The sequence below is a fragment of the Microtus oregoni genome, unplaced genomic scaffold (genome assembly GCF_018167655.1).
Source record: "Microtus oregoni isolate MIOR12 unplaced genomic scaffold, Mior012 000002F_ref0000024, whole genome shotgun sequence".
NCBI lineage: Eukaryota > Metazoa > Chordata > Mammalia > Rodentia > Cricetidae > Microtus > Microtus oregoni.
In genome coordinates, this window is record NW_024543061.1 from 56,800,157 (window position 1) to 57,043,840 (window position 243,684).

Below are 243,684 nucleotides of genomic sequence, written 5' to 3' on the forward strand. Positions count from 1 at the left end.
AGGGGGTTGCTTTTTTGAGCACACAGATCTGGGAATCCCAGGTGTGAAGAGACTGAACAAGAGAGAGAGCTGAAGGGCCCTGAGGCTCAGAGGTGAACACTTCCCTGGCCAGCCTCCTCTCCAAGCTCCACGGTCTGGATACCTGTGTGGCAAGTGGCATGGCGTTTTCTCCCATCATTGGCTCCTAACTCAACCCCCACCGTCTCAGAGAGGTCTTCATACACTGTAGGGTGTAGCTTTTGCATAGTGGGAGCTCCCCTTCTGTTCCTTGTCTACCCCTTGTGACTGCTACTCACCACCATCTCCCTCATGGGGTGCTGGCTTCTTGTCTCCTGTGGGCCCCACAATCGAAGCAAATCCCTTGCCTGGGGCTCAGTGGGTGCTCCAGGTCCATGCCAGCTGGACAGTGCTCCTAGAGCAACCTACAACGGGGGCCTCCGGGCACCTCAGCTACATGGCAGAGATGCTGGCCTCACATCCTCAGACCCCAGGCTAGTCCAAGAGCAACCCGCCCCTCAGATTGGCATCCTCAGCAGGCCAGCATCTTTCAGCCTACACAGGGTTCTGAAGCCCCGAAGCCACAGGTCTCTGGCCATCCTCTCTGCCCTTGAGATTCACCGAGCTGTACGTCCATTACCTTCTAGATAAGGCAAAACTTCTCAGGCCCTCACCATGGCCTCCAGGCCGCACACACTCACCTGAATACCCTGGCAGCCTGCTTCTTCATGCGGGGCCTCTGTCCTGCCCCACCTGAGCAGGTCATCCCCTTCTCCATAGCCCACAGTCATCCCTCCCTGGACTGGAAAGTGTTTCTTCCTCTGACTGAGTCTTGCTCAGGCCAGAAGCACTTTTAGCAGGGCCATGGCCTCCGTCTCTGTGTCCCAGGTGGCTGGCTCATAAATGCTTAATGAACAAGTGAGTGAGCAAATTCCAATTGAATGCAACAAATAGTTATCGAGCTGCTGGGCCTGGCGGGGTGGGGCAGGGCGGGTGGTAATGGATTGAGCTGACTGTGCTCAGGTCTGTCCAAGTGAGCTCCTGTCAGGGCCAGGGGACTGGGAAGGGATGGGGTAGGATGCTCAGATATGTCCAGATGAGCTCGTATCAGGGCCAGGGGACTGGGAAGGGATGGGGTAGGAGAGCTCATGGAGAGGCGTTGTCAGTTGGAGCAATATGGAGGAACAAACTTAGGGTCCTGAGACCCCAGTCACAACCTGAGGCCACCAGACTGACAGGGGTTGAAAATTCCGGGGGGGACTCTGGGGAGGACAAGACGAGACACCCTTCCTTTATTCCAGGGCCTCCACCCGGTGTCACCTTGGCCCCTCTGCAAGCCAATTAGGCCCCAGTGGCAGCAGTGAGATTAGTATTCTTAGTATGATATCTCCCGGATGCTGAATCAGCCCAGGCTTAGGGAGAGAAGGTCACTTTATAAGGGTCCTTGGGGGGGTTGATGCCTGGAGTTGCACTGTGGGAGCTGTAGGTGGCTGAGCTAGGCAGGCAGCCTCAGTTTCTGTTGACGAGCAGCCTGTGGGGCAGCTTCAAGGGCCGCAACCATGAACGGCACGGAGGGCCCCAATTTCTATGTGCCCTTCTCGAACGCCACAGGAGTGGTGCGCAGCCCCTTTGAGTACCCACAGTACTACCTGGCGGAACCCTGGCAGTTCTCCGTGCTGGCAGCGTACATGTTCCTGCTCATCGTGCTGGGTTTCCCCATCAACTTCCTCACGCTCTATGTCACCGTACAGCACAAGAAGCTGCGTACACCGCTCAACTACATCCTGCTCAACTTGGCTGTGGCTGACCTCTTCATGGTCTTGGGAGGATTCACCACCACGCTCTACACCTCACTGCATGGCTACTTCATCTTTGGGCCCACAGGATGTAACATCGAGGGCTTCTTCGCCACACTGGGCGGTATGAGCAGAGGGATTGGGGTGTAGTGTGGGGGCCAAGGGGGCATGAAAGGGCCTGGGGAGGGTCTGCAGCTTGGGAGCAGCAGCTTAACGGGTCTCTCCACTCCTCTTCAATTGGTCTCATCCGAAGCCCTTACGACAACACCGTGATGCTGAGCTAGGCTGTTTATTTAGAGCAAGCATTGAAGGCTCATCTATCTCATGAGTAATGCAAGAAACATGGATTCAGAGAGGTCAAGGGCTCACTGGGGAGCTATGGTGTGTGAGGGTATTTTCTGAGGCAGCTGAGCTGGGCCAGACTCAGACTGAGGACCAGGATGAGTAAGAAAAGGCACATAGGTTCTGGTCCAGGTGACAACTGGGTCGGTGTACTGGGTGTCTGTCTGACTGCCTTCTCAGTCCTGCTGGTCTCCATCATGAGTGCATGCTCCATACACTGGGAATCTCAGAGGATTCATTTCTTTCTTTTCTTTTTGCCGCTTACTTTATTTTTTATTGATTTTTATTGAGCTCTATATTTTTCTCTGCTCCCTTCCCTGCCTCTCCCCTCCCCTCTCCCAAGGTCCCCATGCTCCTAATTTACTCAGGAGATCTTGTCTTTTTCTACTTCCCTCGTTTGTTTATTTTCTTTTTCTTTCTATATTTGGGGGAGGGGCACAGTCTCACATAGTCTATCCTGGCCTTAAACTGTGTAGCTGAGGACAGCTACACAGCTTCTCAAGTGCTGAGATCACAGGCATGGACCGCCTTGCCACACCGGGTGTTTCCAAACATCTCTCTCACTTGACTTGAAAATCAATGAGCTTACCATGGGAACAATGGAACCTATTTAGCTGAGGAAACTGAGGAAAGGAGCAGGTGAAAAACTCATTCAGAAATGTGACGGGGCCGGAACCAGAGTTGGGGTCTCCTGACTGAGATCCAGCAATGTCACCAATGGACTTGGGCCTCACAAAGCCCAAGCAAGGCCAGGGCAATGGATCCCAAGGATGTTATCTTATCTCCTCCATGTCCGGGGTGCTGCCTTGGTTGGCAACTTTGCTGCACTGTGGGCATCTTTTGTTAGCCTTCTGTGATTACGGTCCCCCAGTCTCTGGACAGAAACTGGGGTTCCATGCTAGTGAGCTGGTCTCTGTGGGGTCAGACCCAAGCCGCAGCTGTCATCCAGAAATTCTTGTTGGTAGCACTCCCGAAAGTGTCCCGGGGCTGGTTTACTTTGTGGCCCTTCTCCATACTGAGTTTCCATGGGTGACATGTGGGCTGGAGTCTGGAGCTCCCTCCTTGTCCCTGTGTTTCCCCTGCCGAAGCACTACCCAGTGTGTGGCCCCAGCCATTCTGAGGCAGTGTCTCGTGAACCGAAAGCTCTAACCAAACAGAAAGGCTGTCAGGTCTTTGGCGTTCCTTTGCTCATCTCTGCCACATGGGTTCTTCATCCCCCTCCCTCTTCCTGGCCAAACTCACTGCATCCCTTGGGCCGGGGGCTCAAGTCTCAATCATGCTGCCCTGTGCTCTCTGGGAGTGTTTGCTCTCTCTTGTCTGAAGTCAGAGCTGGAGGACTGATAGCTGCCAACTGCCTTGCAGGTGAAATCGCCCTGTGGTCCCTGGTGGTCCTGGCTATTGAGCGGTACGTAGTGGTCTGCAAGCCCATGAGCAACTTCCGCTTTGGGGAGAATCATGCCATTATGGGTGTGGCCTTCACCTGGGTCATGGCGTTGGCTTGTGCTGCTCCCCCGCTTGTCGGCTGGTCCAGGTAATGGCACTGAGCATTGCGTCTGGCAAGACCTTTGTGGGGTTCCTGTTCAGAACACAGAGCCTGGGGGCTGGTTCCAGGCATTATATAACATGGTCTGAGGCAGGGGAGAAGGGAGGGACAGTGAGTCTGATTCTATCGCTGAGCCATCCATGGCAAGGGGAACCCTGAACACCCCAACTCTTCACCTTGACCCGAGTCCCTAATCCTCAGTTAAGTCAAAGCCAAACTACAATCCTCTTTGGTTGAGTTCTCCTGAGCATGGGGCAGTTCTCTGTGACCTTGGACCTCAGCCCCATGGGGAAGCTGAACTTTCCCAACATGCATGGTGTCATTATAGCTACCCCAGGAACTGAGGCCCATCCAGCCTCCAGGCCACCATCTCCAAATGTAGGTAAGACAAGAGAGGGTAGAGACGGTGGCTTGGACACCTGGACAGGTTATTAGGTACCCAGAAGCCTCAGAGAATCTTCTTTCTCTCCTCACATCTCTGCCCTGCCCTTCAAGAACTCACCGAGTGGCCCTTGCTCAATCAGAGCCCCTCATCCCAGGCTGGCCTCAGTCCTCATCTTCCTCCTCCTGGCTTGGCAGTTTCTACAGATACACTCAATGGACACCCTGGGGTTTCCGAGGGCAGTGTCACCATCCACAGACATCATTACAACAGCCTTGTTTCTAGAAGCTGCACCAACTCCCATAGAGGGAAGCAAGCCTATCCTAGTGCAGAATGCATTGCTATTGCTAGGAGACCCTCATCTCCAGACTGCTGCGTTTACAGGACAGGCCTCAGCCCTCCTCCCCGGCATCCTCTGCCAACTCATTTAAACCACCAAAGGGCATCAGGCTGGTGGAGAAGAGCTGTGTGATCAAATGTCAGGAAGCTTGAGAATTGCCCTAAGGAGAGAGACAGATAAGTCTTACCTGGCGATGGGGCCAGCAGATAAAGACACCACGCTTCCTAAGGCCTGCAGTGGCTCCAGCCTCCATGGACTTAGGCTCAGCTGAGGTGTTCCCTTCCAACTTTCTTGTCCCTGTCTCCGGCCCCCAGGTACATCCCCGAGGGCATGCAGTGCTCATGTGGGGTTGACTACTATACACTCAAGCCCGAGGTCAACAACGAGTCCTTCGTCCTCTACATGTTCGTGGTCCACTTTAGCATCCCTCTGATCATCATCTTCTTCTGCTATGGGCAGCTGGTCTTCACAGTCAAGGAGGTACGCGTGTCCCCAGACCCATGCTGGGTGGCCAGAGCTGGGTGCTGAGGTATGTGTAGACCCCATGGGCTGGACACGGGGCTGTACCCCTGCAGGCGGCTGCACAGCAGCAGGAGTCAGCCACCACCCAGAAGGCTGAGAAGGAAGTCACTCGGATGGTCATCCTCATGGTTATCTTCTTCCTGATCTGCTGGCTCCCCTATGCGAGCGTGGCCTTCTACATCTTCACCCACCAAGGCTCCAACTTTGGCCCCATCTTTATGACCGTGCCGGCTTTCTTTGCCAAGAGCTCCGCCATCTACAACCCGGTCATCTACATCATGATGAACAAACAGGTGCCTGGGGTGGGGAGAGAGGGAAATAGGGAGAGGGGGAGAGGATAGGGCAAGACAGAGAAGTTCCACCCAGACTGCTGGCAGGCCATCAGCTCTTAGGCCGGCAACTTCCCAGTCTCTGGGTAGCCTGGAAGTAAGCCCTCCAAGGTGACCAGGTGACCAGGTGACCTGACACCTGCTCCTGTGAAATACATCTGACAGATGGTCTGGAACTTGGCCTCATAAGTCAGCTAGAAGCCAGGCACACATGTGCAGCGGCACACGCTCATAATCTAAACGCTGAGGCAGGAGGATCTTGAGCTCCAGGTCAGCCTGGACTACATGGTGATATGTACCCCACCTCCAAATTAGGATGTGGTCGTGCACCTCTATAGCCCAGTATTCAGGAGGCTGAAGCAGGCAGGTCAGAAGTTCAAAGCTTCTTTGTGATCTGGGGACCAACCAGGGCTGTCTCAAAAAACAACCAGAAAATGACAAGTAGTTCCAAGGCCGGGAATGGAATGGTCTCACTTTTTGTAAAGCTGAAGAAGTTGCTAAAAATGCTAGAGTGGGAACAAGCCGCTGTTAAAAGCCACGGTCTCTCTGCAGAAAAGGATGTGGTCTCCGGACTGAGACTCTGGGTTCATGTCCTAGCTCTGCCACGTCCAGGCTGTGTGATTTGGGAGAGTCAGTCTCCCTCCCCGGGCTCCTGTTTTCCTATCTATGGGAAGGGCCAAATCTTAAATTCTCAAATTACAAGAGATCATTCACAAAAGGTCCTAAGCATTCAAGGACACTATGAAATATCATTTGATATTGTTCTCGGTTCCTGGCATCTCTGGCATTGGGGAAACATACACTTAGCAAGCTCTGCTAAGGAGCCAGACTTAGTGAGGGGATATTCTGTGGGTGGTGGGGCTGAGACTGGGCTGGGTGGTGGGACCTGGTCCTGACTGGCACTCTCTGCCTTCCAGTTCCGGAACTGCATGCTCACTACCCTCTGCTGTGGCAAGGTTCCATTCGGTGATGAAGAGGCCTCTGCCACTGTCTCCAAGACGGAGACCAGCCAGGTGGCCCCAGCCTAAGCCTGGCCAGAGACTGTGGCTGACTGTAGGAGTCTCCTGTCCCCACCCACCCCAGCCACAGCCCCCACCAGGAGCAGCACCCGTTGGAATGAGGTCATGCAGACTCCCTCAGTGTTTTCTTTGTTTTTAATTAATTCATGAAAGAAAAATGAGGCTCCCCACTCAACAGGGACAGCCCAAGAAAGGACATCCATCCACCAAGACCCGCAACCTGGAGTCCCCAGTTCCCAGTGGGATCTGTACCCCTCCCCCCAGCTTGTTGCTCAAGAACATGACAACTGTCCCAGCTTAGGGCTAAGTGTCTAGGACAGAATGGAGCTCACAGTAGCTAACTAATAAATGCTAGCTGGATGAAGGGAGGAGCGAGTGACTGAATGAGTGGAGATGTGAGTGAGGGGATTGGTGGAGGGGAACACGTGTGTCCTCAGGTGCTCAGCCTGGCAGAGCCAGTCATGTTTGGCTGGAATCTATAAGCAATTGTTTTTACATCCCTGCCCTGGTTGTCTTCCCCACCCCAAGATGGAAATCCTAAGTTCCAGGTCCTGACAGCATGTGGCTGCTTCAAAGAGAGATGGGGGAAGGAAGGGAGGGAGGGAGGGAAAGAAGGAGGAAGGGAGGGAGGGAAGGAGGGAGGGAAAGAAGGAGAGAGGAAGGAAAGGAGGGAGGGAGGGAGAGAGAGAGAATGTATGTGTGTGTGTGTGTGTGTGTGAGAGAGAGAGAGAGAGAGAGAGAGAGAGAGAGAATGTATGTGTGTGTGCAAATACTTTGTATATAAACAGTACAGCTGGTACTTGTGTACAAAGATATTAATTAATATAATTAACCATCCTGATTGTCTCTGCTTGTTAGTAACTGCTAGTAAATTGGCCGGGTCCAAGCACTCAGTCAGGGTATTTCCCTTAGCCCCAGTAGACTTTATTTTTGTTTTTGTTTTTCAAGACAGGGTTTCTCTGTGGCTTTGGAGCCTGTCCTGGAACTAGCTCTGTAGACCAGGCTGGTCTCGAACTCACAGAGATCTGCCTGCCTCTGCCTCCCGAGTGCTGGGATTAAAGGCGTGCGCCACCACCGCCCGGCCCCAGTAACTTTTACCAGTGACCCAGGCCTTCAGGCCTGTGCAGGGCTGGAGCTGGATTACAGGGATGACAGTGACAGCAATGGGGGCTGCAGTCATTAGGACTGAGAGAACATTATGACCAGGGGTCTCAGACAAGACCTGGGTCCTGCATCCAGTGCGGCATTCTTGGTTCATGTCTTCCAATCCTCCTTGGCCTGAGATCCTGCCCTCCATCTTGGCATCTGGACACATTTGCTCTTCCGCACCAACAATCAGGTAGCAACAGTTCCAGACCTGATTTCTAGAAGTTCCAGACGGAGTTCTAGAAGCCATGCTAATCTGCCTATCCTCAGGGAGTGACTGAGTCCCTGATGCCACCCTTATTCTGAAGAGCTCAGAAACACAGTATAAGACCTGGACAGGCCTCATCTGTAGGATGCTCATGGATCCAGCTCCTAGCTCCCTTTCTGGATATACTATTTTCCTCGGCATTTGATCTTTCTTCATTCCAGAGAGTTTTGGGTTTGAGGCCAAAAGGAATGCTGGGACACCAAAACTGAGCAGTTTCAGTCTGCATCCCTAGTCTGCATCCCTCCTCCACAGAACCACATCTGAGCTCCCACAGGCCCAGTTCTACCTGGGGACAGAGGCAAATGGGGGCATTAAAAGCTCAGCTCCTATACTTGATGACAGTGTAGGTAGCTCTCAAGCTCTTTACTTACAATGAATGGAAACTGGGAAGCTTCCATGACCCCGTCCAGGGAGGGTTAGACTGTGTGGAGACAAGAGTCCAGGTCCCTGGGGAATGTGATGGAGTAGCCCCATCAGTCTGAGAAACCCAGCTTGGGCAGGATAGAGACATGGTGGCCTCTTTAAGCTTCTTAGATGAGAACTAAAGGGCTTATGTGGCCAGCCCACTTCCTGACATGCTGAAGACACTGGTACACTCTGGAATTATAGGCCTTGCCTCAGAGCTTCCCCTACCAGGACACACCCACCTAGCAGGGGAATGGGATGGAGCCTCAGATGTGGAATAACACCATCCTCCAAGGAGGAAAGAGTTCCAGGGCCTGGGATAGAAGCCCCTCAGTGCTGTGGTGGGCAAGGGCAGGGGACAGGAAGGGGCTATCTGTTATGCTGTGTCAATGGGTGATGTCAGTGAGGGTTCATTTGGTCACAAGTGACAGGGAATCCAACCCAGTTGCTGAAGCAGAGGCTGATCACATTGGCTTATAGACATAACATCTCCTCCCCTCTCTTCAGGCCACCTGGGTATAGAACCTCAGGCCTTCAACACTTTGTGTCTCTTGTCTGTGTTGACTTTACTCACTGGCTTATCCCCAGAGGTGGAAAAATTGTCTGCAGCAGTCCCAAGGCCAGCAATCCCTCCAGAAAGAGGGTTTCCTGCTCCTTAATATAACCCTGGTGTCAGATCAGGTCCTTATTGGGCAGATATGGGTCACCTGATTATCCCTAAGCCAATCATCATGTCTAAGATAGAGATTCATCTTGATTGGCCAGGGCTGAGTCACCTGATTACCTCTAAGCCAATGACCATGCCTAAGATGGAGCTTCATCTTCTGATTAGCTAGACCTGGGTCACCTGATTACCTCTAAGCCAATCACTATGCCTGATAAAGGGATTTCTCAATTGTCGTTTGTTCATATACCACAAAATAAAGTTGACTTTACATAGTTACGACCTCTGTAGGATGTGTTCCCCGAAAGAAACCAGGGGAACAGGATCAGGACCAGCACAGGGGAGCAGGGCAGGGATGTGCTAAATACGTTCCTGTGTGTGGTGGATTCGGGGTATTCCCATGGCTGCCACAGCTCTGGTTGTTCCCCATGCTTTACAGGCCAGGGCTAGCCTTGGTGGGAAACTTGAGTTGCCTGGTCTTGTCCTACCTTACTCTTCCATCCCTAGTTCATTTGTTCTGTGGAGTGTCACTTTTGCCCCTGCCTTCTCCTGTCCAGGAAAAATGCCCCTTTTGAACCAGAATGCTCTTGTTGTCATGGTGAAGGCAGCCTCCCCTTGTTACTTGTCACTGTGGGTACAGGGTGAAGGGCTGCTGACCTGAGCTGGGATCTGTAATTCCCACAGGGCCACTTGCCAGGCTTCAAGCAAGCAACGTTTGTGGAGTGTACAATCCACTCAGCCAATCACAGGTCAGACAGGGCTGTCGCCCCCAGTAGAGAGACAGTACCTCAGATAGCCTGGGGTGCCCGAGAGAAGTACAGTGCCAGTCCCAGGGCAAGTCAAGATACAGCTCAGCTGGCACAGGGTTAGAGAGCCTCTGTAACTGTGTCCATTCGTGGTCCCTTTGCCCGCGAGACCATAGTGTGACGCCAGATAGGGAATCAGACGGAAGCACAAGTCAAACACCTACTGATAGTCATAAAAAAAAAAACTTACTGTAAAATAAGTCTTTGGTATATATGCAATTTTACAATTGATTAAAGATTAAAATAAATTTGCATACTAATGAGATGGCTGTGCCTACTTTTTCAAAAGAATTTAGATCTTGGCTGAATATTTAGTGATGTAGGACACAGCATCTACAATGTTCTTCAGAGCTGGTTGATATTTTGATTTTTTAATCATCGATGCTGAGAATGCCTCTTTGCATAAATACATAGTATAACATGACAGAAGTATGTCTAGGCCGTTTCAGGAATTGTTGGAAATCGTTTCCTTAGCCCAATCCAAAATTTACTGAGTAGTGTGTGTGTGTGTGTGTGTGTGTGTGTGTGTGTGTGCACGCACGCACATGCTCACAAATATGCCTATATGTACGTGTATATATGGAGATACTATCACCTGTGTGTATGAATATGGAGAATCTGGGGTTACAGATGGGGTCGCCCCAGATTTTACATGGGTGCTGGGGTTCCAAACTCAGGTCCTCATCCTTGCACAACATGTGTGTTACTGATTAAGACATCACTCTGCTCCCAAGTGATTGATTTATGTCTGAAACTCAAGTCAGCGATTCAAACAATTTTTTAAGATCAAACATTCTAACACAATGCAACCCAAAAGTATTCTAATTTGACCCTTACATGGTGAAGGATGATGGTGAGAAAATACTAAGTCTTTGTTTTCCGCAATTCAACTATTATGTTCCAATAACATAGAGCGCTTTGTGTGTACATCAAAAACAAGCAAACAAAACCCTGTGTTTCACAACATCCAATAGTTTGGAATCTGAGCTGTGTTCCGGGCAGTTTGTTGGTGTTGCATGGTGTGGAGGCTTGTGCAGGACGATGTGCACAATCATGTTCAGAACTATGAAGGCTTTGTGAAGTCACATGACGCAACACTGGTGAGCCCTGCCTGAAATACCTCAGATTCATTGACTTTAAGTTAGTGCAAAAAATTTTTATTATGTTTTGTTTATTGTACCTGTCGGGGAACACATGTCAGGGAACACATGTGTCAGGGAACACATGTCAGGGGAGGGGGACACATGTCAGGGAGGGGAACATGTCAGGGGAGGGGAACACATGTCAGGGAGGGGGAACATGTCAGGGGAGGGGAACACATGTCAGGGTAGAGGAACACATGTCAGGGAGGGGGGACACATGTCAGGGTAGAGGAACACATGTCAGGGAGGGTGAACACATGTCAGGGTAGAGGAACACATGTCAGGGAGGGGGGACACATGTCAGGGGAGGGTGAACACATGTTAGAGGAGGGGTGACACATGCATGTTAAAGTATGAATGTTGACGTTAGAGGACAGCTTTTGGAAGTCAGTTTTCTTCTGCCACATGGATCTCAGGGTTGGAACTAAGGTCATCAGGTTTGCCAGCAAGTGCCTTTTCCACCTGCCCTTGAATTACTCTTTGATCATTGTGTGTTCAGAAACTTTCCACTGTTCTCAAAGTTTTGCCAGCTCCCATTCAAGGGCAGGACCTGTATGGGCTCGAGGCCCACCTAAGAACTGGGGGTCAGAAGGATCAAGGAGACATCAGAATGAATGACATTTCATACAGCACTTGTTGGATGCACATGGCTTCCCTCCCAGGGCCGGGGCCAGGGTTCCAGGGAAGCAGCCTGTGCAGAGATGAGCTTGATGGAGGGCCCAGGAGGGAGGGAGGGAGCGCCAGGTGCCCGGCTTCGTTTTCCCTTTCCTTCTGTCGGTGATCCCCTCTAAGTCCTAGCTGGGCACCTGACAGTGTGACACTGTTTCCCTCTCATCTGTGATGGCTCAGACGCCCGCAGGCTCCGAGCTGTGCACTTCAGAGAATGGAAACGCCCTCCTTCTCCTCCGCGGTCCTTCTTGCTGGCTGGAATGTGGTCACAGTGACTGGACCTGCAGCGGTCATGCTGGATCATGAAATGGACCCGACGTACAAAAGTGCAGAGGGTGAAGAGAGGATCTGGCTCCCCTGGAGCTGCCTCACCTTGGATCTTCGCCAGACAAGGTGACTTCAAGAGCTTTTGAAGGGATGGCTTCAAGACAGAATGGTTATTTGGGGATTACCGCACCTATTTTAAGTGGCACAAAGGGCTTCCGGGTTGCAGCCTAGAGTCTGAGCTTGGGAACTTCAGCCTCTTCGTGTGTAAAGAAAATGATGAAGTTTACACAGACATTGGGCATGGCAGAGGCTGCAGTTTCACGCCAATCTGATGCACTGATTGACCAAAGTTAGAAAATAAACGCTCCGATGTCCTGATGGCATCGTGCACAGCAGAGGCACTTGGATCCTCTCAGAGTTCAGGACATTTATCTCTGAAGCTGGAGTAAGTCCCAGGGCAGGAGGAGAAGGTTCCAGAAGGAAGGCAGCACCCCACCCCCAGCCCCACAGAGAAGTCAGGAGGTTGGCAAAGGGCACTGCTTCTGCCAACAGTCTCCCTAACTTGCTATCATCTCCCTGTCAAGTGGCAAACCCTTTGGAGAATTTTTAGATCTCTGAGTTTTTCCCAAACTTCCTTCCCAACACAAAACTCGCTCCTGGCACAGCCTGGGAGCAGGGTTTCAGCAAAGCTCGTGGGAATGTTTACGCCACAGACTCTCTGCACTTCTCAGTTCTTGGAAACACCCCACAAATGGATCAAAATTGCAGCCCCCGTTTGTGCCAGCTCCTGTTTGCCTCTTTGCCTCCCCGTAGCCCTTTCCCTGTCTGGCACTGGGCCAAGGGCAATTTTGCAGGTTCCTGTTCATTCAATGGAGCCACCAAACCACAGCAGCAAGTCTGGCGGACCTACTATGTGCCATTGTTGGGCAAGGTGCCAGAGACAGCTCTCCTCCACCTCAGGAGTCAGGGGCCTGTAAGTCACAGCTGTGACTCAGAACACTGGAGGCTCAAGAGTTGGTGACTCTGATCTTCTAGGGGTCTGAGGTGGTGTCCCTGAGCGAGCCTTACTTACCTGAGTGAGAAGGATATTCCAGAGAAGGTAGGTAGGGACGAAGGAGGCTTTTTAGGCCCAGTGTAGCAGCAACTACACTCCCAAAATTCACAGCTTAAAACAGCGACCCACATGTCTTTCTTCTAGTTCCAGGGACTAGCTGGGGGATTCTGCTGATGGGGATCCAGCTTGGACCATGTCTTCTGAGATCCTTCAAGCATCCATTGGTCAAGTGAGGGATTGGCTGGTGACTGGCTGGTGGCTGGGTGACAAACGACTGGGGCATGGGTCTCAGCATCCAACAGACTAGCCAGGGCTTATTCCCATGGCAACAGGATCAGGATAACACCGTTCCCACGGTAGCTCACTGGCACAAGGCTAGCGCTGACCTAGGGCTGAGCTCTACAAAGCCTCATGGAATGTGAGGGTAGATAAGGGTAGAGATAGAAACCCAGACCATCTGTACGTTAATTTGACAGAGGAGCACAAAGCGTGGTGTCCTGGTACTAGCTATAGCCCATTCAAAGGCCTCACGGTGAGGGTTTTAAAAAGTTTATTACTGAAAGCTGAAAAGCAGAGTCTCAGGAATGCTAAGCCCACTAAGCCACAACCCAAGCCCTACCTGGAGTGTGACTGAACTGTGGGATTCCAGGGAGAGAAGAGCATCACGAACCTGATGGAAGAACTCAAACTCCCCCCCCCCCCAAGGAAGTAGGGAGCCATAGAAGGCTCTAGAAATGGAGTGAGGTCTATTTTCACTGCAAAGAACTTTGAGGACCACAAACTTTCTCAAACCAGACCTGTGATGATGGTGAGCTCTCTGGGGAAATCCCAGAACATAGAGAGATCACAGAGGGAGAAACATGGAAGTCTTCATTATACTACCCTCTAACCTCTCCCCTGGGGTAACTGCTGATTCCATACTGGCGTGAGTCCTGGGAGACTTGCTTCAAGGCTGATTTCTTCATTTTCACAGCTGTGGGCCATTCCATTGTGAAGAGCCCACAATTGACTTAGCCTGTTTCTACCTGAAAAGGTTTTAGTTTGCCTTGAATTTCTGCTGATACTGGGGCAAAGTTCCTGTTTGCCAGTTCCCCCGTTTCTCCCCAGGAAGGGGGTGGGTGCACTGTGGGGCAAGCTTATCTTTGCTACATAAGATGTTGAATTGCATCTAAGATGACCGGCCCATCAGCCTCGCCATACACACATACAAGTGTAGTCTCCACACGTCGTTGGCAGTCAGCGTGAGAAAGGCGTGCCTCCTATTTTGTATGAGAAATACTGCCAGTCAGCAAGGAGAGAGATACAGCTTGTTTCAATCCACTCTGTTGTTTCTGTTTGGTTTGACTCTTTGAGTCAGGGGACTGGCTGTGTCGTCCAGGCTAACCTCAAACTCCCAACCCTCAGTTGGAATGACAGGCTTGAGCCACCAGGTCTTTCTGAGACCTTGTCATATGAGCTGTGGCGTATTTTACAGCCAAGGAGCAATTGACTCAGGCCTATGTGATTCATTGAAAAGTTACTTCTCCTTTTCATTCTTCTAGATGACACAGCCCTTCCTAGGAGGGAGGTGGAGTGCCCAGGCTTAGGGGGACCCCTTCCTAAGTCACAGCCCTGTCATCCTGGCCAGTGTTCCAGGGTTTGGTACTACGATGGAAACAGTGACTTATGCCTGTCCCAGTGTGAGTGTCTTTGAATGCCAAGCACACCGAGGACAGTGGCCTTCAGCCAAGGCCATATGAGATCCTGCCACAGCGCCCCCCCCCCCCCCCGCTGCATCTCAAACTCTAATATAATCTAGAATATCAGAATGGTACAGAAGGAAGAAACAGACAGAGAGCCTTCCTGGGCAAGGGGAGGCCGCTACCTCTAAGCCATTCCCTCCTGTGGGCCCAATTGCTATGTTGTGACAAATTGAGGCCAGCAGTTGTTTGGGAACACAGCCAACAGCCCCCTGCCCACTTTTGGGCACCCCCACAACTCAGGCGTTCCCCCACTCACTGTCAGCACCACCAACTAGGTAGGATCCAGTAACTCTGTCTCCTTATTTTCCTCAGGACCCACAGGGCTGAGGCAGGGTGCTCTGTTTGGAAAGAGAGCCTTTCTCGCCAGGCCAGATTGGCTTCCAGCGCTCAGGTGGTGAGCCTGTTGACCGCTGGTGAGAGGTATTTAAGGCGCGAGGTTTGGAGGCTGGTATCTGAGTGAGCAGCAGGCCTGCCGCTGCCTGTGCCATGGCTCCAGGAAGTGTCTCCTCTTCTCTATCCAGGGACACATCACCCCCTGGATCATCTGAGCTCTCCGGGACTGACAAACCAGGTAAGCAGGGAGGTGGAATTCTTTCCATTTAGGTCAAAGTCCCTGGAAGCCCAGTGGTAAGAGCTGGGAAGGCGCACACAGCTATAGAGACCAGTTCCCACCACACAGATGGGGGACCCAGTCATGGAAGGATGGTCCTGGGGGCATAGCTGGTTTGGGACTATGGATGAAGACTCTGGTTGCGGGCTGCCAGTGGCCCTGCTATAGGAGGAGTCTCTGGCGGCTTGTAGTTTCATCTGGCTTTTTCTTTCTACTTAAAAAACTTCTCTTTCGCTGGGCGTTGGTGGCGCATGCCTTTAATCCTAGCACTCAGGAGGCAGAGGCAGGCAGATCTCTGTGAGTTCGAGGCCAGCCTGGTCTACAAGAGCTAGTTCCAGGACAGGCTCCAAAGCTACAGAGAAACCCTGTTTTGAAAAAACAAAAACCAAACAAACAAAAACAAAAAACCCTTCTCTTTGAGTCTGAATTTTGCAATCATTTTGATAGCATAGTTTCTGAGTTTAAATCAAGTACTTGCAGCTGGTGGGTCCTCCCCCCCTCTCCCCCCCACACACTTCTCTTCCCCAACCCCCCCCCCGCACACTTCTCTCCCAAGCCCTCCACTCCCTTGAAGCTTTTCCAAAGAACTGCATGGCTTCCCCATGTTCAACACGCAGCAACCTTTAGTATGTCGCCATGCGTGGCCATGGCCATGGCCACATCCTGTTTTAGAATTCAATCACTTCCTAAGAAGAAAAGCTGAGCTGTAGCTCCTGGCACTCCACCTGTGTCTGTGGGCTCACGTCATCCCGTGCATGGCCCTGTGACTGGCTTTTTTGCTTGCTTATATTTAGAAGCACTTCCTGCTGTGGCAGCTCACGCGTCCGTCGTCTTCATGGCCATGTAGTACTCCAGTGCACCTGCACGTATGTGTGGTCAGGCATCGGGTTGCTTCCACGTTTGGGCCATCAGAAATAACCGCTCGTGCGCACTGCTGGTGGGCTAGGGACAGAGCCCAGGGCCTCATGCACACTCTGATGCACACTGGGCATCTCTCTGCCATGGCAGCCCAGCCCTTTCACCCTCGTGCACCAGTCTTCACTTACATTTTCACTTTATTGGGGGTGGAGGTCACACTCCCAGGAATGTGATTGTTTCTGCCTTTTTTTCCCCCCCAAAATAAGTCTCTTTGAAACCTTTTTTAAAAATGAGAGAGGTGGGCATGATAGCACACACTTGGGAGGCAGAGGCAGGTGGATCTCGGAGTTCAAAACCAGCCTGGCTTCTTTGGTGAGCTACAGTGGGAGGCTGTCTCGATCCCCTCCGCCAATTATCTGTGCGCACGCGGAGGTCAGAGGACGGCTTTGTGGAGCTGGTTTTCGCCTTCCACTGTGCGTTCCCAGGATTGGACTCAGATCATCAAGCTTGGCAGAAAGCTCCTTTACCCGCTGAGCCAGCTTGCCAGCTCCCTTTAGTTTTACTTGTATTATCCCATAAACGAGACCATTTTCAAGCAAGTATATATATATGCTTTGTGTGTGAGCATAGTCTTCTAAATCCTCTTCCTCTCCCCCTTCTCATTAGTTCCCTTTTCCCTCCAGTTTCACTTCCCCCTTCATTCCATCTGTGGACACAAGGGTCTCTATCTGCAGAGCCTAAGACCCACAGATGATGCTGATACCTGGTTAGCAGACGGCTGGGAGCAACTGAGCCCCTCCCCTGTGCCCATTGCCATCCTCAGCTGTGGCTGCTGTTGCCCACCCACCGGGCTATCTCAGACACGTGCCAGCGTTTCAGCTGGAAGCAGTCCAGGATTGGTTTCCAAAGGACGTGAACCTTTCTGAAAGTGCTGTCTTGCCTAGGAGGAGCTCGGCACTATCGCGCCTGCCTGGCATGTGTGCACGTGAGCACTGTAAAAACAACCACGTAATCCGTTAGCACACCCAGATTGGAACCATCGCTAATGCTGCCTTTCTCCCAGCATTTATGAATATTTAGTTGCTTTATTTCTTTGTTCAGTTGGATTTTGTGTTGGTGTGTGTCTTATTTTTGAGGTACCACCTTGTTTACTATTTCCAGGCCAACTTAAGGTCACCAATCTTTTCACCTCAGTGTCTGGAGTCCTGGGGTAACAGGTGTGTCCCCACCATGCCTGGATTTTTCCAGGGTGGTTATTTTGAGTCCTTCGGAGTCTCAATAGGGTGCTTGGTGCCTTTTCTTTGGATGACTTGTGTGTGAGCTAAGTCAACACACAAGCCTCGCTGAGCTTCCAGATTGCTTCTCTGCGCCCATATGCAGGTGTAGCCGCCCGTGGGCAGCTCACCTTACCCAGCTTCGCCTCTTTAAAGAGAATATTTTTCAAGAGAAGAGGAACTTCGTGAGCCCCATAGGGCCAGTGGTCAGTGTAAGGCTTGCAGACTGGCAGCCAATGACACAGGGAGCCAGTTTTTAGTTGGTGCTTTGCCCCAACCATGGTCAGGCCTTGACTGGGGTGGAGGGCGGGCAGTCTGGGTGATGCCCTGCTGTCTATCCCACAGTTCCAACTTCCAGCAGAGCCCGAGTAGCCAAACGGAACCCACCGATGCTCCGTATGGTGCTAGAGGCTCTGCAGGCCCGAGAGAAGCGGCAGGGCACATCCGTCGTTGCCATCAAGGTCTATATCCAACACAAGTACCCAACAGTGGATGGCACCCGCTTCAAGTACCTGCTGAAGCAGGCCCTGGACACGGGCATGCGTCGAGGCCTCCTTGCCAGGCCTGCCAACTCCAAGGCCAAGGGTGCCACTGGCAGTTTCAAAGTGAGCTATGGACATGGAGGGGAGGCCTTAATGCAGGGTTTAGCACATGCTGCTTCTCACCGCTGCCCACACCTCCACAGCCCTTCTGTTGGCCCACATTGTGTGGTCTGGGAGCCTGCATAGTATCAGGGTCTGAGTATGGCTTACCTGTGTCTGCCCCACAGCCACTGACCCATAGCTTCTAGAGGGGACTATGGGATGGTCTCTACGAACCACATGTGGTGTCTGGGATGTGATTACCTCAGGAAGTCCCAACACTGGGGGACAGGTGGCTCAACAGGATCTCAGTGGCACCGGCTGGGCCATCTCCCTTCTCAGCCTGTATTCTTAGAGACATCAAGGAAAGATGCGGCTTCAGGGGGCAGGGGCAGAGGGGGTGAGACACAGTGAGGCTTGGGGCTATGAGGGTGAGAGGCAGAGAGCAGTATTGGGTCCTTGGAAGTGAGTGGTGGGGCACTCCGGGGAGAGGGCATATTAACACCAGGTGAAATTTGGGAGGACCACAGAGGTCCGTGTATCTCCTTCCATCCCACTCCTTTCTTAATCCTGATATTGGGAACATGGCTCCTTTGCTGTCTTATGTGGGGTACAGGGGTACCCAGAACATCTGTCCTTACCCCCACCCCCACTCTCTTTAGCTAGTTCCCAAGCCTAAGAGGAAGAGAACCTGTACCTCGATAGCCCCAAGGAGAACTGCAGATGCCACGGAGAAAGGCCCCAAGAAACCCAGGGAGCTGAAGACAGACCACGCCAGCAAGGCCAAGATGGAGACAGTGGCTCAAAAACCAGGACAGAGGAAGAAGGCTTGTCCCTGTCCAGCAGCCACCTTGGAGAAGGCACCTAAGAAAGTCAGCAAGTCAAAACTAGAAGAGGTCAGGAAGGCCCCCCTAAAACCAAACAAAGCCACATGGGCCCCTCCCACCATCAACAAGATAGGCCAGAAGGCCAAACACAGTAGAAGCAGGCAAGGTAAGAGTGGGAAGGGTTGGAGGGATAGGAGTTGCCAGCAGCCTCTGGGGAGGATGGGAGGGACTCTCTAGGGAGCAGGTTTTGAGTGTTGACCTGGATTGTGGGGGGTGGAATCCAGAGACTCCAGGGCCCAACACAGCCCTGAGGAGGGGTCAGGGAAGGCTTCCTGGAGGAGGCACCCTAAAGGCATCTGTGCAAAAGGAAGGTATAGCTTTTGAAGAGCTGCAGGCTGTCTTATCTCAGCAGTCAGAAGTCCAGGGAAGTTCTGAATGACAGAAGGGAGTCTAGGCTCACCTGAGGACTGTGAGCCACCATGGGTTTCTAGCAGGATGGTGGCGAGAGGGCTAAAGACAATCAAGGAAGCTGGCCCACAACCTTATCCTAGCACTTGGTGATGTAGAGGCCGGACGATTGGAAGTTCAAGGCTACATCTTTAGGTTTATATAAAGTTTGAAATCAGCCTGGGTTGCATGAGACCCTGTCTCAACCAAACCTACCCTCCTGCAAATGATAGATAAACATAAGAAGTTCCACCATTGGCAGGTAGGCAGCAAAGCTGATAGGGGGTCTGTCTGCTCCCTGTATGGGGAGGCGGTCCAATTTCAGTGCTCCCATGTTGTGTAGGGGAAGCATCTTGTCCAAACTGGGACCCGAGACTCGGGGGTAAAACAGCTGGCTAGGTCACATGGCCTTCAGTTGTCCAGGTGATGACCTGGGGACCTAGGCAGGCTGGGAACTCTAGAGCCTGTAGACCCTTTTCCCCTTACTCTTCCTTTTCCAGAAGCTGATGCTCATGGGAAAACCAAAGATGTGTGTGAGAAGTCAGAGCCCTCAGCCAGCAAGGTAGGTAGGTGTCTATTGCTCCCTGGGTCTCAAGTCCTCCCAGGCTTTGTTTGTGGGTTCTGGAAGGGGAGCTCAAGTCTTTGTTCTTGTGAGGTGAGCACTCTACTGGCCAAACCATCTCCCCACTGCTAGGACTGCTTCCTTACAGGTCCAGAGCAATGTTGCTTCCCTCGCCAAAAGGAAGATGACAGCCATGGCCCACACTGGGTCTAAGACGGAACACAAGACTAAAGCACCTGCTCCTCCCCAGGACTCGGGAAACAAAGCAGAACCCACACATAGGGTCAGGAAAACAAAGACCCCTGAGAACCCCAAAAAACCTGGGTTACCCCCCAAGACCTCATCCAAAGCTCCCAGTAAGAAGGCTGAGGCTGGGAACTAGGACCAGGTTTGAGAAGATGGCCACTCTGAGTTTTTATTCCTTGTCACGATGTTTAATCCTAACTTATTTATCAATAAAGATGTCTTTTTGTTCACATATTGGTGCGTTGGACACTGGACCACAAGGCAGGAAGGCCCAGAGGGGCAAAGGTAGATTTTGAGGACTTGGGAGCAGCTGATGTCCTTAAAAAAGACCCTCCTGGCTTCAGGATGGGAGATGAAGGACTCGGGGGACCAAGACCATTGCAAGCTTCTTCCGAGCTTGACCATGGACAAGCCTCCATTCAGGGGGGCAGATTCTGGCTTGGGGGACCAGCACTGTTGTCTCCAGAGGAGTGTAGTTCTGGTTGCAATTGTATTTTATTTAGTGTGTGTAGATGTGCATGCGCCATGATGTGTGTGTGTGTGTAGGTCAGATGACAATTTGAGGGGGAGCCCTTCCACTTTGTGGGTCCCAGTGATGGAATTTTGTTATCAAGCTTGGCAGAAAGCAAATTTACCTGATGAGTCATCTCACCAGCCTTTGATGCAGTTTTCTATGGGGGAGGGGTTGCTAAGCAGGGCCCCAAGTCTGGGTAGGTGCATATTCAGCAAGAGACCGAGAGGGTACAAAGGCGCCGTATTGGTTACTTGTCCATGTTGCTATGACAAAGAGTTGGCAGAAGAGACTTAAAGGAAGGTTTATTTTGGCTCCCATCTTGAAGGGACATGGCCCACTGGGCAGAAAAGGCCACAGTAGCAGCAGGAATGTGAGGTGGTGGCTTACGTTATAGTCAGGGACAGAGACGGATGAATGAGTGCGGGTGCTGGGCCCAGTGTGCTTTCTCCTTTCTACTCAGTGTGGACTCCAGCCCACAGGACCGATGGCCGCACCAAAGTTCAGGGTGGGTCTTCCCACTTAAGCATCTCTAGAAGTAAATGGCCTCAAAGACATGACCAGTGGTGTCTCCAAATCCAGTCAAGTTGGTGATCAATATTAACCCTCACAGGGCCCAGTACAGGGACAGGAGTATGCTTGACATCCCTACGTGGCCACAGTCCAAAGGGTGAGGACAAGTTATGGGGACAAAATCTGTGCTGCTTTAAAACCATCTATGAGACCCTTCCCATGGGTAGGGAAGTGGGCTTCCTCTCCCTGAGTCTGAGCTCTGCATGCTTGACCAGGGGGCAAGGCCAAATCTGAGGCTCCAGCTTCAGAGGATGCAGGACGGTTCAGCGGGTAAAGTGCTGGCTCCATAATCATGAGGACCAGAGTTCAAATCCCCCACATAAAAGCTGGGTGTGGCAATGCATATCTATAACCCCAGTGCCAGGTGGCAGAGACAGGAGGATCCCGGGGGCTCACTACCCAATCAGCCTGCGCTAAAAGGGCAAGCTCCATGTTGAGTGAAAGACTCAAAATGGCTACAAAAAAAAAAACCCAGGGTCAAGGGCTGGAGAGGTAGCTCAGTGGTTAAACATTTGCTGTGTAAGTCTGAGACCAGAGTTTGAACCCCCAGAGCCCACATATATATGCCCAGTGGGCATTGTGCCCACCCTGGTAATTTCAGCCTCAGCAGGTCAAGTTAGTATGCTAACTTGTAGGGTTCTGTTTTTGGTTTTGGTCACTTTGATACAATCTAGAGTCACCTGAGAAGAGGGAACCTCAGTTGAGAGAATATCCCCACCAGATTAACCTGTGAGGAATTTTCTTGATTAATGATTGATGTGGGAGGGCTCAGCTTACTATGGGCTGATGGTCCTGGGTTCTATAAGAAAGCAGACTGAGCAAGCCACGGGGAGCAAGCCAGTAAGCAGCACCCCTCCGTGGCCTCTGTTTCAGTTCCTGCTTTCAGGTTCCTTCCTTGAGTTCCTGCCATGACTTCCTTCAGTGATGGACTATAATGAGGCTGTAAACTGAAATGAACCCTTTCCTCTCCAAGTTGCTTTTGGTCATGGTGTTTCATCACAGCAACAGAAACCCTCACATAGATGGGACCCGCAGAGCAGGGTGGCTGGCAAGACTAGTCATATCTGTGAGCTCTGGGTTTGACTGATACTGCTCCGTGAACAAGGAGAAAGCTGTTGATGATCCCTGACGTGCTTACACATACACACATGTGCCCATACACATGCAAACAGACATAATACACGGAAATGGGGGTGGGTGGGAGAAGTGATTGAGGAAACCACCCCATATCAACCTCTGGACTCTATACATGCACGTGTAGGTGAGTGTACCTGAACACACGTGTGCACACACATGTAGTTTTAACTTCTGAAGTTTCTTGTATTTTCATAGATATCCTTCACACTGTAGGGAAGTCAGTACCACCCACGGAGAGCCAAGGCGCCCAGTTCAGCCCTGAGCTTCAGGTCACTGCTGCCCTGGGAGTGTAGCACCTCTGAGCTCCCATGCTGACACCTGGTAGAAAGGGACAATGTCCCCACGGCAAAGGCCGAGGCGAAGTACTTGCTGCTGCTCTTGGCACTTGAACATTGGAATAATCCGACAGGAGCTGCAGCCAGGGTCATGGGATGCAGGCAGTCCCCACCAAGAAGAAGGACATCACAAAGGTAGGGCTCAGGACTCTGGGTTTATTGTCAGTTATAAGGAAAGGGTGGAGGTTGGGGGAGGGGGAGTGGCCTAGGGACATGGTGGACGCCATAGCCAGCCAGAGCACCCCTGTTGTAGCAGATGAGGGAAGAAGTGACCTTCAATATGGTGGGTACCAGGGACACTGAGTGCCTAGTATGGGGCTCAGGGCTCTCTGTTGTCCATGGTTTCTCCCCCTGGAGTCTCTCAGAAAGCTGTGTCTAGTTCTGTCAGTCCCTGGGGTATCGATACTGTGCCTGCCAGCAGGCCCCGAAGGGCACCCGGCAGATGGCAGGCTGGCATTTCCCAAGCAGAGAGGCTCAGCTTTTGCCTCTGCTCCTGCATGGAGCTGACATGGAGCTACAGCCTGTAGCCTCTTGTCTCCAGGAGCTAGGGACCCATCAGTCCTACCCCAGTGACAAGGAGGAAAGAGACCTTGAACCATCTTAGACTTGCGAGATCACCCTCCTCTGTGGTGGTTCCCCCCACTTAGCAATCTTGAGGATGCTCCATCCAGTTCCCTGCTTGGTTGCCCATGGCTGCCAGGTGCATCTTTGGGGACCTGGCAAGGACTGCAGACAGTTCATGGAGGTTGCCCACCTGGCAATGCTAGTGACCCTGGAAACCAGATCTGTGCGTCGGCTCCCTTCTGAATGTCAGCAAGGAGCTGTATGGTAATGAGACGCGTAGCCAGACTGTGGAATATCTAATGACTTAGAAAACATGTCCCCGACATATTGTTGCATAAGGGAAAAGTCAGGCTTCAGAGCAGAGTGTGGACTGATCTGTCTTCACTCCCGGCCCCACTCAGGCAAGGGTGCTGGCCTTATGTGGCCGGCGCCTTGTGTGACAGTGTCCCCGCAAGCACACTGAAGCTTTTCTTCTCCGGGGGTCTTCTGCAGTATTTTTTTGGGAATTGTGAATCCATTCTGGAATCATCCCTCATCATCTGGGGGAGGGGGGAACCAAACCCATCAAATCTGCCAATAATTGAAATTAGCAAATCTGTTCCTTAATAAGAACCCCCAGCATCAGAGACCTGAAAGATAAAGCTGGTCCCTCCACCCGCAACCGTCACAAGAGAAAGCTATTTTGGGAGTGAGGTTGTCACTTTTTTTGAGCTGGTGAATTCTAGGTTGGGTATTGGCTTAGTGTTGGAAACTCTTGGCAAGCACCGTGGGGACTTTTTCTTCTCGAAAGGATACTTGTGCCAATGGCCGTTACTCAGGCTGGCCCTGCCACACCCTGCTTCTGGGGAGAATCTCACTGGCTCAGCCCTGAGGCACTGGGCCCCCAGGGGGCTCAGTGTGTGTCACCCCAGGTTAGATGGTCAGGTCCAACTGCTGTGGGAAGAGTATAGGCGGCAGTTGGCTTCAGGGAAACTGAGTACGGTTTTAAAGACCAGATGAGAGATTTGGGGTGTGGGTGTGGTCATTTTGGAACCCCTCAAACTTGGAGGTAGAGACTTGCCTAGAGGGAGGGTGTTGGGCAAGGAGAAAGGGATCCAGATGTTTTGTTCTCTTTGGCCTTCTTGGCTGTGTGAGCCCTGAAGACCCTTTCACCTGCTTGGCACTTTCTACGTCTGCAAAATGAAGACAAAATGTCTGCTTCTCTTAGGTTTGAATAAAGACAAGGTAGGGAGTGCGTGCGGCTCAGTGGAGAGGGTGTGCTGAAGCCAGCTCAGGGCCCTGGAGTCCATGTTCAGCTTAGCACAGATGGGAGGTACATGAGGTGACCTTTCCTGGGTGGCAGGGCGGTCCATGGGGATAGAGGGCACAGCCTCAAACTCCCAGCAGGCAGAGGGCAGAGGTCCTTTAGGTCATGTCTATGGTAGGATGCGAGGCCAGGCTCTGCACTTCCTCTCTGCCATGAATGGGATGAAGAAACAGGCCCATCTCCCCCCTCGGCCATCTTAGGACAAAGGCTGAAGCCCATAGGAGGTTTTCCCAGCAGGCTTTTATTATAAAGAATGTTCCAGATAGTCCCAGTCTTCCCCTCCAGCCCAGCCTCCTCAGGCTCTGAGCCAGTCCCAGTGGCTATGGAGGGTGGCCTGTGCTGGGGACAGGGAGTACTTTCTGTCTCCTGGAGCAGTGGTTTCCAGTGTCGCACCGGGAGCCCCTGGGGACCCGTGGGTCTTCTGCACAAGCAGCAGCTATTCACAGTTGGTGCGCGATAAGTTTTCTTTTTTTAATATATAAAAGATTTAAAAAACAAAACGAAAAAGTGGTGCTCTTTAGAAACACTTCCAGGAAGATTGGGTAGTCCAGCTACAGTCCCGCATCCTTGACCTTCCCCTTTCTGGGGGACCAGGAACCCCCAACCTGTCTCCTTCTCTCCACCATTCTGTGGGCAACGGGCACTGCCCCTGCTGCCGTTGGCCGATGGAACAACAATAACAAAAAATCTGACCCTGCTTGGAGCTGTTGGCAGCCAGGGCCCCCTCTAGGGGAGGGACACAGACAACTTCTAGGTGGCTGAAGCAGAAACTGCAGGATCCCCTCTGCCAGGTGGATGAGGTAGTGTTCTGGGATATGGCCACCTCTCCCAATGTGTGCTGAGCAGCCTGGGACAGAGCGAGCAGGCAGGCGCGGTCCAGGCTGTCCTGGTTGGCTGGAAAGCCTTCTCAGGGACTGGCAGCGATGCTCAAAGCCCTTGTCCTAGAGCCAGGTCTCGGGCAGGTGGAGGGGACAGAGATGCCCCAGGGGACGAGGCTGAGAGCTCTGCAGCCAGGCACTAAGAGGTCAGTGTCCTCCCTCCTACCCCAGCAGGCTCCTCTTTGTCAGTTCCCTGCCCAAGTTAAGAGGAGGGGGGAAGAGACCAAATGGAGGCCCAAGTGGCCTGCGCACCGTCTCTCTGGCAGTAGCTCCTGGTCACTCTTCTGCCTCAGGCCTCGCTGTAACACTCATAGATATTGTTCTCCATCAGAGCCACCACCTGCTCAAACTTGTGCTGTAGCTGGGTCCTGCGGGCAGTGGGGTTGGCCTCCAGGGCAGCCATGATCTGAGGGGAAGCAGAGGGTCAGTTGTACCATGCCTTTGATATTGAGAGGGCACTCACCGGTGACATCATCAAAGTGCCAACACCTCAGATGAATCTAAAGGGAGAAGTTCATTTTTATGGGCCGAACTTTAGGCCAATCTTGGGTGGGGGAACTCACCTGTGGGCGATACCTCTTAGCGTATTTATAGATCTCAGCCATGGCCACGTTTGTATTGAACTCATTCTGGTATTTCTGTAAAGGTGGGGCGAGGAGGAAGGGGAGACTTAACCCTCCGGGTTAGGACCCAGCTCGCTCACTTCCCACAGTCCGATCGGACTAATTCAGGCCCCTCCAACCCAGGAACACATTGGTTTCCTGGACCCAAAATTCCAACCTTCCCACATCTTCTGGAGGGCACGCCACTCCATCCTTGGACTTCGGGAAAAATATGTTGATGGAGGTGTAGGCAAAGGAGAGAAACTGAGGCTGCCCCCAAATTCTTACCGTGTCTCCTGCCCCAATCTGCCCCACTGCTACTACCTCCTTGCCTAGGCCCCAGAGGCCACCTACCCGAGACTCCTCGGCCAGGTGTGCATTCATTTCCTGTTCACTGAGAGGAGTCATGTCCTGGATCTGTTTGTAGTAGCGCTGCACGATCTTCCTGTATTCGGGGATCTCCTTTGCGTACAGGAGCTTGTTGGTGGGCGAGTCCTGGGCAGGGAAGACCACAGCAGCTGGGTGACTGGACTTGTCCCCACTGCCACCTAGAGGGCCTTAGTGGGTCCTTAACCATGGTTAAGTAACCCTCACTCAGTCACACTTTGGACCAGGGACGACTCTGGCCCTCCCCGTCTCTTGCACGAAGGCCTTGGCCCACTATGCTGGGGGCTGTCGGGCTGGTGACCCACAGAGGGACTTTCAGTTAATGGGAAGAGCTCTGGGCTGTGGGCCAGCAACCCTCTGCTGCACGCAGCCCGCAGCCTGTCTTGTTTACACCCTTATTAGGGTGAAGGGATTGGTGGCTGAGATGGCTGGAAGCTGGTTCCCGGCTGCGGGAATGCTTCCCACCCTGCACTTCCAACACCCCAAAAGCGCCATGTGCTAAGTATGCTGGCAGCTCTTTGTTGTCACGGGATGCATGTGTGAAGTGGTGACATTTCCTTTCCCTTGTGGGCTCAGACTGTTGGGCTAGAGACAGGGCCCTGCCTTCACCCCACAGTGCCAGCCTAGCTCTGCAATCCCATGGGTGCTCAGGGCCTCAGACTCCTGGGCTACCTAAGCCAGGTCACCTCTCTTCCCAGAAGACCTTGTGGCTTCTGCTTTCTGAACCAGCATTCCCTCTGCCGTTGGTAGGTGCCTCTGGGGCTCCCTCTGGTCTGCCACCCACTCCCTGCCTACCTTAAATGATTCAGATTCAGGCAAGCCCCTTCCCCTCCTCAGGAGTAGCCGGAATAACTAACCTTGCCTAGCTGGAGGTCAGAGATGGAGCAGGCATCGATGAAGGCCTGCGCGATGACAGACAGGCAGGCATCGATGTGGTCTGTCTTCTCTATGTCGAAGACAAACTGAGGGTTTTTTAAGATGTTCACCCAGAAGCGGAGGGGAAGGCTGTGGGGCAGGGATAATGGGGGTGCAGGAGCTCAGTGGGGGGTTTTGGAGGTCAACAATGCTGATTCTTATAGCCCCTGCAGCTTCTGGGCACCTCGCCCTTCCCCTGCCAGCTAGAGACAACCCTCATCCCAAAGAGCCTCCCTCCCCTAGCTAGCAAGCTAGACTCCTGGTTCTCATTAGAAGCCCCCACCCTGCGGCCTGAGTCCAGACTCCTCCCCCACTCGGCCTTGCACGCAGAAGGCAGGGCTGACTGTCCTCAGGAGGCCAGAGGGGGTTGGGGACAACCCCCTTCTCAGTCCTGCAGAGCCTGGGGTGCCTGCTCCCCTGAGCAGGGAGAAAACAGCAACTAAAGTTGCACCGGCATTTCTCTGAGGGTCAGGCTGAGAGTTTTGGGTCCTTCTTGGTGGGGTATGTAACCCCCCTCAAAAAGCTAAGATGGGCCTCAGAAGAAGCTACGAACTAGGTGTATGAGTCAGAGCTGCGTGTATACTGCCATTCCCCAGGCTGTGCGACCTTGGGCCTGGATGGCTGCTGCTCTAAGGGCCTTGGCTTCCCTCGGTATGATGGGGGCAAGCACATAGGATGCTTGCTGGTTTTACAGAGGGGAAACTGCAGCACAGAGAGCCAAGTCTCTCACCCAAGCCAGACTCTGCTTCTTGGTGCCCTGCCTACCCCGATGCCATCACATCATCTGTGCCCCACCCCAAGGCCGCCACCTGTTGGTCTTCCAGATGTGCAAGGTGTCAGGGTCAGAGATGCCTCTCTTCTCAGCCTGCTCCTCCAGGAAGTCGAAGAAGTACTTGACGGCCAGGGGGGGCTTGTCCTCGCGGATGCTCAGGATAGCTTTGAACAGGTCATCCAGGAACTTCTGCAGTGTGCCCTGCAGGGAAGACGTGGGCATTAGCCCAACCTCAGAGCATCTTTTTATTTTATGTGCACTGGTGTTTTGCCTGACAATATGTCTGTAAAGGTGTCAGATCCCCTGGAACTGGAGTTACAGACAGGTGTGAGTTGCCATGTGGGTGCTGGGAATTGAACCTGTGTTTTCTGGAAGAGCAGTCAGTGCTCTTAACTGCTGAGCCATCTCTCCAGCCACCCCACCCCCAGCCTCAAGAGTCTTGACTGTGATTTGTCCATGACACTTTCTTGGAGGAGTGGGAGTGCTCATCAAGACCCTGAGGCATGGGGACAGGGTCAGGATGTGGGCTCTGGGTGCTGGCCTGAGTCTTTCGACCTGAGGATATGAAAGTGCCCCTGGGTCCTTTGCTACTGGGTGGCAGGAAGAATACACAGACTTCTTCTTAGAGCACAGGGCCCCCTTCAAGCCCCTACAGGGGTGGAGACTGAGGTGGAGCCCACCTTGGTAGAGAGCAGGCGGGTCAGGTAGATCTCTGGCAACACCTTCTTGCGGTGGCTCTGCCGGTGGGACTTCTTGGGCTCTACCAGCTCATCTGTGGGCAGCACCTGCAAGATGGGCAGGGTTGGTACCCTTCCCAGGCACTCGCCTCAATTCTCCCATGGAGTCTGACCTGTGATCCCAGCCCCTGGGCCCACCCATTCCCTCACCCACTCTGGCTTTTCCCAGGGCCTAGGAGCACTTTCCTGGAGGCTCCAGGAGGCACTAAGCCAAAGCCACGCCCAGCAAAGCCAGCTCCCCAGGGTCTGAGGCCGGGCACTCACCAAATGGAAATACTTTTCTGTGTCCAAGTCTTTTACTGCAAAGGGGAAACACACAATAAACAAATGAGGGGGAGGGGAGGGCAACCCGAGTGGGTGGGGGAAGAGGGGGAGAGAGAGATGCAACCCGAGTGGGTGGGGGAAGAGGGGGAGAGAGAGATGCAACCCGAGTGGGTGGGGGAAGAGGGGGAGAGAGAGAGAGAGATGCAACCCGAATGGGTGGGGGAAGAGGGGGCAGAGAGAGAGAGAGATGCCCAGAGAACAAGTTGTAGAGAGATGGAGAGCCAAGATCTGACTTTTTCACCTCATGGGGGAACCCTGGGAACCCCCCTCCCCAGGATCTGGGCCTGGGGCATGTGAGGACGTGGCCTGGAAGCAAAGGGCCATAGCAGCCAGCTTGGACCTGGGCATGGTTGGGGCCTCCTGGGGCTTTGCTCTAGCTGCTGGAAGCAATCAGTTTTGATACAGCATGGAGGTAAAGCTCCCCCCCTCTCCCTGCAAGCCTCAGTTCCCCCAGCACCGCTCAGAAGGATCCCAGAAAGGTACCTCCCTCACACCCACCTGGATCCCTTCCCCAGCTCCAAGCCCTACCTCGGCCCAGGGTGTTGTCCTTCTTGTCTGTGAGGCTCATGGCTAGGGAGGCACCCTCAGGAATCTGACGGAGGAGAGGTGAGGTCAGAGATCAGAGGTCAGAGAGGAGAGGGGACGGGGTGGCTTGGTCAGGTTGGGCACCTTGTAGTGGGCCAGCGTGTTCAGTTTCTTGCGGCCGTCCTCCACCACTGAGGTGTCATCCAGGTCCCGCAGGACATAGCTCTGGGTGCTCGAGGCAAACCATTCTGGAGGAGAAAAGGGGCATCAGGGCTAGGGAAGTGGGTGGCCCCAGGGGCAGCCATTAGCCTGGGCCACAGAAGCTTCCCCTTCTCCTTTTGGAATCAAAGCAGGCCTAGCTCTGGGTGCTCGAGGCAAACCATTCTGGAGGAGAAAAGGGGCATCAGGGCTAGGGAAGTGGGTGGCCCCAGGGGCAGCCATTAGTCTGGGCCACAGAAGCTTCCCCTTCTCCTTCTGGAATCAAAGCAGGCCACACCCCTTTGGGAGCCCAGCTGTTGACCCTAACTGTCCGGAGTTAGAGCCCAGGCAGGGCCTGGTGCAGCGTGAACTTTTAGGAACGGTTTCTGGTAAGTGGTCTGTGACTCCTACACATCCTTCAGATCCCAGCCCCCCAAGCCCTCTTCGAGGAGCATTTCTTGATCGCTCCCTTGCTGTTGCCCACAGCTGCAGAACAAAAAATTCTTCCTTAAGGGGAACTCCAGGGCCTCGACTAACACGGGGAAAGAGGCTGCAGCGGCCAGCAGCCAGGCACGGCGCCTGCCCTTGCCCACCGAGGTCCACGTCCTCCGCCCGCGGCCACTGTGAGTAGGGTACATTCTTGCAGAAGGCTTCCAGGATCTTCTCCTTCACCTGCGTCAGGGTGTCGGTGTCCATGGCCCGCACGCTCAGAGAATCCATACCACAGCCCTGGAAGGACACGTTCAGGTTCTGCACGAGAGAGGGGGCAGCGGCAAAGGGCCATCGTCATCATCAGGTCTGGTGACCAGGACAGCCCAGCTAAGAACACCCACCCACTAGTGGACCAGTGCCCTGGCCCTGGCCCTGGCCCTGGCCCTGGCTCACCCGGGGCTTGGCCTCGATGTTTTCCCTCAGCAGCCACTCCTCATTGAGCGTGTAGCGGGCTTTGCCTGTGATGGCGTCGATGGAGCCTTTGTTGATCTGCTGCTTGATGGCGCACAGCAGCAGGAAGAAGGGCTCACCCACTGTCTCCTGTGAGCGTGAGGGTTGAGGGTCAGGACTCATGGCACCGCTATCTCCTCTGTGTTCCAGGCTCTAAGCTCTGGTCCGCAAGTGTGCCACATACTCCCCATCCCCTCTCAGGTGGATGTCGACACCCACACCCTCTCTGGAGTGTCTCCCCTGCATCCTAGCCACACATCCAGGGACCAGCCATCCTCACTGAGGCTCAGAGAGGGCAAACACCCTGTCCAGCGCCGCACAGAAGGCAGAAGTAAAACTTGAACTCTGGACTCCTATGCCTGAGTCTTCCTACAAAGCTGGAATGTGCTCAGGTACGGCTGAGTGGACCCAGGACCCAGAAGAAGCCTCGGGGGAAACCCAAGATGGATGCTTCTAGGGAGTGTCAGCCCAGTCAGGTTTCACAGCCTACCTCCTACCACCACCACCATCACCACCACCGCAGCCTCAAGCTGACCTTTGCCATGGTGAATAGGCTTGGAGGGAAAATGAGTTTGTCATAGTACCAGACTGCTTTGGCGGCAGTGCCAAGGCAGCTGCCAGCCCTGCTTCCTGCTGTAGTGGTTTGGCCTGGGAGTCACCAGCACCCCATAATCTGACGGAGGAAGGCCAGGCGAAGGTCACCCGCAGTGGCTCTGAATGCGTCTTCTCTCCTAGTGTCTCCATTTCCCTTCTATTCTCTAACTGTCCCAGGATGATCCACAGGGCTCCTAGGCTGGGGTCTCTCATTTGACAAAACGAAACTAAAGTCCAGAGAGGGTAATAACTTGCCCAGAACCACACAGCTAGGTTGTTCCAGCGACCAGTCACAAGCCCAGAACAGTTAAGGTTCTGGTTCTGGGTCCTGTCCAGGCCTTTGCCTTTCTTGAAGGATGCCTAGGCGACCCTTGGACCTTTGCCACCACAGGGTAGTTGGATCCTGGGGCAGGCCCTCGGGTTGTTCTTTGTGATGTCCTAACTCCAGAGAGAAGCCCTGGCTCCCTAAAGCTTCCTCTCCTGATCTTGGCCCTGGGCTACTCACTTGGCCTTGACCCCTTGGCTCCTTCCCACTGAACCCTCAGGGCTCAGGGTGAGTCACCTGCTTCAGGAAACCCTCCTGGCTTTTCCAAACAGTCATCAGTCAGACTGACTAAGCTCTGCTCTACGGCAGCTGCTCAATCCTTAAAGTCTTGCTTCTGTGTCCCCCCTCTTCCCTAAGGAAAGGAAGGCTCAGGAATGCAGGGGCCTGAACTCCAAATACTGCTCCCCAAGGAGGGCTTGAGGACTAAGGCTAAGGGACAAGAAGACCTACCAGCCTCTGTCTGCCTGAGAATGCTATGTGCTCTTGGAGCAAGCTAGCCAGCCAGATCTTCTCCAAGCTTCCATTTCCCCACCTGCCCAAAGGGGTCCCGTTGAAAAGGCACCCACCCCAACACCTTAATGAAATTAGGTTTGCCTGCAGGGGCGGAGCTTCGGGGTGGGGGTGTATGGGGGGTGGAGTGGGCTTACCCTCAGGCAGCCATACATGCAGATGGACATCCAGTTGGTAAGCATTTTCTCTACCACTGACTCGGTGCGCCGCAGCATGAGCTTGGGGTTCTTGGCCGCTGAGGCATCGATGAGGTCCACCAGCAGCTCCTTCATGATGCTTGTGTAGTACTCCAGCTTGCCGTGCAGTGCAATGGTCAGCAGTGACGCCAGGCTGCACCTGCAGGCACGGAGTGTAAGGCTGAGCCACCTCCTTGCTGGACCCAGGTGGCCCTCGGTGGAGGCTCCCACAAATTGTAAAGCAATGAGGAATTCCTCGGAGTCTCGGGGCCTGCAACTTGATTTTCAGTGGGTAACAGCTGCCCCGGGGATGTGGGGTTGGCTGGGGACCCATGTCCCTGCATCTCCCATAGCCTCCCTCACCTGTCCCGCACAGCGAAGTCCTTCTGCTGCTCCAGGGCGTGGACAAAGATGATAAGGAAGTGCTTGTTGTTGAGCAGGGAGGAGAACAAGCTGATCCCCTCCTCCATGCTGGGCCGACAGTGTTCCGGGATCTGTGGACATGGAAGGAAAAACTGGTGCTCTGCATCCCAGGAGGCCCCAGAGGGGCAACGATGGCTGTAGGGAACCCAACATGCCCTCTCTGTGCCACTTTCCTGGGCATGAGATCATACGCCCAGGCTCTCTGCCTGGCCTCAGGGACCAGTACTCCTGAACGGATGCTTGAATGCCTCTCAGAAGGGAGGACTGTCCACCTTCTAATGATTTGGATCATTGGGTGCAGGCCCTTGGGGCCGGGCACTCACGTTCCACTCTCCCAGCAGCGGGTGGGTTTCCTGTGGCGGGGTGTTGCCTTGGGAGTTGAGGGTCTGCGAGGGTAGCACATACCGCTCTTCATAGAGGGAAGAACACTGCGGAGAGAAGCCAGGGCTTTAGCAAGGCAGACTGGCAGGCACCTGGGTCACCCACACATGGGGGAGAGTGGCAGGGCCACATGGTGGCCAAGGGACCCGGGCTCCCTAGAGGGGCACAAATCACTGTGTAGCACAGCAAGGGATCGGAGGCTCAAGGGCAAAGCAAAGTCACTGAGTCGGTGCAGTGGGGGAGATGGAGGCAGGCTGCTATGCTCTATGGTTGGGAAAAGCTGGGGGGAGGAGTTCCTGAAATGGTGGAGCCGGGTGCTCCCTTGGACTATTTATTGCACAGGGGGCTTACTGCCCATGGACCCTGGACCATCAAGATGAAACGGGCACGTGGAGGCCGGGACATCTGGCCAGGACCTGGGAGAGTCCTTGTTTCCCTACTCAGCTCCCTCGGTGTGGGGATGGGGAAGTCAACAGGGGGACATGACAGCAGTCTTCCACATAGAAAGCTAAACATGAGAAAAGGAACCCGGGTGGCTATGGGCAGGAGTGCAGGCCCCACAAAGGTGCCTCGATTCAAACTCCCTGTGATGACCAACGCACGTTGGAGGGTGTGTACCTTGGGGAAGAAGGTACGAGTCACAAAGTGCTTGTATTCCAAGAAGGGGATGCCCTGGCTACGGTTCAGCTCCTTGGTGAGATCCGTCATGTCTGTCTGCAGCTCTGCAAAGCCTGTGAGACAGACCAGCAGCTGTGAGTGATCCTGCCCAGTCAGGTGCAGCGCCACCTGACCCCGCTACCCACCTTTGCGAATCTCCTCGCGGATCTGAGACTCCATCTCTTCCATCTGCAGCAGCGTCTTCTGCCAGTAGCGCTCGGCACGGCGGCTCTTGGTGCAGAAGACGAACAGAGCTGTGGACAGCAGAGGGGCGATTCAGGTTCCCAGGGCCCATGAAAAGGTGTCAACGGGAACCTGCTAAGGCAGGCTGTGGGCCTGGAAGGACAGGGTCTACCCACGGGCCTCAGTGTCTCTGGGCAGGAGCAAGCAGGTGTCATCCTCAGTCCCTCTGCCCTTTGTCCCTCCCCCGACAACTCAGGGCTGGACAACCCTTGATGACTTTTCTTAGAAAGAGAAATGTGTCAAAGTGCAGTCACCAGGGCCTTTCTCTGAGCAGAAGAATTATGGGCAATTTGTTTCTTCTGCCCCGATGTGCCTTGGGAGTTCAACTTTTCAAAGCAGTACACAGTACCTGCCTGTCCTGTGAGGCATGGCGTATCCATTGGTATATAGAGAAGTATTATGGGTAGTATTTTTAGGAACAATATATCTAGTGTTCATCTTCTTGCTTTCCCTGATACTTTTTTATATTGGATAGAGTAATTTATATTACTATTACTATTTGCACAAGTGATGGCAAAAAAAAAAATCTTGGCAAAAAAACTTGTGCAAATATGAGGACCCGGGACTGATCCCCAGAACTCATATAAAAAGTAGGGCATGGCGGCATGAGCCAGACATTTGAGTGCAGGGAAGGCAGAGAAGAGAAAGGTGGATGCCTGGGGCTCGCTGGCCTGCAAGCCAGGTGAAGTCAGTGAGCTCCAGGTCCCAGTGAGAGATCCTGTCTCCAAATCTAGAGGACAGCCACTGAGGTACCCCACCTCTGGCCTCCAAATGCACACACAGACTGTGTAACCCATCCGTTTGCACACCAGGGTGTCTGAGCCTAACCACGTGTCACGTAACCATCAGAGTTACCCAATGTTAGAATATTCTCACTGTCCAAGGGAGACCCTTACCCTGTAAGTATTTCTCCCCACCTCCCCCCTCTCCCAGATAGCCACTAATCATTCTGTCTCTATGGATTTGCCTGTTCTGTCTCCTTCAAGTAAACAGTTGGGCAATATGTAACCTCTCTTGTGTCTATCTTTTTCATTGTCCTTGTTTTCAAGGCCCATCTATGCTGTGGAATATTCCTTTTCATGGCTGACAACTCCATTGTATGGATATACCACATTTTATTACACACTTAGCATTAGATGGCCATTGGGCTGTTGTGACCTCTTAATTATTATAAGTAATATTGCTACGGACATCTGCGTATAAGATTTTATGTGGGCATATTTTCCTTGCTCTTGGGTAGGTATCAAGTGTAGATTACTGGGCCAGCTGTTAGGAACTGACAGGCCATTTCCCAAGGAAAGCGTACCTTTGTCCCCCCACCCAGCAGAACAGAGAGGCTCTGCTCTCTCTGCCATGTTGCACACATTGCTTTAACACACAGGATCATTTCCCCTGAGCAACCTCTCTACAACAGCCTCCAAATTCCTCTGCCTTGTATCCAAAGCCAATTTCGGTCTGAGTACAGAAGGTCTGACCAATATCTGCCACCTTCTAATTGTGCCCACTCCTTACCCACTCTCAGGGACTCACAGATGCCCTCCCGACTCTCTCTCGCGCAGGAGACTTACCAACCACAGAGAGCAGCAACAGGACACTGCAGATGACAATGGACACGACGATGGCTGTCTCGCTGCCCCCCAGCTGCAGTGTGGCGATGGTCTGGTTGAAGTTCCCCACCTGGATCTGTGCACAGTGGGGTGGCACATCAGGCTTTGCCAGAGCTGTGCCTCAGCTCTTCTCACTAGCTGTGTGACCTCCTGATTAAACTGAGATCCAGCGTTTGGCAGAGAGGCCAAATCAACACAGGGCTGTGATGACAACAGCCTAGGAGAGGTCACAGGGAAGCTCATGCAGTCTGGCTGTCGTCTTGGAAACAAGTGAGGGGTAACTCAGCAGGAGGTAGACAGACACAGTACAGCAATACCTAAAAGCCATCCCTGCCCCGTCCCGCCCCTCCAGACTGTCTCTGCTCTACTCCATGATGCTACACAGAGACAGGCTGTGGACAGGACACACTCTAGGTGGGACACCAAAACAGGCAGGAGCAACTTTTTAATGGCTTCTGGTGCCAACTAATGACTTGGGTCTCAGTTTCTCCATCTGTCAAGTCAGGGTATAAAGCTCTGCTTTGCGGAGACCTAAGTTACTGGGTATGAAAATACTCAGTGACCTCTGTACCCAGAAGCCAGGCCTGCCCACTTCCAGAGCCCCGCCCACTCACTGTGATGGGCAGCTGTCCCTCAGCTGTGCCCAGAGACTCATTGACTGAGCAGTGGATGACTCTGTCTGAGACGATCTGGATGTCGCAGGACACCTGGCCAATCTTGATGTGGTACTCATGGCTCTCGAGCCCTAGGCTGTCTTGCTCCTTCTGTGGGTATACATGGGATGCTGGGATGGGGGTGGGGTTCCCAGGTCAGCTGCCCCCGGCTCCCATTACCCAGCCTCCCAGCCAGGTGCTCACATGGATGACTAGGGTGAGCGGCTCCCCTGGGTGATGCTTGATCCACTTCTCCCTCTTGGCTGTGGAGAACTGTGGATTGGGGAGGTAGTCCAGACGGAACCGGCTGCCCCTCTGTGCCTCTGCAGGGTCCAGCAGCTCCTCAGCCGCTTCATCTGTATACGTCCGGCCATTGATGAAGAAGTCTACGGGCGCTGAAGCATTGCTCAGGGCTCCAGGAGATGGGCAGGTGATGAGTGTGGAGTTGAGAACCTTGCAGAACTGGGTAGGATGAACCCACGAGGGTGGAAAATTGAAGGATGAGGGTAAAGGGGGGAGATGGAGAGGTCAAGAGGAACAGACATAAGCTGGCTGCACGGGACAACCTCGGCTCCCAGCCCCTCACCCCCATCTACCCTGCCCCCTCACCGTGGGCTCCCGGCCGATGTGGTGTACTGCCATTGATACGTTCTGTACCATGTGGAAGCGCTCGCCAGCCACAGTGATGGTCCTGCCACCGCTGAGGGGACAGCAAGACTTGTCAGGCTCCCCGCAGCCCGGACAGTGAGACACAGTGGGCGTGGGTGGGTCTGGATCTCACCTGACAGGGCTGCGGCCTGGCCGGATGGCAGTGATGACTGGGTTCTGCATGTACCAGAAGGTAAGGTTTCCATGCACGCAGCCCCGGCTCTCAAAGCGCACACACACAGGCACTAGAGTGGGCAGGGTCCCTCGAGGCACAGTGCAGGTGATGCTGGTGGCCGTGCGCCTATGGGGAGTGACGAGCGGATGACCTCAGTGTGGCCCTTTCCAGTTGCTCACCCACTGCACGTACCCTGGCCTTGTCTTCTGCCACTTCTGCCCAGTTTCTCCTTCCCACATCCACTCCAAGCCAAGAGGGGAAAAAGCTAGGCATACCCGGATGATACCTATGGAGGGGGTCACCCACCTCCCAGCTGCCAGACTGTGGGCATGGCTTACGTAAGATCCGTGCAGGGGTCTGTGTCATTCACCAGGACCTGGAGCATAGAGCCTACATGGAGGTCACTGCCGTGAATAGTGATCCTGGTGCCCCCTGCCTTAGGACCCAGGGCAGGCTCCAGGGAGTGGACCACGGGTAGCTGGGGAGAAGCAAAGGGGTCAGGCTCTAGCCGCAGGCTTGTGGGGAGCGAGCTGGATGGCAGGTGGTGGTTGCCTACTTACCACATAGGAGAAGTGTTCCCGCGACCTGCCCTCCTTGGAGGCGTTCACGGTTACCACGTCTGAGAAGACCCCTGGTGCGGGCCCTGTGGCACACACGATCCTGAGGACAGGCAGGCATGTGGGCGGAAGGTGAGCCAGTACCTGTGTCTGCCCATGGGGCCTGCCTCCCACTCACGCCAGAATGCCCACCCAACAGTGTTCCCCACAGGCAGTGGTCACCCTAGGGTTGGCCAAGCAGGGACACACCAGTCCACTGTTTCCCCCACACCAGGCAGTTTGCCCAGCTAGTCTGGGTTAGCCACCTGTTGCCATTCTCGGCAAGCCTGGGTCAGAGCCTTCCAACAGGAAGTCCCGCTAATTTCCTGCTTGCAGAAGTCCCCAGAGGCCTTTGGGCCCAGCTGCACCCGATTTTTATACCCCATCAGAGCCCCCCAAACTTTACTAGTATCAAGTAGTTCTCATCAGAGCAAGACGGATGTGTCAGGGAAAGCCCAGAGGGCTTCTCAGAAGAGGCATCAGAGTGCTAGCAGGAGAGAGGAGTGGCCCAGGCAGAGACAGAGGGAGGCCCAGTCATTGCAATGTGCCATTGTGGGGGCGGGGTGAGGGTTAGGTTGGCATGCCTGACACTCACTCCTCTGAAACTGTGTATCTGTCAGCCAGGGGTTCACAGGGTACACTGCCAATCCACACACCGTGGGCCACATCACTGAACCGGCGGCCTAGGTTCCTGCCGCGGATGGTCAGCAAAGTCCCGCCGTCCAAGGGGCCACTCAGAGGCTCGATCTGCCGGGGAACCACGGTGTCCCTCTGACTGTCGTATGTGCCCACAAGAGGTCACAGACCCAGCAGAGGACAAGGAGCCTCAGAGGGTTCAGAGGGCTGGGACAACCGGTGAATGGGCCTGAAGACGCCATGGGGCTCTTGGTGGCCATGCCTGACCACAGAATTCAGCATCTAAGCCAGACACTCATTGGTCTAGGGGTGGGCACTTTTGACCTAGGCTAAGCCAGTCAAAATCGTTCCCTGAGACTTTTCTTAACTAAATCAGGCTGGTGAGTTCCTGGAAATCTCAACTGCCACCAGGATGGGTTCCTGGGTTTCTGTGAAAAGTCAATGGTCAAAGGCCCCACCTCCCACCTCCCAGTGACCGTCCCCTATTAAAACAGTAGCCGCAGGAGGCGACCTATGAGTCAAGAGTGCTATGTGTGTCAGCAATGCCTGGCATGGCATGTGCTTACCGCTCGTATCTCAGGGGCTGGGCAGGTGCCGGGGACTGGCCGCAGGGGCCCTCTCAGGCGACAGCCATCATTCCAAACACAGAGGTGACCCAGGTCCTCACGGCCCAGGCACTGGGAACAGTCAGGGCTGCCCATAGCACAATTGTAGACCACAACTGTGGACACAGGACAGCATGGTCAGCCTGAAGCGAGGCAACTCCGGGGTCAGCACCCTTAACGTTCTTGGCCAGCTTCTAACTGTGCAGCCCTGTGTCCAGCCCCCAGTTTCATCAACATTGCTTCTCTTCAAGGGCTCACTGATTCCTGGTCAGTCTTTCAGTAAAGGCTTGTGGCCTCACTAGACACAGGAAAACAGGGCTCAGAGAGGGAAATAAGGGCCTGGAGGTGACATGGCCTCTGGTCTAAGGCTGGCCACCGCAGAACGGCTGGCTCAAGAGTCTCAGTGGATGTTTGGGCACTTACGGGGTATAAAGTTTGTGGCTGCCCAGGGGAGCCCCCAAAGCTGGATGCCTCCAATGACCAGTGGGACAGGGGGGACACTCACCTGTCATGGGGTTAGGGCTATCTAGGAATCTGTCTGGAGGCCCCTTCAGTTTCAGGCTAAGTGGAAACACCTGGCTCTTCTGGGTCGTGTGCAGCTGCAAAATGAGGAAGTATGAAAGGCAAGGGTGGGGTCTGGGTCTCCTGTGGGGTCAAGGGTGTCACCAAGATGGACCAGGGCAGGGGAAGGGGGGGAAACCAAAAAGCAGAGGCACGTAGAGAGAGGAAGAAAGGAGGCCGAGCAGGTCTCTTCTGTGCCCTGCTGGGCTCCTGCCACTTACCACCACTTGGTTGCAGCGTACCAGCGAGTCATTTATCCACACAGCCTCGAAACTCTCTTCCAGGCCAAAGCTGCACTCCAGGGAGGTACCCTACAGACAGAGGGCAGAGGCTTTACAGCACCCATCCCTCAGACCTCTCAGAACATGGCAGCTGCCACCCTGACAGGAGGGCTAGGGACTCCACCAGCCTTTTGCCCCCAGAATCTCCTCCCTGGTCATCAAGTCAGGGGCTGCAGACACTGAGGACTCTGGTCTATGACACTGACAGTCTCCCTGTCACCTCCAGTGTCCTAAACCAGTTCCTGACGCCCTAGCTCCAGGAGACCTTGTCTGCCCCTTAGACTGAGTCTCTGGTCTCTGCCCTGCAAAGCTAAACCCTAGACACCCCGTCAATCTCCGGGTGGCATGTGCCAGGGCTTCTGCATGGGCCGGTCTCTTCCTTGCCATCAGTGAGAATCACCAGTGTCCAAATTCCAGCTGCAGAGAGCCTGGTTCCCCTAGGCCCCCTTGGATCAGGACACCCCATACACAATCCTGCCCTCAACAGCAAGGGGATGCACACTGAGGGACCTGTTCTGCTCCCAAAGCCTGCCCTGTCCTGCAAGTGTTCTGTTTCCACATGTCTCCTTACCCACCAGGAAGGTCCTAGCTGACCATAAGGCCCTTTACACACCCTTACAAGCAGCAGAAGTTGTGGAAAGCTCAGGCCCAACCTCCCATGTGCCTAGCTTTAAATCCCGCCTTTGCTTATTCCTTATGTGGCCTCATGCAGTTGCTCTGCTTCTCTGAGCCTTGGTTTTCTTAACTGTACATTATGTGAATAGGTCTTCTGGGCAAAGTACAGACCCTATGTTTTAGTGGCTTATGTATACAGGTGTCTAATGTGTGCTTTGCTATGGATGGTATGCAGGAAGTGCGCAATAAATGCTAACACATGAAGCAGGGTCCAATTCCTCAGTCTCAACCTGCTCCCTCTAGAGCAGTGCCAATAAATATTTGCTGGGTGACAACAGACTAAGACCCCAGAGCCATGTGCCAGGACTTCCTGTTTATGTTCCTACTGTTGGCAGATAGGACTCCCTGAGAAAAAAAAGCAGGACAACCTCTTCTTCCTGGGGTCCTAGCCGGAAGCTAACACAGGAAAGAAGCTGCTGACAGGGCCAAATGTTGGTCTATTCCCAGTGTGCAGAATCACAACTGGGTCCCCTCTCCGAGGACATGGCTGAGTAGTCTGTAGCAGTGCTGCCCAGCATCCAGGCCTCCAGCCGCTCTAGAAGCATCGTCAGGCAAGGAGCTGGGGAGTCCTGTGACTGGTAAAAGCAGTAAATGCGCCAAGAGCCACACAGCTGGAGAGAATCAGCCAGGGCCGAATTGGGGCTACAGCCTCCCCACCCTGCTCCTGTGACCCACCAGGCCCTGGCACAGTAGGCCTCTGAGTGGAGAGCAGCTCCACTCTGGCCCTCAAGAACTCTTACCCTATAAGGGGCTCCCTGACACATCCCAGATGCCTGGCACGTGGCCCCCATGTGTGACAACTGTCGCGGGCCTCAACTCCCGCGTTTCAGTGACAGATGGCATGTCCCAGGAATTAGGGAGGCTGGCATCCTTCCAAAACTCATCAACCCCCCTCTGCCACATTCCTCCGGGAGGGGGGGTAAGTGATGGCCACATCCCCTCCCCAAGCACCACTTCCTCCCTCAGTGGTGTCCCCTCTAGACCTTAGGAATTAGGAGCATGGCCTCTTCTGGCCATCCTTGGGAAAGACATGGGAGCCTTGAACTGGGTCAGTATGTTCCACAGAGCTTAGAGCACCCAGGGTCTTGCTCAGCCTGGGCGGGACAGACAGAGCCCACATGGACCTCATCTACCAGTGGACTGTGGTACTAGGCAGGGGGCTGGGCCACTATGCCAGGGAGCCTCCAGGGCAGGAATACTGGGGTGTGGCCAGGGTTCCCTTGGCAGCTGCTGATTGTCTGCTGTCCCCCATCAGCCTGGTCTTCCTGTGCCATGTCTTACACAGCTGGAGTGGGGCTCAGAGAGAAAAGCAGGGCCACCATTCTGGATGCTGGGACAGACTTTGCTCAGCTTCTACTTACATGGAAGAAGGCAGCATTAGTGAGAGGCACCAGGATGTCCTGGGAGCCACCTGTTGGCACGGGTGCCAGGGGCGAAGGCAGGATCTGGGGACAGTCCTGAGGATTCTGCAGACCAAACAGAAGGGGGTCAAACAGGATGTTACACACAGTTCTTCCAGCAGCCTCCACAGCAGAGCCTGCACCCTGCTTTCAGACCAGAAAACAGAAGCAGAGGCAGAATGTTCCATCTAGGTGGAGTCTGCCTCCTGGATGTGCTCCTCAGACGCAGTGACTGGCTATCGGGGTGGAGAGCTCTTGGTGGCTGGGTCTTTGGGACTCAGCCTCCCAGGACACTGGGCCAGGTCTGACACTGCCCTCGTGGCTCTTAGGAACCATACCCCACTGTGCAGAAGAAACTAGAGCAGAGAAGGCAAGGGCTGTGGCCACACATTCTTCACATTCCTCTGAGCAGGATGTTGGGGACCAGATCTGTGCTGGAGCCTCAGAGTCCTATGTATTCACATCTCAACATCTGACCTACTGGGGCCAGAAGTCACAGAGCCCAGGTCGGTCATGCACCCTGGGACCACAAAGACCTTATAGCCAAGGACCTCTTGGCCACATCTGGCAAGGCAAGGATTAGGGTAGGACAGGGCTGGGAGGGACTATCAGCCTGTGTGTGCACTTGAAATCATCCTCTCGACAAGGCCCCCTTCTCCTGGGGCAGTTTTTCCTCTGTTCTTTCCCTCTCCTCCTCCTTCTCTTCTCCTCTGACCCCATCTCTCTTTTGACACAGGGTCTCACTAGGTTATTCAGACAGGCTGGTCTCAAGGACTAGGTCACAGGTGGGCCACCACATCCACCAGCAACCCCATCTTCCACACACCGTGTGCTTGCCACATGATCCAAGCCGGCCTCAAATTTGCCTTTTCCTGCTTCAGCCTCCTCGGTGCTGAGATTACATACAGGTGGGCAGCCATGGGACATTTCACATACTATGTGGGAACCAGAGAACCCTGTTTCCATTTTGGAGATGAAGAAATTGAGTCACAGAGGAGGAAAGCAACTTACCCCAGACAGGGCTTTGGAGGCCTTCCAGTGAACACACGAGGTCCCCTTAAGAGTCACCTGCTCCCTCTGACTTCTTATAATCCAGCCCACCAAGATGAGCAGAGCCACTTTATGTAGAAGGTCTGTGGCCTGGGCTGAATCCTGACCCCCCCTCCAAAACCCCACACCCCTGCCGGCAGTCCCCCAGGTCTACCCGTGGCCTCTCGGCCCCACCATCTGCCTCTGAGGCTGGTCTGACCTGGACCAGCCCTCAACAGGCTCATCATGATGAGACTGACCTAGACCCTTAAGCCCACCTGGCCTGAGAACCATCCACGAGGTAGATCTGGGTCCTGTAACTGGACAGTCTCAATACAACTCCGGTGGAACTGGAAAGGACATTGTCCAGCTCCCTAGACTGGGTGGGAGGGGTCCCCAAACAGCGCCGGCTGCTGAGAACATGTGGCACCAAGAACGAAGAGCCTGAACGTGGCATCCCCCAGAGGTTCAGAAGGTCCCGAAGTGAACCAACCTTCTGACTGTTCACTAGCATTAGCTGATAAAAGTCCAAGGACCAGAAGCCATCTGGGTTTTCCTCTGAAAGAGGACATGGGCCTCCCTTTCCTGTTTCCACCCAGGCCATCAGATGGTTTTTCCCCTTTGCTGCCCCGACCTGCAAGCTTGGGAAGCTGTAGCTGGCTGTACCTAGAGCAGGGATGAGTGGGAGGGCTCAGGAACTACCATCATGTAGGTGTGTGCAGAACCTACTCTAGTTCATGTAGGTTGGCACTGAGCCTCTCCTTGCCTGGCTGGAACTGCCAGGGAACAAAGCTAGGTGGCCAGGATCCCAAATGTGCCATTGGAGAATGGAGTCACAAGAGTACCCAGAACAAGCCCTGGCAGCCCATCCCAGCCAGCAGTGATGGACCCACTGACCAAGCCACTGGCTGTGGCCCAGCCCACAGTCGCTGATGCCTGTCAATTCCCATCCAACTACCCGGTCACGGGCTCCAGCACTGTGCCACCCTGTGGTTTGAAACACGCCAGGCTCTCATCCAGCTACCACTTCCCATCCCACTTCCAAAACCTGACATCACACCGCCCTGGGAGCACCGCCCTGGGAGCACCGCCCTGGGAGCACCGCCCTCGGAGAGGCGCTATCAGCCTGGAACACCTGGCAGCTCGCTGCCTCTGCTCATCCCTGGGGCCAGCCCTAGCAGCCTCCCTGTGGGAGCCACTGGGACCACACACAGGACTGCAAGCACAGCCTTCAGCGCCCCCCTTCCAGGATCCAGGGGTCCCGGGGGGGGGCATGCAGACCCTCGGCTCACTGTCTGCCCAGGAGGCCTGGCGCCTCCACAGCTAACTGGCACTTAATTAAATGCCAAGTCCAGCACTGGTTCAGAGCCTCGCACAGGCCTTGGTGAGGCTGCCTCTTCTCCTGCCAGATTACAGTAATACTCTACGACAGCCCCTCCAGGGTCGGCCCGGCTCCTGCCCTAAGGGAGAGCTGAAGACCTGAGGAGAGCAGGCTGACTGCCAGGGGCAGACACACCTCCCAGTGGGTGAGCTCCTATACAGATGGCAAGACCCCATGCAAAATTCTCTTAAGAGAAGTCTTTCTTGCACAGTAGCCATCAGCTTCTAAGATCACCTATGTGCCAACTATAAGGTTGTTGCCTCTGGGAGTAATTCCAGGCCTTGGTGGGGGGGTGTCACTTTACAGAAGGAGAAAGGAACAGAAAGCCGTGGTTGCTTGCCTGGGATCACACAGACACAAGAGAGCTAAGGCTGTTGGCCTGCGACGGGAAGGACAGAACTACATCTAACTGGGTTTCCCCCAGTGCTTAGCACAGACTCATGTACACAACAAGCACTCAGTGATTGTCGCTGGACTGTAAGGAGGTCCCTGGACCTCCAGGTCACTAAGTCCTTGCTGTGTATGCAGCCTGGGGTTGTGGGTGAGGAAATGCCATAGCCCAGATGCTCCAACTCCAGAGCCACAGGGATGAAGGACCTGGATTATATCCCGAAACCCAATGCTATAGGTCGCCCCTGGGCCTATCAGCGAGAGCCCCTGTTCTGTGGGCACGCTGTGAGCCAGATGTGGTTGCTGCCTGCTGCTGAAGGCTGTCCTGAGGGTCTGACTGAGGCCATGGCATATTCTTCTTAGCACTTTTTGTGCCCCCCTCGGTGACAGACAGGGCTTGATGGCATTCTCTAATCCCAGTGCCTGAAGCTAGGCCACCTCTCTGAGACACATGACCAGCAGTCTAGTGACTTGATCTGGTAGATCACCGGAGACATTTGAGCCTATCAGAGTGCACAGCCCCGACATAATGCAAAGAGGAACATGGCTGAGCTCAGGACACCGCCATTCACCTGCCAAGGTCTAGGTCACCCCTAAAAGAGGAAGGAGCCTTCCAGGGCAAAGGTGAAACACCATAGAAACGGAGGCACCCAATTCTGGGTTTCAAAGAAAGGGGAGAAGGATTTGGGTTCAAGGCCCAAGCCTTCTAAGCCACAGGGACAAAGACCTGAAGTGTCTAAAAACCTGAAAACATGGGATAGCAACGTTCCACTCTTAGCAGCGTGGGTGGAAACGGCCAGCATGCTGAGCAGGGCAGGGTGACAACCTGACTTGAGCTTTGCAGAAGGCCACACTGTAACCCTGAGGCATTATCTCTAAGAACTGGCCTTCTAGGAGTAATCCAGTGAGATGCAAAGGCAGGGGAAGAAAAAACCAACCAGCCTGTCTAGCCACAGGGAATCAGTTTAACATGCCATGATGAGCCCCCTCGCCATGCTAGACAATGCTGGGACAAAGAGAAGCTCTCAACGTTGGAACCTTACAAACAAGAGAAATGGGTACTGAAGCCGAGGGGTGGGGGTAGACCCGAGGGATGCGGGGTGGACCAGAGACAAGGCTTACCATCGGGTCTGGGGAGCTCTCACACCGAGACTGATTAGAGACACAGGAGTGCTGCTGGGTGCACCAGAAGCAAGGCCACTGCGTTGACAGGCAGCTGGTACAGCTGGAAAACAAGGGAACCTCTCAGACTCCTGCTCCCCACCCTCAGCTACGCCCCAGAAGTCTGATCCCAGCGTCGGAGGGGAAGGAGGCGGATGGGTCATCTTGTAAGGTAGTGAGCTCCCCACTATGAGAGGGATGCAAGGAAAACACAGGTGGACTCTTCAGTTACCTCTTCCCCCACCAGTCTAGTGTCAGCTTGCAGGGCCTGGCTGGTAAGAGCTGGTACAGGCAAGGGAAGGTTGTAGGGGGTCCTGTCTGTTGAGTGTACCAGAGTCTGCAGCTGTTCCCCACGCAGGGGCTGTTCCTCCTCCCCCTGCCCACTCACTCTGTATGGGGGTAGACTTGTCCAATCCGGCTGCAGTCATAGATGGTGAAATTAGCAGAGACAATGTTGTGTCCTTTGACCCTTACAGACATCTCAACAGTCACGTGGTCTGGAAAGAGACCAGGGATACAAAAGGTCTTCATCCACATCTCAAGCTGGGATGTCAGGGTCCCACCCTTGGGCGGGCATCACAGCCAGGCACTCACCCTGGCCAGCAGGAAAAGATGGAAACTGGGCCCTGGGCAGGAGGTTGCAGTAGGCAATCTGATGGTCATAGGCAGGGCCTGGTACCCGGGCCACTGTCCGGACATTGTTCCCATAGTCACAAGTCATCTCCATACCGCTGAGGCTGGGCAGGCTGCCTGAGATCTGCAAGATCATCCCCTGGGGGAGAGATGCTTCAGGTGAAGCCCAGGACACACCCCTCACAGATCCTATCACAAGGGCCTCTGACCCTGAGTGTGGGCAGAAAAGAGATTCCCTTCAGGGAAGTCAAGGCCTTCTAAGGGGAGTGCCCCTGGGGTTTCAGTTTTCCCACACGAGGCTCCTCATCTCTGAGGTAAGGAAGGCTCTGTAAACCAGGCATTACGACACAGCCTATAATCACAGCACTTGGGAATCTGAGGCAAGAGGACTGCCCCAAGTTCAAGGCCAGACTGGCCTATGGTCTCAAAACCAGAAGGTCTCTGCAGCACAGGGTTGCTGTGACCCCATTTCCCACCCCCAGACACCTGGAACCTCACTGGCACCTCAGGGCTCTTGTGGAACAATCCCTTTGTACACTGTGAAGATGTGTTGTTCTCATTGGTTTAACAGTTAAAAGGCCAATAGCTAGGCAGGAAGAGGTAAAGACAGGAGAGCCAGACTGAGAGAACTCTGGGAAGAAGGAGGTGTGGGGAGAAGCAGGAGATGAGCGTGTCATGCGGGTAAAAGGTACTGCCTGCCACGTGGTATAGAGAAGAAATATGGGTTCTTTGACGTTGTAAGAGCTAGTTAGTAACAAGCCTAAGCTACTGGCCACCACCCCCCTTCTCCGCCATATCAGGAATAGGTGACAGTGGCTAGTACACCTAGGAAGAGACAGAGGGGCCTGACTATCTGTCTGGGTATCCCCGCTCAGCATCTTCAGGAACTGCGATTTAAACACCAGCAGTGGCCCTGTGCACTGCTCTGTCATCCAGGATACGCTGTCCTAGCTATGACCAGGTTCTCCAAGAGCCCATGACAGGCCTTGAAGAGTGGCCTAGCCATGGAGTGGGTGCCTGGCCCTTGCTGTGCGCTTGAGCTTCCTCGAGCCTGGCTGCCACTGCTCTTTCTAGGTCCTCCAGGCTTTGTGCTGCTGTGGCACCACTCACGGTGTAGTCCCGGCGCACATCGATCTCAGAAGGCAGCACGGTCATGGCAGGGCAGCGGCCGGGGCCCTGACTGGCACTGGTCCAGAAATGCGGCTGACTGGAGTTGGCGCAATCCTGTTGCAGTGTGCACCTGTAGGCACCGCGGGGTCAGGTCCAAGGTCAGGGCCACTGCCCTTAGCCCTCCCTGACCTGTCAGCATTGCATCAGGGGTGGGGGGTGGGGGCCCTCACCGCGTCTCCAGAGTGCACCAGCCACAGTAGGCGTCAGCTGCGCCCACACAGTCCCCGCAAGTGGAATGCACCTCACATGCTGCAACCTTCACACGGGCCATCTGCAGGCAGAAGGGGTCCAGTTGAGCAAGGTAGCCGCCCCTGTCTTGTGAGGGTAGGGGCAGCTAAGGTTGAAGGCGTTAGTTGAGGACATGTTGGGGAGACATGGCCTCCTTGAAGCATGGAGTCCCTGACATGAGTGAGTAGTGGAGGTGGCCCCAGGAGGACGGTCAGCGTGTGCAAAGGCCCTGCACCAAAGCTGGCTGGCTATAGCTCGCCTCACCTGGTGGGACGTCATCAGGTACAGGAAACCAGGATCCACGGGGTCAAACTGCATGACATGGTGCACAGGTTCCCCATAGGCCACTGTCAGCACCCGCCTGCTGACGACCTGCATGCTCTCGTTCAGGCTGATCTGTGGGAGGAAAGGCCGCCAGCTGCTGATGCCAGGACTGCCACCCACAAGGTAAGGCTACCTCAGGTCTTCTCTCCCCTCCTGCTCGGATGGCCCAGGGTTAAAGGGAAAGCCAGGCATCTAGGGGGAACGTCCCACACTCTTATTCCCACACAGACTCCACAGCGCCCCCACCAGGAACTCCCCACTGCCCAACTCTAGCATACCCCTAGGTCTATGTGTAGGCCGCAGTTCCCAAAACACTCTCATGTACAATCCACATGAGCTGTTCTCCCGTGCCCTGCCTTGGTTTACCCAGTGGATAAGAGTCATGGGGGAGCCGGGCGGTGGTGGTGCACGTCTTTAATCCCAGCACTTGGGAGGCAGAGGCAGGTGGATCTCTGTGAGTTCGAGACCAGCCTGGTCTACAAGAGCTAGTTCCAGGACAGGCTCCAAAACCACAGAGAAACCCTGTCTCGAAAAACCAAAAAAAAAAAAAAAAAAGAGTCATGGGGGATGGCCACCTATTCTACAGGGCTGCAGAGTCCCAGGCGAGGTCCCAGGCCCCTGTGCTCGCCCCTCTGAGGACTGGCAAAGTCCTGTCTGTGCTCCCCTCTAGTCCCCAGCATGCTGGGTGCTCAGGGCTCTAAGCAGTTTATCTAAGGCTGGTGGTCTGGACTTCTGGGGCCTCCCTCTCACTCACCCTCCTCTGGGTTTCTAAAACCTGCAGAGGTTCCCTGCAGGAAGAACCTGGCTGTGGATTCAGAGCCTTGATAATCGATGCAGCCACACCCCCAGCTCTTTTCCCTTTGCTTCTCTGTTACACATACGCCCGCCCCCACGGCCTGTCTTGTCTTTGCCACACGCCTTCCTAAGAGTACTGCCATCCTTTTCATTCTGGGGTGTACCAAGTCATCCTCAGACACCCGCGCCGCCCCCCCCCCCAGGCTCAGGCTTGGCCTTTGAGACGTCCCTGCTGCCGGGAGGCCTCTTGGGATGCTAGCAGGGCCTTGGTTACTGTTCTCACACTACACACGCCACCCCACACACTCAGACACAGACACCAATTCATTTCTCCTCCCTAGGTGTTCACTGAGCCCTGAGGCCCTAGCGAGCGATCGAGCTAGAAGCTCCAGACAAGGAAAGGGTTGGCAGGAGAGACACCACCCTGCGCAGACTGGTGTGTGACCTTTTCAGGTTGAGCTGTGGAGCGGGCAGGCACCTGCCTAAGTTCAGCTCCATCACTGAGGTCTTAGGCTCCACCCCAAGCATGGCACAGATAAATCAATTAGAAATGAAAAGGAATGACCCATATTTATCTACGAGGTCACTCTGAGGGCAGTCACATCTCTTGAAGGACCTCAGTAGCCCCCTTCTGTGCAACAGACTCACAGTTACATCCTTGGACTGGTGTGAGAGAGGGCATGGTTCCTGCTACGTAAACTTTGAGGCACCGAGAAACAGCAGGTGTCTAAGGATGGCAGCTTTGTGGGCAGAAGGTGGAGAGGGCTCTGACCACAGCCCTCATCTGCCTCATTTCTCCTGGATGGATAGAGTCTGAATCCAGAGGAGACATGCTCTGCCCTCAGGCCACACAGCAAGGAACAGAAGTCAAAAGCAGAAGCCACGCCTCTGATACCACACTGAGCCCTGACAGCCACCTCCTTCACCCAGCAGAGGACTGAAGCTGAGCAACACGTATTGGGGCCCTGGGTCCACAACGGGTGGTTCCATGCCAGGATTGTAGGGCTCAAGCCCCACCCCCATCCCACCCAGGCAGCTGCCAAAGGGAATCAGATTATGAGCTCTGAGTCAATTAGACTGAGCTTGGCTCGGAGGCTGACTCTTCCCTAGAGAGAGGCAGCGAGCGGGTGGGGGTTGTCCCTCCTGTCCACCCTGCCCTGGGTTAAGAAAAAAAAACTCCTTGCCCTCCCTTAGCTCTGGAACTTGCAGGGCGATCACCAGCATGGCTAAGCCAGAAACTGGACCCCTGAAGTGGAGGCCAGCAGGACTGTGCACCCCCCCTTATTAAAATACTACAACCACTGCAGCCAGTAGGGAAACTGAGGCCCAGCGAGAGCACTGCAAAGATCAAGAAGCTACTACTGGGCAACAGACCCCAAGCCAGGAGAGATGATGCTGACAGCTCTTGGGCCAGGTCCTCCCCTCCACGAGAGGCTACTGTGGAGCCATGGAGGGAAAGCCTGAAGGGGACAGTAACACTGGACCTTCTGTGGCCCATCCTTGGGAAGTTCCCATCGTATAAACTTACCTTCAGTAGCCTCCCGGTGGCAGTGCCCAGGAAGACAGCAGTATAGTTGTTGGCACTGGCCACAGCCACAGCTGTGAGCCCCGGAGCACGGAACACGGGCGATGCACTCAGCGGCTGCAGGATGGACAGGGGGTGCTGCAGGTGGGCCGCACCACAATCCAGCTGCTCCAGCTGTAGCTGTGGAGACAAGGCAGGTTAGACCTCAGCTCTGGAACCTTCTCTGGCTCCCTGCTTACCCACACAGCCGGATCTCAGCTCTCAGCCCCTGCTTGAAGGCCCCGCCTCCAAGCTGAGGCCAAGCTTAACAGATACCTAGACCCTACCCAGGTCTAACCTTGACCTTAGGTGACAGAGCTACCCGTAGGAGATGACTTGTGTTTAAGGTAAGTGGGAACTGGACTGGGTTCGGGGTGGAGGGAGGGAGGAAAGACAGGCTGGCCAGTTTGGCTAAGGTACACTACAGGGGGACAACTTGCCACTTCAGACACCGGGGAAGCTGAGGCAGGAGGGTCACCTGATCCTGGGAATTTCAGACCAACTTGAGCAATACAGTGAAATCCCAATTCAGAATAAAAGACGCAGGTGATTGGAACTGGGTGACAGCCACACACCTGGCCACATCGTTCCTCCTGGCCGGCCATTGCACAGGCCAGAAGAGCCCAAATTCAGTCACTGAAAGTCATCCTTGCCTCAGCTTACCTACTGACACCCCCAGTTTCTTGGGACTGTTCCTATGTGTGTGTGGGAGGGGTGCCTGTTGGGTGTGTGAGATGGTTCAGCAGCTACAAGGGCTTGCCACACAGGCTGAGTTTGTCTGTGGAAGCTGTGTAAAGAGCCAAATGCAGAGGTGCACATCTGTAATCCCAGAACTTTTATGGACAGATGGAAAGCAGAGACAGGAGACTCCTCCAAACTCCCCATTAGCAACAAGAGAGTCACGGCCTCAAAGTGGATGGTGAGGATGGACTCTGGAAAGTTGTCCTCTGACCTCCAGACACACGCTTCCACATGGGTAGAGTACAAGGAATGGAGGTCAGTGGAGGACCATTTGCCCAGCACACATAAACGAACTGCCCAACCCTCAAAGGGCTTCTCTGACCCCAGCCTTCCGCACCCTCAGGTCTCCATTCCAGCCACCTCCCCAGCCTGTCCTGTCCAGCCTCAGGGCTGTCTTTCTCCCACGACTGTCTGCCAGGTTGCCCACAGGAGTATGTCCCAAGTCCTCTGGGAATATCAGAAAACACAGGAACAAGCCCAACACTCACAATTCAGTCCCATACGTATTGCCCTGTAAGAATTTGCCAGTCGTCTCAGTAAGAGCAGCGATAACAGAACAATAGCAGAATACAGCAATGGAGTACAGCTAGGGTGAGCCCCGGCTCACACGCGAGCAGACCTCGGCAGCTTTCAGTCAGGAATTTCTACCCCTTCTCCTAGAGTAGCATTTCATGGCTTTTCTGTGATGCATCAAATTGCCACCATCATGATTTTGCACTTTAAGAAAAATTAGGGTCATGGGAGCAAAGTTCTGGCATCTGGGGACAGGAGGGCAGTAACCACGATTACTGAGCAGCTACCGAATAGGTGGCTTAGGCAGGGTGGAAACACTGGACGTGGCTCAGGTCCAGATGCGGGGTTGGGATGGAGAGCACAAGACATCATCATGGCGCTTGGAATGGCAAGCGACTTCAAGATTGTGAATTATTTCTGGATTTTTCCATTTAATATTCTAGGACCTCGGCTGAACAAGAGCAATAGAAACCGTGCAAACAAAATCACTCTGCACTCTGACTCCTTCTGACCTCTGCTTCGGGGCCGACCCACTTGCTTTTGTACTGGACATACCTGAGCTGAAATGGGTGCTGAAAGGTTTGGGCTCCTCCCCAGCTGTCCTGCACCACAATGCTATGGCCGCCCCATCCCACTGAGACCTTGTCTCCCACAACTTACATAACATTCTCCAGTGAATACAGAGTACTGACTTGCGTCATTAAATGAGTTGTTTTCTAAATTAAAATTGTAAACCCTTTCCGTGGGATGCGAGCTCTGGGAGACCCCAGGAGTGGCTCTGGGGTTCTTTGCTGAGCCCTGCTGGGCCATCCAGCCAGGTTGGGGGTCCTGGGAAAGGCAGAGCGGTCTCTGGGCTGGGGGTGATTTGTGGGCCATGGTGAGAAGAGAGGCAGCGGAAAGACTGGGAACTGACTCCCGCAGCCCGCCCTGACGTTCACAAGCCATTAATTCTGTGCCGAAGGAATTTTCAAAAAGCCTTTCCCCCAACCTTTTTTTTTCTCTTATCCTAAAAATAAAATCTTTAAAAAAAAAAAAAAAGCTTTTTTTTTCTTCTCTCTCTCTCTTTTTTTTAAAGGAGAAGCGAGCATCAGGGGCTGGAATGATCTGGGAGAGAAGCTGCCTGTCTGGGCCAGGGGCTCCCGCAGCAGCAGGACTGGGAGACCCACAGAGGTCCTGAGCATGGCCTTGTTGAACTTGGTGACTAAGGTGTGGGCCCTGGGCCTCAGACTGGAATTTCTCCCCTAGCACCCTACTCACTGAGTTTAGGCCACATAACCCCAACCTATGCCTAGATCTATGTGGCACGGCACATCACCATCCCCTTGACACCTTGTGACTCCCTGTTGTCCTCAGGGTATCCTGCCAACTGCTCAGGACCCTGGCCACCATTCTGCCCACTACCCGCACTTTAGGCCAACCGCACGGTTTCTCTGCAGTTCTTGAAACACGCCCCACTTTCCCCTCCCACTAGTATCCCACAACGCTCTACAGGCCTGCCCTCAGCAGCCAGTGTTGGCGGAGACAACCCCTGGCACCTCAGGCCCCAAGCGCCACCCGTTTTCCCTCCAGGCAATCCAGGCTACAAGGTTTCAGTCAATCTTCGAGTTGAGACTCCAAAAAGCTAAGTTCAGGGATGGCGGAAGATGGCTCGGTTGGCTCGGCTGGACAACTTGCTCGGCAAACATGAGTTCAATCCCCAGGAGTTTGGCCAGGCAGTGGTGGTGCATGCCTTTAATCCCAGAGGATTAATCTGGTAGGCGGAGGCAGGTGGAGCTCTTGTGAGTACAGGCCGGCCTGATCTACAAACAGTCAGAGCTGTTACACAGAGAAACCCTGTCTCGGGAAACAAACAAAAACAACAAAAGTTTGGTGGCAAAGGCTTGTATTCCCAGAACCCAGGAGGCTCTCAGAGAAATGTGGATACTTGCAGTTCATTGACTAGCAAGCCTAGCGTACTTAGAGAAATCTGTGAGGACAACACCCAAGGTTGTCCTCTGGCCTCCAGATGTACGTGTGCGCCCATCACAAAGGTGTGTGCAGGCACACACGCACACACACACACACCCACTTCTCTGTGACAATACTCCACTGGCCAACACTTCTATTATTCAGGTATCACACACTTAATGGGCTCCTCTGGCGTACTACTCCTGCGTGAATACTTACTAAAGAAGGGAAATTAATTTCGACTAAGGCGTAAATGACTATATTCAGCTGCGTCCTTTCCAAGCAGAGTGAGGGGAGGGAATGCAGCCGTGGGGTGCTGGAGAGGCAAGGAAAGAATATGGTTCACGGTAGGATCACTGTGTGCAGCACAGAGCAGGCAGGTGTTGGGGCCGAGACAAAGCCCAGCAGCTAGCTCTGTTTCTTGTAAGAGCCTCAGTTTGTCCCCCTCTGAAATGGGCTAGGTAATGGCCACTGATTGCCGCTCTTCCTTCGGAGCACACGGCCCCTCCCTATAGAGCTGACTGCCTCCTGGGGCCAGCTCAGCGCTGCCCACTCTCCATTAAAGGGCTGCCCTATTGATTTCACTCTCTCAGTAATTGCAGCTGAATACAGCTCTTCTCTCCCAGGAAGCCAGCTGCAGGGGGGCTTGCAGTATGCCTGCCATATCCTGCCCACAGACCCCGTCGGACCTCAATACCTCCGCAGTAGGCACTCAGAGGAGGATAAGGCCTGACAACCGTGGTCACCATGGTTCTATCCCACCCACGTGCCTATGGTGCAGATGGCTCTGGCCTGGGGACACCTTCCTGTCTGAGGCCCAGAATGAAAGGCTCACAATTGCTCAGAAGTGTCACACAGCTGAAGGTGGGGTGACAACAGCTACTGGACTGCCCAGAACTCCTCACTCACCCCCATCTCCATGACAACCAATGGGAGCCTCTGTGGGAACCACACCTCATTCTACAAGTTTTCACAGCTAGCTGAGGGTGGCACCCCAATACTTTGGCCCCTCTGACAAATGGAACAAGATGGTGTGGGATGCCAGGAAAGAGGGCTGAGGAAGGACCACAGGCTGCCCTTCCTGCCTTTCTAAGAACTTTGCCATTAAGTTGAAAAGTAGTGGGTAGTGGTGGCGTATGCCTTCAGTCCCAGCACTCGGGAGACAGAGGCAGCCGGATCTCTGAGTTAGAGGCCAGTCTGGTCTACAGAGTGAGTTCCAGGACAGCCAGGGCTACACAAAGAAACCCTGTTTCGAAAAAACAACCACACACACACACACACACACACACACACACACACGCATGTACGCACGCACAACTGCAAAGTAGGCCATGAGCCGCCTGCAGCTCAACAGCCTCCAGTGGGTCTCCAGTGCAGTCAGAATAATCACAAGCCTTCAAGGGCCTGCTCAAAGGAACCCTGACCTGTGGTGGGTGTGTGATTCCTGGCCTGGTTAGCTCCTCCCTCAGCTCTCCACCTGGGAGGTGAGGTTACACTTCCTAGTCTCAAGCCTTGACCTCTATCAGACCAGGAAGACAAGGACAGGAACCAAGGCAGGTTGGGGCAGAATTCTCCTGGGGGCCCAAGAACAAGGGCGACCACAACAGACAGGAGCTTCCTACAGAGCCAGCCAGTTGGGGAGCTCCGCTCTTGGCCTTACTATTTGTCTCAGGAATAAAAGGAATATTCTGGAGCCTGCATAGAAACAGAACATCATCTCCAAGAAATCCAGCCCTAAGTCCCCAGCTCCCAACTTTGGCATGGTGTCGCCGTTGGAACATGGTGTCTCCACGTGGGCAATGCCTCACCTGAGGGCAAACTGCGGCACAAAAAGTTTCCTGAAGCCTACCATTGTACCTGCTCTGGTTGGGGGACGGGGAGGGGATGGCAGACTCAGTTCTGGAAGGTTCTCTCGGAGGAAACTGCTCTTGCTGAGAAGCCCATGCACCTCCCAGGGCCCCCAATAGACATCCGGGAGTTGCTAGAGATGCCAGCACAGAGGCAGGCAGGAGATACTGTGAGACACACAGCCTAGATATTTGCTGACTTCCTCATCTGTGAGACTGGGACAGTCACAGCACCTGCCACACAGGACTGCCGGAGGCACCTGGAAACCTGAGCACCAGAGGGGGCTCTGGGACATCCACAGTGGCAGGGTGCCCAAGGATGGGTAAGCCCTGCCAACCGACCGCTGGGCACCTACAGCTGCCGGGTGTCTGTGCTGGTTCTTGGGTTAGCATCCTCCACAGTAGAGGCTTGGTGGCCTGATCTGCTGCTTCCTGGAACCTGAGGGGCTGACTCAGATGGAGGTTGTTTGGCTAGTTGGCCACAGCTGGCCAGACACCCAGCTCCCCTTCTCAGACTGTTTCTCATTCCCCGGCCTGGCCCTGTCCCCAGCACCCCCCCCACCCCACCCCCCGCCCCACTACTTGTCCCCAAGGAGCAGTGTGGTGTGGGCTAAGAAGCTCTGTGTTTCTCCTCAGTCTGAGGCCCTGCCCCCTAGCTAGCTCCAGTAGGCAGGCCTCATCTAGCTAGATGGCTCTCTGCTGCTTCTTCACTGCAGGGGACCAGTTGTGTCTCCTAGGCTGGCCTCTGCTGGTCCCTAGTGGGCTGGGGACCAGATGGAGTCTCACACCTCCTCTGCAGCACAACCTCCCTCCTCTCCGGCCTCCTGTAGTCTTCTGTCCCCAGGGGCTCCTAGACTCAGGCAGGTCTGTTGTGTCTGCAGTCTGTGGTCCCCGTGGCTGCCAGCTGGAGAAACTGAGGCCCACCGCATCATCACAACATAGCGGGCAAACAGAAGCTGAGATGGCCCATTCAGGCAGCTGGCCAGCGCCCAGCTCAGCTCCAGCCCCAGGCCTTTGCTCAAGGCTACTGAGTGCAGCAGCTCCGTTATTTACTGATTGGACCTGAAGTGCTGCGGTGATCGGCCCTCTGGGGCTGTGCAGGCCTTGGACCAGAGCCGCAGGCTTCCGTCCTCCATAGTATGTGATTTATGGGGGCTTGGGCTGAAGAGAGCGCATTTGGAGGGCAAGCGCCTGGCTGCCTGGGAGCCTGGGGGCATCGTGGGTCAGCACCAGAGGAAGCCACTTCAGCTGGACCACCGGAAGCCCACCTGGGTGACCCAACGTGGGTTTGATAAGAGGAAGCTGTGCTCTGGGGTAGCCAGGATCCTGTTCTGGCGCTTAGAGATGATCCTGGGGATGTCCCCACTCAGGGACAGCTGGTTTCCATGGCGATGCTCACACCATTGTCAGCGCTGGAAAGGCCTTCGGGAATCACCTTGTGCAGCCACCACAGGGGAATTTGGCCAGCACCTGGTGGCAGCCAGAACTTTTCCAGAGCCAAATGGGTCATGTGTCCTCACCCTCTAAAGCCACACAGGCTACCCAGGGCCAGCAGGATGCTGTCTAAGACCTTGGTCCTCAGACAAGACCGTGTGTTCTCAGTCTAAGCTGGCCACCACACTACCGCCTTATCTCTGCCATGATTCCGTCCTTCCCTGCCCAGCATGGTCCTGAGTGCTCTGGGACTCTGGGATACAGGGGCAGGGTCGACCTTCTCTGTTCAGGCCGTGCAACAAGCCTAGTCCCCTCTAGAAGGGATACTCCTTGGGGTTAGACACAGGACATGACAAGCATCTTGATGATGGGCAATAAAGGGGCAGGAGTCCCACACCTGTGGGGGGGAGGGGCTGAAGGGTTCTGACTCCAGCCTGGGGCAATTCTGCAGGCCTCCTGGGAGCACTTACCGCCACTTTAGGTCATTCTTAGGCTCCATTTCCCCACCTTTAAAATGGGCTCATTTTTAAAGTGCTCAGTGCAGACGCACAAAGCTCTGAGCCCAGATCCCCACATCCATGTGCAAAGCTGGCTGCTCCCACCCACAATCCCAGCACTGGGCAGTGGGGGAAGGAGCATTCCATGGAGTTCACTAATCAGCCAGTCCAGCCAAAAAGGCTCCAACGGAAGACCTTAAAACTAAGGTGGAGAGGGACAGAGGAAGACACAGGACATTGACCTGTGGCTTTTACAAGTTCATGTATCTCTATAGATGAAGATAAAGCCATTTTATTGGATTGGGGGGGGGGGGGTTTGGATGGCAAGGTACTTTGCAAATGCCTGGCCCAGAACAAACTTTCAAGAAACTTCACAAATTACAAAGGGACATTTGCATTTTTGGTGGCTGAATGAAGAACTGTCCATTTGTGGTCCAGCCCAAACCCCACAGAAGCCACCAGAACTCGAACCACACACTAGTTCCCTAAACTACAGGAGCAAGGCTACCTAGCCAGCTAAGTAGAGAAGGCCTCTGCTGTGGCTGTGGCCTGGGCCATGGCATCCATCCACACCTCCAGTCTGTCCCCCAACACAAGTGACTCAGGACCCCACTGGCAAGAATAAAAGGAATCTGTCTGATCTGCATTCTTCTGCGCAGATAAACATTTACATACTCCCAGGGGCTAGGGCCCTCATGAGAAGAGACTTTGCTTCGCTTTTTGTTTTGGTTTTGTTTTTAGGTCTGACTATGCAGTTCAGGCTGGCCTCTAACTCACAATCCTCCTGTTTCAGCCCCCCAAGCGCTGGGAGGCTGATATACAACACCACACCTGGGTAAGATGCTGCATTTTCAGGGTCAAGTGTGGCCAGATGCTTTCAGGCCCCTCTGTGCTCGCTCAAGTGGCTCCAGCATTCAGCCCTCTCTCTGCACATGCTCCATGGCTTCACCCCACCTATGTATTTCCCAGGAACTGTGGTGCCCAGCCTCCCCCAGGGACTTGCCCAAATGACCTAATTCCAGCTAAGGGGGAACTCAGGCACCCTGAGCTCAGAGCACTCAGCTGGCCTGGCATCCCTCAGCAAAGGCTGGTCACAGGGAGTCCGAAGCCAGCCAGCAGTCTGGGGATCTGGAACCATAGAGTACTGTAAGACCCAGGGCAAGTCCCTTGCCCTCTCTGGGTCCCAGTTTCCCCCTCTGTAAACCTCACTGTCTGAGGACTGTTGTCAGTGAGAACTAGGCAGGTGGTGACAAGCACACCCAAACACCGCCCCCAAACAAACAAGCAAGGCTGGCAGCTCCCTCAGTTGATGCGCAGCAGGCACTGACCTGGCTGGCTTTCAGTCGGCCTGCTCCACTGGGACAGGGCCTGCTTACACGCTCACCACACTTCTCGGCCTCAGGCCGGCTCCCTCAGAGCCTGGTGTGAGCTCATCAGCTGCAAGGGCCCAGCCCACTCTCCTCTGAGCACCTGCTGTCTGCTCCACACACCAGCATGCTGTGCTCAGACGACTTTCTTCCCGCAGCACCTGCACCTGCCGTTTCCTGGGTGCAGCATATGAGAGATTCTGACCCACATCTTTGACAAGAGACAAGACTTTCCTCAAAAAGGAGAAACCGTGGAGCACAGGGAGGGTGACTGACTGGCCCTGAGCTGCAGAACAGAAACCCTGTCAGCTTTTTCCCCGGGGGGGGGGGGGGCAGATACTGGGGGGGGAGCTGTGGCCCAAGCTCACCTGTCTTTCCAGGAAGGTCGTCCTGGCCAGGCCTTCCCCTAAATCCCACAGGGGTCTCTGCTTGCCTCCTTAACACAAGGTGCCGACTTCAAACCCCTCCCAAACCTAAAGCCTGTCTTGGAAGCTCTCTCCCTCCGCCACCACCTGCCATCTCAGCCCTGAAATTGGTGTAGAAAATACCTTCCTGAGCCGTGTGCCACCCACCACACGCCTGCTTTAAAAACGCCCAGGGAGGTTTTTTTTTTCTGCCATTACTATAAAAAGACACCATGAAAAAGCAGGCCTGGCATTTGCTGTGCTGTCCCGCAACTTAAGGACACACGCCATGGCCATTTAGAAGCGAAAGATTCAGAGAAAGGAGTGACATCCAGCCAGCCCCACCTTGCCATTCCCTGTGCCTCAGTATTACCACCAATAACATACAACTGCCCAACATGCTCTTCCCTCAAACACACTGTGGTGTGAGGGTGAGAATCCTACCTAACTACCATCTTGTCTTCCACCTACCACTGGACAGGACAGGCTTTGAGGGCCCCAGCTGCCCACTCCCGAGGCAACAGTCCTACCTGTCCTGTGGCCACAGCAGAGAGAATACAGGCCCGGCCCAGCACAGGGTAGGGGTTCAGAGAACATCTCACCCAGCTGGGTCCCTCCTTGCTGGCCATCGTGGGCTTTCTGGATCACACCACTGCCAACTCCTGAGCATGGCAATGGGCAAGCAGTGTGTGCATCTCATCAACTCCCCACAGCGACCCTAGGCCGCTTCAGAGGACCCCATTCGGGACCAGGATGTAGCTCAACTGCGACAGTACTTACCTAGCATGCCCCTAGACCCTAGGTTTGACACAAGGGCACGTCCACACATGCCTGTAAACCCATCACTCAACCTAAAACTGAGCTACACAGTGAGCCTAAACCTGGCCTCGGCTACATGAGACCCAGCCCATCCTTAGTCCCCGTGTCGTCCAGGAGGCCAGAAACCAGGAAAATAACATGAGGGTCCCCAGAAAGCAGAGGTCTCAAAACACTGGGGGTTTGGTAAATGTTCAGGGGACCCACCTGGGGCTGCAGGTGCAGATAGTGGGGTCTTACAGTTCCAGAGCATGCCTGATAAGGACACTGTTTTCCAGAAGAGCCTAGAACCTAGCCAAGAGCTAACTGTATCCCAGGGGTGAGAACAGCACAGCATTGTTGTGCATCAGGCACCAAGCACTTGACTTTGTGGTTAACTTGCTCATTTGCTTCTAATGCCTCTGTGGAGACTGTGTGCATAGTCCTAAGGCCCTGGTAGGAAGACTGTGTGCATGGTCCTAAGACCCCTTCCCCACCCGGTAGGGCTTCTGTGTGCAGTACCTTAACGCTAGGGAGAAGGAAACTGAGGCTTAGCAAGACTGTTGCCTGAACAAGGTCACAGCCAGGCTGTGACAGATGGACTTTAAGCAGGGGAGCTGGCAACGGCTTGACAAGGACAACAGCACTGCCGTAGGTCTAGACGCAGGGTGGGGGTAGGGACTATCTGGGGGTCCTGCCTGGGACCCTAGCCTGAGTCCACAGCTGGGCACTGGGTAGGGAGAAGGCAGCAAACAAACTTAGAAGGGCCCCAGCAGGGTTACTGTGTGGCCTTGAGGTGAGGAGCAGGCCTAAACTACAGTGCCCTGGGGCTAACTTCCCTGTAAAAGCCCTGCCCCCATAGGCAGGAGGACAATCCAACTGCCTTCAGCCTGGTGAGTCACTGTGCCGGCCCAGGGGGCACCAGGGACCGTGGGAATCAGGGCAGATCTTACTGGAGGGGGAGGGGAGAGGCAGCCTGAGGAATCCCACAGAACCCTTCATCAGCTAGGGGCCCACAGAAGGCTGCCTCCCCTGCCCACAGAGCTTCCCCCTTCCTAGCCAGTCACAGCCACGGAAAGGCTGTGGCTCCATAAAGAATGGTGACTGCTCTCACCCCAGCCCTGCGCAGGGGCCTGACCCTGCCGGGTGTCAGGGTTGTAAGCTTCAGACAGTCCATTTGCCTCTCCCCCTCGCTGACCTTCCCTGTGAGGAGACGACCAACCGGCAGGGTGGTAGGCGGCTGTGGGAGTCTTTGCCAAGGAAAGGAATCTAGGCTTGCTCAAAGCCCCAGTGTTGGGCACGCCCACGGGAGAGAGACTGGCTACCACTGAGGGCCAGAGAGAGAGAGAGACAGACAGAGAGAGAGAGAGAGAGAGAGAGATTGAGAGAGAGAGAGAGAGAAGTCTCAGTGAATAAAGAAGGCTCTGCTTCCTGACCCTCTGCAAAGTCAGTGTCATTTTGGGGTGGAAAATGAGGACCCCCACAAGCCTACCTTCTGAAGACAATAGAAAGGGGTTCTGCTGAGAAATCCTTTAAGTGGACTGGCTGGCTGCACCCAAGGCCACCCCACCTGGCAACCCCTAACCTGGCCCTCTTGCCGCTGCCCACCCCCAGGCCCCACTTCATCCTTGTCTTGTAGTTTCTCTGTTCCAACAAAGATTCCCCGCCAAAGGCTCTTTCCATCTTCGGTGGCCCCATCTGTGCAACTGGGCTGCCTGGATGCTCTCATTCATCTGTTAGGCAGTATACCCCAGCACCATGGGCACAGGCCGGGGTGGGGGGTAGGCACACAGCTTGAGTTCAAGGCCTGCTCTGCTAGCTCCTGGCTGTGTGGCTCTGAGTGACCCTTCAAACCCTTGCACCTGCTTCTTCTTCTGTATGTACAACGGAATTAAAAACAGACATTTGTTGAAGACAGGACAGTCGACACACTAAGTTAAAAGTTCCCAACATTGGGGGTCACCCCAGGTCTGCCATGCCACCTACCTGGTGCTTGGCTGCTATTTCCTGAGTGAGTGAAAGTGAGCCTTGAGCACGCACCTGTTTGCTAACCAGGTGACCTCTCCAGGGAAGCAGTCACTTGTCCTGACACATGTTCCCACCGGGAGTCTATATCCCTGCATGTCCAGGCTCTTGGGGCCTCCAGTGGGTGCCCCTGCCACACGCTTAGCCCTTCCATCCCACCCTCCCCTCATCTTCACCCATTCACACATGTGTCAGGGTGCAGTGGTACCCGCAGTCTAAGGGCACCCACAGTCTCCCAAGCACACTCTTGGTGTCACTCCCTCTCTCAGCTCAGCATGCACCTGTGGCCCCCACCTGCAGACCTGAGCTATAGGTGCTCTGTCTTCCGGGAACACCTGGGTACCTTGACAACGCAGACCTCGCCCCCGCTGAGGTGTGCGCACCTGTGACCCAGCTCGCTCCCCGGCCAGCACCGCTGCCAGCAACCAATCCTCCGGGATATCCACATCCCTGCGTACACAACGGATCCCTATACTGGCTCCCCAGAACCCCGGTGTACCTGTATGTTACGTCTGTTCTCGCAGGACGGCCCGGTGCCCTGCACCACGCTGTCCAGTACTGCCACCACGTCGGGCGCCGGCTCCACGAAGCAGGCAGTGCGCGCTGCACGGATGGCGGCCTGCACGTCGGCGAAGCGGAAGGCGCAGAGCGCAGCCGGGGCGTTGCGGGCACCTGGGGCGCCCTGGGGCCGCTCGAAGACGGCAAAGAGCAGGTCGCGCGCGGGGAAGACAGACACGAGGCGGCTGTAGAGGTCGCCGCGGCCCGCGCTACCCGCGCACTGCAAGCCCACCTGGATGTAGGACTCAGTAAGCTTCTTGGCATCGCCGCCCGCACCGCGGGGCAGGCAGATGCGCGCCAGCAGGCTGCGCGCCTGGCTGTCCTTGTCGCCGGCACGCGCCTCGCTGTTGAGTGCCAGGTACGCGTAGGGCTGCGAGCCGCGCGGAGACGCCGGGTGCAAAAAGGCGCTCACGAAGCCCAGCTTGTAGTGTTCCTTGGCGCCCTGCTTGATCTTCAAGATGTTGTCGTCGGACGGGTTGAGGTCGAAGGTGAAGAGCTTGGCCAAGTTTCCACGCGCGTCCAGGGAGCGGATGGCGATCTCGGGCGTGTTCTCGAAGCGATGGTCTTCTAGGCTACGGTTGCGCGGGAAGAAGGCGCTGCCGTAGCCGGTGTACGTGGCGCCTACAAGCAGACGGCTGCCCCCCGTGCCCGTGGCTGGCGGCAGGACTAGCCCCACGGTGGATGCATTGGGGTGGTTGGCAGCCACGTTCAGCATACTGGGGAACACGGTGACCGGTTCGGCGGGCGGCGCGGCAGGCGGGAAGCGCACGGCCAGGGCTGAGATGTTGCCCCGGCGCCGCAGCTGGCACAAACCCTGGTAGATGGAGCCGCACGCGACCACCAGACCCTGGCCCGGGTCCAGCTGCAGGATTTTGTTGTAGTTGTCGGTGAGGCGACGCGGGTGCTCGCACGAGGCCTGAGGGAGCTGCGGGGCGTGACACAGCGGGCTGTCCTGCACGGGGCCCACGGTCGCCTCGGCCTCTAGGCTCAGGTTGGCGCTCGACAGCTGGTACAGGCGGTTCACAGCCGCCAGGTACACGGTGCCCGCCGCGCCGTCCAGGGCGAAGTTGTTGGTGGGCGTGGGAGAAGGGAAGCGGCGCTGAATCTCCAGGGCGCCGGCCCGCGCCGCCCCGAGCAGCAGCAGCAGAGGCAGCGGCGGCAGACCGGGGCCCCGCGAGTGCGGGCGCGGAGGCCAGGGGATGGCCGCGGCAGCCCGGGCGCTAGGGGGTGCGCCGCCCGCGGCGCGACGAGCCATCCAGGCGAGCGCGGGCTGCGCGGCGCGGCGAGTGCATGGGGCGCGGCGCGGCCGGGAGCCGGGAGCTCGGAGGAGGCGAGAGGCGAGAGGCGGGGGGCGGGCCCGGGCCGCGAGGCGCTTCCTGCCCGCGCCTGCCGCCCCCGGCCCCGGCGCCCCGGCCCGACTCTGGCGCGCCGCACAGCCCGGGGGCGGCTCCGCGGAGGCCACGCCCCCAGCCCAGCTCCCCGCCCAGACCCCTGGCCCACGCCCTTTCGCCCCGGGCCACGCCCCTGAGCCCCGCCCCACCCCTCTCGGTTGGCGGTCCGGGGTCGCTGCCGCCGGCGCTCCCAGCGGTCGGAAGTTCTTGCCTCTTTCCTGGTTCCTGACCACCTGGAAGGTCTTGCTCACGCTTGCTTGCTATCTTTTCTCTTTCTCCTCGTCCTGTTCCTTTCCCCCTTCTGTTTCTGGGCGCCGGTTTGTCTTTCCACCGCCGCGGAGAGTTTCGCTCTCTCAATCTCTCCGACTCCCCTACTTCGCTCCTGTCAACTCCGCCCCGTGCCTCTCCGGCGTCACTCCCTCTCCCTCAGCGGCGTTTTTCTGTTCCCACAGCTCTCCCTCCCCACTCTCTTCCTTTCCTTGTCCCCCGAAGCCTTCCATTTCTCCGCCACTGCCTGCCGCTTCTGGCCACAGCCCCTCATCACATGTTCCCCAAACCTCACTCTACAGACCAGTCAGACCTAGGGACATCAGGCCCTGGGACGCCATGATCTGTCCCCAAAACTGTCCTGTAAAGGGAGTTCACAAGCAGCAGGCACCGTGGAACAAGCTTGGCAATCCTACAGCAGAAGCAGGAAACTATAAAACGAAGTATTCTCCCGTGCTATACCATGGGACATGCTGGGCTGAGCAGGACACCAGATTACAGGGCCTTGGTCTCTGTGTGGAGCCAGACCCCTGCCCTTGGTCCAGGGTTCTGAGAAGATCTTCCAGCGTCCCACATATGAGCTGGGATAGAGGCAGGTAGTAGTACCCTAAGGTCACAGAGCCCCATGTGATACCCTTCACAGCATGGCAGTGACCACATAGGACAGTGACAAGTCCCAAGCCCCTCAGAAATACTCAACCCATTTTACATACATGGAAACTGAGGCCCCAGAAGTGAAGCCCAAGATCTGCAGCTAAAGGGGAAGGTGGGGCACGGTTCTATTGTTTGAACCTCAGCCATGGGTTCTCAATCATGATCTATCAGCTTGTAGCTGTCACTTGAGGCCCTGGTGGCCCTTACTCTCCTGCCTTGTTCCCACTCCATAGGAAGGAAGGGTGGGGAGGGGGTTTCCCTATGCCTGAGGGGTCAGCAGAAAGGGTCCAACTTACAGCTATCCTCATTTCCCTGGCCCCCACCCCAGCCTTCCTGTTACTGTGCCTGCCATGTTCCAGCCCATTCATGGCCTTGGCTTTGATGGCCAGAAGTGTTCCTTGATAGGAAACTGGAGACTTCTGTCCTAGCCTCCCCAACTTGAGCACTCAGGGGACCTGCCTCCACCTCTGTGGGCAGGGGGGGGGGGCACTCACGCCACACTATCAGTGTTAGCCACAGGAGAACCAAGCAAGGTACTCAGAGCCCCCAGCCCTCCCCTCCACCAGCTAGCCCCAGCACAGTCCTTGGGCTCTCTAGACTCCTGTCTATCTGTTGTCTTCCTCTGCTCCCCCTTTTCCTCTCCCTTTCCCTCTTTCCCCTCCCCTCTCTATCTCTGGTCTCTGTCTCTCTGAGTCCCTCGTCCTCTCCCCTCCCCCTCCCTGCTTGCTTCCTTCCTGTCCCTCTCCTTGCTGCATCCTGCAGCTCCCCCCACTGAGCCTCGTGGATAATGCTTTCTGACATCTTGGCTTAGCCGGCCCGATGGATTGTTTTGGGTACTGTGGACAAACTTCCTGCCAAGCTGGGGTAACTCTGGAGTCACCCCGGCTTCAGCGTTTGGGACCTGGTTAGATTCTAGGGTCTGAATACTCTCAAGTAAATTGAAATAGGAATTGCAGTGTGGCCTCCAGCAGGTCACTTGCCCTCTCTGAGCCTGTTTCTTGGTGTGGACCGTTATATTAGCACACTAACTAGGCTGATCCATGGCCCCACAGCCCTTGCTAAAGCTGGGAGCCCAAGTAGGACTACAGTAGATCGGGGTCCCAGCCCACTTTATGTCTTGAATCCCTTGGTAGTCAATGGGTTCCTGGGGGGCAAGCCCTATGCCCAGTTTTGCCACCACCATCTCATACCATCCTTGCACCAGAAGACAAAGCAGGAGTCGCTGAGCCCATTTCACAGATGGGAAAACTGGGCATCAGCAGTAGGACTGGAACTCAGTTTTCTCTCTAAAACCAAAACCACTCCTGGGGTGAGAAGAGATTTGGGAGGGAGGAAGGAAGTCCTTGCTGAGACTCTGGGGGTCCTCCCAGGATAGGTTTGGGGACCCATTGGGAGACAGATGGTGACCAGCACATTGACTGAAGTAGTTACACCCCCAAACAGCTACCCGGCTGCCAGCAATGATGACTGGGCCCTTCCCCTCCTGCTCCTGGCTCCTGATTAGATCAAGGAGAAGTCTCGGTCTGGGGCTAACGCGTCTTTAATGACTCGCTAGCATCTAGCATTTGTCACTGTCCCTGTGTAATAGAAAGAGGGTTTCAAGCTCAGCACCATGAGCTTTCTAGAATTTACTCCCAATGTCTTTTTGCATTGAAGTTCCTGCCTGCTTCCAGCTAGTGGAGCCGGCTCCCAGCCTGACATGTCCTGGTCAACACCTGTGGAGGGCCTTAACAGAGATGCCTAGGCTCGGGCCAAGGCCATTGCCCAGGCTTGAAGAAGCCTGGAATTCAGAAAGGCTGGGGAAAGCTGTCCCTTGCTGCTGAGGATGGAGATCGGGCATGTCCCCTAAGTCAATGCTCCCTACCCCCTCCTGCAAGTCTCCTCTGTGACGCAGGGCAGAGCTGGGAGGGGGAAGGGGAAGGAAGAGGGAGAGGAGGAAATGTTTTTTCTTCTTCAATTGGAAACAATAACACGGGGTGGGGGGTGGGGGGCTTGGCTGTGCTGGAAGGGGGGCTCTGCCCGGGGACTGGAGAAGGTTCCCCGCAGGAAGTGCTTCTGACATAACCACAGCGGAGGGCAGAAAGGTGCTGGAAGGGGAATAGACGGAAGACACGGTCAGGAGTGGCACCTCACGGTCCCTCCTCACAGTGAGCTTCAGAGAGGCAGGGCCACCTGCGGGGAGCTGCACAGCCTGCTCAGGGTCCCAGCTCAAGCTCTCAGCCACTGTGTGTCTCTGCCCTTCCTCACCTTGGAGCTGACACCCTAAGTCCCAGCCTCAGCTTTGTCCTTAACCTCCTGGTGACCACAGGGACGTGAGCTTCAGTTTCGAGCCTTGGAATCCAAGCCCAGGACTGCTGTGCTGAAAGAAGCAACCATGTGTTGGAGCAGCTGGTCTGCTGGGAGCTGGGTGTTGGCCCACTTTCCACCTCTGGAACTGGGGTTCCTCTCCTCGCTCCTCTGGGTCCCTCAGGAGAGCCTCTAGGGTGCAGCACACATATTTGTCAGATGCCAGCAAGGGCCTGGATGTCAGTTATCATTCGTGGGTGCCAGCCAGCTGATGTCACACGGCACAACTTCCTCAGCCTCTGTACTCCATCCACAGTAGATCTCTTGGCCTTTGCGTACAGAGTGGGGTCCCTGTCAGGAGGCATGCTCCACAGTTGCTGCTAGTGCCCTCCAGGGGCTTGTCATGTTTCAGGCCCCTGCTCCTAGACTCCAGAGGGTCCCTCCCCTGCTACCTGGGGACCCCATCCCTTGGAGATCCTGCCCCAGACCTGCTGTTTCTTTGTTGCCCTATGCAGCTAGAGGAAATGGTTTTCATTCCTGTGTGTCAGAGGCCACTGCTGACTCTAAGCATGTCCTTGACCTCTGTGGTCAGGGGACTTGCCAGGCAGTGGGGAGACCCCGAGCCCTTATGGGTTCATGGCAGGCGCCTGGCCTATATGAGCCCCCACGTGGCCTCTTTGTGCTCTGTGAACTGGATAATGGACAGCATTCTCAGACACCCCGTCATGGCTCTTGGCTTGTAAAAGGCCCCGGCCTGCTTACACTGAGGCCTCTGTCCAGTGGCAGCTATAGGACAGGGCCGCCCCAGGGGTCCCCACCCACATTCGCAGGCCACCACCAATAAGTGTCAGTAGTCTAGGCCGGGTTGGTAGGCGGGCAGCTGGTAGGCGGGCAGGCTCTGCTCAAACTGCAGGTTAAACATTGGTGCTAAGCACTTATTAAGAACCCACAAAAAAGATGACATTATGTCCATTTGCAGGTGGGGACACTGGCGTGTGGGAAACCTTGTTCTTAATGAAGATGAATCTCTAAGGCCCCCATGTCAACGGGCCAGAGACGTCACCAAGCCTCAGCTGCTCACCTGGTTTGAAGCCTGTTAACACCCTATAATGTTCCCTGAGGGACTGGAAGAAGTGTTCCCATGCTGCTGCTCTCTAAAAGGCCGCAGCGGTGGGGCAGGGTGGGTAGCGTCACCTACCCTTGAGAGCAGGTGAAGACTGGAACCCAGGTGAGCAGCTGTGTCTCATGAGGCCCTCACCTTCCAGCTGCCTCCACTTCAGCCACCTGGTCTCAGCCACTGGGGACCTGTAGGCCCAAACATCTGCAGGAACTGCGGGGTCGGCCAAGGGAATGGCTGCCAGTCAGGGAGAGAGGCACCGTGGGGTGCACACAAGGGGCTCTCCAAGGGGGACCAGCAAGGCACAGTGTCAGACTCAACAGCCAGATGCCAAGGTCTCATGGAGCGCACACGCCAACTGGGGTGATAGTCACCTTGCCAGGACAGCAGTTGAGGCATGCACTCCCCTTAACCCACACTATAGAGGAGACCTGGGCCCATGATAATGCCTTGATCTCCAGCCTAGTGGCCTATAGGAGTCCCTAAGGAGACCCCAGTTCCCAGAAAAGACATTTCCTCTCTTGGTGAACTTTATCATTCAAGAGTCAGTCAAAATGCTACATCCTCTGGAAAGTCCTTGTGAACTCCTAGACATCCCTCAGGGCCTTATCTAAATGAAATGACCCTCCCGAGGTTTTCTAAGTCCTGAAGCAATGTTAGGACCTCTTCCCTTCCATCCTCTTCGAACATCTGCCAGAAGGTTGATAACCTTACAGCAGGATGTGACTCCACAGTGGGCTGTGGCATGTCCCCAGTGAGATGCAGGTCACTACCAAAAAATGCACATAGATGGATACCACCCCAGGACAGTCTGCCCTGTACGCAGGCGGTCTTGCTACCTGCTGGAGATCCTCTCTAGGACGTACAAAAGTCCTGCCTAGATGTCTCCTGACCCCATTTTGTCATATGACCATTCAAACAACCCATCTTCACTCTGGCAGGACAGTAGGCCTCCCTGGCTGATTTCTGGGGGGCTCTAAGAGTCCTGTCCTGAATGAACCTCCACACCCAGACAAAACCGCAGGCAGAGCCCAGCACCGTACAGAGCGAGAACCCCATCTCACCCCAATTCAGCAGGGCTGAGCACCAAGCCCTAGGCTGTCAGGCCCCCACAAGCACCGGCCAGTCCTCAGCCCTGCCTCTACTCATGGAACTCAGTGTATTACTGCATGGGGAGGTGTGGGGGTGCTGGGTGAGATCCATCTTCTTCAGGAACTCTTAAACTGAGATCTGGAAAGTTGGGGGTGGGATGGAAAGAACGTCCCAGAGGCCCAGAGGAACAGTATGTGTTAGAGCATGGTGGGAGGGGATGTGGCTGGGGGCCTTAGGCAGCTGGGGGCCCAGAGTCTGGTGCTGAGAGGCACTCAGGCCTTGGAGGCCATGAAGGCCATAATGGCCTTGCCTGTGAAGGCTGTACAGCTTATCCCTGGGGCAGAAGGCAGGTTTCCGAGTGACACACCGTGCTTTTTATGGACACTGCTTGACCGAGTCCAGCCTCTGACCTTGGAAGGTCCAGCCTCTGACCTTGGGTGACCTAGTCTCTGATCTTGTACCGTCCAACCACTGGCCTTGGATCATCTAGCTTTGAACCGTGAGTGACCCAGTGCTTAAGCTGAGGCAATCCAGCTTCCGTGGTCCTGGTTTAAATGTCACTTCTATTAAGGAACTCCGGAAGGCCTTTAGGGGCTTTCAGGTGACACCATCCCTTCCCACTTGAGAGCAATCTCTGACCGCAGATGGCTGTCTCAGGATGAGACATGTATTTTGTTTGTACTTCCCCTAAAGACTTCCCCATCCCTCCCCCAAAATGTCAGTCCCAAAGTCCTGTTTAGCCCCCTTTGCTATGAAGTGTCCCGATTGCCTCCCTTGGTCCTTTGGGTCCCCTGCACTTAGACCTCTAAGCTGGGTGGGACCCGTCAGGTGCCTGTGCCTCCTACTGGCTGGGTGCATTTGGAGGACAAGGTCTTTAGAGACACACCCAGTTCCCCACACTAGGAAGAAGCTGGGCTCTCAGGAGGCTCACAGAGACTGTGACACGTGTTCTCTGATCAGCTGCTGGGACCCCGGGGAAGGTTAACATGGGAGCAGTCTAGACCCTCTTCCTCAGCCTCCTTCAGTGCCTCCACCGCTTTTCAACCCCCACGGCAGAGACCATGTGCCTTACGGCCTATGGCTCGGTAGCCTGGCAGCCCTTCCTCCACAAAGCCCACGGGGATGGGTTCTGGATGCCAGGGGCACTTGGGCTCAGCTGCAACTGTGGGTCCCCATCATGGGACCAAGGTAGAGCCTCTCTCTGAGTTCCTGCTTCCCCAACTGCACATGGGGTGATCCTGCCCCTCTAGGACTTAGGGGAGCCATTTCACCCACCCTCTGGGACGGACTGTGGCAGAGAGGGGGAGAGGGAATGGGAGGGGAGGGGAGAGGAGAGGAGAGAAGGGAGAGAGAGAGGTAGGAGAAGAGAGGAGAGGAGAGAAAGAGAAAGAGAGAGGGAGGGAGGAGGGAAGATGGGAACAAACTGGGCAAGAGAGCAGGCCTGATACCTGCCAATCCTACCCTTCCTTTCTTCAACAAGATGCACTTGTTGAGCTCCTACTGAGCGCCAGATGATGCTTCAGTACCAGGGAGCTAGATACAGAAGGGAACAGGAGTCTCGCCCCAAGGGGCTCACCCTACCCTGGGAACTCAGAGGATAAAATATGCTGGGAGCCTGGAGGGGAAGGGCTGTGGACAAAGGAGGCAGGTGGGAGGAAGAGGAAAGTGTGGCTGTAGGTGAAAGGAGGGAGCCAGCTTTAAGAGCGGCTCAGTCTGTGAAGAGCAAGTCCAAGCGGTGAAGCACTGACTATGGACTGCGCATCCGCCCACGCACAGTAGGGAGACAGTGGCAGGACCTGAGCGCAGCGGAGGCAGATCTTGTGAGGCCTCGTGGTCACCGGGTCAGTGAGGAAGGAGCCCTGGGAGGCAGAGACCAGGGATGGGTGAGGGTGGGTGGGGGTGGGTGGGGGTGGGTGGGGCCCTCTGTTGTCCCTGGAGAAGTGGAGGCAGGGAAACCCCAGGAGGCAGCAGTAGGGCGTTGGAGGTGGCAATGGGCAAGCCCCAGACTCTGGGCCTTGGTGGCAGTGGCTCCACTCCGCCTGGAGACCCCCTGGATCTGTCTTCCTTGAGCACTTGGTTTTGTTTTTGAGGCAGGGACCTCCTGGGTGCTGTGATTACAGATGTGTGAGGCCATGCCTGATCCCCAACCCCTGCTTGTCTGTGGACAGTGTTTGTTCTGTGTCCCTCTGGGGAGAAAGGAACATAGCCGGGTCAGAAGCTCACACTCTAATGGCCTGACCTGAGGCTCAGATCTCCCACAGCAGGGTCCACCCCCAGGTCCCCAGTTCACCACCTCTCCTGCTACCCAAAGAGGAAGTGGGGAGGTGGCAGGTCCTAGTAACCTCTACTGGCTCTCCCAGATGGTTCCTTGCCACTCCCATCCGTCTCCTACCTCCTGCCCTGAACGAACTACATCTTTTCAAACCATCCCCTCCCCACTCAATCCCTCTTCCTGGGGGACAGATCTTATGTTTCTCCAACTTCAAACCCTGGGAAAGCGGTTAGGCTAAAGCCAGGTCCGGGTCTGGTGCCTGCAGTTCTGTGAGGTGGCCCCTGCACTGTTCCAGTCCTAGGTTTGCCTCTGGCCTCTGCTGTGGACCCTCACGCACCTTCCACATGGTGCCTCCCCATTGCCCGGCCTGCAGGATGGCCTCCCATGGGTGCTGCCGCACACCTGCTAGCCGCCCTTAAACACTATCTTCCTCATGTGATTAGATGGTAATTTGATTGTCCGAAGCTATCAGAGGGCAGAAACCCCAAGACCCTGCGTGCTATAAGGAGTCCTGTGTCTCTAAGAGGGCAGTGGTCACTTCATGCACAGGCTGGTGTCAAGCAGAACACAGTACGTGGCATCTGTCCCATACGGAGCCCCCTGCAGGACTCGACCATCCAGGAGAGCTGTCGTCAGCTTCCAGAAGCAGGAAGTGAGTCAGGGTCAGAGCAGGCCAGGAGGCCTGGTACCCCAGGTACAATGGACGTGCCTGGATGGAAGGGCAGCCACCGCCCACGAGGCAGGAAGGAGGCCTGAGGGAAGAGGAAAGGAGGAGACCCTCTCCCTAGCAAAACAGGAGGCCTGCAGTCCCCAGAAGCCGGTGACATCAGCACAGATGTGCCACTGGGTCCACCATCTGCCCACACCTGGGGTCTGAGGGAGAACAACGATGGTAACTAGCCCCAACCCCTGACCCAATTTACTCTGTCCTGAACCTTCCATGGGCTGCGGTCACCACAGAGCCAGTCACTGGCTCCACTCTAGAGATCTGAAAGGCCATGTGGACCAGCAAAAGGCTGCATCTTCCAGGCCTGGCTAGTGTGTGTGTGTGTGTGTGTGTGTGTGTGTGTGTGTGTGTGTGTCGCTGCACAGCGTGGGGCCAGGCAAAAGCACAGATCCAGCTCAGCTTCTAGCTGGAAACAGCCAGCCAAATAGCCTCGGTTTCCCCATCCTCTCTGGAGCCTTAGCTGGCCAGAGAGCTGCCGCGGCACAGGTATTCCCTCGGTGGCCTTTGGAGGCCAAGACCACCTCTTCTTCCTGCATCAGCGTGGGGCACCCCAGGTAGACGTGGCTGGATGTGCAGGGAGCTGCCAGCGGTTCACAGCCCAGACGGCGGCGGGCAGTGTGGGCCAGCTGCAGCAGTCCGACATTGAGGAGGGAGAGGATGGGGTACTTTCACTTCCCCATGGGATCCATGTCACCCTCCCCTGCTCCTCCAGTCTCGGTTCCTCCTGGCTGTGAGCTGGCATCCTTGCTCCAAAGGAAGTCATGGTTCGAGGACCTGGGCAGGGACAGCTGCGCAACTTCAGCCATATTCAAGAGGCCCAGCCCCCACAGTGGGCACTCTAGACACGGGGTACAGGACAGACAGGCAGCTCGACCAGCTCCCAGACATGTTAGTGTAATGTGACCTCTCAGAGGGGACTTTGGAAGTTGTATCTGAATTTCTGTCTCCTTCCAATAATATCATTATTTGTATTAAAAAATAAGCCCCGCAGGGCCGACAAGATGGTTCCGAGGATAAGAAGGTGCCTGCTGCCAAACCTGGCGACAGAGTTTGATCTCGGGGACCCATGTGGTAGACGTCTGGTCCCAGCCTGCCCCAACTCCCGCAACTTGTCCTCTGACCTCCACATGCGCGCTGTAGCGAGCATGCGCAGACTGAAGACCAGGGAGCCCCTCTGGGCTCCCTCTCCGTGTGCTTGGCTTCCCATTGATCCTTCTGTAGGCACAGCGCTGGGTCTGGTCTCACACTGACGACATAGGCTGGTGTCAGAAAACCAGACTGCAGTGCAAGATAGGGCAGAGCTTTGGGACAGTGGGGGAAGACGCTGACATGCTTGGCCTTTGTCAGGCAGTTCGGGAGGGCTTCCTGGCAGAGGCGGTCATCTCAAGGCATAGGGGTGCTGTCAGGGATGAGTTCAGGGGAGCAAATAGCACAGGCCAAGCCAAGAGGAGGGAGAACAGCATGAGTCCCGTGACTCCCTCACCTCACACTGCCTGGAGCTCCCTGTTGCCTTGTCCTAACCTCCTCCGCAGGCCGGAAGGAAGCCGAGGTGGGAATCCAGCCCCACAGTTCCCAGATGAGGAGAAACTGCTTGCAAGGAAAAAAAAATAACATTAATCCCATTGTCTCTGCTCCCAGATCCTGCCTGAAAAACAAAAACAAACTCAAGCTGCAGCTGGGGAGGTTTTCTCTGGCAAGCATTAGGCTTGCCCAGGAGGCTGCCCAGTGGCATGCCAGCTTAACCCCGGGTGAGGTGGGGGGCACCAAGTGTTACCCCTAGTTTCTGGCCAGTCTGTGCCCTCACTCCGGGCCTGCCAGCTTGCCGGGCTCTATCTACATCCACAGGGCTCTAGAGGAGGGGGTTCAAGCAGGGTCACCATGTCTAGCCACCGCGCTCACACCCGTCTTCCAGCCTTCTCCCTTGTTTCCCATTGTGAGGCCGGCGTGTTCAAACTGCCCACTCCAGTCTGACTCCTAATGGAGGACAAAGGACACCAGAAGGCTCTAGAGCGATGGGGACAGGGCAAGAGGCACAGCCCAGGGGACATTGGACTCCTCCTTCTCCCACATCTTAGGTGGCCTCCTTGGGTTTGGTACCTTGCCATTACACACACGCACGCACACACAGACACACACACACACACACACACACACTGCAGGCCTCTCAACACTTGGAAGCTGCTGGTTCACCTGGACCAGCAGGAATGGGGGACTGTACTAGGAGAGCCCAAACAAGTGCGCAGATGAGAAAGAGTGGACTGGAAAGGCCACAAACAGTCCTAGGATCTCCTTCCGGCCACTCACAGAACCAGATCAGGGCTTTGGGTCTTCCTACAGAGACCTGTGCTCAGAGAAGACCCTGAAGCCCAGGGGTTTGTGCTGGCAGCCCTGGGGGCCACAGGAGGCCCAGGGTGGTCAGAACTTCAGGACCTGGTGCCTCCTCCTTCCCCTTCCCTCCAAGGCTGACCTCAGCAGCCCTGGCTGGGCTTTTCCCAGAGCCCAGGCAGGAAGCACAGGCTCTGAGTGTTTGTTCAGGCCGGGCAGGGCTCCGGGCAGGCGAGGCGGAAATAGCCACAAGATGTTTGTCCAAGTGGGAGTCAGGTTCCCCACTTGGGAGGAAGAAGGGCAGGAGGAGTGGGCAGAGTCAGCACACTGGGCCTAGACTTGCCCCCCTAACCCACAGAGGCAGCCTGCACACAGTAGGCACTCCCTGTCTGAGGAACGTAAGTTAGGAAGCTGGAGTCTCTCTCCCTCAGGCAGAGCTCGGGGCTGAGCCGTAGCTCCACAGCGCCTCTTCCATCCAAGGCTGAGCCTGCAGCTCTAGCTCCCATTAGCAGCCACTGGCAGCTCCTGGATGGGATAATCTGTTCTCTCTTATGCTGAAAACTGCACACACACACACACACACACACACACACACACACCCCTCCCCACTCCTAACCCACCCCTGCCAAGGTCCTGGCCTCCCTCAGACAAGGCAACGTGTGACTGATCCAGTTGTGACATTGCAATTCAGTGACGTGAGTGTGACTGCATCGAGGGACAGGCCATTACAGAGGTCGTTAGGACAGCGGGAAGGTGGCCATTTGCATGCCCAGGAGAGGGCCTGGGAAGGAAACTAGGGCCGCTTGACCCTGGACTTTGGACTTCCAGGGAGCCGCGACGAGGGACACTATCCACCTCACACGTCTTCGTGGCATCTCTACCTTAGCTTCCTCTGGCACTATCCCTTTGCCCTCTGCCCCTCCTGCCATGCAGACTTGCTCCCCAGAGCTCCCCTGAGGCTGCTGCTGTCTGCTGCCTGGCTCTGGGACTCCGCTCAAAATCCCTCTCAAAGACCCCTCCCCCATACACTGACCAAAATGTCACTGGGGTGTGGTTTATCTCTCCTTCTGGATGGTTCCCCTAGGCCTGGCACACAGGAGGTTGGGCCAAGATTTGCCAAGGGCACCACCTCCCATCATCTACAGGCAGAGTCCCCGGATGTCAGAGGCAGAGCAGGGCTAGGCTCAACGCCCCCCCCCCCCTCCCCCCACATTGTATGCATCTATTACAAGCTTAGCTCTTTAGCTTCGCCCTGCTAGCCTCCTGTCTCTCTGGATGAGAGACTGCAAACACAGCAGGCAGGCAGGAGAGATCCAAGCCCTCACTTCTGACCAGGCCTGGGCTGCTGGGGACTCACATCCTGGCATCATGTGTTGGCTCGAGAATTTCTTCCTGGCCCTCAGCACGAGGACAAGAACACCCACAAAAATCTGCGGGTTTCCAGGAGGGAGGATCTCTGAGTTTGTGAGTAGTTAGGATTCTCTCAGGCATGAAATAAGCAGATGGGCAAGCCAGGTGAGGGCAGGAGAATCAGGAGTTCAAGGACACACAGCAAGTTCAAGGCTAGCAAGAGCTACCAGAAACACACACACACACACACACACACACACACACACACACACCAGGTGGGGGGGCAGCTGGTGAGATGGCTCAGTGGTTAACATACTAATCCTGTACAGGACCAGAGTTCAGCTCCCATGACCACAGCTGGTGACTCCCAGTGGCCTGTAACTCCAGCTCCAGGGGTCCAAAGCCTTTTTGTTGATTTTGCAGGCACTTCATGGCCCACACTCACAGGCACACATACACAGAAAAAGAAAAGAAAAGGGAGAAAAGGACACCAGGCTCTAGTAAAGACGTGGAACGTGTGGGACGGGGCTTGTTGCTGGCTGAGGGACATAGTGCACCATTTCGGAAAACTTTGTGTGCATGCGTGATCTTTTTCTTTTAAAGATTTCCTTTTATATATGTGCTTTGTCTGCATGGATGTCTATGCACTGCATAAATGCCTGATGCCCAGGGAGACCAGAAATGAGTGTCAAATCCCTTGAAACTAGAGTTACTGCCAGTTGAACTGAACCCAGGCTCTCTGCAAGAGCACGAGCGGTCTCAATGGCTGAGCCATGGCACTAGCCCCCCAGTCCCAAAACGTTTGGCAGCTTGTTTTTAGAAAAGGCAGGAGAGAGGGCTCAGCTGGTAAAGTCCTTGCTGCACACGTGTGGACACGGAGTTCAGGTTCCAGGACTGACAGACAACGCCATATGTGGTGAGGGGTAGCGCATGCTCGCAGCTCAGGGCTTGGGAGACGGCAGATAGCATCCCTGGAGTTCACTGGCCAGCTCCCTGAGCGACTTGTTGAGAGACTGCTTCAGAGAAAAGGTGGAAGGTGTCTGAGCAGCAATCCCGGAGGTTGACCTCTGCCAGCCACATGCATGTTCACACACATGCGAAGTTAGACTCAGACAACCCAGGGACCTACAGCTGTCTGTGGCAGTGGCATGGGAACCCGAGTCCACCCGACATGGCCATGGATGTCATAGCACAACTGAGAAGTGTGTGGCTGAGCAGACAGAGGAAGGGAAGCCGCACAATGGGAGGAAAAGGAAGCAACTGCCCACCTACAGAGCTGCAGGACGTCTCTCAAACCAGACACCCTGGGCCACTGTCCCCAGCACTCCCGGTGACTCATGCCCAGGGAGGCAGGCAAGTCGCTGGTCAGAAGGCCTGCGGTCACTGTTCTTGAATTCCAGTACTGTCCCAACCCTTCGTCCCGGATGAGCTGAGCTCCAGGGTGGGTTTGGGGTGCCACTCTGATCGTCTGCCTGTGCGGCCCACTTGAACCAACTGGTAAAGACTGCCCTGAGGCCTGCTGACTGGGCTGGAGTCCTGGGCCTAACCTCCTGTGGAAGGAGGATGCCTTCAGCTCCTGGGCAGTAGTGACTGTAGCCCCAATGCTACTTCTCTAGCTGGGGTGACTGAGGGAGCCACTGTCCCAGCAGGCAGGGCCACCATGAGTCCTCTGCTCACTCGGAGCCTCCCTGTGTGTCTGTGTGGGTGGCAGTGGGGAGTGGTGGCATTCTTTGTATGGATGGACACTTGGGAACAAAGTCAGGGAGCTGAAGGAGTCCGAATCATGCCTGTCGTTGTCTACCTTTGTCTCTCCATCAGGCACTGGGAACATGGGACGCAGGATAGCCAGGCACTGGGAACATGGGACGCAGGATAGCCAGGCACTGGGAACATGGGACGCAGGATAGCCAGGCACTGGGAACATGGGACGCAGGATAGCCAGGCACTGGGAACATGGGACGCAGGATAGCCAGGCACTGGGGGACACAGAAGAACCATTGAGACAGTTCTTCCACTCTGGTGGGAAGGAGTGGGTAGCAACAGGTCAGTGGTCATAAACACGTTTTCTTTTGTTTGAGATGGGGTCTCATGCAGCCCAGGCTGGCCTTGAACTTCCAATGTAGCCAAAGATGATGGTTGACATCTGGTCTTTCTGCCTCTACCTCCTGAGTGCTGGGATTACAGGCATGGTGGTTAAATGTCCAGTTGTAGACATGGGGATGTGTGTGTAGCAAGGCCCACAGAAGGAAGAGGGAGCCCTATAGGAGTGGGTTGTGATGGGCATGCTCAGATAGGGTGCAGAAGTAAGGAACCGGTAGGTAAGGAGGATGTGGCTTTGAGAGTCAAATCCAAGGAGCTGGAGTAGGCAGGCTGCTTGCTGCGTCGTGGTCAGTGATTTCTATCTCCTCCCTCAGTTTGACTATGGGAAGCCACGGGGTTAGGAGCTCTCGAATACTGACTCCCCTTAAAGCAGGAGCCACATGGTTTTAGTTTGTGCAACAAACGGGCTGGAGTGCAGTTCTCAGCAGACAGACTTGTGCAAAAGGAAATCACCTGGGCCAGAGGGTGCACACTCATATATGTCCACAAGGTGGCGACAAAGACCAGGTTTGCCTTTTCATTTTTTATTTTTTTAAACTACTATACAAGATATAAAAGTATTGAGAAAATTTCCTAGAACCCCGGAATCCCTTTACATCAGATCCATCTCATTTTAACCTTCTACTGCTCCCACTCACCAACAACACGCACGCCTCCTCCAGGTAGCGCAGTTAAGTTTCAGGGGTGATGGGTGCTGCTGAACCCTGCATTTGGAGATCAAACTGGAACACTTTTATTAGACTTACCAAACACTACTAAACCAAGGGTCCCTGTCATGTGTTTCGCGGTGTCCTTGCCCCAGTTGGGAAGTTCTGAGACTGCCATTTAGATGTCATATTTTTTTGTTGCTGCCGTCTTTAATTTTTTTTTCCAAGTTTAATTCAACTTACTAACTAAATATTCTTGGGCTGATTTAATATTGCACGTATTGATTTTAGGGGGAGGGTCTGGGGTAGAGTAGTGGCCTAGAATGAACCAAGACCCTGGAGGTGGTAACTCTCATTTGGGAAAGGAGCCTTCGACCATGAAGGGCACACCTAGTGCTCCATCCTTACGCTGGTCAGCACGGAGAAGGCTGGGGCAGGAGGGCTGAGTGTGAGGCCATTTGGAGCTACACAGTAAAACCCTGTCTTAAAAATATTGTTTTTTAGCCAGGCGATGGTGGCGCACGCCTTTAATCCCAGCACTCGGGAGGCAGAGGCAGGTGGATCTCTGTGAGTTCGAGGCCAGCCTGGTCTACAGAGCTAGTTCCAGCACAGGCTCCAAAGCCACAGAGAAACCCTGTCTCGAAAAACCAAAAAAATAAAAAATATTGTTTTTTTTTAAATAAATATTTATTTATTTATTATATAGTGTTCTGCTTGCATGTATACTTGCAGGCAGAAGAGGGCACCAGATCTCATTACAGATGGTTGAGAGCCACCATGTGGTTGCTGGGAATTGGACTCAGGATCTCTGGAAGAGCAATCAGTGCTCTTAACCACTGAGCCATCTCTCCACCTCTCCAAAAATATTGGTTTTGAAGTTCTGGAACTATGCGTGTGTGGAGCCCCAGGACAGGCTCTTGGCTTTCTGTGGCCAAGCCCTTCTGGGCCCCTTGGTTGCTCTGCACCCTGGCCCAGTGAGGCAGGTAGCTGGGCCAAGGCTTTGCAACCAGTATCCTTATCCTCGGATCTGGGTGCCTGCCTGCCTTCCTGTCGTCCTTTCCTTCCTTCCTTCCTTCCTTCCTTCCTTCCTTCCCTCTTTCCTTTCTTTTTAATTTTTTCGAGACAGAGTTTTTCTATGTAACAGCTCTAACTGTCCTGAAACTCCCTTTGTAGACCAGGCTGGTCTCGAACTCACAGAGATCCATCTGCTTCTACTTCCGAAGTGCTGGGATTAAAGGTGTGTGCCACTGCCGCCCAGCCTGGGTGCTTTTTTTTTCAATTGCTCTCCACCTTTTTTTGAGACAGCTTTCACTGAATTCGGAGCTGATAGCCGGGCTAGACAGACCGGAGAGTGGTCCCCGTGGGTCTCTGTCTCTCCAGCCCTGTGGTGGGCACAGACGTGGGGCCCAGCTTTAAATGGGTGCCGGGAATCGAACTCAAGTTCTCATGTTGGTGTGGAAAGCACTTTGCCCACTGGGACATCTCCCCAGTCTGATAACAAATCCCGACTCCTTGTCTGGCCGGATGGACGGCAGAAGTGCAGGAGTCTGAAGTCCAACTCTGGAGACCAACGCTGCCACTTCTAAGTGCAAACCAGCGCCTGTACGCAGGAGGCCAGGCAGAGCGGAGCTCGCACTTCACAGGGCAGCAAGGCAATGGCTCCATTCTCAGAGCAGCTGCAGGGCTCAGGAGTGGATCAAGTAGGATTTCATAACCAGTGGGCTTTCGGATCAGCACCTGCTACGTGCTGAACACTGCTCTACACCCTGGGGGCAAAGCCGCAACCGATGATCGAGTTGATCCGCTGTGTATCCTTTAGCAAGTCTTTGTCCTTTGTGGTTGGGAAGTTTTTCTGCTCTCTCTCTGGCAGAGTTCTCTGACACACACAGATTTTGAGGAGGGGTGTCCCCAGTCTCGCTCAAGAGTCAAGGTTGCCCATAGAAAGCCCATTTCTTGACTACTTGTATATTCATGGGTACAATGGCAGAGCTGACCCAGTCTGGGGTGTCAGGGGAGTGACGTCGGTGCCTGGCCACAGGATCTTCTATTAGGAAGCCTCTTGTCAAGGGCTGGGCTAGGCGGTATGTGACTCTGGAATTCAAACCTTCCCAGAGGGGAGGCAGCTACTGTAACTCATGACTGCTGCACCTCTTGGTGGCTTTGTCACCCTGACCTAAATTTTCCTGAAAAGGTGAGAACATTCACGATGAGCTAATGTTAAAGGTTCCGGCCCCTTAGAGCTTGGGACTGTCTCTGCTGGGATGTTGGTAGTGCACCCCTTTAATCCCAGCACTGGGGGAGACAGGGGCGGGTGGACTGCTGAGTTTGAGGCCAGAGAGACTGACTTGGTCTACAGAGCAAGTTTCAGGACAGCCTGGGCTACACAGAGAAACCCTGTCTGAAAAAAGAAAAAGAAACAGAAAAACAGAATTAAGGGGCTGGTGGGATGGCTCAGCAGTTGAGAGACTGCTCTGTTTTTTGCAGAGGGCCTGGATTTGGTTCCCAGCACTTGGGCAGCTCACAACCACCCGTAACTCCAGCTCCAGATTCGTCAGTGCTGCTGGTCTCCATGTAGGCACTGCGTGCAAGTATCTACTTGCCTCCATGTATTTGTAATTAAAAATAAGAATAAAGGTCTGGAAAGACGGCTTGTTGCTTCAGACTATGTACTGTTCTTTAAAGAGCCCGAGTTCAGTTCCCAGCACCCAAGTCAGGTGGCTCACAGCTGCCTATGACTCCAGCTCCAGGGGATTGGACACCATCTTCTAGCCTTCACTGGCACTGCACACACAAGCATATAACCACAAATGGCATGTACCATACACAACCACATTGCCAGAAATAGCACACACACATATACACGTTATTAAAAATAAAATGAAATTGAAAAGTCTTTTATTTGTTTTTTTGAGACAGGGTCCCATTGTATAGCCCTGGCTGTCCTACAACTTGTTGTGTAGAGTAGGCTAGACTCAAATTCATAGAGATGTCCGCCTGTCTCTGCCTCCAGAGTACTGGGATTAAGGCTGTGTACCTCTATGCCTATCTTTAAGAAGAAAAAGAATTGAATTCTAAAACCGGATGTGATGGTGGACACTTGTGACCAGTGGTGGGGGTGGGGGGACAGTGTCAGGATTCAAAGTCATCCTTGCTACAGAGTGACTCTGAAGCCAGTCTGGGGTGCCTAAGATCTCATTATCCTTAAAAAATAAATTGTGAATTCTTGCCAGGCAGGGGTGGAGCATGCCTTTTGGAGTCCCAGCACTTTGGAGGCAGAGGCAGACAGATCTCTGTGAGTTCAAGGCCAGCCTGGCCTACAGAGGGAGTTTCAGGACAGCCAGGGCTATTGCACAGAAAAACCCTGTCCTGAGAAATCAAAAACAAACAAAACAAAACAAAAATTGCAAATTCTTCTCTTAGGACTGTTGCTTCCTAGTTTAGAAGAGGGGAAGTGGCAGTCGTGGGCTAACATTTAACCTTCCCTCCTTGTGATATTCACTGGGGACAGGCCAAAGAATGCATGCAACATTGGTTTTTTATTATTAAATTTTATTGAGCTTTACATTTTTCTCTGCTCCCCTCCCTGCCTCTCCCCACCCCTTCAAACCTCTCCCAAGTCCCCATGCTCCCAATTTACTCAGGAGATCTTGTCTTTTTCTACTTTCCACTTCTCATGTAGATTAGATCTATGTAAGTCTCTCTTAGTGTCTTCATTGTTGTCTAAGTTCTCTGGGATTGTGGTTTGTGGTCTGGTTTTCTTTGCTTTATGTTTAAAAACCACTTATGAGTGAGTACATATAATAATTGTCTTTCTAGGTCTGGGTTACCTCACTCAAAATAATGTTTTCTAGCTACATCCATTTGCCTGCAAATTTCAAGATGTTATTTTTTTCTGCTGTGTAGTACTCCATTGTGTAAATATACCACATTTTTCTTATCCATTCTTCGGTCAAGGGGCATTTAGGTTGTTTCCAGATTCTGGCTATGACAAACAAAGCTGCCGTGAACATAGTTGAGCACATGTCCTTGTGGCACGATTGAGCATCCTTTGGATATATACCCTAAAGTGGTATTACTGGGTTTTGAAGAAGGTTGTTTCCTAATTCTCTGAGAAATCACCACACTGACATCCAAAGGGGTTCTACCAGCTTGCATTCCCACCAGCAATGCAGGAGTGTTCCCTTTACCCCACAACCTTTCTAGCGTAAGTTGTCATCAGTGTTTTTGATCTTGGCCCTTCTTACAGGTGTAAGATGGAATCTCAGAGTTGTTTTGATTTGCATTTCTCTGATGACTAAGGATGTTGAACATTTCCTTAAGTGTCTTTCAGCCATTTTAGATTCTCCTGTTGAGAGTTCTCTGTTTAGGTCTGTACTCCATTTTTTTTTTTTTGACTTTTCGAGACAGGGTTTCTCTGTGGCTTTTGGTTCCTGTCCTGGAACTAGCTCTTGTAGACCAGGCTGGCCTCGAACTCACAGAGATCCACCTGCCTCTGCCTCCTGAGTGCTGGGATTAAAGGTGTGCGCCACCACCGCCCAGCCTGTACTCCATTTTTTAAAGTTGAATTATGTGTTCTTTTTTTTTTCAATTTTTAATTTTTTTCCATTCAAAAATTTATGCTTCCTCCCCTCCTCCCATTCCCCTCCTGCTCCCCCACTCACCCTCCTCCCTCCCCCTCCCTCCTTAAGAGAGGGCAGGGAACCCTGCCCTGTGGGAAGTCCAAGGCCCTCCCCCTACATCCAGGCCAAGGAAGCTTTGCATCCAAATAGACTAGGGTTCCAAAAAGCCAGTACAAGCAGTAGAAACAAGTCCCAGTGCCATTATCAATGGCTTCTCAGTCAGCCCCCATTATCAGCCACATTCAGAGAGTCCAATTTGATCACATGCTCATTCAGTCCTGGTCCAGCTGGATTTGATGAGCTCCCATTAGAACAGGCACACTGTCTCAGTTGGTGGACCAACCCCTCACAGTCCAAACTTCCTTGCTCATCTTCTTCCTCCTTCTGCTCTTCAACTGGACCTTGGGAGAGCAGTCCTTGCTCTGATGAGGGTCTCTGTCTCTATCTCCATCCATTGCTGGACGAAGATTCTACAGTGATAGTCAAGATAATCATCAGTGTGATAGTGGGGCAAGGCCAGTTCGGGAAACCTTCTGCTGCCCAAGGAACTAGCTGGGGACATCCCTGCGGACACCTGGGATCCCCTCTAGAGTTGCCAACCCTAAAATGGCTCCCTTAATGTAGGTATCTTCTTCCCTGCTCCTATATCCACCCTTCTTCCATCTCCACCCTCCCACTCCCCCAAGCTCTCTCCAGTCTTTCCTTTCTCCCTTCTCTCTCCTCCTCTCCCCTTCCCCCACCCCTACTCCCACCCTTACCCCCCCCATGCTCCCAACTCCCCCCCCCCCCCGCAATCTTGTTTGCTTCCAGTTTCCAGGAGGATCTATATATGTTTTTCTTTGGGTTCACCTTGTTTTTTGGCTACTCTAGGCTTGTGAACTATAGGCTCAATGTTCTTTGTTTATGGCTAGAGTCCACTAATGAGTGAGTACATACCATATTCATCTTTTTGGGTTTGGGTTATCTCACTCAGGATAGTGTTTTCTATTTCCATCCATTTGCATGCAAAATTCAAGATGTCATTATTTTTGTGCATGTGTGCCACACTTTCTTTATCCATTCTTTCATTGAGGGTCATCTAGGTTGTTTCCAGGTTCTAACTATTACAAACAATGCTGCTATGAACATAGTTGAACAAATGCTTTTGTAGTATGATTGGGCATCTCTTTGGTATATTTCCAAGAGTGGTATTTCTGGATCCTAAGGTAGATTGATTCCCAATTTCCTGAGAAACCGCCACACTGATTTCCAAAGTGGTTGCACAAATTTGCATTCCCACCAGCAATGGATGAGTGTTCCCCTTACTCCACATCCTCTCCAGCATAGGCTATCACTGGTGTTTTTTATTTTAGCTATTCTAACAGGTGTAAGATGGTATCTCAAAGTTGTTTTGATTTGCATTTCCCTGAACACTAAGGAGGCTGAACATGACCTTAAGTGTCTTTTGGCCATTTGAACTTCGTCTGATAAAAATTCTCTTTTCAGTTCAGTAACCCATTTTTTAATTGGGTTAATTAGAATTTTCATGTCCAGTTTCTTGAGTTCTTTATATATTTTGGAGATCAGACCTTTGTCTGATGTGGGGTTGGTGAAGATCTTCTCCCAGTCAGTAGGATGCCGTTTTGTCTTAGTGACAGTGTCCTTTGCTTTACAGAAGCTTCTCAGTTTCAGGAGGTCCCATTTATTCACTGTTGCTCTTGTTGGCTGTGCTGCTGGGGTTATACATAGAAAGTGGTCTTCTGTGCTCATGTGTTGCAGACTACTTCCCACTTTCTCTTCTATCAGGTTCAGTGTGGTCGGATTTATATTGAGGTCTTTAATCCATTTGGACTTGAGTTTTGTGCATGGTGATAGATATAGATCTATTTTCATTCTTCTACAGGTTGACATCCAGTTATGCCAGCACCATTCATTGAACATGCTTTCTTTCTTCCATTGTATAAATTTAGTTCCCTTGTCGAAAATCAGGTGTTCATAGGTTTGTGGGTTAATATCAGGGTCTTCGATTAGATTCCATTGGTCAATGTCTCTGTTTTCATGCCAATACCAAGCTGTTTTCATTGCTGTAGCTCTGTAATAAAGTTTGAAGTCAGGGATGGTGATGCCTCCAGAAGTTCCTTTATTGTATAGGATTGTTTTGGCTATCCTGGGTTTTTTGTTTCCATATAAAGTTGATTATTGTTCTCTCAAGGTCTGTGAAGAATTTTGTTGGGATTTTGATAGGGATTGCGTTGAATTTATAGATTGCCTTTGGTAGAACTGCCATTTTTACTATGTTGATCCTACTCATCCAAGAGCATGGGAGATCCTTCCATTTTCTGGTGTCCTTTTCAATTTCTTTCTTCAAAGCCTTAAAGTTCTTGTCAAATAGATCTTTCACTTTCTTGCTTATTGTAACCCCAAGACCCTTTATGCTATTTTTGGCTACTGTGAAAGGTGAAGTTTCTCTGATTTCCCTCTCTGCATCTCTATCCTTTGTGTATAGAAGGGCTACTGATTTTTTTGAGTTGATCTTGTATCCTGGCACATCACTGAAGGTATTTATCAGCTGTAAGAGTTTTTTGGAAGAGTTTTTGGGGTCACTGATGTACACAATCATATTATCTGCAAATAACAAAAGTTTTACTTCTTCCTTTATGATTCGAATCCCCTTGATCTCCTTATGTTATCTTAATTGCTATTGCTAGAACTTCAAGCACTATGTTGAAGAGATATGGTAAGAGTGGACAGCCTTGCCGGGCGATGGTGGCGCACGCCTTTAATCCCAGCACTCGGAAGGCAGAGGCAGGCGGATCTCTGTGAGTTCGAGACCAGCCTGGTCTACAGAGCTAGTTCCAGGACAGGCTCCAAAGCCACAGAGAAACCCTGTCTCAAAAAAAAAAAAAACAAAAAAAAACCAAAAAACCAAAAAAACAAACAAACAAACAAAAAAAAGAGTGGACAGCCTTGTCTTGTTCCTGATTTTAGTGGAATGGCTGTGTTCTTTTGATGACCAATTTCTTGAGTTCTTTGTGTATTTTGGAGATCAGCACTCTGTCTGATGTGGGGTTAGTGAAGATCTTTTCCCATTTTGTAGGCTGTTGTTTTGTCTTGTTGACTGTGTCCTTTGCTTTACAGAAACTTTTCAGTTTCAGGAGGTCCCATTTATTAATTGTTTCTTCAGTGTCTGTGCTGCTGGGGTTATATTTAGGAAGTGGTCTTTTGTGCCAATGCATTCAAGTGTACTTCTGACTTTCTCTTCTATGAGGTTCAGTGTGGCTGGCTTTATGTTGAAGTCTTTGATCCATTTGGACTTGAGTTTTGTGCATGGTAATGGATATGGAATCTATTTTCATTCTTCTACATGTTAATATCCAATTATGCCTGTACCATTTGTTGAATATGCTTTCTTTTTTTCCATTTGATAATTTTTGTTTTTTTGTCAAAAATCAGGTGTTCAAAAGTGTGTGTATTTATATCCAGGCGGATCTTCTATTCAGTTCCATTGGTCCTGTCTGTTCTTATGCCAATACCAGGTTGTTTTGAGTACTCTAACTCATGGTGAATGATGGTTCTGATGTGTTCTTGGATTCGATTTGCCGGTATTTTATTTAGTATTTTTATATTAATGTTCATGAGTGAGATTGGTCTGTAATTCTCTTTCTTAGTAATGTCTTTCTGTGGTTTGGGTATCAGGGTAATTGTAGCCTCATAAAAAAAGTTTGACAATGTTCCTTCTGTTTCTATTGTGTGGAACAATTTGTATTAGTTCTTCTTTGAAAATCTTGTAGATTTCTGAACTGAAACCATCTGGTCCTGGGCTTTTTTGGTTGGGAGACTTTTGATGACTGTTTCTATTTCTTCAGCAGTTATAGGTCTGTTTAATTTGCTTATCTGGTCTTGATTTAATTTTGGTAAGTGATATTTATCCAGAAAGTTGTCCATTTCCTTTAAGTTTTCCAATTTTGTGGAGTACAGGTTTTCGAAATATGACCTGATAATTCTCTGTATTTCCTCAATGTCTGTTGTTATGTCCCCTTTTTCATTTCTGATTTTACTAATTTGGATATTCTCTCTGACTTTTGGTTAGTTTGCATAAAAGTTTGTATATTTTGTTGATTTTCTCGAAGAACCACTTTTTGTCTCATTGGTTCTTTGTATTGTTTTCTTTGTTTCTATTTTGTTGATTTCAACTCTCAATTTGATTATTTCCTGCCATCTAGTTCTCTTGGGTGAGTTTGCTTCTTTTTGTTCTAAAGTTTTCAAATGTTCTGTTAATTTACTAGTGTGGGATTTTTCCAGCTTCTTTATGTAGGCATTTAGTGCTATGTATGCACTTTCCTCTTAACACTGCTTTCATTGTGTCCCATAAATCTGGGTATGTTGTGTGGTCATTTTCATTGAATTTTAGGAAGTCTTTAATTTCTCCTTTTATTTCTTTCTTGACCCATTGATGATGCAGGTGAGCACTGTTTAACTTCCATGTGTTTGTTGGCTTTCTGGAATTAGTATGGCATATGCAGCATTGTTAAACCATCTTGACAGTTCGGATGACATAAAAAACTGGTTCCTTTTTGAAAAGCTGTAATTACCTTTAAACATATGACTGGGTCATTTCTCAACACCTTCAGTGACTTCTTCTCGTGGTGGTAAACAAACCTTGGGCAGGGCATTCAGTGTCTGGCTTTTGGCAGTGCTGAAATGGGACCTAAGGTCTTGTGATTCCTGGTCAAGTACGTAACCCCTGAGCTGCCACCCCAGCAGGCCTTGATTCCCACCCCTTGCAGCTTGGTTCCCACTATGGCTTTGACTTTTGATTGCCTGGCACCTGCCTATTGCTCAAGCTCTTCATCTTGGTCCGCTCACCCTGTGGTTTGCTGACACAGTTCCTCTAACTTATACCACCCTCCTCAGTCATTTCTGCCCATCAGAACCCAGCATCTCAGGCTAGGGTGCAACTCAGTGGTCAAGTGCTTGCCTACCATGTGGCAGGGGGGCTGGATTTGATCTTCAGCCTCCTGCATCCTCCCCTAAACAGTGCCAAATAAAAATCCCCCTCAGCTCAGTCACTCTGAGCCTCACTGAGCCTCTCCCTATGACCCAGTAGAAGAGTTTCTTTGTCTTCCTCCCACACATGGCTTCAGTCCATTACAACACGGCCCTGTCATGAGCTCAGCACGCTGTTGCAGGTCGGGCTCTGTGGGGTCAGAGGACACCAGCTGCTGCAATCACACCTGTCCCTGCTCTGCAGCAGTGGGACCCTCTGAACCAGTAGATCTAGACTTGCAGGCTGGAAGAACCCTAGGGAACTTGCCCCAGACAACCTTCAGAGAGATGGCCCAGGACAACTCAGAAAAGGACACTGTGTACTCCTTTCCTGTCATCGGCTTGCTTTCTTCTTCCTTTTATTTCAAGAGGACATATTTTTGAAGTTAGGTTCTCTCTCCTCCTATCCTGGGTCCCAAGGATGGGACTCGGTGTCAAGATCATGTGGGAAGCATTTTCACTGGCGGAGCTATGTCATTAGTGCCCGAGTTTTAAAATTTTTTTAAAGGTTTTATAGATAAAGCACGGATGGCAGCAGATGCCTATAATTTGAGCACTCGAGAGGCATTTTGGTGTGTGTGTTTATATTTGCTTATACACTGTGTCTATGTTTTACTATTCTGTGTTCCGCACACTTGCCATTGTGCATGTGTGGCGGTCAGAGGAAAACTCATGGGACTTGGTGCTCTCCTACCAAGTGTTTTCTAGGTATTAAACTCAGATCACCAGGCTTGGTGGCAGGTGCCTGCATCTACAGGCACTGAGACAGTAATTTTTCACTTGGACTTTTGCCATCAGTCACAAAGGCTCTGGAGATGCAGAACGTTCTGAACTTGTCTATCATAGAGCACCCAGCAGGTAGATGACTGGGTCAATACCAGCCAGCAGGAGTGTCCAAGCTGGGATGCAGAGTGAAACCCTGTCTTGAAAGTTTTTTTTTTTTAAATTATTTGTATTTTATGGCATTGCTGTTTTGCCTGCAGGTATGTCTCTGTGAGGGTGTCGAATGCCTACAATAGGTGTTACAGACAGTTGTAAGCTGTCATGTGGGTGCTGGGAATTGAACCTGGGTCCTCTGGAAGAGCAGCCAGTGTTCTCAACCACTGAGCCATCTTTCCAGCCCCTTGAAAGTTTTATACAAGAGAATAAACATCTTCTCTTCAAAAGACTCACACTCAACCCCGGAGAGGGCTTGGTAGTTTAAGAGTACATACTGCTCTTACAGAGGACACCAGTTCAACCCCCAGCACCCTCATCTGTTGTACACTGTGATGATGTGTCACTCAGATGGCTTTAATAAAAAGCTGAATGGCCAATGGCTAGGCAGGATTTTCAGGGCAGAGAGGACGCTGGGAAGAAGAGCAGAGATGTGGGGAGTCCCCAGGCGGAGGCAGAGGAAACAGGGACGCAGCGTGGGCAGTACAGAGTAAAGGTAATAAAGCCACAGGGCAGAAAGCAGATGAACAGAAGTGCGTTAATTCAGGTTATAAGAGGCAGCTAGAAACAAGCCTAAGCTGCCAGTCGAGCTTTCATAATTTACAGGAAGTCTCTGTGTCATGATTTGGGAACTGGCAGGAGGGACAGAAAAATCTGCCCACTCAACTGCCTCTAACTTCCGTTCCAAGAGATCCGATGTCCTCTTCTGGCCTCTGTGTGCTCTGCACTCATGTGCAAAGGACCTGCCCCTTCCCTGCCACATTTGAAAATCAATCTTTAAAAAGTTTGCTGCAAGCACTTTAATCCCAGTACTTGAGAGGCAGGTGGATCTCTGTGAGTTTGAGGTTAGCCTCGTCTACTGAGTGAGTTCCAGGACAGCCAGGGGTACACAAAGAAACCTGTCATAATAAACCAAAACAAAAAACAAAAGTTTGTTTCAGAAAGACTTATATTGTACAAGTGTCAGTCATGGAAGTCCTTCACATCTCTTCAGTGTAACTTAAGAGATTTTATATATATAGTTTTTTGAGACAGGGTTTCTCTGTGGCTTTGGTGCCTGTCCTGGAACTAGCTCTGTAGACCAGGCTGGTCTCGAACTCACAGAGATCCACCTGCCTCTGCCTCCCGAGTACTGGGATTAAAGGCGTGCACCACCACTGCCCAGCCTCTATTTATATTTGTATAAATAAAATGTTTCAACACAAATGGGAGACAGTACTATTCTCCAACAGGCTGTTTTCACTTCATAGAGATTGTACAAGAAGCTAAACACTTTTCTGGAATGCTTATTGCACCTATGTTCTTCTGTGAACCATTTGTTGGTTAACTTTTGTCCACATTTCTACCAAGTTCTTGTGTGTGTGTGTGTGTGTGTGTGTGTGTGTGTGTGTGTGTGTGTATGTAAGCCATATGACCACCCCAGGTGTTATTCCTCAGGTGCCATTCAACCTTGTTTTCTGACAGCCCAGAGCTTGCCAACTCTGCCAGGCTGGCTGGCCAGAAGCACCAGGATCTTCCTGTTTCTATCTCCACAGCACTGGCATGCCAAGTGTGTGCCACCAAGCTTGGCATTTCCCAAAAGTGTATTTCAGGAAAGTCAGGTCCCCTTTATGACTGAGCATCTCCTAGCTGTCCAGTCACACACAGCATCTGCTCATCTCCGGCCCACAGGCTGCACACATCCATCCCCCCATTGCATTTACTATTCTATACTTCCGGTCTTTAAGTGTTGGCTGTGGAACCCAGCGCCTTGCTAGGCAAGTGCTCCACCACTAAACTACACCCTTAGTTCTTGTTTTTCAGTGGAGCATCATTATGTAGCTCAAGGCACCCTGGGACTATATAGCTCAGGCTGATTTTTAATTCATTTTTTTTTTTTTGTGTGTGTCCTGAGATTACGGGTGTGAGCCATTATGGGTGTGAGCAGTCATACAACTCCACCTTCGTTTCCATACATGAAATTTTGCATCTCTGGATTTTCTGAGCTATGGCAAAAGTCCCAGTGAAAATTATTGTCTCTGGAGGCATTCAGATGGCACCAGCTACTCAACCTTATGATCTGAGTTCGATACTGATGGGGTAGAGTCTTCTGTTTTGTGTTAATTTCATTGGTTAAATAAAGAGACTGCCTTGGCCCTTTAATAGGACATAAAACTAGGTAGGCGGAGTAAACAGAACAGAATGCTGGGAGAAAGAAGCTGAGTCAAGGAGTTGCCATGATTCCCCTACCGGACACGGACGCAGGTTAAGATCTTCCCTGGTAAGACACCTCGTGGTGTTACAGGGATATTAGAAATGGGTTAGATCGATATGTAAGAGGTAGCCAATAAAAGGCTGGAACTAATGGGCCAGGCAGTGTTTAAAAGAATACAGTTTCCGTGTAATTATTTCAGAAGGGCAGCCAATGCTCTTAACCACTGAGGTATCTCTCCAGCTCTCGAGTAATTATTTCGGGTAAAGCTAGCCGGGTGGCGGGAAGCACCCTGCCACTCATATTACAACACGATACCTACAAACATGTTGAGAGCATCAACTTCCAAAAATTGTTTTCTGATCTCTACATGTGCCATGGCAAGTGAGCAAACATGCAATGTCAGAAAAAACAAAAAACCAAAAGGCAAACCACAAAATTACTACTTCTGAGGCTGGGATGTGACTGGCTGAGTGCTTGCCTAGCACAAGGCAGCCCTGGTTCTAGCTCCAGCTCCACAGAGAAACAAACTTTGACTTCTTTAACAAAACCACAACTAGGATTAGACTGGATAACAACTCTAAATTTCTGAATGCCTAGTGTCTGTTTCCACCTACCATAGTAACTTTTGCAAAGTTTTGAAACAATGGAAGACATTATTCTGCCCATTTTGGGGTCAGGAGATGCTGAGTTGGGAGGTTAGTGCTTGAATGCTCCTCCAAAAGCCCTGAAGGTAGGCGCATGTGTATGTTTCTGTGTGTGTCTGGTGTTTGTGTGCATATGCATGTGGAGGCCAGAGATCAATTCCAGCTGTCTTCATCAATAACTCCTTTTTTGTTGTTGAGATAGGGTTTCTCTGTGTATCTTGGCTTGTTTTGGAACTCATCCTATAGACCAGGCTGGCCTTGAGCTCAGAGATCCACCTGCCTCTGTCTCCCAAGTGTTGAGGTTAAAGGCATGTGCCACCCCTGCCCTGTTTCTTCACCAACTTTTTTTTTTTTAGATGTGTGATGGCTCATCTTGGTTGTTAACTTGATTACATCTACAATCAACCAAATCCCAAGCTGCTGAGCATACCTGTGAGGAGGAGGAAGTTTGCTCAAATGGGCCATTTGAGATAGAAAGAACCATCCTAAATGTGGATCACACTTTTTAAAAAAAGATGTTTACCAGTTTATCATCTATCTATCTATCTATCTATCTATCTATCTATCTATCTTTAGACTTCATTCATGTGTTCTGCCTGAATGTATGCTTGCAAGCCAGAAGAGGGCACCAGATCTCACATAGATGATTATGAGCCACCATGTGGTTACTGGGAATTGAACTCAGGTCCTCTGGAAGAACAGTCAATGCTCTTAACCTCTGAGCCATTTCTCCAGTCCCAGTGGGTCATACTTTCTGATGGCAGTCCACATAAATGGACACAGAAGGAAGCTTTTGCTTTTTATTTGCCCTTACTCTCTGGCAAGTTCATCCAGCCTGCTGCTGAGACGCTACATAGGGATTTCAATGTCTAAAGACCATCTGAGACATCCAGCCTTGTGCACTAAACAGCTGCTGGATTCTTGGCCTGTCAGTAGACAGCCATTGCTGGATTAGCTGGACCACAGCTAATAAATCTAATCATTCTAATAAATCTTTCAATATATATTATTTTCATTCAATCTCCTCTAGATAACCCTAATACACAGTCTCTCAGTGAAACTAGAGATTATAAATTTGGAGAGACCTGGCCAGCAAGCACCAGGAATCTGTCCATCTCGCTATCTCCACAACCGCGCTTACAGCTGCACACTCACACACCTGACTTCTACATGGGTGCTAGGCATCCAAACACAGGTCCTCATGCTTGTGCAGCAAGCATTTTATCAACGGAGCCATTTCCCTGGCCCTTCAAACGTAGTCATAGCTACCAGCTAAAACATTCATGGGAAAGTGCCAACCTGGAATGATGTCTGTAAGGTCCAAGCAGTTGTGACAGCTTTCTGGTTGCCAGTTACAGTTTCAAGACACTAGTGTGACAGCTTCCTCCCCATCTCTCCCACTCAACCCACAACCAGAATTTCCAGACAGATGCACCTGTCACTGGAAATAGGGGATGCACAAAGAACAAAACAAACCGAGTCAACTGGCAGGTTTCTAGCTGAGGTCTTTATTTTCATTTTATGTACAGCAAAGGTGCTGCTGAGACTCCACAGCAGCCAGACAGAACATAACTGAATTCTCTCTCAACAATTAGCAGCTTAAGATCTAGCATCTACATGTAACGTTCACGCGTTCACAAGTATTGTCTCTTTACTCTGCAATTCGTGCACGTAAGTCTTTAGTCTTACACACTTATATAAAACACACGTACAGTCAGCCTAGTAGTCAGCCCCTTCTGAGGGTATCACCTAGCATACACAACATACAGAAGAGCCACATTCAAAATCCCAGTTTAATTGGGGGTGGTGTGAGAACCATCACTTTCCTGTGCTGGCTTGTTGATGACAGCATTTGGTTTTGTTTGAGATGTGTATTTTCCAAAACTACAAGGTCAGAACACTGGAGCTCACTCAGAATCCAGTTTCACTGACTACCTTAGAACACAAGATCAGAAGCAAAACCAAAGCATGCCCACTGTCAGATATGACTGGTGAGGAAGGCTTCACCCCAGTGTTCTGGTCACAGACGTTTCATGCCAATTGGGATGGGGCTAAAGAAGCACCGTCAGCGATGGGTCTGAGTGCACCTCTTAGGGTCAAGGACCTGAAACTGGAGCAGACAGCCGTCAACCTCATAGAGTGAAGGCCAACTCTACAACCATGACAGTCACCCAGGCCAACACGGCCTGCCTCACTCACTTGGGGTAGGTACCATCATGGACAAGGGAATCAAAGAATGCTTCATTTTAGCGGATTTTTTTAATTAAATTTTTTTTTTAAGGAAAAGAAGCATTAAATTGTAGGTAAGCTTCTCTCAAATCAAGTGCTAAACCATCAGAGCAAGGCTAGTGAAAGGCTGTGAATAGAAAAGACAGCCAGAGTTCCAAGAAACTCAAAGGTGACAGGGAAGGGCAGCAGAAAGTACAAGCAGGCAGGATAACAGAAGTGTGTTATAAGCAGCACTGAGTGCAGATAACTGCGGGCTTGGTGAGTGAGCAGGGGTAAGACAGCGAGAGCCATGATAGCCCTATCCTGGACAGTGATGTCCTGTCCTTCCCAAGACAGTCTGCTAAAAGGGAAGCAAGGAGTCAGTGTGGGTCTGTCTGTCTGTCTGTCAGAAGCTCCAGATTCTTTTTCCTTCAACAGAAGCTGCCATCAGGAAATTAGAGACAATTTCAGTTTCTCGATCACAGTGACCATTTGGGGGTCCTCCTGCGGAACTGTTAGGAGAAGCCAGTGGGCTGCCACCGGATCATCTCTCCCACAGTCCCATGAGGCTCTCTTCTGTACCAGAGCAGCGACTGTTGTTCAGCAAGGTCAGTGTCCTGTGGCACTCTTGCCCGAAGCTGCTGCAGGATTTTCAGACAATGCTAACCTTCTAAACATAGGCTTGGGGACCATTTGTTTTGGCATGAATATGTATTGGTTTTAATTTTTTTTTTTGTCCCTGCTTTAGGTGCTCATTATGAGGTGGATAACAACCATATGGGGGATGGGAGAGGAGACTGGGTACCTGAGTTAACATATCAAAGTGAGAAGGCCAGCAGGCCAAAGCAGCAGCAGGCTGGAACTGTTAGGTAAACCATGCTTTTCAACAGACAGGGCATTGCTACCCTAATTCTGAAAGAAGGTCCTGGTGTGGGGACATAGGCAAAAACACACTTTGTTTCTCTGTCCGGGGCACAGTACATGGCTCCTTTGCGTTACGTGGGCACACAGGGGGAGGCCATTGGAAATGGCATTTGTGACCTACCTCCAGTCACATGAGTTTAGTCAGGCTCTCTAGTTTTCTCTGAAGGTTGATTCAGGTTCCACCTGGGTGAGGAAACTGGCTGTGGGATAGGGACAAAGCTCAGCTCCTCTTCCTAAACAGCCACTGAGCAGTTAGTGAGGTTAGTCAGTCTGGGTTAATAGGAAGTTTGCACCCAGAATTTAGGTTCTTGTAACCTGACATTTCCTTTTCTGCTTTTTGGGAGAATCACCTTCAATTGATCCTCTCAGGCAGACAGAATAAAGCTTTGAAGTTAAGGATGCTGAGGCCAAAATGCAGACAAGACTCCACATCACTTTGGTTTCGGTAATTAGGGGGTGTTAAACAATAAATTAAGCAAACACAAAGAGTTATTTATGACTCTCATAACAAGGTAGGGGGGTTTGTTTGTTTTGTTTTTTTCTAAAGAGAATCCCAGCCCAAGGTCACTTGGTGAACATTTACTTGGGTGGGAGGTGGGCAAAGTCCAGTCCTACTACACAATTCTGTTGAGGTCACACCCCCTCATGCAAACCCCTCACCACTCCAACCAAGCCAGACTGGGGAGATGGTGCTGTGTGTAAAGACCAGAGAGCTGGGGCAGCCACAGGGTGGCAGAGGGCAGCACTGGCAGCAGTCTCCAATTCAACTGCTTCAAGATAACAGGGGGCAGCACACTGAAATATCCACACAGCTTCATTTGAAAACATCACTGCTTTATTTCAAAGAAAAAAAAAGACCCTCCCAACTCAGGACCCCTCCCCTCAAAAATACCCCAACTCCATCCCAAAGCCCAACCAACCAAACAAAAAAAACCCCACAAAAAACACAACTAAACAAAAATACCCCAATAATAATAACAATAATAAAAAATCCTATTAGAAACTATAAGGAAGCACTGAGAGTTTGAGTATTACATTCTTCAAGTATGTTGTTCGGATTTTTTATTTTTAAGTTGGTAACTATACACATATAAAAAAAACCAAACAAACCTTAAAAGTGCGGCCAAGAGATTTTGCTTAAAGTTAGGATTAAGGGCTACTTCACAATACTGAACAGGACTGCACAGTCATCCTGTGGTTTGATGCTCTTGCTTCCAACCCTGGCAGAGTTAAGGAAGGCGCAGGTTTCAGAAGTGATCACACTTCAGGTCAGCATGAGAAAGCCTGGGAAATGTTTGTGTTCTTCCATGGCAGGGGAAACCCACCCTGAATCTACAATTCCACCCTGGAATGTGGTGGGACTTCACAGTAGAGTTAGTCTAGACGAGGAGAGGAGCCCAAGAAGGGTAGGTGTTGGACCTGGTCAGATTTTTGCATCTGTTTAGTGGGTTTAGTGCAGTCCTCCAAGCCTCAATTCAGAATGCCCATCGGTGTGTTGCAGATTGTTGGTTCATGTTAAAGGACTGTTTCAGATTTGCATCCCAAGGAAAATCATGCTACATAAAAATGATCCAAGATTTTGCCCAAAAAACTTCTTGGATAAAATCTAAAAAATACTATTGCAATTGCGTCTCTTGAAGAAAAAAACATTATTCTAAATGTAAACAGATTCACTCAACTCTCTTGTAGAAACTTCAGAGTGGGTAATGCCGCTGTCTAGCTCTCTTGGCATGCACTCGCCAGACGGTGAGGAGCACTACTGTCTGCACCAGCATCATCTGGGGGGTGAGAAGAGTCGGTCCACATAGCTGAAGAGTGCGTCCCAGTGCTTCCAGAGAAAGGCAATGAAAGCCACAAGGAATAAAGTGCTGAACGTCCTGTTGCGTGTCTTCATGAGGGGGACCACACAGTTGGCTACTGTAGATACAAAGACCAAGAGGACTGCCATGACGGCCAGGAGGATGTTGATGAGTTTGCCCAGAAGGTTTCGGGCAGTGGCATTCTCCAGCCCTTCCAGCTGCACCACCTGCTGCTGTTGCTGCTGCAGCTCCATCTTGGAGATTCGGGTCTGACAGGCCTCCAGGGCCTCCTGCGGGCCAAACAGGGGATGGTTAGGCTTCTGTTCTCACAACTCTAGGGCTAACATGCCCTGGGAGAGGCAGATACACCCAGAGCCATGCCAAAGATTTGAAGTAGCCAGAACCTGGGATATGAAAAGCCACACACACATCACTCCCACCCCTCTACTGTACTCCTTGGGGAATAGCTACAGGGAACAGTGAACATACTTTGATTTATTTTGCCTAAAATTTACTTAATTTATTTTTTTATGACAAGAGTCTCTTGTATCTCAGACTGGCCTTATGATTGCTATGTAGCTGAAATGACCTTGAACTTCTGATCTTTTTTGCTTCAACCTCCTGACTGCTGAGATCATAGGCATGTGTCATCATTCCTGAATGGCCTAGCTTCAATTATAAGGTTTTTATTCCTTTTTTTTAAATAAGTTTTTTTTAAAGTCTTTTAAAAAATATTTATTTATTTATTATGTGTATAATATTCTGTCTGTGTGTATGCCTGCAGGCCAGAAGAGGGCTCCAGACCTTATTACAAATGGTTGTGAGCCACCATGTGGTTGCTGGGAATTGAACTCAGGACTTCGGGAAGAGCAGACAATGCTTTTAACCTCTGAGCCATCTCTCCAGCCCAGGTTTTTATTCTTTTAGAAATTTTGAGTCTAAGGCAACGAGACACATACACTTGTTTATCTAAACAGTATCTCAGTATTCTCAGTTCTCAGTATTCTCAGTGTCACCACATGACACTGTCATACTAGTAAGTTCACCCTTTACCTGTACTAAGTCTACATATGTATTTGCTTAGCATGGGGTTATTATAGGCATTTCCTACCATAATGTGCATTGCATTCTACTGGAATCAACTATAACTTAATTTACTTTTTGCTCAATAGTGGGTCTTAAGGATTGTGCTATGTCAAAATACAGGGATCTACCTCATTTTTGTGTGTACAGACATGTGCATGGACATGTGTGCATGTTCTAGTGAAGGTCAGAAGACCAGTGTGGTGTTGGTCCTCAGGTACGCTCCACCTTTTGCTTCAGACAGGGCCTCTCACTGGCTGCAACTCTGCAAAGCAGGCTAGATTAGCTGACCAGAAAGCTCCAAGGATTTGCCTGCCTCATCTTGCCTTTGCTGAGGTTACAAATATATGACATTATGCCTGGATTTAAAATTATTATTATTATTATAGCATTCATGTGTTTGCAGATCAGTATGGAGATCAGAAGACAAATGTGAGGGATTAGTTCTCGCCTTCCACCTATATCCAGTTCTGGGGACTGAACTCAGTTGTTAAGCTCCATAGGAAGAACTCATGGGTGCATACTCTTGTGAGTATGCCACAGTTTAGGTACCTCTTAGGGATTTTAAAGGTTTTTTTCCTTCCCTGATTTTTCCCCCCACTCTAACAATGATGCAGTGAACACCTCTGAATGTGCTTCACTACCACACCACCTGATGTTTTTATGTCAAGACATCCCTGATTGGAGAAAGGGAACTGTGACTTCACTGTAATGAGGGCATACTCCCTTTTCAGGTCAATCTCTAAGGCATATACTATGATGACACTCTACAGAGGACATTAAAGTGACCTACTCCCCCTAAGGCCAAGCCTTATGTAAACTGCACCCTACCACTCAGGAATACAAACTTCATCCCCTAGCGAGGACAGACATTCTCCCAAGGCAACCAGTGGCTGGAACGCTGGGATTTTCTAGCCTTAGTATCGTCAATGTTGTGTCTGGTCTTCTGGGATGCGAGGTAAGGCCTAGACATTAGCCTGAAGCTAGTTCAAAAATGGATAACGGATACTGCTCACTCTAGAACTACCTCGGGATGAAAAAATAAAAATGTAAACAGAATCTGAGGGCCTAAAGAAGATGGCAGCTGGGCAAATAGTCAGGACAGTGCCTCGATTCCTCTTCTCCACACTCACTTCTTTCAAGGTGCTTTCACAAAAACCACCATGACCTCTGAGAAAATCTCCATAGGAAACAGAGAAACCCCACTGTTTTACTTCTTCATGGAATCAATCAAGTGTTCACCTTCAGCTTCAATGATGGGGTTTCTCAAGCCTACAAACAATGGGAATTTTCACAAACCGTGTAATGTGCCACCTGTAAGAGCAGGAACAAAAGCCCCTTTCCACAGAAGCAAAAGATAGGCTAGCTGGCCAGAAGCCCCATCTGAGCAGCTCCAGGGCAGCAATGAGATGGGATGCTCTAGTTTTCCCTTGACTGAGACATCTGCCAATATCTAGAGCTGTAACTCCCCAAATGTATGAACTTTTGAAGAAGGTACCTCCATTGTGTTGAAGGCAGGTGTGTTGTAACTGATAAGACCTTTTCTTGATTCTCTACCCTCATTTCTTTGCCCATTTTCTTTCTTTTTTCTTACTTATTGTTCATACTAACCTGGATGTCCCGGGCCCGTTCATAGGACTGATAGGCAATTTTCTCTTCCATGCTGGCCAGCTCTTGCTTTAAGTTCAGAATCTCGTTCTGATGGAGCTCTGTCAGGTCGTTCAGCTGCTCTTCTAGTCGCTCACATCTGAAAAAGGGAGAGAAGTTGGAGTTTCAAATATTCTACATCCTCCATGATATAATTTAGATCAATTCCCACATCTATTCTACAAAATAATAAAAAAAAAAAAACCACAGAGTTAAAGCAAGTCTGGGGTACTGTTTGCCAGAAGTTGCAGCTTTCAGTCTCCAAAAGGCAGCTGTCACAAAGCTGGTGTCATGGTTTTCCCAGTTTTCTCCACAGCCTCGTATAGCTCTGCACATCTATGATGCTGAAGCAGCTCTTACTCTGCTGAGTATGGAAGATGCAAAAACTAAACAAATCACACCAGGAAAGAGACCTTCTGGTTGTCAGTAATGACTTATTTCAAAACCAGTTGAACAGTGACTTACTCACCCAGATGTTTGTGATTTGGAGACCCAGAAAGTCAGAGCCAGAGGGATCTATCATCCCCATGGCCAAGCAGTGCTTGGGACATCTGTCAACACATATTTATTGAGAATCTGCTGCAGGCATGTTCAAAGTACTGGGACACTGTAGCAAGAAAGAGAGAGCACTTGCTTTCCATTTATTCTACAGAGAGAAGGGAGACAAAAGATCACCAATAGGATTTGATGTAGCCAAGACTAGCAGGTAGCCAAGCATATGGCAGTGTCTAGTGACACTGGAGAGTCAGGGAAGACTTCTCAACTTTCTTCAAGAATGAGAGATAAAGCTTGAAGGATACTAACAGGCTTGGAAGATGAGGAGGCTGAAGATGTGCAAGAAATGTGTACTTCTCCTCAGAAGGAGCAGAAGTACAAACTTGTTCAGACAGGAATGAAGTTGGCATGTGTAAGGGCTGGAGCAGGCCAGAGAAGCTTCAGAATGGGAAGAAGAGAGAATGTTCCTGGAAGGCTAGTTTTATTTATCATGTATCTCTAGCATTTAGGAGCGTGTGCATGCTCATTCACACACATTTATTCTATATAAAGAATTAAGGGCGCTCACCAGAGATTCTAGGTACGAAAAAAAAAACACTCTAGAAAGAAATACATAGAATAACTAGATTCTGGATAGCTGGAGAAGGGGCCCAAAGAAGACAGTGTATAGGGAAATGGGCTGTCTGTGGTGGTGAAGAGGATAGATGAAGCAGGAGTCCTAAGAACTAAAGGGCTTCCAGGAGAAAGGCCAAAAACAATACATTAAAAACACTAAGATAGGGCAAAGGAAGAAAAAACACCTTCAGTTCCTGTTGAACAGAATGAAGTCCTGTGTCAGAGAGCATTTGGGCAGAGCAAATGTCACAGGGAAAACCACATGAGAAAATCCAGGGACTTCCACTAGAAAATGGAAAGAAAGCTGGGGGCAGGCTACGGTGTATTCCCTAGAATCCCAGGTACTAAAGAAGCAGCTGATATAGGAGGACTGTAAGTCTGAGGCTAGTCTAAAAAACAACCAACCAACCAACATACTATTAAATATTAATAATTCCTCCTTTCTTTCCTCTAGTGCTTTTCTTTTTTTCTCCCATTCTCCCGCCTCCTCTTTCTTCTTTTGGTTATACAGGGGATGGAAGCTGTCACTCCGCATGCCAGGCAAGGCCTCTACTACTGAGCTACAGCAACAACCCTACTCTTATTTCTAATCACACTCATGGTGTACAAACTTTGTTTTTCTTTTTAGCCCAGGATAACCTCGAATTTGTGATCCTTTTGCTTCTGTTTATGGATTCTGGGATTACCGGGATCTATCACAATGCCTGGCTAAAGTATATCCACTTTTAAGGAATACAAAGAATTTCTCTAAGGTAATTTTATGTTGCAGCATCTGTGTTTCCCTTGTATTTCTGTGCATCTCTGTGTATGTGCATTGGTATGCTGTGTTGTCTACATGTATGCAAGTAGTCCATGAGCAAATGTGTGGGTGCCATAGGAGGACCTTGGTGTCCTACTCTATTCCTGTTTGTTTTATCCCCTTAAGATGGGAGTTTCTCACTGGACCTGGAGCACACTGTTTCAGATAGAAGCCTAGCCATCAAGCCTCTGGGATTCTTCTGTTTCCAATAGAGCTCAGGTGACAGACATCCATACAGCCATACCTATCTCGATAGGGTCTCACTATATAGTTCTGGCTGGCCTGGAACTCACAGAGCCCCAGTACTGGGAGTAAAGGCAAGTGCCTCAATGTCTGGCCTCATCCCTGTCTTCTTTACTTGGGTGCTGAGGGTCCTCATGCTTGTACAGTGAGTGCTCTTAGAGTCACCATCCCATCCTCCAATATTATCCTTTTTAATTAACATATAATAAACAATGATTATATTCTATTAAATTCTATCCCTTAAGAAATAAACATTAATTTAAGGAGTCATAGTTTGACCCTTTTCATTATGTTGTTAAATCCTATTTTAGGTCTCCTTTAGGCATCTCTGTTGTGCTTTCCTTCATGTTGTTACAGAACAGCACTGCCATGCTCTGTCATCTATAACTAAAACTGATATTTGTGGGACTCTACCTTTTCATATCATCTGCTGCCTAGGGACTCAGGAACAGGTGTCAGCTATGGAAGAGATTTTCTGCGAAAATTTAAACTCATCAGATACTGTAAGATTATATTAATATACTGTCTTTCAAAACTCTTTTTTAGTGGTGGTGGTGAGAGTAAGCTAGGACCCAGAGCCTTGCACATACTAGGTAAGCATTCTAGTAGCCTACTGTTTTGAATATGTGACTTTCTTCATTGTCTTTCTTTACCAGAAGGATGCTGAAACTTAAAACTGGAATTTCTAACTGCCAATCTTGCAGGTGTAAAGCTTGGTTGTAGAGTGTACTCAGTAGGCTCTGTCCAACCAAAAACCAGGCCAATTCCTTGGCTATAGTCAGTAACTGGGATTGGGCAGGGAGCAGGGTGTTGGTGTCTGGCAGGGTGCATGGTGACAGGGCTGCACACTCCTTTAGTCCCAGCACTTGAAAGTTAAGAAACAGGATCACTGTGAGTTCAAGGCTAGCCTGGTCTATACCGTGAGCTCAGGATAGCTAGAGCTATATAACAAGACTCTATCTTGAGAAAAAAAAAAGCAACAATATGAACCCCAAAGATTACTGGGAAGTTTTATTTGGAATTAAATGTGGCTCATGTGCACCCAGAGCAGACTGGAAACAGCAGCCACCCAGCCACTGCTTCCTCGGAGCCTGCTGTTCATCAGGTCTGCTGGGAGGGTGGAAGGTGTTATCTTCCCCTCAGAAGCAGCAGTTAAAATTAAGAGGTCCTAAAGCTACCTGCCAGAGACACAAAGTGAAGGAGGAAAGATGTAAAGCCAGGTTTGTTCAATTTTAAAACCTACATTTCAAAATTCCACACTGCAATGCCATTTTGAAACTAGTCGAGAAGCCAAACAAACTCCCTTAAAAAGTAAAAAATCCGAGTCAGCTTGACAGTGGTTCAAGTCACACATCCACAGTGGGGCTCTGTTGACATGGTGATTTAAAGCTTGGCCAAGAGAAGATACTGAATAAAAGTCTAGACAAATTCAGATTACACGCGCCTTTAATCCCAGCACTCGGGAGGTAGAGACAGGCAGATCTCAGTGAGTTCGAGGCCAGCTTGGTCTACAAAGTGAGTTCTAGGACAGCCAGGACTACACAGAGAAACCCTGTCTCAAAATAAACAAACAAAAACAAAACAAAAGAGAAAACCAAGTGTTAGTAAAGATATGCAGCTGGTAGAACCATTCTTTTCTGCTGGTAAGAACTTAAAAAGGTTAAACAAACAATTTTAAGAAGGCCTATAACAACACTCCAGGTACATAGAGCAGAGAAATGGAACTTCTCTGCACACAAGACAGGCCCAGTGATGAGCTCACAGCACCACACTACAGTATCCAAGAAATTCCCAGATTCTGTATCCTAATGTGCTTGAAACTTGCTGTTCAGTTTAGTGATTCACCGTTCACTTGCTGCTCACAGATATCAGGATATGAAACAGAAAAAAAAAGTGCTTTTCAACTCCCTGTACCCAATTCCAAAACCCTAGCAAAACAGGCTGACTTTTGGCTTCATTCCCCAATATGGCTACTATAGACTTTACTGTGACAGAAAGGTGCATGATCTTTTTTACCCAACTTTCTAAACAGGGAGGCTCAGGTAGGCAGACGGTGAGATCCAGGCAAGCCTTGTTATACACAGCAGTTTTCAAGCCAGATTGGGATACAGAGTGAAACTGACTTTTCAAAAACAAAACAAATGAAAACAAACTATGCATGAAGCGTTTAGAGTCCATCCATAGCACTGCATTAAAAAAGAGGGTGTGTGTATGTGTGCGTGCAGGTGTGTAGTGTGTGAAGTGGTTGATATCCTGGGGACATGGAAACATAAGATCAGAAAAGTTCAAGGTCATTTTTGGTCACTTTTGGAGTTAAGAGGCCAGCCTGGGCTACCTGTGACTGTCTCAACAGAAAAAAACAAAACAAAAAAAATCAAATCATCAAAAACAGAATTCCCCAAATTATGTGATTCTAGAAGAGCAGTTGCGAGGACTATCCTGCAAATGGCTTACCGGGCACAAACATCTCCACCTCAGATGACAAGCCTCTGCTACTTCTTATTTTACTGGGCAGGTGTTGCTCCTGCTATTCCCTGGCTCAAGTTGGCCACATAATTAAACTTGTTCTATTTCTAGCCATCTGCTTCCTTTCTCCCAGACATGCTTTCTGCATGTACACGAGGAAAGGTATCAAGTCAATTTTAACTGGTCTTCATAACTCTCCAGAGAACTTAGTAGAAACTGCTAATCTATGTCTCTGCAGAAACTGAGTCCATCAGCAGTTGAGCAAATTACTTATGAATTCATGGGAAAGTAACAGACAAACCTCAAGCCAAGATTCATCCCAAAGGAGAAGTCATGTCCAGGAGCAATGGTTAGTGTAAGTTAGCAGGGAGTTAAACAGCAAAGTAGCATTTGGTTACTAGAATGAGTGCCCTTTTCAGTTCAGCAGCTGAGGCAGATAAACCGGTCAAGACACTTGCAAGGCAGTAAGTAAAGCTGTGGAACTCGGGTGGAGCAAGATGCTCCTCAGAACTAACCAGTGTGAGTTTCCCTTTTCATGTCAAACAATTACCTGGAAGATGAGGCTGTTACTGTATAGTTGAAATCCTACTAAACTCGTAAAACAGGTGTTTCTCGTTAGTATAGAAACATCTCTAATCTGCAGAGAGGAAACTTAGCAAGCCATAGAAGTCTTTGCAAACTCCTAGGCATAGAGAGTTTGGCCAAATACCCTAGTTGGTATCTTTCTTAAAATGTAGATCTTCTATCCCAGACTCATGGATCAGTAGGATTAACATAGTAAAAATGGTCATGCTACCCAAAACAATGTACAGATTTAATGCAATCCCCACCAAAATTCCAAGACAATTCTTTATAGACCTTGAAAGGACAATTCTCAATTTCATGTGGAAGAACAAACAACAAACAAAAACAGGATAGTATTGGTGTGGGATTCTATGAATATGTTTTATTTCCATTGGTAATTAAAAAGCTGTTTTGGCCAGTGGCTTGGTATTGGCATAAAAATAGACACATTTGGTGTGGGACAATGGTCTGTATTCTGTCAATTTTATTTTAAATAAATGCTCATTGGTCAAAAAAAAATGTAGATCTTCTGGGCTAGGTTCAGTTCATTGCCTTATTGTAAAAACCCTTCTCCAAGCTGGGTATGTGCTGCACACTTGCAGGAGGCTGAGGCAGGAGGACCATGACTGATGTTAGGCTGGGTTACATAGCAAGACTGTTATAAACACACTTAACCCTAGTTTTTCACTCAGAGTTTAGAAGTTTGTTGTTCAGTTCTATCACACCCCTGCTTCCTGTTTAAAGATTTTATTGTCAGCATTTTTTTCTGTATTATTAATCACACTCAAAGTCTGCACAACAAAGAGGAAGAACACTGTATCCGCTCCTGACCTGCCACTCAATTACTAAGGCACAACCCCATCATCTGTCACTAACATTTTTACTGACACAGCCTCAGCTAGGTTCTGGTCTGAATCAGGCTCAACAGAAGAGCCCAGGAAAAACGTGGTGGTGTACTCTTTGGGGGAGAGGGTGTGGAGGAATTCAGGATTCAATTTAATCTACTTAATCATCATGAGCACCAAGACATCAAAATATTGGTTCTCGACTATTGGCTGATGTAGGTGGGTCATTTATCTATCTGTTGCTTTCATTGGTTAATTAATAAAGAAAACTGCTTGGCCTGATAGGGCAAAATTTAGAATGGCGGAGTAGACCAAACAAAATGCTGGGAAGAAGGGAAGTGAGGCAGTCACCATAGCTCTTCTCTCCAAGATGGATGCAGGTTAAGATCCTTTCTGGTAAGCCATCACCTCGTGGTGTTAGGGAGGAAGGTCATTGGCTAATAAAGAAATTGCCTTGGCCCATTTTGATAGGCGATCCCTTAGGTGGGTGGAGCAGGCAGAACAGAATGCTGGGAGAAAGAAGCTGAGTCAGAGAGTCGCCATGATTCTCCCACTCCAGACAGATGCAGGTTAAGATCTTTCCTGATAAGCCACCTCATGGGCTACACAGATTAGTAGAAATGGGTTAGATTAATATGTAAGAGCTGGCCAATAAGAGGCTGGAACTAATGGGCCAGGCAATGTTTAAAAGAATATAGTTCCTGTGTAATTATTTCGGGTAAAGCTAGCTGTGCGGGCGTGAGCCGGGGCGGCAGGAACATAGCCTGCAGCTCCAGATTACAACAGAGTGGAGCCAAGTGTGGTAACAAACTCCATGTAAAACCTAAGAGAGCTTAATTTTAAGTAGAAAAAAAAAAAAACAGAGTTTAACATAGCTTTTTGCTATTTATGGATGGTTTGTCGCAAAAAAAAAAAATGTTCCTGACTCAGCAGCAGAAAAAAACTGGCTGTTTTAAAATGCTGGCTTTCTGGGCTGTGCCGCCATCGTGATCTCTGGCTGGCTCCTGCGGGAGACAAAACTTTTAAACGGACCATTTGGACTAAAATGCTACGGCTTGTTGGTGGCAATGTGGACTGCTGTGTGCCTAAAACTATGTGTGGCTGAGGGGCACCAAATGGCTCTGAGGCAGGAGCGGCTCCTCCAGGCTAAACTGTGCTGATCTCAGGCAGAAACTACCGTAATTACTGTAATAACAGCACAGTTAAGGTTTAGACTTGGCAGAAAACAGACAGTACCATATTACCCCTATGTGGCACAAGCTAAAAATTTTAAAAACTGCTTAACATTTTTAAAAATGCTCATAAATAGTAAAAAAATTACAGATTCACAATAGAACAGATTCAGACCACTAAATGGATCACAATGTTGGATAAATGTACGATTATTTAATTGTAGTTACTCTCTAGCAAAACTTTTGTTCTCAATATTGTTTGTTATATTTATCATTTGTTATAATTGTTTATAGTTATATTTGGTTTAGTTCTGTCTTATTTAGACAAAAGGGGGAGATGTAGGGTTAAGACAGCCCCTTTAGGGGGCGTGGTTGGCCTCGGGTGAATGCCTGCCAATAAATGGGCACACGGAGAGGCGGCTCGGCCCTTTTTTCCTTGCTACCTCCTGTACTACACTGGAACTTCGGTTCTGTAAGTTTTTCATTAAAGTGGTAAATATTCTTTAAAAAAAAAATAAAATTAATGCCCTTAAAAAAAAGGGGATAAAATCTTTAAAAAAACAAAATATAGATTAAAAAAATAAAAAAATAAGCCACGTAAAAGTAAAAAAATTCACAAAAAAATCTGGATTCTTTATATTATTATGTTTTCTTTAAAATTTTTGACTATAAAGGAACTAAATACAAGAGACATTTAATTATGTGGTCTGCCAAACTACATATATGTTCTAAAGGTATCTTGATTTCAAAATTTGGGTCTAAGGATATGATGCTTTGGAGAGGGTCTTCTTTTGTTTTCACAGAGGATGAGACCCTATGGATTTCTTCTATCCCAATATGGTATGATAGACCACGCCCTCCTAAAAGGTTGCTGTAAACACCCTCAAAAAATTACTTTGCTCAACTGCTGACTGAGATAAACCTAACAGGCAGGTTATCCCATAAAAGACCTAATTAACAACGCCCCCATTCAACAAAAAGCAGTTTAGAGAAAAAAACTGCACCCATGTTCCCAAATATTGTTTATAAATGTTCTTTTACATTTAAAGGAGGATATGATATAGATATAAATAATTTACATTGGTATGGATTTTAAGGTCAATTTTGTTATATGTATATGTATTTCTGATCTTAATTAAGGTATTGTGATTGTATAGTTCATTTAAAAATATAATGTATAATTAAAAAATATAGGTTTTTAATGGATAATCATCAATAATAGTCAAACTTGTAGTCATGTTAGTTAGATTTTCTAAATATATAGATATATTTCAATTAAATAGACATTCTTCATATCTTTCAAAGACTACAAAATATGACATTTAAAATATTTTAATAACTTAGGGATTTTCATGGCAATGAGACATGTTTGCTCCTGGCAGCCTCAACTACTTCAAGTGAAAGATGGGCATTAAAGAGGCTCCTTATGGAGTTTGATAGCCATTTGGACAAAAAACTGTTCTTGCCTGGACTGTTACATAAACTGGACACAGAAAACCCACAGAGAGAGGACTGCTAAACTTGCCTAAAGATGAGATGGTCTTTAGGGGTTCCTAATTCATGAGAGTCTGCAAGACATTCTACAGGACACAGCAAAAAATGACTAAACTGTCTTGGAAATTTCCTGCTTCATAAAAATGTCTGCTGGATACTATGGGCCTAAAGGCCAAAGATGGATGCTCCAACAGTACAGAGAAACTTGGGGTGACTGTCCAGGCAGTGAGTTGTCTCTGTCATTTCTAGAGTTTGGATTTCTTGTTTGCTTAGGTAATATTATATCCTTCTGGAGTCTTTGATGAAATTAAAAATTGGCTACAATAGTTATAATTTTCCTTAGTTATAATAAAAGATAAAATAGAAATAAATATTATAACTATAATTCTTGCTTGATAACTGTTTTGTTATATGTAATCTTACTATGTTAAAGTTAAAGCCTTCCTCTTTTTATTTAAACAGATAAAGGGGAAATGATGGAGGAAGGTCATTGGCTAATAAAGAAACTGCCTTGGCCCATTTTGATAGGCGATCCCTTAGGTGGGTGGAGTAGGCAGAACAAAATGCTGGGAGAAAGAAGCTGATTCAGAGAGTCGCCATGATTCTTCCACTCCAGACAGATGCAGGTTAAGATCTTTCCTGGTAAGCCACCTCATGGGCTACACAGATTAGTAGAAATGGGTTAGATTAATATGTAAGAGCTGGCCAATAAGAGGCTGGAACTAATGGGCCAGGCAATGTTTAAAAGAATATAGTTCCTGTGTAATTATTTCGGGGCATAAGCCATGCGGGCGGCCGGGTGTCCGGGACACAGCCCCGCTGCTCTCTCAACAGTGGTGCTACACAGATTATTAGAAATGGGTTAATCAAGATGTGAGAATTAGCCAGTAAGAGGATAGATATAATGGGTCAAGCAGTGTTTAAAAGAATACAGTTTCCATGTAATTGTTTCAGGTAAAGCTAGCAGATGTGGGATACGGGTGGCGGAAAGCAGCCTGCTGCTTCCACTACAATTGGCGGAGGCCCCTTGTTCTTTCCCAGCTGCCCAGACCCAAAATAACCACATAGAAACTGTATTAATTAAATCACTGCTTGGCCTATTAGCTCCAACTTTTTTTTGGCTAGCTCTTACATCTTAACTTAACCCATTTCCATTATTCTCTATTTTATCATGAGGCTCGTGGCCTACTGGCAAGGTCCTGCCTGGTAGCTGTGTCTTTCTTCTCTGGTGGCTCCATGACTTCTCCCTGACTCCACCTACTCTCTCTCTGTATCTTTTCCAGCTTGACTATATTCTGTTAAGCCACTGGCTGAAAGCAGATTCATTAACCGATAAAAGCAACACATATACAGAAGAACTTCCCACATCATTTCTCCTTTTCTGTTTTAATAAAAAGGTTTTAACTTTAACATAGTAAAATTCATATAACATAACAGGTATCAAGTAAGAATTGCAGTTACAACATTTATATCAACTTTATCTTTTATCATAACTAAGGAAAACTATAATTATAACTATCTATTTTTCTACTCCATCAAAGACCCCAGAAAGATATAATATTACCTAAATTAACAGAAAGTAGACCATAAGTGACTTCCAAAACTCTAGAATGGACAGAGACATCTTGCTGCCTGGACAGTCCCCAAAGTTCTTCTTTGCTGTGGGCACCCATCTATGTGGCCCATAGTATCTGGCAGACTTTTCCACGAAACAGGAAATTTCAGAGACAGTTCAGCCAATATTGGAAGTTTGTTAGTCATTTTTTTTCCTGTGTCCTGCAGAATGTCTGCAGACTCTTTTATGAAGCAGGAACCCTAAAGGACTGTCTCACCTTCTTTAGGCAATTCAGCAGTCATTTCTCTGTGGGTCCTGCATGTCTAGTTCACACAGCAAACCATCAAGCAGTCCAGGCAAGAGCAATTTCTTGCCCAAATGGCTAACAAACTCCATTAGGAGCCTCTTTGATGCCTATCATCCTCTTGAAGTAGATTGGTGCTGCTAGGAACAGATGTGGCTCATTGTCATGAAAAGTCCTAACTTCTTAAAACATTTTAAATGCCATATTCTGAAGGTCTTTAAAAGACTTGGAGAATACCTATCTAACTGAAATATATCTCTATATTCTAGAAAACCTAACATGACTACAAGCTTAACTATTATAGATGATTATCTATTAACCTACATTTCTTAATTATACATTACATTTTAAATGAGCTGCACAAACACAACACATTAATCAAGAATAGGAATATACATATAACAAAACTGATCTTAAATTTGTATCAATAAGCCAAGATCCATACCAATGAAAAGTATTCATCTCTATAGCATATCCCCCTTTAAATGTAAACAAATGTTTATAAACAATATTTGTGAATTTGGGCATTGTTGTCTAGACTACTTCCTGCTATTTATTAGGCAAAGTCATTTTTGGAGGTGTTCACAGTGACCTTTTGGGGGGGTCTTGGTCTTTCCTTCAAACCACATTAGTCTGGAAGTAATCCATAGGTTCTCATCTTCTGTGGAAACAAAAGCAGAACCTCTCTTCCAAAGCAACGTATCCTTAGACCCAAATTTTGAAATCCCTTTAAAATATATATGTGGGTTTACAACAAAAGTCTCTCTGTACTTAGCTCATTCCCAGTCAAAAAATTCAAAGAAAACACAATAATATACATAATCCAGACTCTCTGTGAATATTCCATCTTTATGTAGCTTATTTTTCTTACTCTATTGCTTTTTCTACAAGTTTACTCTGTCTCTTTAAAGACTTTGTTTTATTTTTTAAAAACCATTTGCTTCTTTTTATAACTCTCTATACTCTTTTCCTTCTCTCTTCCAAGCCTACGTACATTTATCCAACACTGTGACCCATTTAGAGGTCTTTTTAAAATCTGAATCTCTTTATTGTGTATCTGAAATCCTTTTCTGTCTAGGAGTGCTTCTTAAAAGGCTAAGCAGCAACTAAGGCTGCTTTACTTTTGGCTCCACCCAGTCCAACATGTTGGAGGTCTGTTCATTGCCTCTAAGAGCCATTCTCTCTGCCCCAGTTCCAAGTATGCAGCTGGTCTATGTGTCTATGTTGCGCCATTAAGCAGTTTGTAGCACTCTGCTCACAAACTCCATTTAAATGCTCCTTTGCCAGACCTCTTGAAAGAGTCAGAGTTTGTGCTAGCAGCCACAGTCCAGGAAGCCGCTGTTTCAAAACCGCATGGGGTGGGTGTTTCCTTTTTTTTTTCTTTTTTTTTTTGTGGCTACTGTTCAATCAGGAAAACCTCTTTTAAAAGGAGCTACAGCATTAAGCTGTGTTTAACTCTGTTCTTTTGTGTCTAGAATTCCTTTCCAAGCTTTCTCAGGTTTTACATGAATGTCAGCCTGACCTTGGTGCACCACTGGACAGTATCAGAAGGATAACTACCCTCCCTCCACACACAGAGATTTACAAAGCCCTTTCCACAGCAACTTCACTCCCTCCCACGGAATTTACTCAATTCAACAAGTAAGGAGACAGAAGGCAGAGGACCTCCTTAAGTTTCTTGAAACTCCTCTGTTGGTGAGGTGGGCAAGGGTTTGACCCACCTTGTCCTGCCTCAGGTTTTAAATGTTTATTGGTTGCCTCTCCCCCTTCATTACTAACCAATCAAGATCTATATGATAAAGGGTCATTAGTAATATGATGTCTTCTGTTTCCTTGTCTAAATCCTAAATTAGGAAAAGGGAATTCAGAGATCAGACACCTTCATCTTTTCACTAATGACCCAGTCAACCAAAGGGTACGAAGGAGGAAGAGCGAAGATAAGCTGTGTCTGACCTTTAACATTCCTGCTTTAAAAACCAAGACCTCCTACCCCAAGGATGCTGAGCAGGCATTTTTTGGACTGCTAGGATGGGGTACGCTTTTGATTCTCTAAGTACTGTGCATGATTCTATTTCTTGTACATTTCTTGCAACTCAGCCTGGGCAAAGTTATCATGAGACCAACAACCTCATTTTAAGGAGTTTTATTCAAAGCTCTTTCCTAAATCACTTCTCAACATCTAAACATGGCTTCGTCTTCATTATCAACAAAGAGAAAACCTGGACTGTAAGTTGTTTTTAAGGCAGGCTGAATACAACCCTGGCTGGAAATAAAAATTGCTGTGTTACAACTGCTGGTCATGTCTAGTTTTTTGGAGGTAAATAACTTTATAACTACTCATTGTGGAAGTGTTTTGGGTCTCTGGACTGGGCAACACAGTGGCCTTCTTTGATCAAAGATAAACCAGGGATTCTTCTGGGTTAAATTTCTGATGAATGAAAATCTAGGTGAGTGAACAGGCTGGGAATGCCAATCTAAAGCATTACTTTTTTGGGGTGTGGTTCAAAAATTTGGAGTCACCTTGAGAGCCTGTGGTGCTTCTTAAGTTGGGAAATAGGTCAGTAGAGCAGATGCTTGAAAAAACTTGTGAAGCAGGTTCTGAGACACATGAACTAAAACATAGAGGCAACTCCGAGAACAGACTCCTGTACCATTTCCCAAATGAATCTGGGACACAAAGGTAGACATCTGCCTAGAATCGGAGAGACATAGCTGAGGAGCATGACATGGGAATGTGAACAACACCTGTTTATGTTGGGGAAACAGGTAATTTGGTTTACATCTTATGACTTCAGTGTGTTGAAGCTTGAGAGGAGACTAGGTAACAATGAACTAGTCTGTAATCCTAGCACTTGCAAAACTGAGGCAGGATGACTGAGAATTTCAGACAGTCTAGTGTGATCCTGTCTCAAAAAGGGCAGCACAGCAGTTAGACTCCTAAGAATCTAAGGGTAAACAGTGCATTTTCTTAATACATGAAATAAAAGGTAGCTAAAGAATATTGAAAATAAAATCTACAGGGACAGTCTGGCAATTTAGAGATTAGAAAATGCTATGTGTGTAACATCCTGGCACACCCGGAAAAAACAACATTTACTGAACTCCTTAGCATGTGTGTGCCTGTCCATGTGTGGTGTTGATGGTAAATGATTTAGTTCAGGACCGTGAAAAGCACATGTTCTATCATTGAACTAAACCCTGAACACTGGTTTCCTACTCTAAAGCACCCTACCAAGGTGCTTCCATGCTTCTTTCTTCCTCACTCTCTTCTTCTTTCCCTCTGACTCATTAAATAATGGTTACAACCCCTTTTTGATAAGTATACCTTGTTTGCATAGGCAGAGAAACTGAGGCTCAGGTGAGTTATATGACCCATTTAAGGCCATACAATTAAGATGTATAAGATCTGGCAAGCTTGTCCAGGTTCGATGAATTAATAGGTAACTAATTTATTTTCTCTCCCCCCTGCCCCACCCATACCCCTCTATACCTCTTTAATGGCTAAGCTAGGAAGAACACATCTGTGAATCTCTTTGTATATCAGGTCTTACCCTTTCAGGTCTTACCCTTTCACAAAAATATCTCAGAACACCCCACCCCATACACAAAAGGCTAACAATCCGTATTGTCTTGGTTTCTATTTCAGAGTTACTGCTTAAGTATAGCTGACATATTCTCTAGAAATATTGATCAATTTCAGCTGATTAACAGTTGAAAGGGGCTTAAAACAACGAGATCTAATCATATCCAATGACAGACAGTAAAACCATGTTTAAACAACTACTTACATAGCTAGTAAACAGCCTAGCCTGACTGGATTAGCCAAGTTACTCAATGTTCCAATGCATGTGATACTGTTCTTTCTCTAATTTTGCTATTGGGACTCAGAGTGATTTAAGATATCCTTGGGCTTAATACAAATATTCTCAGAAGCTGATTCCAAAGCAAACTCCTCAAAATAGAAGCTTTTCTTTTATCATTTTTTTCAGCACTTCAGAGTTTATTAATCAAATGTGTGATACACAGGGACTCTAACTGAAATGCCAAATTGTAGGTGGTTCTTGTGCCATTTCTTTTTTTTCCAGTTGTATACCATTTTATTGTTTTTTATTGATTTTTTTTTGAGCTCTACATTTTTCTCAGTTCCCCTCCCTGTCTCTCCCCTCCCCACTCAATCCTCCCCAAGGTCCCCATGTTCACAATTTACTCAGGAGATCTTGTCCTTTTCTATTTCCCATGTAGTTTAGATCTATCTAAGTTTTTCCTTAGTGTCCTCATTGTTGTCTTAGTTCTCTGAGATTGTGGTTTGTGGGCTGGTTTTCTTTGCTTTATGTTTAAAAACCACCTATGAGTGAGTACATGTGATAATTGTCTTTCTGGGTCTGGGTTACCTTACTCAAAATAATGTTTTCTAGCTCCATCCATTTGCCTGCAAAATTCAAGATGTCGTTATTTTTTTCTGCTATGTAGTACTCCATTGTGTAAATGTACCACATTTTCCTTATCCATTCTTCGGTCGAGGGGCATTTAGGTTGTTTCCAGGTTCTGGCTATGACAAACAATGCTGCTATGAACATAGCTGAGCACATGTCCTTGTGGCACAATTGAGCATCCTTTAGGTATATACCCTAAAGTGGATTACTGGGTCTTGAGGAAGGTTGTTTCCTAATTTTCTGAGAAATCACCACACTGACATCCAAAGGAGTTGTACCAGCTTGCTACCCACCAGCAATGCAGAAGTGTTTCCTTTTTCCCACAACATCTCCAGCATAAGTTGTCATCAGTGTTTTTGATCTTGGCCATTCTTACAGGTGTAAGATGGAATCTCAGAGTTGTTTTGGTTTGCATTTCTCTGATGACTAAGGATGTTGAACATTTCTTTAAGTATCTTTCAGTCATTTTAGATTCCTCTGTTGAGAGTTCTCTGTTTAGGTCTGTACTCCATTTTTTTTTATTGGATTGTTTGTTCTTTTGATGATCAATTTCTTGAGTTCTTTGTATATTTTTGAGATCAGCCCTCTCTGTCTGATGTGGGGTCAGTGAAGATCTTTTCCCATTCGTTTTGTCTTGTTGACCGTGCCCTTTGCTTTACAGTTTCAGGAGGTCCCATTTATTAACTGTTTCTCTCAGTGTCTGTGCTACTGGGGTTATATTTAGGAAGTGGTCTCCTGTGCCAATGCATTCAAGTGTACTTCCCACTTTCTCTTCTATGAGGTTCAGTGTGGCTGGCTTTATGTTGAAGTTTTTGATCCATTTGGACTTGAGTTTTGTGCATGGTGATAGATATGGGTCTATTTTCATTCTTCTACATGTTGATATCCAGTTATGCCAGTGCCACTTGCTAAATATGCTTTTTTTTCCCCATTTGATACTTTTTGCTTCTTTGTCAAAAATCAGGTGTTCAAAGATGTGTGGATTCATATCCGGGTCTTCTATTTGGTTCCATTGGTCCTCCTGTCTGTTCTTATACTAATAACAGGCTGTTTTCAGTACTGTAGCTCTGTAGTAGAGTTTAAAGTCAGGGATGGTGATGCCTCCAGAAGTTCTTTTATTGTACAGGATTGTTTGGGCTATCCTGGATTTTTTGCTTTTCATATGAAGTTGAGTCCTGTTCTTTCGAGGTCTGGAAAGAATTTTGCTGGGATTTTGATGGGCATTGTATTGAATATGTAGGTTACTTTTGGTAAGATTGGCATTTTTACTATGTTAATTCTGCCTACCCAAGAGCATGGGAGATCTTTCCACTTTCTGGTGTCTTCTTCAATTTCTTCCTTCAAAGATTTAAAGTTCTTGTCATACAAAATACTCCGAGATATTTTATGCTATCTGTAGCTATTGTGAAGCATGTTGTTTCTCTGATTTCTTCCCCAGCCCTTTTATCATCTGTGTACAGGAGGGCTACTGATTTTTTTGAGTTAATCTTGTATCCTGCTACATTACTGAGAAGTGTTTATGAGTTGTAAAAGTTCCTTGGTAGAGTTTTTGGGATCACTTATGTAAACTCTCATATCATCAACAAACAGTGAGAGTTTGACTTCTTTTCTAATTTGTATCCCCTTGATCTCCTTTTGGTCTTACTGCTCTAGCTAAGACCTCAAGAACTATATTGAATAGATATGGAGAAAGTTGACAATCTTGGCTTGTTCCTGATTTCAGTGGAATTGCTGGGAGTTTTTCTCCATTTAGTTTGATGTTGGCTGTTGGCTTGCTGTATATTGCCTTTATTATGTTTAGGTATATTCCTTGGATCCCTGCTCTCTCTCCAAGACCTTTATCATGAAGGAATGTTGTATTCTGTCGAAAGCTTTTTTGGCATCTGAGATGATCATGTGGTTTTTATTTTTCAGTGTTTATATGGTGGATTACATTGACATATTTTTGTGTGTTGAACCATCCCTGCATCTCTGGGATGAAGCTGACTTGATCATGGTGGATGATGGTTCTGATGTGTTCTTGGATTCGATTTGCCAGTATTTTATTTAGTATTTTTGCATCAATGTTCATGAGTGAGATTGGTCTACAATTCTCCTTCTTAGTAATGTCTTTTTGTGGTTTAGGTATCAGGGTAATTGTTGCCTCATAAAAAGAGTTTGGCAATGTTCCTTCTGTTTCTATTGTATAGGAATAGTTTGAGGAGTATTGGTATTAGTTCCTCTTTGAAAGTTTTGTAGAATTCTGAGCTGAAACCAGCTGGTCCTGGGCTTTTTTTGGTTGGGAGATTTTTGATGACTGTTTCTAAAATAGAAGCTTTTCAAATTATATTGCTGCCTATCAATACTAGGAAGGCTCCTGTCCACTTTACACAGTACTGCTAGCACTAGCCGCAAACACAGAATTCCTAACAAAAAAGCAACCAGGAACTCCTAGGAGAGCTTTACAGTCTTCATACTGTCAATGCATTCTGCCTCAGTTGAACCTATTCTCCACTAGTCTGTTAACTAGCATACCACTCTGGGAACAAGCCTCGTTCTCTCAGCTGCTATTGGTAAATAAATACATATGAAGTGATTTTGCTAGGTGACATGGTATAGTTACATATCTTTCCTGACCTCAGTGTATGCATCTATAATCAGGATCAACTATACACTGAAGTTCTCTTCTCCTTTGAGTATCTTTGAACCCAGGAGCCACTAGCAAACCTAAGCTAATATTTTAAAGAGGAGACAAAGAGGGCTGGACAAGGAAACCTGAAGTCAATATGTTGGACTAGAAGTCCAAACATCAGGGAGGAGTTGCTCTAGACACCACTCACACAGCCATAATTGATGCAAAAGCAAGAGGATTTTTATTCTGTCATGACAGGACCCTTCAGGTTCGGGATATGAAGGACAACCAATAGCTGTTACAGTTCATCTTTTAAAGCAAAAAGCCACAGACACAAGGGGGGACCTGTAGGTTGTTTTCCAACTTATTGGATTGGCTTATTCAAAGGGTTACTAGCAGTGATTGGTCTATTCCAGGGCAGGAGAATAGCTGCGTGATCGGGTGAGATAAGGGAGAGCATCTGTGGTCCATCCTGACTTTGTTCTGGTGACTAAATCAATATATCAGGAACTGAGTCAACATCTGTGGGTTGTATTTGCCTCAATTCCCAGAATGGAGTTATGTTTGAAGATTATTCACAAGGACACAGGAGGATGAGCAGTCCAGCATGTGTGTGTGTGGGTTACTGTCCCATTTCCAAGAGAGAGAGAGTGAGTGTAAGGTTTTAGAAAAATGTCTTAGGGTTGAGGAGGCTTACAAATGCATTTAGAGTCTTTCAAATAGGTATCCTACCACTTAAGACCTTATTAAACCTCATTCCTTTACCTCCCATACAGGAACCTCGCTTATAACTGAAAGCCCTATGCAGGGGCTGGAGAGATGATCAGCAGTTAAGAGCACTGGCTGCTCTCCCAAAGGACACAGGTTCAATTCCCAGAACTCATATGTCAGCTCACAACTGTCTCTCACTCCAATTCCAGGGTATCTGACACCCTCTCTCACACATATAGACAGATATGCAGGCAAAACGCCAATGCACATAAAAAATAAATTAAAAATAATATGATTTAAGTACCAAAAAAAAAAAAGCCCACTGCAAAGCTCAGTGACTCACATCTTATTCCTTTCGATGAGAGAAGAGGAGCTTTAGATGCAGGCTCTGCTACCATGGCTGCCTAGGCTGTCTGGCATAAGTGTGTTGGTGGGGACAGAGGAATTAGGACACCTGATTATTGCAGAATATTAAGCAGGTCCTCTCCAGAAGTTCACGGGCAGAACACAGAAGAAGCACATTAAGAAAGCAGCACTGCTGAGACGTCTCTGGAAGGGGGAAAATGATGCTGGGCTACGAGGAGATTTCAATTTCTACCTACACTGTTGTATTAGCATTTGAAAAATTTCAAAGAATTTTATATAATATATTCAAAATAGTAACTCAAACTTTAGTAAATAGATGCATGCTCCAACCTTGGGAAAGCCTGCTAGCACCTCTAGTGCAGTCATGAGTACTTCTCAAAATTACAGTGGTCTTTCAATTACATCAGTCACAAAGATATCAGGGCTGAGCTTGGAACACAACCTGCGTTATTATAAAAGGACACTGGATTCGAAGTGAGGTAAAGTTCTGGCTTAGTTGTTCACCTTCAGCAAATTAAAAAAACAACACTGGTTGGATGTAATAGATCATAACTTTAACCCTAGAACATGGGAGGCAGAGGCAGGTGATATCTGAGTTCAAGGCCAACCTAGTCTACAGAGCTAGTTCTAGAACGTCTAGGGCTGCACAGAGAAACCCTGCCTCGAAAAACCAACCAGTCAACCAGTCAACCAACCAACCATCCCGTCACTGGCCCTCAGTTTTCCTCAACTGTACAATGGGATAACACAGAGCACTTGCAGGTTGCTGTGAGAGTTAGTGAAGTGTATCACAGCAGTTTAGCAAATTCTCAAAGTGTTAGTGTTATCATCTGTAAATCATCATCATCATCATTGCCATCATACAATGGTTGCTCCCTTGTTCAGGCACTGGTAAGATAAATCACAGAAACAGAAAAGACAAGACACTGGAAAAGCCATGTCCAAGTTAACTAATTCTTGGTTATATAGTTCACCTATCACTTACTTTTTTCCCTATAAAATCAAAGCCTGCAACAAAGTAGAAATATAAATATGGGCTGGGGTGTAGCTTAAATGGCAGAATATTTGTTTAGCATGTGTAAGACCAAAGAGGAGGGGAAAAGAAAAACAGAACTAGTAGACAGGCTGCTGCAGGAAGCTCATTAACAGTGTAGCATGGATGAGGTAGGGAAAGGAGAAAAACAACCTATACATACAGATATAAAGGAGACAAGCTAAACAGTCAAACAAATAGCTAGGAACATTTCCTGCAGACATGTAACCAGAGCACTCTTGGTTGGATAGTTAAGTTATTTTTTCAAAGTGTACTAGAGGAATTCTCCAAAAATACTTAAAATGTGAGAAGTTTTGGTATCCAAAATAGTTTTTCATTCAAGAGAAGAGTGTCACTCTGTGAAACTGTTCAAAGACCAACAATGTTAGACAAATGCATTTGCTGCATGAGGACAAACAATGGAGCCCCCCAACCCCCTGTTTTTAAAACTATTCTTTCTAGGGAATTACCAGTATTAAAAAAATGTGGCTTTTCAAAAAGTCTTCAAGATTCTGTTGTAAGGAAATATCATAGCGAGGCTGAGAGAGCAGTGACAAGTGCACATCCAGCAGGGTTTAGGGTTCTTCACTCTCTACTCCAGAGACCCACAGTGAAATGAAGGAACAGAGCTGCTCACATCCCACAGCAGTGGTAAGGAGACGAAGTGCCAGTCTAGGACTTATTCTAATAGACACAGGAGGGCAGACTTTCTACATGTGTTTTCCCTCCTCTCCTTTTCTCACATTGGTCTATATCTAACTTGAAGAAAACAATTTCTATATGAATTTTAAACCCTAGAGGAATTTAATAACAGGAATGTTAATTTTATCTCTTAAATAATGGAGAGAGGTCCTCTGGAGGGTGGGGCTGGGGCTGGGGCTTAGCAGCAGTGGTCACCTGACATCACTGCAGCACTGTGGGGCCAGCACTGGCCTGCATGCATTTCATTGCAGTGTTGTAACAGTCTTGTGCAGGGTTCTGCTACTCTTAGATGTCAATAAATCTACGTGTTTTTCACAGCTAGTGACAGAAATGGAATTAGAATTTGGGATTTAGTTTTAATATGGTAAAAAAGGACCAAGTATCTTATTTAATCAGTTCACTTGAACACTATCTTCCCAGTATAATAGATACAGAAAGCATTGATGACAGAAACATGTTTAACTTTTTTTCTTTCCTAAATTCATTCTTCTTTCACCTGTCTTTTTTTCCAAAAAATTATTACATTTAGTGTGTGTGTGTGTGTGTGTGTGTGTGCGCGCGCGCGTGCATGTATGTCAGCGTGTGCATATGGAGGTGTGAGGACAACTTGTGGAAGTTGGTGCTCTCTTCCCATCAGATAGGTCCTGGGGATTAAACTCAGGTCTTGGCAGCTAGTGCTTCTGTGTGCTGAGCCATTTTATCAGTACTCTCACCCACTTTTTGGTAGTCAGGTAAACACTCTGCCACTATACTTTCTACCCGCTTTAAAAAATTTTTTTTTGATTATTTTTCAAGACAAGGTCTCATGTGACCCAGGCTGTCTTCACACTTCCTATGGATAACTGCTGTGGAATATCCCTTTTGTACAGTAAAGAGCTGACTGGCCAATAGCTAGGCAGGAAAAGGGTAGATGAGAGAGCCAGACTAAGGGACACTGGGGAAAAAGGGCAGAGTCAACAGTGAGATGCAGAGGAATTAGGAGATGAACATGCAGTGCTGAAAAAAGGTACTGCTAGGGGGTAGAGCATGGATAAGAAATATGGGTAAATTTAAGTTGAAAGAGCTAGTTAGTTACAAACCTAAGCTATTGGCTGAACATTTATAATTAATAAATCTTTATGTGGTTATCTGGGAGCTGGGGGTCAGGACAGAAAAGTTGGCCTACACATGACTTTGATTAAAAAAAAAAGACTTATTTGTAAAAATCTGTAAAGGTTTTATTTATGTGTTAAGTGTGTGCCTGCTATATGCTTGTCTGTGTAAGTCGAGACAACAGAGTGCATCATAAACACAGGAGCTGGAGATATGGGCAGTTGTTAGTCACATGATGTATTGGAAATTGAACTTTGGTTCCCTGAAGACAGCAAATGCTTTTGACTGATGAGCTTTTGATCTTCTTGTTGGAATTACAGATGTATACTATCACCAATTTATCTAGCACATGTTAGAAAGCACTTTACCAACTGAGCCATATCCCTTGGTTCTCAAAGTGTCAATGAGAACTGAAGAAAATTAACAAAGGTGGTAGACTGGATGGCTGCTTAGCATTTTCACCATTTGGAGCAAGCTTGTTGCTGCTGTCTTTAAAACTAAGTGATAAACACAAGCAATTTATTTCGGACACTGAGTTACCTCATAAAAGTAAAGTTTTAAAGCATCACTTTTAGTTTTTAAGAGGTGAAAGGGAATTCATTTGTTCAAACCCCAATGTCTAGTAAAGTACTAGAGATTCTTTTAGTTAGGGAAAGGAACAAGGCCAGTGCTCAGGTGTTGCAAGGTTTTGTGTGCAGAGATAGCACTCTCCTAAGATTGTTTCTTGATCTGCACGAGGTTGCCAATCTCTGGCCCGTAAGTTTGGATCTGAGTGATTACTGTGGGGAGGATATTCTTTCTCTACCTGGAAGACAGGATACAGATTTGTAGACTGGACAAGAGTGGTCCAACAGAAACCTATGTGCAATGTGAAAAACCAAACTCAGCATAGAGTGTGGGTGGTCATGGATAAGGCTCTGGGTTCCATCCCTATAGCAAGAATGAATGACCCACTCTAAACTTTGGTACAGATTCTGAATGAAGAGCACTGAGCTCTTTGAGCACTTTTTAACTACAGTAGAATGACTTAATACTATGTCTACTATCATCCAAATGTCCCAGTTCTTTCTATATTGCTGACATAAGTACGTTTAAAGCCAAAACCCCACAAGGTTCACTACATTTTGGCTAGGCTAAATCCTCCCTACCATTAGCTATTTACAAAGTTCTCAGGATTAACATGTTCTGAATTCAGTGCAATGCAGTGAAGGCATCAATGACTATGTATCATGGCTTCAGATCATTAAAGAAATACCTCGGAAAGCCTGAGCTTCATGTTAAAGTCATAAACTGGAATAGAGACTGAGGAGTGAAGAAATGCCCCATCTGTGTGTGATCTTAGGAGTCATTTAACGGCTGTGTTGACTGACACAGAACTCCTGCGGCTGTTACTGACAGATCTGAACACTTGGGACATTCTAGAGACAGACATCTTTTAAATTCACTTCTCCACATTCAAAGAGAAGGGAACAAATAATTTAGGCTTTAAATTTAACAGAACTTACCTATACCGCTCTTCCTGTAAGGTCTGCATTATTAAGGAGTAGTCCCTCTGATAATGTTCCTTGAGGGTCTCGAAGGATTCCTCCAGTCTGGCCTGGGTTTCCCGGATCTCCTGGATCTCATGCAGTAGTGTATCAAACCCTGAGCTCTGCATGTCTAGGGTGTTTGTCTTGGAGCTTGATGCTCCTACACCAATGCCCCCAGTGGTACTATTGGCTCCTACTGAGCCTGAAGTGGCACTAGAACAATCTTCCTCACTACCATATTTTGGACTTGACTGAAAGTTCGAAATCACCCCTAAAGCCTTTCCCCCATCATCCACTTGTCCTTCCTCTAATGAGTCCTTCAGATTAGGGATGTTGTCTGCACTGCCAAATTTGTTCCGAATCAGTGAGGCAATCTCTCTGGGCTTGGAGACCACAGCCCCTGCTGCTGAATGGGTAGCCTGGGAGAAGCTGGAAAATCCACCTTTGACGCTGTCCACCACACCTTCACTGAAGCCAGTCACCTTTGCACCCACATCCTTCAGACCTTGGTGCATGTCCCTGAAGACATCCTTGGGCTGCCGGGGGATCCCATTCTGTTCCACTTCACGGAGCTTGCGGTGGTAATGCTCAAGCTTCTTCTGCAGCTGGAGGATGGTCTGTGCAGATTTCTGGTTCTTCTTCTCAAATACCTGTTTGATGCGAGCAGCCTGCTGCTTGTCTGCACTGTTGGCAAGCTTCAGGTATTCAGCAACATTGTCGTCTCGGGCTGTCTGCGCAATCTTGATCTGTTCTGTTAGCTTTAGGATCTTCTGTTGCAGGTGTGCAATGGCAGCTTTTGTGCGCTGAGGGTCTGGTATTCCATCCACAGACTCTGTGTGGATGCTGCCATCGGTGCTGGAGGCCACGGCACTGGAAGTCTGGGCGAGGCTGCTTACTTCCAAACGCTCGACCTAACATTTTAAAAGCAAGAGGTGAATATTAGAAGCAGTCCAGAATCAATAAGCCAAAACGTGCTGAAAATTTGTTAATGCTCAACTCTCAGCACAGATGGCTGACCTATACAACCCCTGTCCTGTAAAAGCCCTGCTGCCCTCTTGGCTAGTCTTTATATAGTATTTCTTTAAATAACAAAGCCCCCTTTATGGGTTGAAAGCACGAATTAGTTCGCATTCTTATATATACATCTGTTCAGAAGCAAATCCATATAAGATAGCATGTCAGCTTTTCAATGAAATCCTATGAAAATCATCTGAGCCACACTCACAGATTGGTCCCCTGAAAATGCTAGCAAGAATAGAAAGGTTGATACTGAGATAAAAGCATCCAATTGTTACCACAATGTTTGTTAGTTTTAAATCACACCCAGGATAATGAGATCATTCCCTATTCTTGGGACATTTTGCTGCAGTGGGAAACAGAGGCTAGATTGGGGAGGTGCTGCTGAATGCTTCTGAATTAAGTTAACTGTGGTGTACCCAGGAAGATGGTATGAATAGACAGGGGCAGTGAGAGGTTAAGTGATTAAACAAATCAGAGACTAAGGTTAGATCTTTTTAAGCCCCAATTTTGTGTTTTATACAATAAAAGGTTTGCCTTGGGTAAGGAACTACAATTAGAAAGCTCACACACTGTCGTTTCATATGGGAGAGTGTCACTAAAAGGAATGGAAGAAAGGACAATTGCTTAGACTTGAAAGCTTGAACTCCTTCCTACACGTCAAAGCAGTTAGTTAGCTGAGGCTGGAGGAGGACAGTGTTCTTACACCCTAGGGGTATACTTCAGTGGTGAAGTACTTGTCTAGCACATAGGAGGCCCTGGGTGTGATGCCTAAGACTGAGAAAACAAAACAGAACACCACCACCACCACCACCACCACCACCACCACCACCACCACCACCACATTTTCCTATTTCAATGATACTGTTGGGGTTAGGAATGCAGATCAATGGAAGAGCCCTGCTTCCCACCCCCGCACAGCAAGATACAAACCTTGAAGGAGACTAGTACAGTGCCTTTTGCATTACTTCCTCCAAATGCTGATTCACCTTTGAGAAGCAGTCACTAGAGACTGCAGAAGGGACAGGCAGTCAAAGTCCCAGATGGACAAGGCCTCAAGAGCCTCAGTAACAGCTCTAAAAATCCTTGTTCTTAAGTGCTCCAAGATATTTAGTATCTTATAACTAAGGTGCATAATACCATTCTGCTTATCTATGTCCAATAATTAAGATCAAATTATACTGCAGAATATATAAAACAGTGCTATGAAGAATCTTCAAGCAAGCTGCTCTATGTTCAAGTTCATGAATCTGTGGGATCAAAACTAATCATGCTGGGAGTTAGGGACATGGCTTAGTGGGTAATGGCACATACTGGAGTCAAAGTTGACAACCTGAGTTCTAGTCCTGGGAAAGAGTGGTGGAAAGAGTTCTGATCTCCACATAGGCTGTGGCATGTTTGTATATACTCCCAACCCCCACAAACAAATGAATCTAACAACAATAACAACAAAAACAACAAAAGAAATTGATCAAACTGGTGAAAATATTGTTAGAGAAGGCTGAAAAGATGGTTCAACAGTTAGGGGCATTTGTTGTAGACCTGGGTTCAGTTCCTAGCATTTACATAGTGGCTTAAAACCATTTGTCATTACAAGGGCATTGGACATGCATATGGCACAAATACACATAGGTAAAACATACATAAAAAATAAAAATAAATCTAAAAAAGTTTAAAAATACTATTAAAGACTAGAATCAAAGTTCAACCACTTAAAAAGAAACCACAATAATTTTCAATATATAAATGTTTATAAATGATTGCACTTTGGTTAGAATTGTTTCTCTATAAAATAATTAAATAAAACATATTCTCTTTACTCTGATTCCTGTCCTAGCTGAGGCCAGTGTGTCTTCCCATAAAGAGTTCCCAGAGAGACATCACCATGCCTGTAAGAGGACAGCTGACACTGGAAACTGGAACTTATTGGAATACCCAGTAATACCTCCCAATTGCGAAAGGTACCCATTTTAAAAGGGGAGAAACTCAGAAATGGAGCAGGAACCAAGGTCTAAAGGGGAAAGTCTGTGCTCTAACTATGGGAACCTGACCTGAGGGCATGACTATCAATCAGAAAATAGTTCCTTTGCTGCACATGAGGTTGGATATAACACACAGAACTGGGTCTGTAACTCATTCCAAACAACTCAGTTCCAAATGTGAAAAAGTTTACAAAGGTGATACTAAAATATTCCCTCCCAAGGGTGGGGGGTAGGAGAGGGCAGAAGATCTAATCCCTTACTGATGTGGGATTCCCCTCTGTATGCTGTGAATTTTATCACCATTGGTTCATAAAGAAGCTGCTTTGGCCTACGGAAGGGCAATAGCCAGGCAGGAAATCTGAACAGAGACACAGAGAAAGAGTAGGCTGCGGAGGTGGGGCTACTTGCTGCATACAGGGTCTAAGAGCCAACAAAAAACCAACAAAAGCAGGCCCTCCTCCAACACTGTTCTGTATTCTTGTCTCTTGCAAGAAAAGTAACGTTGAGAGGACCAACTTGTACAACAAGTATGAGAGGTTGAGTTTAGATTTTAGCACCCATGTAAAAAACTGGGCATGGCTGCATGAATTCCTTTAACCCCAGCACTGGTGGGGGCATAGACAGGAGGATTGCTGGTGTTTGCTGGATGACCCCAGGTTCTGTGAAAGATCCTGTCTCAAGGGAAGGAAGCAGAGAGTGTCACTTCCTCTGGTCTCTACATGAGCCCACACCTACACACACATGTATATATATATATCACTCACACACATATACATACTCCAAAAATAAAAAAATAATCTCTAAGCGTTCAATACTAACCAGCAGGTGTAATTCTTACTTGATAATTGTTTTGTTATATGTAATTTTGCTATGTTAAAGTTAAACTTTCATTTTTTTTTATTTAAATAGAAAGGGAGAGGTGATGTTGGAGTGTGCTGTGATTACCATTAATGAATAAAGAAACTGCCTTGGCCTGTTGATAGGGCAGAACTTAGGTAGGCAGGGAAGAGGGGACTGAATGCTGGGAGAAGGAAGGTGGAGAAAGAGACACTATGGATCCGCTGCCAGAGATAGACGTGCTGGAACTCTGCTGGTAGGCTACGACCTTGTGGTGATATAAGGATTAATAGAAATGGGTTAATTAAGATGAAGAGTTAGCTGATATATATATAGTTATAGCTAATGGGCCAAGCGGGGATTTAATTAATACAATTTCTGTGTGATTATTTCGGGCTTAGCTAACAGGGCAGCTGGAAACCAACAAAAGCAGGCCCTCCTCCAACACTGTTCTGTATTCTTGTCTCTTGCAAGAAAAGTAACGTTGAGAGGACCAACTTAATATATAATATATAATCTCAGGACCCAGGAGGACTGTTGCAAGTTCAAGGTTGGCCATGTAGTCAGTTCTGGACTAGCTAGGGCTACATGGTAAGACCCTACCTCAACACATATGTGCCTGCCCCCAAATTAATATTTTTGTTTTGGCTTTAATTTTTTTCCTGTCTTTAAAGATTAAAACAATATTTTAGTTTTTACTTATAAGTAAAAAATACATATGTGTATGTATGTGTCAATGAAGGTGCCTGTGGAGTCCAGAAGAGAGTATCAGATTTTCTGGAGCTAGAGTTACAAGTAATTATTGAGTTGCCTGATGTAGATGCTGGGAACCACATTCAGGTCCTCTGTAAAAATGGCAAGTGCTCTAAGTTTTTATTTTTAAATTACATTTAATTACTTATTCTTATTTATATTCTGCCTATCCATCTATCCATGTCTTTCTCTGAGGATGTATATTTGTATGTACCATGGACATGTGTGGAGATCAGAAAACAGCTTGTGGGAGTTGGTTATTTTCTTATTATCATGTGAGTACTGGGGATTGAACTCAGGCTACAAGGTTCATGGCAAGTGCCTTTACCTGCTAATCCATATTGCCAGTTCTTTTTAAGTTCTTTATAAGCTAGTCTCCTTTGCTTATTGAAATGTCTATTTTACAGAATGAAATGCTGCATGAGCCAAGAAAAGTCAACTGAGATGATTACCTTAAGTGCTGCAGCTCTGCCTACAACAGACTTAAGAAGGCAATGTTCTCCAACCATCTTACCTGGCCAGCAGATCTATCCCCCAACTCTGCTCTCAAATCACTATCTTCAGTACAAGTTCTGTCTGGCTTATAGAATATTAGCTCTTTGTAGAAATCCCATATTCTACACACTAAACAATACACATCACTTCTTCATGAAGTAAAAGAAGACAAAAGCAGATAGAAGTGGGCTATAAAGATAGCCTCTTGATATCCTTACCAGTCCAGAGGGACTTTGGTTAAAAGCAACACTCCTATAAAGCCAACATAGTCTTAGAATTTTAAAACTTTTCTTTGGTGGAGATACCATGGTATACATGTGGAGGTCTGACGGCAGCTTTTGGGAATCAGTTCTCTCCTGCCATGCAAATCCTGGGGGACTGAACCTAAGTTCAGCTGTCAGGTTAGTGCCAAGTGTCCACTGAGCCACCTCACCAGTTTTCAGCCAACATAGTCTTATTTGCTTGTACAGTCACTGATGGGATTGAATTTGCTCTGTAGACTGGCCTCTGTAAAGTTTTTCTTAAAAGAAGAATAAGTAGCAGGCAGCTATAGCTTCCTTAAGCCCTGAAAGTGGGCCATGAAGTAGACCTGGCAGTGCTGATGGTAGCTGAGTTTTGTGTTAGCGGGCACAATCGGTCCTGTGTGAGGAGTAGGAAGCATCAGCTGTAGGATCTCCAATGGATGCTCTATACTTGAGCTCCTAATCTGAACTGATGTCAACCTATAATCCTAGCACTAGGAAGACACTAGGAAGAGGAACACTGAAAGTTCAAAGGCAGTCTAGTCTATATAGAGAATTTTAGGTCAACCAGAGTTAGAGTAAGACCTCATCTGAAAAAAAAAAAGGCTTTCCATTGGATTCTTGCCATCACTTCAAGGTTTTGCTCCCACATGTCTGAATAGCAACCACTATACTAGAAAAGCTGCAACTTTCATTTCTCTTACATACTTGGTCTTGTCTATCCTGACCTCGTTTTTTTTTTTCGTTTTTTTTAAATTTTATTTTCATCCTTTTTTTTTTGGTGTGTGTATGTGTGTATGTATATATTTATGCAGGTGCCTGAACAGGCCAGAAAGAAGTGTTAGATGCCCTGGAACTAGATTTTTAAGTGTTTGTGAACTAACTGATATGGGTGCTGGGAACTGAACTGGGTCCTCTAGGAGAGCAGTGCATCAGTTGCTGAAACAGCTTTCCAGTCCCTGATTTCAGATTTCAGTTTTCTATGTATATATCTTTATCTTTGTATATTAGGGATTTTTATATTTCTATGATTTTTTCTATCTATCATCAGAAACTAGAATATACAGTTCATAGAGGTTAGGATTCTGTGTTTTATTTACTTATATTAACCCGGACTGGTCATATACTCATGGCATTCCTCCTGTGTTAGCCTTCCACATGCTACGACTACAAGCACCATCACTTTTGTTTCTCTAAAAAACAGTAACTGGCCGGGTGGTGGTGGTTCACACCTTTAATCCCAGCACTAGGGAGACAGAGGCAGGCGGAGATCTCCGTGAGTTTGAGACCAGCCTGGTCTACAAGAGCTTGTTCCAGGACAGCTAGGAGTGTCCCTGTCTCGAAAAACAAAACAAAAAACAGTAACTGTACACTGTCCTAAGTAGGTGCTCAAGCTCATTGCTGACTTCCTGATTCTGCCACTGTTGAGAGCTGTCTGGCTCTCAATAAGGATAGCCTCTGTTCTAATAGATCAAAATCTGCAGCCTGAAAGCATACACCTTCTTCCCTTCCTTCGTAATGTTATAAATCCCTTTCTCCTTTTCTTTCATCTCTCTCAAATAGCAAAGTACAAACCATTGTCTTCAAACAGGAACATAAAGCATATCACCTAATTTATTTGGTGCAGGAGATCTAACTCAGGACCTTGCACATACTAAGCAAGTACTTTACCACTGAAGTAGTTGTAGTCCTTTTCATAGATTTTTAGATTGGGTCTCATGAAGTCATACAGGCATTTCTGAGATTTAAAATGGAGGGTTCTGTTCTTCCTAATAAGTATAAACAATCACTAATATTGAGGTATCAGAAGATCCTGGGTAAGACATACTGTTATCAATTAAGATAACAAGGAAATCTAATTATTCAGACTTTTGAAAAAGCAAGCTATATGCAATATGAAATATGCATATATGTAATATGAAGCAATATGAAATGGGAAGGTTCTGCCAACAGGACTGCTTCTGTATTTCTCCAGTTAGTGTTGGGCAGCATATGGGACTGCATGTAGGGTTGTATGTAGAAGTGGAGGACCAGAACTCACTCAAAGAGTAAGGGACATCAATACTATTTCCCCACCCTGACATAGAGGGACCCTTTAGGAAACAGACATAAGCATTCTTCCAGCAGTGAAGTGTTGATACTTCTCATTCAGACTCAGTCTGTGCTAACCTTCCTTCCCTCTCTTTCCCTGCTGCTTTTGGGTCAGAATTTCTACTCTTTGCCCAGGCTGGTCTTGAAATTTTGGTGATCCTCTTACCTTTGCACCCCAGTGTTGAGATTAAAGTTACCACATCTCACATCTGGCTTTTATTTTATTTTATTTTGTGTGTGTGGGTGAGGGGAGCTTAGTTTTCTTTTTTTGAAGTGGGGTGGAGTGGGCAGGGTCTTTGTAGCACAGGTTGGCCTAGAACTCACTGTGTAGGTATTTCCTTCAACTGAAACCCTACTTCAGAAATAAAGCTTATGTAAAAACCACTCAATAAAGGCAGAGAATTTCTGTTCTCCAAGAACACATTCTCTAACCAATGAAACTTAACTATCAATTGAAAGGGAAGTTTTTGACAGAAGGAATAAGGAAAGACCTTTCAGGCTAACAGCTTAGAGTAAGAATGGCACTGAAGGGAACCTTAGGATGACAGACTAACCTGAGGCTGTAACAGCGTGGCACAGGGAAAGACTATGTTAGGAGAAAAGCTTCAACCCACAGTCTGAACGAGAGTCCTACATTGCATCCCTAGATCATCACTGAAGGTTTCACAATAGCAATAGTCTAATCTCTGGAACCAAGACTCAGAGTATATCACAAACCTATCAGAACCCTCTTCAAAGTCTTCTTCCTGGTCTCCTGGCCTCAGGGACAGTAATTACTGTCCACAAGTTAAACAAGCCAAAAAGTAAAGTGTACCACAGACTAGCAGCCCCTCTGACATCATCTGCTTCTCACCACCCCCAAGTCCCATCAACTTCATTCCAAATTTCTATCTGAGTGCATAATGCTCTGCACTCATCCCCGCTGCCACCATCTCAGGACAAATTCTCAATGCCTTTCTTCTGGACAAAAGATTTGCCTGTATTCATTTAGGTTCTCTGTGAAGTTGAAGGTAAAATAAAAGGGAAAAGAAAAGCCCAACTCCAAGGGGATGCTTATGTTTGCTTACCAGCCCTCCAGTTTTTAAAATAAAGAGCAAAGGTTTTGGGCTGGAGTACACCTAAGTGGTGTAGTATTTGCCTAAAACTGCATGAAGTTCCTGTACCCAAACCAATGACCCTCAAGCATTTCCCAGACCCTCCAAACACCAAGAATCTGAATGTGGCCTCTGCAGTCTCATGTTTTTAGGCCCTGCATCTAGACCTCCTCATTTCTAAGCCTCACCTCATATTCTCTCACTTTTCACCTTCATCACACCCTGAGTTCACCCTGTTTGTTCCCCCCCGGTTTATGTGTTACTGACTGCCAGTCCTTTCTGTAAGCTCCAGTGGGTTATTTGCCAAGGAATAAAATCTTTCTGACTTCATGAAGCTCATGGTTAAGTGGCAAGTGACAGAAACACAGAAACCGGTAACCCAACTATGTCGACTATGGAATCCACCATGAAGAAAAGAACAGGGTACTTCGAGGAAAGGGGTAACAGAAGGAGGAAACCTTACTTCACATGGAAAGCTCAGAGGCTCCTATAATGGGACATTCAAACTGAGCTCTTAAAGATAGAAAAGGAAGTCCTTACTTTAACGAAGAAGTGAGAGAAATCACTATTTCTGAAGGTGTCAAGTGCCAAGAGAACAGATGGGAATTTCATCATGGAGAGATACACATAGAATTTAAGAATGCAGCAATTCAAAAAGAGAAAAGGGATTTATCTTTTCACTGCAGTGAAACCTTATGACCATGTTAGCCAAAAAGGTTTAAGGGAAGAGCCCAAGGATGCAAGGTAAACAGGCAGTCTTCATTTCTCAACCTAGAGCAGTATATGGATGGCTGTATTCAAGGCTTACATAACCAGTGAGTCAGCAGAAAGGCAGGTGTCAATGGACAGTTTCTGTGCCTGCTCTAAGCTCCTAGGAAACTAGGCTGTGCCTGCTGTTGAGAGGAGGGGTCCAAGGACAAGATCTGAGTTTGGCCAACGAAACACAGATCTCCCTACAACACATGGCCAAGTTACAGTGAAGAAAAGGAAACCTTTATTCTTAGAAAATATAATAAGATCCAACTCAGACTGGACTAGAGCCAGATAATTCTGGCAGGACTTCATGAATCTAATGTAATCTCTTTCTTTCTCTTTTCTTCCTTTCTTTTTTTTTTTTTTTTTTTAAATTGAGACAGGGTCTCCTTATTTATTTATTCAGGGCTGTCTGGGAACTCTCTATGAAGATCCATTTCTTTAACTCAAAATAAACATCCATATTAAGATGCTTAAATTTGCTAAAATCAAAACCTACACCTTAAAGAGAAAATGTTCATTATCTTATTTTAGTGGTCAAAATAATGTCAGGATTGTTCAGTCTTTTTCCTGAGGTGCTGGGGCTAGATGAGGGCTACTTTCTACATTTGTCTTTTCTCTAGTAAAGGCTACTATGTAGTAACACTAACAGAAAAAGTCTGCATGACAGAATTGGGTCTGACAAAGAAAAAGGTACAAAAGCAAACACAAAAGGAAATTCAGTTATAATAGAGGGCCGAGAGATGCAGCTCAAACCAGCCCTGGATACTGAACAGCAACGACAAAGAGCCCGAGACAGACCTCCACCAACACACAGCATGAAAATAGCAGACTACTCATTCTGCCTTCCCCCACATCCACACTCATGTTTCCAGCCTACTACTGTTCCAGGGGCAATGACCCAGTAACAGGATGAAGGCTTTATTTTTCCTTCCCCACCGCAAGCTTTAGGAAAATCCTGGAAAAAAAATAAGGTAATTACAAATACCCAAAGACATTTTTTCTTTGAAAAGAAGAAAAAGACCTAATTGTGAGTGAGCACCCCACAATCTAGAAATGCTTAGTTCTAACTGCTCATGGGTAGCTGAGAAAAGCCTGATGATTATATCTGAAGGTCACAACCCGAATAAGCAGCAAAAATATCTTTTCTGGCTCTCTTGCTCATCCTTTTCCACCCAACATGATTCTGCAAAATGGATACTGCTAAGATGCAATTCTATGTAGCTGATACAGAAAAATTAAGAAAAAAACAACAAAGAAAACCCCTCATCATAACACATTTATCTTACCAAAAACCCCCGTCAGGCAGTCTGCTGATTTTGCTTGCCACAAAGCCCATCCTTCATTTGTGAACACCAGAGCAAGCTCAGATTGTGAAAACAAATCATAACCTCTCTTGGCCATAAGCGCTTTCCATTTGTTCCGGCTTCCAAATTGCAGAGGAGCTGTGGCAGATTCTGTCACTTTCCCACATTGTAAATGAGGGCAGCTACCACTGGGGACACATCCTCCACCAAAGGGTTGGGCACAGTGAAGCTTCTAGGCGATCCTTCCTTCGGCTTCTCACCTTCAATCTCAGAGAAACGGCTTGCACACAACAGGCAGGTGCAGCGGCACCACATCAACACTCCACATAGTCGATGCTCTGCAGTGCAGTGCCCACCTCGGTCTACACACTCAGTTCTGTCTTCTGCGTCAACTCAGTAGCCTTACATCTGGGCGCCAGGAAGACTGTGCTGAATAAATACAAAGCTTCAGTCTAACACACACACACTCTCTCTCTCTCTCTGGTTTGCTAGGGCTGCTAAATGCAAATGAACAGTTTGACTCTGAGAGCAAAGACAGTATCTGCCTCTCTGCTCCAGTTGTGAGCATCTTTTATAAAAGACAAAAGCTTCCAACTGGTTGGATTTAAAGCTACAGGACATTATTTCCACATTCACATTTGTCTCCTCATTCAGACAATGGTTGAGGACAGTTAACAAAGTAAAACCAATTCTCAACAAAATAACACTCTGAGGTAGCTTAGTCCAGTCAATACAATTGAAAGGTAACCTATACAGATTTCCATTAACCACCAGGAGACAATTCTACTTTCCCAATGTTTCTTCTTTGTTTTCTATCCTACGTTTGGAAAACGATGTGACAATAGAGTAGGAATAAAAACAGTGAGCAAGAATTTAGGCAAGTGAGTATGAGACCCTAAAATCTGACACTACAGACAGGAAAAACCACTTCTTGGAAAGCACTGCAACCCTAAGATCCAGTACTGGATGCAAAAACCATGTAGAGAGCTCAGGCCCGGGTCTGGTCTGTTCGGATGTTCTGCTGTTTTTGAGGAAGAATATCACCATGCAGGCAGGCTGTACTCAAGATCCTCCTGCTCTGCTTTATCTATAGTCTCACCACCTCACAGAAATCAAACAAATTATGGATTTCTATGCTCTATTGCTCTCCTCATTCCTTGCACAGGGTTTCTTACTGAACCTGAAGCTGGTTCTCACCCCTTTTAACTAGCTGGCCAGAAAGCCCCAGAAATTCTGTCTCTTTCCCAGAGCTCCCAGCATGTTGTTACAGACACTTGTGACCACTCCTGACTGTTTATGTGGGTGCTAGGACCCTAACTTAGGTCCTCAAGCTTTTGTAGAAAACACTCTTACCCATTTAGCCATCTCTTCCAGCCTTGCCACCGTAATTTCTATTCCTCCAATTTGTTTTATAAATGCAAATATTTTCTGTTACTCGAAAACAGTAGCTCTTGTGATTTCAATTTTTATTTTGAGAGTAAACATTTATTATTAAGTAATGTCATATATTTGCACACTAAAATTTGATGTAACATTTTAAATAGTTACTTTAAGTATTTAATATTTTCAACCTAGTATAAAATCTATTAGGGAATACTTTTCCTTATAATTATACAGCTGAATGCTGGGGATTATGTTCTCTCCTGTAGGCAGGTAATGTTACAATTCTGAAATTTGAAGCAAAATTGTTCCCTCTGATAGGTATTTCCAATGCTCCTTCCCTTCTGGGACACATGTGCAAGATAACATTTCCCACATCCCCTAGTAATCTTGTGATCAGTTATACCAATGGATTGTGAAGAAAGACAGTGAGTATGTCATCTGGTCAAAGCATTTCCAAGAAGCTCTGTAGGTTCTCATTTTACCACTGTGACCACTGAAGCACGCGAGACGAAGTGCCTTGGTTGAGCCCATGCTATATGGATAGTAGCCCTGGAGAGTTGCCTGGGCCTAAAGCAGGCCTTTTGTGTGAGAAATGTTCACTGTACATTTATTGTTTTTTTTTTTAAGTATATTTGAGAAACAGGCAGAAAGCATGCTTGTAATTAGAAGCAAGAAGGTCAAGAATTCAAAGTCATCTTAGGTAGCAATGAGATGCCATCTCAAAGAATTAAAAAAAGGGGCTGGACTTATAGCTTAGCAGGTAGACGTGCCTGGCGAGCACCAAGGCCTGGGATAATTTTCCAGGACTACAAAAGAAAACAAACAACAAACAGGAATGGAAAAGGTGTAGTATCCAGGTATGATGGGAACACGCTTATATTCTCATTGTTCCAGAGATAGAAGTAGGAGGGTTGGGATCTCAAGACCAGCATGAGCTACATAGCAAGTATGGGACCAGTCTATGCTGTATGAGATCCAGTGTCAACAAAGACAGACAGACAGACCAAACAAAGAAAAAGTCCTTTAAGGGCTATCCCAGATATTAATGGATTCAACTGATAGAATGGAGAGCTGAATAGATGAGCTGCATAGAAAGGATGGGCTTGTGGGTTACTAGAGTCTGACCATGTATCTTCTTGTCTCTCAAAGTAGTGTCATTTTGATTTTGCTGGCTTTTTGGTTCTCTCAATATTCTTTCCTAACAGGTTCTAGTTTTGTTTCTGGTTTATTAACGAGTCTTCTCTGATGACAGCACTGAAAAAGAATTTGGTTCTACTGTCTGACTATATGGTAGTCTCTGGAGAAGACTGACAGGTATCTATTTTTCTCTGTGAGCCAAGAGACCACAAAGCAGTTCATCCAGTCTGTTAGGATTTTCTTTTTGGCCACTTGCTTATGCTGAGAGTAGTTCAATTAAGAATTGAATTGGTACATACTGTGAAGAACAGCTCTTCCAGAGAAGGACTGGTGAGGTCTCAGGAGTTTGGGTTTACTCTAGGACATGGCTGAGAAGCTGTTAGAAGCTCAGTCACAGATCTCCTTGTTTCTGTTTGTTATTCAGAAAGGACATATTCTTTGACTATGTAGTATGAAATGCTGTAGACAGAAATGCTACTTTATTTATTTATTTTGGTTTTTTGAGACAGGGTTTCGCTGTAGTTTTTTTAGAGACTGTTCTGGAACTAGCTCTTGTAGACCAGGCTGGCCTCGAACTCACGGAGATCTGCCTGCCTCTGCCTCCCCAATGCTGGGATTGAAGGCATGCACCACCACAGCCCGGGGACAGAAATGCTAATTATCTTTAAGGATAAGTTAGATCATAATGTCTCTTACTCCCCTCCCCCATAGACAGGATCTCTTATATCCGAAGCTGGCCTCACACCCCTATGTAGTCTCTTAAAACAGTACTTTATTGGCTTTCTAAGCTAAATAAGCACGTAAATATCCCTAAAATTCCAATAAACTCATGAAGATTTAATACTTTAAATATGGTAGACAGAGAAAAAATCCATCTTATAGTTCAGAAACATTTAAAATTATGCACAGGCTGAGGGAAGAGTGTGACACACTCAGTGACAGAATGTGTACTTAGCATAGGTGACACCTAGAGTTCAAAACAAAAACCACCACACATACACTCATGCACTTGGGTAAGTGTATTCAGCACATCAAGCCTGAGTTGCTGCATGCATTTTTAAAAAAGATTTATTTATTTATTATATATATAGTATATGTATGCCTGCAGGCCAGAAGAGGGCACCAGATCTCATTACAGATGTTTGAACTCAAGAACCTTTGGAAGAGCAGGCAGTGCTCTTAGCCACTGAGCCATTTCTCCAGTCCTGCTGCATACATTCTTACTTCACTTGGGTTTATTCTTTGATGTACAGAAAAGATCATCTGAACTTTCTAAACTTAGATTTACTGATGAAAAAAAAAAAGAAAAAAGAAAAAAGGATATTACTCTTTCTATAGCACAGGGTTTGTCTTCAATAAAATGAGTATCAGGATGTCAGGAATGAGGCCATACCCTATAAGCCCAGAATTTTAAGGCTGAAAACATTGGGATTGCTGAGTTCAAGGCTGGCCGGGGTTAGATAGCAAGACCCTGTCTCAAAATACAAAACAAAATCTAGGCTTGGTAGTGCAGTCTTATAACCAATCATAACATCTGTGAGGATGAGGATTGTTATCAGTTTAAGCACAACCTGGTCTACATAGTGAGTTCCAAGCTAGACAGTGGCACTCAGTGAGATATCATCTCAGAAACTCCAAACAGACACAACATAAGAAACCTGAAGGACAACACTAACAAAATTTTTATGGCCATGCTAGCCAATATTTCTAAGACTTTATGGTATTTAAAACCATTTTATTTTTGCAGCAATGAGGACTGAACTTGGGTCATTAGGCCATCTTGCTGACCTGAAAATGGCTCTTAGCTATCCCCTTCACCGTTTTTTTTTTTAATAGTTTATAATTGATTCAGGTGCCTGGAATAACATTGGGAACAAAGTGACAGAACTGCAAAGTATTAAGTTCCTTGTTTATGAAGAGACAGGAAGAAGAAAAAAGACTGTTATTTGTTTCCCAAGTACAGTGGGAACTCCTCCAGAATTTGAAAGAAGGGAAATGTAGAAAAACAAATGTATTTGCTTTAGGAATATTCTGCTGAAAAAATGCTGTAGAAACTGTCACCATGTTTGGAAACTGACATTTTGGTAGGTGTGAGTCCTTGGCTTGCTGATCAATATCTTCATCTGTAATAAATAATTTTTCTCTGTGTAATTTCCTCAGAAAACCAAAAACACTTTCTGGATTTTTCTTCTTCTATTTGTCGAGGCAACAAAGGGACTCACATAGTCCAAGCTGGCCTTAAACTCACTACGTAGTAAAGGATACCCATAAACTTTTGCCTCTACCTTCCAAGTGCCAGAATTACAGATGTACAATATTCCCAATTATCTTTCTGGCTTTGCTATGGTCTGAATTATTAAGATACTGAATAACACTATAATACAGAAGGGTAACCACAAATCCACTATAACTATGCATTTCATAAAGAAATAGTAGCAAGGACTTTGAAGGTGCCAACAAAAGAGATGGCCAATGATTAAGGAGTTAGAAATAGTAATTACTTTAATTTGATTACTACAGATCATTCAGATAGATCTGATTATCATGGGTAGGGGTTTGTAGTACACTCAGGGGCATAAGCATGATGAGTGGGCTTTAGCACCACAAACAAACAAAAACCAAGACTGGAGAGATGGTTCAGAGGTTAAGAGCGCTGGCTGCTCTTACAGCGGTCCTGAGTTCAATTCCCAGCACTCACATGGTGGCTTCACAACCATATGAGATCTGGTGCCTCTGCATGTAGACATACATGTGGACAGAACACTGTATTTTTAATAAACAAATAAACCTTAAAAAACCAAAAAACCCAAACAAAAAACAACTTAAAAAGCAAAAACAAAGGAAAATATCAGTTCTTAGAGAAAAAGGTTATTTTTTGGGAAGGCACTAGGGATCTTAGCAGGATAGTCCTTTATTTGTTTACAGTAGTATGTTCTTTCATTATATTGATTAAACAACCAGGTACTCTCTTTTTTCTTGACTTTTTCAGAGAGGATTTCTCTGTGTAGCCCTGGCTGTCCTGGAACTTGCTCTGTAGATCAGGCTGGTCTCATAACTCAGAGATCTACCTGCCTCTTCCTCCAATGTGCTGAGATTAAAGGCATGGGCCAACACATATTGGCTTTAGGTTCTTAAACGGGCCCACATTGAGTTTGTTAACATTTTTTAAAAATATTTATTTATTATGTATACAATATTCTTTCTGTGTGTTTGCCTGCAGGCCAGAAGAGGGCACCAGACCTCATTACAGATGGGGTTGTGAGCCACCATGTGGTTGCCAGGAATTGAACTCAGGACCATTGTAAGAGCAGGCAATGCTCTTAACCACTGAGCCATCTCTCCAGCCCTAACTTTTTGTTTTTATGACCCATGATCTCATTATGTAGCCCAGGCTGGCCTCCAATTCAGGATCTTCCTGCCCCAGTCCTGCCAAAGGATTACAGTTCTATACCAGGGTGTGGTGGTACACACCTTTAATCCCAGTACTCAGGAAGCAAAGGCGCGAGGTCTCTGTGAGTTCAAGGCTAACCTGGTATAAACAGAGTTCCAGGTCAGCCAGGGCTACCAGTTGAGCCAAGGGGTACTGGGATGAGAGGTAAATGAAATAGTCATGAATGGTAGAGAACAAATTTGTAGGGAAGGCCTTAGTCAGCTGGGAATCCGTAGCCCTCAAGGAATCTTCTGTGTCAGCCCTCTCCAAACCCCCAAACTAGCTCAGTTCAAAGTAAGAAATTGTATTAACTTCCCACTGGAATTCAGGATGAGGGAAATTTTTGTTTGACTACAGCAGCTCTCAATTATGTAAAAGCTAACACCAGCCAGTGGGCAGGGGAAGCAAACTACAAAGCAAGGAGCTGGAAATGGTCATATGAGCATCTAAATAGGGCAAGCATTTTCTTTTACTGTTAGAGCCAATTAGTTCAGAAAGCAGGACACAGTTTTTTTTTCTTAGTGGCAGAGTTTTAAGATTTCCAAAAAGAACATTGGCACTGACCATTTCAGACTAGCTAAAACAATACTTCAAAAATGAGTACAAGGGCTGGGCATGGTGGTACCTGTGTTTAATTCCAGGACTCAGGAGGCAGAGGCAGGTGAGTCTCTGTGAGTCTGAAGTCAACTATATAGTGAGTTCCAGGACAGAAAGGGTTATGAAGAGACACTGTTTCAACAATAGCAGAGTATAGGGAGTGATGGGATGGCTCAGTGGGTGGAGACACTCAATGACTTGAATTTGATGTCCAGAATCTATACATGCACCTACAGATATATGTATGTGAACACATGTAAGCACACAAACAAATGTGAAAAGTGCAGTATTTAATAAGCACTTACTACTAAGGCTCTGCCTATCTCAAAAGAACTATTTATAATGTCATTCCCTACTGCCTGGTCCGTCTTCTGTTTCTATAACAAAATCCTAGAAACCATGTGAGTGGTAGGGATATAAGTTTATTTAGCTCACAGTTCTGGAAGCTGGATGTCAAGTGGATAGCACTGGTACCTGGGTTAGGGTTTTCCTGCTGCACTAACAAAGTACAGGCATTTTATGGTGAGACTGGGCAAGAATGTTGACGCTGCTCTCTCTTCATGAAGCTGCTTAGGCTACTGTGGAGGCCCCACTCAAATGTCATCTAATCCTAATTATTTCCAGTGGACCCTCCTCCAAATATCATTACCATTATATGTGGAAATCACATTTTATCATAAGAACTTTTAGGAGGTATATTCTAATCCACGGCAATCATTTTAAGGGCAAAGGGTGCTTCGGGGCACTGTTTCATAGCAGTGATCATCATAAATCCTGCATGGTGACACATGGCCTTATATAAAGAAGTGCTGGGGAACTCCAAACAAATGAAGAGGTGTGCAAAACTTTACTTTGTAAGACGAAGAGTCCAGGATTCTCAAGGTGATGAGAATAGAGAACATCTTTAAACCCAAAGTTCACAAGGCACAACTGTTTTCAAGGTTTCCAGGAAGATAAAAATAACATTTCATCTATTTAATTTTGTTTGGAACTCAAAACTGCACATGGTATTGCTATATTAATACTATTCAGAAACATGCCTGGCTATTAAGATTGTGAGTTTGTGGTTTGACTGGGTTACATAAAAGACCCTGTTTCAATTTGAAGGAAGAAAAACACCTACCTGGCTCTAAGTTCTTTATTTTTTGTTATTTTAAATGAAAATAATGTCCAATGTTATAAAGAAACATTTTCAAAATAGTAGCCTTTCCCTTCCCTTTTTGGCAGCAGTAAAGATTGAGCCTATACCTTAAACATCCAGGGCAAGTGAAACTTCACTGATTGACAGTCTCAGAATAGCAGTTTCTTCAGGAGAGAAAGCAAACAACCAAGCAAGACTCTTGGTGCGGGGCATTCTCTCCATGGTAGAGTGTAAGGATTCAGGTTCAAGCTCAGAACAAGGAAAAGAACAAATAACCACAGAACCCAGGCTGACTAAAGATTCTTAATCTTCCAAATGATCTTCTATGCTAAATAAAGTAACTCAGTAATTTCAAAAGAAGAAAATGAATCATCATAACTTACTATACTATCAGAAAGCTACCACTCAGAGGAGGCACGGGTAAACTATGCTTTTAAAAAATGCTAACAGGGGCAGAAGATGGTCTGTGGAGAACGTGATTGCCAGGCAAGTGTAAAGTCTGGAGTTCAGATTCATAGACCCTAGGTAAATGCTGGGTAGGTGTGACAGCCTGCCTGTGATCCCAGGAGCAAGCTGGCGAGGTAGACTAGCCAAAGTGAGAAACCCAGGTTCAAATGAGAAACTCTGCCTCAATATATATGGTGGAGGGCAATTGAGGAAGATAACCTAAATCAACTTCAGGCTTCTACATGTACTCACAAACACAAATACACACATATGTTCACATCACCCACATACATAGGTAAATGCATTAAAGGGGCTGGACAGATGGCTCAGAGGTTAAGAGCACTGGCTGTTTTTACAGAGGATCCGGTTTTGGTTCCCAGCACCCACATTAGGGCTTACAATCAACTGTAACGCCAAAACAAACAAACAAACCCAAACAAACAACAAACAAAAAGTCAGGTGTGTGCAGTGGTGGCACACACCTTTAATCCCAGCACTAGGGGAGGTAGAGGCAGGTGGAGTTAGTTCCAGGGCAGACACCAACTCTACACAGAGAAACCCTGTCTTGAAAAACAAAACAAAACAACCCCCCAAACAAATCATCTGTAACTCTATTTCCAGGGGATCTTATGTCTTCTTCTGACCCCTGTAGGTAGTGCATACACATAGTGAATAAAGATACATGCAGGCAAAACACTCATAAACATAAAAATTAATAAATATTTTAAAAATGCATTGCTGCATGCCTTTAATCCCAGCACTGGGAGGCAGAGACAGGTGAATCCCTGTGAGTTCGAGGCCAGCCTGGTCTACAAGAGCTAGTTCCAGGACAGCTAGGACTGTTACACAGGGAAACCCTGTCTCAAAAAACAAAAAACAAACAAACAAACAAAAAAAGCATTGCTATTTACCACTTGAAAAGCCGTTTTCATGCTATATTCCATCACTGTTAGACGGTTATAACTCCCTTAAAAGTCCTACTTAGATAGCTATTAGATTTCTAAATCTCAGGTGAAGAACATGCCAGTCAAGTGTTGACAAAGATTCTTTGCTCAGCCAAAACTTCTGTAGCTATCTGAGCTTTTTCCTGAGCACATCTGTGTCCTTCTTAAAGTCCAATTTTAGACAAATTGGTTAAGTAAGTTTTGTTTAGAACTCCTTCCTTGATACATATTCTCTTCAGTGTCTGACCTGGCTCTCTGTCTTGTCTGTCTGTCTTTTGGGGAAAATCTTGTCAAGTCAGGCCAACCAGGACACACCAGCTCATGTACTCTTTCCCACCAAGGGACTGACAGCCTGTTCCACTGTGCTTCAGCAAGCACAACTGAATAATTGCTTTTTTAATAGGTAATTGTATAAATATGAAAAATAAACATTGTCAGAAAATAAGAAAACTGCTAAAAATAATATTTGATGAGTTAGTTCAAGTCAATGTGAAAACAAAGGTTTATTTTAATTTGTTCTTTGCAAAATATCAGTTGTCACAGATGGCTTGGGGAAAAAAAAGTACAAAACCATGACACCATTTAACCATTTAGCTTTATCACTGTTGCTTTGCCACTAAACTGCAGAGAACACAGAGTTTCAAAGAAATGCTTTTTTTTTTTTTTTTTTTGGATTTTGGGACAATTACCAGAATGAAAAAAAGAGCTATAACAAGAATGAAGAAGCAGGAGTGAAGCTATCAGCTGGCAACTTACCAATAGGAAATCTTTCTCAACCTCTTCGTATTACAAATAAAGGAATAAATAACCAGTTTTTCAGCCTTTCATCCTTTCTCTTAAGATGCCATCACATGATAGTATTCTATTGTTTGGGAACATTAAGCTCAAAACACTAGGTCACAGTAAATGGGTTTGAAGTATGCTAGTGTTTGCATAGAAGACAGATTTGAATCCTTGTTTTTCTACCCATTTTCTCTGAGACTGTGATTTATAAAAGTTAAAATAATCATGGCCCCCAGGTAAAGGCACTTGCAGTCAAGCCTGATGAGCTAGCTGGTTTGATCCCCAGAACCCACATGGTGGCAGGAGAAAACTGATTCCTGCAAATCGTCTATCTGATCTTCACACATATACTATGATGCCCCCCTCTAATATATAATTAAAATAAATAGAAGTTTAGGCCAAGAAACAGGAAGAGAACAGACAAAGCATAAACAGGCTTGCTCAAGAGGAAAGATGAGTTGTTAAGGGACAGTGAGCTGCATGAGGTTACCTACACCAAACAGAGCGGGTATTTAATGAGTTCTGATGAACACAAACATATGTCTTTGGGATTAGAAAGGAGGAAAGGAACACATTACTCTGCTGGGTGAGCTCAGGCTAAGCTACTGTGTTTTTCCACGCTGTTTCAGGCATTCTGCATTGGCAGTTTTTACTTAAGGGACAAAAAGGTTCCAAGAAAAGAGTGGAGACCTCTGAGAGGATGACTCACACACAGTGAAGCCTGGAGGGCAACGGAAGCAGAAGACATTAAAACAAACCAATAGTTCTTCTGCAAGCTGCTGTCTTTGTCCTGGAGATGAAGGAGAAGAGGGAAGAAATCAAGAGCCCTTGTTTCAAGCGTAAGAGGAGGAGAACTTGACTAAAATATGGAAAACGAAAGCAGGGTTAATTTTGAGAATAAAAATTCTAATTTCAAATCTAAATACTCTGAACTACTATAAGGAAAAAAGTCTCTTATACAAAAGGTTAGAATGAAAGTAAAGACACTTAAATTTTAATTCAAAGTGAATAAAGCCTCTAAAACATTTTTTAAAAATATTTATTTATTTATTATGTATACAATATTCTTTCTGTGTGTATGCCTGCAGGCCAGAAGAGGGCAGCAGACCTCATTACAGATGGTTGTGAGCCACCATGTGGTTGCTGGGAATTGAACTCAGGACCTTTGGAAGAGCAGGCAATGCTCTTAACTGCTGAGCCATCTCTCCAGTCCCCGCCTCTAAAACATTTTTGACGCATGCCAATATTTAAGTTGAAAAACATGAAGCCAGATGTCCACATGTTCTTTGGCCTAGAACTCATGTACACTGTAAATACAAAGAACCAGTGAATATGGAAGATCTCTGTTTTTAAATTATGCTTAGAAAATCAATAATGCAACTCGTTGTGGTGGCTCACAAGTATTAACCCAGCAATGGGAGGCTAAGGAAGAAGAATGGCCAGGAGTTTGATGTCAGTCCTGTCTACAAAGTAAGATCCAGTCTCAAAAAACACAGTAGGGTGATCAATACAGCACTGTCTCTGGTTTTTCTTAGCTTTGGCAGCTGCCACAAACAAACAAACAAACAAACAAATTTTCCACCTACCTAGGTATGTGACAAAATTATTTTAGCTCCTTATAATCAAATTAAAATTAATTTAAAAAATACTTAAGATACTTGTTCTACAAACACAAGAACCTGAGTTCAATTTCTAGAACTTATATTTAAAAAACACTCATGTAGGGGAACAGGAGGAAGGGGTGGAGATGGCTCAGTGGTTAAGAGCCTGGGTTGCTCTTCCAGGACTCAGGTTTGGTTCCCAGCACCTATGTGACAACTTACAACTGTCTCACAACTCCAGGCTCAGGGTACCCAATGCCCCATTCTAGCCTTCTCTGGGATCAGGCACAAAACATCCATCCATACACTAAAAAATTCCACATTTTTAAGTTTTTTTTTTGTTTTTTTTTAAAGCTGGGTGGCTAGACAAGTGGATCTCAGTGAATTCCAGGCCATTTTGGTCTACGTAGTAAGTTCTAGGTCATCCAGGGCTTCCAGCTTCCACTGTATTTGGGAAGCTGAGGCAGGAAGACCTATGATGCCCTATCAGAGACTCACACAAATGTGAGGCAGCTGTTCACAATGTGTGCTGACCTCTGTCTGCTTGTCTTTGTGAATTTCCTGGATTCCAATACTGTTGCTCAAATTAACTATTCTTTTTAGTTGTTTGACATCTTCCACTCTAATTAAGCAAGGCAGTATCTTTAATCAAGGAATTAACAAAGAGGTTGATCAGAGCAGGGAGTGTCCTGAAGCAAACCATCAGAGGCCTTCTTTCACACTGACAAGTATCCAGATTAGCTATAAAGTTACATACAGGACTCTGTTAAATGCTGAGCTGAAATGCAGATACTCTGATCTACCCCACAACAATCCTACTAAAAGTGAGTTTAACCTGAAATAATTTAAGTTTAGAAAATCTGATTCACACTTTAGTAATTAGGGTTTCCTTTTTAAAGCACTTATACACTTTTGTTTTTAATGATAATAATTAAGTACTAAGGAACCTGAGAATTTATTTCTCAAAACATTAACAGTCTGGTCTCAAACTCAGATATGCCTACCACTGCCTCCCAAGTGATGGGAGGCGTGCATTGACTACTATACCTGATTGCTTATTTAACACTTATTTTAAAAAGCTCTGATTGGGGAGGGGGAGGGAAATCAGAAGAGGGGAGGAGGTGGAAATTTTTAATAATAATAAAAAAAACTAAAAAATAAAAAGCTCTGATTTTAGTAAGGTGTGATGCTACACAATGGCAGATCATGAATTAGAGACCAGTCTGAACTCTATGGTGAATTCCAGGATGGGGTGTGAGCATGTGCATACACATAGATGCGCACGTTAAATAAACAATCAGGCAAGATATGCATGTGAATTAAAATATAGAATAAAAAATGTGCCTAAGTAGTAAGATGACCTACTTTTAGATTAAAAGGCTAAGGGCTAGGCTTTTCATGAGGAGCCCAAAGTTAATGTGAGGGTGGAATGATTTAAAGACTAAGGACCACTTAGAGCTCAAGCTAAACCTAAGACTCATATTAGAAATCCAAGCGCACTGCAGATAATCAACTGCATTTTGTCTTCTCTTGTGTTAATCCCAAGTAGTCAAGTCAATGACAATGAACTCTCAGGCTGTTTACATAAACACAGAACTCTATTTGAAGGTAAGGCCTTTGCAGAGGCACCAACTACACATACCTAGGTTATCAATTACTGATTACGAAGATACTGAATCAAAAGTCAAATGCTTTCTGTGATATGATGGTGAGGCCAGGGTATGTTCAATTTAAGTTCTTCATGTGCCTAGACCTCCAAGAAGTCTATGCCCTTAATTGTGTTTCAGTTTTGATCTACATCTGGCTCCCAACACAATCACATTCATGTGCTATTTAATTACAAACAGGTCTTTGTGAGATGATCAAGCTTTAAATTTTGCCTGTTCGTTCATTCATTCACTGAGTGTGCCACACATGTGGAGGCCAGAGGTAAACTTGTAGGATTTGGTTTTTTTCCTTCCAATATGTGGGTCCTGGGGATCAAACTACTCAGGTCCGGGCAGCAAGTACCTCATAAACTATCTTACCAGCACTAGGAAATTGTTTTCTAAATCTAATATAACTGAATATAAACAGAGAATGCATACAGTTTGGGGCTTGAATATCTATTTCTGAGAGAGATAGGAAAATGTATTACTTTTATTTTTATTTACTTATTTTGTACACGAGTGGCCAGACTTCCTTCAGAAGTCAGTTTTCTCCTCCCACCATGTGGGACCTGGGAATTAATACTTAGGACATCAGGCTTCACGATAACGGCTTTTTATTTTATTTTATTTTTTTATTTATTTTTTGGTTTTTTGAGACAGTGTTTCTCTGTGGTTTTGGAGCCTGTCCTGGAACTAGCTCTTGTAGACCAGGCTGGTCTTGAACTCACAGAGATCCGCCTGCCTCTGCCTCCCAAATTCTGGGATTAAAGGCGTGCGCCACCACCGCCCAGCTCACGATAACTTCTTTTAACCACTAAGCCATCTTTATTTTGTGTGTGTGTGTGTGGTGGGTGGGTTTTCATGCATTAGGCTTTGCAGCAAGTGCTCTTACTTGTAGAGCTATCTTGCTGGCCCTCATATTACTTTTTTTTAAACGCCAATTTATACAAGTCTGTGTATGCATATATATTTATACATACATACTCATCTAGGCACCCTAAATTGCAAGATCCTTAGGAGTTTTCTAGTGAAAGAGCCTTATTTCACAATAAGAAATAAAAGTGCTGGCATGCTAACTGAACTCCTGTTCCTATCTAGTTACAGCAGGGCTGACTCCACAAGTCAGGCCTCCTGAGCCTCACCTTCTCACCATGTTATTCTTCCCAGAGACAACAGAGACCATGCAACAGTGTAGCCCCAAAGCCCTGGCCTCCAAATGGAAATGCTCCTTCTGTTCAATCTGAACCATGGCCACATGGTCAGTGAGAACAGGGACGACTGTCATATTCTAATCCTGTTTTCACACTTCAAACTAGTTGGTCATGGCTCTTCAGGTCTGGTCCCTGAAAATGCCAAAAGTTGTTCTAAGCTGTAAGTCCTATATCCTCTTTCCTTCATTTAGCCCCCAAACTCAGCGGTAATCTGATATAATTAATTCAATGGAGAACAACAGAATAAGCAACACAAACTATTTACTGCTGCTTCCACAAAAGGCAATCTTAAGATAAACAGGTATTGGACACTTTCTCTAAGAACCATCCCTGGGGGCTGGAGAGATGGCTCAACTCTGGATGATAACTGTTAACACTGGCTGCCCTTGCAGAGGACCAGGGATGTAATGCCCTCTTCTGGTTTAGGAAAAAGGTTAAAAAATATTCTGTCTTCCTGTTTCTCCAGTCTTGTGACCCATTTCTACATTCATTTATTTATTCATTTATTGATTTATTTATTCATCCATCATCCATATACTTATGTATATATTTATGTATTTATTATTTTTGGTTGTTTGAGACAGGGTTTTCTGTGTATCCCTGGCTGTCCTGGAACTTATTCTGTAAACCAGGCTGGCCTCAAACTCACAGAGATCTGCCTGCCTCTGCCTCTTGAGTGCTGGGATAAAGGTGTGCTCCACCACCTGGCTTTGGGTCTACATTTTAATAATGAAAATTAATGGGATGAGGAGAAGGTTCAGTCAGTTCTTGTTTCTTGTAAGACTGAGGTCCTGGGTTTGATATAAAAAAGCTAATGTGGAAGCACACATATATAATCCTAATGCCAGGGACACAAGGGGCAAACCCTAGAACTTGTTTGTCAGTCTATTTCATATGGTGAATCCCAGGTTCACTGAGAGGCACTGTCTTAAAGAGACAAGGTAGACAGCTCCTAAGGAACAACACATGAAGGTGACCTCTATCTCCATATGCCAGAAGTTTGGATGTGAAAGAAATTTTATTGTATCATAAAAACCCAAAAACTAACCACTTAATAACAGTCCAATGTAAATAAAACTTAGGTGATGGAGGAAGGTCATTGGTTAAGTAATAAAGAAACTGCTTGGCCTCATAGGTTAAAACGTAGGTGGGAGGAGTAAACAGAACAGAATGCTGGGAGGAAGAGGAAGTGAGCTCAGACTCGAGAGCTCTCCTCTTGGGGGCAGACACCTCAGAGAGACGCCATAGCTCAGCTCTCTGGGGCACAAGCGATGAAGCTCCGACCCAGGATGGACGTAGGCTAGAATCTTCCTGGTAAGCACACCTAGCTGTGCTACACAGATGATTAGAAATGGGCTAAATTAATATGTGAGAATTAGCCTAGAAGAGGCTAGATAGAAATGGGCCAAGCAGTGTTTAAATGAATACAGTTTGTGTGTTTTTATTTCAGGCATAAGCTAGCAGGCGGCCGGGGTGCTGGGGACACAGCCCCACCGCTCCTATTACTACACTTAGGTTTAAAGAACACTGTATTCTAAACTTTGAAGTATACTTAGTACAGCATCTTTTTGTGGCCAAGCTTGTTTTAAGTTGCCATGGTAAATTTTTGAGCATTTGTGGAAAAAGCTCACATAATACTGTCAGGGAATTGTCTAGAATGTCTATGGCCTGAACATAAATATATAAAGGTGTGGCTACTGCAGGGTTAATGAGAAAGGAAAAGGGCAAAAAATCTTTAGAATGGAGTAACCTCTGGGGACACTATAAAATCTTAAGCATTTAAAGTGCAGAAGAGTTCAATAGTGACTTCTAGAGTTCCCCTTCCTTCAAATTCCACACTGATTTTCTACAGTTAGCTATATTGTCCTTTTCTAAGTCTAATTCTGTAGTGTAGAAAGGTGTTCAGCTGTCACAAATGGTCCCAGTTGACGGCCTCCTGATGCACCTAGTCCTGTTAAGAATCTGAGATGCAGATGCAGGTACTTCATTGTTGTATATTTAAATCACTGCTTCAGTAAGAATACTTTAGTTGACCACAGTGGATTATTAGTTTGAAGAAGAGATATGGATAATGAAGTAAGGATACTGTTTAGTATAAGAAATTCACTCAGGCACATTGTGCTCCAGAAAACAAATTAATAAATAATTTATTTATATTTATTTTTGGGGTGGTGTGTGTGTGTGTGTGTGTGTGTGTGTGTGTGTGTAGGGGTTACTGAGGACTGGACCTAAGGCTTCTGCATGCTATGCAAGTGTCTACAACTGACCTGTTTGGTCCTCCCAGCTCTAGAAAGATTTCTACTATTATGAGTAATGCAAGTACTTGGTAAAGGCAACTGGAGTGTTTCAGTTCTGTATTATGTTCCTGTCTCACACTGGGCTGACGGAGTACAAGATGTAACTCTGATTGTGTCTGCCCTATCTCTTAGGGATCTTCTATGAATACTTTCAACTTCATACCATCCCACTCAGCCTGTGCTACCATTCTTTTTTTCTTCCCTCACAGATTTATAATTTTTAATTATGTGTGTTTCTAAATGTGAGTGTAGGTTTCCATGGCAGCTAGAGGTGCCAGATTCCCTAGATCTGGAGTTATAGGCAGTAGAGATTCATTTGTTATGGGTGCTGGGAACCAAACTTGGGTCCTCTGCAAGAACAGTAAAAGCACTCTTACCTACTGTGCTATCTTTCCAGTTCTTGTACTAGCATTCTTAATAAGACACTGATAAATAAACTGACCTTTTATAACTTCAGAACAAACACAAGATGTGCCAAGAGGATCAAGATTCAGAACAAACAGAAAAGGAAGGCACAGATCAGAAGCACAAATCTGCTAATAAAGTCGGCATTTACAAATCAAACTCCACAATGAAAAATCTGTTTGGAGCTTAAGTCCAACTGTTCACAATCAAACAGTATTAATTTTAGAATCAGGAAAAAAAACACTCTAAAGAATTTAGGCTTTGCTTTTAAAAAAAAATCCCATTATCTCTTAGAAAGTATTTATGCATTGTTTATAAAACCAACCCATAGTGAACTCAATCTAATGGCTCAGTTTTCTATTCAGAACTAAAAATGAAATGTGAGCATGGGGGATGTTGCATAAAGCTGGATCATTTTCCTGTTTAGTTCACTGTACAGCCTTGTGATGTTGATCTAAAGATGAAAATTAACAGAAATGTACATACTGTTCATAATTCAGAAAACCATCATTTCACAGGAAAAACAATGAAATCAAGTAGCTCAAAGATAAGAAGCCTTTTATTAAAAGAAGAATGTGAGAAATATTTCAAACTGGCTTTAACTCAAATTCCTATTTGTTCTGCATGCCTGGCATCTTCACATTTAACCGAAGTCTTTCCTAATCTTCCAAGGCAAATAAAACCCTTTTGTTCACTTAAGGAAATGCTTGTTTTCCGGTAACATTGTAGCCTGAAAAACCCAGGATAACATCTATTCTGCATGGAAACAGGCCCCACACCCAAGTTGCTGGGATACTCTAGTAAAATCTGAGCATGCCTATATAGCCACACAATACCCCTTGCATTCTGTCCAAATAGCTATGAGTGAAACAAACAGCTAGGAAACATAACAGGATTCTCTATTATCTCAAACTCACCATCTTAAAATAGCACATGCCCTGGCTGAGCTCTGCTGCTGAAGAGTGCTAAGTTCCAGCAGCCCAGTTTCCTGTGTCTGCGCAACCAGCCCCCACTTAAAGCTGTATAACTAAAGGAACAAGGAAGATATTTATAAAAAGAGACAGATACACACACATATACAACATACGGTTTCCGAGGAGAGTGCTGGTTCCATGCTTGTGAGGGAGGAGGAGGAATATGCCGCGTAACCCCTGAGTTTCTCCCAGGTTTGAACATGCTGTACTGTGGCATGAGGTCAGCAGACTGACTCTAGCCCTGCGAGGCTGAATTCTACCCTGACAAAGCAGTATCACTGCAATATGAAGCAAGAGTACCCAGGGCATGTTGGCAGCTATACAGAATGCCTGTTCTAGAAAGTAATGGCAACTCCAAAACAAGAGCTCCATGCTGTCACATGAGATCACCTCCAGTCCAGTTAAGCAATGACACTGAAAACACCTTCAACACCAATCACAGGCAGCTCACAGTATTAAAATGTAGGAAAGAAATGTTCTCATTGAACAGGAAGTGGGGAATCTGAAGAACTTATTGATTCACTCGACTTATATCACAAACACACTGATTCTGCTTTGACAAGAGGTTGGAGTCTCCTATTCCTCGACACTGAGACCTAGCTGAGGAGCTCCAAATCTTCTCTGTCATTTTAATATAGAGCAGGCAGAATATTATGAAAACATATCTTTGACTATGGATATACACTAGGACTGAAGGTATTGCTAATAACTTCATTTTTCACACATGTCCAACTCCATATATCCCATTTCTTTTTAGTTTACCAAAAATGTGTATGTGTGGGGCTGAGGATATGGCCTAACTGGCAGAGTGCTCACCTAGAATGTATATGACTCTGAGTTCAGTCCCCAGCATAGTATATATAGGCATGGTGGTGTAACCCTCTAATCCCAGCACTGGAAAGAAGGAGGTAGGAGGATCAGAAATTTACGGTCATCTTTGGCTACATATAGAGTTTCATATCAGCCTGGTATACATGAGACTCTATCTCAAATAAATAAGTAAATAAATAAAAAAGTGCTCGACTTCATCTTTGTCAAGTCTAGCACTCTACTGAGGTGACTTTCTCCATAGAATCACTCACAGCTCCTTTCACAAATCTGATATTCATGTGGCGACAACCTATTTCTTTCTGGACATTAGCAATTTGTGCATTTTGTGTGTGGAGGTCACACAAATACGCTGGTTATCTTCCTCAAATGTTTTCTGCCTTTAAGTGCCTTTTGTCAAACTGGGAGCTCAGACTTGGTTAGGCTGGCTGATCAACAAGCTCCAGGGATCCTCTTGTCTTTTCTTCCTTAGAACTGTAACTGGCATGGAACATATACATATTAGAGTACTACTCAGCAGTAAAAAACAAGGACTTCTTGAATTTTGCATACAAATGGATGGAAATAGAAAACACTATCCTGAGTGAGGTAAGCCAGACCCAAAAAGAGGAACATGGGATGTACTCACTCATATTTGGTTTCTAGCCATAAACAAAGGACATTGAGCCTATAATTAGTGATCCGAGTGAAGCTAAATAAGGAGAACCCAAAGAAAAACATATAGGCATCCTCCTGAATATCAACCTTCATCAGGCGATGAAGCTCCCACTTTGGAGCACTGGACAGAAATCTCAAGGTCCAAATCAGGAGCAGAAGGAGAGAGAGTATGGGCATGGAACTCAGGACCGCGAGGGGTGCACCCACACACTGAGACAACGGGGATGTTCTATAGGGAACTCACTAAGGCCAGCTGGCCTGGGTCTGAAAAAACCTGGGATAGAACCGGACTCGCTGAACATGGAGGACAATGAGGACTACTGAGAACTCAAGAACAATGGCAATGGGTTTTTGATCCTACTGCACGTACTGGCTGTGTGGGAGCCTAGGCAGTTTGGATGCTCACCTTGCTAGACCTGGATGGAGGTGGGTGGTCCTTGGACTTCCCACGGGGCAGGGAACCCTGATAGCTCTATGGGCTGACAAGGGAGGGGAACTTGATTGGGGGAGGGGGAGGGAAATGGGAGGCGGTGGCAGGGAAGAGACAGAAATCTTTAATAAATAAATAAACGGAAAAAAAAAAACTGTAACTGGCTTTTTATATGGGTACTGGGGATCCCAACTCAGGTCCTTGGGCTAGTTCTCTGCAAGGAGTTTACTTATTGAGCCCTGCATCTACCAATTTTATTTTATTTTTAAGGGCAGAGTCTCACCATGTAGCCCTGGTTATACTGGAACTCTTTATGTAAACCAGGCTGGCCTTGAACTCACAGCAATCCACCTGTCTCTGCCTCCCAAATGCTGGGATTAAAGGTGTTTCCTACTATGTCTGGTTCTCTAGCAAATTTTGACATGACATACTATGATTTTCAGCTCAAATTATTCCCTAATTTGTTTCAGCTGGAGAACAGATTCTATATCGCTTTTTATACCTCTAGTTTATGACCCATGACAGGGCCCACACCTTGATGCATGTTTTACAAACATTCAGAGTAATATGTATTCTGTTGCTTAACATTTTCTAGAATCAAGTTCAGAACAGATGCTCAGATTTTCTGGATCTTTGCTTACTTCCTGCCTGCTGGGTTCTAGAAATCATGGGGAGAGGAGTGTTGTCGTCTCTAACTGTGTACTGACTTACCTTTCTAGTTCTGGGGATGTTAAGACATTTGATGTTTCTAAGTTTCTTCGGGCAATGCTAACATCAGTGTTATTTTAGTCCCCTCTCCTCCATATGAACTGATAATTTTACTACTTTTTCTAATGTCTGCTCACTTTTTATCGTACCCTACATATTTCGATTATTGCTGTAAAAATCTAGGTACTGCTAAGTGCATATAAAGGATAACAATCAGCGGAGCCAATCTAGTTTTCCTTAGTTGAGTTTCCGGCCAGCCTCTGTAGACTGTTCCAACATGAGCAAGTGTCAAAGTCTTTGCAATGCTAAGCAGATCTGCTCCACATGGACACCAAGCCCTATTACCAGTCTGGGACCTAGCCATAGCCTAAGCCACACTTTGTTTCTCAGCCTGTTTGGGGCCAGATTGTGCATGCACAGCATATGGACACTCAGGCAAGTTGAATGGTTAGTGAAAAAATTGAAGGAGTTTACTTCCTAAGTCTCCTACCAGTCTAATCTCTTCAGCAACTGGGGTCCTCCATTGGGAACTCATACTCTTCCCTCAGTCATGTAATTTCTAAACAGTGACTATGTTTGGAGCCACGCAGCTGAACAGAAGAAGCAAACATTCCAACCTTTTAGGACCCCTTTCCACTAATCAGAGATGATTTCTGCCCTCAAGAGTTTCAGGTTCCTGCAGGACTTCAATCTATTGTTACTTCAGAATTGTGTGAATTTCTTAGTATAAGAAAGAGAAAACAGAGAAACAAGGTCTTTCTGTATTCTCTTCTTTCTTCGGCTAGAATACAAGGCTTCTCTTAGCATTCTCTCTACTCAGAGTGATGCCCACCTTCTGGGGATGGGTGAGGTGATAAATTCAGTGCTGACACTATAAGAAATGACACCCTCTCCTCCATCAAAGGTAGCCTGTCCACTTGCAAAACTTTTATGCAAATCTCTCTCTCTTTCTTTCTATTTTGGAGACAGTCTCACTACGAAGTCCTGTCTTCCAACTCACAGAGAGATCTGTATGCCTCTGAGTCGCTAGTGCTGGGATTAAAGGCATGAGATACAAAGCCTAGCCCTCATACAAATCTTCATTTTTCCCACCTGGTAAAGCTTTTGCTCACACTCCCCCTACCCTTCCAGGAACTGGATGATCTAGAGCACTTTACCCTCTTTCTCTTTTCTTTCATTTCCTTTAATCAATTCTTTAAAAAGTAGCCAATTTCAAAACTGTGAGGTCATACCCCAGCCAACAGGGAAAAAGACAAATCTCCACCTGCATTAGGATAAAACCAAGTAAGCCTCCTGTCCCATGTGTCTGCTAGCCTAGATTGGGTTCTGGAGACCATTTCTGGAAAACAAAATTACCTTTACAGCATACCTTTCAGAGTTTTCAAATAGTTGCTTTATGGCAGGTTAGAGATTCTGCTTTGAAAAAACAAGGATCAGAGATGTGGCTCAGTACTTACCTAGTAAATCTAAGGCCCTCAACAGTGCAAAAAAATGATCAACATTGTAAAAACAAACAAAAGTTTTGGGCAAGGTAATGCATACCTTTAATTCCAACTTAGGAGGTGAAGGTAAAGCAAACAGATCTCGAACTTCTACATCAATTTGGTCTAAATAGTAAGTGGTAGGCCAGCCAGCGCTATACAGTGAGACCTTGTCTCAAAACCAAACAAACACAATAACAAGCCAAAAAAACAAAAAACCAAACAACAACAAACCCAAAACCTAAAATGCGCAATCAACCAAAGAAACAAGACACATGATGTAATGATGCACAGAGCACTTGGTAGAAGCAGTGTGCTGTGGTTCCTGTGTTCACAGATGTCTAGTTCTATACACTCAGCTTTATGTTTTTAAATTAATGATAAACATACCTCAGGCAGGCCCTTCAGGAGGCACTGCTGTCATAGGAGGTAACAGCAGCTCCATTCGTGTAGCTCACCTTTGCTTTACTTCTAGTGGGATAGGATGTGTGGTTGTAGACACTAGGGACTCTGACTCTAGTAGACTGTGCTCGTGTCTTACGGTTTAGGTTTTTGATTAAAAAAATTTTTTTACATTGACTTATTTACTGGAGGGTAGGGTTTGGAGGCAAATTCCATGGTACTCATGTGGAGGTTAGAATACAAACTATCTGATTTTTTTCTTCCATCTTAAATTCATGTTCCCATGCTTGGTAGCAAACCTTCACCTGGTGAGCCATCTGGTGCAGTCCACAACATCTTTAGTGTTTAACAAAATGATTTTTAAAATAGCAACAATAGCACCAAAAAGCTCAACAATAAAACCATCACCTCCAACACAAAAACAGCATTTTCTTTTATTTTTTTTGGATACAGGGTCTGTCTATGTTACTTGCTATCCTGGAACTCACTATGTAGTCTAGGCTGCAGAGATCCTCTTGCCTCTGCCTCTCAAGTGTTGGGATTAAAGACAGTGGGCAACCACACACAACTTGTATGTGTGTTTTAAGTGTCATTACCAAGCAACAAAAGAGTTTAAGAGGTCTACAAAGTAAAATAACTCAATAAGCTAAGGCTAGACTATAATGAAGAAAAATTTCAGGCATCCTTAAAGAGCAGGTCTGTACAGAAATTTCTGGTTCTTTATTCCCTAACTTACCTAGTGCTACTTCTAGTCAGTCCTGCCAGCTTCTTCACATAAAGTGTCCAATACAGGCATGATATTAAAACACAAAAAACCCCAAATTTTTTATCTGGTATTTAATAATATCTTTTATGTTTATATCACTGTACTACAATTGTATTGATCTCAGTCACCTATGGAGGGCAAGACAGCCTACGGGCAATAAATCATATTATATGCTCAGGCTAAACCACCTAGGTTTGTGACATGCAGGCTCACACACTCCCATTTATTAGAATGTATCACTGTTAAACAACACATGATTTGTGTATGCAATTGTGTTAGCTTTACACTGCTGTGACAAAACACTCAGGCAAAGCAACTTCAGGAGAGAAAGGTTTATTTTGGCTCACAGTAGGACATGCCACCATGCTGGGGTGGGGGCAGAGTTTCTGTCCTGGAGGGTGGGAAGTAGAGGGAATGCCTGTGGTAGAGCTTCCTCCTTCTTCCCTTTTATTCTACCCAGGTTTCAAGCTATGGAGTGGTGCTGCCCACATTTAGGATGTGACACCCTGCCTTCTTCAATCCTCTTAGTAACACTTCCAGACATACTTAGAGGTGTACTTTGTTAATCTCCTGGGTGCTTCTCAATTTAACCAAGTTGGCAGTTTTAGACGGGCTCCAGTAATACATAAACAAGTGTATGTTGAGAAAAAAAAATCCCAAACTCAGAATAGAAACTACCTCTAAAGAAGTGGAACAGATCGAGGAGTGGCCCATAAAAATAAACTCTGTCTGAAGCAAATATAACAAAAAGCTTGGCCATGGTTATTAGGTATTTGTTATGTTATTCTCTATTTATTTTTGCTTAAAATATTTATAGTACAAAAAGCAGAAAGGAAAAATTACAGAGCTGACACACCAGTTATGTGCTAGCACCCAATGGTGTGGCTCAGTGGCTCAGCACCTGTCAGGCATGTGCAGGACCCTGGGTTTAATTCCTAGAAGAGCAAAAACACACATCAACAACCCCAATATTCTGTCTTAGTCAAGTATACACACACATACTGCTAAACCTTTGGTGCTCTGGGCCCACAGTTCAAATGCTGGTGACTACCGCACCCCCACCAACAATCTTGGAATCTAACACCCATGTTTTAGTTATTACTTATCTATGTTCAGAAACAGGTTCAGTGTCCTTATGAAAGAGTTCCTGCTACTCTCTCGCCTCTTCTACCACATAAGAACACAACAAGAAAACACCATCAGAACAGGGACAGGTCCTCAGCAAAAATTAAATTTGCTGCTACCTTGATCTTGGATTACAAAACTGCATGAAGTAAAATTCTTGTTGTTTCTAAATTACCTAGTCCAAAATATCTACAAATACGTAAGAGGTAAGAGCTGAGTCCACATAAAGCAAAAGTAAAACCACACACACACACACACACGATCCTGGAGGTGGTCATGGACAGTTGTTTGCTTTCTCTCAACTAATGCTTCTCAGGTGGGATGTCTTTTTTTTTTTTTTTTTTTTTTAATTCAGTTCTGCTACTTCTGGGAAGCTGAGTAGAGTAAAAGTGAAGTCAGGTCTCTGTTATCTCTGACTTCCTGCCTTGATCTTCACATGATCAAATGTCTCATGAGAGAATTGGCTCAATATCAGTTATTTTTCCTATTTCATTCTTCTATCTCAGAACTCCTCTCTTAGACCATTCACAGAGGGTTCCATGTAGAAACTGGAAGTTGATCAGAATTAGAGTTCAAAGTCCTGGACTTCCTTGTGCCAGTGGACATGCCAGTATCTCTGACAGCTAAACTCTGTCAAAGAGCAGCAGTTCTACCATCTGATAGCTTCAAGCCAGCAGCAATGGATGCAGCACAGTGGCCTTTGTACTTGGTGTCAAAAGAAAACCAGCACAGGACAGATGAAGGAGTAAAAGTGGGTCTGGTCTTCCTTTAAGAACTCTTTTCCTGGTAAGTCTGTTCATCTTATATTCCCAGACATCGTCTCCTAGCTTCTAGGAGCTCTCAGCTCAACTACTGGAAGAAGCAGTGTACAACAATCATTAACAAAGTTTATCCTAACTACCTCATGCGTATTTAAATTATGTGTTAAATAAAGAACGTTGGGCTCATTAATAGAGTATTTGCCTAGCATGAATGAGGCCCTAGGTTAGACTCCTAACACCAAAACCAGTAAAATAATAAAAGCATAAATGCTGAAAAAAATTTACTTTCAGGCTGAAGTGATACAAGCAGCTGCCAAACACTTGTATTGCCATGGAGCCAGCCTCTCACTGCTGTACTTCCCCACCATGACAGGCTGCAATTACTCAAATCAAACAAAAAGTAACAAAAGTCTGTATTTGGCACCTACTCCTGCCCCACAGAACACAACATGAAATACTAATCCTGTAACCAATTTCTGGTGATGAAGAAGAAGGTAAAAACAAAAACAAAACTCTAAAGCTGGAAGCAACAGAAAACTGAAGATCAAGCAACTTCTGAACAATGACAAAGGAAAAAGAGAAAAAGAGCCTTTTTTTCTGCAGGAGCTGGAAGAGTCAGAATTTTGTAAAGACATAGAAAGTGATAGGGCTGCCAGGAAATAGCAAGGACAAATCTGTTGCATCCTGGTTCATGAAATCTTCCCATGTCTTTGTATAATACTGGCCTACAGTTTTAAGCACTTACCCAAGATTCTGTATATGTGAGATGTTAATGATGTCTATTAAAATGACTTTACATCCTATCAAGATAAGAAAATGAAACACACAAATTTTAAAATACCCCTGATATACTTAAAGATACTCGTTTTTAGTACAGGATCGAATTTACTACAGAAACAAAAATACACTTTCAATTTAAACAAGAGTACAAATATGAGAACTTGAAAAAAAATGACCTCTTCATAAGTCTGGCAAGTCCTTGTCTTCTAGTACTTACCTCTTCTCCCCACTGTGACTGCATCATCTTACTGAGCCTGTCTTTCCTTTGACTTAACAAAAATAGTTTCCAGTGCACACTTGGATAAGCTCTATGTGACTGTGCTTCCAAGCACAACGCTTCCGGGCCTTACAGATTAATCACATGGGATGCACCTTTGACCCTGTGAACACAGGGCACTGTTCTACCTCTCCTCTGAAATCACCAACCTTAGAATTCATCACACTTTTAGAATGGTATCTTAAGCTCTCATATATCTCACAATCTTAACCTCTTATCCCATTCCTCCCAGAATCTAGTATCTTTCCAGCTACAGTTGTGGTGGCAATAAAGAGAATAGGAGAACTGAATTAGTACTGTATTTCTATTGTCACTGGTGATATGACTCTTGGAACTGTTGATAACTGGTTTCTTTATTATCAAACAGGGATCCTGTATTCCTTGCTGAACAGAGACACATGTACTATCAGCTGCTGTTATCACCAATACATTAAACAGAGTCATCCTTCAGTATCCAAGGGGATCAGGGCTAGTATTCATTCTCCTTGGACTTCAAAATCTGCAAATGTTTAAGTACCTTATATAAAACAGAATAGAAAACAGGTGAAGATAGCTCAATTAACCAAGAGCTGTTCATGTAGGTATGAGGGCCTGAGTATATTTTCCAGTACCCATATAAAACGCCAGGTGTGGCAGCATGCATTTTTAACACCAGCATTGGAGAGGTAGAAACAGATGAATCCTAGGGCTCAATGGCCAGGCAGGAGAGCCTATTTGGTGAGGTCTCAGATTCCAGAAAGAGGCTCTAGTCTCAAAAATCAAAGAGAGACCATTGAGATGGCTCAGTGGGTAAAGATGTTTGCCACCAAGCCTGATGACCTGAATAATAAAACCCAGAACCACATGGTGTTAGGCGAGAATTGAATCCTGCAAGTTGTCCTCTGAATTCCACATATATGCCACGGCATGTACATGCAAGCAAACATACTTAGAGTAAATGAATGTAATAAAAAACAAACAAACATGGACACACCCAAACAACCAAGGTAGACAATTCCTGAGAAACAACACCCAAGGCTGACTTCCAGCCAGCCTTGTATGCCCACATGTATACAAACTTTTATACCTACATTAACATGTGCACATATGGACACAGTATAGGATTTTCCCTGAAACCACATGTAAGCAGGTTTTTTTCTTTTGGACCACTAACCTGCTGTAGGATAATGCTTTTGTACCCTGTAGAGATTTGTACTTGTACTGCTTTAATAAAATGCTGATTGGCCAGTAACCATGCAGGAAATATAGGTGGGGTGACCAGACTAGGAGAATTCTGGGAAGAGGAAAGGCTCAGTCTGTAGTTGCCACACAAACGCAGAGGAAGTAAGATGAAAATGGTGCACTGAGAAAATGTACCAAGCCACGTAGCTAACATGGACAAGAATTATGGGTTAATTTAAGTTGTAAGAGCTAGTTAATAACAAGCCTGAGCTAATAGGCCAAGCAGTTTATAACTGTCAGAAGCCTCTGTGTGTTTCTTTGGGACTGAATTGTTGCAAAGGAAGCCCTGCTTGTTTGTCCCAGCTGCCTGGCTAGCTTAGCCCTGAAATAACCACACAGAAACTGTATTAATTAAATCACTGCTTGGCCCATTAGCTCTAGTTTCTGATTGGCTAATTCTTACATCTTAATTTAACACATTTCTATTAATCTGTGTATCACCACATGGCAGTGGCTTACCAGGTAAAATTCCCAAGGTCTGTCTCCAGCGGATCCATGGCGTCTCTCCTACTCTGTCTTTCTTCCTCCCAGCATTCAGTTCTGTCTTCCACTCCTACCTAAGTTCTGCCCTATCAACTAGGCCAAGGAAGTTTATTCATTAACCAATGAAAGCAACACATGAAGAGAAGGACCTCCTACATTGAATGGCTGTGGGACCAGGTGAGACAGAAACACCTGTCTACACCAACCAGCTTTCAAATCATGACACAGAGACTTATTACTAGTTATGAACACTCTATTTTAAGCTCATTTCTTGCTAGCTGTTATAACTTATAACTTGTTTTACTTTATCCATGTTTTGTCTCGGGGCTTTTTACCTTTCTTTCCTTCTGTATGTCCTACTCCATCTAGCTGGCTGGTAGCTACCTGGCTGGCCCCACATCTCCCTTTCTTTCTCCCTTGTTCTCTTCTCTCTAGCATAGATTTCTCCTCCTCCTCCTTATTCTCTCTGCCCACCAGTCTCAGCTATGCCTTTCCTGCCTAGCTACTGACCATTCAGCTTTTTATCAGGTGCCTTAGGCAGGCAAGATGAAATAAATGTAACACATCTTTGCATAATAAAACAAATGCAGCACTAACAAATGTAACACATTTTTACATAGTTAAAGTAATATTCCACAGCATTAACAAGTAAAACACATCTTTGCCTAGTTAAAATAATATTCCACAACACCCACACACATTCTCCCATTTGATATAACACAATTTTCTATGTAAGAAACTGTTATACTGTATTGCTTAGGGAATAATAATAAAAAGATGCTTGCACGTTTCCTAAAATTTTTTCCCTTTGAATATTTCTGGTCTGAATTGGTTGAACCTACACTTGTAGAACACATATAGAATTTATAAACACAAGGCAGGATCCTACTTTAGGCATTGTCAACCTTGCAACTCATAACCAGCTATGACTGACAAGATTCAGGCAATTACAAAGCCTTTTATGGACACAGCTCTTCACATCTTTTTCCACAAAACACAGGGTTGGTGCTTGTATAGGATCTTATACATAGCACAGTCTCAGTAAATGTTAGCTACTACTTTGAAGGTTTAGTGACTGAATAAAAACCACACCTACTGTACATCAGAGTGAGAACTAAGAACTTCAACTCTATCAGTATCTTTACCTTTTCTGCCATTCAATTAATTGTCTCCATCCTGTCTTAGCTGTACCATGCCCCCCTCCCCAGAGAAGGTCTCACACTGTAGCTCATGCCAGCATGGAACTGCGTAGTGCAAGCTGGCCTCAAATTTGCAGTCCTCCTGTTTCAGTTTCCTGAGGGCTTGGATTACTGGCAAGAATACCACGCTCAGCTAAACCTGGCTTTATTTCATGAACTTGGAGCAGCTGACCCACCCCTAAGCTGTTCTCCACACTCATCTAGTTAATGAGCATTCACAATTACTTCAAAAAGGGAGGGTAGATCATACAAATATAGAGAAACAGACAAGATTAGCAGTTGTGTAGGGCAAGAGGAAACAAAAATTGGGCACTGATGGCTAAGGACTATGGGATTTCTTTAGAGGTGATGAAAATACTGTGTAGCTGAGTGGCGATGATTACTAATTCTGTGACTATACTAAGAGCCACAGTCACACACTTCTAATTGGTAAATCCTATGGCATGGAAATTATATTTCTAAAGACTGGGGTGTTTGTTCTTTTGAGTGAGGGCTCAAAATGTAGCCCTCTTGACTGACCTGGAACTCTTTTATGTAGACCAGGCTGGCCTCAAACTCACAGAGATCAATTTGTGTCAACTTCCCTAGAGCTGGGAGTAAAAGCATGCCACCACATCTGGCTCAAAAAACTGTCTTAAAAAGTAATTTCCCTATAACATATTTTCTAAGAGATTTACTCCCTCTTTAGTTATCCCTGGTCTCAAGATCAATGTAAATTTAATGCAAATTATACTTGATTAGAAGCATAATGGTACACACACACACACACACACACACACACACGTCCCAGCCTTACTGGTGAGGAGACAATACTTAGGAAGCTCTGTCTTCCTCATGTTTGAAGCTTCTTATATAAGAAAAATCCTCAATTAAATCAGTCTTCTTGTAATGTGAACTTAATGACCAGTGGAGAATTCTAGAAGGATGAGGTTAAGGAAGACACCAAATATTTTTATAAAATAAATGTTACCTCCCTCTGTGATTTGTTATGAAAAAATTTGAGGGATGAGAAAATGATTCTCTATGTATTTTGTGAAGTATTCTGAGCAGAGAATTCAGTCAAAGCATGAAGACAAAAGTAGTCATATTCAAAACAACAATGTAGATACCACAGGGGTGAAAATAAAAATGAAAACACTCACAAGCCTCATTATACTGTTATATACTATGAATTCTTTGGGATAAAGACAGGCCTTTCATTCTAAGCATTGCCTTATAACTTCTACTTATACTTGCCACCACCAAGACAAATGACAGTTGACAAATGCTGGTGAGGCTGTGAAGAAAGAGGATATGTTATACTGCTGGTAGAGATGAAAGCTGGTGCACAGAGTATAGAACTCAGCGGAGAGTCCTCAAAGACTAAAACTAAAACTAACATAACTATGCTACTCCTGGGAACATAGCCACAGGATGTTAATTAAACAGAGACAGATATCCACATCCAAACAGGTATCCATATTTATTGCTACATTATTCATAATAGCTAAGAAATGGAACCAGAGATGGTGAGATTTTACCTAGTGGGTAAAAGCACTTGCTGTGCAAGCCTAAGGACCCGAGTAGAAGACTGACTCCTGAAACTTGTTTTCTGACCTCCACACATGATGCAGGGGCACACATACACCAACATACTTACTTACACCCATACCCCATGACACCCAAACACCAGACTACTAGTAAATAGACTTTAGAAAAAAAAATGGAAACAGCTTAAATGTTCATCCATGGATGAATGGATAAAAAAATGTGGTGCACACACACAATGGAATTTTATTTGGCCATAAAAAAATAATAATTGCAGGAAAATGGATGGAGCTGAAAAACATATTCAGTAAAATAAACAAGATCCAGAAAGACAAATAGTGTTTTTCCTCTCATATGTAGTATGTACATACATCTAAATATATGTATGTGTGTCCAAACACACATGTAAATCATGAAAATAGAAAGAAGATCCATCCAATATCCACATTTATTGGTTTCATTTTTAAAGATAAAAAACTTAAGGATTAGGAAAAGTGAATTACTTGCTTAATTTTTAACATGCTATCTAATTGCTTTTGATACTCCCTTACTGTGGCCCTACCTCAGTTGATACCAACTCCTCAGGGAGATGCTTCATCTTAACGTGCTTATTCTATGGAGCGGTAACCACCCTGCTACTTTCATTTTTGCTTCACTGTTCTCAGAACAAATCATGACAACAGCTCAACACAACTGATTATTTGGTCACTGTAATGTTCACATGGTATCTTCTGCCTCTACACATCCAAAGCTACTGTAGCCTTCAAAGCCCAACTGCCACAGTCCTTAGGAACTCCCTGAGTTCCCTTTGTGGAAATTCTCATCTTTTCTCCCCCTTTTTGCTTATTTTTGAAAAAATATCTCATATGTAGCCCCAGCTGGCCTGAAACTCACTAGACCATGCCTCTTCTGGGTTTAAAAGCATGTAACACGACAACTGGAATCTCTTATCATGAATAACAAAATATCAGGTACTTTGATAGAAACTGAGTCTTTCATAAAGATTTACCTCTTGGGGCTGGAGAGATAGCTCAGGAATGAAGAATCCACACTCTTCTTGGACTGATGGCTACAACTCCCTGGAACTCTGGTCCCAGTGACCTCTGCCCTGCTCTTGCGCCTGCACTCACACATGCACATCTCCCTTGTTTTCTATCTTCTAATTTGAGTTAAAACATCTTCGTCGGCCGGGTGGTGGTGGCGCACGTCTTTAATCCCAGCACTCGGGAGGCAGAGGCAGATGGATCTCTGTGAGTTCGAGACCAGCCTGGTCTACAAGAGCTAGTTCCAGGACAGGCTCCAAAACCATAGAGAAACCTTGTCTCGAAAAACCAAAAAAAAAAAAAAAAAAAAATCTTCGTTGTTATATAAAATCAAAGTCTTTCTTGCATTTTACTAGTGCACTTATTTTCTAAAGAGCAGACATAACCACGATGGTACTTAATGAGTCTCTCCATAGTGAAAGGCCTCTTGAGCTCCAAGGACATCAAAGAATAAGATTTTAAAACAACCTTACAAGAAATTATTCAAGTTTTCTGGGTCTGGTAGCACAAACCTATATTCCAGAACTCAGGACACAGAGGCAAAATGATTATAAATTCAAGGTCACCTCAAGCTATACATAGAGTTTGAGGCCAGCTTGGGCTACAAAAGATCCATCTCAAAACCCAACCTAATAAAAATAATACTCCCCCCCCCCAGAAAAATCCAAGTTTTTACATATGTAGATTCATTTTCACTAACACTATTCCATGCATATAAATGGATGCTTAATTGCTGTAAGACACAAGATCCTACAGCCTCACCCTGTAGGTTTAATATGGTGAGAAGGGTTTTTGAGGTACAACAGCTTTGCTAGCAATTCAAGGAACACATGGGTATCAGTGACAAGGAGGGTGGCTTATCACAGAGTTTTTAGAACATTAAGTATTTTTAAGTTGAAAAACACATTTATATTCACAATTGTCTACAGAAAATGAGTTTGCATGTGTATGTCTTTGCAATCCTAATACACCCTAGTAATATTACTACATATAGAATTTTATGAGTTAAGGATATAGCTCCATGCTAGTCCCTGGATTCTAATATGTGGGTTTTATGTACAGTGAACATAATTGTTCTTATAGGCCTAAATCTTGACTATTACTATGATCAAAGATAAAGCTTTGAGGATAGGAAATGTGCTCAGGGTGACAGATGACAGAAGACAAAGAAAATGTAGGTTTTTCATTGTCTAAAATCCATTTGTAATTTTAATGAATATAATTTAAAAAATTTTTTAGAATACATCAAGAATCTTCATTATTACTCCACAGAAAGTAAAATTCACATTTCAGAACTGAAACAACTTTATAATTATAACAAAGAGAATATAATTTCTCAGAAAATAATACATTGTTAAGTGATGAATGACAATGAACTACATTTCAAGATTCCAGGTGTCACTGTGGGAGCAACTGCAATCTAGAGAAGATTCTCTGACTCAAGAGCACAGAATCCAGACAAACACAACAGATGAACACGTGCTGACAGCTTTCCACATGCATTCATGTTTGGAAACTCACTCTTCTCTTTGACTTGTATGAGGAGATTACAAAGCACCTCGTCGTCATGTCCGTTACCCACTTAGCAGTCTCTCCTTCGAGTGCATATTCAGAAGACCATGGCAGCTTCTCTGACTTCTGCAGCCTAGCTGTTTCTACAAGAACCTTTGTGCTCAGAGCAAATGCCGATGGGAAATGTGCATATCTACAGCTGTGGTGTGCAATCTCTAGGGTAACGTTGCCAGACACCCTAAATCCTCAGGGTTTTAACCCTCCACCCACATCCCTGCTTCAGCTGAGAGGAAGAAAAAGAAGTACCCTGTAGAAGATTTAATAAAAACATATGTAGACTTAATTTTTTTAAATATGTAGATTGCTGTGCAACATGAAGTATTAAGAACTCTGGTCTAAAACTGTGATTCTGCTAATTGTACACTGCCTCATTTGTGCACTTGTATTTGAGGCGCTTTCCCATACAAGTTGGGAGACTTGAGAAAATGGGCAAATATTGAGGACGTAGAAATAATTACCTTACCATTGTTTTTTGGATTACAGGAAGGCAGACTATTTAATTTTCATATTTATTTAGTGTGTATGTGTGTGCATATGTGTGCCTGCGCAGTTTGTGGGAAGCTGTTCTTTCCTTTCACTATATGGGTTTCAGGAATCAAATTCACGTTGTCAGACTTGGTGGCAAACACCTTTACTCATCTCACTGGCCCTATTTTTTTTTTTTTAAGTTTTCTACACTTGATACCTTCACATTCTTTTCCAGTGTGGGGAGCAAGGTTCAGTTGCAGTCAAAATATTATCTCTCCAACCTTCCCCCAATACAGGCCCACAGCAATGCAGGCAGTGGGTTGGAGAAACTGGAGCAGAAACAACTGCTGCCTTACAGGGCTACTGTTTGTTCTGTGACCTTGGACCAGCTTTTTAATCTGAGTTTCAGTTTCTTCATCAGTGCAAAGGGATCATATTTACTCTGAGTCACTGCTGTGAGAATGATAAGAATAATTTTCTTTAACGCATATACTAGGCATTCAATAAATTACCGATTGCCTACATAATTGAAGGTTAAACTTTTATATTTAATTCTGCAATATATGACCATTAATAGAGACTATAAAGATTTCTAAAAACAAACTTGAGTCCCCTTATTTAGCCACCTTCCTTTAAGAAAATATAATGGTTCAATTTTTTTTTTGCTCATATACTATAAAGGTATAGTAGCAACAACAATAGCAACTCATTCTTCCACCAGAAACAAATATAAATTATGTAAAAGCCTAAGACAGCCATGGATTCAAGACTGAGGTGCCTTAAGTAACCTTTTGCTTTGGCTATCATGCAGCCCTCAGGTGGAATTGTAGCCCAACCTTATCAAGCATAACCTGATAGCATATAGCTCTAAGTTCTCCTTATCTGTTCTTTAAAACCTCTACCATTCACTTAAAGTAATTTCTGTCCACAACATGCCTAGTTAGAAGTTGTCTTATATACTTATAATATCTGACTTTAAAAGATTTAAAAATCAGTTCTTCCTTCAACTTCTATGATTGTCTTATAAACCACGTTTCTTTTAAAAGCTTACCAACACTTGGCAGCCCTTTTAAGGGGCACAACATAATATGTGGCCCATTTATTTATGAATATATCTATTAATTTTAAGCTATTGCTGTAAGATAATGCTCTGGTACACTGAAAAAATTTGTCACTTGTATTGGTTTAATAAAATGGTGATTGGCCAGTAGCCAGGCATGAAGTATAGGTGGGGTGACCAGACTGGGAAGAGGAAAGGCAGAGACATAGTTGTCAGCCAGATGCAGAGGAAGTAGATGAGAATGCCTTACTGAGAAAAGGTACCAAGTCACGTGGCTAATCATAAATGAGAATTATGGGTTAATTTAAATTGTAAAAGCTAGTTAGTAATTAGCCTGTGCATTATACCCTTCTGTGTGTTTACTTGGGAATAAAGGGCTATGGGACCAGGCAGAATAGAAACTTCCATCTACAAGCTATATCTTAAACTATATCCATAATTTTATTCCATTATTTTAAATACTAAATATTAAAATTTTAGATATTAAAATCATTGAGATAATTTTAAATACTTAAAAATCTTACTTCAAGGTCCACCAAACTTTCCTTTCTTTTTATATTGGAAAGTCCCTTTATCATAGTGAAGAATTATTATTATCCATTATCCCCACTCTATTTCCTTATTTTGGCACTGCCCACTCACAGGCAACCAGTCTTTTATCTGAGAAGCCACCTTCTCATTGGATCTGAACCCTAAACCATGATGTCCAGTTTCACCTTACCACCCCAAATACTCTCAGTTCTGATGTATCTCAGGAAAATGCCCCTATCTACACTTACTCCTTCAACACATAAAACATAGTTCCCTTTTAGAATAAGAGTATTGTGTTGGGGGGAGGTGGGGGTTGGTATAGTGGATATAGAATAAAAGGCCTTACAAATAGCTAGTAATAGAACTTAAGCCATATTCCAGGAACCCCAAGTCTCATGCCTATGCTGATGTAAATGGACATGTCGGTTGTCTCACAACTACCTGTATCTCCAGTTCCAGGGTATTCAATGCTTCCTTCTAGTCTCCATGGGTACCAGGCATACATACAAGGTGAGCATACAGTCAGGCAAAAACAGTGATACATAGAAGATAAAAATAAATCTTTTAAAAGAGTTTTTAAATTACCATAAAACAAAACAGAACCAAACTCAAATCCCCAACAAAAACCAAAACAAAAGAGACAGACAACTTACTCAAAACTACCAGGAAAGCATCTGGACATTAAAGCATATCTCCTCTAAGACTGATAAACTCTTCAAGAAAAAAAGCCCTTTGAGACAAGGTTCTCACACTCCTATTATGAACTTAACTATGGTAAAACCTTCAAAGAACAACCCAGGCTATTTAGAGAAGGGGATTAAGAGGGGGAGAATAAACGGCTCTGTGTGTGTGTGTGTGTATTTAAAATTGTAATACTTTTAAGCCAAATTTAAAAAAGTATCTTTATTATTTCCGAAGTAAAAATAAAAGTGTTTTAATATAACAGTAGGCCATTAAAATCTCAGTTCATTAAAAAAAATCATGATTCATTCGAATTTCATTCGTCAACACTGTTTTAACCTGGGACTTTCTATGTAGATGGGGTTAGCCTCAGACTCAGAGATCCCCTTGTTTCTGTCTTCAGAGTCCTGGGATTAAAGGTATTCACTATTACAGCTACCCTATTGTTATACAAATTTGATTCTGAAGTGGCATATAGGATAACAGAAACACATGCACACACAGACAAAAGTTCAGGTGTACAGACAGAATGAATCTTGCCAGGAAATGATACATTCTTTCCTGTGAGAATTCCAATATTCTGAGGACTCACTGAGTTTTAATACTGCAGTAAACCTTTAAATGGTAAGTTCATTTTTTTTCAACAGAGTACTCTTTTAGCAGGACATAAACACTGCATTATCATGAAGAGAAAACACATATTTTTTTTTTATTGAACAAGTTCCATCTGCCTTCATCAGGAATAGTTTCTTTGATGTGTCACTGACAGAGATAGTTTTTGTTTGTTTTATTTTTTTGTGGTTTGAGACAAGGTTTTTCTTTGTATTCCTGGCTGTTCTGGAACTTGTTCTGTAGACCAGGCTGGCCTCAACATCTCTGCCTGTCTCTGCCTCCTAAGTGCTAGGATTAGAGATATAGGCCATCACCACTGCCCAGCTGAGAGCTTTTGTCCTTTAAGTCAAAGAATGTTTCACTTATCTCAAAATCTATATGCATTCCTTGAATCAGACAGTTCATTTTTAAGGCATTTATTCTATGGGAAAAGATGTAAATATTTAAAAATTTCACATAAGAATCAGAAGAACTCCAAAATGTTTTCTTTTCACAACATTCATGTTGAGTTCTAAGATGACAAGCTTTAGCATCCCCTGTGTCTGGAGACTAAGTGCTTTTACATGTGTGGGGAAGACAGAAACTCTACTTAAATTATGGATTGTAGCATGAATAATAAAAACCCAGAGACAGATTTTGGGGTTCAAGCTGAAGATCAGAAAAGCAAAGCACTCAACCACTAGAGAGACTTTTTATTTCTACCAAATCTTCAGACCTAAAGGGTGAGATTCTGTTTCCCACGAATCCTGACTCCACACTCCAGTGAGTTCCTGTCTCTTGCCATTTATATTCCTCTCTCCTCCCAGCCATATCACTCCTGTCTCCACTTTCCTAGTGCTGGGATTAAAGGTGTGTGACTTCCAAACACTGGGATTAAAAGTGTGAGCCACCACCACTGGATCTGTTTCTGGATCGATCTTGTGTAGCCAAGGGTGTACTTGAACTCACAGAGATCTGTGTTGCCTCTGTTTCCTGAGTCCTGGGAATTAAAGGTGTATGCCACCGCTCCTTAGTCTCTAGTGGCTTAACTTTGAACTCTGACCTTCAGACAAGCTTTATTTGTTAAAATACAAATAAAATATCACTACAATGGATAATCTGAAAGTTTCACAAATTTAGACAGAAGTGAATGCTTACACTATGCAAGAATCTCCTTAAATGTGGCCTTCAAAATCAGTAATCCTGTTACTCAGATACCAATAGTAAAGTTAGGTTAGTTCTCTAGATACCACTGTGGGAGGAGCAATCACTACAACACCAGAAGGCATGGTTAATCTCTGCGTGAGTGTGTGACTCCAACCTCTCCCCCTTCTACCTGGATCTGGGTTAAACCTACCACTCATTATTCTAATATACCATATTCAGTAGCACACAACTGTTGGTGAATTTATTAAACACATCCCTACACAAGACTTCTTAAGTCTCCCAAACCTAACAGTCATTTATCGACAAAATTAACACAAGATTTGAGGCAAAATCTGGGTTAATTCTTACATTTTGCCATTGCCTTTCAGTTGATGTTTTCCCTTCCTTTTTATTTTTGATATCCTGACTATAATATATTGTGGAGAGCTTCTACTCTGGTCATATCTATTTGGAGTTCTATAATAATTATGTTTCAACACCTATTTCTTTCTGTAAATCTGGAGATACTGGGGGTGATGATACATGCCTGTAATTCTATCCCAGCACTTAGAAATCAGAGGCAGGAGGATCTAGATCAGTGCTCCTCAACCTGTGGGTCTTGACCCCTTTGGGGGTGTCACATCAGATATCCTGCATATCGGGTATTTATATTATGATTCATAACAATAGCAGAATTAGTTATGAAGTAGCAATGAAATAATTTTATGGTTGGGGTTACCACAATGTGAGGAACGGTATTAAAGGATCACAACATTAGGAAGGGTGAGAACCACTGCTCTAGATGATTATCAAAGATGGTTCCCTCTGTGATTTCATATGGTAACAAGGGAAGAACTTTGCATTCCTGACAATGTTGATGGCATTACTTAGAAGCTGCTAGCAAAGGGTAACAGTTCTTGTCAAACAGAAAACTAATGTGGTAGGAGTTATGTTTTATTTTAAATTAAATTATATACAGTGACACACAGACAAAGACCTGGCTGCCTGGGCTTACTGTTGTAGGATATTTGATCACACTTGTGAAACCTTTAGAGTGTGTTAATAAAAATCAACCTTGGTTCAGGGGGTGGAGTCAGCAACTAGTTGATAAGAACACTTGCTGCTCTCCCAGAAAACCCAAGACCTAGTCCCAGCAGCCATATGATGATAATAATGATCAGTAATTAGCCTCTGTAATCCAAGTCTCAGGAATTCAATGCCCTCTTCTGGTTTCCTTGTTCATGTATGCATGAGGTGCAGAGACAATACATACAGGCAAGACACTCATAAACACAAAAACAAACAAACAAAAATTTACAAATCTCTTTAATTGTAGAAAATAGGAAGAAATTGGCTTTCACTTTAAGTTGCACTATTAGGGTATTTTCCTTCTTCCTTTAAGTGGGGAGGGAAGATAAAAATGAGGGAAAGGGAAACCGGGAAGGTTAGTTAACCTGTACTGACTTGGGGAGGAAGTTTCTTAGACTGGGCTTCAAGTGTACTCAAATCTAGATGTTTGGAGACTGTAGCAAGAGTGAACCACCACCACCAAAAATCAACAGCAACACTGAAAACTAAAGACGGGCTGTGCTGGCTAGTCTGATGTATAAATAATGCCCCTGTCCTTACAAGAAATGGCCGACCATGTCAGGGTAACTCTTCTGCTAGCCTTGCACAGCTAGAATTGCTTAGCAGAATACAAAGGTGAGACAGCGATGCTGTCCTTCTTCAGATACAGTCATTTCAGTATTTGGGGATTAGAGCATTTCTAAAGATTTGTGCTAACATGCATCGAAAACAGTGATGATTCTATTGAAAAACTGTAAATATTACATTCACAATTTAAATCAATCTTATGATGAGTTCCGCTGTAAACACTATTGAGATGGGATGCATATACCAGATAATTCATCCATTTAAAATATGTAATTCCATTTTTCAGAACTATACACCATTACATCACTATTGTGGCATATGTCCATCCATCCCTCTGAAAAGGAACTCTGTGACCTTAGCTACCAAACCCCTATTTTCAGCTTCTAGCAGCCACTCATCCACTTTTTTTGGTTGTTCTGTATAAACAGATTTGTGTAAGAGGATTGTTTTGTGTTTGATCCCTCATTTAGCACGCCTGTAAGGCTCATTTACGCAGCATGTTATATGGATGCATTATTAAAATGGAACACTGTTTGGTAAAGCAAATAATCACCTCTAACTTAAAGAGGTCTATGAGCTGAAGAGATTTCTCAATGGCTAAGAGCACTTGTTGGCTTTGTAGAGAACCTGGGTTTGTTTCCCAACACACAGGACACCCTCAATCCTCTGTACCTTTAGTCCCAGGAGATCCAATGTCCTCTTTTGGCCTCTATAGGCATAACATGCATATAGTGCATCTACATACAAGCAGGCAAAACATACAAAATAAACCTTTTTTTATTTTTTTTTATTTTTTTAGTTTTTCGAGACAGGGTTTCTCTGTAGCTTTGGAGCCTGTCCTGGCACTATCTCTTGTAGACCAGGCTGGCCTCGAAATCACAGAAATCCGCCTGCCTTTGCCTCCTGAGTGCTGGCATTAAAGGTGTGTGCCACCACAGCTCGGCTAAATAAACCTATTTTTTAAAAAAAGGGTATGTGTTTTTTAAGATATTTTATAGTTAAGATACTAGAGTATAAGTCTCCCTCATAATCCAGAATGAAGATATTTAATTAAATATAATTTTAACTTTTTAATCTCTGATGACTATTGTTTTAATTTTTTTTTTTTTGAAACAGGGTTTCTCTGTGGTTTTGGAGCCTGTCCTGGAACTAGCTTTTGTAGACCAGGCTGGTCTCAAACTCACAGAGATCCGCCTGCCTCTGCCTCCGGAGTGCTGGGATTAAAGGCGTGCGCCACCACCGCCCGGCTATTGTTTTAATTTTTAAAATTTATTTATTATGAGAAGAAGTGGCAAATGCTCTCTAGTATACATGTAGAAGTCAGAGGACAACTTTCAGGCTAGTTTTCTCCTTCTACCTAAGGTTCTTGGAATCAAGACCGCAATCAAGACAGCAAGCATTTTTACCTGCTAAAATGTTCTGAGTTGACAATAATTTTGGGGAGAGGGGCCTTTTTTTTTTACAGATTAATTAACTAATTAATTAATTTTTGAGACAGGGTTTCTCTGCCTTTGGATCGTGTCCTGGAACTAGACCAGGCTGACCTTGAACTCCCAGAGATCTGCCTGCCTCAGCCTCCCAAGTGCTGGGATTAAAGGTGCGTGCCACCACTGTCCAGCATCAGATTTACTTATTTTATGTATATGTGCATATGCCTGAGTGTAGATATATGCTCCCTATGGGTGCAGGTACCCTTAGAGACCACAAGAGAGCAATCAGATTCCTTAGAACTGGAATTACAGGACGTTGTGAGCTACCAAATGTGGGTGCTAGAAATGGAACCTGGGTCCTCTACAAGAGTAGCAAGCACTCTTAACTACTGAACCACAACAGTTTTTACTGTCCATTTATTTAGGCATAAGGACTTCAATGGCTCTGTGAGTTTATTATAAACAAGTTTCGTGAGAAATGCCCGACGAGACATGATTTAAGAAACTGGATCTGGGAATATGTTTTCACTCATTGTAAATTCTGCTGATTCAATTTGTCGTTTCCCTTTCTTATTGTCCACTGCCTAGAGAAACTTACACCATTTACTCTTTATCTGTCTCAGAAAAATATGATTTGATAGCTTATTTTAAAGAAAAACAGGGGTCTGGGTTAGGCCTATATACTACAATACAAGTGAAATTCATATACCCTACAAGAGAAAATAAGAGTAGGTTATAACCTTAAGGCTATCCCTGGGCTGTCTATTTCATAAAATGCTTTTCTCTTCTTGCACTCTCAGTAGCTGGGTTTGAGCATCTATTAACAAAGGCTTGACTGATGTAAGTCTTAAGGCCGTCCATCTTTGTTTTTCTCTTGAATCCTTTTGCAAAGATAAATAGAGCATGGCACTAAACAAAGTTTGTTAGCAGGACTGGAGGACTGTCTGCATATGTGGGATCTAAAACTTACAGCCTTATTAAGAGAAGGTAAGGGGTCAGGAGAAAGTTCAGCAGAGAGTCGAGCCTTTCCCATCTCTGCCGTTTGCTCACCTAAAGCAACATGTTCTCAATCTCATTGCTCATGTTCTTATGCTGACACCTGCAGACAACAGAAACTTTGCATCCCCATTCAGTCAGGGCAAAAAAGTAATCCAGAATAACTAAGTCTCACAGAAATACTTCAAAAAATACTTTAAAAAAAGATTTCTTGGGAGACAGAGGAGGCAGATTTGTGAGTTTGAGGCCAGGTTGGCCTACAAAGCAAGTTCTAGGACAGCTAGGGCAGTTACACAGAGAAACTTTGTCTTGAAAAACCAAGGAAAAATGAAAAAAAGAAAGGAAGGAAGGAAGTTAGTTTGCCTAGCATGTGCAAAGGCCTGGTTTCAGTTTACAGTGCCAAAAAAGAAAAAAAAAAAAAGGAAACAAGCTAAAAAAAAAAAACCCACTGTAAATGCTCTTTGTCATTAGTCACAAGTCTCCTTGGGCGAAAAGCAATGAAGAACCTTCTGGTCTTCTGTTCTCTCCCAGTCATGTGTATCATAACTGCAAATGGTGTTGTGATATTTTGTTTGCGGTCTGACAAATAAAACTTGCCTGGAGATCAGAAGGTGAAGCTAGCCACTAGTTAACCATAGAAGTCTGGAGGTCTTATTACAGGAAGTAATAAGGTGGAGTGGAGAAAGGAGCTCAGCCCCTTTCAGTCAGAAGAGTTGAGAGGTTAAGAGGTGACTGAGGTTGCTCTTTTACATCTCTGATATTTCAGCTTTACCCCGATATCTGACTCTGGGTTTTTATTATTAAAACTAATTAGATCACACTTCAAAATGGTCTTCCACACAATGCATTTTTGGTAAAAATGAAACATTGTTTTCAGGTTGATTTTTTTAGGCATGGTCTCACTCTGTAGCTCAATCTAGTTTAGGACTCATGGTAATCCTCCTGCATCAGATTCCCCAGGGCTGGAATTAGAAGCATGAGCCACCATACCTGAACAAAATGGAATTTTTATTTCCTATGTGTCACTAAAGGGGCAACCACATTATTGTTGGTAAGCAAATAGACCTTTTAAGACTGTGTGTTTTATGTCAACTAGACATAAGCTAAAGTCATCTGAGAGAACCTCAATTAAGAAAATGCCTCCAGCTGGGTGATGATGGCCCATACTTTTAATCCCAGCACTTGGGAGGAAGAGGAAGGCCAATTTTTGTGAGTTTGAGGCCAGAGTGGTCTATAGCTCAAGTTTCAGGACAATTAAGGCTACAGGGAAATCCTGTCTCAAAAAAAAAAAAAAAAAAAAAAAACACAAAGAAAATGTTGCCATAAGATCGGGCTCTAGGCAAGCCTGTAAGGCATTATCTCAATTAATGATTGATGGAGGAGGGCCCAGCCCACTGAAGGTGGTGCCATCCCTGGGCTGTGGTAGGGTTCTGTAAGAGAGGAGACTGAGTAAGCCAGTAAACAGCATTCCTCCATGGCTTCTCTTCTTCATTAGCTCCCGCCTCCAGGTTCTTTCCCTGTTTGAGTTCCTGTCCTGACTTCCTTCTATGATGAAGAGCAATGTAAAAGTGGAAGAGTAATGTAAACCCTTTCCTCCCCAAGTTGCTTTAAAGAGTCATGGTGTTTTTATCACAGCAACAGTAATCTAGTAGGACAGGCTGATAAGTTTTGGAAGCTCCAAGGGCCCCTGTAATGACCTCTCATAATGCAATTCAATCAAAAAACAAAAATCTAAAACGGTAGATATATTGCAGAGTATCAATAAGGTCAGTTGATACAATACTTGAAACGCTATCAAAATCTTTCTACAGCACAGATTTCAATTCTAAATCTTAATCATGAAGTGTCACACCACAGGAAGCATGCTATGATGTGGGTTCTTGGATCCTGCATGGCCTTTGCAAAACACTTTCGTCAACTTGAAGAAAAGACTATGTCAGGATAAAACCAAAATTAAATGTCTAGTCTCCTAAACAATCAAGATCATTACCCTAATAGAAACTGAAGTGATGGAACAACAGAAGCATTACCAGCCCTGGGGTTATTTGAAAGAAAATGGCCCCCAAAGGTTGTTGAACAACAATGGCCCCCTTGTTGAAGCAGGTATAGTCTTGTTGGAGGAAGAGTGCCACAGTGGGGGCCGGCTTTGAAGTCTTTCTTGCTAAAGCTTTTCTCAGTGTTGTTGGGCTTCATGAGGCTGGGGAATGAGGCCCAGTGTAACTTCCTGAGCCTAGCTCGAGTTTGGAGACTTGTCTGTGGCCATGACTTTTACTTATGAGTGACTCAGCACAGTGTGACCTAAACTCGCCTCTGCCCAGCCACCTCTAAACATGGCAGAGTATTTATTACTGGCCCTTATTTCTTACTCCACCTCACCCCATCCCAAGACTCCCACCCTATCACAACCCTATATAAGTTCCTGCCTAATATAAACACTTTGACAAGACTCCCAACTCCGTGTGTTTTTCTCTGGTGGTCAGGGGAGGTCTGGGTCGTTGACACCTACCATCCTGCTCAGCTCTAGGGAGAGACCAACGGGACCAGGACCAGCTCTGCCTCTCCGCCTCAGCCCTATAAGAGTGACAAGGAGACCACTTCCGGTTGCCTAAAAGCCAAGAGGTAGGATACACAGCTACCTCTCCAGCACGTCTGCCTGCACACCACCATGTCCCACCATGATGATGACAGACTCAATCTCTGAACTGCAAGAGAACCACCACAACTAAATGTTCTCTTTATAAGAGTTGTTGTGGTCATGGTGTCTCTTTACAGCAATAGAAAATTTAAGACAAGTATTACCTTAAAGTGATTAATCAAAAGTTAGGAAAACTGACAAATATATGGGAAGAGAATTCAACATTTTCAGTTATCAGGAAAATCAAAACTACACTGAGGTTTCATATTATCTCAGTAAGAATGGTCACTAGAAGAAAACAACAAGAGCTGGCAAGGATTTGATAGAGGTGGGGGCTTTACACTATTGGTAAGAATGTAAATCAGTGCAACCTCGCAGAAACCAGGTATTGACAAGGAAGGTCATTGGCTAATAAAGAAACTGCTTGGCCCTGATGGCTTAGAACATAGGTGGGTGGAGTAAACTGAACAGAATGCTGGGAGGAAGAGGAAGTGAGTTCAGACGCCATGCTCCCCTCTCCTGGGCAGACGCGATGAAGCTCTGACCCAGGATGGACGTAGGCTAGAATCTTCCTGGTAAGCGCACCTTGGGGGGTGCTACACACATTATTAGAAATGGGCTAGTCCAGGTGCGAGAGTTAGCCGAGAAGAGGCTAGATATAATGGGCCAAGCAGTGTTTAAAAGAATACAATTTGTGTGTTGTTATTTCGGGGCATAAGCTAGCCAGGCAGCTAGGAGCCGGGCTGTGGGAAGAGGCCCGCAGCTCCTTCAACAAGGTATGGAACAGACTTACAGAACCCAGATGTCATACTACACAGTCAAAAAAATTCAAACCAGCACATAACAGAGACACCTGCACACACATTGAAGTACAACTTCCAGGAGCAATGTTATAGAATTAGTTTAGGTTCTGATGGACAGATAAAAAAAATATGGTATGTATAAGATGGAATTTTATTTTGTGGGAAAGAACAAAATCATGACATTTCTGGGAAAACAGATGATTTCCTGGATCATTATGTTAAAAGAAATGAAGCCAGCTAGATTCAGAAAAACAGCTAGCTATTATATGTATTCTCTCAATCATAAAATATAGAATTAAAAAAAACCAAGTAGACGATAGACTCTGAGAAAAAAGAAAGGATATGAAAAAGTATCAAGTAAAGTGATTTTGATTAAAGTATGTTCTGCACAGATATGAAAATGTAACAATGAAACCCATCATTACGAAGAATTAGCATACACTATTAAAAAAGTAAAAAAAAAATGTGTACCAAGCATGGTGACAGATGGAGTGAGTACTCAAGGAGACTGAGGCAGAATACTCTTGAGTTTTAAACTGGCCTGGGATAATACACAGTGAGATCCTATCTCCAAAATAAGACAAAATAGGATTAAACAGGTGGGTCAGTGGTTAAGAGCACTGGTTATTCTTCCAGAAGTCCTAGGTTTGATTCCCAGAATCCAGATGGCAGTTTACAACCATCTACTACTACACTCGTAGGGCCCTAATATCTTCTTTTGGCGTCCATAGCACCAGGCATGCATGTGGCACACAGACATAAATGCAAAACACTCATACACATAAAATTTAAAAGCAAAATAAAACCTATCAACCATTCAAAAAAAAGTAAACAAAACAACAAAAAAATCACTGGAAGGAAGTACTATACTTCTTTAATCCCAGCACTTGGGAGGCAGTGTCAAGAAGATCTTGGATCTCTGAGTTTGAGGGTAGCCTGATCTACAGAGCAAGTTCCAGGACATACAGGGCTACATTGAGGGGAAAAAAAAACAACCAGAACACAAAAAAACCACCCCCCAAAAGTAAGAACAACAAAAACAAAACCACCATCACAAAACCCAACACATACCCTAGACCTCTGGATTCTAGATGGCCACATTTAGAATGGTTCATAGTCAAAGTGCTCAGAAATCAATATGTCCCTAGCAACAGCTCTGATGTAGAAGATGAGAGGTGTTGAAGGACATCTGATGCCACTGGCTGAACAGTGGGTAGAGTTTCAATGAAGAGAGAGGGCTAGCCAGAAAGGAGAAAAAAGGGTCAAGTGATCTGGGCTAGGAAAACAGAAGTAGAAAAACAAAGTGAATAAACCCAGAGCATTGAAAAGCAGTGAACAGCATGCACTGATGTCACAGATGAGAACTAAGGCTGCAACACTGGAGTCAGTGATACAAGTTATATAGGGTGTGAACAGTATGTAAAGAAATAGGAATTTCACTCTGACAGCGTGCACTGAAGGCACACACAAAGAACAACTATGAAAGACAGAATTTAGAAAGATCCATGTGATGTTTGAACAAAACAGATTTGGTAAAGGTGAAATTAGAAATGGGTAACTAGTTAAACTGCTACTATCATTGTCTTATAAAAAGTGATGCTGGCTGGCGGTGGTGTTGCATGCCTTTAATCCTAGCACCTTGGAAGCAGACAGATCTCTGTGAATTTGAGACCAGCCTGCTCTACAGAGTGAGTTCCAGAACAGCCAGGGATACATGGAGAAACCCTGTCTCAGGGGAAGAAAAAAAATAAAAAAGGTGCTGACCTGAATGAGGCTAGTGGCAATGGGAACAATGAAAAAAAAAAGACATAAAAAACAACTACAGAAGAATTATTTAAGTGTGGAGAACAAAGAAGAAAGAAAATTTAGCGTAAAAATGTCACCTATTTAAAAGAAAAATACTTCCTATCCTTTCCATATAAAGAAAAAAAGCATAAAGCTGAGTGCTGTGGGACCCTGTCACTTGTATTGTTTTAATAAAACACTGATTGGCCAGTAGCCAAGCAGAAAGTAGAGGCAGGGAAATGAGAACAGGACAATTCTGGGAAGAGGAAAGAGTTAAGTTTGTAGTCCTCACCCAGACATAGAGGAAACAAGATGAGAAGGCCTCACTGATAAAAGGTACCAAGTCACGTGGCTAACAGAGACAATAATTATTGTCTAATTTGAAATGTAAGAATTAGTTAACAAGAAGCCTGAGCTAATAGGCCAAGCAGTTTAAATTAATGTAGACCTCTGTGTGTTTCTTTGGGACGGAATGGCTGCAGGACTGGGCAGGAGAGAAACCTCTGGCAATAGCTGAGGATATTCAAACACCTATGTGGAAAAAGAAATACAAACAGCTTTCAATATAAGAAAAGATGCTCACAATGAAACAATGCAGATTAAAGTCACAGTAAGATACTGTTTCTAGTTTATCAGGTTGAAGAAATTTACAAAGCTATAAACTGTGCTCCTCAGGAATAGCTGATGGGATAAAAAATAGTGTGCTCCCTTTTTGACAGAAGTATCACAGAACATAGCAAAATTACTTCCAGAGGGCCTGGAGAGATAGCTCAGTGGTTAAGAGCACTGACTGCTCTTCAAAAGGACTTGGGTTCAATTCCCAGCACCCACAAGGCAGCTCACAACTGTCTGTAACTCCAACATCTGACACCCTCACACAGATATACATGTAGGCAAAACACCAAGGCACACAAAATAAAAATTATTAAAAAATTACTTCCAGAAATTAATCCAAAGATAAACTTGCAAAGACTATGAAAAGAGAAATATAAGTTAGACAGCTAGCTCAGCGATTAAGAGTCTGGGCTGCTTGTCCAGATGACCCGAACCTTGTTTCAAGCACCCATGTGACTCACAACTACTTATAACACCAGCTCCAGGCAGATTTCAAAGTTGCTGGCTACAGCAAGTACCTGTACTCCATGTGCACATATTTATATATACATAATTAAAAATAAGAATAAGTATTTTAGCTGGGACATGGTAGTGCACACCTTAACCCCAGCATTCAGAAGGGAGAGACAAGCAGGTCTACATGAGTTTGAGGCCAGCCTGTTTTACATAGCAAATTCTAGGTCAGCCAGAGCTACATAGTAAGACCCTGTTCCAAAAAAACAACAAAAATGAATTAATAATAAATATATTTTAAAAAGAAAGAAAAGATTAAGTGTGCTAACTATAGCTATACTTGTGAAAGCAAAAGTCTAAAAACAAGTCTATGATTCCACTCCACAACTGATTTTTGTTGTTGTTGTTGTCGCTTTTCGAGACAGGGTTTCTCTGTGTTGCTTTGGAGCCAGTCTTGGAACTAGCTCTTGTAGACCAGGCTGGCCTCAAACTCACAGAGATTAGTCTGCCTCTGCCTCCCGAGTGCTGGGATTAAAGGCATGCACCACCACTGCCCAGCTCCACTCCACAACCGAAAGCACCTAGTTTTAAAAAGGGAAAGGTCTTGAGATCTCAGATTGGATTAAGTCATAAGAAAAAAGTGTGTTAAAATAGCATACCATTTTTTAAGGAAAACTATTGGGAGAGGTAAGGGTTCCAGGGGAGTTGGGGATGAGGAGCCAAATGAAAATCAAGATAGAAAATGGGCCAGGCAGTGGCGGTGCATGCCTTTAATCCCAGCATTCGGAGACAGAGGCAGGCAGATATCTGTGAGTTCAAGGCCAGCCAGGTCTACAAGAGTTAGTTCCTCCAAAGCTACAGAGAAACCCTGTCTCAAAACAACAACAAAAAAAAAAAAAAGAAGAAGAAGAAGATGAAGAGGAGGAGGAGGAGGAAGAAGAAGAAGAAAATGGAATCAAGAACAAAATGGAAATCAAGACTAGGGAAAAAATAACATTAAGGGATAAGGATAACGGCTATACTACAAAATGTGTTATTTTGTAGAATTAATTTCAGAACCATGTAAATATTCTATGTTCTTATAAAACCAAATTAAACAAACAAAAACAAAAACCCAAACTCAGTGTATAAAGTGATACTGAAAAACAACAACAGTAAAAATCCAGTAAACCCAATACTATCAAGTTGGTAAATTAACCAAGGGAAGAAACATCCCGGCACCACACAGAAGCAATGTACACAGACAGGGCTCCCCAAAGGGGAAAGAGAACCAGGGGTTGAACAGTTCCTTATCTTATGTGACAACAGAAACATTGCTGTAGTCATGTCCAGATACTTTAAAGTGTCTTAAATTATTTGATCACTTTATTCAATTAATGTATTATCTACACACTCTTCAGTTTTCTATAAAAATATCATACTGTACATGTTCTATTAATGCACTATTTTTCTTCTTTTTTGTTAGCGTTTGTTTTGTTTTTCTGAGATAGTCCCTCTATGTAGCTCTGGCTGGTCTGGAACTTGCCACGTAGACCAGACTAGCTTTGAACTTGCAGAAACTTCTGACTTTGCCTCCATATTGTTGGGATTATATGTGTCATGATGCTTGGCTATTACACTCCCTTTCTTCCTGTAGATTACCTTCAACATATAAATTAAGAAGCTGGAAGTTGGAAGCATAGTGGTATAGACAGATAGACTGTTCCTGTCTCAAGAAGCTTTCATTCAGTAGAAAACAAAGTCAAATCAAAACAGTAACAGTTCCTGGAGGGAGCACAGAGGAACTCACCTAAAGCAGTGGGTCAGAATGGCTCCTAAGTGAGCCCAGAGGACAATCAGAACCTCTGTAGGTTTGCTTGTTTGTTAGGGATACAGGGTATAAAGTGGTCAGCAAGGGGTGGAGTGGATTGAGGGTTAGGAAAAGTAGCCAGGAACAGAACAACTAGGGCAGGGCTCACTGACAGTAAACAGTTGCTCTGTGTGGCTGGTGGGAACAAGGGTTGGCAGGCTGAAGGATGAAGCTGAAGAAGTACACAGACTCGTTCCTAAGAACCTCTATAGATCATTCTAAGCACTTTCAATGCTATCCTCGGGGGTCAGCCAAAAATTTCTGGGAGAGGTGTGATAATTAAATCTGACTATTTTTCAGTAGATACAGGAAAAGACATAGGGGCCAGGAGACCAGCTGGTTAGAAGGACACGAAGGAAGAGGCATGAGCACCTAGAAATGTGCTAATTGGGAGGTATTCAGAAAGCAGAATTGATGACCTCTGCTGGGCATATAGGGTATGCTGTAGGGTTAAGACAGCCCCTTTAGGGGGCGGGGTTTGCCTCGGGCGAATGCCTACAGATAAATGGGCGTTTTCCTTCCTACCTCCTGTGCCACGTGGGAACTTCGGTTCTGTAAGTTTATCATTAAAGTGTGAATATTCTTTAGTATCTGCATTGCATTTATTTACGCAGATACAGTATGCGGGGGAGAAGACAAGAAACAGAAGACAATGCACAGTGTTTGTCGTGAGAAATAGGGCACACTCAGCAGGTGACATGCAGTAAGGCTCGTGTTCAGTGTTCTGTCACCGTCACAAGTGCCTGAGATAAACAACTTTGTAAGGCAGGCTTGTCAGTTTCAGAGGTTCTAGTCCCTGGCTGGTTGGCAGTGCTGCTTTCAAGTTCATGGTGATGAAGCATGTCACGGCATGAGCATGTGACAGAACAAAAATGAGAAAAGGAGAGACCGGAATTTTACAGTTTCCTTAAAGGACACTTCCCTAATGACTAGGCCACATCACTTAAAGGTTCTACCACCACTCAAAAGGTCCACAAGCTGGTAGCCGAGTCAGCCTGTGTCTTTGGCGGCTCCTTTAGACCCCAACTAGGGCATATAGACTAAGGATACCCATCTGACTGCAGATCCAAATCAAAGCAGTCAAAACCCTGGAAAGGTAGGTTCAGGGAGCAAAAGGGAAGGGAAAGATGAGTTCAATAGTAAACATCCCAGAACAAATATCAAGCAGGCAATTGTCTCTTCCCTTCATTTCTTACATTCAGTTCATCAAGTTTCACAAAGGCTCCATATCTTTACTGTCCCCCATCACAAGGCATCATCTCCTTCTATGGTCTCCACACTGGTCAGAATCACTTTTTTCAAAGTATAAATCCCAGGTGATGGCACACACCTTTAATCCAAGCACTTGAAAGGCAAAGGTAGGCTTATCTCTGTGAGTTTGAGGCCAGCCTGGTCTATGACAGTCAAGGCTATATAGAGAAATCCTGTCTTGAAAAACAACCAACCAACCAACCAACCAACCAACCAACCAACCAACCAAATGAAACACTTCAAGTACAAAAAAAGGGTATAAATCCCATGTTACTCTCTATTTAAACCTTTTGACTCCACTACTGGCAGGTATGTATGTATGTATGTACATCTGTACATGCATATATAAGTGTCTTGGTAATGGGAAATGAACATATGTTTGCTTGGTGAACACTCAATTATTGAGCCACATCCCCCTACTGAATTTTAAAAGGAATCAAACTCCTACAGTTGCCCTCATGACCCCTTCCTTTCTAGCAAGTGCTCATTTACATTGGTCAGTTTCTACTCAGCTTTGCATAAGAGAGTAGTTCTATTTTCCTTAATTCTTCTTGTTCCATAAACATAAACCTTGCTCTTTGCCCTTATACCTCATCTCCAGCCTTAATCATTCATTACCCCAATCTAGAATTATTGTAGCATTCACCACCATCTGTAATCTGCTTTGATTATTTACTTCAAGCTAATTGAGAACAGTGGCCGAACATTTTAATACCTTGTAGAGATGGTACAATTTTCAATAAATGTATGTGGAATGAGTTAATAAATAATAAAATAAATAGAACTAAAGTTTAGCACGGAAGAAAGTTCTTTGCTGGAGACAACTATTTGGACATCTTCCAAACGTGAACAAATTATTGTAATGATTACTGTTCACAGGAAGTATAGGGACAGAATTAAAAAAAAAAATCTCTGAAACAGCTCTAAGAAATGTGAACATTTAAAAAATGATCAGAAGGAAGGAGGGGAGAAAAAGAAAGCAAGAAAAAAAAGGGAAAACAGAAAAGTGCAACAAACTCTTGCTGCCACAGAAGACTTCTCATTTGGAAAGGCAACTTGATAGTAAGGAGATGCAAACATAGAATAAGGTACTTAACTAACAAATGTATTGATCAGGTACCCACCATGTGATAGGGAGAACTATGCTAGGATATAAAATTAACCAGAAAAAAATGGCACAAAACAATTTATACAATGGCACAAACTCTCAGTTTCAACTGTAATTATTCTAGCATTGAAGGAGTAATGGAATCTTATCCATCAACTGCTGGTCACAGAATCTATAACATAATAGGTACCCTGACTCACTTCTACTACTGTCAAAATATATCCCCTTCACTGATGGAAAAATTAATACTCGGGACACATGCAGCCTTGATAATTTTACAGCATCTTCCTAGGGGAATACTTAGATTAGAGAATGCATGTTTACTTTAAGAACAATTAAATAATGGTGTTCTTTTTGGGAAAGCCACAGGCAGGTTCCATTTCAGGTGTCCCCCAAGATTCCAGGTTAGTTTTAGAAAGAGCAAAAAGCACCTAAGTGACTTAAACCAGATCATCAGACTCATTTCAGTGCCAGGCAAGTGTATTATATTACTTTATTTTCTATTTCTAGGATGAGATATCATGACCATAATAACTTATAAACACACCCCCTAATCATTCACAAACAGTTCTATTAAATGGTGACCAAGTATTCAAACATTTGAGTCTATATGGGTCATTCTCATTCAAGCCAGCACAGCAGGTGAGCTCCACCTCTCAGGTTGACACAGAAAATGACCATACATCTTTCTGCTCTCTCAAAACACAAGATCCTTGAGTTTATTCCAGAACAAGGCCCCTTGACTTTCCTAAAATTGAAGTTGATCCCCTACCTTCCATTTCATGTAGTCCAGGCCCCAAGCAGGTACACCTTCTTCCAACACACAATGATTCCCACTGATCTGCTCTGATTTCTGGGATTCTGCCTGAATTCTAGCCACCAAGACTCCAGAGAAATCTTCCAGCTAAAGAAAAATTATTTTTCTTGCTTTTCTTTTGTTCTTCTCTAACAGACTGCTAGCTCTTTTGTTCATATCATGTGGGTAGCAGGGTTAAAAGCCTCTGGCAGGCAGACACACTTAGCAAGCAAAAAGTAAACAAGATCCATTCTGTTACGCTGATGTGCTCTAACAGCAAACCACAGCATTAGAGTCTAAACATTCCCAGATCATTTACTTATTATGGCACATTAAATAAAACACATTTATTCGTTCACTTTCTTCTTCCAGACTGTGGATGCAATGTGACCAGCTGCTTCAAGCTTCTGTTGCCTTGACTTCTCCAAAGTCCCACAGGGAAACAAACCCTCTCCCTTGGGCAGTAAAAAAGAAAAGGAAAAAAAAATAAGAAGGAAGGAAGGAAGAGCAAAAAAGAAAAAGAAAAGAAAAGGAAAACCCAGTACAAAATTTCCCTTTACCAGTAAGGCTAAAAGAACATAGAACTGAAGCATGAGGTCATAAGAATATCTGTATGTGCTGGCTGCCTCACTGAAACCAGGCTAAGAATGCTCTGCCCTTTCAGCCCTCACTACAGGCCGAACTCCTCAGTTCCTGAAGGAAAATAACATTGCTAGAGGGACATTTTTTTTAAGGCCCTATATTTTCTTTAACAAAATTTTTAAAAGAAGCCAAGAGTAGTATCCTAACAAGTTTTTGTTTTCTAGTTTTACTTTCCCCTGTGGTTTGAGATAGGGACTTATTCTGAAGAGCACGTTGTCCTTGAATACATGGCAAACCCTCTAGCTTCAGCCCTTCAGTGTTGTTACCACAAGTGCGTACGGCTATGGTCAGCTTTACAGCTTATTTTTGTGTGCTTCGTTTCTCATCCGAGAATCTGGTCCTGAATAGCTGTCTTGATCTAAACATCAGTCAGATTTCAGCAAGTGATCACACAGGCAGCATTCCTAGCATCAGTAAGAGATGTGGAAAGGGCATATGTTCCTGGAAACTAGATAGTAATGTATGATTTCCACCTTCAAGTACTCTGTTAGATTTTACTTCTAAGATATCTGTTGACATCACTGCAAAATTAAAAAATCTCTTCTATTCAAACACAATTTTCTACCCATTGGTTAAAGTCAACAAACTCTGTTAATATCATTTTCTTTCTAGCAACAACTACAGCACAAAGTAGTCTTTTGGGTCCTTAATCTTAAACTCTCTCCAACTTTTAATTCCATCATCTGTATTAACTATTTCACTAAAATTTTTTTTCAATAATATATCATAAAAAGATGTGAACAAGTGTTATTTGTAGTATCTTTAATTTTATAGCACTTTGTTCTTTAATATGATAAATATCCTCAAGATGACAACTAAGTAATTAAAAGCCATAGAAAGAATATATTCAAAGTCTTTAAGCTAAAGATTTGCATCCTAAATTCTTTTTAGACTTTAGCAGATCAAGTAGCCTAAGAACAGGAAATATGGGTCAAGAAAGATGACACAAGTTAAGAGTACTTCCTGCTTTTGTAGAGGTCCCAAGTATGGTTCCCAGCACCCATGTCAGGTGGTTCAAAACTACCTGTAACAACATCAGGGCATCTGATGCCCTCTTCTGCCCTAATGAAAACAAAACATCCACATACCCATGCACACACAGACACAGACATACATGCACACAAATAAAAACAAATCTTTAAAAGAACAGGAAATTTAAAGTCCTATTTTAGCAATCAAAATGCCAACCATACCAACAATCTCCACCTAAGACACAAACAGTGCTGGAGAGTTGCCTCTTGGACACATTCTGTGAGAAGGTCCTCTGTAGAAAGGAGTGGCGGGGCTGCGTTCCTGCCACCCAGCTCCCGGCCGCCTGGCTAGCTTATGTCCCAAAATAATGACACACAAACTGTATTCATAGAAACACTTCTTGGCCCATTTCTATTAATGTGTGTAGCACCACGAGGTGCGCTTACCAGGAAGATTCTAGCCTATGTCCATCCTGGGTCGGAGCTTCATTGCGTCTGCCCTGGAGAGGAGCGGTATGGCGTCTGAGCTCACTTTCTCTTCTTCCCAGCATTCTGTTCTGTTTACTCCACCCACCTATGTTCTAACCTATCAGGCCAAGCAGTTTCTTTATTAATTAACCAATGAAATCAACAGATTGATATGATACTCCCACATCAGTCCTCAGTCTTCAAGACTATCCCTAGCTTCACAGCTGACATTTCTGAGTCAGTCACTTCATCTTCTTAGGCAACACCATCAATAAATACCTTCTGTGACTTTTATTCTTTAGTGTTATAGAGGAAAAGGTATTCAGTGTTCTTTCTGGTACCGATGCTTGACTGGCCTTTCCTCCCACACATAACTGCAACACTTGCATCACATTCTCTTCTATATACCAACATAGGGTGTTTAAAAACAAAACAAAACTAAGAACATTTATCTAAACTAGTTTAAAATCTTTATTCTGGTATCTAAACAGACAGACCTGGCTCCATCCACCATTAGTAGACATTTTCTTTGACAGTGTACATGCCAGTGGTCACACTGTTCTCACTGATTATTGAGGAGAGTTTATTCCCAGCTCCACATTCATTCACATGTGGATGGATTGTATGCACGACACTTTCAGGTGCAAGGGATACTACAGAATATAAAATTCACACCCGTATTTTGACTGATGAGGTTTTAATTCTTTGTTTCCTTCCTGTACTGACTCTTAAAGCCCACTCCTTCAAGTTTGCCTAGAGTTCTCAGGAAAATGGTATGTAGCCACATTTATACACAACTGAACAGAACTTATTTTTGACTTTTTTCATGACATTGTCTCAGCTAGAACCTGAGGTACTCAAAGGAATCTGAAAAGGAATAGGAAAGGCCAACCAGTGTGGCTGGAGTAGGATGAGCAAGGAGCTAATAGAATATGATGTCAGAGAGTATGTAGAGAAACATGCTGTGTATGGCTTTACAGGCTAGATAAGCTTAAGAAATGGAAGATATGGAGGGTTTCTGTCCCAGGAATAACACAAATAAAACTTAGGACAAATAGCCTCACTCTGGCTTCTATGTTAAAGGTATGAGGCAATATTGATAGGAAGTTGTCAGGCCAGTTGGGATGTTAATGCACAATAAAATCAAACAGTTTAGTATCAAAAATGAGGCCATAACTTTAAAATTGGTAAACGACAGTCAATTTTAAAAGATTTATCAATTTTTATTTTTATGTGTATGGATGCTCTGTCTGCATTATGTCTGTGTACCATGTGTATATCTGGTGTCTACAGAGGGCAGAAGAAATCCCCTGAGAGTAGAATTACAGATGGCTGTGAACTGCCATGTGAGTCCTCTGGAAGAACAGCCAGTATTCTTAACCACTGAGCCATCTTTTCAGCCCTGATAGCCAAATTATAGGTATTTAAGAACTGTAGAGCTGGTTCAGTGGTTAAGAGCACTGGCTGCTCTTACAAAGAACATGGGTTCAATTCTCAGCATCCACCCACATGGAAGCACCCACATAGCAGCTTGCAACTGTCTGTAATTCCAGGGGATCTGACAACATCACAAAACATACATGAAAGCAAAAACACCAATGCACATAAAATAAAAACAAATAAACCATTAAAGAAAATAGCCAAAGGAACCAGGTGACGTATTTAGAGGAGGAGGAGAAGTGGCTAACATCTTTAATCCCTATACTCAGCATACAGAGTTTTGAAACCAGCTTGGTCTACAAAGAGAGTTTCTGGATAGCCAGAACTATGTAAAGAGATCCTGGAGAGAGGTGGGGATGGGTATTAAGATTTTAGTCCTAAAGGTTGGGTGTGACACTAAACTAGATGAGAAACTGAAAAGAACCAGGGGATGCGAAAACTGTACAAGTTTGGGTTTAGGGTATATTACGTTTAGAATGTCTGTGAGTCACTCTAGAAGATGTTTAAGAGGTGAAAATACAAATCTAGGATGCAGCAAGGGGAATAAAATTCACACACACACACACACACACACACACACATACACACACACACACACAGCAGATGGATGAAATCACCAAGAATGTAGTAGATTAGGCTGAGCCTAGGCCATATCAGTATTAATTAAAAGATAAATACCATAGGAATAAAAAAGAAGGTTGAATGAAGAGTGAAAGGTCAGAAGAAACCAAGAGTATAGTACCCTAGAAAATAAGTGAAGATGGTTTCAATGCTACCATTGCAGACATGGGCTACCATGCCAGGCTTGGGCCACATGGAATTTCTGATCCTCTTGCCTGAACCTCCCAAGCACTGGGACCATAGATGTGTATCACCATGCCTGAGGATTCAGCCCAAGACTCATGTGTGCTAAGCATTCCACCCAGTGATATACACTCCCAGGCCTTGAAGTCCTACTGGAAGAGAAAGAATTTACTGATGCAAATCCTCTAGGGTCACCTGAAAGTTTACTTCATCTACTTTTAAATTTCACCGCAGATTCCAAGGAAGAGTTCAACCACACCTCTAAATGCAATATTTACCGTTAATTTCATAAAAATAAAAGGCTGACTTCAGCCTTTGGTTTGTTCTTTTTAGACAAGCTAGGGATTGAACCTGGGACATACTAGGGACTTTCCTAGTATGGCAGATAAGCACTCTACCACCGGGCTACACCTGGACCCTTACTTTAGCTTTCTACCTGTCATATAGTCTGGTAAGACAAATGTTTTTCTCAAAATTGAAAGCAGCCTATTTTAATAAAAAAAAAAGGGTGCAGCACTCTTTTCTTCTAACACAGGTGTGTGTTCAGAGTTTATCTTATTAGAGGTCTCATTTCATGTAAGAGAATGCTATCAGTCTTTCTATTTGGGTTTTATAATACACCAGAAGTATTCTATAGATTACACCTGATGAGTGAGTTAAGTTCCAGAAGACACAGCAGCCAATCATAGCACTGTCTGATGTAAGCCTCCTAAAAACAAAACAAAACAAAACAAAAAAAACCCCACACAAACAAAAAACAGGCCAATGATTAATAGGAAAATGCAACGTTTTCTTTCTAGTAAAATACAAATGCAAAGTGCTCTATTTCCAATTACGAAGCTCACCAGTGGATAACTTAACCAAGAAAATTTAATGGAAGGAACACAAAAAGAGATGCTGCATGCCTACTGCTTAAAAGTACCCACCCAATACTGACTCTTTGCCTATACATTTGAAATTGTAATCATAAATAATACTGTACCACTTTACTGTATCCCCAGGGTTTATCACTGAGAAGGCAGACTTAATATACTTTTAAAAATTGTAAGGGTTATTGAGGTGGCTCAGAGGGTAAAGGCACTTGCTCCCAAACATGACAATGACAATGATCTGAGTTTAAGCCCTGGGACCCACATGGTAGAAGAGCAGCAATGCTCATATTTTACCGATGAGAATAAATTCAAAGAAAGATTAAGAAAGTCATACATGCCACCACATAACATACAACAAAAATTTGGTAGAACTTTAAAAACCGATTTCTAAAGAATAATCTTTTTTTTTTACTGAAAAGTCAAGTTATCAATAATCTATATTTCTAGAGAATAGCTATAATTCCAAAGTTTCTTTTGCTGACACCAAACTGATAGCAAAACAGGGGACTGTAGAGAGGGCACTTGTGGACTAAAAGATTGTTAGATTGTTCTCAGCAAATCAACAGCAGAACTGAAGGTCCATGGGACCTTTCTTTAGTACCTTTATAGGCAAACTCAAGGCATGACTGCAAAGTTATTTCCTGGGTTTCTATCATATGAAAAATTTAAACATAACAAAGGGAAGCTCTCAGATGGAATGGGGAGGAAATCTGGTATGACAGAAAAAGAAGTCATAATGGGTTGATGATATTTCAAATACTCTCTGAGACAGAAAGTGGACTCAGTGCCCAGAACCTTGGTGCACACCTGTAATCTTGTCCTTGAAAGTCTCAGGAAGGAAGCTAGTAAGTTCAATGCCAGAATGGACTATATATAGACAGGAAAGGAGAGGGGGAAGGAGGGATTCTGTGGGGCTGACTGCCTTTAATGAAAATGTGAAACTTGCACTAAGCAGAGCCTATTCAGAGCATGTCTAAAGTTGACAATATTACAAGCATTGCCTTGTTGCATAAGGAGGGTGGCCCTTTGTTCCGTCTCGGCCGCCCAGCTATCTTACACCTGAAACAATCACACAGAAACTGTATTCATTTAAACACTGCCTGGTCCATTAGCTCTAATTTTTTATTGGCTAATTTTTATATTTTAATTTAATCCATTTTTATTAATCTGTGTATTGCCACATGACTGTGGCTTACCATCAAGATTCTAACAGGCGGCCGTCTCAGGCAGGAGATCCATGGCGTCTCCCACTCTGCCCTTCTTCCCAGCATTCAGTTCTGCCTACTATGCCTAAGTTTAGCAGTTTCTTTATTCATTATCCAATGAAAGCAACACACAAACAGAAGGACTGTAGATTTAGCTGACCGTGGGCGCCACTCTGTAACATGAGGGCCTGCTTGTTGGGGTTTCTGTCCTGCCCAGTTCCCACAGTCATTAGGTCCCAAAGAATCACACAAAAAGTCTACACATTATAAATCTGATTGGCCCATTAGCTCAGGCTTCTTGTTAACTCTTATAACTTGTATTAATCCACTGTTCACAGGGCTTGGTACCTTTCTTAGCGGGGCAGGTCACATCTTCCTTCTTCTGTGTCTGGGCAGGACTGGGGAGGAATGGGCTTCCTCCTTCCCAGAATTTTCCTGTTCCCACCTCTACTGTCTGGTTGTCCCACCTATACTTCCTGCCTGACTACTGGCCAATCAGTATTTATTTCAAACATAACTGACAAAATACAGACAACTGTCCCACACCACTGCTTCACTTGTCATTCATGTTAGAAAGCTCAAAAAAAAAATACATGTTTACATGAACAGGAAGAATTTCAAAATGCTACCTCTAGAAGCAGGGTTATAATCTCCATAAAAAATATGCTGGAAGTAAAATCTCATTTAAAAAATTTACTTTTGAACACTGGGAAATAATTATCATTTGAAAATAAAATCAAAGGGCATTATTACTGGAAACATCAATCAACTTTAAGAATCATTAGGAGAATTAAGTGAAATGCCCACACTGGAAGGGGCTGGATTCCGTTTCTGGCTTACCCAGTAGATGTATAGCCGAGAGAAAAAGGTTTTGTTAGTATTTCTGAAGTAACATGTAAACAATCTAGCAAGGAATAAAATAATGTGAAATGGCGAAGAAGTTGGGATCCACTCAAGGAGATAAGGAAAACAATGTTCTCAGGAGCAAGGAGTCTTTTGTTTGACATCAGGTAGGCGTGTTTGGTCTAGAACTCACTCTGCAGACCAGGCTGGCATTGAACTCACAGAAATATACCTGCTTGTCTCCTGAGTGCTGGGATTAGAAGTGTAATAGGAAAGAAGAGTTTTACTCCTCCTATAGCTCCACAGTTTCCTTCTTTTTTCTTAGCCCATCTGTAAATAGTAGCTAGCCTACAGGAGTTACATGGCAACTCAAGTTAGGATCAATGGATCCTGATGTTAAAACCACCACAAACCTTTACAGATATTTCCTTTCACAAACTTTCTAACAGAAATTTCTATCAAAACACTGAGATAGTAAGAAAATTATATTCTTGTACAAGATTCTTTCTTATTAGCAAAACTACTTGTATGATAGGGCAGAGATAGTTAGTTCTTTAAATCTCAGTGAGTATAGGAAAAATTCAGGGACATCCTATTCAGTTTCTTCCTTATGTTCAAGTGCCCTGCAAACTGCATTCACAGCTGAATACATACTAAATCAAGGGCACAAATTCCATAAGGTTTTGTCATAACCACCTGTAACAGGAACTATAAACACTGTTAAGGTAAGCAGAAAGAACTGCTCTGCTTACCCTGATTCTCTCTTTGTAGACTGTGCTTCCACCCCTTCCCTAATTCTCCTTATGTAATAAATGATAACCTATGTAAATTATAACCTGGAGAAAAACATCAGCAGCAAAATACCCAGAATGCAGTTTTGTTCTAGTTAAGTGATCATTGCCTGGCTCTTAGCTCTAAGACCATCCTGTGTAGTAGTGTCATGAAAACACTACAGTGTCTGTTTGTTACATTACTACATATTTGAAAATTCACCACTAAAGAATACTGAAGGAATAATATGAGGATTCTTCATATTGTTTAGGAGAAATGTGGGCCTCCTGCGTCTCTCTCTATACACAGAATAGGAAATGCATTTCAATAATCCGAAAAAGTCCCTGTCAGGTGAGATCATGAAGCTATCACATGGTCTGGGAATAGAGGCAAGCATGACTCTCCTTCTGTTTCAGTTACAACGGGGTCACCTGGACGCTAACACATTGCAATACAGATTTAACAGTTCTGATTTACAGTCAAGAAAGTTGAAAATGCCTACAGATAATTTGTTTACATTTCTGTCTATAAGGAATGAACTGTGGTACAATTTAGCCACTAACTGCCATGTCTTTAAAATAAAGTTTGTGGAGATCACAATGTTTCTGAAACAAAGCTCACCTCTTACCTCCTCTTTCTACGCAGCCTCTACACTAGCTAGGGAGAGAGCTCAAACTATATAGATCCAGGCTGTGTCCACCAGAGTCCATTCATAAAAACTACTATTCTTTCTTAAAGGGGCACTTCACCTTTTTATCTCGTACTTGAAACTGTTCCCATGAAACCGACTTTTTACTCTAAATATCTGTTCCATCAGCTTCCCTGTGAGGCCTCCTACATATTTCTTCACTAGATGTGCAATTCTCCACACAACCCCTCATCTTAACATTTTCCTGTGGGCCTTGGCGGCTCCTAGAACTGTTTTGTGCTAATTTCTTGTGTTTATTAGTGAAATTTCTATGTAAGCCTTGATTCCACAGAGCAGGCAGATTTTCTTCTGTTGGTCTACAAGTTACTTATTTAATTGCTAATTAAATATGCACATTTGGTCTACAAATATTTTTTATCCACACTTTTCTGAAATTCTATCGGGAACACATGACAAGTTGGTCCAGATTTGCAGATGACAGCTGCAGTTTTAGGGGCACACAGTCTGGGGCTGGCAGGGCTGGCAGCCTTCAGCTTTGTGTCCATTAGATCAAAGAACAAAAGGCAGTGCTTCCTCCCTAGACCTTCCTTAGCACTAGAGGAAGGCAGGCTTGACACAAAAGTCCCATCAAAAAGGAAGCCCTGCTAAAGCCAGTCAGAGTTCCCGGTAAGACACACCAGAAAGCTGACCCACCTTGGAGAGCTGCCGCCTGAGGCTAAAGCGCTGGACCATGGTCGTGAAGATCTCCTAACAAAGCGATCTACCCAGCCAGGGTATCTTTTTCTTCTTTTATTAAAACACAGCTTCTTGGGGAAGTCTCTGGCGGCACATTTGAAGGCTGACAGAGTTCGATGGATTCCCCACGAGTCTCAGCAAACTTGGAAGCACTTCATTGTTCTGCGGAGACAGCACAGCCTAGGAGAGGCAGGCGGGGCGGATCCCCAGCCCAGTGCCAGGCTCTCCCCGCACTTCCTGTATCAGCTGGAGGGTCCAGCCGTAAGGACCACCCCTTCCCCTCCCGCCAACCTTCAGGCAGGGTGCCGGGTGCCACCTGAGCCTCGGGTCTTAGCTCTTGAGGCCAAGGCTGGAGGTGGGTGGTGCCGGCTAGTATCGCATCATCTGCTGCCCTGTCCTGGAGTCAGGGCTCAGCTAGCACCAGGTAACCCCAGAGAATGGGAGGTGGGAGTAGTGGGGGAGAAAAGGAGGTGGGAGGCCAGCCTCTATCAGCTCCAGCTCTAAACGGAAACTCCTCCCAGCTGACTCGCAGCTGTGTGGCTTTGTCTAGCATAATTGGCTGAGCCTTTCCTCTTATTCACTGGGAGGCTCCTGCGGGAAGGAATGTCAGGTGCAGGGAGCATACTTGGATAGTGACTTTAACTTCAAGCCCAAGTTAAAAGCTAAGGTGGCAAGGTAGCCCCCAGAGTTAAATGTTCTCTTGCTGGCACAAAGTAATTTTTAAAAACTGGCACACATACCAAATAAACCAGTTTAAAGTGAATCAATACAGGTAATTGTTGCCAGTCTTCTTCCAAGTGAGGACAGAGCTTGTGGGCATCCATTGGTTCTATGCTTGCCATGTCCTCCACTGCTGTGAGCAGGGTTAGGTCCTGTACTAGGGTTGTACCCTTTGGTGGCCTGAACACCCTATGTACAATCAGAATTCACATCTGCTGTCCCACTGACTTCTCTCAAAACCCTTCTCAGGTTTGTGCTAGTGCCAGAACTTTTCAGATAAATCAGGAACCTTCTCTAAAACCTCAATATAATTCTGAGGAAATGAAGAGTTGTTATATTCTTCAGGCAAGAAAAGTAAGAAATTAATTTGAAAACAAAAGAAACGCTCTTCTTTTACTTGATGTCCTCTGCACTGGCTTTCAAATACGAACAAATTGGATGCAAGATGAACAATATTATGAACAACAGGATGCAAGATGCCTTCACCTCATCCTACTTAATAGGGTCTTTGGCATCACGGACAAGTTACATCAAATTCAAACAGCAGGATGCCAAGGTAGGCTCCAAAAGCTTATTGCACACAAAGTGAATATAAAACTGCCTCTTAAAAACTATAAATAGAAAAAAGGTTTGTATTGCTTAAACAACAACAGCAACAACAAAAACTTTCAAAGTTTGAAAGCAACAACTGAGATCAACTATGACTAAATAAGTGAAAATCGACCATATTTATGGTGCAGAACATGCAAATGTAACCTAACACTAAAACTAACAGATGAAAACAGCAGTTCTCAATCTGTGGGTCTCAACCCCTTGGGGGTCAAAGGATTGCTTAAGACCATGAGAAAATACAAACATTTACATTACAATTCATAGCAGTAGCAAAAAAAATCATTTTATGTTTGGGGGTCACCATAACATGAAGAACTGTATTAAAAAGTCAGAGCATCAATAAAGTTGAGAACCACTGGATTAAAACAATTTCAAGTGCAAAGTTGTCTAACAGTAAATTTGAGCTTTTTGTTATTTTTAAAATGGTTAAGTGGAGGTGTCAGTACTACCCTTTTCTTCTCACAGAAAATGAAATAGGGTCCGAAGCTGAGCTTGGTGGCCCACACCTGTAATCCCAACATACAGGAGATGGAGCAGAGGATCATGAGTCTAAGGTTAATCAAGACTATACAGTGAGACCCTGTCTCAAAGAAAAAAGTGTGTGTGTGTGTGAGAGAGAGACAGAGACAGACAGAGAGAGAGAGAGAGAGAGAGAGAGAGAGAGAGAGAGAGAGAATACCACACATGTATGGTCAGGAAACACAGGAATCTAAAACTAAGCCTATATTATGGCTATAAGATTCTTTCTATTCAAAAATAAGGAGAAATGGAAGCAAGAAAAAATGTCAAAAGATAATAGACAGTACACATTAAGTATTAATCATGAACTGAGGAGAGGAGGAGGCTAAATAGAGATTTAGTTCTGTAGTAGAGCACCCAGAACTGAGTAGAACTGGGCTAATAAAAAGAGAATAAGAATCACAACTGAACTGATGGTAGGAGTATAAATGTGTAATGTTCTAGAATTGAAGAGGACTTAGATTAGGAAGATCAAACTTGTTTGATTTTCTTGTGGAAACTCATTCGTTTTACTAGTAAAATAAAGTTTAATTATTTGATGCAACTAATTGTGTTAAAATATCATTATCAATGAATGTTACATCTGGCCCTTCATTTTAAAAAAAAAGATAATTTAAAACAGAAAACATCCTTAATTACCTAAGTCATTAGGGAAAAAAGTTACAATCTCTAAATGCGGCTTATTTTGAAGAATCAGAAGCTTTTTTTCTGATGAATAGACAAAGTTAACAAAATAAAAGCAAGAAAGAAACATAACCTAAACGAAAGTCCACAGCTTTATAATTTCTCTCTCACATTCTAGGAGTCAAATAACAATGCCTTTGTTTTTGTAGTTTGTTCAAAAAAATTGGCAACACTTTACAATCTCTATGGAAAAAGACAAAAATCCTTCATAGAGTGACAAAGGTCATTTGCCCTTTGTGAACTAGTTAAAGGTATGCACTCAGTTCCTGGAGCCATACACACATTAACTATGCGAATGACCATCACAGTATTTAAATACATTCTGAATGGTTCATAGATGTAGAAAACCATAGAGTCCATAACTAGAGTTCTAGTCATGACTAAAGAATATGAGCATCAATCACTTAGCAATCTTGTTTTCTAGTTGTCTTTGACATTTTGGCCCCAACTTCCAATATTTTCTCATTATTTGTCAAATAATCTATTTCTAAAGTTGGTAAATAATTGTGTATATTATCAGTTTAGGTGAAAAATCTTTTATGTTTTATTTATTATCATGGTAGAAAAAAATTATTCCTTCTTGTTTGTTTGTTTTTCAAGACAGGGTTTCTGCGGCTTTAGAGTCTGTCCTGGAACTAGCTCTTGTAAACCAGGCTGGCCTCGAACTCAGAGATTCACCTGCCTCTGCCTCCCGAGTGCTGGAATTAAAGGCGTGCACCATTACTGTCCGGTCTATTCCTTTTAAATCAATATCTGTAATACCACACTAGAAAAGCAACATGTACCTTTTTTTTCCTATTCATGTATAAATGTATAACAAAATAAAACTGAAGACTAGATGGGCATGGCACTTGCCTCTAGTCCTATCATTTGGTGAGGAAGGCAGGCATATCTAGGTGAGTTCAAGGCTAACTTGGTCTACTTAACGAGTTCAGGAACAACTGAGAACTTGAATTTCCACATTCCACATTCTAAGTAACAGCTGAGTTTACCTAAAGCCTGGCACAACTAAAAGTACTTTAGGTAGGGCTTCCTCACCTCTTTAGTAACCTGTCTTAGAACAGTTATATGAAATAAATTGTATTCTTCCAGTCACACTGTGGGTTTCAATCAGCTTTTATGATAATCCAATAGGAGTAACTACCAATTACTCAATAAAGTTGTAAAAATTTAATAAGACTTTATTATGCAATACTTATCATTATTTCAGAGCAAGCACTTCAAATACCAGACATTAAGGAGTGGAATGTAGCACACCCTTTACAAAGGAGGGTACAATCTGGGATGGTATTACACAACAGTGCTACTAGGGATAAGAGGCATAAAGAATGATGAAATTTGGGATAGAAAAGTCTGGAAGTCTGAGTCTTCAAGTTTTTTCAAGAATTATGTAAATGAGCAAAGATAAGAACACTCATGAGACAGCTTATGTTGGCATAGGTTTTTGAACCCAGCACTAGAGAAACTGAAGTAGGAGGGTCAAGAGCTCAAGACCAGTCTGGACTATGTGAGACTATGTCTTAAAAGAAGAGGAGTGGTGCCCCACAAGAATAGACAGGCATGAAATGGGCTGTTACATATTTGTAGAATGGGAATGTAAATGCTAAAAAAATTTAGTTGCTAATTTTAAATTTGAACATACATGTAGACTAATTTCTAAAAACTGTTGGGAAAGAAATATGATTCTTTACTGTCTGGCTTTCAAGCAAGATAAGAGAAAATCAACTTCCAAAAATCCTCATCAACAATGCTGCCAGTTTTAGGGTTTCTTATGTACTTTGATTCTAAAGTGATACAGATTTTTGTTATCTAAAAACTAATTTGCTGGGACAACCTCATATAGGTAAGAGATAAGATACTTTATCTAGCTGAAGTAAATAAACTTCTGTAGTTTGTAAAAAGCCAAGTAACTGCCAGTGTAAAACAGCACTGAAAGTAGCACAATTCATTAAGTAATAAGAAGTTAAATTATGTTCATGGCCCAAACCAAACCAACGAAAACCAAGTCCCTGGTTCAATCTGTAGCTTACTAGCTATAGCAGTTGACTTGACGAGCAGCCACACTTGCCAGGTAAAGTTATCATATTAGTGATCCCTTCATGCTCTTTAAGATACATTAAAGCAGTCTGATATTTTTGTTTTTAATAAAAGCAATGCTTGATGCTGGGCATGGCAGCACATGCATTTAATCCCAGTACTCAGGAGGCAGAGTCAGGCAGATCTCTATGAGTTTGAGGCCAGCCTGGTCTAAACAGCAAGTTCTGGAACAGCATGAATTATATAGAGATATCTTGTCTCATAAAACCCAATAAAGTAAAATAAAATAAAAGCAATGTTTGAAGTTCTGTTTCTCCCCTCTCCAAACCTCATAACATGCAATTACCTGATGTGAATGATAAAAGGAAACAAGGGAGAAGCAGAAAGCAGTTTCATAAGATACTGATGCAAGTGCGCGCGCGCACACACACACACACTCACACACAGTACATACAATTATATATATATATATTTCCTAAGACACTGTAGCTTTCGCTTATCCATTGGTCCTATCTGCAAACTCCCTGATCTTTCTTCTTAAATTTTACAAGTTCTTCTTTTCCATTGTAAGAATTAATTATTATTTTTGTTATTTATTTCTCATTTACAAATGGCTGCTTATGATTTAAAATATGTTTATGAAAATTTAGAAACTATATCAGGCTTAGTGGGGTACCCAAGTTATACCAGTACTGAAGAGGTTGACACAGGAGGATTACTGCCTATTCAAGACCAGCCTGGTTTATCCAGACAGTTAGAAGACAGCCTTTGCTATAGAGAACCTGTCTCAAAAAAATGAAGAGAAAGCAAATAAATAAAATTTCACAAAATTTAGACAATCAGGACATAAAGAACAAGATAAATTCACTCATAAACCAGTTAGAATATTGTAGTGATTTGCTAAATTTTCATTGGGGTTTTTAAATTTTTTAAATTTGCAATTAATTTTTGAAAATTTAATTGTTATAATCACCATTATCCATATCCTTTATTATGAATCTGTGTGTGTGTGTGTGTGTACTTACAAAATCATACAGTGTTATCTGTAGTCACAATTTGTTGGCTTGGCTTTTAAACCCATTTGATACTGCTATCTTCTCTAATTTCCTCCATCCCCAGTTCTTGCAGTATAAGCCAGGCTGACTAGCCCAGTCTTGCAAGTCTGTACCCTCCTACCTCACCATCCCAAATTGTGGGATTACAATCATGTAACTGGTTTGATAACCGTTTTTGGGAAAAAAAAAAAAAAACCTCAGCGGTCTGGATCAATTGGGGAGGTTAGCCACAGATAAAAATAATTTTAGATAAGGAAATAAAAGAGATCTGTTATACAACATGATGCTTAAAGTTAATAATAATAATTATTTTTCTGTAAAACAGAATTTTAATTTATCTGCTAAAATAGTAGCTGTGGTAAAATGTATGTTAATAAGCTGATTTTATCTATTCCACAATGTTTATCCATGTATATATATTTCAAAACACCAATGTATATGATAAAATGTGTAATTTTTGACAATTAAAATATAAAATATTGAGGCTAGGCGGTGGTAGCACATGCCTTTAATCCCAGCACATGGGAGGCAGAGGCAGGCAGATTTCTGTGAGTTCAAGGCCAGCCTAGTCTACAAGAGCTAGTTCCAGGACCAGCTCCAAAGCTACAGAGAAACTGTCTTGAAAAAGACTAAGGGAAAAAAATAGAATGTTGAAAGATAAAAATCCAATTTATTCTTAAGCCATTATTCTTAGTACATATGGTCTACACATTTTACATTTACCACTTTCTCATACTACCAAGTATCACATAGCATGGCCAGAGCAGTCTGTGTAGCTACTCTGAATGACCTCTAGAGTATTCCCACACTTCTGCTAATACAAACAACACTGCCTATACCAGTCTGCATAACAATTTTCTTCAGGGCTGATACTGAGATAGAATCCTACAACAATTTAGTTTTTCCAGAAGCCCCATCTACTTCAGTTCCTCAATTCAGTGCTTCTCAACTCAGTCATCTCTGGAAAACTGATCCATTGTGTACAGTATAATGCATACAGTTCTTATACGATAGTGTGTGCTACTTGGCTCCCTACTGTTACTTGGTTTCTCATGCATTAAGGTTGCTTCTCATACAAACTAAAAATGAGCACTTTGTGGGTTGAAGTGATGTGGTTAAGAGCACTGGCTGCTCTTGCAAATGACCTGGGTTCAGTTCCCAGAACCCACACAGTAGCTCACAAACATTTAGAACTCCAGTTTCAGGGGATCTGATGCCCTCTTCTGATTTCTGTGGGCACCAGGCATGCATGTGGTGCACATATATACATGTAGGGAATACACTTATACACATAAAATAAAAATAAATTTTTAAAAATTTAAACAATAGGGGCTGGAGAGATGGCTCAGTGGTTAAGAGCATTGCCTGCTCTTCCAAAGGTCCTGAGTTCAATTCCTGGCAACCACATGGTGGCTCACAACCATCTGTAATGAGGTCTGGCACCCTCTTCTGGCCTGCAGGCATACACGCAGACAGAATATTGTATACATAATAAATATTTTAAAAAATTAAACAATAAAGAAAAACACTTGGAAGGAATGCCTCATATTCTCCATTCCTCAACTGTACAGTGCCATACTGGACAACTAATACTTATGGAATGCTGGGAAATTCTTAAAAGAAGATAAGTGATGATTACTATCTTATGCTTTTATTACAGCAAAAAGAATAACATAAACTCTAAAGTTGTATTTTCAGTAGTTTCTATTTCATTTTATGTTTGTAGGTATGAACTTCACAAAGGAAAAAAATGAAATGGTGTACATAGGCTGAAATAATTCCTCTATAATTTCTTTTACTCAGAAATGTTGTGCTTGCTAGTTTTATGTGAACTTACTGGAGAGGAGATGATGTGGGGTTCCCCTCTGTATGCTGTACCATTGGTTAAAGAATATAGCTGTTTTGGCCTACAGCAGGGCAGAATTGAGTAAGGCAGAAATTTCAAGCAGAGAGAAATTTCAAGCAGAGAGAAATTTCAAGCAGAAATTTCAAGAAGGTGGAGTCAGAAACAGAACCACCGAAAAAGAAAGAGCCCATGGGAGCTTGGTGAAACCTTGCTGGTAGGCCACAATCTCGTGGTGATGCACAGACTGAGAGATGGGTTAGTTTAAAACAGAAGAGCTAGCTAGCAATACACCTAAGTGATTGGTCAAACAATGTTTTAATTAATACAATTTTTGTGGGATTATTTTGGGTCTGAGCAGCCAGAAATTAGCAAGCAGCTTCCAAGTACAAGGAGGGAGCTTCAATTGAGAAAATGCCTTTATAAAATTGGGCTGCAGGCAAATCTGTATGGCATTTTCTTAATTAGTGATTGATGGGGAGGGCCCAGTCCATTGTGGGTGAGGCCACCCCTGGGCAAGTGGTCCTGGGCTCTACAAGAGAAAGCGGGTTGAGCAAGCCATGAGAAACAAGCCAGTAAGCAACATTCCCCCACAGCCTCTGCATCAGCTCTGCCTCCAGGTTCCTGCCCTGTTTGAGTTCCTGTCCTGATTCCCTTCCATGACGAACAGTATTGTGGAAGGGTAAGTCTAATTAATCCCCTCTCCCAAGCTGCTTGGTTATGGTGTTTCACCACAGCAATAATAACCCTAACTAAGATAAATATATGGTGTAGGAGGTCCTGCTTTTGTGTTGCTTTCATTGGTTAATGAATAAAGAAACTGCCTTGGCTTAGTTGATACGGCAGAATTTAGATAGGAGGGAAGACAGAACTGAATGCTGGGAGGAAGAAAGACAGAGTAGGAGAGACGCCATGGAGCCACTAGAGTCAGACATGCTGTATTTTTCCCAGTAAGCCACTGCCAAGTGGCGATATACAGATTAATAGAAAGGCGTTAAATCAAGATGTGAGAGTTAGCCAATAAGAGGCTATAGCTAATGGGCCAGGCAGTAATTTAATTAATACAGTTTTTCTGTGTTTTTTCAGGGCTAAGCTGGGCGGCCAGAATGAACAAGCAGGCTGCTCCTCTTGCAACAAATTTATACAGGAATAAAAGTTCTTGGGCAATATTGATGTTTTAATACATTAGGGAGAGTAACATCTTTAAGATGGCATATGAGGAAGCCATGGGCGAGCCACCATTCACAGATTCAGAGCTTAAAATAATCTTAAGACTGTAAAGTCACTAGATTTTCTAGAGACCAACTTAGTTCTAACATCCAGAACACTGTAAAAACGAACAGTTTTTCAAGTAAAAAGAATAGGAAAACCTCTGATTTTGGTTTGCCTGTTCACAAATTTCCCTTCCAGATAGAAGAGGAAACCCCCAGATGGGATTAGAGTACATTATCCCAACATACACTACTGTGCAGGTTATAATACTCTATTATCAGAGTGACTTCCCCACACCTGGAGAAAAGCAGTACCTTCATCTCTGAAGATGAAACACAGAGAAGGATCTGAACAAGCAGGACTTGCTAAGGGTATTCTAGTTTGGTACCATTATATCACAGTCTTTATCCAATCCCAGGACTCCACCACTATCCACTTCTAAAGCCTGGCATTAAAAACACACCAGGCTTGCTGGGCAGTGGTGGTACACGCCTTTAATCCTAGCACTAGGGAAGCAGAGGCTGGTGAATCTCTGTGAGTTGAAGGCCAGCCTGGTCTACATAGTGAGGTCCTGGACATCCAGAGCTACATAGTAAAACCCTGCCTTAGGGGGAAGAAAAGGAAAGAAAAGAACAGAAAATATTAACAAACCAGCTTAATCATCCCTTTGGGTTTTCTTTTCTTTGGGGGAGGGTAGATCCAAAGTAATGCAAAATAAAAATTATGCTACTTAAATCTGTATACGTTTCTTACTCTGAAGGGTACAGAAAAGATGTTTTTTCTTCCTACAGGGTGACCCAAATCAGTGTGGACCTTGACTAACATCTGGCTTATTACCTAAAGTACTATTTTGTGCTATCTGACTTAAGCCACTGGCAGAAAGGGCACAAGAACTTTGAAGCCAGTGGAAAAGGGCAAACTAGCATGTTAGAATTGCAGTTTTGAAAGATGCCAGGAGAAAGCAAGAAATCAGAAAAAACTTGAGAAGCTCCAGCCTGCCTAATGGAAAAAGCCTTCTATGCAAGAAATTTGCCAAACACCACATAAGAATGATTAGAGTTCTGGCAATTTTATATCTTTAGTAATCTCTCTCTCTCCCTCACTCTATCTTTAGCAATCTTTCTCATTGTATCTCTTTAGCTATCTCTCCCTCCCTCTTCCTTCTCCTTCGCCCCTCCCTCCCTCCCCCTCTCCCCTACCTCTCTGGGCTTCACTGTGTAACAGCCCTGGCTGTCCTGAAACTCACTCTGTAGACTAGGTTGGTCTCAAACTCACAGAGATCCACCAGTTTCTGTCTTTGGAGTGCTGGAATTAAAGGTGTGTGCCACCATCACCTGCCTACATTTCTTTCCTTAAAAGTCTAGCTTGTCTGATTCCACCCTAGGTATATGGACTTTCTTTGGGTGGTGATGACATATTACCTCCTGGCCCTTATCTGTTTATCCAATCAGTAGAATCAAAATTTCTCAAGACAAAAACTTCCTTCCATTATTAGTCACACAATACAATGTACCAACTATTTATATTGCATCTATACTGTGCTAGATATTCTAAGAGGAAAGGATTTCAGTACACAAGAGATTGAAGCTGTATGCAAATGTTATCTATACCATTTATGTAAGGAACCCAAACACCTATAGATTTAGTGTCCATGAGGAATGACAAGGGGCTGGAGCCAATCACCTACAAATACCAAGGAACAATTGTAGTATATTTTCTATCATTAAGCTTTGGTTTCCCTCCTCTCCTCTCTTCTGTTCTGTTTCACCTTCCTCATGTTTCTCAATGTGATAGTCTGGCTATGTAGTCCAGGCTGACCATGTAGCCCAAGATGGCCATGAACAATCCCACACCTCCAGCTTTTGGAGTATAAAGACTATAGATCTATGCCACCACACTTAGCACTCTGTTTTTTATCTCTCCTTTTCAATTAAGCAGTTATATTAATTAAAACTTAACTTTTATTATCATTTACTAGAATTTTTGTATTGTTTGAGAGCTGCTTTGCAAATTACGATATACAATTTTAATTTCTTATGTTCTACCTTAACAATACCCCCAGATAACTAAGTCTTTAAAAAACAATGTAACTATAGTAGTGCATCCCTTTAATCCTAGTACTCAGGAGGCAGAGGCAGGCAGATCTCTGAGTTTAAGACTACCCTGGTTTACACAGTGAGTGCTAGGTCAGTCAAAGACACATAATGACACTTTATCTCAAAAAGAAAATAAATGATGTAATTCTTTTAATGACCCATTTACTATTGCATGTGTTTTATTTCTACAATGTTTTAAAACCATTTTAAAGATTCACAGCTAAAGAAATACACAGGAGGGATGGAAAGATAGCTCAGTGGTTAAGAGCACTGGCTGCTGTTCCAGAGGACACTGGTTTGATTTCCTCCACCCACATGACAATTCACATCATGTTGTACACAGAAATACATGCGTTTTACAACAGAGTGGTGCTCCAACGTGGTAACTAACGCCACATAAAACCTAAGAGGGCTTAAAAAGGAATTCTAGACACAAATATAGAGTTTAACAAGCTGTTTGCTGTTTGCTAGGGCATGCTGTAGAGAGATTTCCTGATTCAGCAATAGCAGCAGCAGAAAAAAAAAAAGCTGCGCTATTTTAAAACACAGCTTCCTGGGCTGCGCCGCCAGTACGAACTCCGGCTATACAACATTTCAATGGCTTTTGTGGGACCGGATGTTTGTGTGTCTGCTTGGGATCGGGAAGAAAGTAGCTGAGACCATGCCCTTGGCTCAGCTCTTCCTGCCTGGGCAGACAATGGAATCAGGCTTGGGCAGGCGGGAGAGCATGGCAGATTTCTGCCACCATATGGAGAGATGTTTCCAGGCTGTGCAGTGCTCTGCATGGTAGATTTGGCTGTAACTCAAAAAGAAAGAGTTTATGTGCTGAGTGCGGCTCCTACCTGGTGGCCCCAGAGCTAGCAGAAATGGTACATCCACCATTTTGAAATTGGAGAGAGGTGGAGCCAACATCCAGAACAGCCCACCACTCTGAGGCTCAGAGGCACAACTGACTCAGAGGCACAAGCAGCTCTGCCATGTTGGACTAGGCGGGGCAAGTCCGCAGTACCTGTTTTTGACCTAGGAATGTCACAGCTTAGAAAACAGACTATGCAACAGAACAGATTCAGACATAAAAGACCTCTAAATGGGTCATAGTGTTAGACATATGTAGGCTTGGGAGAGAGAAGAAAAAGAATATAGAGAAAAAAGTTAATGCCTTTAAGAAAAGGGTAAAGTCTTTAAAGAGACAGAGTACAGATAGTTATAGATTAAAAGAAATAAAGAAAAAATAAGCCACGTAAAAATGGAAAATTCACAGAGAGTTTGGATTCTGTATATTATTGTATTTTCTTTCAATTTTTGACTGTGAAGGAGTTAAATACAGAGAGACATTTCATTGTGTGGTCTGCTAAGCTAATCCAACATGTGTATTATAAAGCTACCTTGACTTCAGAATTTGGATCTAAGGATATGATGCTTTGGAAAAGAGGTTCTTCATTTGTTTTCACAGAGGATAAGACCCTGTGGATTGCTTCTATCCCAATATGGTATGATAGACCACGCCCTCCTGAAAGGTTGCCGTGAACACCTTCAGAAAATTATTTCACTCAACTGCCGACTGAGATGAATCTAGCACACAGGTTATACCATGAAAACACCTGAATAACAGCGCCCCATTCAGCACGAAGCAGTTTGGAGAGAAAAAACTGCACCCATATTCCCAAATATTGTTTATAAATGTTCTTTTACATTTAAAGGGGGATATGATATAGAGATGAATAATCTGCATTGGTATAAATCTTGATTTATTGATACAATTTTAAGGTCAATTTTGTTATATGTATATGCGTATTTCTAATCTTGATTAAGGTATTGTGATTGCGTAGTTTATTTAAAAATGTAATACATAATTAGGAAGTATAGGTTGTTAATGTATAATCATCAATAACAGTCAAGCTTGTCATGTTAATTAGATTTTCTAGATATATAGAGATATATTTCAGTTAGATAGGCATTCTTCATATCTTTCAAAGATTACAGAATATGGCATTTTAAATGTTTTAATAACTTAGGGCTTTTCATGACAATGAGACACATCAGCACTAATCTACTTCAATAGGAAGATAGGCATCGATAAAGCTCCTTAAGAGTTGGTTAGCCATTTGGGCAAGAAACTGCTCTTGCCTGGACTGTTGCATAAACTGGACACAAAGAACCCCAGAGAGAGGACTGCTTAACTTGCCTAAAGGTAAGATGATCCTTTGGGGTTCCTGCTTCATGAAAGAGTCTGCTAGACATTCTGCAGGACACAGAAGAAAGTGACTGAACTGTCTTTGAATTTTCTTGCTTCATGGAAATGTCTGCTGGATACTATGGACCTGTAGGCTGAAGATGGATGCCCCAATGGTACAGAGGAACTTGTAATATTATATCCTTCTGGAATCTTTGATGGATTTGAAGAATGGTTAGTTATACTATTCCTTTGTAATGATAAAATATAAAATGGATATAAATATTGTAACTGTAATTCTTGTTTTATAACTGTTTTGCTATTGTAATATAAAAGCCTTTCTTTTTTGTTTAAACAGAAAAAGGGGAAATGGTGTAGGAGGGTCTTCTGTCTATGTGTTACTTTTACTGGTTAAATAAAGAGACTGCCTTGGCCTTTTGATAGGGCAGAAAATTAGGTGGGCTGAGTAGACAGAACAGGATGCTGGGAAGAAGGCAGGCAGAGAGAGCAGCCATGAAGCTAGCCACCAGGTCAAGCATGCTGAATCTCTCCTGGTAAGCCACAGTCATGTGGTGATACACAGATTTAATAGAGATGGGTTAATCAAAATGTAAGAGTTAGCTAATAAGAGGCTAGAAATAATGGGCCAGGCAGTGTTTAAATGAACACAGTTTCTGTGTAATTATCTCAGGGCTAAGCTAGCCGGGCAGCGGGATACAGCCTGCCGCTCATCCTACTACACATGCAGGCAAACAAATCCACACAGATGAAATAAAATGGGGAGAGTGGATTCACAGGTAAACGGAATGCAGGATATACAAAATAAAGTAGTACTATGTATAATTTTAATTAAGATATTTGCTAAAATCCTATACAGGGCGACAGCCTGGCAGCTAGTATCCAGGAATATGAGGCAGTGGCCACATTGCCAAGCACTGTGCAGCTTGTGCAGCACATATGACTCTGGCACAGTTCTAACTTAGTTAGCACTGTACTCAGTAGGGGCTACAACTTTCCTATTACTTAGCATGAGGAATTCCTATTTGTCTTAGTCTTTCCTCCTACTATAATATTCCTATGATCAGAATGAATTTCTGCACTAGACAGGGTCTATTAACCTGGCTGCTAAGCCATCTTATTCTTTTAAAGCTGATCATATAAAATTATTTTTGTAGGTCCAAACTGCTCAACTATTGGTAATTTCATATGGTTCAAAGTTCAAGATGTAATGAAAGCCAGGCTTAAGGAAGAGAACACAGAAACAGCTCTAGCAGAAAGAAGTGAGAACATAGCTCAAAAGAAAACCCCTAGCCAGGAGGTGGTGGTGCACACCTTTAATCCCAGCACTCAGGAGGCAGAGGCAGGCGGATCTCTGTGAGTTCGAGCCCAGCCTAGTCTACAAGAGCTAGTTCCAGGACAGGCACCAAAGCTATAAAGAAACTTTGTCTCGAAAAACAAAAACAAACAAAAAAAAACTCACACACAAAAAGAAAAATCCTGAAGTCCATAAATGAATGACTTCTTTCACCAAACCAACATTGAGAAAACAGAGCCTGAATATTCACAGTCAAAATGTAAAATATCATTCTGTCATGGTACTCTCTAAAACAATGAAGAGAGAATTCAAGTTTAGGTATTTAGCAGAAAGAATCTAAGATAGAAGATAATCAACAAGTTACCTAGAAGTAATTAGTTGCTGCAGAAATACTGTCCTAGCTGCTTGAAGACATAAAAGGACTCTAGACTTTAGCATCTCTACTTCAAAACTGTGATTCCCTACATTTCAAAGGCTGTACATTAGCAGAAATGTGGGAACTAACTTGGATTAATAACACTATGTGACATTTTCTATATTTTTTCACTCTAGGCACAGCGAAGACCCAAGAGCAAGTTTGTGTCAAAGTCCTTTAAAGCTGGTCATGGTGGCTGGGGCATGCCTTTAATTCCAGCACTCTAGAGGCGGGAAGATTTCTGTGAGTTTGAGGCCAGCCTGGTTTACATAGTAAATGAGTTCTAGGACAGTCAGGTCTTATGTACAAAGACTCTGCTTCAAAACTAAAAACTAAAGTAAAAGAAAGGCTTCTCATCTTAGGTGATGGACTACACATGGGACTACTCAAATTATCTCAATTATTACCAAAATTTAACAGTGAAAAAGCATAAACCCACAAAGGCAAAGAGGACACAAAAAGATAGCAAAAGACAATAGATGTCAGCTGTCAGCAAGGTTTTTTTTTTTTTTTTTTTTTCCAGAGTCAGGTAAGTACTAGGCAGGGTAGCAGGTGTTATGGTAGAAAACAAGAAGCCAGCCAATCTGTTATAGTCTTATGTTGAGAACTGGGAGCACTGGAGGTTGCTTTAAAGGCAGGGCTGACTCAAATGATTAAACATATCAACTAATCATTTTAAAATAACTAAAGGTAATGTCCAGAGGTCTGCTATCTAATGAGATTGAATCAACAAACAAGAAAGATTCTAGGCAGACTCTAATCCTGCTGTGGGCTGGACTAAGGACAATGGAATTGGATCACAACAGAGAATTTCAGTATCTCTCCTGTTCTTTCAGAACCAGCATCCAGGCCCATTTGCAGCCTTCATTACCTATCACTCAAACACAAAAGTTAAGGGTTAAATGAAGGCGGCGGGGGGGGGGGGGGGAGAAAATGGGGGGAGGCACTTACAGATACTGAAACTTGAGGGCTTGAAAATAAAAAAAAAAGAAAAACAAACTGGCCTAATTATTCTATAACAAAAATCTACCAGTGTACAAAGCAAGAAAGAATTTCCTACACCATCTTAAAGGCCCTCTCAAGTGTGAGGAGAAAACCATGGTTGACCAGATATTTGAGACAAGTTTATACCATGAAAGACTAAAACAAGATAAGAGTGGAGACGTACACACTACAGGAAGCAAAAAAAAAAAAAATATTCCTGAAAGACAAAAACAAATTTATAAAATAACAAGTTTGCTTTAAAAATAGACAGAGCCAGGTGTGGTAGTGCACATCTTTAATCCCGTACTTGGGTGGCAGAGGGAGGCAAATTACTGAGCTTGAGGCTAGCCTGGTCTACAGAGTAAGTTCCAGGACAGCCAGGGCTACACAGAGAAATATTGTCTAGAAAAAAACAAAAAGTCAGATGACCCTCCCTCCTAAAAAAAAAAAAAAAATCACTTGAGATTAAAATAAGTTGCCTTCTGATTTCTAAGCATGTATATACACACATCAAGTAAATAAATATAGTTTTTTTAAAAAAAGTCTACGGTGAAATTATTTCTAATCCACAATTTAACATTAGCTAAGCTACCAATAAAGCGTGACAAAATACAGAAAATCAGAAATTGTTTTAATTTCTGCCCTCTTCTTTGTAAGCATTCTGGAGAACATACTTTAGAACAAACCAATGAAGGCAGAGGATGTCATAAAGAAAATATGGATTCTGTTATTTATTAACAGATTTTCAAAAAATTTCAGGACAAAGGGTTGCACCAATCTCACAGAGAAATCAATTCGGACTAGAAGAAAAGTGAGAGCTTCCAGAAATACATTTTCAAGAAAAAGACAAAACCAAGAAGAGACTATGATATTTTGAAACTACTGGAGAGATTTGTAGATCTTAGAATTTGTAAATAGCTAATAAAAATTATAAAAAATTTAAAGTAATAACTCCATGGACAGTGACAACTACATAAAAGGATAAAGAAATATATTCATATTGGAATGGCATTAACAGTATGCTGAGATTTAAAATTTAACTAAAACATGTATGGGGAGGGAGAGAGTAAGAAGCTAACTTATCATTTTCAGTCAAATGAAATTAGCAACATAAGCTAAGTTCTTTAGAAAAAAATTCCAGAACAAAGTTAAAGAAACAATAAGGATTTCTGAACAAAGTGGGGAATGGATAAGAGAAATTTTCACTTTAATTTCCAAAACTCAATAGGGGCTTAATTCCTTTTTTTACAAAACAATTTTATAGTGACAAATATATTAACAAAAATATACTTTCCCTGAAGTTAGATACACTGAAGAAAGACCTGTATGTGAGCATTCGGAAAACTAGATGGTAGTAAATAAGCCTGTGGAAATGTCTTCATAGGAAATAAAATAAAAACAATATATTCAGATACAGAAAGTGTCATGTTCCTAGTACTGATAAGCAAGTGAAGGATTTTTAACTAGTTGTTTTCACTAACCCTCTGAAGTACTAAGGTGCATATGGAAACAAGTTTTAACTTCTGTTTTCTACCTGTTCCCATGGCCAACCTGCATCACAGCCTTAGGGGTACAGTTCAGTCTTCCTCTGTCAAGGCTTTTCAGAGTCAAAGCTGTTATGAATTTGTGTGCCAATCTATAAATCCCCACTATGGTGCAGCAAATTCCAGTGACATAAAGCCATGAGCAAAACACAAAGGGCACACATATCGTCAGCAGCATGCAGATCCAAAGCAGGTGACACTGTGACCTACATTCTCCTCAGCTCTAATCAGCTTAGAAAACCTTTATTCCCAGGCTCACAAAGCCAACCTTCTGACAGAGAAAACAGCACTAGTCTGTTCTCTTTATGGTGAGAAAATCAATCAAATTCAGAGGACACCATACAGTCCTTGAGGCATACATTTCTAAAAGGATCAATTAATCTAGTGAATATATGGCATCTAAGGAAAATGGAAGATAGAGGAGCATTTTATTAAGGAGAAATGCTTTGACATAGTCACACTGACATAACAAACCTATGTACATACCTATCTTCTGTGCTTTGTATCACCACAAAAGAGGACAGCCCTATGAAGCAGGCTATGGTTTCTACATGAAGTGTTCCCTATAGGCTTATGCTTGGAATGTCTGCTGCCCAGCCGATGGAAGATTAAGAAAGACTGCAAAGTTTAGGAAATGGGATGTGGCTGCAGAAAATAGGTTATGGGGATAAGCCTTTGAGGTATATTATAACCCTGACCCCCTACTTTCTAGCTCCATTTTCATTCTACCATATAATAAGCTCCTCTGCCAGTTTCCTGCAGCCACAACATTCTAACCATACACACAGGGCTAAGCAAACATGGACAGAACTCTCTGAAACTATGAGCCAAAGTATTTCCTTTTCCCGTAGATTGTTTCTGATAAGAATTTTTCATGGCAGTGAGAAAAGTAACTCATTTGAATATTTCAGCCTAGAAGAATGTAATAGTTGTAAGCTGATGAAGTGGCTAATTGGGAAAGGTACATACATACCATCAAACATGGCCATTTGAGTTCAATCCGAGGAACCCACGGTAGAAGGAGAGAAGTGACATCTGCAAGCTGTCCTCTAACCTCCACGTGTCGCATGTGCAGGTGCATGTCTGCACTCATGCACACACACACATAATGCACTTATAAATGACTGAATGTATAATTATGTTGACAGCCACTATAATTAGGAGAATATAATAACATCATTGATAACCTTATACAAAAACAGATGTTCTATCCTATGCTGTAAAAAGATCGTTTCAACATCCATTTGCACAGTGGCCTTATATACTGTGAGATTTTTGTTGTTGTTGTTAATAAACCATGTGAACTCTAGAGGATTATGTATGTTCTAATAGGTTTCCATTAGACTGGAGTTCTAGAAAACACATGCCCAGAGGATGTATGTGAAGGAGACAGGAATTATATTCTGTCTGAGCAATGCACTCCTCCACAGTTCTGTTTCTTCTGAAGAGCTGCTTAGAAGCAACATACTTAGAAGTTTTTCTTATCTCATGCTCACTCATGTTACTGCTATTCACTTGATGAAGAAATGTGCTAGAGAAATGGAAATCTTCTCTGAGATCTTTCCCACAAAGGCAAGACTACTTAGCTAGTTTGGGTGATTCTTAGTATCCACATTCACTGAGATAGAAGAATTTTGCCTCTGTGTTGACATGAGAAAGAATGGAGCATTTTATATACTAGGAAAAAAGAAAACAGCAACACACTCCGCTCAGGCTGCCACTCCAGCACTGTGCTCACATCCATGACACTCATATCAGTTCTTGGCTGGTGCTCAGTTTTCTTCTAACAGTTTCTATTCTAGCTAATCTTGATTTTTCTGGCTTTTATAAAACAATTACCCCCCCCCCCAAAGGGAATGCACTAAGTGGTTTTTAAGGTGATACATTCTGAACATTAAAATAAGATTACAGAACTGAGTTGGTAGCATGCTTGCTTAGCATTCACAAGGCCCTGGGTTTGATCCCGAGAAATGAATATGCCAGCTGTGGTGATGCATGCTGGTAATCACAGCATTTTGCAGGTTGTTACAGAAAGTCATCCTCAGCCTCACTGGGAGTTAGAGAGCAGCCTGAGCTAGAGATTAATTTTCAAAAATAATAACCAAACAAATAGATACAGAGCTATGTATATAACTTAGTGATATACAGAGGCACTAGATCAAATTCTCAGACCATAGGAGTGGGAAGATGAATTACAGAGTATTCCTAATGAAATAATACATGTCAGAGGGAATTAAAACAAAATGAAAGTCATTTACTAAATCATCTGTGCTATTAAATATTTATCTGTTCACTCATTCTACCTGGATTTTAGGTATGCTTTTCTTGGGGTATGGAGACCATAATGAAACAAGACAAACGATGAAACTCGAATAACACAACTTACTAATATGCTTATTCTCTTGTACAATCAGTTCAACAGGCTTGCAGGAGTTTTATGACTTTTTCCTATGGGAAGATAGCTTAAAAATTTAGAAAGCACATTTTTGAGCAAAACGAAAGGAGTTCTAAGTAGAAGACATGCACAAAGACACCAGTTTCCCAGTGTACTTAGAGGCAGCTCTTTATTTATAACCTAACTCTGGTGCTCAAGCACTCACCCTGTGAACATCTACCTAGCTAGGGTTGGGGAATCCTGAAGGATCCAGAGTCTATTTAGCCCAGCAGTCTCGTAATAGTTATGGATATGTGGTTCCAAGCCTTTATTGGGTGAACTCTAGGCTAGAACAGACCTTCAGGCAGCCTTCCCCCTCTAGCTGTTTGAAATCTGTTTTGGGATTGTGGTAATTTCTGTAACCACTAAGGCTTTTCATAATATCCAAAAATTCCTTGGGAGGAAATTATTCTTTTCATCTTGGTCTAAATACTCATCACTATGCATCACAATATAAAATCAATGAGATGTGGGAAAAAACTACAACTTCCACATTTTTAAAAACTCTACCCTTTTTATTTAAATTTTATTATAAGGTATGTACAAGAAAAGGTCTATGTGTATTATTTGTAACTAAACATAGAAACTTGAGAGATAGTTGAAGAGGGAGGTAAGTGAAATTCAGTGCTGTTAGTCTATAGAAATAGTAACTTTTCTCTTTTTTCAGTATTAAATATCAAGGATCCTATCCATATTATTAAGGATCATGTTGGCTAGTTTTATTTAATTTTGATACAAGCTAGCCATTTTTGGAAGAGGGAACCTCAATCAAGTAAATGCTTCTACCAGACTGGCCTCTAGACAAGCCTGTGATGCATTTCATTAATTTCTGATGGATGTTGGGGGGCCTAGCCCATTATGGGCAATGCCACTCCTAGGTAAGTTCTTACACATGATACTGCTATTGTCACCATCCAGGCAAATGCAAACCTGGACCCTTCCCTCGGGGACCTGATAGAGGCAGAGTGGCCACAACGGTAAGCTTGGTAGGTAGGACCCTGACTTTATGCAGGTGCAAGTGTCTCTTTAAAAGACTAGCTCCCCATCTGCTCTCTCTTTCTGCCCTTCTCTGAGGAGGCAGGTCCCTGTCTCTTTCTCTCTTTTCTCTCCCCTAGTTCTCCCCCTAATAAATATTTAGCATGAGAACTTCACAGTACACTACTCGACTTACAAAAGAGCAGTTATTTCCTTGATAAACGTACAGGGCAACGGAAGAGGGAAATTATTTTACTCTCCCTAAGCTTACACTGTACATGAGGCTTTTGACAATTTTTAATCATGAATGCATGTATCTCAAGCACCTGCACCCATACCACATGCACACAAGATGATAAAAGTTTATGGAAACTTTATTATCTCTCCAAAATAAATCTAAAAATAAAATTGCTCTGGTTGAATGTATCAAAGTATTTGATTTAAAAAGCTTAAACATTTAAGCAGAATATTCCCTTACACTAGAAGATATGTTATTCTGATTGGTTTAATAAAAAGCTGAAAATGGCTAATATAGTCAGGCAGGATTTCCAAGCACAGAGAACTCTGGGAAGAAGAGCAGAGACACGAGGATATAGAGGAAACATGACATGTAGGAGATGAAGTAACAAGCCATATGTCATGTGGCATTGTGTAATTAATAGAATGGGTTAATTTAAGTTATAAGAGCCAGTAAGAAACAAGCCTCAGTTATGGGCCAAGCTTTCATAATAAGTCTCTGTGTCGTTTATTTGGGGGCTGGCTGAAGGGACAGAGAAAGACTTGCTACATATTATTTTTTAGACCATGTTAAAAATTATTTCAAAATATTTTAAAACTGTCAAGTACAGGAAGTATGTTAAATTTCTAAACAAAATGCTCGTGTTATTACAAGTCAAATACTTAAAGCAAGGAAGAGTGCAGAATGACATTTTGGAAAGCTGCCATAACTAAGCTCCGTAGAAGGCAAGCACGGGTATTCAGATTTCCAAGACAGGCAGTCAATTTCCTATTATGTAAGAAGAAAACTACTATGTTAAATTATTTACTATTCATAAGAGTCTGTAAAATTTAGGACTTAGGCCAATATTAGTTAAGAATTGATTTCAGCAGACTGCGGAGATGGCAAATTTGTGAAATCCTTGCCTTGCAAGCATGAAAAATTGAGTTCAGTTCCCAGTATCTATGTGACATCCCAGCAAACCAACCCTACCTTAAAAACAAGGTGGTCAGTGCCCGAGAAACAACACATGAGACTGTCATCTGTCCAACCCCCTCAGACACGCACATCATGCACAAAAGATTTTGTTCTATATTGTGTATATTTACATTTTTATTTTTGAGACAGAGTTTCTTTACACAGACCTAGTTGTCATGTAACTTATTATGTAGACTAGGGTGGCTTTGAACTCATAGAGATCTACCTACTTCTGCCACCCAACTTGAGGAATTATAGATGTGGGCCACAAAGTCTGCCAGGCTGATAATTTTCAGAAGATGGTGGGCTGAGTAATAGTGGCGCACACCTTAAAATCCAGCACTTGGGAGGCAGAGACTGGCAGACATTTGTGAGTTCAAGGTAAGCCTGGTCTACTAAGGAAGTTCTAGGCCAGCCAAGGGCTACACAAAGAAACCCTGACTTGGAAAACAAAGACAAAAACAGTAAGAACAAAAAGACTTTGGAGTTGTAGTAGGGTTAGCCACAAATGCATATAAAATATATGGAAGGCAATAAAAATCATCAATTCAGAGGTATGGGCAAAGCTACAAAAAATATTAGTTCTACATATAATTAACAGATGACCTCCAGAGTGTGAGGTATTCAAAAGTCCTAACACAGTTTTTACAATTTCCAGTGGATGATTTTAACTCTCTGGCACCCATATTTCCTAAAAATAAAGATTTAAGTTCAAATTAAATTATCAAATACGATTAAGGCTCTAGTTCAATAAACAAGTACAATCATTCCAATGTAAAAAATTCAGCTGGGCAATAGTGGCTCACACCTTTAATCCCAGCACTTGGGAGGCAGAGGCAGGTGGATCTCTGTGAGTTCAAGACCAGTCTGGTCTACAAGAGCTAGTTTCAGGACAAGCTCCAAAGCTACAGAGAAACCCTGTCTCAAACTGAGCCCCCCCTCCAAAAAAAAATTCATCCAGCTGGGCATGGTGGAACACAGACCTGTGCACATGCATGCTCTCTCTCACTCACACACACACACGTTTATCACAGAATTTAAAAAAAGAATTGGTTCTCAAAGAAAAACATATATAGACCCACCTGGAAATTGGAAACAGACAAGAAAGCCTGACAAAATTGGGAACATGGGGGCAGGGGGAGAACGAAGGGAAAAAGGGGAAGAGGGAGGTTCAGGAGAACTTGAGGGACTGGGATAGTCAAGATGGAGGAAGGACAGAGATAAGAGCAAGGAAAGAGATATCTTGATTGAGGGAACCATTACAGGGTTAGCAGAAACCTGGCTCTAGGGAAATTCCCAGGAATCCACAGAATGACCCTGCCTAAGACCCTAAGCAATAGAGGAGAGGGGGCCTGATCTTGACGTGCCCTGTAGTCAGATTGATGACTATCTTAAATATCACCATAGAACATTCATCCAGCAACTGATGGAAACAGACAGAGACCCACATCGGAGCATTGGACTAAGCTTCCAAAGTTCAACTTAAGAGTGGATGGAATGAGAATATGAGCAAAGAGGTCAAGACCATGATGGGTACAACCACTGAAACAGTTTACCTGAGACAACAGGAGCTCACCCACTCCAACTGGACTGGGAAGGAACAACATAGGACCAAACTAGTCCCTCTGAATGTGGCTGACAGTTGCATGACTGGGGCAGACTGAGGGACCACTGGCAGTGACACCAGAATTTATCCCTATTGCATGTACTGGCTTTTTGGGATCCTATTTTCTTTGGATGTATACCTTGCTCAGCCTAGATATAGTAGGTAGGGCCTTGAACCTTCCACAAGGCAATGTGCCTTACCTTCTCTGAAGATTTGATGGGGGTAGGATGGGAGGGTGTGTGGAGGGAATGGGAGGAGGGGAGAGAGTGGGGACTTGAATTAGTATTTTTTTTTAAAAGAAATCTCACAAATTAAAAAAACAAAACAAAAAAAGAGTTGGTTCTAATACCTAGTTATAGCCTCTTATCAACTGTGTGGACATGACAAGACATTTCTACTTCACTTTTTCCTTGTTTATTATTATTTATAAAATAAATTTATTGTGGCTGGAGAGATGGCTCAGAGGTTAAGAGCATTGCCTGCTCTTCTAGGGGTCCTGGGTTCATTTCCCAGCAACCACATGGTGGCTCACAACCATCTGCGGTGGGGTCTAGTGCCCTCTTATGGCCTGAGGGCATACACACAGACAGAATATTATATACATGATAGATGGATGGATATTTAAAAAAATAACATAAATTTATTATTTATTCATTATTATAAAATAAGTAATAATATTTGAAAGTCCAGTTGTTGACAAAAAAGGTCCATTACTGCACCTATATCCCTTCCAATGCCTGTATTAATAAATACTTTCTGATTTATAAAAACAAACAATCAAACACCCCAGCCACTAGAGATTATTACCTGGAAAAGAGAATCATGCAGAAGAGGCTTACTGAAGACAACTCCTGTGCAGAAAGAATGACACATTCTCATAGCCCTACCAGAGAAACACAGGAAGCAAGATTTGGCCTACTGGTGAGGTCTGGCTATAGTGACATAAAGAGAATGGGATGCTTTGGGAGATATGAGAGGCTAGACCAAAAATGCTGCCGAGTTGTCATCCTACCAACAACTGAAAAAATGCCCCCACCAGTACAATTAAGACTTCTGCATTAATGGAAAGTTCTACAGGAAAAGATTTCTTAGGAAAATAGCCTTACATTTGTATCTTTCCTTCCACATGGTTAGCAAAACAACAGGGGAAAAAAAGCCCACAAATCAACAAAAGCATCTTTGCCACTGACTGCCAGGCTACCTGCCAGTTATGGTAACAAGTAAACAAAACAAGTCAGCTAACAATAACTTATTTTCTTTACATACACATTGCTTGGGGTGAAATACAAATTGTTTGAGGGGAAGTAGTAGTTATTATCTGACAATTTTACTGTGACCTTTTGATTGTAGATAGAATAAAAATAGGAAACATGGGTTTCCATTTCATCTAAGTTTCTTTTTTAAGAGTAATTATTAGTTTAAAACCATGTCAATTACTTAATAACATTTTTTTTTACTTTTTTTTAGGAAAATTTATAGTTCATTAAATTTTTTTTTCCAATCTACTTACTTCTAGCATCTTCAATAGCTTCTTAATTTACAATGTATTGGCTACACTAGATATACAATAAAAGCAGCCAATTACTATCTGTGCTATAGAAGATCCAGCAAGACTATTAGCACTCTCGTCATGGAAAAGTGTGAAATTTTCCCTAACCCTAATTACCTCATTAAAAATATTTTTAGATGTATTTATTCAGTGTTTTGTCTGCATGTATGCCCATGCACCAAGAGTGTGCCTAATACCTGTTTAGGTGGGAAGAGGGTGTTGAATTCCCTGGAACAGGAGTAATGGGTAGTTGTAAGTTGCCATGTGACATGCCAGGAACCAAACCCAGATCCTCTGCAGCATCTCCTGAGCCATTTCTCCAGCCCCTATATACCTAATTTTAAGAAAAGTTATAGTCCTGTAAACAACCTTACAAAGAATCTTACCAACTATATCAGGAAAGGCTCAATATTGAATGGTCTGTTAAAATTCAATATTGCCAGCCGGGCAGTGGTGGCACTCGTCTTTAATCCCAGAACTTGGGATGCAGAGGCATGTGGCTCTTTGTGAGTTCGAAGCCAGCCTGGTCTACAGAGTTAGTTCCAGGATAGTTAGGGCTGTTAGATAGAGAAACCTGTCTCAAAAAACAAAACAAAACAAAAACAAACAAAAAAAAACCAAATCAACCAACCAACAAGCAATTAATATTGCCAAGGCAGGTTACATAGGTATGAGTTTTGCCTTCATTGCCTTTTCTAACTAGAACTCTGAAATGTTGTATTGTGGCTTATGTGAGACTTTAATAATGAATTCTCTCCCATACACAATACATAAGGACCTCCACAAAGACTGCTTATTTAGCTAGTTACCTCACTAAATAAGACTTATATTTTAGACATTCTAAATAATCCTTTGGTAATTTAGAAATCTGAGCATGCACAACATCACTGGTCACATTTTACTGTAGTATTAAAAGTAACTCTATGGCCAGAGAGACGTCTCGGTGGGTTTAAGCCTCTGAACCCACATAAGAAAGCTAGAAAGTGGTGAATGCCAGCATTCTTCTAGCAAGATGGAAGGTAGACAAAAAATTTCAAAATATTTTTAGTTGTATCTACACACAAAGCATTCATTAATGCAGAATGTATAATAATTGTGATTCTAAATGTCAAGGTTCAAAAGTAAAATCTCATGGGCTTATACTAACCAATGAAATCAAAGGTCATGATGATGTAACATCCAAGTAAATAAATTTTAACACATACTTGTCAATTTCTGAAATACACAGTTTGCTAAGCCCAGTTTTTTTGCTAACTTGCCAAAGCTACCTGTTTTTCTTAAAAATGCTATGCCATGATCACTGAGGAAAGCAATCTAGTCTAGAGGTTGTCTGGTATTAATATCTGACCATGGTCTGTCCCTCTGAGTGTCCATTATAAATCTTTAAAGTGAGGTCTTGTTAGATAACAAGAATCACAACCTCTTTGGGAAACTGAAGTTCTCCCAGCTACTAAGATTCAAGGTTATGATAAAGTACCAAGGCCCCTGTGAACAAAAGGGGAAATCAGAAACCAGGTCTATGTTAGACTCCTTTAGAGGTCCCCTTTACCCTAAAGCATGTGACTACTTTTTTTTATTTATTTTTACTTAAAAATTTCCACCTCCTCCCATTTCTCTCCCCCTTCCCCCACCTCCCTCCTCTTCCCTCTCCAGTCCAAAGAGCACTCAGGGTTCCCTGCCCTGTGGGAAGTTCAAGGACCTCCCACTTCCATCCAGGTCTAGGAAGGTGAGCATCCAAACAGACTAGGCTCCCACAAAGCCAGTACATGCAGTAGGATCAAAACCCAGTGCCATTGTCCTTGGCTTCTCAGTCAGCCCTCCTTGTCTGACATGTTCAAAGAGTCCAGTTTGATCACATGTTCTATCAGTCCCAGTCCAGCTTGCTTTGGTGAGCTCCCATTAGATCAGCCCCACCAGGCAAAAATTAGAAACTTGGGGGTGGGGGTAGGGTGGGGGTAAGGGGAGATGGGGAGAAAAAAGTGAGAGGGGGGATGGGGAGAGCTTCGGGGAACAGGACGGTTGGGATGGAGGAAGGGTGGATATGGGAGCAGGGAGGTATATATCTTAATTAAGGGAGCCATTTTAGGGTTGGCAAGAGACTTAACTCTAGAGGTGTCCCCGGGTGTCCATAGAGATGTCCCCAGCTAGATCCTTGGGCAACTGAGGAGAGGGAGCCTGAAATAGCCCTATCCTATAGCCATACTGATGAATATCTTGCATATTACCATAGAACCTTCATCTGGCGATGGATGAAGCTAGAGACAGAGACCCACATTGGAGCACTGGACTGAGCTCCCAAGGTCCAAATGAGTAGCAGAAGGAGGGAGAACATGAGCAAGGAAGTCAGGACGGCGAGGGGTGAGCCCACCCACATATGACTACTTTTTAAGACAAAGAATAGGTAAAATTTAATTTTTTGTTTGTTTTAATCCAAGGTCTCTCTGTATAGGCCAGACTGGCTTCCAACTCAGATCATCTTGCTCAGCCTCCTCAGTGCTGGGATTACAAGCACCACCTCAAATGGCTTAAAATTTAAAGAATGGACTATGGAGCCGGGCGGTGGTGGCGCATGCCTTTAATCCCAGCACTCGGGAGGCAGAGGCAGGCGGATCTCTGTGAGTTCGAGGCCAGCCTGGTCTACAAGAGCTAGTTCCAGGACAGGAACCAAAAAAGCTACGGAGAAACCCTGTCTCGAAAAATCCACAAAAAAAAAAAAAAAGGACTACGGTTTGCTTTATGTCATACCTTCATCATAAAGCTTGCTGTTTCTGAACATAATATACATAACTCAGATATGAAAAGCAAACACAGTTCAAAAAATCTACCTATGATGTTCAACTTTGCACAATTCAGTCATTTCTTCCATATTTCCAATTTACTGGAATGTAAGTTTCTCAGGTATACCCTATTTTCTAGTGTTCATTGCTATCCACTGTCAGGTTTTCCTTTTCACTTATTAAGGGCAATAACACTTTGTCCTATCTACTTCCACTCAAAACAATCACATTAAGTGCTGACATTAAATATTTACTTATTCTTATTTTATATATGAGTATTTTGACTGTTTGCATATCTGTGTAACACATTTGTATTTTTGTGCCCCTGAAGGACAGAAGAGGTGGTTGAATCTCCTGGAGCTGGAGTGATAGGTGGTTGTGAACTGTCAAGTGGGTGGTAGCAACTAAACCCAGGCCCTCTACAAAAGCAGCAAGTGTTCTTAACTGCCAAGCCATTTCTCTAGTTTCTGACATAAAATCTTTAAGGAAAAAAAATCTTCTGGGACCACCATCTATATATTTGTTTTTATTAATGTGTCTATGGTGTATGCGTATGACATATGAGTGTAAGTGTACATGTGCCACAGCATATACCACAGCACATGTATAGAGGTCAGAGGACAATTTCCAGTAGTCCATTCTAGCCTTCCACCTTGTTTCTGAGTATGTACTGTGTATTCTAAGCTAACATGGACAGCAAGTCTTTCAGTGATTCTCCTGAATCATCACAGTGATTTTGGAATTCCAGATGTGCCCTACTGCATCTGGCTTTTTGTGTGGGTTCTGGAATCTGAATTCAAGTTGTCAGGCTTGTACAGCAAGTGCTTTTGCCCACTGAGTCACCTCCCTAAACTCACTCTATTCACATTATATTGTTTTAAATGTGTCTGCGGCAAAGGATAGAACTACGCATTCTGACTCGAAGGGCTGAAGACTAACAACCCTAAAGTTACTTGACTTGGTGATGAAGGTTTGGTTTATAAAGTACCTGTTAAGGAAAACTAAGGGACCAAAAGTATGTTTTCATTTTTAACATATAGCCACTTCTCCAGTCCTGTATTATTGACTGTCTGTAAAACATTCCCTTGAGGTGGCGGGGAGGAGGCAGAAATCTTTAATAAATAAATAAATTTAAAAACAAAAACAAAACCCATTCCCTTGAAGGTGTCAACAATCCAACAAATATTAAATGTACAGAACACAGAGACCTTTGCTAGAATTTTTATAAAAACTATACATAATTATTAATTGGGAAAATAAATAATATTTTCTTATGATTTGTAGCCAAATCTAATTGCTTAAAATTCCTTATCTTTTTAAATTTCAACACTGTCAAATCCTGCCTCTTTTACCATTTGTTCCATAGCTAAAGTGATCAAATCAATTCAAATTACAAGAGCAAATGCTTCATTCAGCCCATTCCTAAGACTTATTCCACATTTCTCAACTCCTCTTCCAGGCCTAGGACCCCACCTAGTGGACTGCAGCTAAAATCACCCTTTCCACTGTTTTACTTCTTCCCTGCATGGATGGCAGGCACACTGGCTTATTGGACTTGATTAATGCTCAACTAACTCTATTTCAGAAATTTCTTTAACCCATATATTTCTCAAACCACTTTCTGTTCATATTCCAGTTAGAGCCAAATATTACAAAAGTTCTTTTTCTCTATTTATATTGTAGTAAGTGAAGCCCAAAGATTCCCCAACTTTAGTTCAATAAAGACAGTGCACTCCTTAACTTTGTCACTAAATGAGAAATTAATATAGTAAATTCTTGGTCTTAAAAATAATGATCAATGACCTCAAATTTTATCTCCAGAAGATCCAAGATTTGCATTGACTTTTCATGTCCCTCTAGTGAAGTTTATTCTTTCTCAGAATTCATAGCAAAAAAAGTTTGTATTTTATAAAAGCAGCAATATGTAAATTGTACTGATTCCTGTTGCACTTACTATATAATTACCACTACAGCAAGCAGCACAGGGTACAGACTCCAACAGGATGTTAGAAGAATGGAACTTTTGGGCTCTAGTGAGAATCTTCATATATATTATTACTTCTAACTAAAATTCAGAGTGGCTTCACACATAGAAACAAACAACTGTGCTTTAAGACTGCACCTCAAAAGTAATCTCTCTGAGATCTTCGCTTTATTTCTCTCCTGTGTTAGTCCATCTTGAATAAAACTAGTCCAAAAAAACCTCCAATATATATATTTTTAAAATTTACTTGTAATAGTTTCTATATTATTTCCTCTCTTCCTTTTCTGATTCCTTCCATACATTCCCCCTTGCACTCAGATTTATGGTCTCTTTAATCATTGTTATGTGTGCACACACACTCAGGCACAAGTATGTGTGTCCTAAACATATAAATACTACATGCTCAGTCCATATAATGCTGGCTGAATGTCTATGATCTCAGGGATAATTACTTGGTATCAAATAACCAATCAAGAGGGCTCTTCCAATTCCTAATTATGTGCTACATATTTGTCCTTATACTCACAAACAGATTTAATTCTCACCCTTAATCAAAGAAATTTACCTTTGTAACAGACAGAGACCATATAGAAAACTACAACCAATGAAAATGCAGAAGAGATCATGAGGTGACCAATCTAAACTGATACATCTGTAAAAACAATTCATGCACCAAAGACTCAGGGGATCATATCACAATAGAAGGAAGAAAGATCGTAAAATACAGAGAAGCAGGAAGTTTACTAAAACTGTGACTTCTAGAAATGCAGAGAGGCTACAGACCCATGAAGTTTCATCAAATAAGACCTGAACAACACCAATGAACGTGCTAACACGGAAAGGGTCTCAACTAGACAACTACGGGCAACCAGGAAAACAGAAGAGCAGGAAAAACTATCTTCCCTAGGAAAGAGTCCTTCTAATATATTTTCAGTTCCTTTCATAATCTTTTTTAAAAATTTATTTAACTTTATTTTAAGTGCATTGGTGCCAGATCTCCTGGAACTGGAGTTACAGACAGCTGTGAGCTGCCATATGGGTATTAGCAGTTGAACCCAGGTCTTCTGGAAGAGCAGCCAGTGGTCTTAACTGCTGAGCCATCTCTCCAATACCCCCTTTCAGAGTCTTAGTACCACTCTATTTCCAATCACATTATCAAACTCACAAACATTGCTCAAACAAATAATTTCTCCTAAGCTGAAATTTTAAAAAGTCAGTTATCCACAGTCATACATTTTGCTAATCTTCTCGTCTAATCTAATCTTCTAATGTCTCCTGATGGTCTTTACTTACCCTCAGTAGGGTTCTATGTGGGGTATAAAGAATTAAAATGTATAGCCCTACCTTTCTAGGGGACAAATGGGCGTTTTCATGACTTTTTGGCCTTGTAGGTAAAATCAAGTCTTGGAATGTTTTTGCAGTTTTCCTTTGTATCTCAGTTACTTTGACACCTGATTGCCTGCATTAGTTTTGTTACCTTATGTTAGAAAGTGATATTCTGACAGGGCTCCATAGTTCTAGGATACTCTGCAAGGCCCACATTCTCTAGAATGCCCATTCAATTGGCCTCTGTCTTTAACCCTCCTCTGGACTTTGTACTGCTCTTAATTTTAGTAGATAGGATGATGTATTGCTCCTTACCTAGGCTTAACACTGCTGAGAATGGAGTCTAAGATACAGCACAGTGATCAACTGAGCTCTCCGGGAGGAGGGGATCAGGACCTACAGTGGGTAAGTGGATCAACTCTACCAGCTCTCAACAACTCAGCAGCTAATCCTTCTGTGATAGACAGCTATTTTAATTTTCTAAGTGTGTCAAAAAAAAAATGGGAAGTAAAGCAAGTGTATAATGTTTCCAGACTGGAAACATTAATTAAATTAAATATTATTTAGCACAATGATCTCATCTCGGAACTAGAGAAATGAAACCTAGAAAGTTCAGTTTCCTTAAGGTCACACTGATAGCAAAATTTAATAACAGAAATAGAACTAGGATCTAAAACCACAAGTTCCTGACTTCTGGAACTGACTACAATTATACCAACATTGTTCTTAGAATGCCACATATGTAACTCCTGCCTTCCCAACAACACTGTAGGGTCTTTGCTAACAAGGTATAATACTCACTTGAATATCTCAAACTGTTAACAATTTAGGGATGTTTAAGGGACACTTAAGGAATTGGTAGAATGAAGTCTGTTATAAGAAAAGCAATGAAGGGCTGGAGAGATGGCTTAGCAGTTAAGAGCACTGGCTGCTCTTGCAGAGGTCATGAGTTCAATTCCCAGCAACCACATGGTGGCTCATAACCATCTATAATGAGATCTGGCGCCCTCTTCCGGCATGTGGGCATACATGAAGGCAGAATGTTGTATACATAATAAATAAATAAATAAACCTTTAAAAAAAGCAAAAGGATAGCTCAGATTTACTTACTGCACCTCAAAATTTACATAAATAGTATAAATACTTGTGTGTATCCATACATGTACATATGTAGAATGTAAAGGAAAGAACAAACGTACGTTGGGAGGAGGGGTGACCTGAGAGAATACCTTAGACAGACAACAGGACTATGGCCATAGGTAAGCCCATAAAGGTTCAAAGTGCTAACATTCAAACTACAAAAAAGTTTGAATACTACCTGTAGGTCAAATTCTTTTGTGTATGTGTGTGGAGCTCAGAGGTCTATGTTGGGTATCTTTCTCAATAATCCCCCAATTTCTCTGTTTAAAATGAGTATGGTGTTAAAGATATGAGCATGGGTGCACAGGCCAGAGGGGGATGCCACATGTTCTGATGTATTATTACTCTCTACCTTATTCCTTTGAGACAGGCTCTGTTAATAAATAAACTTAGACTGATACTAGCAGCCTGTAAGTCCTAGTTGTCCTGTCTCCATCCATTCACAGCAATGAAGTTATGGACGCACATATACCCATATGTTAAAAAAAAAAAGTTCTGTTTAGCTTTTTGATCTGGGTGTTGAAGTGAGGGTTTGAACTCAGGTCCTCAAACATTTCCTATCCATTGAGTAATCTCTCTAGTCCCTCCACCCAAAGTTTTGAGATAGGGTCTCTCAATGAGTCTAGAGCTTACTGATTCAGGCAGTCTAGCTGGCCAAGATGACCCTCAAGCACTAGGATTTCAGGTATATGAACACTGCACCTCGCTTTTTCTATGAAGATTCTGGAGATTGAACTCAGGTTTTTATGCTTAACTGAGCCATTCCTCAATCCTTCAAGCTCTTATTAGAAAAAACTATTCCACCCAGCACTCGGGAGGCAGAGGCAGGCGGATCTCTGTGAGTTCGAGGCCAGCCTGGTCTACAAGAGCTAGTTCCAGGACAGGAACCAAAAAGCTACGGAGAAACCCTGTCTCGAAAAGAAAAAAGAAAAAAACTATTCCAACCAAGTACTGCTCCTCACCCATCTGACACACACAATAGCTATGACTTCTGTTCTGGAAGTACAATAACCTTTTACCTTGAAGCTAACAAACTATTTTTCAGGATTTTTTTTTTTTTTTTTTGTAACTGTTCAAGCCTCTGGGACATTTCTAGTTGTTCTTCGTCCTGCTCAGGCACCTGAATGATGGTTTGCTTCTTCACATCCTCAGGCAGCACATTCTTCATAAGGTCTTCCCTGACTTTCTACTTAAAGAGTTCTTACTCTTTGGGTCTTTTACTCAAGTTTTATTTATCTATCTTCCATTTCTATACAGTAAGCGCAACAAAGATAAATGTTTTCCCTTCTATCAGCTTTTCTCATTTGTGTGGTTACTACCCCACTATCATATCAGCATGCTAGTTTAAAATACTCTTAGGAGCTAAGATCAGGTATTATATATCTAAATTTCTTCAATAAGGGTTTCCAGAATGCCTTACATAGAATACATACTCCTAAATCTAATCACACATTTTGAATGGGTATAAGATGGCAAAGAAAAAGGAATGTTCAACCTGTCAGTCATTCTAACAAGGTCCCGAGGCAGCAAACTCCTTTAGCCATCTTAGCTTTTTTTTTTCAGAATATAAAAATTTATTACTGTGATTCCACTCTCAAAATTTAGGATCTTGGTCTTCTTGCCTTTGTACAGGGCCAAAAGGGACACACTGGCTACTTTAACAACCTTAAAGCGGACTCCATGAACATCACCTACAGCATGACTCTTTTGACCAAATTCAGCAACCAGAACTTCATTGTTTTCCTCAATGAAGTTCAAGCAACCATCATTGGGCATAAAAGCTGTGATTTTCTTGCTGTTCTTGATGAGCTGCACCCTGACACACTTCCTGATAGCAGAATTTGGCTGTTTGGTTTCAACCCATACTTTTTCCAGCACAATTCCCTTGGCATGAGAGGCACCTCCAAAATGATTGGCCTTAAGGGCTGTGCCCAAGTGGGCTTTCTTCTATTGTTTATTCTGTCACTCCTGGTCCTGTCGGTGGCTGCAGAGCTTCCTGGTGGTGCAGAGACCACAACACACCCATCTTGATGGCACCAAGGGCCCGAGAGAAAACACCATCTTAACTTTAACAATATTTTCCTTTTTTCTTATAATTCCCCTGCCTTAAACTAACATCTTTTCCTAGGCCAGAACACTTATGTATTTCTCCGTCTCTTATTTCTTAGAGCAGTCCCAAATCAAAGTCTTTTATTCCTGTCAACCTGACAATTCTCCTCTTCTCAGTGTATTTGTTATTTACCCAATACATATGGCCTGATAGCACACGGGTATACACTTCAGGTACTTCATGGGCTAGTATCAGAGAATTCTCAAAGACACTATGAAAGAACTGTGGGCACAAATGGTGGGTAAAACTGATTTTATAAGACAGGCAATTTTTAAAAATCTGACAGAAAGATCTAGTATAAAACCACCTGAATCTTCATAACTTAATACCATTAGCTAATTTTTCCTATTATATACATGTAATTTATATATATAATTATCATATATAAAGTTTATAAATTGGAGAAACAGAAACTATAACTTCTTGTACACAGAACATGGTAGCTAAAAAACATGCCTAAGGATGAGTGTTGTGTCAGACACTTTTAATCTCAGCACTGAGGAAGCAGAGGCAGGTGGACTACTGTGAGTTCAAGGATAGCCTGGTCTCCAGTGAATTCCAGGCCAACCAGTGCTACATAGTGAGACCTATCTCAAAAAAAAAAAAAAAAAAAAAGTTCTATATTGCTTAAGCTCTGAAACATTCTGGTGGTGAAACAAGCTGTTATGAAACCACGAGAATACTTAACTTCCTACATTTTTGCTGTCTCATCAACAACAATGAAAAAACAATCTATCAAAGCCAAGTATATGGCTGTTTGAGCACCAAGGAGAAAATTACACGTGTTTAAACAAAGTTCCTGCCACATCATAAGCAAAGAATAAATGGCAGCTATCATTATAACGGTCATTAAGATATAATAAGGTGCATTATCTATTACTTTCAAGTGTTAAAATAACTATACTGCAATGTATTTTCATATTCTCTAATATATAAAATGATGAATAAAAACTGTATTACAGCAAGTTAGTTGACAGTATTATATAGTCAGTAAAAAATTTAAATGAAATTGTATTTATAGATATAAAAAATGCTTATAAGTTTTAATTGAAAAAACTCAACATTAAATGAGTTTGATTTTACTTAAATAGTAACAAAATTGAATAAAAATAAACTGTCTTCAATTTATTTTTCAAATGCAAGTAATATATTGAAAAAACCTACCAAAATATTGGCAAGAGCTATTTTTATTTTTTCTTTTCCTTTCTATATTTCCAATTTTTCCATATTGAACATGTACTACGGACATACATGAGATGAGACTAATATTTTCAAAGGTTTGTAAAGTTTGAATATGTTAATAATGTTTTCATATAGGGAAAAATGATCCCAATAAACCTAAAAAGGAAAGGAAAACTGAAACTTTGGGCTGGGTAGCTGAGTTGGCACAGCGCTTGCCCAGGGTACACAGAGTCCGAGTTTAATCCACAACACTGAATAAACCGGGTGTGTTAATACAGGCTTATATTCCTAGCACTTGGGAGTTAAAAGCAGGAGGATCAGAACTTTAAAGTTGTACTCTGATACATAGTAATTTTGAGGTTAGCTTGGACTACAAGAGATATCTCCACCACCATGAGATAACTCAGTGGGGACAGGTGCTTACTGCCAAGCTTGAGGATCTGGAGTTTAATTCTTGGGACTCACATGACAGAAGGAAAGACTAAACTCCTACAAGTTCTTCTCTGGCATGCACATGCACTCTGTAATGTGCCCCTCCACCACACGAATAAATAAACATGAAATACAAAAATGAGGAACTTTCAATAATCAACATACCGTGATAGTTCTAACTAAATTCCTTGTTATTCATCAGGTCAAAGTCATACTTTGCACATTAGTACAAGTAAACAGGAATTATTTTCTTTTTTGTTTTGTTTTTTTGAGACATGGTCTCACATTACACAGGCAGGCCTAAAACATATTTGGTCTCAAACCGTACACAGCCGATTCCTGATCCTCCTGCCTTCCCCTATCAAGCACTGGGATTATATAGGTATACACCATTAGACCTATCATGGAAATTTTCAAAATATCTAACTAAAACCCAAAATACTTTAAAAACCAGTCTGATCATTTGTAGTGTGTATATGTGTGTGTGTACACACAGTCACATAACGTCTGTGAAATAGTAAGTTAACAGAAATCTAATAGACTTACCCGCTCTGCAGCTGACTCATCTCCGGGCACACACACAGTAGCAGCACAAGCTATTTCCATCACGGAAGAGCTGGTAGGAGCATCAGTTGTGGATGAAGACCTGGGTCGACCTGACTGTATAACAGCAGCCACCTCTTGGCCAGATTTCCTGTTGATTTGGGGACTTCCCTTTGGGGCTTCTGACTTGCCCCGCCTACTATGCAAGCTTGTCCCTCTCTTCATCTTGGGTGGCACTCGAATCTGTTGCAGAACACGATTCAGAGCTGTGGGGTGGGTGGAGACACCATCAATCTCAGCACATGCGTTCTGACTGTCCAGATCCACTTCAGGCTCTGGATCTGTCTGAAGCTGCTGTACATCGTGTGGAGACACTGATGACCTCCTGCGCTGGTGCTGGAAGAGATGCTTCAAACCTTGGCCAATCACATTAATGTTCTCCAGAGCATTGTGGGTCATTTTAGATAACTTTTGTTCTGATTCTGTCTGCCTCCTGGCTTCTGCATCTTGGGATTTGCCTCCAGGATCAGGGTCCTCATATAACTGTTCACTGCCGGAAGGCTCCATTAGTAAGCTTAATAAGCTTATTTGCAAACTCAAAAAACTTTAAACACACCGAGACTGCCAAATTAGGTAGGCATTTGCTTCACCAGTGACTATGCATGCAGCTGTGAGATGGAGGCTTCATGCCTACCTAATGTTAAAAAAAAAAGAAAAAAAAAAAAAAACCTTGTATCATACATCCATGCAAAAATACAGAAACACTACAAAGAAACAAAGAAAACATGCAGCTAGCCAAACAAATAAGTTACTATCATTAAGCAATCTTTAATCGAAAGATTAAAAGATAATTTTTTTCAGATAATGGGTTATGGTATTTTCTAGAATAAAAAGCCCAAAACACAGGAAATGAAAATAGCAATGTTAGGGAAAAAAAAATCCTTTTACAAGTTTCAGTATATGAAGGATAGGACCATTTTGGAATAGACACCATAATAGCAGCTGGCAGGACAAGCAGCCATTGCTTAGAGAATCAAGAGAACTAGACCATTTAGTATGTTTAGTCTAGCGGAGGCAATTAAATTCTTTTTATTTATAGTCACAGTTAAGTATTTACATGCTGAAATTCAGCAAATTCAAATAACGCTGAGAGATAAATATTCTAACCTATGTAGATTTTTAATGAAAATTTGGAATCTTTTGCTACCATCCATCTATATTCATCAAGCTCAATGGTAATGAGATGCAACAGGTTTGCTTTTTTGGGAGGACAAAACAAAAGAGAAAAATCTTATAAATGGAATTCTTTGCTGAAGCCAAAATAACCTTTCTGGCCCCAATTAATGAGCCATCCAGACAAATCAGTCTTCAGAGAGAATAGAGCTTTACTTAATACCACCTGTCAAAAAGGGAGATTTGAACTGGGGCAGGCACACAACTGTAATCCTAGCACCCAGGAGACCAAGACAGGAAAGTTGAACAGTTCAAGGTCAATCTGGACTACAGACAGCAAGTTCTAAGCTAGTCTGGACTACACAGGGACGGATTCTTTAATTAAAAAAAAAAAGCAGAAAAGAGATCCAAAGAAATCCCTTTCTCAACTGTATTATTCTTGATAGAAGCTTCCTATCCACCTATATAAACTCGAAAGCAAAGATGTAGTGTAGTAACTGGGTACTAATGGAAGAGCAGGGAAAAATTAAAGGTCAAAGGTTAAGTAGCAATGATAAACCAGTATTAAACACATGAAAAGTAAGTTGAAACTAAGAGCATGATAGTCATGGCTACTGAAATCACATGCAAATGGGAGGGGTGGATGGTTAAGAGATCAGATCTCTTTTCTTTAATAAAAAAGTGTTTTATTTTTATTGAGTTTGTGCAAATACATAAAATTGTATAAATGTGTAGAAGCTACTAAAGAGGACAAAACACTGTACAAGAGTCCTTGCATATTTTCTCTCAATTTCTGTTGTTGTTCAGAAGACTTTAAAACTCCTGGCATTACCAGTACCCTGAACAATCTGCCACTGCCAGTTAAACACTGCAAGTTCCTGCTCTGGGGCATCGGTCCTGCTGCCATGAAGTAGCAGGGCAGAACACATAAATGAGTTCACATAAATAGCTACACATGCTGCCATGATGAGGGACAGGAAACAGATCCACTCGCACTCCCTGATGACTATTCTCAGACCTTCACATCACAGGACATGGACACTGGCACTGTGGCTCCATGGTCCCTATTCTTTCAAAACTGTTTCTACATCTGCTGACTCTTAATGACTCAACAAAGAATGACAAGGTTAAAAACACTCATCTCTCACCAGTACCTTTCTACTTTCTGAACACCATGTTTCCTTGTTCCTCATGCAGGAGGCAGCTGAGAGCAGCTGGCTCCCTGTCCTCCACTGAAATTCTTTGTGGTGTATATGGCCTCCTACCCTTTCCTTAGCTGTACATTTGCAAATGTTGTACCATTTGTTGTCCTCCCTTTGGGGGCCATAAAGAGAAAAACTCTTAATGGCTTAGGTTTAGTGCAGTTTTCTGGAGCTCTTTGTGGGCAAAACTTTTGCCAACAGTATACACGTTTAATTATCCCAACCTTCCTTCATGAGATTGCCTGGCAGACAATAGCTACCAAATTGTATTAATTTTAGAGAAAAGAGGCTGTGTGACCAGGATACAAGCACTGGTTACAGTGTACATCTGTCAATCTCTTCTCACACTGTGTTGCTGAGACAGGAGGATGTCAAAGCAAGGCTGACAGTTACCAGGTAGTTTATAAGTACTGTTATAAAATAAAGTCAGTTTATCCCATCAGGATTAAAAAATACCATGAATAAAAGAATGTTACTCAGGTAGCTGAGAAACTAAATGAACTGTTTATCTTGCACATGAAGATATTAGGAGTCAACTACTCAGCACATTTTTCTGCTATGGGACAATGAATGTTTTTTTTTTTTATCCTGTCACTTGTATTATTTTTAATAAAATGCTGATTGACCAGAAGCCAGGCAAGGAGTATAGGTGAACAGGATGAGAACAGGAGAATTCTGGGAAGAGGAAAGATTAGTCTATAGTCGTCACCCAGCCGCAGAGGAAGCAAGATGAGAATCCCTCACAGGCAAAGGTACCAAGCCATGTGGCTAACACAGACAAGAATAATGGGTTAGCCGGGTGGTGGTGGCGCACGCCTTTAATCCCAGCACTTGGGAGGCATAGGCAGGCGGATCTCTGTGAGTTCGAGACCAGCCTGGTCTACAGAGCTAGTTCCAGGACAGGCTCCAAAACCACAGAGAAATCCTGTCTTGAAAAACCAAAAAAAAAAAAGAATAATGGGTTAATGTAAGGTGTAAGAATTAGTTAATAAAAAGCTAATAGGCCAACCAGCTTATAATTAATATAGTAGACCTCTGTGTATTTCTGGCTGCAGGACCAGGTAGGACAGATGGGCAGTATTGGGACTAATCAACTGATCACCGTGTGCTTTCTATCTAAAACATTTGGAGAACATGGCACATTTTAAATGTCAGTTAACTTCACCTGAGATTTCATTAGTATTTTTACATTATTTATTTGTTAACGATTACAAAAAAATTAATTACAAAGAGATTCTAGCAATCCCTAGGGAAACCTGCAGCATGGTACTAATTTTTGAAGCCCAGACTCTTGCTCACAGCTGTAAAGAAAGAGATGCACCTCAGTATTTCTAGTAGCAAGACTTACCTTAATCACTAGCTAGCACAGGTTCATGGAGCACACAGCCCTGAATACACTCAAGCTTAGTTTTAAGCAGTAAGTTGTGATTACCCACTTCTGATAGAAGATGTAGGCTCGTAAGGGGCACAGCTATCATTTGCTATGCCATCACAAATATAGAACATGGTCAGAATTGTGATGGCTCCTTCAGACTCTGTACAGAAGATCTCTAAGGTCCCTGATCGAGGTATGCCAAATGTTAATGAAGATCAAGTATGATAACAAAATAACCAACGACAATAATACTGTCATAACTTCAAATACTGACTCGTGGAACTCAGCAATCTCAACAGACTTTAGGATGCCCTGCCATTTTCTTCTCTAAGACAGTAATCCTGGAACAGGTGTAACTGTTGATCAGTTTATGATCAACAAGGTTCCACTGCAAAGCTAACTATACTCTGCTAAGAAAGGCATTTGGCTTTTCTTTTGTTTATTGTCTCTAAAATACATAATATATGGTAAGTCCACACTCAAGAAACAAGCTGCTTTAAATTAGTATTAGAAATAAAGTGGAAAATTGCTTTTTAAAATCCAACAAATGTTTAAAAGGGTGCTCCATAAAACCATCCTAAATTATACACAAATTAACCCCCCCCCCCTTTTTTTTGCAAACTTTATTTTTATATGGCAGTCAAAACTTTTGGCACTGAGTCAAGTTGTTTTCAAAGATCATGAAGACTTGGATACTTGCCTTCATTGCTCTTCCTCAAGCACATCCATGGGGTACAGGTATTCTTTTAGAAAAAGCTGCAAAACAAGCATAAGAATAGAAGTTAAACTTAACTTGGAGCTCACTTGTTACAGACACACAGGGAAAGGTTAAACATATTTTTAAAAAATGTTAAACAGAAATATTATGGTCAAGAAAGAAGATATACTGGGAAAAACATTAAAATTATCAGCACTGAAAAAGGGGAGTAGGTGATGGAGAGATGGCTCAGCAGTTAAGAGCACTGGCAGCTCTCCCAAAGGTCCCAAGTTCAATTCCCAGCAACCACATGGTGTCTCACAACCATCTCTAGCAAGATCTGAAGCCTTTTTCTGACTTAAAAGCATACATGCAGATGAAGCATTCATATACATAAAATAAATCTAAAGAAAAAGAAGAAAAAGAGAGCATGTCAAGCGTAGTGGTACATGCCTTTATTCTTAGCACTCCAGAAGCAGAGATAGTCAATTTCCAGCTAATTTGGTTTACATACCAAGTCCCAAGCTAGGCAGAGCCACATAATGAGATTTTGTCAGGAGTGGGTTGGGGGTGTCAAAGGGTTACAATAAATATTTTAGCATGATTTCACTGAACAACAACCAGAAACTGTATCAATATAGTCTTGAACTAATATGAAATTTAAAAAGATGCACAGGAAATCACCACAATTTCATAAGCTTTTTTTTTTCAAGTACCTCTGTTTGCAAATGCTTGCAAGCTTTCATTCTAAGGCAATTGTAAAGCCAGGCATAGTAGCCTAACAAGTAAGATCCCAGCACTTAGGAAGATCAAAAACCTAGGTTTCCTGGGGACACCTAGTAAACTCCAGGTCATCCTGGGCTACACGGTGAAATTCTATCTCAAAAAAATGGGAGTGGAGAGAAAGGAAGGAAAAAAAACAAAGGGAATTTTAAAAATCTGTTTACTATGTACAACTGAGAAACAAAATGAATCAGAAATGAAAATTTTTTGGAAAATTAGCTTCTAACAGCCAACACCAGAGACACGATTTAATTAGAGAAGTGTCATAGGAATATCTGTTATGTACTCAGCATTATAGAGACTAAATACAAATTTACTTTCAGGGAACTCACCTAGGATAGAAAACAAGATTTGTATAGTTAAAAGCTAAAACAGTACAAAGCATCAACTGAGAGCTAAACTAGGAACATAAGAAACAGTTCAGTTGGTAAAACATAAGACCTCAGTTTAATCACCAAAACCCACATAAAAAGCCAGGTGTGACATGTCCACACTTAAGCTCCAGCACTACTAGGGAGGTGGAGACAAGTGCATCTCTGGGGTTTGCTGGCTAGTCAGGCAAGTTGATGAATTATAGACCACTGAGAGAGCCTGTCTTTTTTTGTGGGGGGGGGGGCACTTAAGGAATAACACCTGACTCCTGACCTCTGATCTCCACAACACATGCATACACACCCACAGAAACAGGAACATGTATTACATGCACACACACAGAGCTACGCTGAAATTATGATTACAGTCATCATTAGAAATCAGGCCAAAAATCCTTCTTCCATTAAACTGTCTTGTCAGACATCTGCCACAGCAGTAGCTAGTGACTCGTACACATGGCCAACAAAAATTTGAACTCCCAACTCTATCTTCCTCTTGATGCCTCTGGAATCCCTTTCCATACAGTTCTCAGTAAATATCCTATCATGACCAGCGTTTCTTAGTCACAGCTGTATTTATGCTGTCGATGTTCTTCCCTATCAGAAGAAAATTAAAAATCAGTTTACGTCCTTGTAGTTTTCTATAATGACAGAGACTTTTCTATCTTTAAACATAATCCTATTTTAACTGGCTTAGCATGGTTTACACAAGATAAATGACAAAGAAAAAAATAAAGTTTATAGCTGTAAACTCCTGGGTTAGGCTTAGAGAACTATAAGGAAGTACCTAAAAAACAAAACTAGCAAGATCCATTGATCTTTCAGGTCCAAAGGAATAGCTATATCCACAGATCTACTATCAAAGAGACAGAAAACTGAATCATGTTTGTTATGCTACAATTAAAACTAAACATGTACTGTGTTACATGTACACAGACTATTTCGTTCTTGAATGAGAAACAGGTGACTACTAATCCCATTAGCCCAGCAGGAGAACCACTAGACTGGTACAAAGGGAAAACAGAATTTAAACATACAAATCATCAAAAGGGAAAAAAGCAGGATTACAGACCAGGTGTAACACATGAAAAGCATCAGTAAACCCAAATATATGAGTAATTATATTGAATATAAAAGTACCAAAAGATAGAAAATATTAATAAAAAATGTCGTTTACAAAACACCTATGTAAACAGGACAATACAAAATAAAAAGTAAAAGCTACAGAAGAGCCACAAAAACAAACCAGGAGAGTTGCACTACCTCACAGTAGTAGCCTAATGCAAGTCTGAAACTTACTTGCTAGACATCCATAGAGTCATGGAAAAACAAAGAAGAGTATTGTTTAGTTCTGTGATGACCACATCCCCATACCCAGGTTCTGGTACCTGCACAAATCTGAGGGTTAATCAGATTATCACAGAACTCTCCTGGCCCTCTACTTTCAACACCAAAAAATACAAATAACAACGGAACACAATGAGGGAGCTGGGAAATAAAGGTATTCTGAGAGCAGGCACACACACACACACATACACACAAACGAGAATTAAGCAGACACAAAGGGAACAAAGATCACTAAGAAAAAAAATTGAAGCCTTTGGTTACCATGGCAATGATGAATGTCAACTTTAGTAACTCACAGCAATAATAAACATCAAACATTGCCAAACCCTAAATAGATCCCCATTCTAAACAAACTCCTACTCTAAACAACTAGCAGATGGGAACTTATGGTCAAATATATGCAGTATTTTCTTCAGTATTTATCATATAAAACACATACACCTTTGAACAAAAATTTATCAAATATACTAAAGGCAGCACTAAAATAAACATATTCTGTAGAGACAACACAATCATCATGGCATACATTTTGGAATAGCCGAGGAATTTTTAAAGCAAGGCTAATTCAGGAATGGCTCCAATGGAAAAGGTAAATAGCATGTGAGACCAGACAGGAAATTTTTACAAAGAAATGAAAATCTTAAAAAACCAAAAGGAAGTGCTAGAACTGAAAACATAGTGCCAAAGAACAACGCCTTTTGTTGTTGTTCAGTTTTCTGTTGCTGATGGTTTTGTTTTTTGAGAAAGGGTTTCTCTATATAACCCAAGCTGTCCTGGACCTCACTACTCTGCAGACTAGACTAGCCTCTAACTCAGAGACCCACCTGCCTCTGCCTCCCTAATGCTGGGATTAAAGGTGTGCACCACCACTGCCTGGCTGAAGAACAATGCCCTAAGAGGCATTTATACATATACTGAAAAAGCATACTTCAAATTACTGAAAAAAGAAAAAATACACCTGAAACTGGCAGAAATTAACCTGAACTAATATATAATGAAGAAAGTGAGTTCTCTTACTTCAAGAGCATCGGAGAACTGTGAGAAATACCAAATCACATTACACATTTCTTCTACCACTGTTCTCCTGTAAGCAAACAGAAGTATTTTGTCTATTTGTTTATTTGGGCAGATACCACTGTTTTGCTACATGCTGTGCTTTCCCTTTTTAAGCTGCTCTCTTTGTCTTTGGCTTCCCATCAGTTCACCATGATATGCTTATGCTTGTTTTGAGGGACTTGTCCTTTGTTGTTTTCACACTTTATCTGTGGTTGGTGTCTTGTAGTTTTTTTTTAACCCAATGAACCACATTAGAGCTGTTTATAGCACAGTGAGAGCTTAACACAGGAAGATGGGCACCTTACCAATAGTTAAAGCACCGAACCTCCATGAACTGTTAATTCTATATCCTCCCCCTTCCATGACATGGGTTGATAGGCTGGATCTTGTACAGGTAGTCACAAATGCTGCAAGTTCAACAGTACAGCAGTTAAGCCATACCATGCTTAGAAGTCAGTATTCCATACCCTTTCCCCCTCCTTTTCTGAGTCTTACATTTTTCTCACCCCCTTTTCCATAATGTTCTCTGAGCCATGGAGCTGTAATATTGATATCCCATATTGTGACTGGGCACTCAATAGTCATTTATTCTATGTAGTTTAGCCTGTTTTGAGTCTCTTACTTGCAAAAGAACCTTTTCTGACCAATGCTGACAGCAGCACTAGAGTATGGGCACAGTTCTTTAGAAGGCAATTTGACAGACATCATGTCATTTAGTAAAACAACTGCAGTACCTTCCTCACTAGGGCGTAGAATCACCCCAGCCATGGGCTTTTGTTCAGGTTTACAGTAGCAGAGAATGGCCTTGCAACAATGACTTTATCTTGCCTGGCTGGACACAGGCTCCACACCTGAGTAAGACTTCCACTGACAATTCTCCCGCAGTGTACCTTCCAGCACTATGAGAGCTAGCCAGCAGAGTTGTTTCTGGCCTAATTCCAGCTTGATTAATTTCTGCTTAAACCAAGGAATTAGGTCTGTGAGTGTGTGTGCGTACCAGTAATTTAACATTTGGGGGCGGGGGAAGAGAGAAAAACATTTGGACAAAAAGATGAGATGATCTGTAAATATCTCTCTGACTGTAGATAATTCCAGAACTGTCTAAAGATTACTCTTTGATTCCCATGATTAGTTACATCCCAAGGTAAAAGGAAGACACCAGCTTTCCTTAGAGTCTGTTGTGGGATATTTGTATACTATGTGAAGATGTACTGCTATGACTGGTGTAGTAAAAAGCTGAACAGCCAACAGCTAGGCAGGAAAGCATAGGTGGAACTTCCAGGCAGAGAGAAAACTCTGGGAAGAAAGGCAGAGTTGCCAGTCAGACATAGAAGAAGCAGTATAGAAAGTACAGAGATGAGGTAACAAGCCATGGAAGAATGTAGATTAAAAAATATGGTTTAACTTAAGTTATAAGAACTAGTTAGGAACAAGCCTAAGCTAAGGCTGAGCTTTCATAATTATTAAGTCTCCGTGTCATTATTTGCAGGCTGGTGGTACTGACAAGAGAGTACTACTACAAGAGTCTGTAATCTTCAATTTTTTTAAATAAATAATTAAAACATAAATCATGTCTATACTTTCAAAACCAATAGCCTGGCATGGTGGTTACTGTGTAGCAATTTCTTTTGACATAAAATATTCCACCTTGAAAGTTTCTTAAGGCACAGGATGTGCTAAAAGAAGTAAAGCATTCGCTGGTTGTGGTGGCCCACGCCAGTAAGATTTGCTGAAGGAGGCAGAGGCAGGAGGATCACAAGTTAGAGGCCAGCCTGAGAAGTAAAGCATTCCATCCTGCAGGGAAGACCATTGAGCTCTGTAAAGTAAACAACTGAGAAGTTTCAGAAGTTCGTGTGTGTGTGTGTGTGTGTGTGTGTGTGTGTGTGTGTGTGTGAAAGCAGTAAGGACTGCTGACAGATTCTCAGACAAGACAAGGTGTCTAAAGAGGCATCCGTTGAACTACCTGCAAATTGTGCAGTGTACTCCGGATTTTCTGCTGTTGTGAGCCATCACCCATACTAGGTGAGTTTTGGAAATGCAGGTGTATTTGGATCATTGCTTCTCCTGTAAGTAACCCATCACCTGTAAATATCCCAATAAATTCACTGGTTTTAAGTTGGACTTTGATAGTACCCTTACTTTGGGGCAAGAAGATGTTTGTTCACATCCCCCCAGGAATAGTATCACCCAACAGTAGTGAACCCCTATAATTCCAGCACTCAGGAAGCAGAGGCAGGAGGATTGTAAATCTGAAGCCAGCCCGACACATTCATAGCAACAATAGGGAAGTTGTAAATTCTCAGGGTGAAAACTGAGGCAGCAATTGCTAACCTCAACCTTCATAGTTACAGATTAGAGGGCACTCTGGTAAGGATTGTAATGACATCAGGAGTCACCCCACAGAAATGTCCCCAAAGAGTCTTAGTATCTATGAAGGCAGAAGTCCTGAAATACTAAAGAAAATGCAACCCTAAAATTCTGCCTACTGTCTTCTTATGTAGAAAAACAACAAACAGCTTTCAAGAGAAGAAAACACCTCTCAAACGTGTGTGCAGAAGGCAGGTCTTCTGTGCTTCCTTCTCAAACTAAGAATACACTTCTATTAGGATTGCACCTGTAGTAACATTTACTTCTCTGTTCTTTTTTTAACTGTTCTTTTTTTAAGGATATTTTTTTACATTTATCTATCTACCGTGTAAGGGCCGTGCACACACACACATCACGGCTTAAATGTAGAGATCAGAGGACAACTTGTGAGGAGAGTCAGTGCTCTCCTTCCACCATGTGTGTCCTGGGGACTGAACTCAAATCCTCAAGACTAGTCTTTTACCCTTCAACTCATCTCACTGGCCCTAATTTGGATTTCTTAGTAACTTTAAGTAGCAGAGGAATCAAATAAAAGGCAATTCCCGTGAAAAAGCAGAAATCGGGAGGAGGATGATCTTTGTGGTAGAGTGTTAGCTAGTCTAGAATTACCTAGGTCTTAGGTTCAACCTCAACATTGGAAATAAAAAGTGATCTGAAAATCCAAAAAGGGTCAAAAATAAATGTGCATAGCTTGTAATGTAATTTATGTTTTATAACTTGAAGAAATTTGACCTTTACAAGACCAGTTCAAAATTCCTGCGTCAATAAGCACTCATCATTTGTCTTCTGAAAAGTAGAAGAGGTGGCCGTGGTAGCACAGGCCTGTAATCCCAAGCACTCAGGAGGCTAAGATAGGAAAACTGATAGTTTGAGGCCAGCCTAGACTAGGGTAAAAACAGTGTCTCAAAAAGACACTGTTGTGGAATAATCTTTTTGTA

The 243,684-nt window shown here is 44.9% G+C and overlaps 4 protein-coding genes and 1 pseudogene across 7 annotated transcripts; 2 read left to right on the plus strand and 3 right to left on the minus strand.

The window, feature by feature from the left end:
• Positions 1–1,556: 1,556 nt before the first annotated feature.
• Positions 1,557–6,289, plus strand: Rho (rhodopsin). Its single transcript, XM_041641828.1, has 5 exons — positions 1,557–1,917; positions 3,498–3,666; positions 4,715–4,880; positions 4,976–5,215; positions 6,169–6,289. The coding sequence occupies exons 1-5, from the start codon at positions 1,557–1,559 to the stop codon at positions 6,277–6,279; spliced, it is 1,047 nt and encodes a 348-aa protein (XP_041497762.1). The 3' UTR covers positions 6,280–6,289.
• An 8,630-nt stretch (positions 6,290–14,919) lies between these two features.
• LOC121465756 (histone H1.8) lies at positions 14,920–19,974 on the plus strand. The gene is made up of 5 exons (XM_041679144.1): positions 14,920–15,004; positions 17,521–17,780; positions 18,419–18,749; positions 19,531–19,592; positions 19,741–19,974. The coding sequence occupies exons 1-5, from the start codon at positions 14,920–14,922 to the stop codon at positions 19,972–19,974; spliced, it is 972 nt and encodes a 323-aa protein (XP_041535078.1).
• Positions 19,975–24,335: 4,361 nt separating this feature from the next.
• Plxnd1 (plexin D1) lies at positions 24,336–63,905 on the minus strand. 2 transcript variants are annotated; one of them, XM_041638926.1, is made up of 37 exons: positions 62,435–63,905; positions 50,330–50,506; positions 47,947–48,078; positions 47,625–47,725; positions 47,395–47,524; positions 46,246–46,423; positions 46,040–46,148; positions 45,613–45,715; positions 41,652–41,756; positions 39,556–39,645; positions 39,279–39,372; positions 38,735–38,889; positions 38,128–38,279; positions 37,497–37,596; positions 37,275–37,414; positions 36,895–37,062; positions 36,723–36,813; positions 36,318–36,575; positions 36,075–36,224; positions 35,422–35,536; positions 33,757–33,864; positions 33,572–33,684; positions 32,896–33,000; positions 32,513–32,643; positions 32,111–32,309; positions 30,488–30,634; positions 30,196–30,352; positions 29,549–29,652; positions 29,408–29,471; positions 28,820–28,854; positions 28,499–28,603; positions 27,856–28,019; positions 26,989–27,136; positions 26,099–26,239; positions 25,706–25,780; positions 25,395–25,548; positions 24,336–24,729 (listed from the first exon to the last, which is right to left on the minus strand). In XM_041638926.1, the coding sequence occupies exons 1-36, from the start codon at positions 63,746–63,748 to the stop codon at positions 25,432–25,434; spliced, it is 5,775 nt and encodes a 1,924-aa protein (XP_041494860.1). In that variant the 5' UTR covers positions 63,749–63,905; the 3' UTR covers positions 24,336–24,729; positions 25,395–25,431. The 2 variants fall into 2 exon arrangements, with proteins under 2 accessions (XP_041494860.1, XP_041494849.1); XM_041638915.1 differs by having other exon boundaries at positions 24,347–25,548; positions 62,435–63,904.
• A 29,728-nt stretch (positions 63,906–93,633) lies between these two features.
• Positions 93,634–233,065, minus strand: Tmcc1 (transmembrane and coiled-coil domain family 1). Of its 3 annotated transcripts, none has more exons than XM_041632952.1 (4): positions 232,379–233,065; positions 122,806–123,740; positions 99,765–99,900; positions 93,634–97,360 (listed from the first exon to the last, which is right to left on the minus strand). In XM_041632952.1, the coding sequence occupies exons 1-4, from the start codon at positions 232,940–232,942 to the stop codon at positions 97,046–97,048; spliced, it is 1,950 nt and encodes a 649-aa protein (XP_041488886.1). In that variant the 5' UTR covers positions 232,943–233,065; the 3' UTR covers positions 93,634–97,045. The 3 variants fall into 3 exon arrangements, with proteins under 3 accessions (XP_041488886.1, XP_041488894.1, XP_041488902.1); XM_041632960.1 differs by lacking the exon at positions 232,379–233,065 and adding an exon at positions 195,872–195,999; XM_041632968.1 differs by lacking the exon at positions 232,379–233,065 and adding an exon at positions 151,513–151,617.
• On the minus strand, positions 229,654–230,169 carry LOC121432434 (annotated as a pseudogene).
• Positions 233,066–243,684: the final 10,619 nt, after the last annotated feature.

Bases quoted from the DNA above. Each gene is read 5' to 3' on its own strand.
- Rho (XM_041641828.1), top strand. From the start codon at position 1,557: ATGAACGGCACGGAGGGCCCCAATTTCTATGTGCCCTTCTCGAACGCC. The intron at 4,881-4,975 runs GTACGCGTGTCC...GTACCCCTGCAG, and splicing joins TGGTCTTCACAGTCAAGGAG to GCGGCTGCACAGCAGCAGGA. The intron at 5,216-6,168 runs GTGCCTGGGGTG...TCTGCCTTCCAG, and splicing joins ACATCATGATGAACAAACAG to TTCCGGAACTGCATGCTCAC.
- LOC121465756 (XM_041679144.1), top strand. From the start codon at position 14,920: ATGGCTCCAGGAAGTGTCTCCTCTTCTCTATCCAGGGACACATCACCC. The intron at 18,750-19,530 runs GTAAGAGTGGGA...TTCCTTTTCCAG, and splicing joins ACACAGTAGAAGCAGGCAAG to AAGCTGATGCTCATGGGAAA. The intron at 19,593-19,740 runs GTAGGTAGGTGT...GCTTCCTTACAG, and splicing joins CAGAGCCCTCAGCCAGCAAG to GTCCAGAGCAATGTTGCTTC.
- Plxnd1 (XM_041638926.1), bottom strand. From the start codon at position 63,748: ATGGCTCGTCGCGCCGCGGGCGGCGCACCCCCTAGCGCCCGGGCTGCC. The intron at 28,604-28,819 runs GTGAGTGCCCGG...CCCATCTTGCAG, and splicing joins CAGAAAAGTATTTCCATTTG to GTGCTGCCCACAGATGAGCT. The intron at 28,020-28,498 runs GTGGGCTCCACC...TCTTCCCTGCAG, and splicing joins CCCGCCTGCTCTCTACCAAG to GGCACACTGCAGAAGTTCCT.
- Tmcc1 (XM_041632952.1), bottom strand. From the start codon at position 232,942: ATGGAGCCTTCCGGCAGTGAACAGTTATATGAGGACCCTGATCCTGGA. The intron at 99,901-122,805 runs GTAAGTTCTGTT...TCCCTTTTTCAG, and splicing joins TTACAGGAAGAGCGGTATAG to ATGTGAGCGACTAGAAGAGC. The intron at 97,361-99,764 runs GTTAGTATGAAC...TTTGGCCCGCAG, and splicing joins AACGGGCCCGGGACATCCAG to GAGGCCCTGGAGGCCTGTCA.